General features: G+C 34.6%; 14 protein-coding genes and 3 pseudogenes across 21 annotated transcripts; 4 read left to right on the top strand and 13 right to left on the bottom strand.

Annotated features, from left to right (window-relative positions):
• The first annotated feature begins 8,509 nt into the window (after positions 1-8,509).
• Positions 8,510-15,196, top strand: LOC126693226 (histone-lysine N-methyltransferase, H3 lysine-9 specific SUVH1-like). The gene is made up of 3 exons (XM_050389135.1): positions 8,510-8,674; positions 9,126-11,607; positions 14,831-15,196. The coding sequence occupies exon 2, from the start codon at positions 9,416-9,418 to the stop codon at positions 11,543-11,545; it is 2,130 nt and encodes a 709-aa protein (XP_050245092.1). The 5' UTR covers positions 8,510-8,674; positions 9,126-9,415; the 3' UTR covers positions 11,546-11,607; positions 14,831-15,196.
• Positions 15,197-22,361: 7,165 nt separating this feature from the next.
• Positions 22,362-28,856, top strand: LOC126693224 (probable protein S-acyltransferase 1). The gene is made up of 6 exons (XM_050389134.1): positions 22,362-22,764; positions 24,053-24,235; positions 24,314-24,619; positions 25,693-25,914; positions 26,747-27,215; positions 28,558-28,856. Exons 1-5 carry the CDS (start codon positions 22,615-22,617, stop codon positions 27,176-27,178), a joined length of 1,293 nt encoding a protein of 430 aa, XP_050245091.1. The 5' UTR covers positions 22,362-22,614; the 3' UTR covers positions 27,179-27,215; positions 28,558-28,856.
• A 16,007-nt stretch (positions 28,857-44,863) lies between these two features.
• Positions 44,864-46,066, bottom strand: LOC126691296 (zinc finger protein ZAT4-like). The gene has a single exon (XM_050386348.1). The coding sequence runs from the start codon at positions 46,064-46,066 to the stop codon at positions 44,864-44,866; it is 1,203 nt and encodes a 400-aa protein (XP_050242305.1).
• Positions 46,067-52,559: 6,493 nt separating this feature from the next.
• LOC126691295 (uncharacterized) lies at positions 52,560-53,019 on the top strand. The gene is made up of 2 exons (XM_050386347.1): positions 52,560-52,736; positions 52,828-53,019. Exons 1-2 carry the CDS (start codon positions 52,560-52,562, stop codon positions 53,017-53,019), a joined length of 369 nt encoding a protein of 122 aa, XP_050242304.1.
• Positions 53,020-59,391: 6,372 nt separating this feature from the next.
• On the top strand, positions 59,392-70,593 carry LOC126693223 (probable protein S-acyltransferase 4). Of its 2 annotated transcripts, XM_050389132.1 has the most exons (6): positions 59,393-59,902; positions 64,202-64,390; positions 65,378-65,686; positions 67,661-67,882; positions 69,007-69,587; positions 70,196-70,593. In XM_050389132.1, the coding sequence occupies exons 1-5, from the start codon at positions 59,849-59,851 to the stop codon at positions 69,583-69,585; spliced, it is 1,353 nt and encodes a 450-aa protein (XP_050245089.1). In that variant the 5' UTR covers positions 59,393-59,848; the 3' UTR covers positions 69,586-69,587; positions 70,196-70,593. The 2 variants fall into 2 exon arrangements, with proteins under 2 accessions (XP_050245090.1, XP_050245089.1); XM_050389133.1 differs by lacking the exon at positions 64,202-64,390 and having other exon boundaries at positions 59,392-59,902.
• A 4,042-nt stretch (positions 70,594-74,635) lies between these two features.
• Positions 74,636-134,897, bottom strand: LOC126693218 (cytochrome P450 81E8-like). Of its 7 annotated transcripts, none has more exons than XR_007645236.1 (3): positions 90,489-91,457; positions 88,652-89,367; positions 74,636-74,783 (listed from the first exon to the last, which is right to left on the bottom strand). XR_007645236.1 is itself a non-coding variant. In XM_050389124.1 (3 exons), exons 1-3 carry the CDS (start codon positions 134,794-134,796, stop codon positions 74,874-74,876), a joined length of 1,515 nt encoding a protein of 504 aa, XP_050245081.1. In that variant the 5' UTR covers positions 134,797-134,897; the 3' UTR covers positions 74,636-74,873. The 7 variants fall into 7 exon arrangements, 6 of the variants coding, with proteins under 6 accessions (XP_050245081.1, XP_050245085.1, XP_050245084.1 ...); XM_050389124.1 differs by lacking the exons at positions 88,652-89,367; positions 90,489-91,457 and adding exons at positions 131,433-132,029; positions 133,909-134,897 and having other exon boundaries at positions 74,636-74,903; XM_050389128.1 differs by lacking the exons at positions 88,652-89,367; positions 90,489-91,457 and adding exons at positions 77,377-77,754; positions 134,287-134,886 and having other exon boundaries at positions 74,636-75,500.
• Positions 107,130-122,259, bottom strand: LOC126693221 ((+)-piperitol/(+)-sesamin synthase CYP81Q2-like). Its single transcript, XM_050389130.1, has 2 exons — positions 121,924-122,259; positions 107,130-107,841 (listed from the first exon to the last, which is right to left on the bottom strand). Exons 1-2 carry the CDS (start codon positions 122,257-122,259, stop codon positions 107,215-107,217), a joined length of 963 nt encoding a protein of 320 aa, XP_050245087.1. The 3' UTR covers positions 107,130-107,214.
• Positions 134,898-156,465: 21,568 nt separating the features above from the next.
• On the bottom strand, positions 156,466-160,589 carry LOC126693222 (7-deoxyloganetic acid glucosyltransferase-like). The gene is made up of 2 exons (XM_050389131.1): positions 158,836-160,589; positions 156,466-157,730 (listed from the first exon to the last, which is right to left on the bottom strand). The coding sequence occupies exons 1-2, from the start codon at positions 159,338-159,340 to the stop codon at positions 157,003-157,005; spliced, it is 1,233 nt and encodes a 410-aa protein (XP_050245088.1). The 5' UTR covers positions 159,341-160,589; the 3' UTR covers positions 156,466-157,002.
• Positions 160,590-172,380: 11,791 nt separating this feature from the next.
• LOC126693215 (cytochrome P450 81Q32-like) lies at positions 172,381-177,990 on the bottom strand. The gene is made up of 2 exons (XM_050389120.1): positions 177,070-177,990; positions 172,381-173,097 (listed from the first exon to the last, which is right to left on the bottom strand). Exons 1-2 carry the CDS (start codon positions 177,967-177,969, stop codon positions 172,471-172,473), a joined length of 1,527 nt encoding a protein of 508 aa, XP_050245077.1. The 5' UTR covers positions 177,970-177,990; the 3' UTR covers positions 172,381-172,470.
• Positions 177,991-200,891: 22,901 nt separating this feature from the next.
• Positions 200,892-204,424, bottom strand: LOC126691294 (cytochrome P450 81E8-like; annotated as a pseudogene).
• A 59-nt stretch (positions 204,425-204,483) lies between these two features.
• Positions 204,484-208,370, bottom strand: LOC126691293 ((+)-piperitol/(+)-sesamin synthase CYP81Q2-like). The gene is made up of 2 exons (XM_050386346.1): positions 208,035-208,370; positions 204,484-205,110 (listed from the first exon to the last, which is right to left on the bottom strand). The coding sequence occupies exons 1-2, from the start codon at positions 208,368-208,370 to the stop codon at positions 204,484-204,486; spliced, it is 963 nt and encodes a 320-aa protein (XP_050242303.1).
• A 6,611-nt stretch (positions 208,371-214,981) lies between these two features.
• LOC126693216 (cytochrome P450 81Q32-like) lies at positions 214,982-219,947 on the bottom strand. The gene is made up of 2 exons (XM_050389121.1): positions 219,040-219,947; positions 214,982-215,654 (listed from the first exon to the last, which is right to left on the bottom strand). The coding sequence occupies exons 1-2, from the start codon at positions 219,937-219,939 to the stop codon at positions 215,028-215,030; spliced, it is 1,527 nt and encodes a 508-aa protein (XP_050245078.1). The 5' UTR covers positions 219,940-219,947; the 3' UTR covers positions 214,982-215,027.
• Positions 219,948-230,617: 10,670 nt separating this feature from the next.
• LOC126693217 (cytochrome P450 81Q32-like) lies at positions 230,618-235,001 on the bottom strand. Its single transcript, XM_050389122.1, has 2 exons — positions 234,073-235,001; positions 230,618-231,365 (listed from the first exon to the last, which is right to left on the bottom strand). The coding sequence occupies exons 1-2, from the start codon at positions 234,958-234,960 to the stop codon at positions 230,739-230,741; spliced, it is 1,515 nt and encodes a 504-aa protein (XP_050245079.1). The 5' UTR covers positions 234,961-235,001; the 3' UTR covers positions 230,618-230,738.
• Positions 235,002-242,714: 7,713 nt separating this feature from the next.
• On the bottom strand, positions 242,715-247,079 carry LOC126693220 (cytochrome P450 81Q32-like). Its single transcript, XM_050389129.1, has 2 exons — positions 246,192-247,079; positions 242,715-243,341 (listed from the first exon to the last, which is right to left on the bottom strand). Exons 1-2 carry the CDS (start codon positions 247,077-247,079, stop codon positions 242,715-242,717), a joined length of 1,515 nt encoding a protein of 504 aa, XP_050245086.1.
• Positions 247,080-249,066: 1,987 nt separating this feature from the next.
• LOC126693213 (cytochrome P450 81Q32-like) lies at positions 249,067-251,287 on the bottom strand. Its single transcript, XM_050389119.1, has 2 exons — positions 250,328-251,287; positions 249,067-249,780 (listed from the first exon to the last, which is right to left on the bottom strand). Exons 1-2 carry the CDS (start codon positions 251,210-251,212, stop codon positions 249,154-249,156), a joined length of 1,512 nt encoding a protein of 503 aa, XP_050245076.1. The 5' UTR covers positions 251,213-251,287; the 3' UTR covers positions 249,067-249,153.
• A 5,770-nt stretch (positions 251,288-257,057) lies between these two features.
• LOC126690901 (cytochrome P450 81E8-like) lies at positions 257,058-278,252 on the bottom strand (annotated as a pseudogene).
• A 5,638-nt stretch (positions 278,253-283,890) lies between these two features.
• Positions 283,891-285,856, bottom strand: LOC126693211 (cytochrome P450 81Q32-like; annotated as a pseudogene).
• Between the last annotated feature and the right edge of the window lie 2,502 nt (positions 285,857-288,358).

The following is a 288,358-nucleotide window of genomic DNA, read 5'->3' as shown; positions in this document are numbered from 1 at the left end:
AAGGAGAAAATGAAGCGACAACTATAAAAGTCACTGTTACTTCCTTTCCTTCCATATTCACGGGAAGTGATATTTGCCCCTCGAGAATCACCACTTGGCCATCAAACCCAACCAGGGGGTGTATCGTATTTTAAGAGGTCCTCCTTCTTAAGTCCGAGCCCTCTGAACAGATTTGGATACATCACATCGGCCCCACTTCCTTGGTCTACCATTCCCCTCTTTACTATGAAACCGTTTATCCAGGCCGTCACCACCAACGCATCATCGTGCGGCTAAATTGTTCCTTCTAAATCATTGTTAAAAGTGATGGGCTCTTGACCAATCTTCATCTTCTTCTCGAGATGTTGCTTGCCCGAACAATTTCCCACGAGTGCTACAGTCAACACTCATCTCCTCCCAACCTTAGTAGTACCCCTCGGGGCGGCATGGATGACTTCGATAACTCCCAATGGAGGCGGGAGAGGGTTCCCTTTTTGCTGAGCACCTTGCCCAGTACTCTTGTTCCATGAATCCACCACAAAGTCCTTCAGATATCCTGCCTTCGCCAATTGTCCTAAATGGTCCTTTAACACTCGGCACTGCTTGGTGGTATGCCCCTTATCCCTGTGATAGGTACAGTACAAATTTTGGTTTCTCCGAGACGAGTTATCCCCCATCTTGTTTGGCCATCTGAAGTACGACCCGTTCTTGATCCGGTCTACGATTCTGTGCACTGGCTCCTTAAACGTCATGTTCACCTCCCTCAGTTGCAACTTTGGCTCTTGTATCCTTAAATCCTTTCAAGGCCTTGGCTGAAATCCACTCTGCCGAGGACGATTCACTAACGGGGCCTTACCCTTACTCTGCAGCTAATCATCATCTAGCCATTTGTACACCTTAATACACCTCATGAGCTGCCTTATATCCTTGGGAGGCTTCCTCGTCAATGACTCTCATAGTTCGAAGTACTTGAGCAGCCCCATCCTAAAGGTGCTCACCTCAATCTTCTAGTTGCCCCCACTGATCTCATTATAAAGCTCCCAATATCGACTGGCATAACTACAAAGGGTTTCCCCAACCCTTATTTTCATAGATAGTAATGCATCCACTGGTTGTGGTACCTGGCTACAAGTTACAAACCGGATACCGAATTCTTGGATCAACTCGGCAAAACTATGAATGGAACCCTTCCGTAACCCATTAAACCATCTCAACGCATTGAGCCCGAGGCTTGAGGGAAATACCTTACACATCAGCACGTCATTGTGAGTATGCAGAGACATCATCTGGATATAATGGTTGGCGTGTTCTACTGGGTCTGTTTTCCCATCGTAGGAATTGAATGGTTATTGGTAGAGGAGGTCCAATGTTATTATTACTAAGTGGATGTTTAGTTGGGAGTGGGATGTGGTGAAAGTGACATTGGAACTGGCTCCCCACTTCAGAAGGGATGTTCGGCAGCAATACTTCCCAAGGCGATACCGGGTAACCGGGATATAGCGTTCCCAAGCAATCATGCTCCCGCCCGAGGTGTGCTTTGCCGGGCAACTCCCAAGCTATAAACTATGATGAATATATATTATAATGGCTCGCTCAACGGGTTTTGGGCCGGGTATAGTGTCATGAGGCCCGGGCCCATGGCCTCAGCAGGCTTAGAACCCAGTTTTGGACAAGAGGGTTGGGCCCATGGGCTGTACTGTAAAGTTGGAGTTCAAGGCCCAAGGCCAAAATGGATCTAGGAGTCCCATGCCATACATGACTCATTTATAATATTCAGCAGTAAAGTCGAGATGATTATCTTTCTTATCTAAATAAAATCACTTCATCATCACTACTGTTCAATATTTTTGTAGATAAACACAAGTTATAACATAATTAACTCTTTAAAGAGGACTACATTTTAAGGACCAATAATTTGAGACGAGGAAGTAATGTTTATCTGGAATTACTTTGATCTATAAGGAAAAAAATTAGTGAAAATACCATTTTGATTCTTACATTTTGAGCCCACTATCAATTTGGTCACTACATGGTTACAATTAATTTGGTCCCTACTATCAACTAACTAACGAAGATTGATTGCAACTGCAACTACTAGTAGTGTTGTAAACAAGCCAAGGCAAGTCGAGTATTAAAAATTCAAACTTGTTCATTTAGTTTTTTCTTGAACATGAGTCGATTTTGAGCTCATCACCAGACAAAGATTTTATGTTCAAGCTTTTCTTATTTTCTTATTGAGTAAAGCTCGATCTTGTTTATGAGTTCTTTGATTAACTTTTTTTTTCTTATATATTGTGAAGCCATGACTATTAACACGTTTTACCTATTTACAATTTTATAATTTTTTATACTATGAAGAGACTATTTATATCATCAGTAAGTTATAAATAATAATTTAATATAATATGAACCTATTGAAAAACTTATACAATTCAATTTCAAGTTTATATAAATAGATTTTTAGATATATATATATATATATATATATAAATATATATATAATATTACATATAGTCAAATCAAGTCTTATATTTATGAGCTTGTTTACAAATATATTATTATGTTTGAACTTGGCTTGTTTAATAATCAAGCCTAAATTTAAGGTTTGAACTTGACTTGTTTTCTAAACAAATAAACATAAACGAGCTTTTTTTTTTATCTAAGCTTGAGCTGTTTATAAACAGCTTGGTTCATTTACAGCCTTAAATGCAAGTTGACTAAAAGTTGAAAATAACATGACTAGATTGATTACTACAAAAATATAGGGCCAAATTCACAATGATCTTAAAATGTAATGACCAATATGATATTTTTGTGTTTTTTTGGTTATATTTTTTCTAATTAATTTTATTTTCAATTAAAAATGATGATGTGGAAGCTTTAAAAATAATAATAAATACTGATGTGACATTTTTAAATATCAAATAAAATTTATTATTATTATTTTAGTAGTCATGTAAGCGTCTAATGTGAGCAATCTGTTAACTATGTAGACATTTTTTTTTGTGTTAGTGAGGTAACTGTAATTAAGGACCAGATTGACTAAGTTGAAAACATAAACTAAAATGATTGCTACAAAAATGTAATAACAAAATTAATTATGACCCAAAAGTATAAGGACAAAAATTGTATTTTTGCCAATAAACAAATATAAACAAGCTTCTTTTTCGAGCCGAGCTTAAGTTATGCATAAGCAGCTTGGTTCATTTACCGTCCTAATTGCAAGTTGGCTAAGCCCTCGTTTGGAAGGAGAGAATTGAATGGAATAGAAATAAATGAAAATAATAATTTTAGAATATTCTTCCCTTCCCTTATTTGGGAGTTTTAATGAAAGGAATAGAAAGTCCATTGTCTTGTTTGGGAATTTAAGTGAGAGAAAATAGAATAGGTAGGAGGGAACACTCATTTATCTTTATTCTCTTAAAACCTCAAATTTTCATTCCTCTTGAAATTTGGAGGAATGAGAGGGAATAGAATTAGATTTAATGAATTTTTTACTAAAACTCTCAAAATACTCCTGTATATTAAACCTTTTATTTTAAAATAGGGGTCTAATAGTAATATTATCATAAAATAATTCAATTTCATTCCCTATGGCTTCGTTTAAGAGGAGGGAATGTGTAACACTCCAACCTAATTGCCTAATTAATTTTATGGGTTTATATGCATGTTATTATCTTAATTACTTTTAAGTGCATGAAACTTTGATTTTGTGATATTATAAAACATATATGCTCTTTTAATGTTATGGATATAACTTTATAAAGGTAAAGATATATATATATATATATATGTATATATATATATGTATATATATATATATATATATGTATATATATATATGTGTGTGTGTGTGTGTGTGTAAAGTGACATTATTTTTGTAGAAAGTGTGAGTGTGAATGCAAGAAAGTTGAAAAAGTGGGTGGTGAGATTTTTTTCTAAGCATCACATATATCCCACCCCAATAGTCCACATCTCTTATCTTCTTTTATGCCCCAAAAGTCTTCTCATTTATCCTATTTTCTTGGCTGCATCAGACCAGAAAGTCCAGCTCTCTTTCTCTACTCATTTTTCTTTGTTCTTGTTTTTCTTCTCTCTTTACTCTTACATAGCAGCCCTCCCTTTCTCACCAAAATAATTTATCCCTCTCTAAAGAAAAAATTAAAAGGTTAACACTAAAATTTCAGTTTCAAAGTTTGTGGATAAGTACTCAAAACTTCGTTTGTTTATTTCTATTTCTTTATCCTCTATCCTGATTTTAGAGGTTGAACTATGATTCTATTTTAGTGATTTGAAAGTTTGATGATATTGTGATCAATTGAATGCTTATTAACATATTTTAATATGTATAGTATGAGTATAAAAATGCCCAAATGAAATTAAGGCTTATTGCATTGGATGTGTGTGGACAGCCCATTTGTATTTTACAAATGGAGCATACGCTGTTGAAATGAGTAGTGAACAACATATGCTACACTTGACTTTGTGAATTTAATTCTCAAGTTAGGGAGTATGTTTTGAGCTATAATTTAATACGCTCATCATTTGGTATGTTTGGAGCATATATAAATTTTATGAATTGGTTTCTCTATGGTTTGGGTGCATAATGTGTTTGATGATTATATCATATGCTTTGGAGAACTTTATGTGATGGGAATTAAGATTTTCTTGAATTTGAGAGTTAGGTTGTGATTGAGATATAAGTTTATATATTAGGAAGAGTTTGTTCGAAATAAGTTTTGGTTTTTCATTTAGGTGGCGAGAATAAGAACACGAACACTTGAGCTCTTCTTGTACAATCTCTCGCGCATTTTGTTTTCAAATAAGGGACTTGTGAAATGTGCTTTTGATAAATATAAAGGTTATTTCGAAAAGTATTATGCATTAAAGTTTTTTATTAGAGATATTAGATATAAGCATGATTTAAGTAAAATATATGTTCGTGGGTTGTTCAATCTTATATATATGATAATTTTAGCATATTGATACTATTATTTATATTACGAACATAATATTTAAGAATGAAGTGGATATGCAATTATGGTGAAACATTTATGTAAAAACAAAATTATCAGAAAAATACAATTTTCGGTTATTCCATTGTTATGATCTAAACTCAGCCAGTAAGGGCTATAGTACTGGTATTTCCATGGAGATTCTGATTGGTCATTAAAAATGGGATTGGCTTTGCTGTACCCGCCTTTGTTGGTAACAACCAACTTGTGGAGGATGTCAACCTACCCCCATGGTTGAAAATATGTATTATGATATGATTCCAAAATTACCTAGCATTGTGGGGAATGCTGGATACCGAGCACTCTGTGCTGGAAGCCTCCCAAAATTGTGACAGACTTACAATTAGATTAACTAATATATATTATAAATGAACTATTAAGCTATTTGGAAATTATAAAAAAAGTATGATGATAAGAAATGTATATTGAATATGTTATAAGTCTGATAAGAAATTATGATAAAGTATTTGATAGTCTATTCAAAGATAAAATTACTGAATTATATTTAAGTTCCTTATTATGTTATTTTATTTATTATATGAAATGAAAATGAAGTATTCTCATCTAAAATCTCTTAAGTTATTTTAAGAATAATATGAACAGTATGAGGGCTATTTTATCAAATCTAACATATCCATAAAATATTTGATTTACATACATTCTTATTAAAGGCCCATGGAGTTTTAAAACCTTACTGGGCTTCGCAACTCACCCTATTATATTTCAGTGCACAAGTTCTTCCTAGAAGTAGCGAGAGTATTAAAGGTGACAAAGATTCTGTATTTTCTCGTTTGTTAGAATGTAGAGTTTTGTTGTATAGCAGTTAACTCTTTTGTTGTATAAGAGAAATCAAAATGTACTTGATCCTTTGAGCATAGATGTAATTCGGTACCTTAGTTTGTTTTGAACTCCAATTGTATGTCTTTGGGGTTAGGTTTGTAATAAAAGTTTTGCTAAACGTTTAGCTATGTAATATTTACACGTATACCTTAAGTTTTAGTCAAGTGGTAATTTTCCGAGTTCAAAGGAAATGAAATTTTAAGGTTTCCATCATTTTTGTATATTATGGCTTTTATGCAAGAAAATAAGCAAGAAGTCAAGAAACAATTCTTGATAAGTACCTTCAGTTTAGATTGGTTCGTGTTAGTATTGAGGTAAACTTGATATTAACATGCCGGTCATGCTCTAAACTCTGAAGTACAGGTTTGGGTCGTGACAGAATGAAATGGAATGGAAATGAATGAAAAGAATTATTTTAGAATATTCTTCAATTTCCTTATTTGAGAGTTTTAATAGAGAGAATGGAAAGCTCATTCCCTTATTTGAGAGTTTAAATGGGAGGAAATGAAATGGGTAGAAGAGAACACTCATTCCTCTCTATTCCCTTAGGCTTCGTTTATGAGGAGGAAATAGAATGGAATAAAAGGAATATTTTTAGAATATTATTTCCTCTCCTTGTTTGGGAGTTTTAATGGAGGGAATGGAAGGCCTATTCCTTTATTTGAGAGTTTAAGTGGGAGAGAATAGAATGGGTAGGAGGGAACACTCATTCATTTCTATTCCCTTAAAATCTCAAATTTTCATTCCCCCAAAAATTGGGAGGAATGAGAGGGAATGAAATTAGATTTAATTATTTTTTTACTAAAACTCTCAAAATACCCTTATATATTCAATCATTTATTTTAAAATAGGGGTTTAATAGTAATATTGTTATAAAATAATTCCATTCCATTTCCTCCATATTACTCTTAAACAAGATTACTTACATTCCATTCATTTTTATTTATTTCCATTCCTTTATTTTAAAACATCCAACTAAGGTTACTTAATTCCATTCCATTATTTTCCATTCATTTCTCTTACTTAAATACATTCCATTATATTCCATTCCATTCCATTCCATTCCATTCCATTCCCTTATGATCATTCTATTCTATTTTCTTATGAACTTTCAAACAGACCTTTAGGCTCCGTTTAGGAGTTCATAAGGAAAGTGAATGGAATGATCATAAGGGAATAGAAAGGAATGTAATGCATTTAAGTAAGGGAAAATAATGGAATGAAATATAATTAAGTAACCTTAATTAGATGTTTTAAAATAAAGGAATGAAAATGAATGGAATGTAAGTAATCTTGTTTGGAAGCAACATGGAGGGAATGAAATGAAATCATTTTATGACAATATTACTATTAGACCTCCATTTTAAAATAAAGAGTTGAATATACAAGGGTATTTTGGGAGTTTTAGTAAAAAAAATCATTAAATCTAATTCCATTCCCTCCAATTCTTCCTAATTTTGGGGAATGAAAATTTGAGATTTTAAGGAAATAGAAAGGAATGAGTGTTCCCTCCTACCCATTCAATTTCCTATTACTTAAACTCCCAAACATGGGAATGAACTTTTCATTCCCTCCATTAAAACTCCTAAATAAGGGAAGGGAAGAATATTTTAAAATGATTATTTTCATTCATTTCCATTTTATTCCCCCCTTCCAAACGAAGCCTTAAAATCTCAAATTTTAATTCCCTCCAAAATTGGGAGGAATGAGAGGAAATTGAATTAGATTTAATAATTTTTTTACTAAAACTCTCAAAATACCCCTATATATTCAACTCTTTATTTTAAAATAAAGGTCTAATAGTAATATTATCATAAAATGATTCTATTCCATTCCTTCTATGTTGCTCCTAAATAAGATTATTTACATTCCATTCATTTTTATTCATTTATTTTAAAACATTCAATTAAGGTTACTTAATTTCATTCAATTCTTTTCCATTCTTTCCTCTTACTTAAATACATTTCATTCCATTTCATTCATTTCCATTCTCTTATGATCATTCCATTCCATTTCATTTCCTTATGAATTCTCAAACAGAGTCTATATGTTACTTCCAAATAAGATTACTTACATTTTATTTATTTTTATTCCTTTATTTTAAAACATCTAATCAATGTTACTTAATTCCATTCCATTATATTCTTTTCCGTTCCTTTTTCTTATTTAAATACATTCCATTTTATTCAATTTCTTTCTATTATCTTATGATTATTTCATTTTATTCCATTTTTTTCTCTTATGAACTTCCAAACGAAGCTTGAAAGTTAAAAATAACATGATTAAATTGATTTTTACTAAATTTAAGCACCAAATTCACAATGATCCCAAAAGGTAAGGATTGAGATCATATTTTTGCCACCAAAAAAAAAAAAAAAAAAAAAAAACATTTGTAGAGTAGTGCGCAGCATAAGTTTAACCGTGGAGCTAATTCACACGTGATTGGTTGAGACTTGAGAGTTAAGGTCAAACAAAGTCTCAGTCAACAGCAATTCTTTCTGACTCTTCTTCTGTATATTTAATTTTTTAGTACTTCTCTCCGTCTCAGTTGAACTATTTACGCCAAGGTAAAAAACATAAGTGATGATCCCCTATCTCTACTCACATACTAAACCAATGTAAAACGCTGCCACATAAGCATCAAACTAATCAAAGACAACAGTATCATAGTCTCAGACACACCTGATTCCCTCTTCATCCCAAGACGACCAAACACGAAAAGTCGAAAACTAAAAGAGTGCATTGTGTTTGGGAAAGTAAAAAATAAAAAGTCATTGTAATAAGAAGCTCCCCAACTTCTCAGAATTCATACTCTCCAATCTCCAAAAATTCCATGTCAGGTAAACAAAATAAAATCTTCCCTTTCCAAGTTCTAAGCTTTCTCTATGTTTGATTTAGATCTGTCTTATTTCTTATGCCTTTTTTTGCCTTTGATCTATGGTAGCATCTTCCACTTTACATTTTAATTTTTTTACTATTTTCTGTTCACTCTTCTGATCTCTTTTTTCACAACCCATCATTTAAAATAAATTTTTTAAAAATTTATACTTGTTGGGTTTCTTTTTAATTAATGGGAAATTGGGTAAAAGGAAATAAACAGAAATTTGGGCTGTTGATTCTGTTTCTAATGACCTTGCATGTTCACTTCAACTTTAGCTCACATGCTTTCTTTTTGGTTTGAGGGTTTATGCAAGTATTTTGGATAATTTTAATCTCTGCCCTGGAAATTTCAATGTTTTTAGCTCAGATTCTTTTAGTTTTTCTGACTTCATTTCTGCTTTCATGTTGCAGCAATTTACTTATGTTGACCAAAATCTTGGCCTGGATGTGAAGTTTGAATCTTTTAAGTGATTCTGTGAAGATCTTCTGCTTCTACTGTAAAGTATTCTGTTACTGAAACGTTTATGTTTTTGTTTTGTAAGAATATGTTGGTGTTGTAGTTTTATTAAAAGTAAATATTGTGTTGATTGGTTGGTGTTGTAAAGAGGAGAAGAAGAAGTAGATTATGTATAGAAATTTGTGTTAGGGGAGTTGGTGTTTGGGAAAGATTGTTTTTTTTGTTGTTGTCTGGAAGTGTATTGATGGAAGACTCTACTCCTGTTTCTGGGTCATTTGATAAGTCTAGGGTAATGAATGTGAGGCCCTTGCGGTGTCTTGTTCCTATATTCGGATCAGCATCAGCACCTAATTTTCCTTCGTTTCCAAATCCCCAAGGTGGTGCGCCCTTTGTTTGTGTTTCACCATCTGGTCCTTTCCCACCTGGGGCTGCCTCATTTTACCCCTTTTTTGCTACACCAGAGCCTCAAAGGCCACCTGTACCAAATCGAAATGCACCAATATCAAATGCGGTACCAATCACCTCATTTAGGACACCGCAGACTCAGTATGCAGGAGATGAGAATGGTGAGACAGGGTCTTCAAGAAGGGTTACTAGAAGTCGTGCTCTGTCACGACACCAAAGTGGGGATGTGCAGGAAGATGGGCAGTATTCGAGTAGTTTTAGCATGCACGATTCAGATGATACCGGAAAGGCAGGGAGGTCAAAGAGTAGTAGTAGGTCACAGAGGAGGACTAGGGCTCGCCAGGACATCAATATTGCCTCAACTGAAATTGACATAGATTCAGTAATTGAAAATCTTCTTGCATCGTCTAATATTGCAGCATTTGACATGATCCGGCGAGCTGAAGCTGACAAGGAGTCGGTTGGATGCTTACTCATGATATATGATTTTATCCGAAGAAAGATTAACCAAATTGAAGAGTCGAAGGATGCAGTTCCAGGAGTAACAAGACGACCTGATTTAAGAGCGGGTGCAATTTTGATGAACAAAGGGATTCGGACAAATATCAAGAAGAGAGTTGGAGCTGTGCCTGGTGTTGAAGTTGGGGATTGTTTCTTTTTCAGGATGGAGTTGTGCTTGATTGGATTGCACGCACCATGTATGGCTGGCATTGATTACATGGGTCTGAAGGTCAGTCAAAGTGAAGAGCCCTTAGCAGTCAGCATTGTTTCATCTGGAGGATATGAGGATGATAATATGGAGGATGGGGGTGTGTTAATTTATAGTGGCCAAGGTGGGAATCACTTCCGGAAAGATAAGGAAGTAATGGATCAGAAGCTTGAAAGAGGTAACCTTGCCTTGGAGAAAAGCTTGCACCGGGGTAATGAGATTAGAGTGATTCGGGGCTTTAAGGATTTTGCAAATCCAACCGGGAAGGTATATGTCTATGATGGTCTTTACAAAATCCAGGAGTCATGGGTAGATAAAGGAAAGTCAGGTCGCAATGTATTTAAGTATAAACTTGTCAGGTTACCTGGCCAGCCTGAAGCGTTCTTGACCTGGAAATTAATTCAGCAATGGAAGGATGGAGTTAATTCTAGGGTTGGGGTTATATTGCCTGATCTTACTTCTGGGGCTGAAAGTGCACCTGTTTCTCTAGTAAATGATGTTGATGATGAGAAGGGCCCTGCATATTTCACCTATTTTCCTGGTCTCAAGAATGAAAAACCAGTTGATCCAATAGAACCTTGTACTGGCTGTAATTGTGTTGGTGGATGTCTCCCTGGTAGCAACTGCTCTTGCATTAAGAAAAATGAAGGTTACCTCCCTTATAATGCAAATTCAGTTCTTGTGAACCAAAAGTCATTGCTATATGAGTGTGGTCCTTCTTGTCAGTGTCCTTCTAATTGCCGGAACCGAATATCGCAAAGTGGTCTGAGAGTTCGTTTGGAAGTGTTTAAAACTAAGGATAGAGGCTGGGGTCTAAGGTCCTGGGATCCCCTTCGTGCTGGAGCTTTTATATGTGAATATGCAGGCGAAGTTATTGCCAGCGATAAGCTGGAGGAGCTTGGAAGTGAAAATGAAGATGATTACATTTTTGATGCAACCCGCACTTATCCACTTTTTGAACTGCCAGGTGATTCTAATGAGGCCCCAAAGATCCCACATCCCCTAATCATAAGTGCAAAAAATGCTGGGAATGTAGGTCGTTTTATGAATCACAGCTGCTCTCCAAATGTATCCTGGCAGCCAATTTTACGTGAAAATAAAAATGAATCTGATCTCCATGTTACATTTCATGCGGTTAGACACATTCCTCCAATGACAGAGTTGACATATGATTATGGGGCAGTACCGCCTGAAAAAGCAGACCAGAGGAAGAAAAAATGCCTTTGTGGGTCGGTAAAGTGCAAAGGTTATTTTTATTAATGGTTTATCAATGGGCATCTGGCAAAGAGGATGGTCCTTGCTAACTTAATCTTCTTAAAAAGGTTAGAGGTCTTCACTTTCCAAATACTCATTGCTTACCCTGAGATAAGATGTTTTTGTTTGCTTGTTTTATTTTTTCCTATTGAATAATTACAAATCCTCTATAATCAGTGGATTATGCAAAATGTTTAAACATGCACCATGAAAAGTATTTCAAAATTCTGGAATAAGGCAAGAGTTAAAGAGTCTACATTCACAAATATTTAGTAAGGAGTTCATACAAAGTAGTCAAAGTTGTCCTCCCCACCCCCCAAAATACCTCATGGACCAAATTTTGTTAAATAATTATTGCTGGATTTGATGATTTAGCCTGGGTTTTTACCCATTGGAAGACATAATACGGTAATATTGCATATTTTGTTTGTTTAATATAGACCTGGTAACCTGCCCTTGAGCCAGCAACTTTTGCACATAGCAAAACTTTCCTTGTCTCTTTAATCCAGTGTTGTCCAAATCTTTCATAGTGATCTTTTTTAACAACCAGTAAAATCAACAGCTTGGAGGTGTGCACATAGATTATGCTTATCTAGAGACTAGCAAAAGAAATTCTGAGGAATAGTCATTGTTTACTGCTCTATAGATCCTTGGGCTACTCATGTCCAATGTTCTTAAAGATGTCTGAAGCATGACTGCTGAGCATGTCTAGGGGTGAGACATAATCATTTGGAGTTGCAAGCAGGCAGGGCATAGGCCTCATCTTGTGCTGGGGTTATAGTAATGTATAAAATACCTAAATAAGCATGTGCATTTCCATACTCAGGAGAAGTGGCATAACATATCAACCTAGAAAATATTATTATTATTTTTTTATAACTCCTATTATCTATGGTGTGTGTGTGTGTGTGTGTGTGTGTGTGTGTGTGTGTAGAAGTATGACTTTTGGTTGATCTCAAAATTTTTGCTACATAAGCTTGAGTCCATACAATTTTCTACGTCAGTGTTCTAATGTATATTTTTAATTGAATTTATATTCTATTTTATATTTAAACTCTCAATTAGAATCTTGTCACATCTTATTTTCTTTAAATGATATAATAGATAGTTCCAACCATACAATAAATCTTGTCCATGCGCCATCCAAAAAGTAACAGTCCATGTGAGATTGCTGGACCGTGTTTGAACTTTGAAGTCTTCCTACAGGTTGGGTCCTCTCCTAAACAGGTCACTCACACACCCTTAGTTATCCTTTTCTCATCTTTTGTCCCTCAGCCACCATGGCAGGAACAACTTTGAGCTCCTCCTCCTCCTCACCCTTAGGTTCTAACAAAAATCTTCAACTTAACTTATGCACTGGAAGTGACAATCTAATGATATATTCTCTCCTGGGTGTCATGGGTTTGATCTAAAGATTTGAACTTGGTCTGTTACTAATGACCTTGAGATGAAAATAAAAACAGAACAAAGAGAAACCTATCTGGGCTTTCATCTACTAAGGCACAGGTTTTTAAACCAAGCCAAAGAAAATTGTTATATTTGCCAGAAATTTCAAAACCAGGTGGTCTAAGTGCGTTTTACCCCTTTATTTCTTTTAGGTAATTTACACACGGACCCAGTGTGTTTTGAACACACGAACTCACCCTCCATTCCATTATAATGGGAGAAGGAAGTGCAGTTGAGCTATAGCTCATTGGTGCTGGTCATTATTTCATCAGGCTGATTGTTATGTTGGATCATACTGTATGGTTCATCTGTCTGTTGTAAGTTGTTGCATTTAATTTTAAATTCATTTAATCATCCACCACATAAATTTTCTCGTTAATTTTGTTAAGATTTAGGTTTTAGACTTTTAGTATGGTTGACTAGTAAAATAATATTTTGTCAAGATGTTAAATAACTTTGGCTTTTCTCAGAAAACAAGGGGGAAAAAAACCTGTCAGTGATAATAAAATCATTCATTGTAGATCGGTTTGATTTTTTTTTTTTTTTTTTGGGTGTTTAAAGTTTTGGTGCACTGTAAGTATTGCTACACTGTATGCCTGAAAATTTAAATTTAAATGTTTAAGGTTGCTTGGTACTGTTTTTGTTTTCACATTTTTTGGAAACATATGCATGTTCGATAAAAGCAAACAAAAAAATGGTGTCAATTAGAAACTTCTGAGAAACAAACAATAAGAGGAGATCGATAAATATTGCTACTCTGTATGCCTGAAAATTTAAATTATATTTTTAAGGTTGCTTGATACTGTTTCTGTTTTCACAATTTTTGGAAACATATACATGTTTGACAAAAGCAAACAAAAAAAGGGTGTCAAACTGTCAAATAGAAACTTCTGAGAAACAAACAATAAAAAGAGATTGGTAAAAGGATGACTACACAGACACTCAGCCACAATGGTTACCAATGACTTAGTTTAGGCTTCCAGTTCGTCTACATTAGATAGGTATTAAACTAACAAAAACATCAGACTCCTAAAGCTGTCATAGAGACAATGATCTAATGGCACATTGGTTGCTTGCTTGACATGGCCGCACTATATTGGCTGTGTCAATGAAAACATTTTCGACATATATCCTCTCAAAATCAGGGAAACCCTTTCAACATTGACCCCCCATGGCACTGCATAACGAGTATAATTAGGTTGATTCATTAGCAGGTGTAGATCTAGAATTTTTGCTTTTACATTCACTTGTTGCTGTCCAACCCTTGGCTGCAATCTGTATTCGAAATTTAAATGAAGCAATGTAAGCAAACCACCTACAAATATTGTAAAAAACCTGAAATCACTATTTATCAAATCATAAATCTTATATGGGTCATGTTAACGGGTGCTTTTAGAGCAATTATTAATAAACTATATTAGAAAAGTTTTAAAACCACTTTCATAGGAAATATAAAAAGATGTCAAAAAAGTTAATTGCTTTATCATTTTCTCATAAAATGTTTCTAAAAATAGTTCCTAATTTAATGTCCTTAGGGCATTGGTTAACATTTCCCATCTTTCTTATATTAGTGTGTTTGCAGTAAACACAATTTTCTGTATCATGTCATCATGCAACCCTATTGGGTTAGAACTAGTAATGTGATTTCTATCATTTCAGTCAAAAAAAAAGGAAAGAAGAAACGGTAAGGTGATAAAAGTATATGTCATATTGATGTTAATTAAAAAAAAAAAAAAAAAAACTCTGTTATAAATCTGAAGGTTTGTAATATTTAAAATTTCTGAATATTTTGGCTTGCTGAAAATATATTCTCACATTGGCATATCCTCTTGTTCTGTTTCTCAGTTGACCTGTGGTTGATAGCGGGAATGAGATTCAAGGTGACTCAGGAATGCTGGACGCATTATTTTGAGATGTACCTTTGTCTGGCATGCAAGAATGCCAAAATTTTCCCAACTATGTTGTAGTGAATGAGGACACCAAAGATCTCTTCTCAGAATGTGTATGTACTAATATTTGCAAGTTGTATACTTTACAAGCAGAGCTGTGGTGTTATTTAGTTTAGCGGCCTCCATCTCTGCCCTTTTCTTTTCTAGTCAAACTAGTTTTTCCATAAGAGTTCCTCATAATCAAGGTGTACACTTGTATGTGGTTGAGACTTGAGGATTGTCTCATGCACCCATTCTCAACAAGCATTCCAATTTTATTATTGATGGAGGCTATACATGCTCCAAGTATATTTTATAATACAAAATCTTTTCTCCTACAAGGGAAAGGATAAAAATACTCACTTTTATGGGGTCTGAAAGAGGTCATGGCAGGTAGCCTTATCTCAATATTTACTCCAGTAAGCAAAAATAAAAATGAATGACTTAATGGGTTAGGATTGTGTAATTAGTTTTTATTATTGGATTAATATTTTGAAAATTCCGCACCAACCTCTCTCTTTGCAAGGCATGTGAGAGTTAGTAATTATTATTGCATTGCGCTTAGCCAGGGTAAAAACTTGTAAAACCAATTGGAGATTATCTCTAGGAAAGTAATAATTATTTTATGGGTAAGATATATAAATCGTTGGAGATAGAGAGATGTATTGTGTATATGTCTGATGCATAAGATATTTCTCAGTGGATTGAAGGAGTTACTGGACATCTTATTGGTTTTAGACCTTTTGGTGCGCCAACACTTTGCTACAGCTGTGATTGTGCGAATGGAAAAGGAGTTGCAGAATAAATTGAGAAAGTACTTCATCCTTCAAGTTATTGCTATAATTGTCAATTTTTGTATTTCATTTCAAAATTCAAGGCAGGACTCAGGATATGATGTTATGACTTAATTGCAAAAATGATTTTGTAAAAATAATGTTGAAAATTATATGTTTTTCTATATTATTAATTGTTGGCTTGTGGCTGACCACTAGCCGAATTGTTAACTAAGATGTAATTCGTGAGGCCAAATGTCTTGTAGTTGAATTGGTACATTCTCATGTACAAAGTGTTTGGGAGTTTAGGGGAAAAAGGGTTCGAACTGTAAGATTAGCAGCATGTTGTAATTATTTCTAAAAAAAAAAAAAGGTGTAATTTGTGAGATGCGACTTAATTGGCCCAATTAAAGATTTGCCAATTTAATTAAAAATCCATTCAATTTCCACCTCATCTATGATTAACGAACCAATTTTCCTTTGTTTTTCTTGGCAACTAAACAAATCCATAACTCACTCTCCAGTCTCCTCTCACTTGCCCTCATTTTCCTTTGTTTTTTCTCAGCAACTAAACAAAATCAAGCTCATCTCATGAACTTCAGGATTAAATATTACCTAAGCCACTCTTTCAATAGTGTAATCGAGAAAATCACTGCCCATCATTTTCCTTTATTTCATGGCAACCTTACAAGTCTAAATTGGTTACCACAAATTCTACATCAACCAGCTTGGCGTTGTTGGCATGAAGTCTTTGCCTACCACAAGTCTTTTTTTTTTTGAATCTAAAAGTTTTCTGCACAAAACAGGGTTAGAGAATGTACTAAAATGGGGTTGGATTTAAAAATTTTCAAATGATGGTTTTTTGTTCTTTTGTTTTTCTTTCAAGGAATCACTGCGGTGAGTGGAGAGCCACATTGTTCTTTGTCTTTGGTTGAATTGAAAATATCAATGGCTCGTTTGTTTGTAGGTTATAGGGGTGGTCCCTACAAATATAAATAATGTGGTGAAATGCCTTTGTTTCTTGTGGTTTAGTAAATTTGTTTTTTTGTTTTTTTAACAAGATAGAAATTCTACTCTATTTTAATTTAAGTGTATATGCGTGTGAGACCCTCTTTTAGAAACTTAAATCTCAACTCTTGCCCTCCATACCCTACAAATATTTATACTCCACAAATACTTATACTTATAAAATGACCATATTATCAAGGGTGCGCGGTTGTAGTAATTATTTTTTGAATTTCATAAATATTTGGTTACTGAGAGAAAAGAAAAGAAAATGAGGAAAAGTGGAGGAGACAGTAAAAAAGGAGTAGTGAATGATGTGGAAGCTAAGTTGGAATTTTAACCGACATACCAAGATCTAATTGAACCAACTAAGTCACATTGCATGTGATATGAACCCACGAAAGGAAATCATAAACAACATATAAATTCCTTTAATAAAATTAACATAATCTTCCTTTCAAAAAAATATTAACATAATATATATATATATATATATATATTTATATATATATATTTTAAAGATTTCCTTTGACTAACCATATTTTAAAGATTTCCTTTGACTAACCACTAGCCATGGCTGGTCAATCTTGTTTTGAGTTAGATCTGATTATTCAACCTTTATTTCTTATTTTCAGCATACATCTTTTGTCCCTCAAGCCCTTTTTTTTAATTCGACTTTCTGTATTTCCTTTCTTTCCTTCTCATATTTCTACTCTCTATCTCATTTTTTATTTTTATTTTTATTTAGTTTTGTCTTCAATTAATTATTTGGTAGTAAGGGTTAAGTAATTCTTAGATATTCCTAAAACACGGAGAATGATGCTCCATTCTCTTATATTTATGATGAATTTATTCATTAAATTCATGGTGGAGTCCATCATAAATGTGAGAGGAGAGAGTACAATTTCTTCGTACTCCAAGAATATCTAAAAATTTTCTGTAAGGGTCTAACTCTTTTGAAGTTAACACTTTATTTTGATGCACATTTCTTAGCATTTAGTGTGAAAGAAAAAGTAATTCATTTTTTTTTTCTTTTTGTGTTCAACGGAAAAAATAAGTCCAATAAAGTGGAAATTGTCTTTTACTTTTAAAGAGCATAAAACATTGTTTTATTTAGAATGTTAAATTTGAAAAAAAAAACCATCACAAATAGACTCAAACCCACTAAAAGCTCTCAATAATAAATTTTCTCCCTTCACTTCTTCTTTCTTTTGCAAACTGATCTTTGAGCAACTGCTTGATGTAAAGTAGTGCAAAATAGAAAAAATGTGCTCATTTTACACATTTTGAGAAAAAAACCCACATAAGTGGGTGTAAAATTGTGCATTTATGCACAATTGCTATAGTAACTGTGCATATATGCACGGTTACTGTAGCTCGTGTTTTTGATATATATTTTTTCTCTCTCCTACCTCTGACTCTCATCTCAACTCTCTCTTTCTCATTTCATCATAGGTCTCTCTTTCTCTCATCTCAACTCTCTCAACCTCTCCAATCCAACAATCCGATGAGTGTATGCTGTTTGCCGGAAATTTGAAGATTTCCACTGATGAAGACGAGCATGCCACTAAAGGGGCGAGAGGGCTAGCAATTGACGGTGGTGATGTGGTGCTTACACTGCTGGAAAGGGAGGGAGGTGAGCTTAGTGACGATGTTGGGTGAGCCCTGTATCTTCTGCCCCTCGAAGGTCAGCATCGAGCCTTCCTGGTACAGGTTCGCCAAAGTAGATCAATTCGAATCGAAAGTCGAGTAGTAGTGCTTGACAAATGCCTTCGACACTTCGTTTGAGTTTTTTTTTTTTTTTTTTTTTTTTTAATAATTTTTTTTTTATCCTCTCTCAAGTCTCTCTCTCACCACTGCTTTGCGGCTCTCTTTCTCTCTCTCTCATTGTCTCGCAAAAGTGTGTGACCTTTGCCGTTCGGATCTATGGCTTTTGGGTTTTGATCCATTTTTTATTATTTGTTTGATTAGTGGGCTTTGGGATTTCATATGGCTAGGTTGATGGGGTTAATGATGGTGGTTGCTTGATGATGGTGGTTGTGTGGTTGTGTTGGGTTTGTGAGAGAGATGATAGTGTTAAAGAAATGAATATTTTATTTGAATAAATGTGTATAATAGACAAATTGATGTGGGTATTTTGTAAAAATGAGAGTGTAAAATAGAAAAAGTAGGTTTTAGATGTGTAAAATGGAAAATTTTTTGCATCAACTGATATAGTTGCTTAACTGTTGACTTTTTTGCCAAATGACATTTTCTATTTAAACTATTTGGGTCCCAACATACCCTTATTTTTTGGGCAGGTTCTAAATAGTAAATATGGTGTCTATTCTCCATTTTCAGGTTTCCAAATGACCCAAAAATAAGAATTTCTTTTCTTATTTGTAGAATCTATAAAAAAAAAAATCTGTTCTCGAATAAAATGAAAATTAGATTCTATGTGTTTTTGTTCATGCTTGAAACATGGGATTAGAGGTGATGGCTAATGCTAAAATGTTATTACCATAGTGTAGGAACTTGATGAAGGGACACCCCTAAATCTTTGAAAAGCATGCAAAGCCAAAAGAGTTTGACAGCTGAGGAGGCAAAGGCACGATATTCAAGCTCGGTAGAATATCTAATCTACAAACTATGGGTTGCTTATTAATTAACCATGTAATTGGATTATGGCTAGGGAAAATTAAAAACCCCAAGGTGATTGGAGAAATTCATTTATGAGTAAAAGAGAAACCCATGATTGAATTTTCCTCTTAAATACCTTAGTATTTGTCTGATATTAGCTAGATAGTGTATTAGTGGGGCAGTTCATCAAGGCATAAATTGGCAAACTTTTTTTTTTTTTGGAGAGATAATTATAACATGCTGCTAACCCCGCAGTTCGAACCCTTTCCCCCCTAGATCGCCAAGCACTTTGTGTATGAGGAGCTGTCAATTCAGCTACAAGACCTTTGGCCATAAATTGGCAAACTTGATTCACTACAAATGAGAGATCAAGGCTGGTGAACCTAGGTATTGTAATTTGTAAAGCACCTACAATACTTCTATAAGCATTTGGATCAGGTAGAGGATGATCATTCAAGTTGTAGGAGAACATGAGGTGGTGCAAGGTTTTGAATTTAGCATGTTGTGTCTTCATAGTTGTTGAGAACTCTTTTTTCACTGCTTCATGGCACAATTTTAATGGCACAATTTTATTGGACAATCATTGCCATATCAACATTATTTTACATTGGGTTAAATTCCTTTTATAGCCTAAGAAAGCTCATATTCTATCCAACTACACAAATTGGGCTCATGGCCCATAAAGTCTTCACTTCATGGGACTGGCTCACAGTCCACAGTTTCTTTAAATCACATAATGGGTTCACAACTTGTCATATTTCTTGAGTTCACGGATTGGGTCTCATGTTGTTGTTTTCTCTATATCATGAATTGGGCTTGTGATCTACCATTTTTTCTCACTTTACGGAACGGGCCCAAAGCTCAAATTCCACTACTTCACAGAATAGGTTCAAAGCCCGAATTTTGCTATTGTATGAAGTTGGGCTCAAGCCTCCACATATATATAATGAATCAAGGCTCATGGCCATGATTTTGGCAAAGTTGTAGAAATGTTTGTAACACTAGACTTACTCTTATATTATCTCATACCTCATTGAATAAGCTTTCCCAATAAAAGCTCATTTTGAAACAAAACGGGTTCCAAGGGAAATGCTCAAATGCCCATTAATATCTCTTGAAGACCCAATTCTTAATGGGCAAAATAAAAGACTTAAAGCACACAGATCAACTACTTTAATACTGTGCTAATTTGTTAATTGTTCTAAAATTGTGAAAGTTGTCTAAAAGCTTAAGTACATAGATCAATTGCTTTAATACTATGATAACTAGTATGTAATCTGTGCTTACACATAGGATGAATTATAGTGGTGTTATTAATCTTAGCTTGGGTTATAAAACATATAGGATATTAGTTCAACTAGGACATTTGAAGATTTTAAAATAATTTTTACTTGCAATTTTTATGTTATTGGTTACGCTAAGTTTCACTGCTATATGTATATAATTTTAAAAATCATTATTAGATACTAAATATACAATATCAATTTACAATCAATATCCATAAAATTTCACTAAATACAATACAAAATAAAATAATAAATTAGTCTAATAGTATTTCATAAATTGAATGGGGATAGATGCATGGGATCATTCAGCTCAATTACAATTTGTTACGTTCAAAATCCTGACATAAAAAATATTTGAATAGAAACAGTATAAAAAATATACTCATTAGTTCAGAGAAAAAATAACAGCAAAAATTTAAACAATTTAATTTGTATGGAAAGCTAACAAAAGCAAAATTCAATTTTCAATCTAATTAAATTTTCTCTAAGCATTGATTATATAATTAGGTTTTTTTATGGTTTATTTATATTGAAATCCTCGTTTTCTTCATTGAATTAACTCACTTGGCATAAAAATTAAAAAAAAAAACTTATATTAGATGAGACCCGTAGTACAAAATTAAACTCTAATTGAATTCTAATTTTTACACTAAATTAACTAACTTGGAACCAAAATTTAAAAATTTAGATTAGATGAGACATGTGGCGTAAAATTAGACTCTAATTTAATTCTAATTTGAACTCTAATTGGATTTTCTCTTAATTTTACTTATTAATTTATATAGATATATAGATTTGTTAATCGTTCTAAAATTGTAAGCTTACCACAAATTTAATAAATTTAATTATTATTCTAACTGGCATAACTCATTTGTAGTTTTTTTAAACAATGATTTTGGAGGTAAAATTCTTAAAACAAACCAACACATAAAATACATAAATACACTTATTTTATACATTTGTTAAGGTGGTAAATTATGATTGGTATAAAATCACTTTCAAATAAATTTATCACTAATATCACTTTTATTGTACACTAATTATAACTTTTTTTTCTTAGAAAAAAAGATAAGCATATTTGTGTCACCAATACCAACTTTATTAAAAAATAGAAAAAAAGAAACTGAAAAACTTGCTATTTGAACCACACCTCTCCCTCTGCACTATCTATCTAAAAACAAACTTGTATACCAATTATAGCTTTTTTCTTGGAAAAAAACAGTTAGGATAAAACTATTTGCGTCACCAACACTAATTTTATTAAAAAAAAAAAAAAAACCTAGCATCTTTAAGTTAGAAAGTGAACACCTTTAAGTTAGAATACTATCATATATGTATTCAGCAAAAAAAAAAAAAAAAAAAAAAAAGAAATACTATCATATATGTAAAAAATAAATAAATAAAAAAGCTAGCGAACTTTTGCGATTTGGAAAATTTTTTAGGTATTTTCGGAATATAGATAAATGGTACTTTCTCATATTCTTAGTAGACCATACTATAAATTTAATAAATGAACTTCACCATAAATGTGAAAGGAAAGAATACTATTTTCCGTGCCTCTCGGAGTATTTAAGTATTACTATATGATTTGAACCACGCCTCACCTAAAATAAAATTTTTTTTTATTAAATCCTAAAAAAAACTAATCTCACCGTTTTTATTATTATTTTTACTTTAAAAAATGGTTTTGCCCCGAAAAAGCCGGGAAGATATGGAAAATCGTTACATGACGACCCTGACAGCAAACTTTGTCTGTTTGAGAGGGAGAGAGAGAGAGAGAGAGACAGAAAGAGAGGGGAGTAGCTGTTGTTCTTTTTTTGTTTCAGAAAAGCCAGAGCGAGAGACATAGAGATACGTGAAAAAAAAGAAAATGAATGAATGAATTCAGACAAAAACCAAATATATATATATATTTGAAATCACATTCATTCATTGCATGTAAATCTCTCATGTCATTCGCTTGCTTAATTTTGCTTTTTAACCCATCATCATGCATGGTTGTGTGGTTGAATTAATTCATGGGTTCTTTGCATGAAGAAACGAAAACAAATATGAGTAGAAACAAAATCCACAGCTTGGCCTCTCCCTCAAAAGAGTCAAAACCCAACTCCATTCCCTATTCTAAATCCAACCCCTACAGGCTCTACCAAGTTTGGAAGGGTAACAATGTAATCATCTCTCTCTCTCTCTCTCTCTCTCAAAATGTCTGCTTTATTTGTTTTTATCAATGGTTTTTTTTTTTTTTTTTTTTTTAATATATAATTCCTTGTTTTGTTTATATGGGGTTCAAGAATTATGTGGCATTTGTTTTGTTTCATTCATTATGAGTATTATTTTTATTGATGATGAATTATTTATTGTCATTTGCCTTCTTGGCTGATGATGTATTCTTTATAATTTAATCCCTATACAACAAGAGTCAAATGGGAAATTCATATTTATTGTTGCCATTTCAGTTTTCCTTTTTATCAAGACATGACATTTGTATATGTGCTTAGCTTGTTAAGTTCTATGCTTTGTTTAATGAGGGAAGATCTGTGCAATTAAATTCAAAATCTATCAATGCGCATTGTTTTGTTGAGTTTATGCCTTGTTCAATAAAAAGTTTTTGTTAATTTTTATGCTTTTATTAAATATCTGTTTTTGATCAAATGAGAAACACAATGGCTTGGGTTTTACGTTAATTTACCCAAATAGATACCTATTGATTAAAGAGGAATGACTTCCGTGAGGCTTTTTTTTTTTCACCTTTAATCTTTAATGGTAATATTTGGTGGTTGTTCATCTACTAATAATAATAAAAAACAACTCTGTTGATGTGTAGTTAAATTTGAAAATTTTAATCTGATCATGAAACAGAAGTGCAATTTCCTTTTTCTAACTATTATTTCAGTATATACTTTGTTTTATATCCAGACAGAAATTCTACCTGAAGAGAAGTATTTCTCCAAGTATCTGTTTGATATATCCTGTTCATTAGCAATTGATTACTACATTCATTTATGTAATGAAATTCTAGTGAATTTATTGGTTGCTTATCTCCATAAGAAAACTGTAATAATACTTGTAGTGCATGGTTTGAGAGTTTATACATATATTATAAGTGGAAAGAAAATGATGCATCTCATTTACCAATTAGATCAAGTTATGTGATAGATTTGAAAGTTGTTGGACTAATTAAGTTTTTTTGTCTTGCCTTCTTCTAAGTACTGGCTTCTCTCTCCCTCTCTGTAGTATTCTATCTCTATAGGATATTTTTGTCACTTTAAGAGGGTTCCATTCACTTGTATATATTGTTTCTTGTATGACAGTTTGGTAGAGCTTACATTTTGATTCTTAATTATTATATGGCTATCTCAGTAGGGTGAATATTTGACATTTGATTAGGATTAAGCTAATTTACATTATGTTATCATATTTCCTAACACTAATGAAGCACCTTTGCTTTCATGTCAGAAATTTTTGTTTGGCGGGAGAGTAATCTTTGGTCATGATGCAACATCACTATTTTTAACTACATTTCTAATTGGAGGTCCTGCAATAACATTCTGCATAAGAACGATTTGTTTAATGATCAAAGAAGATGATCCTCCACTTAAATATCCTGTACTGATCGGTGGATTGGTTCTCACTGTTTTGGTTAGTAAATTTGATGCTTTACTTTGTAGGTTTGGGGTTTTAAATGATGCTTGATCTGACCTCTAATGGTTTTGTCAGGATTTTACTTTTCTCTTCCTGACATCTGGTAGAGATCCAGGAATAATCCCAAGGAACTCAAAGCCACCTGAATCAGATGAAGCATACACTTACACACCATCTATGGAGTGGATAAATGACAAAGTTGGTGACATAAAATTACCCAGGACAAAGGATGTAACGGTCAATGGTCACACACTAAAAGTGAAATTCTGTGACACTTGCTTGCTTTATCGTCCACCACGTGCTTCTCATTGCTCTATCTGCAATAACTGTGTGCAGAAATTTGATCACCACTGTCCATGGGTGGGTCAATGTATTGGAGCGGTAAGTTACCTGTGGTCACTTTTAATCCTGAAATTTCAGTAAGTTTTTGAAGGACATCATCTAGATTTTAATTAGTATTTTGTTGTTTGTTTGTTTTGTCTTTAAACTGATGTACATTTACTTTCAGAAATAATCTTAGTTGACTGCAGTGCTTATTAAATTACATTCAAATAAGGTTATTTGCTTTTATTTGAAAGTGAGGGTAGGTTAGATACTAAATGAGGACCTCATTTCTATCTTAATTCGGTTAAGGATCTCTCATCATTTTTAGGCAAGCACTTGATGTTTGTGGTGGAATAATAGGCAATTGACATAAATTCCATTGTGGTAAAATAATTGAGATATAGAGTCAAGTGATAAAAACTCTGTTATTAAAGCAAATTAACAGTTGATTGCACTCAATTAAACAATACATTAACTAATTTATAACAAATAATTCAAATATTTGTAAATAAGTTTGACTGTTTATCCTATAATTACTATGTTTGACTAAATATTGTTAATTGATTCTGAATTTTTCTTTAAACATTTGTTTTGTATAATCATGGAATGAATGTGTAAGATTATCTTTTGCATAACAGGCCTGTTGATTTCGATCCTCATAAATAAGCCCCATTTGATGTGCTTCCATACGGAAACATGAATTTTGTGCATTGTAAAGTTCAGAGTTCAGAACAGCCCTGCCCCCTTTCTCCCCTCCCCACCCCCCCTCCTCACACCAAAAAAAAAAAAAAAAAGACGTAAAATTATGGTTGGGTAACATAAGAAAGAAGATATTGAAAATGCTTCTAGAAACTCAATTTTTCTTCTTGAAAGTTCTTTGTATAAACAGAGTCTGTGATGCTATTGCCTGGACTATGCTTTCTAAGGGAAGTACTCTTAATAAATGGTGGCTGTTCATGCTTCACTCATCCAATATAATTCATCCCTTTAACATAATTCTTCCTGATTTCTTATTCCAATGATCTCACTTGACATGAAGCTGGAATTTTGATTCTCTCTTATTAAGAACATTCCTGTACTTGTTTTTTGCTTTAAACTAATCAGCCTTTTCCTCATTGGTGTGGTTGCAGCGTAACTATCCATTCTTCATAATGTTTATATTGTCATCAACCCTCTTGTGTATATATGTGTTTGCGTTTTCTATGGTCGACATTCTTCAGCAAAAACGCACTTTGTGGACTGCAGTGTCACATAATATACTATCAGTAATCCTCCTACTATATTGCTTCATAGCTGTCTGGTTTGTTGGTGGGCTCACCCTCTTCCATTTTTATCTGATTTGCACCAACCAGGTGACCTTCTTGCTCTTCATTTATATTACCTTTATTTGTTTGAATTAACTATTAGAATTACAATATCAAATTGGTGTTCCTTTCTTTCTGATGAAGACAGATCTTATAGGTTTCTTCTGTAGGTTTGCATGGTTAATAGTGTATTTTAGGGTCTTGATACAAGGAGATTTGATAGTTATTCTAGGACTTGGATATATGGAGGGAAGAAGAAAAAGAAGCTGGAAAGTGAAAGAAAGATTTGTCCTTCACCAGAAAGAAAGGAAAACATAATAGAAGCCATGAAAGTTCAAACTGCTTTTTAGGGTGGTTGAATTTGAAATACAGTAGGGCAGATCATCCTGCAGTGCCATTATAATTTATATCAGCACTAATCATCAACATGCCAGGTTAATCAGTGGCTGTTATGTCATTAACTGAAACACTTTCAGTTATGGTACCTCAGGGAAGATCACTGTATGTTTTTAGTGTTCTCATTTCACCCATTTTTATGATTACCTTGAGATGTCAAGCATCACCATCTGCTGCCTCTATGGATAGAGCTACGCTCTTCAGGCTTGTCTGGTTTTGCATTTGTAGGGGTAAAAAACTATTGACATTTACTTACGTTCATTCACATAAAATAATTTAATGTTTAGGACTTTTGGACTGTTTTTTTAGGACTAAAATCTCTCTAGCAGTGTGAATGGATGCATGTATTTTTGTTTGTGTGCTGTGTCTTTCTACCTAGTCACATAATGATATGCTATTACTCATTGTACCCTGTCTGTACATTGAATTTGTACATTTTTTCTTATATTCTTACTGCTGTATTTTGGCATGTGCTTTTTCACAGACAACTTATGAGAATTTTCGGTACCACTACGATAAGAAGGAAAACCCATTTACTAAAGGGATAATAGGGAACATCAAAGAGGGATTCTTTTCTAAGCTCCCACCTTCATTGATAAATTTCCGAGCCTGGGTGTCTGAAAATGGGTACCCAGCACAGGTATCTGTCAGTTCAGATCTTGATGGAGGCTGCAATAGCTCCAAAGAGAAATTTGATATTGAAAAGGGAAATAAGCCTGGCGAGGATGGTGATGCCTCGGTTCCTTATATTTTACAGAATTTGGATTACACTGGTATTGATGATAATTTGAAGAGTCAGATGGAAGACGGAGATACTGGATCTGATCCAAATTCCAAAGCTTCTGGTCAAGAACCGAGTCATTCACGTTGGACTTCCACTGTTGGAGGTATAACTATTGATGAGATGTCTCAGTAGCTTCCATTGGAACATCACTGATTATTCTGAGATAAAGGTAGAACTTCCTCTTGTTTGTTTTATACTACGTATAGAACTATATGTTTGTGCTTTAATTAGGTGTGTACTTTTGCATGAAGAATATGATAGAAAGAATAATGTAATACAGTAAGAATACTAAGCAATGGTTGATCTACAATTTGCTTCTTGAAAAACGTGGTCATCTTGACTTCTCATACAAGCTAGATAAAACTCAAATATTAAAATTATCAATTGGCCAAAGGAAGAACACATAATTCTGCCTTTTATTTTTAATCTCAAGTACAAAAATGATGCTATACTGCTTCAAACAGAATATATATATATATAATTTTTTTTTTTTTTTTTTTTTTTCATTTGAAACCTGAAATTATAAGAGCCTCATCTTATTCCCGAATTAAATTTAGATGTCTGTGACAATGAATATTCATTATATTGACTTTGGAGAAAGTGTTCGGTTTTGTACTCCTTTCATCTCTATGATCTGTGAAACCTCTACTATTTAAGGAGAGGCCTGTATTGATGTCATTCCATCCTGGTCAATAACATCGAGGTAAGAATCAAGGGCTTGCTCAGATGCCTGTAGAGCGGTGCAGGCATGCCCTCCAAATGTGTTATATTGGGCTTGTGAGGAGACCAGATTTATCAACAGTGGGTCTTGTCTCTGCTTTTCGGGTCTCTTCCTTTGTTTCTGAGTGCCTCAGATACAAAATTTTCTGCTAGCAATTTGCACCCTGAACTGATAGCATGTGAAACTGAAATTCTTCCAATCTAAGTTTAACTAGAAGTAGGCACACATGATGTAGGTGCATAACACATCTTTAATGTAGTTCCAGATATTTCTTGAAGAAGTTAATGAAGTTTCAGGTACATAGGAGGAAGGGGGAAAGGGGAATGAGACGTGTCTTGGGGTGTTCAAATTATGAGAGTAACAAATTTGAAAGAAATATTTGGTTGATGCAGATTGTATAAGAGTGCATGATAAATCCAAGGAAGAAGTTTCTATTGAAGAGACTATTTTTTTGCTCTTTTTTATTTTTATTATTATTTCCTTTTCTATCCATTAAAAGCTACTTTTGGGTGAGAGATCAACTTTATTAGGTGAGATGCTGATAGAGCATTGTAGATTTGTATATAACATTGATATGGTTATGTTAGGTACTATGTATGCTAATGCTATGTAAAGATAGAATAAACTTAAATATTACTCAAATATTGCCTGGAACAACTGGCCAGTGACCTACTGAGTAAAAAAAAAAAACGAAAAGGACCTGCTTTGTCAATCTGACCTTTATAAGTAGAAATTATTGACAATTTCTGTTTATGGATGGCCTTACCGTGGCTTTCTTTTTTATACACAGGTTGGACTGCTAGCTCATGTTCTAATCAGCACTTGCATTTCAGATCATATTAGTTGATGGATTAAAAAGCTGGTTTGCCGATGATTGATACTAAAATGAAAGGTTGGTCATGTAGATGTAATGTACTCTGTAAATTTTAAAAAAACAAAAAGAAGCAAGCAAATGATTTAAGTCATTCTTCTGTCTAACATATCCAAAAGCTGTTTTCAGTAGTGAAAATAGTTGGGGGAAAAAATCAATGCTTGTAAATTAGCATTTCCACTGCATACTATCGATGCAGACATAAGAATGAAGTTTCAATCTTGTGAGATGTTTATTGGACTGTTTTATTTAATTTTCTTGTTTCATGTTTCTATCTATGTTTTTATTTTTTTTATTTTTTTAATGAATGGTGGTTTAAATTTTTCCTAATTTTAGATTGTGTAAAGCAATTTGTGGCAAATTGGAAAACCATTTTGGATTCACTATGTGTGGCAAATGTTTATCAGCTTAGTTTGAAGAAAAGAAATGACAATTAATATTACTTTCTATTATTTTCTCCTGTCTCTCCAAAATATCCTTGGATGTGGTTTAGTAGATAGGATAGGAGGCATATGAGCATGCTGCAACTGCTAGAGATTGCAATTTCAAGTGCTTATTTGCTGAAGAGTCTAAATATATGATTCTTTAACTAAAACCCATCTACCAGATGCGTTCAACTTCCAGATCCAAATGTTGGGAACAATATGAGTAGCAACCAAGAATATGAAAACCTTGGATTCTTCACAAAAAAACATGTACATCATGTTTTGGCCATCATGAGACAATTTTTTTTTTTGACAGGAATCATAAGACACTTTGTACTTGAATCATGTTGAACTCCAACGACATAAACTATAATCACTGTTTTACCAAAAAGATTAAAAAACAAATGTCAAATTGATGTTCTCAAGTGGTTTCGGTATAGCCTTAATTAAGAGGATTTTGGCAACACAATAACAATAAAGAACATAATGCAAATAGAGTAATGCAAATCAATAAATATCAAGCACTTGTTTGCAGTAATAGACGAATATACAAATAATTAGTGTTTGTAGAAGACGTTAAGAGTAGTCTTGATCAATATTTAATACAAATGAGTGAAATTTCTAAGTTACACTATGTCACTAGATATTGGACTGAAATAACTGCCATTTGATTGCCTATAGATAGAAAACTTGGTTCTACAAGAAAAGGATCTCCAACACATCGTCCAACGATGTGATCCTCTATTTAAGAGAAACCAATCCATGCTTTTAGGGTTGGAGATAGTCCCTCGCTCGTGAACTATCTAAGAGTAGACAAGTGATCATTAGGCTTCTTGTAATCTTACCATTAGGATTTGCTAATTAAGATTGTTACTTTGTACTTGTGTTCAATTGTAATCAAGCGACATTGTAATTGTGTTCTTATTTTATCAAATGAATTCTATTATTCTTTTCCAAAAAAAAAAGTGAGTTCTATTATTTAATATGAGTCTAGTTAATTAGTACTCTTAGAGTATTTGTTAATGGACAATCTTAAGAATTTATATCACTTTTAAGAGAAATATAAAAAGTTGTCAAAAGAGTCAATTGCTTTTTTCTTTTCCCATAAAAATATTTCTTAAACGAATGCCCTTAGGGCATCGGACATCAATTAACTTTTCCCATTTTATTTCTTGATTGATCATTTGTGCACTTGATTAATTTTTCTCACTCTCATCCATAATTTGTGTATGTTTAAGTCCTATTAAATTAGGCAATTACCTTTTTTGCTGCAAAGTCTTGCCTCGCAATGTGTAAACTTACTGCGAGTGGATAGAAAAATTGGTTTGTACTTCAAATAGAGCTATCAGCTGAGAAGGAGGTTTCTTTGGCTGAGGAGGATTTTTATTTTTTTTTTGGGTCTTGATGCTCCTGAGAATCTTTCGACTGTTGAAGTGTTAACAAAGTTTTGGTTAAAGAAGAAGTTTTAATTGGAGTATTAACTTAGCACAAAATTATAGTTTCTTTGCAATTTGGGACTCTTGAGACAAAATTAAAGTGAATTAGTTCAGTCTTTTGTTGAACTTCTGCTTTATATTACTAGCTTACACAAAGTAATTAAATTAGATACATATGAAATGTTCCGATTAAAGTCTATAGTAGCACAATTGATATTTGTTTAAGAATTTGACCAACTCTTGAATAAACTTTGTAAGTATATTATATGTTCAAATTGGTCATTTTTTGTTACTTCATTTTAGTAGGACAAAAGTGGATAGATTCTTGGCCAATATATATAATTTTGTTATCATAATTGTTGTTACTGTACGTGATACAATAAATTTTTATTAATGTTTATTATTTTTTCAAATAAGTTATGAAAATTTAGTGAATATGAAAGTTTAAAAAGGTACCATTAGTTTTTTTTTTTTTTTTTTTAAAGAACCATCGGTACAATTAGTTTGTAGGGTTAAGGGCCTAAATTATATATTAGGCCTTAAACCTTGGCCGAGAGCGTGAGTGGTCCGAGGAGGAACGAATGGTAATGAATGGTTTAGGCTTAGGATTTAATGAGTAAGATATAAATGGGAAGGTTGTCCAAGGAGAAATATCTCCTTAGATACGATATGTACAGCTCAAATATGTATTCCAATGATTAGAGTGACCTTCAATGAAGCTCTAGTGATAGGGATGTGCATCATGAACATACGAGAAGGAGGGGAACCCAAAAATATCTAAGGGAAAGCTACTACCACCGTATTGAATGCACTACAGCTACTTTTCTGGCTGCATTTATGTGGAGAAGACCTTTAAACAGTATTGCTTTAGTTACCACAACTCATAGAAAGCCAAAGAGGGTGTCTGATGGAATAGGTACTCAAAATAATGGCTCAAATGACCAACAAGCATAGGATCAAAATGGTCCAAAGGGAACTATATAATGTAAGAGACCCTCCATGAGGAAGGGATCGGAAAAAGAGAAAGAGAACACTGTAGCCATCAAAATTATACTTGTATTTGGTGTAGTTGATTTATATAAAGACTTACCTCCTCGAACAGTGAATTGATTCAGATTAGTGCTTCTTGTTCTTGTTTAATCATCATTTAAATCTATTAACCGTTGTCCAATTTATTAGGGCCTAGTTCTTTGACTCACTTTCTACAAATTTATTGTACTGGGCTCACTGGACCAAGATCCCATACATCTTGGGCTTGGGTTGCAAAATGTGTCCTTACAATTGGCGCCGTTTGTGGGAAGAACTTGTGTAATAATGAGTGCGATGTTTAACTATGGTAAGATCAAGTCCCCATCAACAAGAATCCATGGGTTCCCAATGACAAGATGCTTTCCTTAACCTTGAATGCAAGCAGGATCAAGAAGGCAGTGTACACACCACACATACTAGTAAAAGTTACTCTCGAGTCGGGAGTCACGTCTCTTAGGAGTAGAACAACAGAGCCATGCAAAGGGAAATTGACCATCTAAAGAAGGAATTACGCCATGCACGATGAAAACGAACTCCCTTTCGGTCTGACTCCTCTTCTGATGGTGAGAAGGATAGTAGCTATCGACGTAGATCAAGGACTCCTCCTAGTGAGTCTTTCTCATATGAAAGGGAACACCATCGTGAATGCAAGTACAAGAGCCCAACACGCAGAAGACTAGGAAATGATGCTATGAGCAAAGCGTTGCACCAGATTTCCAAATCGCCCTTCACACGCAGGATTGAAGGGGCAACCCTTCCTCGGCGTTTCCATCAGCCAACGTTCACCATCTACAATGGACGAATGGACCCGGTGGAACATGTAAGCCATTTCAATTAGAGAATGGCTGTCCATTCTAAGGACGAAGCATTGATGTGCAAGGTGTTCCTATCTAGTCTGGAACCCGTGGCGATGAGATGGTTCGACGGCCTAAAGGCAGATTCCATAGATTCCTTCAAGGAGCTCACCCGGGCTTTTGGCTCTAGTTTTATTACGTGTACCAGGGTCCCTCGACCCATAGATTCCCTACTGTTCTTATCCATGCGAGAAGGAGAGACTCTGAAGAAATATTCGGACAGATACTGGGAAATGTTTAACGAGATTAATGGCAACTTTGATGATGTGGCCATCAGTAACTTCAAGGTCGGCCTCCCAACTGAGCACGATTTAAAGAAGTCTTTGACTGGCAAACCTGTCACTAGTGTACGCTAACTCATGGATCGGATCGATAAGTACAAGAGAGTTAAAGAAGACCAGCAACTGGGGAAAGGAAAAGCTAAGGTTATCCCTCAGGAGAGGAGGGATTTCAGGTCAGGCCAGTACAATAATAACAACCGGCCTCGGAGAGACTTTGCTGGGCAGTCAGGATCTGCTAATACTCAGGCGATTAATGTGGTGTTCCAAGAACTGGTGCATCAGGTACTGAAGAAGATTAAAAATGAGCCGTTCTTCAAATGGCCAAATAAGATGGCTAGAAACCTTATGAGGCGCAACCAGAGCCTTTATTGCTAACACCATCAGGACTAGGGACACACTACGGAGGACTGTAGAAATTTATGAGATCATTTGGACCAACTAGTCCGAGAAGGAAAGTTGAAGCAGCTTCTGCATCATTCTAGTGGCCAGGAGAGCCAAACAGGTTCGGAACCCCAGAGAGATGCTTTTTCAAGATCTCCCCTAGGAACGATTAATGTCATCTTTGCTGCTCTAGGGAGAACCGGTTCTTGTCCCTCCAAAGAAGGCTAGAATGGATATTCAACCGGCACTAAGTTTTTCGAACGAGGATAAGATTAGAACCATACAGCCCCACAATAATGCTTTGGTGGTCATGCTTAGGATTGGTGGGTATGACGTGAAGAGAGTGATGGTAGACCAAGGTATTGGTGTTGAAATTATGTACCCCGACTTATACAGGGGGATGAATTTGAGACCTGAGGATTTGACGACCTACAATTCTCCTTTGGTAAGTTTTGATGGGAAGGTAGTCATTCCGATGGGTCAGATAAGACTACCCGTGCAAGCTAGTTCAGAAGTGATGGAGGTAATTTCATCGTGGTGGATGCCTATTCCCCTTACACGGCCATTGTAGCTAAACCTTGGCTTTATGCCCTGGAGGCTATCTCTTCCACTCTACACTAGAAGGTGAAATATTCGTCGGAAGGTTGCATTGAAGAAATCGTGGGGAGTCAATCCACAGCTAGGCAATGCCTAGTGGCTGCCATCTTACATCATCCTGAAGCTGAGTCCTCGGCTTCTGTTGTACAGGGCTTGTAGTAATCAAAGGCTCCGACATTGCCTATAAATGGACCAACTGAGGAGGCAAAGTGTGAAGATTTAGAAACGGTTTTGGTCGGTGATGACCCGGAAAAGTTCTTTCTGATCGGAACTCAGCTACCTCCCTAGGAGAAGGAAGAGCTAGTAGAATTTCTTAGGAAAAATATTGATGTGTTTGCATAGAATGCTTACGAAGCACCAAGGGTGGACCTAAGCTTCATCTGCCATCATTTAAATGTTAACCCATCCATCACTCCCAAAAAGCAATCACCCAGACGCCCATCCAAGGAACATGCAGATACTGTCAAAGATGAGGTGATGAAGCTCAAGCAGGCAGGAGCTATCAAAGAAGTTTTCTACCCTGAATGGCTAGCCAATACTGTGGTAGTGAAAAAGAAGAATGGGAAAGTGGCGAGTGTGCATGGACTTCACAAATCTGAATAAGGCTTGCCCAAAAGATCCCTTCTCTATGCCTCGAATAGATTGGTTGGTAGATGCAACGGTGGGACACCCTTGGATGAGCTTCTTAGACGTCTTTCAAGGATACCATCAAATACCACTAGCCTTGGACGATCAGGAAAGGACAACTTTTGTCACTCCGGTATATATAGACGACATGGTGGTGAAGAGCAAGGTATGTAGGAGACCTCGGAAACATCTTTGAAATTCTAAGGAAACACAAATTGTGCCTAAACGCTTCCAAATGCTCATTTGGTGTGGGATCAGGCAAGTTTTTGGGCTATATGGTAACTTACAGGGGAATTGAGGTCAATCTCGATCAAATCGAAGCTATTAACAGTTTACAACCACCTCAAAATCCCAAAGAGGTCCAGAAGCTTATCGGAAATACTGCTGCCTTGAACTGGCTTATTTCTCGATTAGCGGATAGGTGCAGATCCTTTTTCCTCTTGATGAATAAGTGGAACGCATTTGAGTGGACTGAGGAGTGTGCTTTAGCTTTCCAACAATTTAAAGAATATCTATCTCGGCCACCTATCATGTCCATTCCTGAGGTGGATGAGGTCCTGTTTGCTTATATTGTTGTGGCCCTTTATGCTGTAAGTTTAGTGTTGATATGAGTTAACAGTGGCATACAACGACCAGTTTACTATGTGAGCAAATTACTACATGAGGCCGAGGTTCATTATCTACCATTGGAGAAAGCCATCTTGGCGGTGGTGCATGTTACACGAAAGCTTCCCCATTACTTCCAAGCACATACAATTGTTGTCGTGACTCAGCTTCCACTTAAGGTTATACTTCGAAATGCTGATTACACTGGGAGGATTGCTAAATAGGGCACAATTCTAGGGGCATAATTCTAGGGGCTTTAGACATCAAGTACATGCCTCGTACCTCTGTTAAGGGCCAAGTCCTCGCAAACCTGGTGGCCGAGTTCGTTGAACCCCTATTAGAAGAATTGGCAGCGACACAGAACATGGATGGAAAATCAGTTGGCACAATCTCCCTGCAAGAACCTTTATTCTGGATTGTATATATTGATGGTGTAGCAAATCAAAGGGGCTCTAGAGTGGGGCTAGTCCTGGTTTCTCCTGAACAAATCACCATTGAAAACTCACTAAGACTACGCTTCTCGGCTACAAATAATGAGGCTGAATATGAAACTCTGTTGGAAGGAATGTCCATGGTTCAAAGAATGGGAGGAAAGATAGTAAAGATGTTCTCAGACTCAAGACTGGTTGTTAGCTAACTGAAAGGTGAGTTAGAAGCTAGAGATAAGAGAATGTAAAGGTACTTAAATCAAGTTAGGCATTTGCAATTAAGGTTTGAATCATTCAGCCTGCTGCACATCCCTAGAAGTGGAAACGCACATGCTGATTCCCTAGCCACGCTTGTAACCTCCTCGGCGCAGAACTTACCTCGGGTTATCCTTATAGAAGACTTGTGCAAACCCACGAAGGTAAAGGGAAAGGTGGTCTATGTTCACCAAGTCAGAGTAAGGCCTAGTTGGATGGATCCTATAGTACTATTCCTAAGAGAGGACATCTTGCCAGAGGATAAATCAGAAGCTGACAAAGTACGGAGAAAGGCGCCTCGTTTCTGGCTATCCGAGGACCAAAAATTATACAAACGCTCTTTTTCTGGGCCATATCTACTCTACATTCACCTTGAGGCATCAGAACTATTCCTTGAGGAATTACATGAAAGGATTTGTGGAAGTCATATAGGAGGTAGATCTTTGTCTCACAGAGCCATCACTCAGGGCTATTGGTGGCCAAATATGCAGAAAGAAGAGCAAGAATATGTGAGGAAGTGTGATCAATGCCAAAGATTTGCATCAAATATACATCAACCAGGAGGAGTCCTTAATCCCCTATCTAGCCCTTGGCCATTTGCTCAATGGGGCTTAGACATCGTTGGCCGTTTCCCCAAGGTAGCAAGGAATAAAAGATATTTGCTGGTCGGCACGAACTACTTCACCAAGTGGGTTGAAGTTGAGCCTTTGGCAAATATCAGGGACGTGGATGCCAAGAAATTTGTTTGAAAAAACATTGTCACACGATTCGGGGTCCCTCGTATCCTCATCTCAGAGAATAGCCTTCAATTTGACAGCAAATCTTTCAGGATATACTATTGTGATCTTGGAATTACAAACATGTATTCCACTCCAGCTTATCCTCAAGGAAATGGACAAGCCGAGACTGTTAACAAGGTCATAGTTAATGGACTTAAGAAGAGGTTGGATGATGCGAAGGGAAAGTGGGTAGAAGAGCTGTCACATGTCCTCTGGACATATCGAACCACGCCTCGCAGGTCAACTAGGGAAACCCCCTTTTCAATGACTTATGGAGTCGAGACTGTCATTCCTTTAGAAACTGGCTTTCCAACGCTAAGGACCAGCTCATTCAATCCGAGTAGTAATAATGAGTTGCTAGAAAAGAGTTTAGACTTTATTGAAGAAAGAAGAGAAAGCGCAATGGTTCAATTGGCATACTACCAATACAAACTCAAGCAAGGTTATAATGCCAATGTGAAGCTGAGGCCATTAGTGCTTGGTGACCTGGTGTTAAGGAAGGTTCTAGGTATTGCAAAGAACCTTGCATGGGGAAAGTTAGGGCCCAATTGGGAATGACCATATCGCATCACCTTGGTGGCCGGTATAGGAGCATATTTTCTAGAAGACTTAGATGAGCATGTAATACCGCGTCCTTGGAATGTAAACAACCTGAAAAGGTATTATTATTATTAATAAAGGTTTCCTTTGTCAATATGTTCACTTGTTGCATAAAGGCATTGTACTTCCTATTATTCATTCTTTTCCAGTATTAAACAGAACTTTAGTCATGCCTGGCTCCTCAGAGCATATGCTTTGGTCAAATTAATACTTGGTGGCATCTTTATATAAGTGTTTAAACAGAATCTTAGTCATGCTTGGATCCTCGAACCAAATGTTTTGGGGAAATTAACACTCTATGACATCTTTATATAAGTGTTTAAACAGAACCTTAGTCATGCCTGGATCCTCGAACGAGATGCTTTGGGGAAACTAACACTCTATGACATCTTTATATAAGTGTTTAAATAGAACCTTAGTCATGCCTGAATTCTCGAACTAGATACTTCGGGGAAATTAACACTCTATGACATCTTTATATAAGTGTTTAAACAGAACCTTAGTCATGCCTAGCTCCTCGGACTAGATGTTTTGGAGAAATTAACACTCTATGACATCTTTATAAGTATTAAACAGAATCTAAGTCATGTCTGACTCCTCAGACCACATGCTTTGGCCAAATTAATACTTATTGGCATCTTTTCTAAGTATTAAACAGAACTTAAGCTATGTCAGGCTCCTCGGACCACATACTTTGGTAAAATTAACACTCAAAGACATTTATCCATTCTTTCTAAGTGTTAAACAGAACCTAAGTTATGTCAGGCTCCTCGGACCACATACTTTGGTAAAATTAACACTCAAAGACATCTATCCATCCTTTCTAAGTGTTAAACAGAACCTAAGCTGTGTCAGGTTCCTCGCACCGCATACTTTGGTAAAATTAACACTTTGTGATATCTATTTGATTCTCACTAAGTGTCAAGATGGACCCAAGATCATAACCAACTCCCCAGATTGGTAGCTTTGAGTAAGTTAATGTCCTTAATTATTTATCTAAGTATTGAGCAAAGTGAAGAATATCTTCCCCTTTTTATTCTTCACAGAGTTTATTACTTATCCTTATTAGATTCAGCTTTCATTGTTGGTACTTAGTCAAATTACTTACACTGGTAGCAAAACATTATTGTTAGTTTTTTTTTTTTTAAAGCTAGAGTGGCAACAGTTCAAGTTTATTTGCAATAGTAATAAGCTTTAAAGCATATAAAGTAAAGGTGCAAGAGATGAGAAGAAAAGTGTTTTCATTAAATAAAGAGTACATTATATTTAGTGACAGAGTGCCACTGTAAATAAAAAAAAAAAAAAAAAAAAAAAAAAAAAAAAAAAAAAAATCCTAAAGTGCTAAGCCTTGGCCTTGGGAGTAGGAGGGTCTTCTTTCTGGCTCAGTTGGGAGGTAGAAGCGTCCTTGGCCTTAGGATTAGCTTCTTTAGTCTTGGCCTTTGCTTCTTTCGCCTTAGTTATAGCTTCCTTGTCCTTGGCAGCATTCTTGGCTTCTAAAGAGGGCTTTTTCTCCTTGCCCTTACCATTGTCTTTGTCATCCTCAGCCCCCTAGTCTTGATCACCAACTTGGCTAGATCCCTTTGAAGCCTTAAGGAGAGGGAGAGCAGCTTGGACAGTCAAGGGCTGCTCAGAAGTCTCTAGAGCAAGGGTAGAGGTAGAGGGAGAGGAGATGGCACCTGGGACTTCACAGATATCTGGTTGATAATATGCACTCCCAAGTTGCCTCCAAACAGAGTTTGCAGGGACTCCTGCAACACTAAGGGTCCTATCCCATGTCGCATTACAGTAATCCCTGCTTACCTCTGAAAGCTCCTCAGCGAGCCTAACTTGCATTTCCTCCACGCTGAGCAGATAAGACTCTTCTCAGCCTCAGTTGCTTCCTTGGCCAGTTGAGCTGCCTCCTTGGCCTTCTGTAGCTCAACCTTGAGATCTATGACTAGCTGCCTTTGGGTGGCTAGGTCTATCTCAGTCAGGTGTAGTTTTTGACGTTGATCCTCGGCTTGCCTTTCCACAGTCTTTAAACTCGCTTCGGCACTCAGGCGAGCCTTGTACGCTTCCTTCAGCTTCTTGGATAGCTCTGCCTGTTCTTATTTGAAGGCCCCCAAGGATTTTTCAACGTTAACACAAGAGAGGGCCTTAGCGTTGGCCTCATTACGGGCGTCGCGAACCCACTCCTCAGTCACAAAAGCTTGCTAAGAAACCTGCCCAAAGACAACAGAAGAATCACATGAGTAAAAGAGTAGGGAAAGAACGAAAGTACAACTTAACATTTAACTTCAAGGATATGATAGATTACTTACAATGGCGAGGTCCTTCTTCAGGGACAAGAAGAGGTCATTTTGCTTGAAGCGCCTGTAAACCTCCATGTCCCTAGGGAGTAAAAGAGGCTGCTCCAAGGCTTCAGCAATGTAGCCTGCACGCCCCCTTTGGAAGTCCCTGACTAAGGTGTTTTAAGGGATGGCAGTCCCATCCACCTCCAGTCGAGGGGACCATGTGCGTTGTGAAAGGCGCACATCGGCCCTAGTTTGCTCCTCCCGGCTGTCCATAGAGGAAGACCTCTTATCCCTAGGGTCTTTGGCCACCTTCTGTTGCTTAGTCCCCTTTTGAGGACCACCTCCCATTCTTCAAGCTCCTGAATCGGCCTTTTCTTTTTTAGATCAGGAATGACTTCAGTTCGAGGTTGGTGGGGAGCAGAGGAGAAGGAGGAGGAAGAGTAGGAGGAACTTGGGACTTGGGGGCTTCTTGGGAAGTTATCCTCTTGTTCCTTGCAGCTATAAGGTCTCTCAGGCTTCGGTTCCCCCGGTTCAATAACAACTCGTCCTCCTCTTCTTCGAAGGTGCTGTCTAGACAAGCAACTACCAGGGTAGGGACATGGACACCTGAGTGCCTATCAACTTCTTCCTTGGCGTTCGAAATGTTAACTGTAGGAGCCTCTTGAATCACCCCTTCTTTAAAATAAAATTTGTCTATCTTTTCCTTAAGTGATAAACGAGAAGAGGCGACCTCCTCCCTTGGCACTGTTGCTGCCTCGGGCAAAACCTGTTAAAGTGATAACACAACAGGTGGAAGGTCTTTCCGAGCCAAGAAGCCAGACACCGAAATGTTTATGCGGGCTAATCGGGCGTCACCAGCTCTTATTGCCTGACCCGCCTCCTGGAAGATTCTTGATAGGGGCCCTGGTCAAGTACTAAGTGAGCGGCTCACAGCTGCCTATCCTCACTAACAAAGACCTCGGACTTCAGCAAATAGTTGAGAGCCGGAACGTTGACCAGGTTGAGTCTTGGAGCGACGTGCCTTTTATTTGCAAAAACATCCAAGGAGGAAATCATGGTCAGACCAATAAAAATTACCATCAAAATGAGATGAAGTATTAAAAGTGAAAGGGGATAAAACTAAGAGCGCTAAATCCCCTACCAAAGGGACTAATCCTAGGGTACCCCACCTGGCTCTCCCACCCGAGTTGGGCAGTGAAGACCGTCATTCCACTCCTCGGAGACAATCAGGTAGTCATCCTTCATGCCCTTGTTAGACTTAAGAAGGCACGATATCAGTTTGATGATGTTGGACCGGGAGTTGAGATAGTATCCCGCACTGGCAAGCTTATGGCACTCGTACATGTGAACCACATTATGCCACGTGAGTCCCAAGCCCATCTGCTCATTGAGAGTGTCTACATAACCTAAGACCTTAAATAGGTTAGGGGCGTATTGATGGGGAGTCAGTCTGTGGTTAATCAGGTAATCCCTAGTTACCCTACCAATAGGAAGCGTCATTCCTCCCTCTATGAAAGCGATCATAGGAATGACGACTTCACCCACTTCTCTATTGGTAAGAATTTGGTTTGGGGCACAATATTACAGGGCTACTCCTTACGGAATGTGATATCTAGCCCTAAATCCCTCTATACCGGTCGGAGAGTCTACTAAGTACTTGAATCTACCTATCTAAGCAAACATAGATGACACGAAGGAAGTTTTCTAAAAGAGAAAGAAAGCCGAGGAGAAAAAGAAAGTTTAAAGAGATAGATACTTATGAAAGCGAGTGAGTGTATTAAACCCTGAACCTTTAGAAGGATCTTTTGGAATTTTTCTTAAAGAAAAGAATGAGGGAAACTTAGGAGTGTAGAGAGAGTTTAGTGAGTTGGAGTGCTTGAAATCTCTGGAGAACTTGAAAATTCGTAAAGTAAAGGGAAAATGATTTCCCTCAAGGCTTTATATAGAGGGTGAAAATGAGTGGGAGTTATCCCGTTCAAAATTTCAAGAGAAAGATCAACCGTTGGATCTGTGCTTCACCGTTAGATTTGGGGAACAAAGTGCTGCTTGGAGCAATTAATGGCGCATCGCGGGCTTCTAAGCGTTAGTGGCAATTATGGGGCGCGTAAAACGGCATTCCCACATGTGTAAATCAAAGGATCAAGTAGAATTAACTCTTAAAAATTCAAAACCCCAGTTTTCTCCTCAGATGAAAGGAAAAAATCACAGTTTTGAGGGGCTATTGTAGGGTTAAGGGCCCAAATTATATATTGGGCCTTAGGCCATGGTTGAAAGCGTGAGTGGTCCGAGGAGGAACGAATGGTAATGAATGGTTCAAGCTCAGGATTTAATGAGCAAGATATAAATGGGAAGGTTGTCCGAGGAGGAATATCTCATCGGATATGATATGTACAGCTTAAATATGTATTCCAATGATCAGATTGACCTTCCATGAAACTCTAGTGATAGAGACGTGCATCATGAACATACGAGAAGGAGAGGAACCCAAAAATATCTAAGGGAAAGCTGTTACCACTGCATTGAATGTATTGTAGCTACTTTTTTGGCCGCATTTATGTGGAGAAGACTTCTGAGTAGTGCTTCCTTGGCTACCACATCTCACAGAAAGCCAAAGAGGGTGTTTAATGGGACATATACTTAAATAAGGGTCCAGATGACTAACAAGTGTAGGATTAAGATGATCCAAAAGGAGTTATATAATGTAAGAGACCCTCCATGAGGAAGGGATTGGAAAAAGAGAAAGAGAACATTGTGGCCATCAAAATTATACTTGTATTAGGTCTAGCTGATTTATATAAAGATTTACCTCCTCGGACAGTGAATTGATTCAAATCAGTGCTTCTTGTTCTTATTTGATCATCATTTAAATTCATATTAGCCATTGTTCAATTCATTAGGGCCTAGTTCTTTGACCCACTCTCTACAAATTTATTGTACTGGGTTCACTAGGCCAAGATCCCATACATCTTGGGCTTGGGTTGCAAAACATAGTATTAATTTTTACATCACATGTAATATTGAGATTTCTCAAAACCAAATACTATACTGTAGATTATTAAAAAATTTAGTATAAAAAATGAAACTCTTTATAGAATTTTCAAAACTTTAGTAATTGAGTTTTAATTGGAGTATTAATTTTTCTCTCAAAAAAAATTGGAGTATTAATTTAAATTTCTTGAAACTTTGATAAAATATTTTACTTAGGGATTAGGGTATACTATGTTAATAAATGTATATCAATATATGTACTTATTGTGGCATATGGAGAAAAAAAAAATTTATATAAAAAAGGAGATGAAAGCGTCTGCTTGGCAAATAATCAGAAAATTTTATTTAGTCGTAGACTAACAGTACTCAAGCCACCATTTTACTTTACTCAAAAAAAAAAAAAAAAGCCACCATTTTACAAGTGGAGTGTTGTAAGTCGTTTTTCCTAGAGATGTATGCATTTCAAGAAAAAAAAAATCTCTATGATTTCATCTTCTACGGTCATTTCTTTTCAAAAGTTTTATTCATTTATTTTATTGAAAAAAATAAAGATTGCAACAAACATATTTTGCCAGAATATGGGAGGCTTTGTAGGAATGCGGGTGATGGGACTATAAAGAATTTGGACTTGAGTTTTCAGCTTCCTTCATCCCAGTCGGTCAGCATTTTAGAGGATCTGGGCTCTATAGGATAAAGACCTCGGTGACATTTCTCATATCCATTCTTCGTTGATGAAATAATTACTTGCTCACTAATAATTTTTTTTTATTTATTTTTATTTTTTTAATATTTGAGTGAAAAAGAAAAAGAAAAAGAGAAAGAATATATATATATATATATTCTAAATTGAATTTTAATTAGAGTCTAATTTTATGCTATGTGTTAATTTAATTTCTTAAATTTTTTTTTTTTGCAGTATTTACTAAAAGTACAAAATTTAGGTACAGTATTTTAGATGCTGTTCCTTAAGTTCATTTCTTAAGATTTAACAATGTGGTTAGTTAACTAAAAAATACACTTTTATCCCATGAGAAAAAATCTACATTACAGAATCTTATAAAAAGAACCTAAAAAATAACACCTAAATACTATACCTAAATCTTGCTCTAAAAAAAACTACAAAAACATAAGAGTCCAATTTTTACTTTTGATAAATACAATGGATTTGACATATTTACTATTGTTTTTTTTTGAAGGGACATATTTACTATTGTTTAAATATGTAAAGTGGATATTACAATTTTTACTGTTTCAAAGTACACAACAAATACTTAAAATGTTTCATAGTTTAACTTCTAAGCATGTTTGCAAAATATGAAGATGGGTTAGTATTTCCTATTCTTTTTCTTCGCAACACTCTACATGAGTATCATATTTTTTGTGGACCCTAAGTAAAAGCGTGACCATAAAATCTAATACTGTTTAGATTCAGAAACGATTAATAATTTAAGAGCTCATGATTATTTGTATACAAGTGCATACGATGACAAGGAGGCTGCTGCTAGAGCTTATAATTTCTTTGTGAGCTTTAGTTACTTTGCAACCACATAATAACTTCTACGTTCCATCTTTTTATTATTTTTCATCATTTACTTATCGACATTTTTTATACTTAATTTTACAATTTTCATTTTTATTTATTTCTTACTTTTTCAGTCTTTTTAGCTTAAATAAAGTCTTTATCTATTCACTTGCAAATCACTTTTATTTTGAATTGAAATTGACAAAATGGACTGAAATAGATCGAAATGGACTAAAATAGATTAAATTAAACAGAAATAGTCTGAAAGGGACGGAAGTGGATCCAAGAGGACGTAAATGGACCAAGGTTGACCCTTTTTTTTTCTAAAGAAAAAAAATCTGCCACAGACAAAATTCGCTCCTCTTTATATATTTAATTGATATAGAGATTGAAGTCAAGAACATGATAAATTATGTTTCATGTGATTAAGAAAATGATGGCAATGATCCTGAAATTGTTAACTCTCTAATACAAATGCTTAATAAAAAAAAGTGATGAGACTGCATTACATCGATGCTTATACATACCATTCTTCAAATGTAGTCACATTTAATATAAAAAATACTAATATTCATTTTTTCACTTTTGTTCAATTTTGTTTGTGTGTAAGCATGGATTCCAAGCTAGTATTAATAATAGACATGAAGAAGATAGCTGAATACCATAACAAGTATAACACCGAAAAGGAGAATTATATATAAAGCCAAAAAGCAAATTACTTATAGAGAAGATCAAGGATAATTTCATCAGGTTTTGTTCACATAAATTAAATCTAATTTAATCAAAATTGTAATTAGAATTTATTTAGTATTGGGTTACTTAATTTAACAAGACTTGTTATTTTGAAATCAAAAACTAATCGGTACTGGTAATCCTAAAAGCTTCAATTTTATTTGATAAATAAACAAGTCACTTTTATTTTTTTGAGAAATAAACATGTCACTTTGAAAAGAAAAAATAAATTATATTTCAAACCTAATTGATGATATGCATGTAAAAATAAGTTCAAGCAAGACAAAAGAAGAACTTACTTAGCTGAATCCAAATTTAGTTTGAGCAAACCAGAAAGAAAATACATATAAATCTGGCCAAGTAATCTAACATAAGCAGAGCAGCCGCATGTTGAAGGAATACTTGGGATCTTTTAGTCTTCCATGAAGAAAGGCTCGTTGAGATCAAAGTCAAGTACTTTACTACTAGTCCGAGTCTGATTTGCTTCTTCTCGTAATGACAGTGATTCTATAGCACCAAAAGTCTGACTATCTTCACTCGATTCAGCAACCTGACCAGTAGGAGTGGCATACTCTTTTACTTTTGTAGCATAGGATGGTTCAATAGCTTGAGGTTTCTTATGTTTGGTATGGCTAGATCTATGACCTCCTAACGCTTGAAAAGTTGAGAAGGTTCTGGCACAAGTGCTGCATTTGTATACTTTAAGCTTCTTTAATATCTTTTTCTGAATTTGAGACTCAAAGGCTCTTACTTTTGACTCCCGATTCCTCTTCTCCATCTTCTTCCCTGCCAACATATTATCTATAGTCGCAATATCATGTTCAACTTCTTGCAGCTCTCTTATTATCTTATCTTTTTTCCCTTGCTCAAAATCTCTCCATTCATATTCCACATCTACTGATTCTTGATCGGCTATTCTCAAATTTCTTTTCTTTTTCAATTGTGGCTCTTCCATCATCCGCTTTCTCCTGGCTACATGTTCAAAAGCTCGATATTCATCCTTGTCTTGAGCTAAACTTATTAGACCATCAGCTGCTACAATAACTGGATCAAGATCGCGACCTGAATCAACAAGATTTCCTCGGCCTCTCTTAGCGGTCTTGGTCCATCTGAAGAAATCATCCTTATCTTGCTCAGGCAGCATAAGTATCGGAGATGTTACTGCAAGTTCAGGTTGAGGAGGCCGAATTCCTCTCCAATTCCTATTTGGATGGTACTTCATGTGACCAGACAATGATTTCCTAGACTTGAAGTCTTTGAAACATAAACAACATTGGAATTTGCCAATATCCCTATTCACAATGTCAGTTTCGATTGTGTCGCTTTTTTCTGAAGAAGAAGGTGCACGATCAACCTTATATTTGAACTTCTTTGACTGGAGCTTGGTTGAATGAATTCGCTTGTGACCACCCAGAGCCTGACCGCAAGAGAACTTTCGTTGACAGAAGTTACATATATGTTTCCCAAAACTTTGTTGTTGTATAGGCAATCCAATAAAGCTTTGTTCTACTTGTATGGGCTCAGGTTCATCAGGGAACAAGATGATTTGCAGTCCATTGTTCTCTTCTGACAGCTCATCGTTCCATTCAAACCTATCATGGTTATAATTCTCCATTAGAGAAAAAACCAAGATCAAAGAGTAGAAAAACTAGCAAAAGTTGAGGAAGAAAAAGAGAGAGAGGGGGGCTGCGCTGTAAGGTTTAGACTAGGGTTTACTGTTTACTGTTTACTGCAAAAATTGCTTAAGAAAGAGTGGTTTTAAATAGGGAAGCTCGGAAACCTTTCACTACTATTCAGTCTTCTATTAGGTATAGGAATATACTACAGCCACAGCCACAGCAAGATTAGGTTTACAACTCAACTTAACATATACTTTATAATAACTATAAGGGGCTCTCTCTCTTAGTTAAGTAATTAAGTTTGATTTGTAGACTAAGTTTGATATTCCTAGATTTTCTCTTCTAGTGGAGTGCCTACCGACTTTTTACCTTTGCGTATTACTTATGATGATTGATGACTAATGTCTGAGTTTAAAGCCTTCCAAAATTGTGTAATTTTCCTTTTATATTATACTATATCTAGGCTTTTAGCACACGGGCCGCACACCCTATCAATATAATAATATTTTTAATTAAAAAATATTTATATTAATATTTTCCGAAGATCAATGGGAGAATAAGAGGTATGTCAATGTGCTTTAAAAGATTTTACAAGCTACAAATACTGTGAGATTGTTTTTAAGGAAAATATTGTGTAAAGATAGTTTTTCATATTTTTCTATATTTAGTAGTATAAAAAAAGTGAATAAAAGAAAAAATTATCTTTAATCAACGGAAAAAATATAACTTATTTTTAAAGATTGTTTTCCACTTATTTTCTTTTGGAAAACAACTTTATCTCATAGCAAGTTAAATAAGGGAAATTAAAAAATTATTTTTCAACTCATTTATAGTTGTTACCAAATATAAGAAAATGTGATAGTTTTATAAAAAAAAACTTTTTGAAAAATGAGTTATTTTCTAGAAAACATTATCGTTGAAACCAATAGAATAATATTTTCACTAATTATGAAGGTGATAAGTTTTGATTAGAGTAGAATTTTTTTTTTAAATGATCACCATGAACACCGTCACAACAAGTAAAGTCAATAACTATAAAAAATAAAAGGATTTTGAAAAATTTTGTATCTATTGGCTAATTAATACAAATAACATTTTTGGTTTCTCTTTATTTTAATCAAATAATATGATTTTAACCAACTACGTATGTTTCTCAACGATGAAATATCATCACCATATTCATGTCAATAACATCTTAGGGCAATCATTTTTGCCTATCCTATCCAACTGACCCTGCCCACGTTGAAAAATAAGACAGACAATTTTTCCTTTCTGTTTTGTCTAGGTTTGAATCTAGATTAGTTAGTAGGGGTTAGAAATTGAAATTATCTAGACATAGGGAATTAATGAATATATGAGTCAACAAAGAGCATTTCAAATATTAATTAAGGTGAAAATTTTAAATTTGTGAATTGGTTAGCACATGAGTTTTTGATTAATTTGGTAAGACAAGTTCGATCATTTGAATTGTTTAAGCATTTAACAAGTGTATTTCTATTTCCTGTTACTGTGTACTACAATATCTGTAGGATTGCTGTATTTTAACAAAGCGAAACTCGATTTGTCCTGTCAGGGGTGAAAGGCCGCTCGTCAATGATCGTATAGAGATGGCGGGTCGTGCCAACACCTAACATAACGAACAAAGCAAAACTCAGAAGTATCAAAACAAAATAAATTAAGATTCTCAAAAAAAATAAATAAAAACCCAGAAAAGTTTACATGTCACTTCATCTACTCTATTTTGCGGCTCAGCTTTAATTTGTACAACTTGCCTTAATGGATAAATTTCGAACCAGTTAGTTGATTTTAGCGGAATCAAATCAACTTAACACAATTAACCAATAATGTATCCAATTGAGTTCTGGTGAATTTGTCATAGTAAACAAATCACCAAATAAAGTATAGTGCTGTAAAATAAACAGCAAAGACAATTTCTTTACGAAATGAAAAACCAATTATTGGACTAATCCAAAGGGTACCCAAAAAAAAAAAAAAAAAACACTCCAAGGGTTATCATCAATTCCAAGGAAAATTCCATTATTAGAATCGAAAATTTCACAATTGAAATATACCCATATTTCTAATTGTTAGCTCCATTAATTGTACTTACAAATGTGAACCCACACGGTTCCAATCCTCTTAAACTCTTTTAATATGGAATTTCCATGTCCTTGGATTCAAGGATTGCCTTGAAGATTCTCCTCCATTGTAGAATAGGGAAGGTATCTTGGATTCAGCCTTGATCAGTAATTCACAATAACACTGTGGTTAGATTTTCTATTTGAACTCTAGTATTGTAGTGATATAGAGGTTTTAGGGTTTTCTTGATGTTGTAACTTGTAAGACACAAGCTCTCTAAACCTCTTTTTTTTTTTTTTTTTTTTTTCTGAGATCCAAACCTCTTATTTAGTCAACTCTTATGCCCTTTTATATATTATAGTATGTGTAGCACGAATTCCTACTTAATCAGTTGACTTAATGGGCTTGATGAGAATTAGGATTCCAGAACCTCGATTGATTGAGAGATTGTCAAGAAATCTGATACTGCCTTTAGCTTGAGTTGAATCTTGAACCTGGTCTTAAACTCGATTTTCAAATTTACAAACAAATCAAAACTAACATAGTCATGAATTTGCCAAAACTATACCTAACATTGCCTACCAGAATATACTTTTTAGTTATTAATTCCTTTTATATCCTGAGCCCTGACACAAAATTTCCATTTGTTGAAGAGCTTAAATGCCCTATATTTGATGATAAACTCGATCTGTCATTCCTAAGACTTATACTTTTAGCAAAATATCCACCTTCTAATTGTAGATTTGAACTAGTATGCAACTCTGTTAAATCTCTAAGTTTTATTTTTAATATATATATATAATTTTAAGGAGAATGCATAAAGGGCTAATTAATGACAACTGCTACATATGCTGTGGCATGTTCTTTTATCTTTTTGGCTAGAAGATATTTCTAGGAGGGTCAAGGCGAAACCGTAAATAAAGCATGGTTGACCCGTATGCATGTGATCATGCATCACGTTTTCTAAGAAAGTACACGTTTAAAAGAAAAAGAGTAAGAGGAATATAAAATAAAAGAATACTTGAGTGGTAGAGACTCTCATGTGAAAGCGAAACATTCTCCATATGTACTCGTTTCCAAATTAATATATATTGCAACTTATGAACAAATCAAAAACTTAAATCACGGAGAAGAGGAGAATAAATAAAATTTATGGTTTTGATTTTTGTGTATCAACAACTAAATAATGGAGAAAGTGATTGAGCACAAAGAATAAATTTCTCATTCGGATTTATGTTGTAATGACGACTAATGAGAGCTAGTGTCTACCTAACCGGGCCCATGAACAACTTTGAGAAGGTATGCTTTCTAATTTCTTTTGTTTTCTTTGTTCTAGTTAAATTTAACCACATCTTTGATCAATACAACTCGTCAATTACTTTGAACTTTTGAAAGTATTCTTCATGAAGGCCTTCAAAAACTATGTGAAGAATATTGATTAGCCTAACTATTTCTCTTTTTTTGAACATAGAATAGAACAGCTCAACAGTACATATATACTATATGCATATGATGATATTCCTTGTTTAAACTCCGTAAACTGTTTCTTCAGAAATCATAATCTGTATATACTATTTTAAATTGAATATGCAAACTGCTGTTTCATGTACAGGGACTGATGACTTATTTCACTTGGGTTTTGTGAATAAAATTGAGATTGACTTCACCACCAAGAGAGGAGCAGTAATATCTTTTGATGAGGACTCATAATCATAGAGATGCACGTTTGCCTTTCCCCCAAATTTTGTTTGTGGGTGTCTTTCACTCTTTCTTTGCTTAAAAATAAAGGTGGCTAAGTTGAAACATGTCCTCGGATTCATTTGTTTTTGTTGTTCCTAATTTAGAGAATAACGAATTGGTCACAAGAGATAGAAGAAGTGCAATTCTAAAGACAAAGACTTTTCTTTTCTTTTTATTTTATTTTATTTTATTTATTTTATTAATTTTATTTTATTTTTTATTTTTTACATCTCAGCACCTCTCTATGTTTTTCATTTCATTTTAAATAATGTTGACCAAGTCGAAACTTATCCGCAAGTTCGTTTGCTTGGGTGCCATGGTTCTAAAATTTGTCTGCACATTAATTCATTTGTTTGCTTATCTAAGCTATGCAAAAGTTCGATATTTCTCAACTTATCTTTGTTCAATTTATATTCTGTTCCTCATTTTGTGTATCATCTTCCAATGCTGAATCCCCTCAAAAAAAAAAAAAAAAAAAACCTTGTTAGGATATGTGGAAATTGTTAGAGACATCTGTTATGTAAATTGACTAATTCTTTGACAAAATGCACTTTACTTATAATTGGGTAGATCTAGAATGAGTTTAATACTTCAAGAAACAAGAGTTCAAGTTTAGTATCGAAGTCATGCAAATTTATCCAAGAAATAAGTGAAGAAGTGTTGTTCATTAAAGCTTGACAAATAACTCGACAGAATCATATCTGTCAAGGTTTAATGTTGAAACTCGACAGAAGCTGTATCTGTTGAGAATTACGAAATTCAAATTTTCAGATTTGATTTCACGCAAATCCATGTGTATTTGTATAAGGTTTCTTTTCTCACAACCATAGACATATATAAGGATTATTTTAAGGGTCATCATAAGATTATGCAAGGGATGCAACTTGATGCAAAGTGATAATACATGCATATTGTGACCGGAGACAATTTGTCATAGTTCATCTTTCTCTCTATAGAAGTTACCGTATCTTTGCGCCAAGGGTTTTATAACCAAGGAGCTTCTCAATCTTCATTGTTGGATGAATTGAAGAATTTTGCAGCCAACATCTTCCTTAAGTTGGTGTGTTAGTCACGTACTGGGATCTGTGTATCATTGGTTAGTTACGTACTGGAAGCCGTGTATTGAAATGAGAGATTGCTGTTATATTACAAGTCCAATTGGGTATTAGGGTAAGGGTTCAACTATAGGTTGGTATTAGGTACTGAGATTCTTTTTACTTTTAACTGCTTGTTTTGATAATAGTAGATTCTCGGGAGTGGTGACCTTAAATTCACCCAGTGGGGTTTTGCCTTGGTGGTTTTCTCCATTCGTAAACAAATTTTCTGTGTCAAATTTATTTTCCGTAGCATTTAACTTAGTTGGTGATTTATTTGTGCAACCACGCTTATTGCATGAAATTGAATCTAATTAATTCACTTGGCTAATTAATTGATTAATTTCCCAAAGGGGTCAATACATTTTTGGCCTATCAAAATCTTCCAATGTTAAATATATTTTGTTTTCAATTTAATCACAATTTGTAGGTGATGATTTAAAAAAAAAAAATTATTTCTATTAGTTAAAGGACAAAGAGGGATGGGCAAAAATTGTTAGTCTATCAAAAATATAGCTTTTTCGATGCATAAGAAGATGGATATCCAATTTTTTGTAAGAAAGTCCAGTTCCTACAAAGGAGGGAATAGGGCTTAGCTGGAAATCCAAATATTTTCCAAGAAATTGATTCTTTGTGTGATTTGAAACTAAAGGGGAGAATCCTAATACAAAAAGACTCAAAGTTTGAAAGCCACTAAATCCAATCCATTCGCATCTCTGTTACAATGAACCGCTACAAATTTTTATTGTAGTTCACACGTTGTTTTTCTTTGTGGTAATTAGCTGTCGTAAAAAAAAATTTATCTGTCGTTCATCTATCCTTTGTTTAGGTAGGGGCAATTTTATAAATGCATATTAATTTCCTTCGAATTTGAACAAGCATTAAGGGAAAGGCTCTGAATGCGTCAACAACTTCCTTGGTCACGTACACCCTCTTCTTCTTTTCGTGGAATTTTCTTCAAAACCACACCCGGGCTGGTATTAAAAAAATAAATAAAATTTTTTTTCTTCATCTTGTGACTTAAATTTTGAAACTTTTCTGTTCAAAAAATAAGTAAAGGGAATTCTCACTTGATGTGTGTCTTCCAGACACGTGTAATCATTTTACACACAAGCATTAGAAGCTAAATATTTTTAAGTTGTAAATGCACTTTTATTCCCTACACTTTGATTTTTTTTTTTTCATTTTGGTCCCTGCATTTTAATTTTACCACTTTTAGTCCCTAAATCAATTAACACGTGACATTTAAGTTCTTTCTGTCATCCAACTAACGGGGAAAGCTGAAGTGGCTAACAGAGAAATAAAATAATGATATTTTTTTACATGTGGCCTGACTCACTTCGACACGTGGCTTTCTCACCCCAAACCCAGTCACGTGTATGTCACGTGAGGCACTCACCAACCAATTTGGTGCATAGGTAAAGAAAAATCCCCAAATCAGACTTGAATCCCTAGATTAGCCTCTCTGTCTCTCTTGAACCATTAGCCTTTCTCTCAAACCATCTCTGCCACTTGAAGCCACCATCATCATCAACCATCTCTCAAGATCTTCAACCATTTTGAAGTACCTGATCAGATGGAAGCAAGCTCTTCAACCAGTTCAAGCTTGAGGAGGAGAGCTCCATTGAGGTGCTACTGTGCTGAAAAACCAGTGTTAGTCATTTCGTGGACAGTAGACAACCCTGGCAGAAGGTTTATGGTTGTCCAAACTACTGGGTATTTCAATTTGAGTATTTTGTTTTACTGGGGTTCAGTTTTTTTTTGTTTAAATTCTTCTTTGGTGGTGGAAGTTTATTTTTCAATTTTCTTGTGTTTCATTATTAAGTGCTTGGTTTGCATTTCAGGTTGGACGTAAGTGTAAATACTTCCAATGGCTTGATGATGAGATATGTGAACGTGATAAGGTGCTCATCCCAAAGCAAAGGCAACAGATTATCAGACTAGAGGCCGAGGTTGCAAGATGCTACAAGAGAGAGAAGTTTTTACACTGTGGCTTTGGCATTCTTATTGGTGATATGTGGGATTTGTCTTTGTAATTGTATGCGTAGTTAGATAGGCAGTGGAAGTTTGGTCAGGCAACAAGTGAGAAGTGTGGAAGTGTTTATGTTTGGTTAGGTGGGTGGTGGAAGTGTATGTTTGGTTAGCATGTTACATAGATGGGGGAGTTTTAATATCCTGTAATTACTAATGCATAGGGCTGGCAGTGTGTTTGGTTAGGTAGTTAGCATGAAAACACCTTCTGGTTTTTTTTTTTTTTTTTTTTGGGTACCATTCCTGGAATGAAACAAATACCCTTGTTTCTTGATGACTAGACTAGCAGTGTGAAGTTCTCTCTGTGTTTTGGTTGGTCAATGTTTTCTAACTATGTTTTTCAATGGTAAAATATTAATAACAATCCATTCTCTCCTCAGGTGGGTGCTCAATGATAGGTTCTTTACCTACTCTCCTTGAACCCACTAGAGAAGCAGCCACCTCAATAGGAACATTAGCATTAACCTCAAGTTCATCCTCATTGTTAAAAGTTTGATCATTAGCATACATGCCATCACTAACATAAAAACTGTAAAAATCATCCACATCATGGTCATCATGTTCACTGCCATCACTATAACTACTATCATCATTGTCATAATAACCTGTAAAGTCTTGCTTCAATGCCAATGGCTGCACACCCTCACCAACATCCTGTCCTTCACCAACTAATATAGGGTCATGTATTGGGTGCTCTACATATACATGAATATCTTCATAACCCCTCACTAATTCTGTCAGGTACATGGCATCACTATCATCAACAATCAAATGGAAGTCTGCCAGTTCTTGGTCCACTCCAGGCATTTTATACCACAGCCTGCTAACAGATGTGTACCCAAAGTCCCTACATATACTCTCTATCTCAACCTTGGACCACCTTTCAGGGTCATAATAATCAACTACATCTACTGCACCTCCCACATATTTTCGGCCATTCTTAGTAAAATGGCCACCATGATGCACAGATATACTAAATAGCTCATCCATTCTGCATGCAACATAACCCCAAAACCAATTAAACAATGCTAGTTACAGAACAAAATATATATTATTTAGAACAAAATATATATTATTTAACAAAACAACACTCATACCTAACAAAATATTCCATTCTGCATGCAGACAACACAATACTTAATAAAGTATTAGGTGATCACAACACTTAATCAAATATTTAAGTAACAATACAACACTTACTTCAATAGTTTTGTCATACTAAAAGAAACATATGCATAGTTATCAACACTTGAATTACACAAAAAACCCTCATACAATAACTCTCTTCAACAGGAGCACACGGAGAACACATGGACCACAATGTAAACCACAAACAAACATGCAAACAAGGACCAACAAACAGTCAAAAAGCCAAAATATACAAAAACATTGTGGCCCCTACTAGGAAAAAGCCAACAAGCATATTGTAAAGCTATAAATAAGGGCACAGAGAAGAGAGAGAAGACCTTTTCAAAAAGACAGAGGTCTCCCAGCTTTCATTTTCTCCACTATTTGAAAAGTGTGGGTATCAAGTGACAAAGATTGACAGAGATGGTGGTTTTGAGAGATGGTTGATGATGATGGTGGTTTGAGAGAGAGGTTGTTCAACAGAGGCAGATTTAGGGATTCAAGTTTGATTTGAGGATTTTTCTTTACCTGTGTGCCAGATTGGTTGGTGAATGGCTCACGTGATTGGGTTTGGGGTGGGAAAGCCATGTGTCGAAGTGGGTTAGGCCACGTGTAAAAAAATATCATTATTTTATTTCTCCGTTAGCCACTTTAGCTTTCCCAGTTAGTTGGGTGACGGAAAGGACTTAAATGTCACGCGTTAATTGGTTTAGGGACTAAAAGTGGTAAAATTAAAATATAGGGAACAAAATAGAAAAAAGTCAAAATGTAGAGACTAAAAGTGTATTTACGCCTACTTTCAAATGTTATATATAAATATACCGTAGAATTTTAATCTATGAACTCTATAATAATAATTCTTTATCATCAAGTTAAGATGCCAATTATTTGTGGTAGTAGCATCCACCCAAAATCTCTTATTTAATAATAAGAGATCTTATTAGTTGAGATAACTGGAATCTACTAAATAATCTTCTAAAAAAATAGTAAATTTTAATAAAATATGAATTTTAAGCATTTATTATAATTGTACTATAAACACAAAATTTCTCAATTGCAGAAAATCAAACATTTGAAAAGAAATATAGTTTGCAAATATAAATTTGTATTGATGAATAATGAGTACAATCTCTATTTCAATTCTTTTACAAAAGAATACCCTTTGAGTCTATCTTTTTTGAACTTGACTCGAACAAGAAATCTTCTTGATTTTAGTTGGAAGATGGATTGATCGGTTTTCACAATAAATCTCTAACTTTGAGCTTATTAGAGATTTATTGTCCTTCAAATTCTTCAAGCCCATCGAATGTTCTTTAAGTTCCTTAAATATTCTTCAAGTTCTTCAAAGATTCTTGAGACAGAATTTGTCTAGAGCTTGGACCTCTTGGAAACTTCGTCTTCAAAATGAGAGGAGATGTCCTTTATTTATAGTGATTTCAGAGGATAAACTCCACTTTGAATTAATATGCTTGAAAAGATGTAGTAGACTCTTAATTGGCCTAAATTCTTCTTAGAGATAATTATCTCAATTTATCTATTTTGATAAAGATAATAATCAACAAAGATAAATAATTATCTCTATTTAATTTATTTTAATAAAGATAATTATCTATCAATTTTAAATAGAAAATTTATTTTATTTTATTTTATTTATTTTAGTAAAGATAATTATCCATAAATTTTGAATATGAAACTTATCTTTATCTTGTGGGCCAAATGACACGTGGCAAATTTTGATATGTCAATGTGATGTCAATTTGGATGACACATGTCATCATCTAATTTAATTAATTTAATTACATTAATTTAGAATTTGCCTCTAAATTTTGATGTGACATTTTATAATTGGCTTAAAATTTTGCCTCCTACATATTCTTGTATATAAAAATATATTTTCTACCATTTAAAGAAAATATAAGTGGATAAGATTCTAATAAAATGTTTATATATATATATATATATATATATGATAGATTTCAAAATCAATTAAAATATAAATTTGAATAACTAGTCGGAAACCCGTGCAACGCACGGGAACTTACCTATTTATAATAGACTAAAATAATTTTATAAAATTTTAAATTGATTATGAAGCTATACTATTGCGTGAATTGCTCCTATCTTTTTGAGTTACAATTTGATGAATAAGCCAAATTTAGATATTGAAAAAAAATAACTAAAAAGTTCTGATGTTAAAACGTTTGAAAGGGGAAAAAAATCAGAAAATTTACTGGCACTGCCTAGAAATTATTGAAACAAAACAAAATATATATGACTACCAAATAGAGAAATATAAGAGAAAGATAGGTTACCTTCAAGAGAATAATCCATAGTTATAACAGTTGAAATTTGCTAAACTGTTTCAAATATTACAAAAAATTGAACCCAAAAATTTAGATGGTCAAACTTTCAAAAGACAATAAAATTAAAAATCAAAACATTCAGAACCTACAAATTATAAAAACAAAACAAAAAAAAAAAAGTCATTATTGCGAGACAATTTCAGTAAGGATGGAAAGCTTTTCTAAGTTTTTTTTATCCAATTCTTCCTAATTGATGAAAAATTTGGTTCAAACATTGTCGAACACTTTGAAGGTGCAAATAATATAGGCTTCCAACAGAATCTTTAATTAATAAACAAAGAAACATGACACCATAATAGAAAATATAAGATAACATATAGTGCATATACCTTACTCCACAGCTGCGAGAAAATATCCACACAAAAGGAATTGAAAACTTGTACATACGTCTCCATAAGGTAAAGCTTAAGGTTATATAATCTAAAATAATATAGAATATAGCATTTTTGAACCACACAAAAAGTTAGCAAACTTATTACAATACTTGTAGTTATACTATATATTGTAAAGTACTACTCCATACAAAACAAAAGCAAAAAAAAACTAATTCACAAAAAAGAGAAAAAGCAATAGCAAGCGTACCAAAGAAATTGAAGTTTAGGGTTTTCTTTTTTAGTAGAGACGAACAGAGGAGATTGCTTTAGGATTTTCAAAGATTTTGTCTCTTATATATATATATATATATATATATATATATATAAAAGAGACTCTTGTTAGGACTCTCTAACTATTTAGTTTTAAAAATTAAAATTTTTTTAAATTAAAATGATGATGTGGAAAATTGTGAGAGTTTCAAAGGTTTCGGTTTTATATATATATATATATATATATATATATATATATAGATGATGAGTAAAATTATGATTTGTGAGACCTCCTAAATTGAGGTGACTAGGGTGGAACTACACATCCCCCAAGACTTTAATTCTTTTTTTGGTAGTATATATATTCGTGAATTTTTTTTAAGGATTCATAACCCCCCCCCCCCCCCCCCCCCCTTAAAAAAAGTACTCGACAGTGATCTTAAAAAAGAGATTTTTTTTTTAAATTTTATTTTTTTATTGAGAAAATCTTAAAAAAGAGAATTAACTAACGGATTATTCATAATATTAAAGACTTCATTGGTTTTATCGGAAGCATTTTTATTCACTATGATAGACAATTTAGTATTTACATTGCAAATAATTTTTTTTATTCTTTTCTTTTATATTTTATTAGTATACGAAAAAATAAAAATAAAAACAAATTATGCACAAACCAGAAAATTTATGCTAACTTGAATGGTACCTTCAATCCATGGCTACCATAACCATGAACCTTGATAAATTCCTTGCATAACAGCATATGTTGTAGTCATAGATTAGTACTTAGGAGTGACAACTCATAAGAAGATAAGATGGAGTTTATGGAATTTCTATCCAAAAATAAGTTGTGTGTTTAAAATAAAATTGTCACTGTTCACCGAAATAGATTATAGATGGTAGAAGGGCATCAATATTTCCGAAATTTACATGCTTATCAAGTTATTAACTTCTTAATGCTAAAAAAATAAAAAATAAAAATCCTGGAAATTGGTGATGTGCTCTTTTTTCGGGATTAATTATATTTCTACTTCTTTTTTCTTTAACGAAAATTTTCTACTTTTACGTTTCTTGCTTTTCCAAGGTGAAATAGAATTTGGAATACGCATATGTGCATATATACAAGTCTCCAACAAGTGTCTAACTCTTCCTAATTATGCACGTTGATTTCTTTTTCTAACTTTGGTGAGATAGCATTGGTTAGCCGTATGATCAAAATTCCTTGCAATAACACGCCAATTCACATCAATGAAGAAGTGATAACTCAATAGTTTTGAGTCTTTTGACATGAATAAATAAATTGTTTTTGTTTTTTGAGAAATAAATTGTTCTTTCTTAATATAAAAGATTATTGTAATTTGATGCAACCACCTAAAATAAGGTAATGAAATAATTAAAAGGCAGAGCTATCAAGCTTGAAATTTGAAGATTATAAATCCCCCCCCCCCCCCCCCCCCCCCAACACACACAGACAAGACATATATATATATATATATATATATATATATTTGTAGAGTACATGGACTTCTTCTCTCCTAAAACCCAAGTCTTATTGGTAGAGCCAATAATATGGGTGCGGTTCGGTGGAAAATGAAAACGTGCATTTACATTAAAGTCAAGCAAGAGAGAGAACCAAATTACACAAAAAAAAAAAAAAAAAAGAAAAAGAAAAAGAAAAAGAAAGTAGAAATTTACAAATTTAATAAATGGGTATTTGAAGATTTGGTGAAACCTATTTGTCTTTTCAATAATAAATACGAAAGAGATGCACCGATTTATTTGTTCACATGAAATAGAAGAAGAAACACCAAATGAGCCTCAAATCTACTTTTTTTTAAAAAAAAAAAAAAAAAAATTTTAAAAGACACAAGTCTATAATATTTCATGAGAGCCAATACAAACATGTTATACATACATAAGATAAAAGCAAGGATAACTACAAGCTTAAAACACAAAGAAAACAATACCAAAAATGGAAGAAAGATAAGAAAAACAAAGACACACTTCAGACAAATTCAACAATAAGTATTGGCCGTGACAGCACGTTTGGTAAAGTTCCTTAGACCAACTCTTACACATGACATTCTCTAAAAAAAAAAAAAAAAAAAAAAATAAAAAATCTTATACATGTCGCATATTTAACAAAATAATAATTAAAAAAACATTTTTTGATAAAATATTATTTTTTGATGACAAAATATATATATATATATATATTAATAAACATTTGACATTGTTTATTGTCGTATAAAATAAGGTAATAAAATATGTATATGTCTAAAACGCACGTAAAATCCGCGAGAAATTGAAGCATCCGCCCCCCAACTCATTGCTGCCAGCTTTTTGGAAGAAAAGAAAGAAAGAAATAGCCAAAACAGTTTTTAGAGAGAGAGAGAGAGAGAGAGAGATAGACAGAAAGATAGCATCTTTCTTTGTTGGTATAATCGATCTGAGAAAACAAAAATTAGAAGCTTTTGGGGAGAGCAGAGAGGCAGCTGGTTTTTCTTTTGATCCAACAACCTCTTTTCTCTCTCTCTCTCTCACCTGGATTTTTCAACTTCCAGTTCACTCTCACATGCATTGTGTACCCAAATGATGGGAATTTTTCTGGTTTTGTGTGAAGATTTTTGTGGGTTTTGGTGTGATATATGCATTGGATAGTGAGGAGTAGAAAGTGGGGTTGTGATAAGAGAGGGTTCTGGTTTGGTTTTGATTAGAAATTCTAATCTGGGTTCTGGGTTTTTCTTCTTCTTAGTATCAGTATGGACCCGAATGATAAACCCAGACGGCTGTACAAAGTTTGGAAGGGAAGTAATGTGAGTTTCTCTGCCTCTCTCTATGTCTATGTCAATTGGTTTTGCTCTTCATGTTATGCTAATTTTCAGTTCATCAACTGAATTGGGTTTCTTAAATTTTCTTTTCTCTTTTGAATGACTATAATAAAATCGTGACAACTTCACCAATTGTATTTTCTTTGTATTGGGGTCCACTATTGTTCATTGTTTGGTTGGTGATTATTTGATTTTAGATATGTCTATTGCTATTTTTTTGATCGTGATGATTGATCCTCTATTATCAATAACTGGAAATTGTACAATTGCACTAGTTAGGAAGCTCTACTAATGTGATTAGAGACAACAAAAATGAAAGAATCAAAGCTGATTGTGGGAGTTTTCTTTTGCGGGTCTATTCAGTTAGTTTAGTATTCTTTTGGATTTTATATCATCATACCACACTACTAAAAGTGTGAGGAAAAGAGGTTAAATTTTTAATTGAAGCGAACTAAACCAGGTGAGGACGGTGCTGGATAAACTCATTTTGGAGTCACAAAATTCTTTTGTTGGTGGTAGACAGATTTTAGATTCAATGCTTATTGCTAATGAATGCCTAGATAGTAAACTGAAGTGTCAGACTCCAAGGTTGGTCTGTAAGTTAGACATCAAAAAAGTCTATGATCATGTAAGTTGAGACACTTTGTTCTATTTGTTAGAGAGGATGGGCTTTAGGGGTTGATGGAGGAGATGGTTAAAGGTTTGTGTCACTATTGTCCGCTTCTCAATTTTGATTAATGGATCTCTTGTTGGTTTCTTTGGTAGCTCTAGAGGCCTAAGACAAGGTGATCTGTTGTCTCCCCTTCTTTTTCTTTTGATCATGGAGGTTTTAAATCGGATTCTGAAGAAAATTGAGGCAGGTGGTCTCATTCAGGGTTTTCATGTGGGACCTATTAATTCTACTGGTATCGTATTTCTCATATTATATTTGCTGATGACACCATTCTTTTCTACGATGCTTCTACGGAGTAGTTGCTATCCATTAGGATGGCTTTGACTTGTTTTCAAGCCTTTACTAGTTTGAAGGTGAATATGGGGAAAAGGCTTTATTCAAACTTTGGCTAATATTCTTCAATGCAAGGTGGGCAGGTTGCCTATGATTTATTTCGGAGTGCCATTGGGTATCTTGTATAAGACAACCTCTATCTGGAATCCGATTCTAGAGAGGATGGAGAAGATGCTTTCAGGTTGGAAACGGCTTTATTTGTCAAAGGGTGGCAGGCTCACTTTGTTGGAAAGTACCCTTTCAAGCCTTCCTACTTATTACCTTTTCCTTTTTACTGTTCCTAAAGTTGTGGTAATGAGATTAGAATGTATTTAGAGAATTTTTTTGTGGGGTTCCTTAGTTAAGTGCTTTAAATACCCCTTGGTGGCTTGGGAAAAGGTTTGCTTATTGTGCGAGTTGGGTGGTTTGGGAATTTGAAATTTGGTGTCGTTTAATCAGGCTTTTTTAGGGAAATGGCTTTGGAGGTATGGCCACGAAACTACTCATTTGTGGCAGAGGGTCATAGCCATGAAATATGGGGAGGGGAAGGGGGTGGAGCACTAGAGTTTGTAGAAGGGCTCATAGTTGTGGTTTATGGTGAAGTGTTAGTAAAGGGTGGGAAAATTTTTCTAAGCATTTGTCTTTTGTGGTGGGGGATGGTTCTCGCATTCTTTTTTGGCATGATAAGTGGACTAGGAAAAATTCTCTTAAAACTCTTAATCCTTAGTTATTTGTGTCTAGCCAATAAGGAAGCTTATATTTCTGAAGTGTTAAGTCCTCCAGTTAGTGATAATGATAGCATATGGAGTTTAAGATTTTATAGGGAATTTTATGATTGGGAGTTAGCGGCTTCCTACTCCCTTCTTCACTTCATTGAAACTCAGATTCCTAGGGATGGAGGTAGTGACAAGCTTTGTTGGAGCCTCAATGGAAGTGGAAAGTTTGACGTTCGGTCTTTCTATCATAAGATTTGAAATGTAACTCTTTCTACTTTCCTTGGAAGGGCATTTGGAAAGTAAAGTTTCCTAAAAGGGTGGCATTCTTTATGTGGACAGCAGCTCATGGCCATATTCTAACTTTGGATAATCTTATGCTCCGTGGTCACACTTTGGTGAATTGTTGTTGTAATTAGGAATATGTGGATCATTTGCTGATTTCCTGTTCGGTAGCTCATTCTTTGTGGATGTATATGCTTCGGTTGTTTGGGATTGATTGGGTCATGCCAGGTTCAGTTGCAGACTTATTTTTTTGTTGGTATCATTGGCTTGGGAAACATAATTCTGATATTTGGAATTTGGTTCTAGGATGTTTAATGTGGACTATTTAGATCGAACAAAATTGGCATTCTTTTGAGGATATTGGGAAATCTCTGGCTTAGTTGTTAGATTTATACCAATGGACACTATTTGATTGGTCTCAATGTTGGGGTCTCTCGGATTATTCTACACTTATGAATTTTTTTTTTTGTCCCTTAGAATAGCTTAGTGTCTGTTTGTTTCTTTTTTCTTCCTTTATCTCTCTGTTCACTATCATGAACGTTGGGTATTTTTCATGCTTTTCCTTCTTCAATAATATTTTTTCTTACTTATGAAAAAAAAAAGTTAAATTTGTCATTAACTTGGATGGAAAAGTATGACATCATGTGAAAAGACCCAATTGCCCCTCAATCCCTTAAAAACAAAAAAGAAATTACACTTTATTACCCTAAACTATACTCTTGATTACACTTTGCACCATAAACTTTGGATTTCCTTTCAAGTCATCAGCAAACTTAACTTTGGGGTGTAAAGTGTAACTGGGGTCATAGTTTAAAGTGCAAAACGTGCATTTGAAAAGTTTAGGATGCATAGTATAATCTGGAATATAGTTTAGGATGATAAAGTGTAATTTTCCTTATATTATTCGCATTTAAGTTCCACTCATTTACATATTTTTTATCCCTTCCTGTCGTCATTTCATTATTTTATTGATGATTGCTAGTTTTGCTTGTTGGATTGGCAATTGGATGAAGTTCTTTAGATGTTCATCTTTTTTATTTATACAATGTATCTTTTCATGTATGAATAATTATCAGCCATGTATTGCAAGCTAATTATCCATCAGGGGGTCTGAATTTACCATAATGATCATGTTTTTCATTATTTGCTCTCTCTCTCCTTTCTTTTCTACTGTTATCTCAATTATGTTGATTGATCAGTAGATAGAGAAAAAAACTATTGTAATGGTTCTTTTGTGTATGCATGCATTGTCTACAGGTAGGGAAAACTTATAAGCCATTCCTCTCTCTCTCTTTCTCTCGTACTGTTATACCAATTATCTTGACTGACCAGTAGGTAGAAGAGAAAGAAACTAATGCAATGGTTATTTTGTGCTTGTGTGTGTGTGTGTGCGCGTTTGGGGGGGGGGGGGGGTTGGGTGTACACGAGAACCTTAAATCCTAATCAGTTGCATCTAGGCTTATTGAGTTACTTTGAATTTTACAAGGTCATGTCATCTTCTCAGCAAATAACAATGATGAAGAAAATAGTCTTTGTCTTTTTCAATTTTATGAGTTCTTGTCGTCTTCCCAGCAGATAACAATGATGAAGATTAAAGCATATGTCTTATTTTGTTTGTCCAATATTCGATTTCGGGATGTCCTAAAGTGTTCACTTTGACGAGTCAAAAGAACCAATTTTCATAACTTTTTTTACTTACCTTTTCCTTTATTAAGAAGTCAATGCTTCTTTTCCAATTGCTTTATTTGAGTATAAATTAAGGAGGGAAATTTTGGAAATTGGCAACTTTTTATTTCAAAGATAATTCATTAAGAGGTTAGATTTTGTAAGGTGGTAAAACAAGTTGGATGGAGGGAGTAATGATTATAGATAAATGATGATTTCGTGCACAATTTCTCTCTCACAGTCATGTTGGATGGTTGAAATAGTAAAAGTTTAGATTTTTATTAATCTTTTCTTGAGCCTATAGATTTTATGCCCCCACCCCCCTGCCCCCTGGTAATCAGCAAATTTGATGCATTACATACATTACTCTCCTTTCACTAAGATAGTTTCTTGTGACTAGAATGGGTGCTTAGAATTTTAGATTTTTGCAGTCTCTTTAGTGAGTAAAAGTGTTCTTGTTTATTTACTTTTACTTAATATATATAATATTTATAGCTTTGCTGTCTTTGAAGTTTTGTCTTTTGGTTGATAAAGAAGCCAGCTGTTTAAATACATGTGGTACTGTTGCAATATAACTGAAGATTGAGAAGTAGTATGGCATACTCACGCTGATGGTCTCTTTTCTTGGCTTTACAGAAATTTTTCTGTGGTGGGAGATTAATCTTTGGGCCTGATGTGGCATCTCTGTTTCTGTCCACACTCCTTATTGCCGTCCCTGCAATTACTTTTTCTATAAAGATTTGTCTTAAAATCATGGATATGGAGAACAACGATAGCCTTCTTTGGTATTTTGTATTGATTGTGGGTTTATTCATCACTGTTTTGGTAAGTTTTTCTGTTTTATGTCTATCTAGTGATGACTATTTTGAAAGAGAAGTGTTACATCCACAACATTTTCACAACAAATCATAGGTGGTTAGTTGTTATTGATTCAAATTTGAACCTACCACTGAGATTATTTTTTTGCCTCTACAATAACAACTAGTAACAACCTGTCACTTAGGATTTGTTGTGAAAATGTTGTGGACATAACATTTCTCATTTTGAAAACTATGCATGTGCTAACTGCTAAGCCCCAGTCCTGTGTTGTTGTGGACTCCATCCTCACTAATTGGACGTTGCAAAAAAATTTCATGCATGCATTTTTTATGTGAACCCACATGTGAAAGACGCAGTGAATGAACAAAGAATATTAGGGAAGTAAGGTACCACATGAATTTGAAAGAAGATAAAAAAATGTGTAGTCAAACACTACATGGAAATGTAATGACTCAGTTTTGTTCTACCCTCCAAGCCTAAATAAAAAAGTTGGAAGATTTTTGTGTATTTTTTTATTGTTTTAGTGGCATGGCCAAGCCTTGCTCCAAAGAAAATATCCAATGGAGAGAGGTGGGCAAGTAGCTAAAAGATGACTATAAAATGTGGCTATGGACCTTGGTGTCAAGGTTTGGTTCCTCACACACAAATGGCCAATTCGCTTTTGGGACAAGTCTATTTTGTTTTAGTAGTATTTAATCTTTTGTGCTGTATGTGCATGATCAATTGTTTTTGGATTTCAGAAGATTACTCTGATGTTTAACTTTTCAAATTTATGGAAATTACCATGAGGTACACGTTACCTTTGTCTTTAGGGTATTCCAAACTATGGACCTTCTCCATTAGACTCTAGTAAAATCAAGATTCAATGGTTGCATTTCCATATGTTATTTGAATTTCCCCCAGAATTGTTCCTTCATGCCTTTTTCTTGACACTTACAATAACTGCTTCTTCTTGAACTTACAATATCAATAACCCCTATAAACTTTCTGCAGGATTTATCATTTCTCTTCTTGACCTCTAGTAGAGATCCTGGAATAGTCCCTAGAAATTTAAGCCCTCCTGAATCAGATGAAGCATTTAATGTAACTACCCCATCGATGGAGTGGGTTAGTGGGAGAACACCTCACTTGAAACTACCCCGGACAAAAGATGTGATGGTGAATGGTCACTCAGTAAAAGTGAAGTACTGTGACACTTGTATGCTCTATCGCCCGCCTCGTACTTCTCATTGTTCCATCTGCAACAATTGTGTCCAGAGATTTGATCATCACTGTCCATGGGTTGGGCAATGCATTGGATTAGTAAGTTTCATTTTTCTACTTGCAGACTTGTTGAAAAGAGAGAGAGAGAAAGAGAAGAAAAGCTTTAAGAATATAATTTGAATTTATATTACTTATGGTAAACCCATCAACAAACTGAATGGAGATCCAACTATTCTTAAAGAAAATTTTCTGGCTCTCTCTCTCTCTCTATATATATAAATTCATGATTAGGGTTTTACCAAGTAAAGAAAGAGAATTTTCCATGTAGATTTTAATCTCTGGGCAATTCAACTGAAGTAATTAGAAGAGCTGCTACATCTAATCAATAGGAATGCAATGGGTTGAATCTGAGACAAGGAAAGTCTTCCCAAACCAAACTTTGTTAGACATTCTATATCCTGAACTCTTTCGAAACCTGATTAGAGTTAGGAATTCTACCCCAAGCTTGTCCTAATTAAATCTGGAAAAGGCAAACCCTACTAAACCCACTCAATATTAGTTTTGTTAATGTTGCTTGTAGAAAGATAAAATTGCATAAAAACAGGCAAAAAAAGAAGAGATAATGACAATGAAATAATTTAGTGAAGTAATAATCTACCAACCATGCTGCTTTCTCTGTAAATTACTATTTTGTTTTCTATTTTGTCATGTATTTTGAATTACTAAAAAATCTGTGCAGTCTGATTTACTGACTTTTGTTGCTGTACTCTATGGTATATTTTCAATTTTTCTGAAACTGTGGAATCTTTTATAACTCTACTTTAAGTGACCAGAACATGCAGCACATATTGTTAACAGATGGATTGGAAGTCAATCCTGGAATATTTACATTTTGAGTTTTGCATTGCTTCTGTATGGATGCCTCTGCTTTACAGTTAAAAGCATGGGGATCTCAGAAATTCTGATAAATTCTCTTGCACTAATTAATTACTGGATTATTTTGGTCCTTTTTCTAGAAAAACTGTTGAATTTCTGGAATTTCTTTTTCATACATAAGGTGTTTGAAAGTATTTTCTGGGAATGACTCTAATTAGCAATTGAAAAAGATCGGCTGTGCCCTGATATTGACATCATTTAAATGCCCACGTTTTTGGTACGATATGAGTGAATCTTAAAGTGTTAGTACCTTTGAGTTATAGATTACACAATATGATGTCTCGTTGTTTGGGACAATTGCACCTCGACCCCCTCCAATTGCTTTTTGTTAGAGGATTGCTCCTCTTCAGACATTGTTTCCTGTCAATGCTGAGGCTACCTCAGTGAGTTATTTTATACTGACTGTCACGGGCCATGCTATTTTTGAGCAATAGCCTTGTGGCATTTGTCTTGGGTACCAACCAAGAATTTCACCAATTAGTATCCTTGTGAAGAGCACACACATGCAGCCATGATTATAATGCAAGGAAACAGTGAATGCCCAATTTTAAGGCAGCAACACTCTTAATTTTCTTTTAATAATTATGTGGTGTATTTGGAAGGAGAGAAATAGTAGGTGTTTTGAAGACAATGAGCGTTCCATGCCCGATCTCAAGCTTCTTTTCTTTAGAACCTTACTTGATTGGTTCTCTATGTGGAGAAACCATCAGTTTTCTTCTATTTTGGATTTTCTTGATTTTTGTAATGTTCGTTTTTGATTTGTTCTCCCCTGTATACCCCCAGTGTACTTGGGTGTCTTTCTCTTTTTGATATCAATGAATTTTTATTACTTATCAAAAAAAAAAAAAAAAAAAAAAAAAAAATAATTATGTGACTAGTATTTATCAATTTTTTGGGATAGTAACCAGTATGTATCATGGTTTGTACAGAAGGAATCTTTACAATAATCCTTAATCCTAGTATGACTTTTTAAGCGATAAGAACCATTTATATAATAAAGATGCTGTATTTAATTTAGATGATATGGCTTAGGAAATGGATTCTTTTAAAATCTATTTGGTGTGCAAATGCTACTCAAATTATTTAATAATATATTATTGGATCTAACAGTAGAAGTACATGTTAATCTGCTTGCAGCGTAACTATCGGTTCTTCTTCATGTTCATATCAACTTCAACCATCTTGTGCATTTATGTGTTTGCATTTTCTTTGACCAACATTCTTCAAAAGAAAGGCCGTTTTTGGAATGCTGTGTCGCATGACATCCCATCGGATTTTCTCGTAGTGTACTGCTTCATAGCCGTCTGGTTTGTTGGTGGCCTTACAGTTTTCCATTTCTATCTGATTTGCACAAACCAGGTAATCTTATTACTCAAAATACATATAAATGAATGATTTATGCTGTATATTTTACTCAGAGTGCTTCATTATGTCTCAATTATGCTAATGTAGTTATGAATATGCCTTATGTATAGGGCGTAAGTAGATTTATTAACAGGTTAGATTATAGCTTCTCTAAAGGTCTGTTTATTTAATATCATGTTCAGGTTTTGAAAGGAGTGCTCAAAGCTTTTTTGTATTATTATCTGACTGCACAAATTTAGTAGCTTCTATAAATTACATCACATTATATGTTTTGACTTATCTAAAGAAAAGAAAAAAATGATGTTCTGGAATACATTATCAGAGCTATCTATTGTGGAAATTCATGTATACTTTTATTGCACTCAGGAAATTGCTTAAAAGTGTATACTTGGTTTTTAAAATAGTAACATTATTGCAAGCCACCACCAAGGGTGGGAAGCCAAGTGGCAAAGGCTTATGGCCTGTTTGGTACATAAACTTAAACACATGTTTTTCAGTTTTTAAATAATATTACACGTATTTCTACACACTTTTTCACCCACACGTATTTCCAAAAAAACTGAAAAGTGTTGTTTAAACACACGTACCAAACGGGCCCTAATCTCATATGGTTTGGTTTGGGTCAATGTCCTGAGTTCAAACCGTTGGAGGCATGATGTTGGTTCACTGAAGATGACTGCCATTTGATGCTATTGGGACCTAGGGAGAGCATACTGACCCCTTATTTTCTAGGTTGCTTAGACATTACTTCCTTAATGAGCAGAGGCTACTGTGGTCACACTCCAATAGGGTCTCCATGTCCTTCCCCCCCCCCCAAAAAAAAAACTCTCCAAAAAAAGAAGTATTGCAAGCCAATTAATTTATGAGATTTATCATGTTTATTCTGTCTGATTGCCATGGTGTGAATGGGTCTAGGCTACTAATGGGACCATGACCTGACTTTTAATAGACATTTTCACTACCATGTGCTTGTCTAATGTCTTTGTTTTCTTTTGCACATGCAAACTGCCTCATGTATCTTCTTCTTTCCTGTCTTTTTTAATGGCTTTCCTCCCGATGTAACGGATCATATATCTTGAATAAGTATTCAACCCCATGTTATATTTGTTTTGATTCAGACAACTTATGAGAACTTCCGCTACCGATATGATAAGAAGGAGAATCCATATAACAAGGGAATGATGGGAAACCTCAAAGAGGTTTTTTTCTCTAAGATCCCCCCTTCAAAGAATAGATTCCGATCATTTGTTAGGGAGCAAGAACATATGGTGGTAACATCTGTGACTCCAAACAATGGGGAATCTTTTATAAGCTCAAAGGAGAAAATTGACATTGAAATGGGAACTAAGCATGCAGAGGGCAGTGGTTTCTCACTTCCAGAAATATTGCGGAATTTGGACTATGATGACTTGGTGGATAATATAAAGAGTACAGAGGAAGAAAGAACACCTGCTTTTGACTCATTATTGTCTGTTGAGCAAGAACCAAAAGAATCTGTTCCAAGCTCCATTGGTCAAGATGGGATGCAAAGCTCATCTTTTGGAGATGGAGCAAGATCTATTCAAAGATCCTCTACTGGAGATGGTGTTGGGGAATCTGATCAGAGCTCCATGTCTGTCAATGAAACAAAAGCAGTTGAGGGAACTGATGACGCAAATAACTCGCACCAAACCGCAGCTCCAGTTTTTCAGGCATAAAGGTGTTTCCTTGCTTCTTTTCCTTCCAGCAATGCTTCTATTGTTTTGGACACTAAAACTAGTACATTTTGATTAAATATTTGAAATTAGGAAGAAAGATATGATAATGCAGTGTCTCATAGCTTAAATCTAGCCAATTTTGGTGTTAAAGAAAGCTCATTGATGGTTAGCTTCCAATCGAAGTGCAGATGCATGGACAAACTTTGATATATTATATTGGTTTCTTTAATTTTTAATAAATGGCATGTGTCATTGCCTTGTGCAAACCACCTTGCCACGATATGTCAATTAAAGTTGAACATTTTATATCTGGGGCAAGATGCACTATAATTTCATTAGCCTGTATAAAGTTATTCACACCTTCAAAAATGCCGCTACGGTATTGATTTTTAATTTTTTTAATAAAAAAAATTCTGTAGTGTAGAGTACTTAACCCTCCACCCCCCAAAACACCAAACCCAAAAAAAAAAATAAAAGAAAAATTACTGGGTTAGCTTATTTGAAGTACCTTCATTTATGAAATGGACTTTGCTATTATCTAATTCCTTTTTTTTTTCCTTTAATTATTGAAGTGAATTATCATTAGTGGTAACACCAGATTTGGGTGCAGGACGTTCTTCTATGGCTTGTACATCTTGGTGCAGATAAAACGGATTTCTTGTTTCTCAAGTTGCAGTAGTTCATTGCTTGTGAGGGGCCGTGACTTTCCAGATATAGAGGTTGAATACAAGCTCAGGGATGTAATTTTTATGCTGGAAAGCAGAGAAAATTGTTTATATGCCTTTTCATCTATTCATTATAAAGTTCAGATCCATACTGTTATAACCTGTATATGTCACTGTTCAAGATAATACGGAAATGTGGAACAAATTAACGTCACAAAGTGTATAATGATCTATAGATTCTGTTGTAGGATTTTCCTCTACTTTTTTTGTCTGTCCCTTCAATGACTCAAAACTTGTATTTGGCTAGACTTGTGTATAGCTGGAATTCATCTTTTCTGATAAACTGGATTGACTTGTATTGTATTTATAAGGTGCAAGGTGCAAGGTGCAAAATTCGTTTTGTCCATTCGTAAGGACTCAGTGATAAGGACAATGAAATCTCAAAAGGTTACTTGGTGTTTGAGGAAAAAAAAAAAAAAAATTAGAATCTAAAAACCACCACTTAGAGTTTGAGAATGATGTGTGGGGCTGTATAGGTCCTTGTAGCTGTGATATCTTTAGTTCTAGGATTTGTAGTGAGGCTTGCCATGGACGTATTGTATCAAGGATCATGTTGTGAATGGCTCTGTTAGTGATAGTTTCTATGTTCTTTCTAGTAGGTTTCTGTTTCTCCACACCCAGGTAGTTTTGGGTTTATTTCTGCTGAGAAGAAGATGCCTGTGTTGGGGAAATATTTACCCTTGAAAACTTTAGAGACTAGCAGTTTAGGGCTTGGGTTCATTTGAAATCAAAACCAAATATGGGAGAAGGATAGGAATCTAGAAATCACTTTTTGCACTAACGAGCACTACAATACAAGGAAACTTTTAGCTCAAAATTCATTAAAAAAAAAAAAAAAATTTGGGTCTCCAAATTATTAGTTAAAAAAAAAAAAACTAATAGTCATATTGATAAAATTTTCATGGAAATTTAAGTCCCATTTTTGGGAATTTCCTACAAGCTCACACAAAGAAAAGCCCAAATTATTTATGGGGCCATTATCTCTACTCATATAATTTTTATTTTTATATGTAACCAAAGTTCATGTATTTTCAATGGGGGAAATGAAGGAGTGTGGTTTGGAGGGTAAACAATGGATTTATTTGGGCTTATTCATGAACCTAAACTTGGAACACTTGTAGAAGTTGAAGGTCCACTCTCTGTCCATAAACACAAAAAAAAAAAAAAAAAAAAAAAAAAAAAAAAAAACATTGGTTGCAGTAAAGGTATTCTGCAAATAGGTTGGCTGCATTTAAGGTATTCCGGCCACATCCCACAAATTTAGCAAGTTTCTAAAGGGGTTGTTTCCTGGAAAATTATTAGGTACTCCTGGAGTATCATTAATGCGTATTCCCCATTCTCACATGAATAGTGAGACCCATCATTCATGTGAGAGGAGGGAGTACGTATTTATGGTACTCTGGGAGTATACAATAATTTCCCGTCGTTTCCTTTCAAAAAGCTCAAAACGCCGGATTGGTCAAAAGTTTGCCCAAAATAATCATTAAAGTAGTTGATCCTATTATCTAACCAAGAACAAAACTCAAGGTTGCCATTTTTTTTTTTTTTTTTTTCTAAAATCCAACAATCAAAAGCAGGTTCTTATGGAGAGATGTATAATAAGGTCTTTCTTAATCTATTATAAACCCCAAAGAATGAGGCAAGAAGGGATCAACTTATAACAATCAATTCTACTCCCATATTCACTAGTTTGGCTTAAAGCAAATACAACAACTTAAAAATATAGTGTTTGTGTGTCTAGTGGCACAAGTAGAGTTATTTCCCTCTCTTTCATCGCCTCCCTTAATCTCCCCATTTTTTCTAAAAAAAATCTTCCCTTTTTTATTATTATTTTTATATGTAGAATTGAAGACAATTATTTGTATCATTTGCCCATTTTGTTATGTAGAATTGAAGTCAATTATTTGTATCATTTGTTCAATACTTAATAAACATCCCCTTTGTTTTCATTATGAGCTTTTGTCTTGACATGCTATGTACTACTGGCCTCTATGTGATATTAGAGTGAGTTGTGGGCTTGATTACCCTAATTTTGAACCCAAGGTGATAGGCTCAATTTATTGGTACTTTTGAAAAACGACCCAAAACCCTTTTACCAAAAATAAAGAAATACTCTCATTTCATTTTATTATTCTTAGTGTATTTTCAAATTTGGGTGGAACACTAGAACTTCATTGATTTAAAAATAAGAACTTTTATATTATATACTATTAGTATTTAATTGATAATATTATTATGAAATAGAATTTATGAAGAATTTATGAAGAATTTATGTGCTTGCAAATTTAAAAATATGCTAAATATTTTGGGTCATATTATTTTAGTGGGTTGAAGTAAATAGTTAACAATATATTTATTAAATGAGTTGAAATGAGTAGTGTCTATGTGAACCCAACATGAACTAATTATTAAACATGTTAAGTGGGTAGCATCATACTATCATATCAACCTACTTAATAAACAAGTAATGATAGAACTAAGGGTTTTAACATGATTATTAAACTAGTGTATACCTCTTGCAATACACAAGATATTTTATTCATTATTAATATATATATAATTAATTGATTTCTAGATATAATAGCTAAATATCATAATAAAATTCCATTAGTAAGATATTATTATTTACATTGAGTATTCAAACGTACCACTATTATACTCTAATCATGTAAACATGACAACATAAAAAATTAAACAAAGCTACCTAATGTTAAAAAGCTTTAGAGTCCGTATGGTTGGAGGAGTGGAAAAGTTGGAGGATTGAAAATGAGGAATGAATAGAAAAATGGGAAGATAGAAGAGATTTAATTTTCTCTCATTTGTGTTTGGTTGGGAGGATAGAAAAGTGGGAGGATAGAAAACTCATTTGTTAGGTGGGAAATGAATTTGGTATAAATTTACAATTATATCCCTATTAAATAAAACAAAAGTAACACATTTTTTTATTTGAAAATTGTGTATGGACACAATTTTTTAAAAAAAAGAAAAAAAAGAGAACACAATTTAAAAAAAAGAAAAAAGAAAAAAGAACAAGCCACAAGAAGATGAAAGAAAAAATGAATGAAAATTATAAGAAAAGACAAAAAACAAAAAAAGTTTAAAAAAAAGAATAAAGAAAGAAAAAACTGAGCTATCAATTTCTTTATCACAAGAAAAAACTTTAAGACATCTTGTTGTCATCATAATTTTTTCAAAATTGCTAAGCTATCAATTCTTTATAAGTCAAAACAAAATATTACAAAATTATAAAGGTATTATTGAAAATGTTGTGCCATTTGGTTGTGTTTCTATTAATTTTTTTTTTGGTTTAGTCATGTCGTTGAGTTAAAATTCATTGTTTTCATACAATTTTCTTGAGTTGAATTTTTTGTATTTTTTTTTTCTTTATGCACCATTTTAAGTAAAAACACATAGTTTTAAACAAAAAGGAAGAAGAAAAAACTTATGATAAAAACACTTTTCATCCTTTATGTTTAGGGTAGTTAAAAATTCCTCCTTTAATTTTGAAATCAAGCAAATTTTCCCTTAATATTTTGGAAAAGAGCAAATATGTCATATTGTGATTCTCTCAATTAAACCCTAATGAAAACTTATGATTCTTAAAATATTTTATTGTATAATGTCTAAAATACTCCTACCAAATTTTAACATCCCAAAAGTTTTCTTCACGTATTTTGAGTTTTAGATATGGTAGTAATGCTTGGAAAGTTGAAATAATAATATAAGGTGTTTTATTTGTTATCTAAAGAATATTGATTTTCTAGATTTAAATTTTCTAGACTTATATATTATATAATGGAAGATTCGATGACACATGCATTTTGTTATTTATTTATTTATTTTTAGCAAAACTCAGTTGCTTATTGTTGAAAGATGATAATATTCATTATCATTCTTAGAAGTTTTTATTGAGTGGATATATTGCCTTTAGCAAATAGGTACTAAAAAACTATTATAATAAAATAGATATTTATATGTTAAACAGCTACCCTAACTTTGTGTGTGATCAAAATTCTTATACGAATAAGATTAACTATTTATGACATAATTATCAAAATTCTTAAAATTAGTATCTCTTTTGATTAATGTAAATCTCTATGTACTTTAAAAAATGAAATGATTTATATTTTTGTTTTGTGATATAAATAAAATTTAGAATTGACCTTAATCACTACTCTTATTGCACGGCAAGTAAGTACAAGCCCTAACTAGTATCCCATAAAAAATCAATTAAATGACATCATTTCCCAAATTTTTTTATTTGAATACTCTATTAAATTAACAACTGTAAACCATAATATCACATAAAATAGTAGGAAAGCAAATATGCTAATCTTCCAAAACCTTTCTTCTTCCTTATGCCTATAAACTATAAAGTTAATACAAATTATTATATAGGGAAAGCTAAAAAGAGAAAAAAAGTTAAAAATGTAGGAATACAATAATACAATATAAATACTAGCTAGCAATATACTTGTTACAATAACGTTTACTAAGTAACTAATATTAAAGTAATCTCTACAAATATAGCTAGGCTATTCTTGCAAACCTTAAGAACATTGTTCAAAACTCATCCTCAGACATAGAAAGAACCTTAGCTATAATTGGGCGTGCTCTGCACATGGCTTCTAATGCCACAGCTTTGGGCATGATGAACCCATTACCTTCAACCATGTCAACTTCTTCTTTACTAATCCTTTCCCACTCAAAGCATTGAATTAATGACCCCAATGTCAAACCCACTGTACGTTGGGCAAGGCTTGCCCCGGGACAAGCCCTCCTTCCCAGTCCAAATGGTATTAACTTGTTTACATTACTCTCTCCACTTTCAAATCTCTCAGGCTTAAAACTAGTTGCATCATCCCATATATTAGGGTCTCTATGTATGGCCCACGCATTAACCAATAACATTGTCTCACGTGGAATATCATGTCCTCCAATGGTACAATCTTCAGAGGACATGTGGGGTACAAGCAATGGGGCTGCAGGATACAATCTAAGAGTCTCCAAGATTATATTTTGTAGATAGTGCAATTTAGAGACATCTAGTTCATTGATTAATTTTTCTTGTCCAATTTGATTATCCAACTCAGCTCTAGCCTTCTTCAACACTTGAGAATGATTGAGCAAATTGGACATTGCCCACTCTAATGTCACTGCCGATGTGTCAGTCCCGGCATCTAACAAGACCTGCTTATTTTACATTCAATAAGTGCTTAAAATCACGACAAGGTTTAAAAGTAGGGAAAAATTGCAAATTACACCCCTAAAATTTGAGTGTATTTAGATTTTACACTTTGAAATTACAGAATTTGGATTTTACCTTCTAAAATTTGGGAGCATTTGGATTTTACATCCTAACGTTTTAAAATGTGGATTTTACCCCTTAAAATTTAGTGGTGTTTGGATTTTACTCCCTAAAGTTTGTGGGTGTTTAGATTTTATACCCTAAAGTTTTAGAATTTAGGATGTAAAATTCAAACACCCCTAAACTTTGGGGTGTAAAATCCAAATTTTGAAACATCAGGGTGTAAAATCCAAATACTCCCTAACTTCAGGATGTAAATTCTAAATTCCGAAATTTCGAGAGGTAAAATCATGACCAGAATTTTATTGATAGCTAATATTTATTATAGAGATTCATAAAATCACGCCAAGAATTTTGAAGTAAAAATGGATTGATAGCTAATATTTATTTTTACGAATTGATTACTGGTATTCTGACAAAGGATATCCTAATAAAATATCACTGAATCAAAGGGTTGAGATATTGTTGGGGTTCTTTCTAAATTTCTACATCACTATCGAGTCATCAACACAATCAAGTAGGCTCCAATGCAATAGATAGTCATGCTAGATAGCACAAGTAGGGTAATAGGTATTGGCCTGGTGTTTTGTCTAGTGCATGTGGAAGAGCACTAGACAAGAGACTACTTACCCCGACTTTAGCTTACCTCTAGATGGTAAAACTCAAAATTTATATTTGTGAAAAGAACAATAAAAAATAAAATAATTAATATGATATGATTAAAGATGAATGAGCAGCACAAAATTTTATTTTGTAAATGACTTATAACTCTCTATACTGTTGTATATAAAATTACAGTCTCAAGATCTCAACCTTGCAAGAGAATCCTATTCTAAAAAAAAATACAGAAATTGTGAGAAGAATATAATTACATAAACGACTTCCTGCTTAGAAATCAAGACTACAAGGTTGACTTGCGGTTGACTTCAAATTCATATTAATTTAGTGGCGGCTCTAGGATTATTTTCTAAGGGGGTCAATAAAAAATATAAATTATAGAAAATTTAAAACAAAAAAGAACTTGAATATATTGACATCACACCAAAAAAAAAAAAAAAAAAAAAAAAAAAAACACAAAAAACCAAATACATAAGGTTTCATATTTTAAAATCATTGCACAATATTTTTATTATCAATCCTATGATCTACATCTCTTTCAACGTACATAGCCAAGCAATTATTCATACATAGATCTCTTATTTGATTGATTTTTTCAAAATTTTTAAGATTTAACATGGTTTTTTTTTTTTTTTTTTTTTTTTTTAACTTTGAGATTGACAAATTTCTACTTTTGTTGTTGGACTTTTTATTTTTTTCCAGATTTTGATCAAATTAGTTTGTTATTGGGTTTATGTGTGTGTGTTTAAAAAGACCAAGATATTGTTAAGAGTATCATATTCAAGTTTATTTTAGTTGAGTTTTTAAAAAATTTGAGTTCAGGTGTTCAAATTTTTATTTTAGAGGGTCAAATAAAAAAATTTAAAATGATATATAATAGTTTTTTTTTTTGGCCAATTCAGGGGGTTCATTTGAACCCCTAGGCTTCAAGTGGAGCCGCCCATGCGTGTTTATTCTAACTTGTCAAATAAACAACTGGGTCAGATTTGGTTATTTGATTACCGAATTTCCAATATATATTTTCATCGTCTTTACAATCTTGAGTATTGATGTTATCAGCTTTTTAATTAGCATCTAGTTCCAAGTTCCAACCAAAAAAAGAAGAATAAGAAGAAGTAAAGAGAAATGACCTACACATACCAGTATAAGCCCTTTGATAATTTGATCCGTGTAGTATTCAGGCTGTGATTTTTGCAAAAAAAGAAGATGATCGATCATAGTGTTCCCCTTCACTTCCTTACTCCTCTTCTCATCAATAAGACCTTGCAAGAATGCATCTGTCTTGTTGGCCAGTTTCATCAATCTTTTCTCCAAACCCCCATGATCAATCCACCGCAACAAGGGCACAAACTCTTGTGGATTTGAGGCCCCTCCTAACCCTGCTAGCTCTTTCATTATCCCCCTGAATTTCCTTGCTTCTTCTTCGTCTTTCACGTCCTCCCCGTAGTATCTCTTTCCTGCCACCATTCTCATTATGATGTTAAATGTCAGCTCTGAGAACATTGATTTCAATTCTACCTTAACAAAACCTTGGCACGAGTTTCGTGACAACTTGTGTAGCAAGTGCTTGACTTCATCTCTTCGGATTCCTAGAAACATGTTAAGACGATTTGTTGAGAAGATTTCTAAGGCACTGATGCGGCGAAGGTTGCGCCAATGGTCTCCATAAGAAGCTGCTCCCACGGTGGTGTGGTTGTAGCCAATGTGCTTGGTGGCTAGGAAGCGAGGACGGTTGGCTAAAATGATGTCGTTCTTGGTAAAGCATTCTTCAACTGCAGATGGGGATGATACAATGACCACAAATTGGGACCCAAATTTTAGAGAGAAGATGTTACCATATTTTTGAGAAAAGCGGTGGAAAGTACGATGGAATGGTTTCTTAATGAGATGGAGATGGCCTAGAATTGGTAGAGAAGGTGGGCTTGGTGGGAGGTGTTTGTGTTTTGTTCTTGTTTGGAGCAAGAACTTGAAAGCTACTGCAAGGAGGAGAAGAAGAGAGAGGGATGAGTATAGCAACATGTCTTCCGTGTTTGATTTGTTGTTTTTGATATGATGCTTTGTGACAATCTGTTGGAAGATTATATGGATATATGAGGGCTGCAATTTGGCAAGAATTTGACTTAAGCTTAACTACTCCTTACTACTAAGTCCTGGTCCTATATATATATTTTATCCTCTCTTACTTTCCGCTGATACTCAGTGGACTGGCTTTTACAAGCGCACACCTTTTTTGACCAGGTTCTTTTCTTTTATAGTATAGTAACGAGTATGAGTTTTTTTTAGTACCATGTAAAAAAAATCTCAATTTTTATCAAAATTATTTTATATTATAGATTGTAATCGGGTGTTTGTCATTTTCATTAGATTCACCACTGGTATTAAAATTGTGATTTTTTTATATGCTTTTAGAATATTCGGTAGTAAGTTAGTAATATAAAAAATTCCCATAAAAAATAATACAAAAATTAAAAAATTTCACTACTTTATTTTACCATTACGATTGAAATGAGATATTATAATTTATGTATAATAAAAATTGTATTAGTGGAATGTCAATGTAAAAGTGATGTTACAATAATTACATATTATTCTATTAATTAATTAATAATTTTGAGTTTCTAGTACAGTTTTTTTTTTTTTTTTTTTGGTTACATAGTACAGTTTTTAGTATATAAGAGATAAGCCTTTTCACTATTGATTTGTCAATTGAATTAATTGGTATTCAAATATAAAAAAGATACCACTTACCTCAGATTAGGATGCTTTTGTAAATGATGCTTTTGATTTTTTCGTAAGAATCAGTTAATGTTTTTGGTCTGTTTGTCTTTTTTTAATGAAATGATGTTTTATAAGAAAAGTAGTTGGTGTGGGGACCGTGTACACAGCCTATATATTGTCGAATACAATTTATGTGGCCCAATTAATTGAAAGCAAAGAATTGTGAAAAGTCAAGTCCAAGAAGGACATTTACACTACTTCTTTGGAAGATAGCGCCGCTGCAGATAAGATAATCCCACCCAAATGTGACCCGCAAAAAAGGGGTGGAAACTTTAGTTCATCTTAAAAAAAAAAAAAAAAAAGTTCCTTTCACCTTGTGTAATTAGTAGAAACTTATTCAGCGACAAAATAAATAAATAAATCAGTAGAAAGTAGAAACTAACTTGCTAGTACCAATGGTGGGTTCCAGTTAGTTCAACTGGTAAAGTCTCTGATGGTTGTATAAGAGATCTGGGGTTCAATCCACGCCTACAATAAAAACTAATTGGTGTCTTGGTCTGATGATAAAGAGCTATTATCAGGAGCGGACGCCATAAGTTGAAACTCTCTAAAAAAAAATAAAACTTGCAAGTACCAATATAGGAAGAAAGAAAATTTATATTGTTCACAACTATTTGTTATAATATGATATAGATGACAAAAACTCAAGGGTGGCAAAAATTTGCGGCGGTATTCGCCTTTGGTTTGGGGATTCAAATGAACCCCTGAGCTAGCAAATATATATATATATATATATATTGCAAATAAAATTACAATTAATTAAATTTTTTGATCAAATCTACAAGTGTAGTGACTAAATTTAAATGTGTTTTTAATTAATTTGTTTTTGTAAGTAGGGTTTAGGGCATGGGCTAGTCAGTCAATCAGTCAATAGTTAGAAAATGTTGACACTAAAAGACAATTAAACAATTAGACAAGGGGGGATTCTAGATAAATAAAAAATAAAAAAATTAGACAAGAGGTGGGAGAAGTTCAAGGTTGGCCCATTTTTACTTGGCCCATGGGCACAATAGGCTGGGCATAATAGACTATTAACTAACTAACAGTCGGGTTGAGCTGGATCGAAAGAGAAAACCTCAGCCCATGACCCTGCCCATTTTCTCTTTAGCAAGCTGGGCTAATAGGTTGAGTCCAATGGACTACCCATGGGCTTGTTTTAGCATATTATTTTATTATTTTTATGAGGAAAGAATCAATTTTTTATAAGGGAATAATCAATCTATTTTTTTAAAGGAAAGAATTAAAGAATTTAATATTTAATTACAAATTTTTTTACAGTCAAATCTATTTAATTTTTTGTTTTGTTGATGGAAACCTATTTAATTTTTTTATATTAAGGCTTTAAATAGTATTTTATTTTTATCTTTAATAAAAAAAATGTCAAATGGTTAATTCAAATTTGCTAGACTACGAGAAAAATATATGTAGGGTCCTTGGGCCCAGAAGTTCATTATTTATTCATATATTGGGCCTATGACCCAAGTTGAGAACGAAGATCTGCTTGAGTAGGAGAGGTCTTCGTCAAAGGAGATTGTGCTGATGAATAAAAGGTGGGGTTTGGTCCTAAAGGCTCCGAAGAGTGCGCTGAGGATGAAAACTTCCTTGGCCGAACTTGGTCAAGGTCCTGGAAAATGGATTGACGGTAAGGATGACAACCCCTGAAATTCATTTGGGGCGAACAAGCACTGTAGAGATATAAGATAAGGATGAGCCCCAAAATATCTGAGGAGAAAGCTGCTACCTCCGCATTAAATGCACTGCAGCTAATCCCCTAGCTGCATTAATGTAGAAGTGATACCTGAACAGTGTATTTCAGCTTTACAGCTACTACTTGAGGACTTATGAGAAGAGTTGATGGGACAAGTATCAGCCTTAACCATCTAGTTTACAGGTGGATGATGGAGGTGAAAAGGGGGGAGAGTATAAAAGAAGAAAGAGGAAACAAGAAAGGGGATGGAGAAATTGAGAGAAGAAATACGATAGCAATCCACAATCAAATTTATAACGTTATCTAAGAACATTATATCAGAACTATTGTCCTTCGATTTCGCCAAGGACGTTCTTTCTTCATTTCATAATTGTCCATTTTTATATTTTTGTTATCAAGCCTATCTAGATCATTGTTTGATCAACTAAAGCCTAGTTTCCCAACCCATTCTTCTACAAATTCATTGTTTTGGGCTTCTTGGGCCTAAGTCAGTCTACGTGCTGGACTAGGAACTCAACTCTGGTCTTTACAATATATATTTAGTAAACTAAGTTTAGCACAATTACTTTAAGTATCTTAGTGGTTGAAGGAGTTTTCTTAAAAAATTCCTTTATAATATCTCAAGATTAATCCCTCATACACCTCCTATATATATTTTTTTATGAATTATGAGTTATTGTGTTGGGCCAACGGGTTAGGCCAACAGGTTTGGCTACTAGGCTAGCCCACAAGATACCCATAGGCATAAAAACTAGCCCACGGCCTGACCCACTGGGCTAGTGGGCTACCCATGGGCCTCAATAACAATGGGCTGGGCTGCCCATTAGCATGGTGGGCTGTCGGGTTTCTAGGTTGAGCTGTGGGAGATGGATTATTTGATGACCCTTGAAGAGAGTGATTGATCAAGTGAGGACAAAAACAAATGTTAACATAACAAAAATTTTCTTAATAGAATTATAAAGACCAATAGTTGTCAAAGTTGAGTTGAATTGTTAAATAAAAGAACTGTACAGAGTAAAGACATAAACTAATTGATAAAAAAATTCTAAGTAATAATAATTAAATCATTTTATAACAATAATTAATATGTTTATTGTATTTTATTTTTTTTAATTAAGATCGAAATCTCACTCTAGCCTAATCTAAGTGTATATTTGTGTGAAGTTCCCTTCTAGAGACTTGAACCCCGATCCTTGCCCCCCAACCCCCACTCCCACAAGAACTTATACTTATAAAGTGATCATCACGCCAATGTTGCGCAATGATATTGTATTTAGAAATAATAGATTATTTCCAAGATTTAATCATAGCAATCATAATTAATATGTTCATTATATGAAGAAACAATATACCAATTTAACTTATAGTTTATCTTTTATTATCTTCTTAGTACTATGGAAAAATTTGTAATAAAACAATGTAGACCACAGAATTCATCTTCTATTCAAGATTCATCTTTTTATTGACCCCCCTAGAAAAAATTCCCAGAGCTTCCATTGCAAGAAATTGAACAATGAGACAAACTAAGAAAGAAGCTCTTGACCCTTTGCTCTTAAGTAAAGAAATTAATAAAATAAACCTCGGCCACCTATTGTTTTACAACTATGCAGATAGTGAGATTAACATAGGCAACATTTGGGACCCTTTTAGCCCCATGTGAATGTGAATTTTCATGCATTCATTGGCAAGGAGAAATCATGTGGAGTAGTAGTGGACAAAAATTATAAAAGACAATCAATTTTTGCTTGTAAAGCCAACAAGACCAAAGCCCCCCTATATAGCTAAAGCAAAAGCAGCTAAACTAGCAGCAGCAAAGGCAACAAAGTTGAAGTACAAACACGTGATATGCAAAGGAGATGCTTCCAACTTGATATTCTTCAACTACAGAAACTTACTTCTCTTTCTCATCACTGGGTGATTAAACATATTATAAATAAAAGCTTGTTGCTTTTTAGCTCTTTTGATGAGTGGTTTGTAAACCATATTTTTCGAAAGGCTAATTTCATTGCCCATAATATTTCCATATGGACTCTTTGGTTTGAGATTGTGGGAATGATTCTCGTCTCTTCTGTACATGACTTTGTTGATACTAGGGGTGACCACGGGTCGGTCCGTGTCGAGTTTGTGCCCAACCTGCGACCGACCCGACCAAGTCCGGTTCCAATTTTTTAGACCCGCCGCCGACCAGTCAGAAAATCGGATCGGATTGGACGGTTCTTGCCGGAAAGTGGTCGGGTCTCGGTCGGGGTTGATTATTTGAAAAACGGCGAGAATCCAGCCAAGAAAATATGAAAAATAGTAGTATCCAGCGAGGAAATTTTGAAAAACAGTAGATATCCGGCCAGATCTCGCCAAATCCAGCGAGATCTTGGCCATTTTCGGCAAGATCTTGGCTAGATCTAGCGAAATCTCGCCGGATCTAGCTTAAATCTTCCCAAAGAAAACTCAAAACTCGTCGGATCTACCCAAAAAAATCTCAAAACTCGCCGGAAAAATGATGGTTAGGTCGGATCGGGTTTCTCAGATTTGAGAGGAGGAGATCCGATCTCCGACCCGTTGATCTCGGATTTTGGAGAATGAAATCCATCGCCGACCGCCGGAGCAGTCGGTTCAGTCGGCGGCGGGTCGGGTTCGGTCGGCGGCAGCGGGTGGGTCGGTTTCGGCGGGTCCTTGGACAGCCCTAGTTGATACCCATTTTCCTAATGTGGACCCAAAGGCCCAAATGCAAGAAAAGCCCAAACTAGCCCCAAAGAAGTGATTAAGAAGTGAAAAAAAAGGTAAAAAGTCATATGTTTTCTTCTCACAACAGTGAACCTCTCAACCGCTTGGGTTTTTGCCATCGTTTTCCTAGATAAGCTATCATTATTCCTTCTTTATCTCTTTTCTTTTTCAAAAAATTTGTCAACCCTCTTTTTCTACACTATCTGTCCTTGTAGGTAAGTTGTCTTTTCTTATTAAGTCCTTTTAATTCCGGCACATTTTTCATAATTATATCCCAAATCTCTATACTGCTTTGCATGCCTGAGGCGTGACCTTGCTTGCACTGAGTCAACTTGTTTCTAACTAGTCACTGTAGTTCAATATTACTTTAACTTTTATTCCTTATTCCTTTTACTTCCCCTAAACCCTTTTTTGTCTTCTTCTTCATACTTTCTTTGTCCTTATCAAGAACACCTTTTTTCTAACCTTTTGTCCTTTCAGTGTTCATAAGAGTGTCTAGTAGGTGTTGTACTACACTGCTCTCTCCGCGCATGCAACCTTCTTTAAACCTTACCTTGATTTCACAATGGATGATAATATAGCTCCTAGAGAAGTTGGATGGACTGATAGTAGCAACTCTAATATTATCTCGGATCTGTTCACTGAAGAACTCGAGTCAAACCTACCACCTAGTGAAGAGGAAGAAGTTCCATTTGCAAGACATGGGCTTGTGGTAGAACTTGATCTTGAGGATTTAGTGATCCAGAGAGATTTTTGGAGTTGCTGTGCGATTGGTTTCTTGTTAGACTATTGAAAGTTCTTGTTTTGCGCCTGCAACATCTGATCAACTCTACATGGAAAATCAGGGGAGAAGTTTCAATTTTTGGAAGAGAATCATATTTTTACATTTTTCATTTTGAGTTCCTAGAAGACTTAATGCATATTTGCACAGAAGGTCTTTGGGCAGTTGATGGAGCGCTTTTGGTTTTGGAATGATGGAGACCAAATTTGGTGATTGAGAACCTACAACTTAATTTCATCTCGATCTGGGTCCAACTACATGGTTTGCCTTTGGAATATCAGTACCCAGAACTAGCTGAGAAGATATGTCAGTTGATGGGAATAGTGGAAAGAGTAGATTGTGAAGATAAAATTCCAAGAAACATGCTTTTTATGCGAGTGAAGGTGAGAATTGATCCTTGGCTACTAGTGATTGCTAGATTCATGCTCAGACTAGATGATGGTTATAGGATCTGGATTCAATGTTGCTATGAAAAGGTTCATAAACTGTGTACTAGATGTGATCTCATTGGTCATACACGTGGTCAATGCACCCATAACATGGAAGGAGTAGAACTAATACTATTTAGGTAGAGGCAGCGAATACAAGAGCTTCACTAGGTACAATAAAGATTTGATGCTTTACAACTCCAATTCACAAATGAGCTTTGAGCTTATCATAATCGAAGAAGGAGATGAACCACTCAGGTTCGTTTTGGACAAGTGGGCCAAACACAAGAACTGGTACTCTCTAACCCTCCTAACTTAAAGCATCCTAACCTTAGTACCCCTAGCACACCACGTTCACCACATGCAAACTCATTCCCAGCCTCTAACCCACCAAACAATAACACATCCTCTTTGCATTTAGCTATTCACTTGCTAAACCTCAACCAACCCAGTCAGAACCCAGCTAAAACCATGCTCAATTTGAACAGTACACTTGTTGCTGACCTAGAACCATACACAGTTCCTCCAACCCCAGCAAATTCTTTGAACTCAGATGATACTAGGATTAACCCAAACGAAAATGCCAACATCTTGCATACTAGTCCTATACCACCACGTCAGAATCCCTTAGGTAATGGAAGTCATAATGCTTCTTTCTCATCTAGACCGCCATGGCAACCACCTTAAGAATCACACCTTCAATGGACCTGGATTGAAGGTAATGAACCTTATATTACTAATGGCCAAAGTACCCGACCGCATTTTGAAGTTTTGAATTTAGAAAGTGTCACTACAACAATTATGTTCAACTTGGATAGCTTGAATGAAAATAGACCTGAAGTCCAGTGCCATGGATGGGACAAGGGTTGCATACCTGAGTCCTCTGATACTTACATAGAGTCGTTGGTTCAAAGAGTTAATAGAGGGAGATTCATATTTGAATTGGGGGACTCCAGTAATGGGCCTAGACTGATTAACCCCTAAAAAGAGCATAATGGGCATGTCCAATCAGACCAATTAGGCAACCCATTAGGTAATACCCAATTGAGCAGTGAAGGAACAATTGAAAGGGATCTTGGCCCTGTTGAACTCCTTACCCTTGGACCTGGACCTTCCTTAACCAATATAAACCTACCTCCTTCTATTCTAACATCATATTTTTGGTGTATGAAAGTGGGGACCCATCAATTGGGGACACATGGAGACTAAGCTTAAAAAAGAGAATCATGAAGGAAATAGGAAAGTTTGGGAGAAACATTAAACAAAAGCTACTATGTGGATTCTTTGATCGAGAAACCAGCCACTTCCAAGATTTTTCTAATCAAGGGACATCTTTTGATGCTGAGAGAGCTGAAGGGCTTAGGGAAGCTAGCCTACAATAGCTTCCCCAGCAACCATGAGGGTCTTGAGCTAGAATTGTAGAGAACTGGGCACCCCTCTACAGTTTTGCATTGCCAAAAAAAGGCCCGGGAGTATAAGCCTGACATTATGTTCTTAATGGAAACTAAGTTAGCAAAAGACAAAGGAGTTGCAATTTTGGGAAAATGTGGTTTTTGGAATGGATGGGAGGTCCCTCAAGAAGGCTTAAGTGGGGGTTTGCTGCTAGGATGGATGGGAAATTAGAGCTTCAACATTCTTTACAACTCGAAACAACTACTTCATGCTAATCTCATTGACAATAAGGGTAACCCTTTATCCATTTCTCTTGTGTAGGGGCATCCTAACCATGCTAAAAGGGAGGAAGTGTGGATTGAATTACGAAACATTAGGAATTTAGTTCACAAAAACTAGTTATGTATAGGTGACTTCAACCAAATTATATCTTAGGAAGATAAATTTGGTTTTAGTCATAGGAGAATTGAAGGTGAAGAGACATTGAGACAAACTCTGTTTGATTTGGGTCTTTATGATCTTGAAGCAAAAGGGCAAAAATTTACTTGAATGAATGGTCATGGAGATGAAACTTTTGTCATGGAAAGGCTGGATAGAGCCTTTGTTACTGTGGATTGGATCAACTCGAATACTCATTATACATTTAGAAACTTACCTATCCTAAGATCTGATCATGGTCCTATTATCTTAGACTTTGAGTTTCAATAGCCCTTTAGGAAAAGGCCTTTCAGGATTGAAAGAATGTGGTTAGCTCATGATGGTTGTAAAGTACTAGCCTAAAATGCTTGGAGTATTTACCCTCAAGGATCTAGAGCTTAAAAACTACAGTAAAAGCTAAAGAATGTTAGGAAAGAGTTTTCTAAATGGAACAAAAACATGTTTGGAAAGATGGACAAAGATCTAAGGGAAAAACAGAAGACTCTACAGGAATTACAGGACTCAATCAAAACAATACAGGACATTAAAGTGGAAAAAGAACTTTGGGAGGATATTGAAAATCTGATGAGAAAAGAAGAAATTATATGGGCTTAAAAGGCTAGGAGTACTTGGATTATTTAGGGAGATAGAAACACAAAATTCTTTCAAACTGTGGTCAAGCAAAGGAGAATAGGATTTTGCAAATTAGGACAGTTGATGGGAACCAATTAGAGGAGTTAGGAGATATTGAGAACTATATGGTGAACCATTTCAAAAATCAGTACAATGAGACAGACCCAAGATCAGTGTAACAACTAATGAGAGACTTGGAAAACCTTGAAGTTCCTAAACTTGATTCTTTCCAGAGAAATGATCTTGACAGACCAGTGATTGATGATGAAATTGAATGGGCAGTGTTCCAACTTCCAACTAGGACCTTAGAAATCTTCTGGTCCAAATGGGATACCAACATTTTTCTATCAGGAGCTATGGAGTATAGTAAGACAAGACATTTTTAACTATGTCCATGCCTTTTTCCATTCAGGTACTCTTTGAAATCCCTCAACCAGTCTTACCTTGCCCTTATACCTAAGATTAAATTCCCAGAAGAGGTATCTCATTTTAGGCCCATTAGTCTTTGTAATGTTATCTACAAGATAATTTCAAAATTTATGGTATCTAGGCTTAAACCTTTTATGGATATGCTCATTACACCTTACCAAAATGCCTTTATTCAAGGTAGGAACATTATAACAATATTCTCTTGGCTCATGAGATTTTTGATATCCTAAGGAAAAAGAAGAATCAAAAGAAAGGCTATGGTGCTTTGAAAATTGATATGTCCAAGGCTTATAATAGAGTCAATTGGAACTTCCTTAAGGTTGTCCTTCTATCCATGAACTTCAACAACAAATGGGTAGACTGGATAATGGAGTGTGTTACTTCTGTCCAATACTCTCTGGTTATCAATGGCAATCTAACCTGGTGTTTTATTTGTTATCTAAAGAACATTAATTTTCTAGGTTTAAATTTTCGAGACTTATATATTATCTAATGGAAGATTCGATGACACATGCATTTTGTTGAAAGATGATAATATTCGTTATCATTCTTAGAAGTTTTTTTTGAGTGGATATATTGCCTTTAGCAAATAGGTACTAAAAAACTATTATAGTAAAATAGATATTTATATGTTAAATAGCTACCCTAACTTTGTGTTTGATCAAAATTCTTATATGAATAAGATTAACTATTTATGACATAATTATCAAAATTCTTAAAATTAGTGTTTCTTTTGATTAATGTAAATCTCTATGTACTTTCAAAAATCAAATGATTTATATTTTTGTTTTGTGATATAAATAAAATTTAGAATTGACCTTAATCACTACTCTTATTGCACGACAAGCACGTAAAAGCCCTAACTAGTATCCCATAAAAAATCAATCAAATGACATCATTTTCCAAATTTTTTTATTTGAATACTTTATTAAATTAACAACCGTAAACCATAATGTCACATAAAATAGTAGGAAAGCAAATATGCTAATCTTCCAAAACCTTTCTTATTCCTTATGCCTATAAACTATAAAGTTAATACAAATTATTATATAGGGAAAGCTAAAAAGAGAAAAAAGTTAAAAACGTAGGAATACAATAATACAATATAAATACTAGCTAGCAATATACTTGTTACAATAACGTTTACTAAGTAACTAATATTAAAGTAATCTCTGCAAATATAGCTAGACTGTTCTTGCAAACCTCAAGAACATTGTTCAAAACTCATCCTTAGACATAGAAAGAACCTTAGCTATAATCGGGCGTGCTCTGCACATGGCTTCTAATGCAACAGCTTTGGGCATGGTGAGCCCATTACCTTCAACCATGTCAACTTCTTCTTTACTAATCCTTTCCCACTCAAAGCATTGAATTAATGACCCCAATGTTAGACCCACTGTACGTTGGGCAAGGCCTGCCCCGGGACAAGCCCTCCTTCCCAGTCCAAATGGCATTAACTTGTTTGCATTACTCTCTCCACTTTCAAATCTCTCAGGCTTAAAACTAGTTGCATCATCCCATATATTAGGGTCTCTATGTATGGCCCATGCATTAACCAATAACATTGTCTCACGTGGAATATCATGTCCTCCAATGGTACAATCTTCAGAGGACATGTGGGGTAAAAGCAATGGGCCTGCAGGATACAATCTAAGAGTCTCCAAGATTATATTTTGTAGATAGTGCAATTTAGAGATATCTAGTTCATTGATTAATTTTTCTTGTCCAATTTGATTATCCAAATCAGCTCTAGCCTTCTTCAACACTTGAGAATGATTGAGCAAATTGGACATTGCCCACTCTAATGTCACTGCCGATGTGTCAGTCCCGGCAACTAACAAGACCTGCTTATTTTACATTCAATAAGTGATTAAAATCACAACAAAAAATTTAAAAGTAGGGAAAAATTGCAAATTACACCCTTAAAATTTGGGTGTATTTAGATTTTACACTTTGAAATTTCAAAATTTAGATTTTACCTTCTAAAATTTGGGAGCATTTGGATTTTACATCCTAACATTTCAAAATTTGGATTTTACCCCTTAAATTTTAGGGGTGTTTGGATTTTACTCCTTAAAGTTTGTAGATGTTTGGATTTTATACCCTAAAATTTTAGAATTTAGGATGTAAAATTCAAACACCCCTAAACTTTAGGGTGTAAAATCCAAAATTTGAAACATCAAGGTGTAAAATCCAAATACTCTCCAATTTCGGGATATAAATTCTAAATTCTGAAACTTCGAGACGTAAAATCACACCAAAAATTTTATTGATAGCTAATATTTATTATAGAGATTCATAAAATCACGCCAAGAATTTTAAAGTAAAAATGGATTGATAGCTAATATTTATTTTTACGAATTGATAGTCATGCTAGATAGCACAAGTAGGGTAAATGGTATTGGCCTGGTGTTTCGTCTGGTGCGTGTGGAAGAGCACAGGACAAGAGACTTACCCCGACTTTAGCTTACCTCTAGATGTTAAAAATCAAAATTTACATTTGTGAAAAAGAACAATAAAAAATAAAATAATTAATATGATATGATTAAAGATTAATGAGCACCACAAAATTTTATTTTTTAAATGACTTATAACTCTCTATACTGTTATATATAAAATTAGAGTCTCAAGTCTCAACCTTGCAAAAATACAGAAATTGTGAGAAGAATATAATTACATAAACAACTTCCTACTTAGAAATCAAGACTACATGGTTGACTTGCAGTTGACTTCAAATTCATGTTAATAAATTTGTTATAAACGTTTTATTCTAACTTGTCAAATAAACAACTGGGTCAGATTTGGTTATTTGATTACCAAATTTCCAATATATATTTTCATCGTCTTTAACAATCTTGAGTATTGATGTTATCAGCTTTTTAATTAGTATCTAGTTCCAAGTTCCAACCAAAAGAAGAAGAAGAAGAAGAAGAAGAAGAAGTAAAGAGAAATGACCTACACATACCAGTATAAGCCCTTTGATAATTTGATCCGTGTAGTATTCAGGCTGTGATTTTTGCAAAGAAAGCAGATGATCGATCATAGTATTCCCCTTCACTTCCTTACTCCTCTTCTCATCAATAAGACCTTGCAAGAATGCATCTGTCTTGTTGGCCAGTTTCATCAATCTTTTCTCCAAACCCCCATGATCAATCCACCGCAACAAGGGCACAAACTCTTGTGGATTTGAGGCCCCTCCTAACCCTACTAGCTCTTTCATTATCCCCCTGAATTTCCTTGCTTCTTCTTCGTCTTTCACGTCCTCCCCGTAGTATCTCTTTCCGGCCACCATTCTCATTATGATGTTAAATGTCAGCTCTGAGAACATTGATTTCAATTCTACCTTAGCAAAACCTTGGCACGAGTTTCGTGACAACTTGTGTAGCAAGTGCTTGACTTCATCTCTTCGGATTCCTAGAAACATGTTAAGACGATTTGTTGAGAAGATTTCTAAGGCACTGATGCGGCGAAGGTTGCGCCAATGGTCTCCATAAGAAGCTGCTCCCACGGTGGTGTGGTTGTAGCCAATGTGCTTGGTGGCTAGGAAGCGAGGACGGTTGGCTAAAATGATGTCGTTCTTGGTAAAGCATTCTTCAACTGCAGATGGGGATGATACAATGACCACAAATTGGGACCCAAATTTTAGAGAGAAGATGTTACCATATTTTTGAGAAAAGCGGTGGAAAGTACGATGGAATGGTTTCTTAATGAGATGGAGATGGCCTAGAATTGGTAGAGAAGGTGGGCTTGGTGGGAGGTGTTTGTGTTTTGTTCTTGTTTGGAGCAAGAACTTGAAAGCTACTGCAAGGAGGAGAAGAAGAGAGAGGGATGAGTATAGCAACATGTCTTCCATGTTTGATTTGTTGTTTTTGATATGATGCTTTGTGGCAATCTGTTGGAAGATTTTATGGATATATGGGGGCCGCAATTTGGCAAGAATTTGACTTAAGCTTAACTACTCCTTACTACTAAGTCCTGGTCCTATAAATATATATATATATATATATATATATATATATATATATATTTTATCCTCTTTTACTTTCCGCTGATACTCAGTGGACTGGCTTTTACAAGCGCACACCTTTTTTGATCAGGTTCTTTTCTTTTATAGTATAGTAACGAGTATGTGTTTTTTTTAGTACAATATAAAAAAAATCTCAATTTTTACCAAAATTATTTTATATTATAGATTGTAATTGGGTGTTTGTCATTTTCATTAGATTCACCACTGGTATTAAAATTGTGATTTTTTTTTTTATATGCTTTTAGAATATTTGGTAGTAAGTTTAGTAATATAAAAAATTCCCATAAAAAATAATACAAAAATTAAAAAAATTACACTACTTTATTTTACCATTATGATTGAAATGAGATATTATAATTGATGTATAATAAAAATTGTATTAGTGGAATGGCAATGTAAAAGTGATGTTACAATAATTACATATTATTCTATTAATTAATTAATAATTTTGATGTAAGGACACGATTATTTAACGGCCCAAGAATGACGTTGGGCTCGTACATAAAAGATCCCTCACAATATGATTTGTAGAGAATGGGCTTAAAAGGCTTGCCTTTGATCACGGGGCGATGATCCGGTCCTGATTTTAGGGGGGCTCATGTAGAAAAGGGTTCGGCCTGAACATCCAAGCCCTACAGCGTCGTAGCCTGAGGGGTTGGACTCCTCGGACTTAGTCCGAGGAGCATCAGGTTCTTCCCCTTCTTCTCTTTTTTTTTTTTTTTCTTTTTTTCTCTTGGCTTTCGTTTCCTTTTATACTCGTATTCCTTCCTCTCTTTAGGGTCCACGTGTAAACTTTACCTTCGGGGCAGAGGACTTGTCCTATCAGCCCATACCTCAAGTGGTTGGGAGTAGACGTAAAGGTTGAATAGCATGGTCAAGAATAGGGGCTTGTCAGGCACAGAGTTCTCTACTACAGTATTGGCAGTCTTTTCACTTATCCTATCCGTGCATTAAACTCATCATTGACAATAAGTCTCCTCAGATCAGGCCCTGGGCCTTGATATAGAGCGGGCCTGGGCCATGAATTTTCTGGCCCACAATAGCCCCTCAAAATCCTGCTGCTCGACTTTTAGTTGGGGAGGAGGGTTTTGGTGATTTTGGGCCCACATCACGGCTCGTTCAAGTTCTGCACTCCACTCATACTTGTGTTTTTACATTCACATGGGAGACATGCCAAGTCAAGAGTCATCCCTTCGTTTGCAAGTACTCTGAAGTTTCAACAATCGAAGCGCGCCTTCCCGAGGATCTTGAGATCCTACGGTTGTGGATGGTGTGGGAAATTGAGCCAGAGCTGCCTTGTCTGCAGCCCGTCTTGGGAATCTGCTCAAATTAAATTACATGACACCTTCTTACCCTCTATATAAGTAGGACAGGTGGTTGCTCTCCTGGCATATAAACCCTTCTGCTCTCTTTAGAATCATAACCCTTTGTCCATACCCAGTTCCCTCCTCCGGTGTCATCTTCCCTTTGCGCCATATGTCTGAGGCTTGGGTGGAGGTGGAGGAACTTCACCTGCCACAGAGGCACTGGACCCTTCCAAGACGTAAAGTGATGTGGCCTGGGCAGGGGAGGCACAGATTTAAGGTGTCTTCCCGCTTGGACATGGTGGGGACGGTACCCTTCCCTCTTTTAGTCAAAATCCGAAGCAGGTTCTGGTCACGCCAGATTTTTGGTGTGTCAGAAGAAAGATCTTCTGCCATCAGCGCCGTCTGCCTTATCGCAGACAAATTTTGGTGTAGGCTCCTCAACTTCCGGTTCCCGGCACCTTCTCTTCAACGGTGTGGGCCTCAAGTTGGGTTCCCTGTACCTTTTCTTCAGCTGCGCTAGCCTGAAGCTGGGCGCTCTCTGCACCTTTTCTTCAATGGTGCAGGCCCCACGTTGGGTTCTTTTGCTGCCTGAGTTATGGACATGTAAAAGTGTTGAGAATGGTTTTCCTTGAACAAAGTCTTGAAGCAGCAGCCAACCTCTCCTCTGTACTACCTCCTCGGCTTTATCTTATTCTCTTGTATCTTTCTTTTCGATTATGTAGTTAGCTTTAATATAAGCTAATTCCAGCTTTTCATTGTACGCTGTACTATTTCTTTGTTTTAATAAAAGGGAAATTTATTTACTTGTTTTGAATATTTTTCTTTTTTGCAACACTACTTTGTGAATGGGTGTGCTCCATGTGTGTTTTTCTTCAATGATACTTAGAGCAGGAAACCTTGAAACATAATCCAACTAATTTTAATTTACCGACATTACCAGACATAATAACGATAATTCACAGTAAATTAAACTTAGGAAACTAACCGAGATAACAGTTGAATATTCTGTAATAAGTGCGAGGAGACCATCCGAGAACGATAAACTCTAAACAATTCATCCGAGGGGGTAACTGAGCAGTAAGGGACTCTGATTGTGTTTTTGGTAACATATTGCTATATATTGCATCAATCCCTTTGGTACTGAGGATCCGAGAGCAGACTTGAGAATCCATGTAGTTTAGGAATTAACCCAATTGTTAATGGAGAGTTCTCCTCGGATAGATTCTAAGGTCCATGTAATGTAGTTTTTCTTTTAAGTACTTGGTTTCCCCATAGGCTTGAGTCCGAGGACCATGCAAGGTCTTGGTTCTGTCCAAAACTTGTAAGTTTTCTTTTGAGTACTTGGTTTCCCCATAGGCTTGAGTCCGAGGACCATGCAAGGCCTTGGTTCTGTCCAAAACTTATAGTTTTTTTTTTTTTTTTTTTTTTTTTTTTTTGTGTACTTGGTTTCCCTATAGGCTTGAGTTCAAGGACTATGCAAGGCCTTGATTCTGTCCAAAACTTATAGTTTTTTCTGTGTACTTGGTTTCCCCATAGGCTTGAGTCCAAGGACTATACAAGGCCTTGGTTCTGTCCAAAACTTATAGTTTTTTCTGTGTACTTGGTTTCCCCATAGGCTTGAGTCCGAGGACCATGCAAGGCCTTGGTTCTGTCCAAAACTTGTGGTTTTTCTTTTGAGTACTTGGTTTCCCCATAGGCTTGAGTCCGAGGACCATGCAAGGCCTTGGTTCTGTCCAAAACTTATAGTTTTTTCTTTGTGTACTTGGTTTCCCCATAGGCTTGAGTCCGAGGACCATGCAAGGCCTTGGTTCTGTCCAAAACTTGCGGTTTTTCTTTTGAGTACTTGGTTTCCCCATAGACTTGAGTCCGAGGACCATGCAAGGCCTTAGTTCTGTCCAAAACTTATAGTTTTTTCTTTGTGTACTTGGTTTCCCCATAGGCTTGAGTCCGAGGACCATGCAAGGCCTTGGTTCTGTCCAAAACTTGCGGTTTTTCTTTTGAGTACTTGGTTTCCCCATCGGCTTGAGTCCGAGGACCATGCAAGGCCTTGGTTCTGTCCAAAACTTATCGTTTTTTCTTTGTGTACTTGGTTTCCCCATAGGCTTGAGTCCGAGGACCATGCAAGGCCTTGGTTCTGTCCAAAACTTGCGGTTTTTCTTTTGAGTACTTGGTTTCCCCATAGGCTTGAGTTCGAGGACCATGCAAGGCCTTGGTTCTGTCCAAAACTTATAGTTTTTTCTTTGTGTACTTGGTTTCCCCATAGGCTTGAGTCCGAGGACCATGCAAGGCCTTGGTTCTGTCCAAAACTTGTAGTTTTTTTTTTTTTTCTTCGTGTACTTGGTTTTCCCATAGGCTTGGGTCCGAGGACCATGCAAGACCTTGGTTCTGTCTAAAACTTGTAGTTTTTTCTTTGTATTTATTTGTTTTTCGAAGGTCAGCCCCTAGACCATGGCGGGGAGAGCTGGCTTGAGGCCGGAAGCCCCTAGAGTTGCCCGCGCCGTTGGCATTGCAGGGCGTAGCCCCTAGCAGAAGTTTATGTCGGAGCAACAACTGCATGTCGCCGGAGATGGAGGAAACCCCGCGAATCTCCGCTTGCTAGAGAGTTGACTCAAACGCCACTTGCGCCAACGCGCAAGCCTTCCCACAGACGGCGCCAATTGTAAGGACACGATTATTTAACGGCCCAAGAATGACGTTGGGCTCGTACATAAAAGATCCCTCACAATATGATTTGTAGAGAATGGGCTTAAAAGGCTTGCCTTTGATCACGGGGCGATGGTCCGGTCCTGATTTTAGGGGGGCTCATGTAGAAAAGGGTTCGGCCTGAACATCCAAGCCCTACAGCGTCGTAGCTTGAGGGGTTGGACTCCTCGGACTTAGTCCGAGGAGCATCAGGTTCTTCCCCTTCTTCGTTTTTTTTTTTCCTTTTTTCTCTTGGCTTTCGTTTCCTTTTATACTCGTATTCCTTCCTCTTTTTAGTGTCCACGTGTAAGCTTTACCTTCGGAGCAGAGGATTTGTCCTATCAGCCCATACCTCAAGTGGTTGGGAGTAGACGTAAAGGTTGAATAGCATGGTCAAGAATAGGGGCTTGTCAGGCACAGAGTTCTCTACTACAGTATTGACAGTCTTTTCACTTATCCTATCCGTGCATTAAACTCATCCTTGACAATAGGTCTCCTCAGATCAGGCCCTGGACCTTGATATAGAGCGGGCCTGGGCCATGAATTTTCTGGCCCACATTTGAGTTTCTAGTACAATTTTTTTTTTGGTTACATAGTACAGTTTTTAGTATAAAAGAGATAAGCCTTTTCACTATTGATTAGTCAATTGAATTAATTGGTATTCAAATATAAAAAAGATACCACTTACCTCAGATTAGGATGCTTTTGTAAATGATGCTTTTGATTTTTTCATAAGAATCAGTAAATGTTTTTGGTCTGTTTGTCTTTTTTTAATGAAATGATGTTTTATAAGAAAAGTAGTTGGTGTGGGGACCGTGTACACAGCCTATATATTGTCGAATACAATTTACGTGGCCCAATTAATTAAAAACAAAGAATTGTGAAAAGTCAAGTCCAAGAAGGACATTTAAACTACTTCTTTGGAGGATAGCGCGGCTGCAGATAAGATAATCCCACCCAAATGTGACCCGCAAAAAAGGAGTGGAAACATTAGTTCATCTTAAAAAAAAAAAATGTCCCTTTCACCTTGTGTAATTAGTAGAAACTTATTCAGCGACAAAATAAATAAATAAATCAGTAGAAAGTAGAAACTAACTTGCAAGTACCAATAGAGGAAGAAAGAAAATTTATATTGTTCACAACTATTTGTTATAATATGATATAGATGACAAAAATTCAAGGGTGGCAAAAATTCAAGGGTGGCAAAAATTTGCGGCGGTATTCGCCTTTGGTTCCGGGATTCAAATGAACCCTTGAGCTAGCAAATATATATATATATATATATATATATATTGCAAATAAAATTACAATTAATTAAATTTTTTGATCAAATCTACGAGTGTAGTGACTAAATTTAAATGTGTTTTTAATTAATTTGTTATTTGTAAGTAGGGTTTGGGGCGTGGGCTAGTCAGTCAATCAGTCAGTAGTTAGAAAATGTTGACACTAAAAGACAATTAAACAATTAGACAAGGGGGGATTCTAAATAAAAAAAAAAAAAAAAAAATTAGACAAGAGGTGGGAGAAGTTCAAGGTTGGCCCATTTTTACTTGGCCCATGGGCACAATAGGCTGGGCATAATAGACTATTAACTAGTTAACAGCTAGGTTGGGCTGGGCTGAAAGAGGAAACCTCAGCCCATGACCCTGCCCCATGGGCAATGCCTATTTTGTCTTTAGCAAGTTGGGCTACTAGGTTGAGTCTAATGGGCTACCCATGGGCTTGTATTAGCATATTATTTTATTATTTTTTATATGGAAAGAATCAATTTTTTATATGGGAATAATCAATCTATTTTTTTTAAAGGAAAGAATTAAAGAATTTAATAATTAATTACAAATTTTTTTACAGTCAAATCTATTTAATTTTTTGTTTTGTTGATGGAAACCTATTTTTTTTTTTTTTATTAAGGCTTTAAATAGTTTTTTATTTTTATCTTCAATAAAAAAAAATGTTAAATAGTTAATTCAACTTTGCTAGACTACTAGAAAAATATATGTAGGGTCCTTGGGCCTAGAAGTTCATTATTTATTCATATATTGAGCCTATGGCCCAAGTTGAGAACGAAGATCTGCTTGAGTAGGAGATGTCTTCGTTAGAGGAGATTGCACTGATGAATAAAAGGTGGGGTTTGGTCCTAAAGGCTCCGAAAAGTGTGCTGAGGATGAAAACTTCCTCGGTCGAACTTGGCCGAGGTCCTGGAAAATGGATTGACAGCAAGGATGACAACTCCTGAAATTCATTTGGGGCGAACAAGCACTGCAGAGATATAAGATAAGGATGAGCCCCAAAATATCTTAGGAGAAAGCTGCTACCTCCGCATTAAATACACTGCAGCTAATCCCCTAGCTGCATTAATGTAGAAGTGATACCTGAACAGTATATTTTAGGCTTACAGCTACTACTTGAGGACTTATGAGAAGGGCTGATGGGACAAGTATCAACCCTAACCATCTAGTTTACAGGTGGACGATGGAGGTGAAAAGGGGGGAGAGTATAAAAGAAGAAAAAGGAAACAAGAAAGGGGATGGAGAAATTGAGAGAAGAAATACGATAGCAATCCACAATCAAATTTGTAATGCTATCTAAGAACATTATATCAGAACTATTGTCCTCGGATTTTGCCAAGGATGTTCTTTCTTCATTTCATAATTGTCCATTTTTATCTTTTTGTTATCAAGCCTATCTAGATCGTTGTTTGATGAACTAAAGCCTAGTTTTCCAACCCATTCCTCTACAAATTCATTGTTTTGGGCTTCTTGGGCCTAAGTCTGTCCACCTGCTGGGCTAGGAACTCAACTCTGGTCTTTATAATATATATTTAGTAAACTAAGTTTAGCACAATTACTTTAAGTATCTTAGTGGTTGAAGGAGTTCTCTTAAGAAATTCCTCTATAATATCTCAAGATTAATCCTTTATACACCTCCTATATATTTTTGTTATGAATTATGAGTTATTGGGTTGGACCAACGGGTTAGGCCAATAGGTTTGGCTATTGGACTAGCCCACAGGGTACCCATAGGCATAAAAACTAGCCCACAGCCTAACCCACCTGGCTAGTGGGCTACCCATGGGCTTCAATAACAATGGGCTAGCCTGGTGGGCTGTCGGGTTTCTAGGTCGAGCTGTGGGACATGGGTTATTTGATGACCCTTGAAGAGAGTGATTGAGTGAAGACAAAAACAAATGTTAACATAACAAAAATTTTCTTAATAGAATTATAAAGACTAATAGTTGTCAAAGTTGAGTTGAATTGTTAAATAAAAGAACTGTACAGAGTAAAGACATAAACTAATTGATAAAAAAAATTCTAAGTAATAATAATTAAATCATTTTATAACAATAATTAATATGTTTATTGTATTTTTTTTTTTTTTTTGAGATAGAAATCTCACTCTAGCCTAATCTAAGTGTATATTTGTGTGAAGTTCCCTTCTAGAGACAAGAACTCTGATCCTTGCCCCCCAACCCCCACTCCCAGAAGAACTTATTCTTATAAAGTGATCATCACGCCAATGTTGCGCAATGATATTGTATTTAGAAATAATAGATTATTTCCAAGATTTAATCTTAGCAATCATAATTAATATGTTCATTATATGAAGAAACAATATACCAATTTAACTTATAGTTTATCTTTTATTATCTTCTTAGTATTATGGAAAATTTTGTAATAAAACAATGTAGACCACAGAATTCATCTTCTATTTGAGATTCATCTTTTTATTGACCCCCCTAGAAAAAATTCCTGAAGCTTCCACTGCAAGAAATCGAACAATGAGACAAACTAAGAAAGAAGATCTTGACCCTTTGCCCTTAAGTAAAGAAATTAATAAAATAAACCTTGGCTACCTATTGTTTTACAACTATGCAGATAGTGAGATTAGCATAGGCAACATTTGGGACCCTTTTAGCCCCATGTGAAAGTGAATTTTCATGCATTCGTTGGCAAGGAGAAATCATGTGGAGTAGTAGTGGGCAAAAATTATAAAAGATAATCAATTTTTGCTTGTAAAGCCATAACAAGACCAAAGCCCCCCTATATAGCTAAAGCAAAAGCAGCTAAACTAGTAGCAGCAAAGGCAACAAAGTTGAAGTACAAACACGTGGTATGCAAAGGAGATGCTTCCAACTTGATATTCTTCAACTACAGAAACTTACTTCTCTTTCTCATCACTGGGTGATTAAACATATTATAAATAAAAGCTTGTTGCTTTTTAACTCTTTTGATGAGTGGTTTGTAAACCATATTTTTCGAAAGGCTAATTTCATTGCCCATAATATTTCCAAATGGACTCTTTGGTTTGAGCTTGTGGGAATGATTCTCATCTCTTCTGTACATGACTTTGTTGATACCCATTTTCCTAATATGGACCCAAAGGCCCAAATGCAAGAAAAGCCCAAACTAGCCCCAAAGAAGTGATTAAGAAGTGAAAAAAAAAGTAAAAAGTCATATGTTTTCTTCTCACAACAGTGAACCTCTCAACCCCTTGGGTTTCTACCATCGTTTTCCTAGATAAGCTATCATTATTCTTTCTTCATCTCTTTTCTTTTTCAAAAAATTTGTCAACCCTTTTTTTCTACGCTATCTGTCCTTGTAGGTAAGTTGTCTTTTCTTATTAAGTCCTTTTAATTCCGGCACATTTTTGATCATTATATCCCAAATCTCTATACTCCTTTGCATGCTTGAGGCGTGACCTTGCTTGCACTGAGTCAACTTGTTTCTAACTAGTCACTGTAGTTCAATATTACTTTAACTTTTATTCCTTATTCCTTTTACTTCCCCTAAACCCCTTTTTTGTCTTCTTCTTCATACTTTCTTTGTCCTTATCAGGTACACCTTTTTCTAGCCTTTTGTCCTTTCAGTGTTCATAAGAGTGTCTAGTAGGTGTTGTATTGCACTGCTCTCTCCATGCATGCAACCTTCTTTAAACCTTACCTTGATTTCACAATGGATGATAATATAGCTCCTAGAGAAGTTGGATGGACTGATAGTAGCAACTCTGATATTATCTTGGATCTGTTCACTAAAGAACTAGAGTCAAACCTCCTACCTAGTGAAGAGGAAGAAGTTCCATTTGTAAGACATGGGCTTTTGGTAGAACTTGATCTTGAGGATTTAGTGATCCAGAGAGATTTTTGGAGTTGCTGTGCGATTGGTTTCCTGTTAGACTATAGAAAGTTCTTGTTTTGCGCCTGCAACATCTGATCAACTCTACATGGAAAATCAGGGGTGAAGTTTCAATTTTTGGAAGAGAATCGTATTTTTACATTTTTCATTTTGAGTTCCTAGAAGACTTAATGCATATTTGCACGGAAGGTCTTTGGGCAGTTGATGGAGCGCTTTTGGTTTTGGAATGATGGAGACCAAATTTGGTGATTGAGAACCTACAACTTAATTTCATCTCGATCTGGGTCCAACTACATGGTTTGCCTTTGGAATATCAGTACCCAGAACTAGTTGAGAAGATGTGTCAGTTGATGGGAATAGTGGAAAGAGTAGATTGTGAAGATAAAATTCCAAGAAACATTCGTAAAAACTCCCCTCTATTGACTTTCTCATTTTGTACGTATCTAATCTAATATTTGAATTAATTTATATTAGTTCATTAATCATCATAATTAAAAAGAATAAAATAATCTTTATAATTTTCAATATGAGATTAAACGTTTTCACTAACTCCTCATCTTCCATATTAACTTTCACATTTTTATATTTATGTTGAATATAAATCCATTTAATTAAATAATATTAAAAATTTAAAATGCTCCAATATATATATATATATCGTATTTTTTTAAAAATAAATAAATAATAGTGCAATAGACTTTCAATATATATATAAGGTCTACTTTATCATTATTGTTCTTTATCATTAGATCAGGACACTAATTAGATTTAGGTGTAAATGATATTTAAATTCTAAATCTTTTATTTAACAATAAGAAAACTAAACCTCGAATTAGAGACAACAATAAGATTTTTTATGAATATGTTTACTGTTTTCACTCTAGGGTTCTTGTAACTTTATTTTACCTTTAAAAAGAAAACTAGCATTAATCCAATGGAATTCTCTTAGAAGATACTGAAAATTCGTTAGAGAGTAAATTTTTTAAGGAAGTCTTTTAGTAGTAAAACAGTAAGATTAAATTCTTACTATTATATATGATGATGCAAAAATCTTTAAGAAAATATACTAAAATTTTCTTTTCTTAATTTAAATTTATGACATAACAACCTAATATTGAATTCAAAAGGATTTAATTAATAAAATTTAAACACATCCTGATAAAAAAGTCCAATGAATTTCACAATCATGAAATCAGTGCTGCATCGTATTACAAAATTGTAGTTACTTCTTCTCTACAATAATCTCTTAAATATGTTATCTAGATAATCATAAAATATATTGGAGATCATGGCATAGGAGATGAACACGTTATGTGCATAAATCTTTCATAGTTCTAAGAATGGCTTTGATTTTTACAAACAATAATTTTACCATATCAAATTATGCCTTTTCCCGCATTTTCCCATCAACCAAATTTAATGTTTATTAAACAAACTGTATATATATGGACCAAATTAGAAAATGAAACATACCCCCCATTATCATCTCCTCCCCAAAATCAATTGGAACAGAGCCTATAATGCCTAGCTAGTTTATTAGGAAATTTTTATAAAAATAAAAAAAACATAAAAAACACAAACCCAAAGCCTTTAAATTAATTAAGAAATTCTTAAGATATCGATATGCCTAACATAATCAATTAGAAGAGGGACCATCGTTTGCAACATAAGCTACCATTTGCTCATCTTATTTACACGGATTTCAAATACAACACCACAAACAAATTACACATTTATGTAATTAACATATTTACACGTATTTCAAACACAACACCACACACAAATTACACTTTTATGTAATTAAAATAGAAATGAGTCAGGAAACAAATCATATGTTGTAATATATTAAAAAAAGAAGAAAAGAATTTGTTCAATAAAATATTAAACCGTATTGCCCTAACAATTTAAGTCTAACAAAATAAAAAAGAGTGATACTTGATATTAGATTTAAAACAAAGCAATCAAGTTCCAAATGTCACGTACAAATATCCTAATCAAAACCACACCTAAATCTTATCATATCGAAGAAATCTACTATAAAGAATCAAAATAAAGGGGACCCATTTAAGTTTTTGGTTTCTCTTAGGTAAGTTTTTTTTAATTTATTTTTTGAATTCTCAACTATTGAACTATTTTGTGTGTTTTAGGTTTTTGGTTATTCTATGTATTTAGTTTGTAAGTGTTTTGATTTTTTCAATTGACTATCATTACGAAGAATTTGGTTCAAAACATGTCTTTCATGTTCTGTAGTGCAATTTGATTCTAAGTTACTTTTATTTGTTGATTGTTAAGACTTAATCAATGTTTATCTATTTTTATATTTTAAAATTTTGTTTGTGTTTTGAGTTAATTTCTTAGTATGCAAAATTTCTACCATATTTCTTTGAAAGTTTAACTAAATTCAATTTAGAATTCCTCCCATATCTTTTTAGATCATAGATAATATTTAGCTAAATTAGATTCATCAGTCCAAATTTCTATGTAAGTCTATCTTTATTTTAACTTATTTTTTTTATTTTTTTTTTTAGAAAAGCTCAAAATTTTGGATTGTGTTTCATGTGTAGTATTAACATATGTGTTCTTAAAGGCTAAAGCACAATATAAAGAAAATTCATGATTATAGCCGTGCAACGCATAAGACTTTCACTAGTACCTAAATAAAAACCAATCCAACCAAAAGTGAATCATATTTAACGTTTGAGTAATACTACAGTTACAAATTATTTTATAGCATTTTTACAAACTAATCTTGTAGCCAATTTCTTTTTGGTTTTCATTTAAACCCACCACTAACATCACTTTATCATTTACCAATAACCACTTATCACATTAGTAGTTTGTAAATTTTTTTGTGAAAAAGTTTGTATTTCTAGCATTACTCTTTAATGCCCAATGGATTATTATTTTTTTAATTTTTAATTTTTTATTATAAGTAATGAGGTGGTTTTTTTTTTTTTTTTTTTAGAAACAAACACACACACAAGGGAGAGGGAAAGAGATTTTAACATGTGTTTAGCACATTCGTGCCTTACGGTGTTTGTCTTTCTATGTGCCTACTGTTTCAACAGTCTAATGGCGGTGGAACACTGAATTTTGGCTTGACTTATACAATCATGGCCTCAAAATTCTTTGTTTCTCTCCGTGCCATGCTGACTCTCACTCACTCTATGACCCTCTCGATCTTAGACTTTTTTTTTTTTTTAATAGATGGTGAAACAATGCATTTTAAGGAATTCAACAACTTTATCTTTTGAACTGCACATGTGACAACAGTTTAAACTCTCAATAGAGCGATATGGAAAAATATAAATCATTTTATAAATTTTTAAGAATTACTCTCTCTTAGGTTTTACTATGGTAAATTTTATTAATCAGATATTAAACGCATAACTTTTAAAAGCATTACTTTTTCTTTGTTTTTTTGTTTTTAATGAGAATAAAACAAAAATTACGTGAAAATAAATTCATTCAAATACACACTTAGCAATATTTAGTAATATTTACATGGAATGAAATGGAAAAGAATGGAATGTATTTAAGTAAAGGAAATGAATGGAATAAAATGAAATTAGGTAACCTTGATTGGATGTTTTGAAATAAAGGAATTGAAATGAATAAAAATGAATAGAATGTAAGTAATCTTGTTTTGGAGCAACATGGAAGGAATGAAATGGAATCATTTTATGACAATATTACTATTAGACTCCTATTTTAAAATAAATGGTTGAATATATAGGGATATTTTGGGAGTTTTAGCAAAAAAATCATTAAATTTAATTTCATTCCTTCTCATTCCTCTCAATTTCGGGAGGAATGAAAATTTGAGGTTTTAAGGGAATAGAAGGGAATGAGTGTTCCCTTCTACCCATTTCATTCACTTCTACTTAAACTCCCAAACAAGGTAATGAGCTTCCCATTCCCTCCATTAAAACTTCCAAACAAGGGAAAAAAAGAATATTCTAAAATTTTTTTTTTTTTATTTCTTTCCATTCCATTCCATTCTCCCAAACGAGGCTTGAATGATCAAATCAAAATCATATTACTATGATGTTTGACAATATATATGATACAATTGGTCCAATCATTTTTTTTTTTTATATTAATACAAATACCAACTTAATATTTAAGCCCCATTCTATTATAAAATTCAGCCATTAAAGTGTGCGTATGGTGTGACTATGTCTATAATTTATAAATTAAGACAACCAACTTTTTAACCATGAATTTTTAAAAGGCATAATTTTTTTAAAAGGCATGGGCATGATGAGGTGGTCACCTATTGCATGTTAACGTCGTCATGATGGTTGACTACTAAATAAAATCATAATGATGATATATATGGCCCAATAAACTACTAAGAAAAGAACCTTCTGTTTTCAAAAAAAAAGAAAAGAACCTTCTTTTTATACCATGTGGTTAAAATGGTAAATAGCTTTTTGGCATGTGGACAATTGTTGTAAAATTCAGTTAGACATGCATGTGAGTCATGTGACTAACTAGTTTGTTACAAGTAACAAACACGCCAGGTTTTCTCTTTTAAACCAATGAGGTCTACCAATAGCCATTGGTGCTCTTTATATGCTAATGTCAAGTTCTTGACTTCACTCCCAAACACAAACCTATGTATGTTTCGCAAGTTAGCCAGTTGAACAACTAAAACATGGCCCTACACAAAAAAAGTCTCAAATATCACCCAGACATTTTTGTGATAGCTTTTGTCTACCACTTCACTAAATATATTTGGATTGGATGTGATTTTTTGCAAATTCACCATTGAATTACATTTTTTTTTTCTTATATTCGATCTATACTTAAAAAATTTTCTAAAAAATCAAAGATTAAGAGCTATGATATTAATCAACTTTGTCCCTATTTTTTAGCATAGCTTCAAAAATAGATAGAATTAAATTGAATTGAATATACTCAATTAGATGATTTGTTCAATTTTATTTTTTTAATTGTGTATTTTGAAATTATTATTATTAAGGACAAAGTTTAGCACTATACTAGTTTGGAGCTATCTCTTCCAACCCATTACATGGAGATTTAATAAGGACAAAGTTTAGTTACAAAATTGGTTATAGCTTAAGGTTATAATTTTACTCAATAAAATAAACATTATTACATATTTTGAAAATCTAACTGTTGAGTTGCATATTCTTTACGCTCTCAATACACATGTCAAATTTTGTGTCAATCGAATATTATTATTTATATGATTTACAAGTTTATATTTTATGCATAATTTTAAACTACAAAAATTTGCAATTTAAATAATTTATTGATGACATAATTATTAATTTTCAATTTTCTAGAAATTTTGCAAGTATGGAGGATATAAGAAGAAGATGTAATCTAATGATGAATTTGTCAAAATTCAACTCCAATAAAAAGATATTGAGTAAGATTGTAATCTAAGACTACAACCAATTTTGTAGCTAAATTTTGTCTATTTAATAATTCATGTATATTATTTAAATAAGTCAATGGCTCATTCAAGAAGTCATGTGACTAAAATTACACGTGAATGGTTTTTTCAACTACCACAAAATGGGTCGAAGGAAGATAGTATCAAACCAGTTTGAAGGTAAGCTTTTTCCTATTATTATTTGCTCATAATGGAAGGAAGGCATTAGGGTAGCTTGGTTTAAACATGTGACATAGGAATTGAAAATTTAAAGGGAGGTGTAGGAGGGTGCTACTTAGGCTACAAGGGGACAAAGTTTGGCTAACAAACTAGGTTGTAGCTAATAGTTACAACGCCTACTAAAACATTAACATGACTATATATTTTTTGAAAATATAACTGTTGGATTGCATAATTTTTTCCTACAAAAACTTGAAATTCAAATATTTGATTGCTGATATAACTATTGATCTTTGATTTTATGGAAATTTTGCAAGCATGAAAAATATAAGAAGAAAATGTAATCTAATAGTGGATTTGTCAAAATTCTCATTTAATAAAAAGATATTGAATAAAGTTGTAGACATTCGTTGCAATCAAGTTTATAACCAAATTTTGTCCGGTTACAAGCCCATTGGTGAAATGGGGATTTGGAACATCTAGCAATGAATCTGCTACATGATCTTAGTCAATTATGAACACATTTCACAAACAAAACCAGAAGAAAAAATTATTGTCCAAAAACAATTAATTAAATGAGATATTTCGTGTATGATTTTTCAAATCTCTACACTTCTATTTTTTTTTTTCATAAAGAAATACAAATAATTTCTTCTAAGTTGAATTCAGAAATGCTAAATAGTTTGTTTTGGACTTGTATCATATACCTAAGCTCATATTGAACATCCAAAATGTAGGAAAGGAAATATTTCAATTATTGATATTCTTTCTTATTAGTTAAAGAAAACTTCTGACATGATAAAATTTAAATATATAGTACAAGCAAAAAAGAAAATAAAAGGAAGAAGATAAAATTTAGTTCTTGTGAAAGTGTTTACTAAACAATTTGTACCACAACTCTAAAGTATACTTTGCAAATATAGCTAAGCTACTCCCTAAAAACCCAAGGATACAGTTCAAACATCATGCATAGACATGGAAAGAATTTTATGCATGATAGGGTGCGCTTTACACATGGTTTCCAATGGTACAACTTTTAGCATGGTTATTCCATTACCTTCAGTCATGTCAACTTTTTCATTAGTTACTCTTTCCCACTCAAAGCACTGAATCAGCGATCCCAATGTCAAGCTTACTATACGTTGGGCAAGGCCCGCCCCAGGACAGGCCCTCGTCACCAATCCAAAAGGCATTAACTTATATGGGTTGCACGCACCAATTTCAAACCTTTCAAGTTTAAAACTAGTAGTATCTTCCCACAATTCAGGATCTCTATGTATGGCCCATGCATTGACCAATAAAATTGTGTCACGTGGTATATCATATCCTCTGATGGTACAATCATTAGAAGAGAAATGAGGTACTAACAAGGGGGCAGTAGGGTACAATCGAAAGGTCTTCGAGATGATACATTGAATATAGTGTAATTTAGAAACATCTAGTTCGTCTATTAATTTCTCTTGTCCAATTCGATTGTCCAAGTCTACCCTAGCCTTCTTCAACATATCAGGATGATTAATCAAATTAGACATTGCCCATTCTAATGTCACTGCTAACATTTCAATTCCTGCAAGTATCAAGACCTACCAATATGTGTTTAGAAAAATAAGAAGAATGAAAAAAGAAAAAGGAAAAAAAAAAAAGAAATAATTGATTTGATACCCTATGAAAAAATCTTTTTTTATTTTTTATTTTTTTTCATAAGAATAGAATCTTACCCAAAAGAAAGAAAAAGATTTGGGAGGTCTTCTAACAATTAGCTATAATTAGGATTGAAGTCATAGTCTAATAGTAATAGCATCAGGTGTCCCATCTTAGTGATTCAAACCCATCTCTCTCCTCCTCCATTATCTACCCATATAAGAGTAACATTAAAAAAATAAAAATAAAAACAAAAACTATGTGTAACATCAATGTTGGCTTCAAGAATTATTTTTAGAGTGGTTACTAAGAAATTTAAATTATACAAAATTTAATAAAGAAATAACTTGGATATATCAATATCACCAAAAAAAAAAAAAAAACTTACAAAAATACATGAAGTGCATGTTACCATGTAACTAACAAAGAGAAAAGTTAAAAAAAAAAAAAAAAAAAAAAAGATTGATAAGAGATAAACTGGGAATTGAGAATGACGAGATTAGAGTAATCAAGTAAGAGAATTGAAATGACAATAGAGAATCAAAAGAAAAATGGATGATGTTTGCTACAACTATGAGATGAGTCGCTAAAGAAGCAAAATTATTGCCACTACACTGTTAAGGAGAACTCATGACTACAATATTTTTCTTGAAAAGCCAAAATTATTTTTGGAGTAATGCTACATTTACAATTTACATATATACATATATATATAACTTATACAACAATTTTTTATTAGTGTTATAAAAAGTGATGTCTATATTGGCGCCAAATTAGAATTAATAACCGATTTCCACTTATCATATAAGATTTGTTATGAAATTATTGTAAAAATTTTGTGAATGTAGTATTATTCTTATTTTTATTGAATCGAAATTCTTGTAATTCTCAAATTAGGGTGGTCAAAATAGGTTAGTTTAGTGTGTGTATACATTTTTTGACAAATCAAGATGGTCTTGTGACCACCCTGCAATACATGTATAGCGGCCCTGTGTAACATGTAAAAAATAATATGATTTTGGGCTCGTTAATCCCTTCCATTAATTGCCCAAAATATATATATCAAACATTTGCCATCAAAATATAAATCATAAACCCAAGTTATAAAATATCAACACTTCACATGGAAAGGGTAAAGCTATATATCTATATATATCTATATAGAGAGAGAGAGAGAGAGAGAGAGAGAGAGAGAGAGAGAGAGAGAGAGAGAGAGAGAGAGAGAGAACTTGCCAATTTTTGTTTTTGTTTTTTTTTTTTTCCGCTCTCCTAAATAGCAACAACTCTACATTTTTTTTTTTTTTGGGTAGTCATTAATTTTTTTTTAATTGTACAAAATTGAATAAAAATGTAACTTTAATATTTCAAAAAAAAAAAAAAAAAACTATATACATGAAGTTTTATAATTGCTTCTACTTAGGCCTATATTTGTTGTTATTATTTGGGGTTTAATTTTATTATTATTTAAGGAGCTAAGGAATATGTTTGGTGGATCAAGATTATTTTTGTGGTTAATGCTAGCTGTAGGGGTAAAATTCCCAAGTCAACAATGGGTCTTGGGCCTCGCACGGAGTCCAGCCATGACCGAAAGGGAAAAGGGGGACCAAAAGACTTCTAGCCCAACCTATTTAAAAAGACGTCCGAGAAGGAATGTCTCCTCGGACACACCAAATACGGGCCCAATGTGCGCCCCATCCACAGTGAAGAATCATCCCAAACAAATGTGGGTAGTAGGATGAGCCTCACAAAGCAGGAAGAAGGCAGAAAATGTAAGACGTCCAGGGGGAAACCACAATTGCTGCATTAAATGTAAGGAAGTTACTTTTCCAGCCGCATTAATGTGGAGAAGACAGGCGAACAGTGTTACATTGGCCGATGCAACTCACAGAAAGATAAGGTGGATATCCGATGGGATAGGCACTCAAGTGAAGGCCCAGATGGTTAACAAGTGTAAGACTCTTATAAATTTAAGGAGGCTATATAAGAGAAGGAAATCCCCATGAAGAGAGGATCGGAAATTTGAGAAGAGAAAGGAGAGAGAGAGAGAGAAAGGAATGCTATAGTCTTTAATCATAACAAGAGGTGCACCCATACGTCCCCTCGGACCGAGTATTTCGTGGACATAAAGGAGATAGTCTTACGTTCAGACTGCTGCATGGCATACAATTAACTAACGTTCACTTCGTCCAGCCCTAGTTCTGTAACCCGCTCTCTACAAAATTCATTGTCTAAGGTCCTTTGGGCTAGAACCACTTACTTGCTGGGCCTGGGCCCCAAAAACCGACCCTACAATTGGCGCCGTCTGTGGGAAGAACTTGTGTCTCGACAAGTGAAACTGTAAGAAATGGAAGGATTAGGTCCGCGCCAAACCGGACGTGCAGATTCCCAACGACAGGACAATTTTTTAAATCTCGAACGGGAGAAAGACCAAGACAAGTAACGAGAGGGCAGTGTGAACACCTCTCACACGAGCAGGAGCCGCTCAAAAGGGAAAGGTAATGCATCCCATAAGCAAAACGATCGAAAGGCTTTACAGCAAGAAATTGATGATTTGAAGAAGAAGCTGCGCCGAGCGCAACGAAAACATCCTTCACCTGGCTCGGACACTAGCAGTGATGAGGATAATGAATACAGGCGGAGATCAAGAACCCCTCCAAGCGAGACTTTTTCCTACGAGGAAAAGCGACCTCGCAAACGCGGCCACAAAAGCCCATCTTACCAAGGCCTGGCCAACGATGCCATGAGCAAGGCCCTGGATCGCATCTCCTAGTCGCCTTTCACGCGTAGAATAGAGAGGGCAGAGCTTCCTCGGCAGTTCCATAAACCAACATTTGCCATATACAATGGTTGGACTAACCCAGTAGAGCATGTAAGCCAATTTAATCAAAGGATGGCCGTCCATTCCCGGGACGAGGCGTTAATGTGTAAGGTGTTTCCGTCCAGCTTGGGATCTATGGTGATGAGATGGTTTGATGCCCTTAAGCTGAATTCCATAGATTCCTTTAAACAGCCGACACAGGCTTTTGGTTCCCGCTTCATTACCAGCAGCAGAGTCCCTCGACCCCTAGATTCCCTCCTATCCTTGTCCATGCGGGAAGAGAAGACACTGAAGTCCTACTTAGATAGGTACTGGGAAATGTATAATGAGATAGAAGGAAATTACGATGACGTCGCCATTAGTACATTCAAGAGGGGCCTGTTGACAGAGCACGGCTTAAAAAAGTCCCTCACTGGGAAGTCAATCACCAGCGTGCGCCAACTGATGGATAGAATTGACAAGTACAAAAGGGTTGAGGAAGACCAGCAGACGGGGAAGGGCAAAGCTAAGGTTTTCCCTCAGGAGAGGAGGGACTTCAGGTCGGACCTCATTATCAATAGTAATAGGCCGATGAGAGATTACTCGGAACAGTCTGGTTCCACTGGGGCACCGGCGGTCTATGCTGTGTTCCGAGAACCACTACATAAGATCCTAGAGAAGGTAAAGGGCGAACCGTTCTTTCAATGGCCGAACAGGATGGCAGGTGACCCCTCGAAATGTAATCAGAATCTATATTGCGCGTACCACCAAGAGCCAGGTCACACCACTGATGATTGCAGGAATCTGAAAAACCATTTGGACCGGCTTGTCCGAGAAGGGAAGTTGAGGCATCTGTTACATCGCCTTGAAGGATGGCAGGAACAGTTAAATATCGAAACTAGACAAAGTACATTGAGGCCATCCATTGGCACAATAAATGTCATTCTTGCCACACTTGGAAGGACTGATTCCAGCCCTTTCAGAGTAATGTCAGTGGGCAGGTTCCCGACTGAGCCAGACGACAGGGAATCCAAGAGAGCTAGAGTAATTGCCACGCCCTTAATCGGATTCTCGGATGAGGACAAACTGGGAACCATTCAGCCCCACGACGACGCCCTAGTCGTCACGCTTAGAATTGGGGGTTTTGACGTGAAGAGGGTGCTAGTTGACCAAGGCAGTGCCATGGAAGTAATGTATCCCGACTTGTATAAAGGATTGAACTTGAAGCCAGAGGACTTGTCGGCATACGACTCCCCTCTGGTTAGCTTTGAAGGAAAAATCGTCACCCCGAAAGGCATGATCAGGCTGCCTGTACAAACAGATTCAGACGTGGTGGAGGTGAACTTCATTGTGGTAGATGCGTACTCCCCCTACACAGCTATCATGGCCCGACCATGGCTTCATGCTCTAGGGGTTGTGTTATCAACCTTACACCAAAAAGTGAAGTATCCGTCAGGAGGTCAAGTGAAAGAAATAATAGGGAACCAGGCGATGGCCAGACAATGCATGGTGTTCGTAATCTCACGACGACCAAATGGTGAACCTTCCACCTCAGCCGAAAACGGCTTATAGCAATTAACGACCCCGGTCCCAGTTTCGGGTGGTGGAGGACCAGCCATGGAGGTGAGCTGTGAGGATCTGGAGAAAGTACTCGTCGGGTCAGACCCCGAGAGGTTTTTTCAGGTCGGCTCAGAATTACCGCCCTAAGAGAAGTCAACACTAATTGATTTTCTTAGACAGAATGTGGACGTATTCGCCTGGGACACCTACGAGGCCCCTAGGGTTGACCCAGATTTCATCTGCTATCACCTTAACGTTAACCCGGCTGTAACACCTAAGAAACAGCCTCCTCGGCGATCGTCGAAAGAACATGCCGACGCTGTGAGAGAGGAGGTCACGAAGTTGAAGAAAGCGGGGGCTATCAAGGAGGTATTCTACCCCGAATGGTTAGCCAACACAGTCGTGGTAAAAAAGAAGAATGGGAAATGGCGAGTCTGCGTAGATTTCATGGACCTAAACAAGGCCTGCTTGAAGGATCCCTTCCCCATGCTGCGGATAGACCGATTGGTAGATTCGACCGTTGGACACCTCCGAATGAGTTTTTTGGACGCCTTCCAAGGTTACCATAAGATACCCCTGGCCGCTAAGGACCAAGAAAAAACCGCTTTTGTCATCCCCGTCGGAAATTATCATTATAAGGTGATGCCCTTTGGCTTAAAGAATGCCGGATCTACTTACCAAAGGATGATGACCAGGATGTTTGAACAGCAGATGGGTAAGAGCATTGAAGTTTATATAGATGACATGGTGGTAAAAAGCAAAGTAGTGGCCAACCACGTCAGAGACCTCAGCGACATCTTTCAAATTCTGAGAAAGTACAAGCTACGACTCAACGCGTCCAAATGTTCATTTGGGGTGGGATCAGGGAAATTCTTAGGTTACATGGTGACCCACAGAGGCATCGAAGTCAACCCTGATCAAATTAGAGCTATCCATAGCCTGCAGCCCCCTCAGAATCCCAAAGAGGTCCAAAAGCTCACAGGCATTATCGCCGCTTTAAACCGTTTCATTTCCTGCTCAGCGGACAGATGCAGACCTTTCTTCCTCCTATTAAACAAGTGGAAGGGCTTCGAGTGGACCGAGGAGTTTGCTTTAGCTTTCCAACAGCTTAAGGAGTACCTCGCCTGACCACTAATTATGTCTAGTCCTGAAGCTGACGAGGTGCTATTCGCCTACGTTGCTGTGGCCTTTCATGTAGTAAGCTTAGTGCTGATCCGAGAAGACAATGGCACGCAACGGCCCGTCTACTACGTAAGTAAATCGCTGCACGAGGCAGAGATCCGCTACCTCCCCCTTGAAAAGGCCGTTTTGGCAATCGTACAAGCCATGCGAAAGCTCCCCCACTATTTCCAGGCACACACTGTGGTTGTACTAACTCAGCTTCCGCTAAAGTCCATTCTCTAGAGTGCCGACTACACGGGCAGAATTGCAAAATGGGGAACGATCCTGGGTGCCTTTGACATTAGGTACATGCCTCGTATTGCTGTGAAGGGTCAGGTCCTTGCAGATTTAGTAGCCGAATTTGCGGAGCCCATACTAGAAGGAGGGGGAGGTTCACTAAGCCCAGACGGGAAACTGATAAGTGCAATCACTCAGCAAGAGCCCAGTTGGTGGAAAGCGCACGTCGACGGCGCAGCCAACCAAAGGGGCTCAGGTGTGGGGCTCGTTCTGGTCTCCCCCAAAGGTATCACCATCGAAAAATCATTAAGGATTGGTTTCTCGGCCACGAATAACGAGGCAGAGTATGAGGCACTATTGGAAGGAATGTCAATGATCCAGAAACTGGGTGGAAAATCTGCGAACATATTTTCGGACTCAAGACTCGTCGTCAGACAAGTAAATGGGGAGTTGGAGGCAAAGGATGAAAGAATGCAGGAGTACTTAGCCCAGGTTAAATGCCTACAGACCCAATTTTGTCACTTCCATCTGGCGCATGTGTCAAGAAGCGGGAACACCCATGCTGATTCTCTTGCAACGCTAGCCACCTCCTCGGCTCAGCCACTTCCCCGGGTTATTCTAGTAGAAGATCTCTACCGCCCAACGACGGCAAAGGCCAACAAAATACGAGTCCACAACGTCAGGCCTGGGCCTAGTTGGATGGATCCTCTAGTGCTGTTCTTAAAGCACGACACCTTACCAGACGATAAGAATGAGGCCGACAAGATTAGAAGAAAGGCCTCTCGATTCTGGTTATTCGAAGACTCGAAACTGTACAGGCACTCATTCTCAGGGCCATACTTGCTGTGTGTGCACCTAGAGGCCACTGAACTCATCCTAGAGGAATTACACGAAGGAATCTGTGGAAGTCATACGGGGGGAAGGTCCCTGTCCCATAGGGCCATAACAAAGGGTTACTGGTGGCCGAACATGCAGAAAGAGGCGCTGGAGTATGTGAAGAAGTGCGATCAGTGCCAAAAGTTTGCCCCGAATATACACCAGCCGGGTGGAAAACTTAACCCACTGTCCAGCCCTTGGCCATTCGCACAGTGGGGCCTAGACATCCTAGGACCATTCCCCAAAGCAGCAGGGAACAAGAGATTTCTTCTCGTCGGCACGGATTATTTCACCAAATGGGTCGAAGCTGAAGCACTGGCAAACATTAGGGACGTTGATGCTAAGAAATTTATTTGGAAAAATATCGTCACCAGATTCGGGATCCCTCACACACTGATCTCAGACAACGGCCTCTAGTTTGAAAGTAAAGCTTTTAGGAGGTACTGTAGTGAGCTGGGAATTACCAACAGATACTCCACACCAGCTTACCCGTAGGGTAATGGGCAGGCAGAGGCCGTCAACAATACTATAGTGAATGGGCTGAAAAAGAGGTTAGATGACGCGAAAGGGAGGTGGGTTGAAGAGTTGGCCCACGTCTTGTGGACATACTGCACCACACCTCGCAGGTCCACAGGGAAAACCCCCTTTTCGATGACCTACGGGCCCGAGGCTGTCATTCCACTGGAGGTAAACTTCCCAACACAAAGGACCACTGCATTCTGCTCTAGTGCCAACAACGGACTTCTGGAAAAAGGCTTGGACCTCATCGAAGAAAGAAGAGAAAGCGCAATGGTCCAGCTTGCCCACTATCAGTAAAAGCTCAAGCAAGGCTACGATGCCAAGGTGAAGCTAAGGCCCTTAGCGCCTGGGGATCTGGTACTGAGGAAGGTCCTGGGCACTGCGAGAAACCCTGCGTGGGGGTAACTCGGACCAAATTGGGAAGGCCCATATCGTATCACCTCCATAGCCGGTATAGGAGCCTACTTTTTGGAAGATTTGGATGAACATGTAGTGCCACGACCTTGGAATGTAAATAACCTGAAAAGGTACTGTTATTAATGAAAGATATAATTCATGGCGCCACATTACTGTACAGCTACTTGGACTAAGTGTTAAACAGAACCCAAGTCCTGCCTGGCTCCTTGGACCACAGACTTGGGGGAAATTAATCTCGACGCCATTTTCACTAAGTGTTAAATAGAACCCAAGTCCTGCCTGGCTCCTCGGACCACAGACTTGGGGGACTCATCGGACCACAGGCTTGGGGGAAATTAACCTTGAAGCCATTTTCACTAAGTGTTAAACAGAACCCAAGTCCTGCCTGGCTCCTCGTACCACAGCCTTAGGGGAAATTAACCTCGAAGCCATTTTCACTAAGTGTTAAACAGAACCCAAGTCCTGCCTGGCTCCTCGGACCACAACCTTCGGGGAAATTAATCTCGGAGCCATTTTCACTAAGTGTTAAAAAAAAGCCAAGTCTTGCCTGACTCCTCGGACCACAGCCTTGGGGGAAATTAACCTCAAAGCCATTTTCACTAAGTGTTAAAAAGAAGCCAAGTCCTGCCTGGCTCCTCGGACCATAAACTTAGGGGAAATTAACCTCGGAGCCATTTTCACTAAGTGTTAAACAGAACCCAAGTCTTGCCTGACTCCTCGGACCACAGCCTTGGGGGAAATTAACCTCAAAGCCATTTTCACTAAGTGTTAAACAGAACCCAAGTCCTGCCTGGCTCCTCGGACCACAGACTTGGGGGAAATTAACCTTGAAGCCATTTTCACTAAGTGTTAAACAGAACCTAAGTCCTGTCTGGCTCCTCGGACCACAGGCTTGGGGGAAATTAACCTCGAAGCCATTTTCGCTAAGTGTTAAACAGAACCCAAGTACTGCTTGGCTCCTCGGACCACAGGCTTGGAGGAAATTAACAGTTCTATTAGTTTCGCCAAGTGTTAAACAGAACCTAAGTATTGCTTGGCTCCTCGGACCACAGGCTTGTGGGAAATTAACAGTTCTATCAGTTTCGCCAAGTGTTAAACAGAACCCAAGTACTGCCTGGCTCCTCGGACCACAGGCTTGGGGGAAATTAACAGTTCTATCAGTTTCGCTAGGCGCTAAACAGAACCCAAGTACTGCCTGGCTCCTCGGACCACAGGCTTGGGGGAAATTAACAGTTCTATCAGTTTCGCCAAGTGTTAAATAGAACCCAAGTACTGCCTGGCTCCTCGGACCACAAGCTTGGGGCAAATTAACAATTCTATCAGTTTTGCCAAGTGTTAAACAGAACCCAAGTACTGCCTGGCTTCTCGGACCACAGGCTTGGGGGAAATTAACAGTTCTATCAGTTTCGCCAAGTGTTAAACATAACCCAAGTATTGCCTGGCTCCTCGGACCACAAGCTTGGGGAAAATTAACAATTCTATCAGTTTCGCCAAGTGTTAAACAGAATTCAAGTACTGCCTGGCTCCTCGGACCACAGGCTTGGGGGAAATTAACAGTTCTATCAGTTTCGCTAGGCGTTAAACAGAACCCAAGTACTGCTTGGCTCCTTGGACCACAGGCTTGGGGGAAATTAACAACTCTATCATTTCTCGCTAAGTATTAGATAGAATCCAAGTTCTGCTTGGTCCCTCAGATCATAGGTTTTGAGGAAGTTAACCTGGGAGCAGTTTTACTTAGTCATTGACTATCATTTTTTACTCATTGATTATCATTTTTTACACATTCACTTTTTCATGCTTGGTTCTTGACAGTTAATGGCAGAGTAGATATTCATTTATAATGAAAGCAGAAAGATATCAGTGCAACAAAATCTAAAGGAAAATGACATCATTCATTGAAATCCAAAAGCGTTCTTCCACATACATTAACAGTACAAAATGTAAGGATTAAAGAAAACGGCTACAGATAAAGTCCTACACTACTTTCCTAAATCCTAACCCTGAGCAGGCTCAGGTTGAACATCTCCTGCCTGAGGTCCCGGAACAGCCCCCTTGGCTTGCGCGACAACATCCCTGATTGAGAGACTGTCCTTGGGCGATTTATCCTTCACGGCCGGCTGTGTCCCCTCAGCCTCGGGCACATGGGAGTCCAAAGTTAGGTCCTTCGAAGGAAGAGGTTCCTCAGGAGCAGCCGAATCCGGAATCTCTCGAATATCTTCTGGGAAAAAGATATTCTCAGCTTTCCGGAGGTCAGAATTCGTTGGAATTGCCTCCCGATCCAAGGCTACACCCCAAGATATAGTGATGTAATCCCTGCATACAGTGGCCACCTCTTCAGTCAGCCTAATCTCGGTGTCCCTAACACCACGATCATATGAGGCCGACACCGCTTTCTTAGCCGCCTCCCTGGCCACGCGAGCTGCCTCCTAGACCTTTGCAAGCTCGGCCCTGAGATCTGAGACCACCTGCTTCTCTGTCGCGAGGTTTGCCTCGAACTGTTGGAGCTGTTGGCGTAGATCCTCAGCCTGCTTGGTGACGTTCTTATGTCCGGCCTTGGCGCTCATGCGAGCCCTCTGCACCTCCTTCACCTCGCCGCTCAGGCGATCCTTTTCCTGCCTAAGGTCGCCGGCAGCCGTCTCAGCAGCGAGGCAGGACTTAGCCTCATTATGCAGGTCCTCGCGAGCCTTCTTGGTCCACTCCTTGGCAACGAAAATTTGTTGAGTGACCTACGCAAAAAATAGAGACCAAATTAAAAGAGAATGACGAACAAATAGATACGAAATAAGAAAGCTAGATAAGAGAAGTTTTACTTACCATAGCCATGTCCCTCTTCAGCGACATGAAAAGGTCTGGTTGCCAAGTAGCCCGAAGACCCTCTATATCTCGAGGCAAAAGGAGGGGCTGTTGCAGGGCCTCGACCAGGAATGACGCTTGTCCTCGCTGGGCTTCCCAGAGAGTTGCATCCCAAGAAATCGGAGCGCCATCCAACTCCAGCCGTGGCGACCAGGTCCGCTGTTCCCTCCGAATAGCAGCCTCGTCTCGGCTGTCAACGGACCTGGTCCTCTTCTCCTTGGGCTTTTTAGTCTCTTTGCCCTTCTTCTGGTGCTTGGCCTTTTCACGGCCAACCTCGCCCTCCTCCAATTCTTCCACAGGCCTTTTTCGCCTCAAATTGGGCATGGGCTGTAGTGTTGCATCCGAGGTGGGAGGAAGAGGAGGAGGAGCCTTGAAGGTAGTTTGCTCCTTTGGGGCATCCTTGGATGATTGCCCTTTATTCTTGTTGGAAAGGAGGCCCCTGAGACCAGACCTGGGTTTCAGATCCATGCCTTCTTCCTCAATTTCCTGGCTGGTATCGACTTGTGCAACTACCAAACCAAGATTGGGAGTTGCCGAGGCTCGGTCTAGGTTTGAATCAGAGTTTGAAAGCTCTACTGGCCTGGCTGACACCTCTCCCTCCTCGACGAAGCGGAACTGGTCTATCTGATCCTCCAACGACGATTGCGAGGAACCAGCTTCTTCCACAGGGACAACTGCTACGGGAAGAATGCGCTGAGCAGGCAGCTGGACGGGAGGTAAGTCTCTCGAAGCGAGAAATCCCGGTATGGAGACGTCAATGCGTGCTAGCCTTGGACTACTGGCCCTGATGGCTTGACCAGCGTCTACTACAAATCGCGAGAGAGGCACGTAGTCCAAAATCAGAGGAGCAGACCGCAGTTGCCCGTCCGCGCTCACGTAAATCTCGGACCTTAGAAGAAAATTGAGTGCCAGGATGTTAACCAAGCTTAGCCGAGGAGACGTTCGCTCCTTGTCTGCAAAGCCCAAAGAAAGAGTTACGTTAGTCCGAGGAGGCAAATAAACAAAACCAGAACTGAAAGAGGAAAAGAAAGCTTAAAACTAAGGTCCCCTCTAGGGGATCTAATTCAACAATGCCCCATCTGGTGTTCCTGCCCTGATCGGATAGTGAATACCGTCATGCCATGGTCCGGAGACGATCAAAAGGTCGTCCTTCAAGCCTTTGTTGGACTTGGGAAGATAGGATATCAACCTCACCTCGTCGGACCTGGACTTTAGGTAATATGAGTCGCCGAGGCTATGGTATTCATATAGATGAACCACGTTGTGCCACGAAAGGCCGAGGTTCATCTAATTGTTCAAGACATCTATGCACCCCAGGATGCGGAACATGTTCGCGGCGCACTGGTGGGGGGCCAACCTATAACCACGCAAATAATCCCTAGTTATCCTCCCCATTAGGATCGTCATTCCTCCTTCCACGAAGGCTATCATTGGAATGGCGACCAGCCCCGTCTTTCTCTTGATAAAAATTTCCTCCAAATGACAATACTCTAGACCTACTTCCGGCGGAATACGGTACTTCGTCCTGAAGCCTTCCATATCGGCCGGAGAGTCTACCATTTTCTCAAGCTTACCCATCCCCCTAATCCTAGGCAACGCGACGATGATTTACTTAAGGAAGAACGCCGGGAAATGCAACGGAAAAGAAATGTGCACTTACGGGTGAGGAATTTGCCGGAAATCTTCAAGGGGACGACTGCGAAGGCTTGAACACTTTGAAAGGGAAGGTACTGGAGTGCTCTGAGTGCTTGCCCAAAAAATGGGGAGGAAATGCCTTTAAAAATCTTATATATTCGGGAGAAGCTAGACAGACATACTCCCGTCTAGAGAAATGGAAATGATATCAACCGTTGATCTGGCACCCAACCGTCGGATTGAAAAGATTTAAAACCGCTAAAAGCGATAATTAGCACCTCATGGGTCATTAAACAACTTCAGCATTAATGAGGCACGTGGGAAGCATATCTCCGCACGGGTGAAGCAGGAATCCACAATAAATGATCCTATGAATATCAAAATCCCGCCTTTCCTCCTCGGACAAGAGAGAAAGAGCCGGAATTTTGAGGGGCTATTGTAGGGGTAAAATTCCCAAGTCAACAATGGGCCTTGGGCCCCGCACGGAGTCTAGCCATGACCGAAAGGGAAAAGGGGTACCAAAAGACTTCTAGCCCAACCCTGTTGAGCCCAACTTATTTAAAAAGACGTCCGAGGAGGAATGTCTCCTCGGACACACCAAATACGGGCCCAATGTGCGCCCCATCCACAGTGAAGAATCATCCCAAACAAATGTGGGTAGTAGGATGAGCCTCATAAAGCAAGAAGAAGGAAGAAAATGTAAGACGTCCAGGGGGAAACCACAACTGCCACATTAAATGCAAGGAAGCTACTTTTCCAACCGCATTAATGTGGAGAAGACAGGCGAACAGTGTTACATTGGCCGATGCAACTCACAGAAAGATAAGGTGGATGTCCGATGGGACATGCACTCAAGTGAAGGCTCAGATGGTTAACAAGTGTAAGGCTCTTATCAATTTAAGGAGGCTATATAAGAGAAGGAAATCCCCATGAAGAGAGGATCGAAAATTTGAGAAGAGAAAGGAGAGAGAGAGAGAGAGGAATGCTGTAGTCTTTAATCATAACAAGAGATGCACCCATACGTCCCCTCGGACCAAGTATTCCGTGGACATAAAGGAGATAGTCTTACGTTTAGACTGCTGCATGGCATACAATTAACTAACGTTCACTTCGTCCAGCCCTAGTTCTGTAACCCGCTCTCTACAAAATTCATTGTCTAGGGTCCTTTGGGCCAGAACCACTTACTTGCTAGGCCTGGGCCCCAAAAACCGACCCTACACTAGCGATACAACAAAATGACCAAAAAAAAGAAGAAAAAAGAATTAAAGGTTGTGGTGGGCTTATCTATGAGTTGGTAAGCTAATTTAAGAATGTTGTGACATTTTGTTATGTCCATTACATTACTTTTATTTTTATTAAACTCAGATTCTTGGGATTCTTAAGTCAAAGTGTTCAATATTTTTTTTTAGAGTAGACAAAATAGATATAATTATGTATATAATTTTTTTTTATTAATAATTCTTAAGTTCTATGTAGAGTTGTCCCTGACTCTCCTTGTATAAAAAATGTCATACATGAAATTTCATTTTAAAAAAAAAAAAGTATAATTAAGAACTTCTAAAAAAATTATGACAATTTAATTAATGAAAAAAAGATTCACTTTAATCTATTTAAAATGTTTTGAATGAATATTTTAAAAAAGGGATTTTAATTGAATTATTTTAAAGGAAGTATTTCAATTCTAGTTTTCAATATGTAATTCTTCATTTAAAATTAAATTTTAAATATGCAATATATTTTTAACACATAATTGGATCACAACACTTATATATGGGACACCAATAATACTTATCGAAACATAATCTAATTATCGATCACTTTATCAAATGTCTAAATTGTGACAAAACGTGTAAGTGTGTGATCTAGAATTTTTATTTTTGTTCACCCAAAGGAAAGGAAGGGTGGAGCCAAGAGAGAGATGTAGTATGGGTTAGAATGTAGAGAGAAATTAAAGCAGTGTGGCACTTACCAACATAAGCCTTTTGATAATTTGGTCGGTGTAGTATTCCAGTTGTGATTTTTGCAAAGAAAGCAGATGATTGATCATGGTTTTTTCCCCTTCCTCGTCCTTATTCCTAGTCTCGTCAATTAGTCCTTGCATGAACACATCTGTTCTCTTGGCAAATCCCTTCAACTTCTTCTCCAAACCCCCATAATCAATCCACCTCAAAACCGCCACAAATTCTCCTGGATTCGATGCCCCGAACATCTTTATTATCTCACTCACCAGCTCCCTGAATTCCCTTGCTTCTTCCACGTCTTTCACATCTTCCCCATAGTACCTCTTCCCTGCCACCATTCTCATCCCATTTGTCTTTGATCACTGATCAGTATACTATAATCAACGTTCCTAGATTTGCGTGCTTGTCAAACATCCAGATCAATCTAGCAACAGTACTTAATTTGAAATTTCAAGGTTTAGGGATAAAGTGTATTAGAGCATTTCCATCGGCTCTTCTATAAAAAATGCTATTTTGACACACCAAAAACCCACTTTATTATTTTAATATATTATTTTACAATATATCATTTATCACATGTTCTATTCTTCAATCCCATACATTAAAATAATATAAACATCACATTAAAATATCATTAAAAAAAACTTCAAACAGTAATATATACTACGCAGCCCACCGCCACCACCATTGCCCATAGTAGCCCACCCCTACAACCACTGTCGACAACCATAACCAAAACCCAAAATCAACCAACCAACCCACTACCACCGACCACCATAGCTAAAATCCAAAATCAACTGAACCACCAAAATCAGACCACACCCACCGCCATAACCCACCAACATCAGCCCATTACAACCCATAAAACTCAACCCATATCCACCCCCCCACCAAAAGAAAAAAAAAAAAAAAAAACCCAAGGCAAGTTGAGAGTGTGAGGTGGACGGCACTGTGTGGTGGATGGCGATCTGCCCATCTGAACCCACCCATCAAACCACAGCAAAAAAAAAAAAAAACAAAAAAAAACCATAGCTAGAGAGAGATCGGCGTGGAAGTGATGCATTGGTGTTGACGTCGGCGTGGAAGAGAAGTGATGGTAAGAGAAGAAAATATGAGAGGATGAGAGAGCTATGATCGGTGTTTGAGAAAAAAAAGGGAGGAAGAGACTGACAGAGAGATGAGAGAAAAAAGAATAAAAAAATCATTAAAATTTTACAACATCTATCCGTACGCTTCCATATTTGAGAGTGTATAGTTCATCAATGTCAAAGTTTTTGACAGTTAGAACATATCATGAGAGATGTTTTTTGGTATTTGGTGTGCCAAATGGTAATGCTCTTAGTGTATCATATCAGTATGTATACGGCAAATCCTCCTAGATTTCTTAATACCATTTTTTGTTATACAAATATTTTGTACTTTTTTCTTGTTTCACTTTATACTTCACTAATTACAACCTAGCACTACTTAAACAGCTAAAATATATCCCTTCAAAAGAAAAGGACTATAATAACACCAAGACATCTCTTTTTGAGCCTAGCTTCAAAACTAAATTGAATTAAAGTTGAATTGAATATAATCCCGTAAATAGTTTTATTTTCTTTTGTTCTTTATCATAGGTATTTTGAAATTATTAATATTAATATTATTATAGACAAAGTTTAGCTACAACTTAGTTTGGAGCAATCTCTTCTAATTTATTATGTAACGATTTATAAGGCTGTCTAAGTATATTATTTAAAAAAGTCACATAACTCATTCAAAAAATCATGTGGCTTACATATAGATAGTTTCTTCAATTATCACATAATAGGTTGGATGAAGATAATTTCAAACTAGTTTTGAGCTAATATTTTACTATTATTACTTGCTAACATTGGAAGGCAGGTTCCTAGGTAGTGAAGAAAACCTAAGAAATGTATGAACAACTTTGATGCAAGAACGGTGAGGTAAAGCTTAAGCAGAGAGAGAGAGAGAGAGAGAGAGAGAGAGAGAGATGAATTGAATAACTTCTTTGCTTAAAATGATAATTAGCAATACACAAAGCTTATATAGGTCTAGCCTAACACACACATACCTCTCTGTAGTGACTATAACAAACTCAAAATTATGCAGAGCTGACTTTGTTACACTAACAGATTTTCAAAGCTCTAACTAACTTTGACTCTAAAATATCTAACTAATCTCTGGTTCCAAAATATCTAACTGGTTCCAGAAACGGCGTCGCTTGGCGTTAGTCTCAATTCTTTGTTTGAGGAAACGCTGTCGTTTGAATTAGTAACTACTCGTGTCATGGCTTGCTTCTTATCTCTTTCACGCGCGTCATTAGCTCAATAAGAAACGACAGCGTTCTATTATCTTCTACAGATGGCTGGCCTTAAACAAATGACACAGGAATTGAAATTTAAAAGGCAGTGGAGGAGGGTGCCACTCAGGCTAAAAGCTCATTGGTGCAAAAACGATTTAGAATATTTAACTTTGAACCTACGTACTACACGTTCTAAGCCAACTCCAAGCACATTTCACAAAAAAAAAAAAAAAGAAAAAAAAAAGAAAAAGAAAAAGAAAAAATGTTTGCTCCAAAAAAAAATGATTTATTAAATGAGTTCTTTTGTGTATGATTTTTAAAATCTCTACACTTCTATTTAATTATTTCGTAAATATAAATAAATAATTTGTGCTAAATTTAATTCAAAAAGGCTAAATAGTTTTTTTTTTGTTTGTTTGTACTATATATATATTCAACAATCAACATCCAAAAGTAGTAAACGAAATATTTCATTTATTGATATTCTTTCTTATTACTTAAAGAAAACTTCTAACTTGATAAAAATTATTATATAGTACAAGGAAAAAAAAAACTGATTGACTGATGTAAATCGAAAAGAATATACATACAAAAATTTAGTTATTATAAAAATTTTTACCAAACAATTAGTACTTCAACGGTAAAATATTCTCTGAAAATATAACTCAGCTACTTGCTAAAAGTTCAAGGACTTTTTGCAAACGCCATGCATAGATTCAAAAAGAACCTTATAAAAGATTGGCGAGTGATTTACATTTGGCTTTCAGTGGTAAAACTTTTGGCATGGTGGTTCCATTACCTTCAACCGTGTCAACTTTTTGTTATTGACCCTTCCCCACTCAAAGCACTAAATCAATAAAACCAAAGTTAGGTTTTCTATATGTTGGACAAGGCCTGCCCTAGGATAGGCCCTCTTCCTCAATCCAAAAGGCATTAATAACTTATGTGGACCATCCTCACCCATTTCAAACGTCTCAGGTTTAAAACTAGTAATATCATCCCACATTTTAGAATCTCTTTGTATGGTCCATGCATTGACCAATAATATCGTGTTAAGTGGTATATCATATCCTCTAATGGTACAATCATAAGAAGACAAGTGAGCAATGAGGTACAATTGAAAGGTCTTTGAGATGATACATTGAAGGTAGTGTAATTTAGAGACATCTGGTTTGTTTATCAATTTCTCTTGTCCAATTTGATTTTTCAACTCTAATCTAGCCTTATTTAACACATCAAGATAATTAATTGAATTAATTAGACATTACCCATTCTAATGTCACTGCTGATATGTTAGCTCCCACAAGTATCTAAACCTGCCAATATGTGTTTAAAACCCTAAGAAGAATTAAAAGAAAATGGACAGATTTTATACTCTATGAAAAATGGAATTCATTCATTTTTTTTTAGAAGAATAGCATCTTATCCACACGAAAAAGAAGAAGATAGAGACTAGGGAGGTTTTCTAACAATTAGCTATAATTAAGGTTTAAGTGATAGTTTGGTAATAATTGCATCCTTTATGGCATGTCCTATATGTGTGGCATAAACCTCACTTCCTCCCTCCCCCATTATCTATCTAATAAAAGAAAAACCAAAACATAAATAATTAACTCAATTTTGTGTAATAGTTTAAGTAATAACTCTGTTGTAATAACATCTTTTGTGGTCTCCTATATTTAGGTTTTGACCCCAATGCTTCCCCTATCTACCTATCAAAAACACTCAACTATGTGTAACAAGTAAATCTATATGTAATGTGCAAAAGAATGATATGATTTTTGGCTAATTTATGTTTAAAATATGATTCTTAATTTAAAATTCTATTTTATAAGGACAATACCTTCTTAATATAGCACAACTAAGTTTTTGTCAATCTCCCTAGGCTCATAGATAAGTCAACAACTTAGAAATGATATTTCTTTGTTGCCTATACTCTAGTTAGGAAAAAAGTATCTCCTATGTCCACTTCATAAGATAATTTTTTCTAGCTAGGTGGCTTTGCACATGCAAAATTGAGCGTGTAAGAATTCTCTTGGTTCCCTCCAAATTCATGATTCCCTAAATATAAACCCCAATTTCAAATGTATAAACTTGGAAAGGAAATTTGAAGTAACTCAAATTCTTTCTTATTTCTTAAACAACCTTCGAAATTGAAACAAATTATTATCAAGTGCAAGACAACAAAAAAGAAAAAGATAAAAATATACATGAATACAACAATACTATAATGGACTACTACTAGTGTACTTATTATAATTGATAATTAATACTAAAACATTCTTTGAAAATATAATTAAGTTTTTTAAACCTTATGTTTAAACATTATCCACAAACTTAGAAAGAACCTTATTCATAACGGGGCGCACTTTAAAGTTGGCCTCCAATGCTATGGCTTTGGGCATAGTTGTCCCGTCACTTTCAATCATGTCAATCGCTTTCTCACCCAGCCTCTCCCACTCAAAGCATTGAATCAATGATCCCAAAGTTAAACTCACAGTTCAGTGTGCAAGGCCTGCCCCAAGACAAGATCTCCTCCCTAGTCCAAATGGCAGTAACTTGTATGCGTCAACCTTGTTAGTTTCAAACCTTTCAGGCTTAAAACTAGTTGCATCATCCCACACATTAGGGTCTCTATGAATGGCCCATGCATTAACCAATAAGATTGCGTTACGTGGTACATCATATCCTTGGATGGTACAATCATCTGAAGACATGTGAGGTAGGAGCAATGGGGCTGTTGGATACAATCGAAGGGTCTCTAAGATAATACTTTGAAGATAGGATAATTTAGAGATGTCCGATTCATTGATCAATTTGTCTTCTCCAATTTGGTTGTCTAATTCAATTGTAACCTTCTTCAATACATTTGGATGGTTGAGAAGATTGGCCATTGCCCATTCTAATGTCGCTGATGATGTGTCAGTCCCAGCAAGTATCAAAACCTGTCCAATATACATTAAAAAATAGATTTATTATTGGTAATATTAAAAATGGGTGATCCCTATATATTCCAAACTTGATTAAACCATCTCAAGTAACTCTCCCCATCTTTTCATCAATAGGGATCACCCATATTTTGATTTCCTTATATTATTACTTAGCTAGATTTATTTGTTTGTTTATTTTTATAGTTCTGATAGTATTTAGCTAACTTAACATTTTTATTACATTTAAGATCATTTTATTAATATATTTTCTTTTAACAGTCCAAAATGCCATCGAGCATAGTTGGTCTTATAGAAGTCATATAAAATTTTTACATTAACCTAATATGTATTCTATGTTTACACAATATTTCTAATATGTTTCTTCCTTTCATCCACCTTATTCTTCTCCTATCATTCACATTTTATTTAATCTCTCCATATTTATGAATTATAATTTCACTAAAAAATATTTTGAGAAAAAAAGTAGAAAAAATATTATAAATTAAGGACCGTTGATAACACAAAAATATAACTTTGAGAAAATGCAAAGACCAATCAATTTGACATGAAAATATTTCTCTCAATTCGACTCAATTTAAACAGGCTTGCTTATTATATTATACTCATCAAACCTACAAAAACAAATAGATAGTTTTTTAAAAATAATTTGCTTCCCTTTCTCTTACTGATATCAAAACCCAAATATATAGACATAATTAACATCCACTTTCTTTATTTTTAAATTTTATTTCTCATATCAGATATTAATTAATAAAAAAGTAAAGAAAAGGAAATGAGGGGAGATATATATATTTTTTAATATTAAAATTTAAGCACTTTGTAGTTAAGAAAGAATAATCATTAATAATATTGATCCAATATTTTTTTTTTCTTTATCCTTAATTAATTTCAGAGAGTGAGAGTAAACAAAAGAGGATAGCATGGAGGACCTCAAGATACCGTTGGTCCATGTACGAGTTTACCTCAACATGGTAGCAGCACTTGAAATTCAGGTATGTATTAATTAACCAAAATGTCTCTCTTTATTTATTTTTTTTATTTTTTTAAGGGAGCTATAGGTGTGGGGTTATTTTCATGTTTTGGAGTCTTTTTGAGCGAGTTTAATTTTGAATGAAAACTAGGTGCAATTCTGGGATTTCTAAAGTTCAAATTTTAACTAAATATATACAATATAAAAATAAAAATTTAACCATATGTACTTCAAGAAAAGCTCGAGAGCTAGGATGGCCATGACCGTAGGTCTAAAAGAAGTTCGGTCTCTGGGGAGATTCAGTTTTTCATGAGTCCAACCAAATTGTGAATTTTATTTTATTTTATTTTTTTTTGAGAAACAAACCAAATTGTGAAGTCCATATGAAAAAAGAGGCATAATTTATTTATTTATTAAAAAAAATGAATAAAATTACATATAGCGGAAATTTTGTCAAATTATACTAATTTTGTTTTGAAGAAAGTATTTTAAATTAGTCATTTTAAGGGTACATTTTTTTTTTTCTACTGAATTATTTCAAGATTACTTAGAAAATTATAATGGTTCTAAAACTGTGAAACATGACTTACTAAAATTGTTTTGAACTTTAACGTTTTAGTTGAAGTTTGAACTAAAAGATGTGTTTTAAAGTACAATCTTCCCCTTTATTTTATTTTAATTTTTATGTAGAATTGAAGACAATTGTTTGTATCATTTGCCCATTTTGTTATGTAGAATTGAAGTCAATTATTTGTATCATTTGTTCAATACTTAATAAACATCCCCTTTGTTTTCATTATGAGCTTTTGTCTTGACATGTTCTTCTTTGCTATGTACTATTGGCCTCTATGAAATACTCTCATTTCATGTTGTTATTCTTAGTGTATTTTCAAATTTGGGTGGAACTTCATTGATTTAAAAATAAGAACTTTTATTTTATATACTATTAGTATTTAATTGATAATATTATTATGAAATAGAATTTATGAAGAATTTATGTGCTTGCAAATTTAAAAATATGCTAAATATTTTGGGTCATATTATTTTAGTGGGTTGAAGTAAATAGTTAACAATATATTTATTAAATGAGTTGAAATGAGTAGTGTCTATGTGAACCCAACACGAACTGATTATTAAGCATATTAAGTGGGTAGTATCATACTATCATATCAACCTACTTTATAAACAAGTCATGATAGGATTAAGGGTTTTAACATGATTATTAAACTAGTGTATACCTCGTGCAATGCACAAGATATTCTATTCATTATTAATATATATAATTAATTGATTTCTAGATATAATAGCTAAATATCATAATAAAATTCCATTAGCAAGATATTATTATTTACATTGAGTATTCAAACGTACCACTATTATACTCTAATCATGTAAACATGACAACATAAAAAAATTAAATAAAGCTACCTAATGTTAAAAAGCTTTAGGGCCCATATGGTTGGAGGAGCGGAAAAGTGGGAGGATAGAAAATAAGGAATGAATAGAAAAATGTTCCTTCCTTTGTGTTTGGTTGGGAGGATAGAAAACTCATTTGTTTGGTGGGAAATGAATTTGGTACAAATTTATAATTATATCCCTATTAAATAAAACAAAAGTAACACATTTTTTGTTTTATTTGAAAATTGTGTATGGACACGTTGTGTTTTTTTTTTTTTTTTTAAAAGAGAACAACACAAATTTTTTTTTTTTTAAAAAGAACAAGCGAAAAGAAGATGAAAAAAAAATGAATGAAAATTATAAGAAAAGAAAAAAAAAGATTAAAAAAAGAATAAAGAAAGAAAAAATTGAGCTATCAATTTTTTCATCACAAGAAAAAACTTTAAGACATCTTGTTGTCATCATAATTTTTTCAAAAGTGCTGAGCTATCAATTCTTTACAAGTCAAAACAAAATATTACAAAATTATAAATGTATTATGAAAATGTTGTGCCATTTGGTTGTGTTTCTATAATTTTTATTTTTATTTTTTGGTTTAGTCAACGTCGTTGAGTCAAAATTCACTGTTTCACATACAATTTTCTTTGATTGACTTTTTGTATTTTTTTTTCTTTACGCACCATTTTAAGTAAAAACACATAGTTTTACACACACACACACACACACACACACACACACACAAAACTTATGATAAAAACACTTTTCATCTTTTATGTTTAGGGTAGTTAACAATTCCTCCTTTAATTTTGAAATCAAGAAAATTCTCCCTTAATATTTTGGAAAAGAGCAAATATGTCATATTGTGATTCTCTCAGTTAAACCTTAATGAAAGCTTATGATTTTTAAAATGTTTTATTGTGTAATGCCTAAAATACTCCTACTAAATTTTAACATCCCAATAGTTTTCTTCACGTATTTTGAGTTTTAGATATGGTAGTAATGCTTGGAAAGTTGGAATGATAATATAAGGTGTTTTATTTGTTATCTAAAGAACAATAACTTTCTTGGTTTAAATTTTTGAGACTTATATATTATGTAATGGAAGATTCAATGACACATGCATTTTGTTATCCTTTTTTTTTTTTTCCTTAGCAAAACTCAATTACTTATTATTGAAAGATGATAATATTCGTTATCATTCTTAGAAGTTTTTATTGAGTGGATATATTGCCTTTAGCAAATAGGTACTAAAAAACTATTATAGTAAAATAGATATTTATATGTTAAATAGCTACCCTAACTTTGTGTCTGATCAAAATTCTTATATGAATAAGATTAACTATTTATGACAAAATTCTTAAAATTAGTGTCTCTTTTGATTAATGTAAATCTCTATGTACTTTAAACAATCAAATGATTTATATGTTTGTTTTGTGATATAAATAAAATTTAGAATTGACCTTAATCACTACTCTTATTGCACGACAAGCATGTACAAGCCCTAACTAGTATCCCATAAAAAATCAATTAAATGACATCATTTCCCAAATTTTTTTTATTTGAATACTCTATTAAATTAACAACTGTAAACCATAATGTCACATAAAATAGTAGGAAAGCAAATATGCTAATCTTCCAAAACCTTTCTTATTCCTTATGCCTATAAACTATAAAGTTAATACAAATTATTATATAGGGAAAGCTAAAAAGAGAAAAAAGTTAAAAATGTAGGAATACAATAATACAATATAAATACTAGCTAGCAATATACTTGTTACAATAACGTTTACTAAGTAACTAATATTAAAGTAATCTCTGCAAATATAGCTAGGCTGTTCTTGCAAACCTCAAGAACATTGTTCAAAACTCATCCTCAGACATAGAACGAACCTTAGCTATAATTGGGCGTGCTCTGCACATGGCTTCTAATGCAACAGCTTTGGGCATGGTGAGCCCATTACCTTCAACCATGTCAACTTCTTCTTTACTAATCCTTTCCCACTCAAAGCATTGAATTAATGACCCCAATGTTAGACCCACTGTACGTTGGGCAAGGCCTGCCCCAGGACAAGCCCTCCTTCCCAGTCCAAATGGCATTAACTTGTTTACATTACTCTCTCCACTTTCAAATCTCTCAGGCTTAAAACTAGTTGCATCATCCCATATATTAGGGTCTCTATGTATGGCCCATGCATTAACCAATAACATTGTCTCAGGTGGAATATCATGTCCTCCAATGGTACAATCTTCAGAGGACATGTGGGGTACAAGCAATGGGGCTACAGGATACAATCTAAGAGTCTCCAAGATTATATTTCGTAGATAGTGCAATTTAGAGACATCTAGTTCATTGATTAATTTTTCTTGTCCAATTTGATTATCCAACTCAGCTCTAGCCTTCTTCAACACTTGAGAATGATTGAGCAAATTGGACATTGCCCACTCTAATGTCATTGCCGACGTGTCAGTCCCGGCACCTAACAAGACCTGCTTATTTTACATTCAATAAGTGCTTAAAATCACGACAAAGTTTAAAAGTAGGGAAAAATTGCAAATTACACCCCTAAAATTTGGATGTATTTAGATTTTACACTCTGAAATTACAGAATTTGGATTTTACCTCCTAAAATTTGGGAGCGTTTGGATTTTACATCCTAACGTTTTAAAATTTGGATTTTACCCCTTAAATTTTAGGGGTGTTTGGATTTTACTCCCTAAAGTTTGTGGGTGTTTAGATTTTATACCCTAAAGTTTTAGAATTTAGGATGTAAAATTCAAACACCCCTAAACTTTAGGGTGTAAAATCCAAATTTTGAAATATCAGGGTGTAAAATCCAAATACTCCCCAACTTCAGGATGTAAATTCTAAATTCTAAAATTTCGAGATGTAAAATCACGACAAGAATTTTATTGAAGCTAATATTTATTATGGAGATTCATAAAATCACGCCAAGAATTTTAAAGTAAAAATGGATTGATAGCTAATATTTATTTTTACGAATTGATTACTGGTATTCTGACAAAGGATATCCTAATAAAATATCACTGAATCAAAAGGTTGAGATATTGTTGGGGTTCTTTCTAAATTTCTACATCACTATCGAGTCATCAACACAATCAAGTAGGCTCCAATGCAATAGATAGTCATGCTAGATAGCACAAGTAGGGTAATAGGTATTGGCCTGGTGTTTTGTCTGGTGCATGTGGAAGAGCACTGGACAAGAGACTACTTACCCCGACTTTAGCTTACCTCTAGATGGTAAAAATCAAAATTTATATTTGTGAAAAGAACAATAAAAAATAAAATAATTAATATGATATGATTAAAGATTAATGAGCACCACAAAATTTTATTTTGTAAATGACTTATAACTCTCTATACTGTTGTATATAAAATTAGAGTCTCAAGATCTCAACCTTGCAAGAGAATCCTGTTCTAAAAAAAAAAATACAGAAATTGTGAGAAGAATATAATTACATAAACAACTTCCTGCATAGAAATCAAGACTACAAGGTTGACTTCAAATTCATATTAATTTAGTGGCGGCTCTAGGATTATTTTATAAGGGGGTCAATAAGAAATATAAATTATAGAAAATTTAAAACAAAAAAGAACTTGAATATATTGACATCACACAAACAAAAAAAAAAAAAAAAACACAAAAAACCAAATACATAAGGTTTCATATTTTAAAATCATTGCACAATATCTTTATTATCAATCCTATGATCTACATCTCTTTCAATGTACATAGCCAAACAATTATTCATACACTGATCTCTTATTCGATTGATTTATTTCAAAATTTTTAAGATTTAACATGGTTTTATTAATTTATTTTATTTTATTTTATTTTTTAACTTTGAGATTGACAAATTTCTACTTTTATTGATGGACTTTTTATTTTTTTCCAGATTTTGATCAAATTAGTTTGTTATTGGGTTTATGTGTGTGTGTTTAAAAAGACCAAGATATATTGTTAAGGGTATCACATTCAAGTTTATTTTAGTTGAGTTTTTAAAAAATTTGAGTTCAAGGTATTCAAATTTTTATTTTAGAGGGTCAAATAAAAAAATTTAAAATGATATATAATAGTTTTTTTTTTTTTTTTTTGCCAATTCAGGGGGTTCATTTGAACCCCTAGGCTTCAAGTGGAGCCGCCCATGCGTGTTTATTCTAACTTGTCAAATAAACAACTGGGTCAGATTTGGTTATTTGATTACCGAATTTCCAATATATATTTTCATCGTCTTTAACAATCTTGAGTATTGATGTTATCAGCTTTTTAATTAGCATCTAGTTCCAAGTTCCAACCAAAAGAAGAAGAAGAAGAAGAAGAAGTAAAGAGAAATGACCTACACATACCAGTATAAGCCCTTTGATAATTTGATCCGTGTAGTATTCAGGCTGTGATTTTTGCAAAAAAAGAAGATGATCGATCATAGTGTTCCCCTTCACTTCCTTACTCCTCTTCTCATCAATAAGACCTTGCAAGAATGCATCTGTCTTGTTGGCCAGTTTCATCAATCTTTTCTCCAAACCCCCATGATCAATCCACCGCAACAAGGGCACAAACTCTTGTGGATTTGAGGCCCCTCCTAAACCTGCTAGCTCTTTCATTATCCCCCTGAATTTCCTTGCTTCTTCTTCGTCTTTCACGTCCTCCCCGTAGTATCTCTTTCCTGCCACCATTCTCATTATGATGTTAAATGTCAGCTCTGAGAACATTGATTTCAATTCTACCTTAGCAAAACCTTGGCACGAGTTTCGTGACAACTTGTGTAGCAAGTGCTTGACTTCATCTCTTCGGATTCCTAGAAACATGTTAAGACGATTTGTTGAGAAGATTTCTAAGGCACTGATGCGGCGAAGGTTGCGCCAATGGTCTCCATAAGAAGCTGCTGCCACAGTGGTGTGGTTGTAGCCAATGTGCTTGGTGGCTAGGAAGCGAGGACGGTTGGCTAATATGATGTCGTTCTTGGTAAAGCATTCTTCAACTGCAGATGGGGATGATACAATGACCACGAATTGGGACCCAAATTTTAGAGAGAAGATGTTACCATATTTTTGTGAAAAGCGGTGGAAAGTACGATGGAATGGTTTCTTAATGAGATGGAGATGGCCTAGAATTGGTAGAGAAGGTGGGCTTGGTGGGAGCAGTTTGTGTTTTGTTCTTGTTTGGAGCAAGAACTTAAAAGCTACTGCAAGGAGGAGAAGAAGAGAGAGGGATGAGTATAGCAACATGTCTTCCATGTTTGATTTGTTGTTTTTGATATGATGCTTTGTGACAATCTGTCGGAAGATTATATGGATAAATGTGGGCTGCAATTTGGCAAGAATTTGACTTAAGCTTAACTACTCCTTACTACTAAGTCCTGGTCCTATATATATATATATATATATATATATATATATTTTATCCTCTCTCACTTTCCGCTGAGTATTATAATTGATGTATAATAAAAATTGTATCAGTGGAATGGCAATGTAAAAGTGATGTTACAATAATTACATATTATTCTACTAATTAATTAATAATTTTGAGTTTCTAATACAGTTAGTTTTGTGTGTGTGTGTGTGTGCGCGCGCGTGCGTGCGTGTAGGGGATAGAACCCTTGAGTTGGTAGATCATTGGGAGATCGGGTACCACCTGGACTAGAAGGTCCGATGATTTCTAATACAGTTTTTAGTACATAAGAGATAAGTCTTTTTAATATTGATTAGTAAAGTGAATTAATTGATATTTAAATATAAGAAAGATACCGTTTACCTCAGATTAGGATGCTTTTGTAAATGATGCTTTTGATTTTTTCGAAAGAATCAGTAAATGCTTTTGGTCTGTTTGTCCTTTTTTTTTTTTTTTTTAATGAAATGATGTTTTATAAGAAAAGTAGTTGGTGTGGGAACCATGTACACGAGAAAGTTCAACATATTTCAGAAATATGTGGGGTCAACCCTCTTATGAAGGGGAAGATGCATGTTTCCGAAACATGCAATATCTTCTCCATGTACACAGCCTATATATTGTCAAATACAATTTATGTGGCCAAATTAATTGAAAGCAAAGAACGGTGGAAATTGTGAAAGTCAAGTCCAAAAAGGACATTTGAACTACTTCTTTGAAGATAGCGCGGTTGCAGATAATCCCATCTAAATGTGACCCGCAAAAAAGGGACGGAAACTTTAGTTCATCTTAAAAAAAAAAAATGTCCCTTTCACCTTGTGTAAGTAGAAACTTATTCAGCGACAAAATAAATAAATAAATCAGTAGAAAGTAGAAACTAACTTGCAAGTACCAATAGAGGAAGAAAGCAAATTTATATTGTTCACAACTATTTGTTATAATATGATATAGATGACAAAAATTTGCGGCGGTATTTGCCTTTGGTTCGGGGATTCAAATGAACCCCTGAGCTAGCAAATATATATATTGCAAATAAAATTACAATTAATTAAAATTTTTGATTAAATCTACGAGTATAGTGACTAAATTTAAATGTGTTTTTAATTAATTAGTTATTTGTAAGTAGGGTTTGGGGCATGGGCTAGTCAGTTAATCAGTCAGTAGTTAGTAAATGTTAACACTAAAAGATAATTAAACAATTAGACAAGGGGGGATTCTAAATAAATAAAAAATAAAAAAAATTAGACAATAGGTGGGAGAAGTTCAGGGTCGTCAATGGGCCGGGTCGGCCCATTTTTACTTGGCCTATGAGCACAATAGGCTAGGCATAATATGCTATTAATTAGTTAACGGACCGGGTTGGGCTAGGTCGAAAGAGAAAATCTCAGCCCATGACCCTGTCCATGGGCAATTCCCATTTTGTCTTTAGCAAGCTGGGCTACCAGGTTGAGTCTAATGGGCTACCCATGGACTTGTTTTAGCATATTATTTTATTATTTTTATAAGGAAAGAATCAATTTTTTATAAGGGAATAATCAATCTATTTTTTTAAAGGAAAGAATTAAAGAATTTAATACTTAATTACAAATTTTTCTATAGTCAAATCTATTTAATTTTTTGTTTTGTTGATGGAAACCTATTTAATTTTTTTTTATTAAGGCTTTAAATAGTTTTTTATTTTTATCTTTAAGAAAAAGAAATGTCAAATGGTTAATTCAAATTTGTTAGACTACTAGAAAAATATATATTTAGTAAACTAAGTTTAGCACAATTACTTTAAGTATCTTAGTGGTTGAAGGAGTTCTCTTAAGAAATTCCACTATAATATCTCAAGATCAATCCTTCATACACCTCCTATATATTTGTTATGAATTATGAGTTATTGGCTTGGGCCAACGGGTTAGGCCAACAGGTTGGGCTACTGGGCTAGCCCACAGGGTACCCATGGGCATAAAAACTAGCCCACGGCCTGACCCACTGGGCTAGTGGGCTACCCATGGGCCTCAATAACAATGGCCAGGCCGCCCATTAGCTCGGTGGGCCGTCGGGTTTCTGGGTCGGTCTGTGAGACATGGGCTATTTGATAACCCTTGAAGAGAATGATTGAGTGAAGACAAAAACAAATGTTAACATAACAAAAATTTTCTTAAAAGAATTATAAAGACCAATAGTTGTCAAAGTTGAGTTGAATTGTTAAATAAAAGAATTGTACAGAGTAAAGACATAAACTAATTGATAAAAATATTCTAAGTAATAATAATTAAATCACTTTATAACAATAATTAATACGTTTATTGTATATATTTTTTTTAATATTTGAGATAGAAATCTTACTCTAACCTAATCTAAGTGTATATCTGTGTGAAGTTCTCTTCTAGAGACTTGAACCCTGATCCTTGCCCCCCAACCCCCACTCCCACAAGAACTTATACTTATAAAGTGATCATCACGCCAATGTTGCGCAATGATATTGTACTTAGAAATAATAGATTATTTCCAAGATTTAATCTTAGCAATCATAATTAGTATGTTCATTATATGAAGAAACAATATACCAATTTAAGTTATAGTTTATCTTTTATTATCTTCTTAGTACTATGGAAAAATTTGTAATAAAACCATGTAGACCACATAATTCATCTCCTATTCGAGATTCATCTTTTTATTGACCCCCCTAGAAAAAATTCTTGGAGCTTCCACTGCAAGAAATTGAACAATGAGACAAACTAAGAAAGAAACTCTTGACCCTTTGCTCTTAAGTAAAGAAATTAATAAAATAAACCTCGGCCACCTATTGTTTTACAACTATGCAGATAGTGAGATTAACATAGGCAACATTTGGGACCCTTTTAGCCCCATGTGAAAGTGAATTTTCATACATTCATTGGCAAGGAGAAATCATGTGGAGTAGCAGTGGGCAAAAATTATAAAAGATAATCAATTTTTGCTTGTAAAGCCATAACAAGACCAAAGCCCCCCTATATAGCTAAAGCAAAAGTAGCTAAACTAGTAGCAGCAAAGGCAACAAAGTTGAAGTACAAACACATGATATGCAAAGGAGATGCTTCCAACTTGATATTCTTCAACTACAGAAACTTACTTCTCTTTCTCATCACTGGGTGATTAAACATATTATAAATAAAAGCTTGTTGCTTTTTAACTCTTTTGATGAGTGGTTTGTAAACCATATTTTTTGAAAGGCTAATTTCATTGCCCATAATATTTCCAAATGGACTCTTTGGTTTGAGCTTGTGGGAATGATTCTCATCTCTTCTGTACATGACTTTGTTGATACCCATTTTTGCTAATATGGACCCAAAGGCCCAAATGCAAGAAAAGCCCAAACTAGCCCCAAAGAAGTGATTAAGAAGTGAAAAAAAAAAAGGTAAAAAGTCATATGTTTTCTTCTCACAATAGTGAACCTCTCAACCCCTTGGATTTCTGCCATCGTTTTCTTAAATAAGCTATCATTATTCCCTCTTCATCTCTTTTCTTTTTCAAAAAAATTGTCAACCCTCTTTTTCTATGCTATCCGTCCTTGTAGGTAAGTTGTCTTTTCTTATTAAGTCCTTTTAATTCTTGCACGTTTTTCATCATTATATCCCAAATCTCTATACTCCTTTGCATGCTTAAGGCGTGACCTTGCTTGCACTGAGTCAACTTGTTTCTAACTAGTCACTGCAGGTCAATATTACTTTAACTTTTATTCCTTATTCCTTTTACTTCCCTAAACCCTTTTCTGTCTTCTTCTTCATACTTTCTTTGTCCTTAATTATCAAGAACACCTTTTTTCTAACCTTCTATCCTTTCAGTGTTCATAAGAGTGTCTAGTAGGTGTTGTACTACACTACTCTCTCCGTGCATGCAACCTTCTTTAAACCTTACCTTGATTTCACAATGGATGATAATATAGCTCCTAGAGAAGTTGGATGGACTGATAGAAGTGACTCTGATATTATCTCGAATCTGTTCGCTGAAGAACTAGAGTCAAACCTCCTGCCTAGCAAAGAGGAAGAAGTTCCATTTGCAAGACATGGGCTTGTGGTAGAAGTTTCAATTGTAGGAAGAGAATCGTATTTTTACATTTTTCATTTTGAGTTCCTAGAAGACTTAATGCATATTTGCATAGAAGGTCCTTGGGTAGTTGATGGAGTGCTTTTGGTTTTGGAACGATGGAGACCAAATTTGATGATTGAGAACCTACAACTTAATTTCATCTCGATCTGGGTCCAACTACATGGTTTGCCTTTGGAATATCAATACCCAGAACTAACTGAGAAGATGTGTCAGTTGATGGGAATAGTGGAAAGAGTAGATTGTGAAGATAAAATTCCAAGAAACATTTATTTTATGCGAGTGAAGGGGAGAATTGATCCTTGGCTACCAATGATTGCTGGATTCATGCTCAAACTGGATGATGGTTCTAGGATCTGGATTCAATGCCACTATGAAAGGGTTCATAAGCTGTGTACTAGATGTGGTCTCATTGGTCATACACGTGGTCAATGCACCCATAACATGGAAGAAGTAGAACTAATGTTATTTAGGCAGTGGCAGTGAATACAAGAGCTTCATGGTACAATATAGATTTGATGCTTTACAACTCCAATTCACAAATGAGCTTCGAGCTTATCATAATCGAAGGAGGAGATGAACCACTCAGGTTCATTTTGGACAAGTGGGCCAAACACAAGAACAGGTACTTTCTAACCCTTCTAACTTAAAGCATCCTAACCCTAGTACCCCTAGCACACCACGTTCACCACATGCAAACTCATTCCCAGCCTCTAACCCACCAAACAATAAAACATCCTCTTTGCATTTAGCTATGCACTTGCTAAACCTCAACCAACCCAGTCAGAACCCACCTGAAACCATGCCCAATTTGAATAGTACACTTGTTACTAACCTAGAACCACACATAGTTCCTCCAACCCTAGCAAATTCTTTGAACTCTAATGATACTAGGATTAACCCAAACGAAAATGCCAACATCTTGCATGCTAGTCCTATACCACCACGTCAGAATCCCTTAGGTAATGGAAGTCATAATGCTTCTTTCTTATCTAGACCGCCATGGCAACCACCTTAAGAATTAAACCTTCAATGGACTTGGATTGAAGGTAGTGGACCTTATATTACTAATGGCCAAAGTACCCGACCACATTTTGAAGCTTCAAATTCAGAAAGTGTCACTACAGCAATTATGTTCAACCTGGATAGCTTGAATGAAAATAGACCTGAAGTCCAGTGCCATGGATGGGACAAGGGTTGCATACCTGAGTCCCCTGATACTTACATAGAGTCGTTGGTTCAAAGAGTTAATAGAAGGAGATTCAGATTTGAATTAGGGGACTCCAGTAATGGGCCTAGACTAATTAACCCCTAAAAAGAGTACAATGGGCCTGTCCAATCAGACCAATTAGGTAATACCCAATTGAGCAGTGAAGGAACAATTGAAAGGGATCTTGGCCCTATTGAACTCCTTACCCTTGGACCTGGACCTTCCTTAACCAATATAATCCTACCTCCTTCTATTCTAACATCAGATTTTTGGTGTATGAAAGTGGGGACACATCAACTGGGGACACATGAAGGCTAAGCTTAAAAAAGACAATCATGAAGGAAATAGGAAAGTTTGGGAGAAACATTAAACAAAAGCTACTCAGTGGATTCTTTGATCGAGAAACCAGCCACTTCCAAGATGTTTCTGATCAAGGGACATCTTTTGATGCTGAGAGAGCTGAAGGGCTTAGGGAAGCTGGCCTATAATAACTTCCCCAGCAACCATGAGGGTCTTGAGCTAGAACTGTAGAGAACTAGGCACCCCTCTACAGTTTTGCAATGCCAAAAAAAGGCCTGGGAGTATAAGCCTGACATTACATTCTTAATGGAAACTAAGTTAGCAAAAGACAAAGGAGTTGCAATTTTGGGAAAATGTGGTTTTTGGAATGGATGGGAGGTCCCTCAAGAAGGCTTAAGTGGGGGTCTGCTGTTAGGATGGATGGGAAATCAGAGCTTCAACATTCTTTACAACTCAAAACAACTACTTCATGCTGATCTCATTGACAATAAGGGTAACCCTTTATCCATTTCTTTTTTGTAGGGGCATCCTAACCATGCTAAGAGGGAGGAAGTGTGGACTGAATTACGAAACATTAGGAATTTAGTTCACAAAAACTAGTTATGTATAGGTGACTTCAACCAAATTATATCTCAGGAAGATAAATTTGGTTTTAGTCATAGGAGAATTGAAGGTGAAGAGACATTCAGACAAACTCTGTTTGATTTGGGTCTTTATGATATTGAAGCAAAAGGGCAAAAATTTACTTGAATGAATGGTCATGGAGATGAAACTTTTGTCATGGAAAGGTTGGATAGAGCCTTTGTTACTGTGGATAGGATCAACTCGAATCCTCATTATGCATTTAGAAACTTACCTATCCTAAGATCTGATCATGGTCCTATTATCCTAGACTTTGAGTTTCAATAGCCCTTTAGGAAAAGGCCTTTCAAAATTGAAAGAATGTGGTTAGCTCATGATGGTTGTAAAGCACTAGCCCAAAACGCTTGGAGTATTTACCCTCAAGGATCCAGAGCTTAAAAACAACAGTAGAAGTTAAAGAATGTTAGGAAAGAGTTTTCTAAATGGAACAAAAACATCTTTGGAAAGGTGGACAAAGATCTAAGGGAAAAATAGAAGACTCTGTAGGAATTACAGGACTCAATCAAAGCAATACAAGACATTAGAGTGGAAAAAGATCTTTGGGATGATATTGAAAATCTGATGAGAAAAGAAGAAATTATGTGGGCTTAAAAGGCTAGGAGTACTTGGATTATTTAGGGAGATAGAAACACAAAATTCTTTCAAACTGTGGTCAAGCAAAGGAGAATAGGATTCTGCAAATTAGGACAGTTGATGGGAACCAATTAGAGGAGTTAGGTGATATTGAGAACTATATGGTGAACCATTTAAAAAATCAGTACAATGAGATAGACCCAAGACCAGTGTAGGAACTAATGAGAGACTTGGAAAACCTTGAAGTTCCTAAACTTGATTCTTTCCAGAGAAATGATCTTGACAGACCAGTGATTGATGATGAAATTGAATGGGCAATTTTCCAACTAGGACCTTAGAAATCTTCTGGTCCAGATGGGATACCAACATTTTTCTATCAGGAGCTATGGAGTATAGTAAGACAAGACATTTTTAACTATGTCCATGCCTTTTTCCACTCAGGTACTCTTTTGAAATCCCTCAACCAGTCTTACCTTGCCCTTATACCTAAGATCAAATTCCCAGAAGAGGTATCTCATTTTAGGCCCATTAGTCTTTGTAATGTTACCTACAAGATAATTTCAAAATTTCTGGTATCTAGGCTTAAACCTTTTATGGACATGCTCATTATACCTTATCAAAATGCCTTTATTCAAGGTAGGAACATTACAGACAATATTCTCTTGGCTCATGAGATTTTTGATATCCTAAGGAAAAAGAAGAATCAAAAGAAAGGCTATGGTGCTTTGAAAATTGATATGTCCAAGGCTTATGATAGAGTCAATTGGAACTTTCTTAAGGTTGTCCTTCTATCCATGAACTTCAACAACAAATGGGTAGACTGGATAATGGAGTGTGTTACTTCTGTCCAATACTCTTTGCTTATCAATGGCAGTCCAACCTAAGCCTTCAATCCTTCTAGAGGACTAAAATATGGAGAACTTATCTCTCCTCACCTTTTCCTTTTTTGTACTAACATTTTATCCATTGCTCTCATAAAGGAGGAGAATCAGAAGAAGATCAAAGTCATCATAGTAGGTAGAAACGGGGTATCCTTCACACACCTTCTCTTTGCTGATGACTCCCTTTTTTTCTTCCAAAATGATAGGATATCCCCAACTAACCTAAGGAACACCATCGTTTGGTATTGTTCAATCTCAAGTTAGTGTATCAATTTTGATAAATCTGACATGTTTTTCTCACCAAACATATCTCAGGATGTGAAGGAGCCCTTTGCCCTCTCTCTTCAAGTTAACCTTGTACAGAACCCTAGTAAGTATCTAGGCATAAACTTCAAACTAGGGCTGTACAAGCACCACCCGCCACTGACGAATCCGACTGGAGCTGAACAGATCTACCCCGCCTCAAACCTCCACCACAGGTGTTAGGCAAGGTGTTTTCAAGTGTCAAAGTCGGCCGGTACAACTGTCAGCGAAGATTTTTGGATTCCGATGAACACCGAACCGCACCGATTTGCTTATATATGTACAAAACTTGAGATTTCTACCCTTTTCAAGTCAGATCTAAGATTTTCATCTCGATCCACAACATAAAACCCACCACCATTTCAGATTTTTATCTTCAAGCACCTCTGTTTTTGCTGCCACCCAGGTTAGATCTTCAAGTAGTTGTCTCTACCTCCAGTGCCAGGTGGTCAATTACTTTATTAGACTTCGCAGGTGAGTCAATCGATGGTTAGTCCCAAGAATCTTGAGCTTGTTTGGGTTTTAATATTTGGGTTTGTAATGGGTTTTGAATCTTTTGATATTTAGATTTGATCTAAGTTTTGATTTGTGGTTTGAATCCTTGAGTTTTCTGAGTTTGATTTGGGTTTTAGATCTCTCTTCCTCTGTGTGTGTGTGATAGACAAGTGGACACCGACCACCGCATCGACTGGAACCGCCATCGATGCTATCGGAGAACTGTTCCTCAGGTGCGGCGGCAGCTTGGGTTTTTAGGAAACCGAAGATTCTGGTGCGGTGTAGAAACGACCACAAAAACCGACCGCACTGCACCTGTACAACCCTACTTCAAACTTAGAGGAAAGAGGGTAGCTGATTTTCAGGATATTATAGATAAAGTCTAGGGTAAACTCCAAGGATGGAAGGCCAAACTTTTATCTCAAGCTGGTAGAACTACCTTAATATCTTCTGTGCTTCAAGCTATGCCTTTGTACATGTTTTCTTGTTTTAAAGTTCCTAAAGAGTCTGTAATAAACTTGATGCTATAACCAGGTCTTTCTGGTGGGAACATGAGATTGGAAATTGAAAGCTTCACCTAATCAACTGGGACACCAATTACTAACCAAGAAGTGGGGGGGGTTGGGGGGGGGGGGGACTAGGTTTGAAAAATTCAGCTTAATCAATCAAGCTTTAATAGCCAAAAAATATTGGAGGCTACAACAATCCCCGAACTCCTTATTTGCCAAAACTCTTAGATTTGGAAAAATGTGGCTAAACCATGTCTAGTTGCTTTGAAAGAAGGTCATTGGGTGATAGGAGATGGTCACCAAATCCCCCTTACTTATCCTAATTGGTTTAAATGCTCAAACCATAATCTTATAAGGAATAACCTCCTTGATGGCACAGTGGCAGATCTTATCAATCAAAACTTCAAGAACTTGGAAACATGATTTGATTAGGAGACTGTATCAGCCTCACACCTGCAAGGAAATCTTGCAACTTCCACTATCAGAACCTCTAGCTTGGAAGACAAACTCTTATGGAGACACTCAAATTCAAGAGAATACAAAGTTAACAAAGCTTACTCAATGCTTCAAGAAATCCACCACCCTTCAATGTTGCAAGAAGGAAGAAACCATGGATTACCCCAATCAGTACGAAAATTAATCTGGAAAGTGAATCTCCCTTATAAAATCAGGGATAAATTATTACATCTTTCGCATAACTATTTTTTTTCTTGTTTTTGGTTGCCATAAAAAAACATATATCACATTGAAACATATCCTTGTATAATAAACCAATAAAATCATGGCATTTAGCCAAAAGAAGCATTTTACATATAAAATGAACTATTAAGTAACATTATACTAGAAATATTCAATTGTGGCCTCCAATCTAGTCATGTGAGCAACAACAAGACCAACGTACAAGGAAAAGGCTTTCCACTGATTTCACTTAACCACAAGTTATAAACAGGAACAACAATCTAACATGTAAGATTTATGTGTTTTGGAATTCTAAAAGTGTGTTAAATTATGTGTCTTTTATTGAATTCTAATATGTCTTAAAGTGATAATTGAGGATCAAATTGAAGACACAAAATTGGCTCAAAATCTTGTTCTTTTTCGACTCACTTTTTTTGAGGGTTTACTGAAATGAGGGGAAACAATTACTAAAACCCTCGAAATAAACCTTATACAACCTGAAATAAGCTTTAAAAAAAAAAAAAAATTTAACTCTCCCGCGTGAATTTTCCCTTCAGAGTTTAAACTTTTTTGAAGGCAACTCTGTTACAACCCTTGATAAAAGATATCCCCAAAATTTTCAAACCTTGAAACAAAGTCAAAATTAAAATACAAAAACGAAAACCATTTTCTTTCATAGTTCACACGCAGAAAACTCTCTCACACAAAACTCAAAATCGGAGCTCATCTCTCTTCTCTGACGGGTTGAGGCGCGGTGGTCGACGATCTCATCTCCGACGACGAGCCCTCTCTGCCGCCCCATTGTCCGATTACAAGTCTCTCTCTCTCTCTCTCTCTGTTTGATTTCCGAGAAAAAAAAATTGAAATTTTCACTTTTCGCTTCACCAATAGTTTATCAGGTGGAAATCGATCAAACTCTTACCCTTTCCAAAAAAAGCTTTAAATTCTTAGCATTTCTAATCCTCCATTTTAGCTCTTCAATTTCTTTGATCTAATTCGTTTCTAGACTTCAATTTCTAGGTTTTGGTGCTAGCAATTTCGATATCTATCACGTGTTTGGTACTGACTGGGTTTAAATAATTTGTTTTTCCAAAAAATTTCCCAAGAGTTCCAATCCTCTGTTTTAGTTCTTCTAGACTTTAATTTCTAGGGTTTGGTATTTGCAATTTCGATTTCTATTACATGTTTGGTACTGATAGGCTTAACAATTGGTTTTAATCTAGATTGGGGAAAATATTAGATTACAAGGTCGGATTGGTCAATCATGATCATAACACAAGTTCTCTTTAGTTGGAACGTTAAATGTTGCAGGTCCAAGGAGGTGAGACTTCGCCTTGCAACACATCATTGATATGCAACACATCACTTTAATTTACAAGGATATAAATGCTACTACTTACTACTTTCTCAGATCTGTTTGTTTTCCCAACTCGCTCCGAGTTCTTGAAAGAATGTGGTTAGCTCTTGATGGTTGTAAAGCACTAGCCCAAAATGCTTGGAGTATTTACCCTCAAGGATCCAGAGTTTAAAAACTATAGTAGAAGTTAAATAATGTTAGGAAAGAGTTTTCTAAATGGAACAAAAACATCTTTGGAAAGGTGGACAAAGATCTAAGGGAATAATAGAAGACTCTGTAGGAATTATAGGACTCAATCAAAAAAATACAGGACATTAGAGTGGAAAAAGAACTTTGGGAGGATATTGAAAATCTGATGAGAAAAGAAGAAATTATGTGGGCCTTTAGCTAGGAGTACTTGGATTATTCAGGGAGATAGAAACACAAAATTCTTTCAAATTGTGGTCAAGCAAAGGAGAATAGGATTCTGCAAATTAGGACAGTTGATGGGAACCAATTAGAGGAGTTAGGTGATATTGAGAACTATATGGTGAACCATTTCAAAAATCAGTACAATGAGATAGACCCAAGATCAATGTAGGAACTAATGAGAGACTTGGAAAACCTTGAAGTTCCTAAACTTGATTCTTTCCAGAGAAATGATCTTGACAGACCAGTGATTGATGATGAAATTGAATGGACAGTGTTCCAACTAGGACCTTAGAAATCTTCTGGTCTAGATGGGATTCCAACATTTTTCTATCAGGAGCTATGGAGTATAGTAAGACAAGACATTTTTAACTATGTCCATGCCTTTTTCCACTCAGGTACTCTTTTGAAATCCCTCAACCAGTCTTACCTTGCCCTTATACCTAAGATCAAATTCCCAGAAGAGGTATCTAATTTTAGGCCCATTAGTCTTTGTAATGTTACCTACAAGATAATTTCAAAGTTCTGGTATCTAGGCTTAAACCTTTTATGGACATGCTCATTACACCTTACCAAAATGCCTTTATTCAAGGTAGGAACATTACAGACAATATTCCCTTGGCTCATGAGATTTTTGATATCCTAAGGAAAAAGAAGAATCAAAAGAAAGGCTATGGTTCTTTGAAAATTGATATGTCCAAGGCTTATGATAGAGTCAACTGGAACTTTCTTAAGGTTGTCCTTCTATCCATGAACTTCAACAACAAATGGGTAGACTGGATAATGGAGTGTGTTACTTCTATCCAATACTCTTTGCTTATTAATGGCAGTCCAACCTAAGCCTTCAATCCGTCTAGAGGACTAAAACAGGGAGACCTTATCTCTCTTTACCTTTTCCTTTTTTGTACTAACATTTTATCCATTGCTCTCATAAAGGAGGAGAATTAGAAGAAGATCAAAGGCATCATAGTAGGCAGAAATGGGGTATCCTTCACACACCTTCTCTTTGTTGATGACTCCCTTTTTTTCTTCCATAATGATAGGATATCTCCAACTAACCTAAGGAACACCATCCTTTGGTATTGTTCAATCTCAGATTAGTGTATCAATTTTGACAAATTTGACATGTTTTGCTCACCAAACATACCTCAGGATGTGAAGGAGTCCCTTGCCCTCTCTCTTTAAGTTAATGTTGTACAAAACCCTAGTAAGTATCTAGGCATAAACTTCAAACTAGGGCTATACAAGCACCACCCGCCATTGACGAAACTGGCCGAAGCTGAACCGATCTGCCTGCCTCAAACCTCCACCGCAGGTGTTAGGCACGGTAGTTGGCAGCGATTTTCAAGCGCCAAAGTCGGCCGGTATGGTTGTCAACGAAGGTTTTTGGATTCCAATGAACATCGAACCGCACCGATTTGCTTCTATATGTACAAAACTTGAGATTTCTACCCCTTTCAAGTCAGATCTAAGATTTCCATCCCCACCCATAACACGAAACCCACCACCATTTTAGCTTTTTATCTTCAAGCACCTCTGTTTTTGTTGCCACCCAGGTCAGATCTTCAAGTTGTTGTCTTTGCCTCCATTGCCTGGTGGTCGATTACTTGATTAGACTTCACATGTGAGTCAATCGATGGTTAGTCCCAAGAATCTTGAGCTTGTTTGGGTTTTAATATTTGGGTTTGTAATGGGTTTTGAATCGTTTGATATTTAGATTTGATCTAAGTTTTGATTTGTGGTTTGAATCCTTGAGTTTTCTTGGTTTGATTTGGGTTTTAGATCTCTCTTCCTCTGTGTGTGTGTGTGATAGATAGGTGGACACTGACCACCGCGCCAACTGGAACTGCAACCGATGTTGCTGGAGAACCGTCCTCAGGTGCGGCGGCAGCTTGGGTTTTTAGGAAACTGAAGATTCCAGTACGGTGCAGAAACGGCCACAAAACCGGCCGCACCGCACCGCACTGTGTACAACCCTACTTCAAACTTAGAGGAAAGAGGGTAGTTGATTTTCAGGATATTATAGATAAAGTCCAGGGTAAACTCCAAGGATGGAAGGCCAAACTTTTATCTCAAGCTGGTAGAACTACCTTAATATCTTTTGTGTTTCAAGCTATGCCTTTGTACACGTTTTCTGGTTTTAAAGTTCCTAAAGCAGTCTGTAATAAACTTGATGCTATAACCAGGTCTTTCTGGTGGGGACATGAGATTGGAAATTGAAAGCTTCATCTGATCAACTGGGACACCAATTGCCAACCAATAGGTGGGGGGGGGGGGGGGGGGGGGGGGAAGACTAAGTTTGAAAAATTCAGCTTAATCAATCAAGCTTTAATAGCCAAAAAATATTGGAGGCTACAACAATACCCAAACTCCTTATTTGCCAAAACTTTTAGATTTGGAAAAATGTGGCTGAACCATGTCTAGCAGATTTGAAAGAGGGTCGTTGGGTGATAGGAGATGGTCACCAAATCCCCCTCAGTCATCCTAATTGGTTTAAATGCTCAAGCCATGATCATATAAGGAATAACCTCCTTGATGGCACAGTGACAGATCTTATCAATCAAAACTTCAAGAACTTGGAAACATGATTTGATTATGAGACTGTATCAGCCTCACACCTGCAAGGAAATCTTGCAACTTCCACTATCAGAACCTCTAGCTTGGAAGACAAACTCTTATGGAGACACTCAAATTCAAGAGAATACAAAGTTAACAAAGCTTACTCAATGCTTCAAGAAATCCACTACCCTTCAATGTTGCAAGAAGGAAGAAACCATGGATTACCCCAATCAGTACGGAAATTAATTTGGAAAGTGAAACTCACTTATAAAATCAAGGATAAAGTATTACATCTTTCGCATAACTATTTTTTTTTCCTGTTTTTGGTTGCCATAAAAAAACATATATCACATTGAAGCACATCCCTGTGTAATAAACCAATAAAATCATTGCATTTAGCCAAAAGAAGCATTTTACATATAAAATGGACTACTAAGTAACATTATACAAGGAATATTCAATTGTGGCCTCCAATCTAGTCATGTGAGCAACAGCAAGACCAACGTACAAGGAAAAGGCTTTCCACTGATTTCACTTAACCACAAGTTATAAACAGGAACAACAATCTAACATGTAAGATTTATGTGTTTTGGTATTCTCAAAGTGTGTTAAATTATGTGTCTTTTATTGAATTCTAATATGTCTTAAAGTGATAATTGAGGATCAAATTGAAGACACAAAATTGGCTCAAAATCTTGTTCTTTTTCGACTCACTTTTTTTGAGGGTTTACTGAAATGAGGGGAAACAATTACTAAAACCCTCGAAATAAACCTTATACAACCTGCTTTTTTAAAAAAAGAAAAAAATTTAACTCTCCCGCGTGAATTTTCCCTTCAGAGTTTAAACATTTTTCAAAGCAACTCTGTCACAACCTTGAAAAGAGATATCCCCAAAATTTTCAAACCTCGAAACAAAGTGAAAATTAAAATACAAAAAAGAAAACCATTTTTGTTCATAGTTCACACGCAGAAAACTCTCTCACACAAAACTCAAAATCGGAGCTCATCTCTCTTCTCCGACGGGTTGAGGCGCGGTGGTCGATGATCTCATCTCCGACGACGAGCCCTCTCCACTGCCCCATTGTCTGATTACAACTCTCTCTCTCTCTCTCTCTCTCTGTTTGATTTCCGAGAAAAAAAAATTGAAATTTTCACTTTTCGCTTCATCAATAGTTTATCAGGTGAAAATTGATCAAACTCTTACGCTTTCCAAACAAAGCTTTAAATTCTTAGCGTTTCTAATCCTCCGTTTTAGCTCTTCAATTTCTTTGATCTAATTCGTTTCTAGACTTCAATTTTCTAGGTTTTGGTGCTAGCAATTTCGATATCTATCACGTGTTTGGTACTGACTGGGTTTAAATAATTTGTTTTTCCAACAAATCTCCCAAGAGTTCCAATCCTCTGTTTTAGTTCTTCTAGACTTTAATTTCTAGGGTTTGGTATTTGTAATTTCAATTTCTATTACATGTTTGGTACTGATAGGTTTAACAATTGGTTTTAATCTAGATTGGGGAAAATATTAGATTACAAGGTTGGATTGGTCAATCACGATCATAACACAAGTTCTCTTTAGTTGGAACGTTAAATGTTGCAGGTCCAACTTGATATGGAATATCTAGTCATTGCTTAAGTTGGAAGTATATAATACCTTGCACCTTGAAGGGTTGGGAGAAAAAAAGATTCAGTACCTGTTATTCGGATTGGAAGAGATGAATACTAATTGCAAAAAAATTTCGTATATGATAAAGTTAAATTGCTTAGTGCAGCTATTTGCACTGTGTTTGTTGAACAGGTTATTTAGTCGTTTTATATCAGCTTTGGTTGTGTTTTGTGCAGGCATTGGGCTGATCTGGGTAATAACCCGCTGAAAAACCCGTTGGGTAATAATGCAGAAGTGTAATAATATGTTTCTTCATTATTCTAGTATGAGGGATATAACGTTCATTTTTCTAGGTATTTCAGCAAATACTGTTTCTCAATTATTATTATTATTATTATTTTTTTTTTATTTTTTTTTTTTGATGGGTGCAGAAATCTTGGTAATAATCCGCTGAATAACCCGTTGAGTGATATGTTTGGAAAACTTTCAAAACTGAAAGAGATGTAAGTATTACTAACATGGCAGAATATGTCTTCTTTAAGTGAGGTGCTTTTTGTTGGGCTTGGTGAAGCTTTAGTTGTGTTTGATCCAATTGACGACCTGATCCAACTTGAAATAATGTTGCGTGGTTTTTAATGGGAGATTTTCTGAGACTAAGTCCATGGAGTGGCCCAAGCCGAAATATTTTTGGCCCGTTTTGTAGCCCATTGTGAATACTGTGCGCAGGATATAGAAACCGTTTTTTGATGATTAGGGTTTTGTTGTTGTTGTCGTTCTTGAGAGAATGAAAAACTGTAGCCGTACTTTGTAATTTTTCCCTGATAATAGTGAAATCTCTACAACTTCATGGATGTATGCAAATTGCTGAACCACATAAATACTGTCTTGTGTGTGTGATTCTTTTTTTTTCTTTGACGTGTGTTTTCCCTGCTCTTTTTTGTCTCTCACAGGTTGGGAATTTCGGGCTAATTCCCTACACTTTTGAGGCCCTTAAGGTCCTAACATGACTGGTATTTCAACAGGTTTCTTTGGATGTGTAAAATCTCTCACAAATTCTGTTGTTGCTGTGCACATTTTTTTTGAATCTTTTGAGGGTAATACAAGTCAAAAGTTGAATTTTTTTTGGGAGCTAAGTAGAGAAAAGGATTTGATATTATTTTGTTCATCTCTTACTGCGTTCTGTATTTATAAAATGATGAATTTACAGTCATATTTTAATTAGCATATCATGCTTCTTGTGATTTTATGAATTTTGTATGCAATATCAATTTTGGATGTCATTTTTTAAGTAGTGTTGTGTGCTGGACTTCTATGCAAACCTGGTAACTATCTGTGTGGTTTCTGGGAAAATTGATAGGAGAGGTGAATTTTAATTATTTTATTTTTAGATTTTAAGGGATAATTTTAATTAATGGAATCTCAAAAGTTATATCCGTTTTGTTTGTTTCAATAATGATGTTTTCAAGAAAATGAGTTATTTTTCAAGAAGCATTTTTTATAAAACTATCTCATTTTTCAATGTTTGGTAACAACTTTAAATTAATTGAAAAAGAACCTCCTAACTTTCCTTATTTTAGCTTGCTGTGAGATAGAGTTGTTTTCCAAAAATATTTAATGGAAAACAATCTTTAAAAATAAGCCATACTTTTTATGTTGACCAAAGATAGTTTTCCTTCGATTTATCTTTTTTTATGCTATCAAACACTGGAAAACATGAAAAACTATTTTTACATAAGATTTTTCATTGAAACAAACGGAGCGATCATGTTCGTCCACTTCTGTTGTGTATATTAGATACTGCATTACATTCTAATAATCATGTAGACTACACTCTAATAATAATTTAAGGTGTCAGTTCTTAGAAGAATTCAAGGACTATTTTTTAGTAAATTAAAGGCTTTTTAAGGTGTTAATTTAGAAAGTTGAAGGGATAATTGAGAAAATGACAGAACCGTGGGATAGAGAAATGGTAGAGTAAGACTTTCAGGTGTGAATTAATGAGAAGCTCTTTTTATTTTTTATTATTTTATTATTTTTATTTAAAAAAAAAAAAAAATCTGGTGTCAAAGAAAGCAGGGTAGGGTTTGTTTGTTTTTGTATGCAGGGGCTCACCCACAAATCCTATAGCCTATTTAATCTAGCATCATGTGTCGGTGTGTACTTAAAGACCTTTGTAAAGATTAAAATTGATGAGCTTATTCTATATCATGTTGTGGTGATATACACTATGCTTTTACCTCTTTCTTATGAGACTTCTTATTTTCTTTGAGCTATATCTTTTGTGTAATTTGTAAAAAATTCCAGAATGGGAAGCAAATGGTGTAAGAGGCTGCTTTAATAGCTTTAGCATCAGTTGTTGTACTATAGCTACCCACGGCCATGATACAAGTATTCTCAATTTTATTTTATAATGCATCAATTTTATTTTATAATAGGAATTGTTGTTATAACAGGAGCAAATCAAACGGTATTATGATGCCATAATGCCATACTTGAAAGCTATTTTTGTGAATGCGGATGATTAGTCTAATTGCATGCTTTGTGCCAAATATATGGATTGCATTGCTTTAATCTGCTCACCCTATACTTGATGTAAGCATTGCATCTGCAGATTCATATGATGAAAGGTTTCCTTTTGCCTAAGCTTTAAATTATAGTATTAGGTTAATTCTAATTTTGTGAGATTATGTGTATAGTATTTTCTGTTGTGGTATTAGGCAAGATAGGGTGTCCTTAGCCATACTTTTGATGTAAGTGCGGTTGTAGTACACATTGAAAGAGATTTGTATTTTGGCATAATATAGATTTTGTAACATGTGGTTCTCTAAAGCCTACATGCACCTCCCCTCAAAAAAAAAAAAAAAAAAAAAAAAAAAAAAAAAAAAAAAAAGCCTACATGCACCTTTTAAAAAAATAAAAATAAAAAAATAAAAAACCTTATTTTGAGGGTTGGAAAGCCCTCAAAAAAGGAAATTATTCTTTAATTTATTTTTAAATTTTCAAGGGTTGTCAATCCATGCTAAAGATAAAGCAATTGTTTGAAGGATCAAGTACGTAGGCTGTTGAAATTTCTTTTTCAAGGGTCTTGTAGGCGTCATTTTTTTCTTTTTTTTTTGGTGGGCATTTGTTTTTAAGATCATTAAGTCATCCAGAGCCTCAAAAATCAAAATAAATTTTTTTTGAGGACTTTTCATACTTTTTCAAGGGTTTTGACTCGAAAAAAAACCGACTTTTGTTGTAGTTGGCAACATCAAGAATGGCAATGGCAATGGCAATGGCAATGGCAATGGCAAAGTGGTGCACGAGAAGAAGTGGTTCACATTTTTGGTGACAATGGACTTCTAGTTCTTGAGAAAGTAAGAGGGTGTTTGGATTTGCTATTTCCATAATTCATAACTTTGTTTCCATCACCCATAACTCAAAATATGTGGGTTTCACGAAAAAAAAGTCTGTTTGGATTTGTTTTCTATTTTTGTTTCCATCACTTAATTCTTTGATTTTTGAGTAATGAGTTATCGAAATTGAAAACACATTTTTAGTTTCCAAAACTCAATTTTCAATGATATTTTTGTAATTACACCCACATGCATGGACCCATTGTCAGTGCAACACACATGAGGCGCTGCTTTTGATGGTCTCTTCAACGGCTTTCTTCTCCACAAACATTTTCTTTTTTCTCTCTTCTTTCTCTGGTCTACGCTGCACTCCATTCAGTTTGTTTGTTTGTTTTTTTTTGGTTATTCATCACAGAACCCATGAACTGTTTGCTGCTTTTTTTTTTTTTTTTTCTTCATTAGAACCCATGAACTCTTCGCTGCAATTCTTTCTTTCTTCTTTTTTTTTTTTTTCTTCTTTCATTGGGTTCAGTGAGTTTGGGTTTCTAGTTTTTTTTTTTGTTCATCACAGAACCCATGAACTCTTCGTTGTAGTTTTTTTTTTTTTTTTTTTTTTTTTTTTTCATCTCAGACCCATAAAAAAAAAAAAAAAAAAAAAAAAAAAAAAAAAAAATCAACAATTGGGTTAATGAATTGGTTGTTGTGGGTTTGTGAATTTTCTGGGTGCTTCAAGGATGCTCATGAATTTTGTGGGTTTGTGTTTCAAGCTCAAAACTAAAGTGGTTGTTGTGGGTATTGGGGGTTGAAGGAAAAAAAAAGAAAAAGGAATGCTTGGGTTGAAGTCTTTGGTTTTGGGAGGAAATGGTGTGAGGAGGGTAGGCTAACAGGAATGCCTAACATGGTGCGCTCAGGTATGGGTCCCATGAAAAGTAGAAAAAATTGAGTGATGAAAAGTTGAAAACGTGTGCCAAACTGGTGGATATAGGAAATTGGGGTATTTTAAGTGAGGGGTGAGGAGTGCTGAGTGATGAGTGACGAAAATTAAGTGAGGAGTGATGAGTGATGAAAAAAAAAAAAAAAAAATCTAAACAGGGCCTAAATGACCTTGATATTGTAAGTTTAACTTGCTAAATTGTAATATTTTAAAATAATGTGGATAGGAGTTGCATGTTTTTTTGGCTTTTGTTTGTTCGTTGTTTTTGTTTTTTGTTTTTTTTTGTTTTTGGGTTCGGTAATTCAATTATATATGTGAGTTTATATATATATATATATATATATATATACATGCATATACATATGTGTGTGTGCGCGTGCGCGTGCGTGTGTATAAACCATTCTACATAGTTTTACCCACATCTTCAAAAGCAACTAGAATTGTAACTTTCAGTTGTTGTTTGGGGTGTGTAAAACTATGTAAAACAGTTTGTGTACAACAAGTTTAATCATTTTGCTCCATTTAGCCTTGCCCGTATGGCTTTTGAAGAAGTTAGCCTTTACTAAAAAGAAAAAAAAAAAAAAATAGAGAACTACAAACAAATAAAAGTAACAATAATAAAATGCATGGTCCATTACCCAAAAGAAACAAAAAGAATATATAATTAATAAAGAAAATAAATGTATCTATTTAATACCAGAATAGTAGATATTTGTGGATTAATATTCATTTCTAGAATAATCAAAGAAATATAATTGACCTAATTTTTAAAAGTTATTATCTCATCTATCGTTGTGTGAAATATTAATTCTTACCAATTCACATGCGAATTACTATGAAATTTTTTAACAGGTGAGCATGATAATCAATGTAAGAAGGTTAAGCTAGGGAACTTTGACATTCCTGCTAACACGCAGTTTCATTTAACCTTGATTGTTGTCCATCATGACACCGAGATACGGAGCGAAGATGCTAATAAGTTCAACCCATTTAGATTTATGGAGCATCGAAAGCATTTAGCTTCTTTTTTTCCATTTGCTTTGAGTCCTGGAATATGCGTAGCTAAAATTCTAGCTATGGTTGAGGCTAAAATCGTCTTAGCTATGATAATTCAACATTTCACTTTTGTTGTATCTCCAACTTATGGTCATGCTCCAATGTTACTCTTGTAACCTTGCAGCCTCATTTGTTTAGGGATTCTTTCTTGGGAGGGGGTGCGCTTTAATTTGTATGTTAAAGCATTTGAATACACTTATGTATAAGTTTACTATTCCTATGCATATATAAAAAATCATGACATGCAAACATGAAGTGTTTGTTTCTAGCTAAGTGTAGTAGTAGCTATTGAAAAAAACAATTTTGGCTCAACTCTAAGACCTTGGATTTTTTTTTTTTTTTTCAAATGTTTAATTTAGGTATATATATATATATATATATATATATATATACTAATATGTATAGAAACCTAAGCTAATAATTTACCATTTGGCATGAATGAAGCTTACGACTTCTACATGTAGATTACTAACCTTATGTTTAGTTGCCACCAAAACCCAATTGCCTTACCACTTAGCAAATCATATTTCATTTAGTTTTTGTTTTTGTTTTCCTGGTGAACTAGAAAATTCTATTTTACAAGAAAAACAAATGCATTGTACACGAATGGAGGCAATACATTGTAAACATATTTATTTCATCTTCTACAAGTAAAAAGACTCTTGGATGGTAATTAAAACCCATCAAATAACAACCAATTAACTAAAGCAAATGAGTTGAAGTGCAATAAGAAAACTTAAACAAACACTCCAACCATTACAAAACTTTTTATTTAGTTGCCAACGTGGGACAACACCAAATCTAACATCAACCACAATATTATTAAAAATAGGTTCTTCAATCTTATTGTTCTTTATAGGGAAAGGAGCATAGTATTTGTTGATGAACCTTCTTAATCATATATTGCTACTGTCAACTTGCATTAATTGCCAGTATAATCATAAAATCATGTACTTCTCAAGTCTTCAATAAGCTTCTCCAAGTTGTAGGAGGATCCACCTGGGCTAATAGAATCATGAGCCAATTTTGAAAATCGATCCATGGACCTGATGATTTCCTCCCTTCTATGTTTCATAAGAGTTTTAATCATTATCTCAATGGTTAATCTATCACATGTGTCCTTCATATCAAGCCCAATCTTTCACCCTTCACTAACCCACCTACTATTAAGTTGGTGGTCGCCAAACAATGGCCAACAAATCATAGGCACTCCAGCATCAATGCTTTCTAAAATCGAGTTCCAACCACTGTGGGTGAAAAACCCACCCACTGCTGAGTGGGCTAGAACGTCTTCTTGTGGAGCCCAATCCACAACAAATCCCCTTTCTTTTGTGGCCTCCTCAAGCTCCATCGGGATCATATCATCCCCTGTCACACCTTCAATCATATCATGCCGTATCACCCATAAAAATGACGCGCCACTGTTGACTAGACCATACCAAAACTCCAACAATTGACCACGTGTCACCCTTGCTATGCTTCTGAAACTAACATAAACAACTGATCTTAATGGCTTGGAATCTAACCACGTCAGGCAATTATTGTTCGGTTCCAATAAGTTACTAGAGGAGGATAAACATTGCGAGATGATATCATCCCCGATTTTGGTTTTGACAAGAGCATTGAGTGGACCAATTGTGTAAACATTTGGAAAGAGAGGGGCAATGTGACAGAGAATCGGACCCTCGAGGTCATCAAAGGTGTTGAGTATGATCCCTGAAGCTCGAGTCATGGTCTTGCTCTCCTCAATGAAGAGTTGTAGGAGAGGATCCGTTGTTGGTTGTCTACAAACTGATGGTAGATCTCGACGTCGTAAAAGACCCTCCATACCTGGCACAGTCTTAATCTCTTGATCCAAATCTTCTTTTGCTGCAATTTGTAGTGGAGGCTGGATGTTAGTTGTGATAGTAGAAGATGTAATTTGAAAATATCAACAATTTTTCTTTGAGAAGTGTAAACTACTATAATTTTAAATATTGGATCATAAAATTTGCTTCAACACATTGCAGGTGGGGTTGTGCCAAGTAGATAATCGTTCAATAGGGATATTGTCATAGAATATAAATCTTAAAGAAAATATTTTACTAATATCATCAAAATTTCAATAAAATAGTAGTTCCTTTTATATATATATATATATAGTCTTGAAGTAATGTGTCGAGAACACATCTTGTAAAACAATATAGTATATGACTTTTTTCATTTTTTATAGAATAGATTTAAACTTATGGCATCTACTTCATGATGATTGTTTTATATCATCAAGCTAAGCCACTAATTTATTGATATTTTGTTAAGAACACTAAAGCAAACACTTTTAGATTATGCTTGGCACTTCCAAAAACTTCTTTGAATATTTTCTTTCTTTAAGCAACTTTGAGTATTTTTGTAAAGATTAAAAATGACAAACTTCTTTTGATTTACCACCATTATAATATCACCATTCCTTATGAAACACTATGGAATCGAGGATTCTAATGATCTTGAGATGACAAGACCAAAATTTCTTTACCATATCTTCTCTCATCGCTACCACATATGGCACTCTTCTAAGTAAAAGGCAATGGCTGAATATGTAGGCATGGTTTGAATTTTAGATCTTTTATTTAAGAGATAAGAGGCTTTGCCGGTTGATAATTGTAACTCAATTTTCTTGATTTCATCATATTGTATAATACATAGACGAAAAATATTTTTTATAAATCACTATAATGTATATATATTACGTAGCTTCAACATTAGAATATTGTGCATGTTGAATACGTATTATTAGGCACATGCATGGTCTGCATTTGCCATAGAAAATCAAATTGTGCCTGAGTTGTTGACTGAATATGGCATTAATTAATAGCCTTCCATATTCAAGAGTAACTAAACTGGAAGTTTCTATTACTCCACAATCAACGAATGTGGGAATTTTTAAGCTCCAAATATACTAGACCAATTAGTTAGAATTTATAGAAGTTATACTCACCTCCAACTGGAATGTGGCCTAACTCAATTAGCTTCGAAATACAGCAAAAGCTCCACAAGCAGCAAGCACCATATGGTCGTGTGGTAATTACGCGAATCCTCAACTCCTCGGCGACATCATTTGCAAAAGAGTACATAATTCCATCCACTATTACACAAGTGACCGGACCCAGATCAGAGTTTCTGCTATACTCTGCCAGCGTCTCGCGGAAAAGTGGCTTCGTGACAGACTTGAACGAGATGACCATGTCTTTAGTCAAATCAAAAGTGCGAGGGTGATCCTTTGGCAGGCCATCAGATATTGACTCAAAATCATGGAGGGTTGGGAAGTGAGTAGAAAGCTCTTGTAGCTGGGTGAGGCGGTGGTGATTGTGCTCAGTGTTCAGGAAGGTAACTTGAAGCCCAGCGTGGGATAGAAGTTGTGCTATATTTAGCATGGGTTTGATGTGGCCTAGTAAAGGAAATGGCAACATCAGTATATGTGGTTGTTGATGCTGACGACCCATCTTAACTTAAAAAGTCCCAAAAATGAATATGATGCAGCGTTTAATGGGGAATTGAAACAAGGACCAACAAAGCTAGTGTATTCACAACTCAAAAACTTTTGGTTTTGTGTGGTTTGGATGTCCATGCTGTAAACACCATTACATATATATACAAGGGAGAGCCCATTTTTAATTTACATAGAATTTGCACTATGGATTCCATATATGTATTTTTCGTACCTCAAGATTAGGGGCAACGAGTATATTATTATCAAAACATTCGTTTGATTCTTAATATTGTTTGGACTTGCACGCTTGCACCACAGAAGTCCAGACAATATTAAGAATAAAACGAAGTAGGTCTCATATTCTTAATATTGTTTGGATGAGCAGAAGGCAAACATGATGGAGACCCTATTTTATAATATTCTGGCTAAATAGCTATAATTATTGTCCAACAAGTTGAAAGGCAAGTGTCTATTCCGCCCTGTATGCAAATACACACGGCTAAAATACAATGAAAACTTAACTTTAAGTCATATTTTCAGAATGCAATTTGCGGACTTTTTACATCTTCAATTGCAGTGGCATCTCCCCACTTTGGACTAAGAGCATCTCCAATGGCTTCTTAAAGCCAATTTTAGAGAGAAAACACCCCAAAAACCCACTCCAACAGTTTCTCCATTTCCATTTTTTAGATTAGAATTGCTACAGTGCTTCTCTAGAAGTAGTGAATACTGTAGCAATTACTGTAGCACCTCTAAACAATATTTTCCCTTAAAATAATACTTGGTTGAATAAAAAAAAAAAATTCTTTCTCTCATTCCTTTTCTTTTTCGTTCTTCACTCTCTCGTGCTTCTCTATCAATGGTTACAAACTAAAACATACCACAATTAAAACAAAAACACAAAACCCAATCGAAAGATTTGAAACACAAAAACAATCTTTCTCATAAGCCTAATGAAATTTGAACAATAAAATAAAACTAATCAAACCAGAACCAAAAAAAAAAAAAAAAAAAACATGTAGAAGCACAAAATCGATGAAGCTCTCAATCAAAATACAAACTCAAATCACAATTTTAAAATTAATCAAATTAGAACCAAAAAAAAGAAGAAAAATAAGAAGAAGAGCAAAGCTGACCCATTTGGGCCTTGGTGGGGAGGGGGACATGTGATGGTGGGAGGAGAAAAAAGGTTGTCCTCTAGCCTTTGTCATCCACTGATGATCTTTGTGAGTGAGAGAGAGAGAGAGAGAGAGAGAGAGAGAGAGAGAGAGAGAGAGAGAGAGAGAGAGAGAGAGAGAGAGAGAGAGAGAGAGAGAGAGAGAGAGAGAGCTCCTTGAATGCTCTAGAGTAGACAAAGTGCTAGAGAAGAAAAGAAAAAAAGAAAAGTGAAAATAGGGCTCTAGACAAAGTGCTTGAGAAGACAAGAAAAAAGAAAAGTGAAGATAGAGATAAGGGAAAGGTGTGGAGGAAAAAGAAAAGAAAAGAAAGGTGTGGATGAAAAAAAAGAGATAAGGGAAAAATAAAATAAAGAATAAGAAATTAAAATTGAGAAATGTTACTACAATATTTTTACAATAAATCTTAAGTGGTGGGTTGTTACTAACTAATACCGATGAAAAAAAAATATTTAAGTGATGTGTTCAAATTAAAATCAGTAATAACTTACCATATATGATTTATTGTGAAAATATTGTAAAATGTTAAGAACGTAGCACTTCTCATTAAAAATTAGATGAATGAAAGAAGATTGAAAAAGTAATATTAAAAAAAGAATAAAGAAATAATATTTAAATGAGATGGAGAAAAGTATAGAGAATCTGTTGGAAATTGTATTTGAAAAAGTAAGTAGATAAAAACTAAATATTATTGTTCACTGTCCAAACAGTACAAAAATTTAGATAAACTGTTGGAGATGCTCTAAAGGGGCCAGACTTTACTGGTAGGGTCGGATATGCTTGGCAGTCCCACTCAGGAATTCTTGCTCTTAACTATTCTAACAATGCCTAGCAAATAGTTTTTTTTTTTTTTAATAAAGAAAAAAAAAAAAACCTACCAAATGGTTGAACCCAGTCCCGGAGACTCTTGTTTCTCTCGTCCCATTTGTCTCTATAATCAAGGTTCCTAGATTTGTGTGCTTGTCAAACATCCAAATATCTAACAACAATATTTAATTTGAAATTTCAAGGTTTAGGATAAATGGTCTGTTTGAATTGAGGGGGGAGGGAAGGGGAGTAAAGTAAAGTAGATTTAGCATAAAATTAACTTATTTTTAGCCAATTCTACTCTACTCCCCTCCACTCCCCCTCCTTCCCCTCTCCATCCAAACAGACCAAAAGTCTATTAGTGTAGTGTATCAGTATGTATATGGCAAATCCTCTCAGATTCCTTAGTACCATTTTTTTGTTATACAAATATTTTGTACTCTATTCAAAAAAAAAAAAAAAATTGTACTATTTTTCTTGTTTCACTTTATACTTTACTAATTACAACCTAGCACCACTTAAACAGCTAAAATATGTCATTTTAGAAGAAAAATACTATAATAACACCAAGAAGTCTCTTTTTGAGCCTTGCTTCAAAAATAAATTGAATTAAAGTTGAATCGAATATACTCCAATAAATAGTTTTATTTTATTTTGTTCTTTATCATAGGTGTTTAGAAATTATTATTATTATTGACAAAGTTTAGCTACAAATTAGTTTGGAGCTGATAAGCTAAGAATGTATTGACCTCTTTGGTAAATTAATCAATTAATTAGCCAAGTGAAATTATTTAGATTCAGTTTCATGCAATAGTGTGGTAGTATAAACAAATCACCAACTAAACTAAATGTAGCAAAAATTAAATTGACACAGTGATTTGTTTACGAATAGAGAAAACCTCTAAGGCAAAAACCCCACCGGGTGATTTTTAGGTTATTACTCTCAAGAATCCACTATTATCAATCACAAGCGGTTACAAGTATAAGAAATCTTATCAAACTCTTTGGGCTATCCTGAAATATCAACCTACAGTTGAACCCTTACCCCAATACCCAATTGGACTTGTATTGTAGCGGCAATCTTTTTGTTCAATGCACAAATCTTTGTACGTGACTAACCAATGATGCACGGATCCCAGTACATAACTGATACACCAACTTAAGAAGGATTGTTGCTTGCAAAATTCTTCAGTTCATCCAAGAATGAAGATCAAGAATCTCCTTAGTTACAAAACCCTTGGCACAAAGACGTAGTAGCTTATAGAGAGAATATGATGAACTAGGGCAAATTGTTTCCGGTCACAATATGTATGTATAATCACCCTGCATAAGTTGCATCATCATGTGACGGCCCTTAAAATAATCCTTATATATGTCTAGGGTTGTGAGAAAAGAAATCCTACACTAATACACATGGATATGCGTGAATTCAGATCTGGAAATTCTAATTTCGTAATTCTCGACAGATATAGCTGCTACTGAGCTTCAATATTAAATCTCAATAGATATGATTCCGTCGAGCTATCTATCGAGTTTTAATGAACAACACTTCTTCACTTGTTTCTTGAACAGATTTGCATGACTTCAATACTAAACTTGAACTTTTGTTCTTTGAAGTACTAAACTTATCTTAGATCTACCCAATTACAAGTAAAGTGCGTTTTGTTAAAAGATTAGCCAATTTACATCACATATGTTTCTAACACTTTCCACATATATCCTAACCGGAGCATTCTCTTCTAATTCATTACGTAATGATTTATAAGACTATTGTTGATACCCATTTTCGTGACACATTTTCTACAAACTCAATTTAATCAAGCCCGACTTCCTTGTGGACTCAATTCATGTATTATATTTTATTTTTATTCTTTATAGCATTACCAAAGCCCATGCAACTTATTGGGGGAAATTGAGAAAGTGTGGTTTGACGGGTATGGGTCGGTTCCTTTCGGACCTTTTGCATGAGCCCAATACATATGTGCTACCAAGTGGGTAAGGGACACTGGTAGCACCTTAGGCTCATGGAGGAGATCTTGTACCCAAAATTTTCACCCCAAAATAGCTTTTATACTTTGGGTGATTGTGGCCTAACTTTTCTACTATACCATTTTTTGCCTAAAACATATAGTTGACCCAGAGTGGCTGGCCTAGTTTGCTGCAACAACCAAATGCAATCTTCAAGGACCTACCATGTTTAGAAAACATCAGCCCATGAATTTAGGCTACTTTGGGCCCATTTGGTAGAGTATTTTAGCAACATGTTTTTAGTTTTTAAACAACATTACACGCATTTTCACACACTTTTTACCCACATGTATTTCAGAAAAATACAAATAACATTACTTAAACTACTCTACCAAATTATGCAAAAAGCAAGGCACCCTCTTACCTGATTAAATCAAATCTGACCATAACTTCTTTGATTCATACCCTAGGGTTCAAAGCCTCTTCTATTGACCAAAAAAGTCACTTAGAGCACCTCAAGTTCAATACAAAAGGCCCCAATTAGATTCAAAATCAACTAATCATGTTCTACCCACATATCTGAAACTTTAGAGTGAAAACCCATTCAGCCAATCAACAATCTCACAATTCCGAAGTTTGGAGGGTGGAAATATGGGTACAAGGGAATCTTCCCTCTTTTCCTTACAACCTCTCTCAATTTCCTCTTCTCACTGATTATGGGTCGAAGTTTTAAACTTGTTGAATCATGTTTTCCCCATAGAGCTGAAACTTTAGAGTAAAAAACCATTCAGCCAGTTAACATTCTTAGAGTTCTAAGGACAAGGGGTGAAAATATGGGTACAAGAGAACCTTCTCTCTCTTCTTCACAACCTCTCTCAATTTGCTCTTTTCGCTAATTGTGGGTTGAAGTTTCGGATCTGTTATGTTTTTATACTTTTTCTGTACTTTTATTATTAGCATTTTGATTCTCTCTTGTAAAAGCATCATTAGCTTTTTGTTCATTATAAATTTGGAATTTTGGACTTGATTCTCCAAAATAAACACTTCTAAAGAACCCTATGGGAGATTTGGGTCATTCTCGCATTTTCGACCTTTGTCGCAAAAAAGTCCCTGTCAACTATCTAAGTATTTTATTTAAAAAAGTCACATAACTCATTCCAAAAGTCATGTGACTTACATGTAGATAGTTTCTTTAGTCGCCACATAATAGGTTGGATGAAGATAGTTTCAGACCGATTTTGAGCTAAAATTTTACTATTATTACTTGCTAACATTGGAGGGCAGGTTCCTAGGTAGTGAAGAAAAACTAAGAAATGTATGAACAACTTTGATGCAAGAACAGTGAGGTAAAGCTTAAGCACGCGCGCGCACGCGCACGCGCGCGCGCACACACGCACACACACAGAGAGAGAGATGAATTGAGTAACTTCTTGCATGAAATGGTAATTAGCTATACGCAAAGCTTATATAGGTCTTATATAGGTCTAGCTTAATTCACACAGACCTCTCTGTAGTGACTATAACAAACTCCAAATTATGCAGAGCTAACTTTGTTACACTAACAGATTTTCAAAACTCTAACTAACTTTGGCTCTAAAGTATCTAACTAATCTTTGGTTCCAAAATATCTAACTGGTTCCAGAAACGACGTCGCTTGCCTTCAGTCTCAATTCTTTGTTTGAGGAAATGCTGTCGTTTGAATTAGTAACTACTCCTGTCATGGCTTGCTTCTTATGTCTTCCACGTGTGTCATTAGCTTAATAAGAAACGACTGCGCTTCTATTATCTTCAAGTTTCAACAGATCGCTGGCTTTAAACAAGTGGCACAAGAATTGAAATTTATGGCTTATTTGGAAGTTTAGAGAGGGAGGAGAGTAGAGGGGAATAATTATCCTCCACTTTGTTTGGATGTTTTTAAAATTAGTAAGGGGGAAGGGAGTAATTAGCCCTTCCTCTTGTTTGAATGTTTTTGAAATTAGGATTGAAAGGAGAGGACATGATTTAAATAGACAAATTTCCTCTATTTGAAAATAGACTTGCAACATTGACTTATGATTAATATGATTAATTTGTTAGATTAAATAATTGTGTCTATTATTACTATTTTTTTTCACTGCTACTCCTTACTGACCAAAAAAGCTTCAACAAGTAGTTGATTAATTGTAGAATATATATTTCTAAAAAAAAAAAAGAAAAAAAAAGTAATGCAAACTGAATTCGGTCAATTTTTTGAAATATAATTTGTAACGTTAAAAAATTATTTTGTAACGTTAAAAATTATTTTGTAAAAGGGTCATTAATTTGTAACGTTACAAATTTTAATTTTTAACGTTAAAATTTTTAACATTACAAATTAATTTTTTTGGTGCATGTCATAATTGGTGCTGCATTAAAAAAACTTTTTGGTGTATGTCATTAATTTTTTAACGTTAATTTTTTTTTTTTTTTTAAAGTAAAATTTGTAACGTTACAAACAATATACGTAGTGAAGAATTTTTTGGTGCATGTAATTGGTGCAGCATTAAAAAAAAAATTATGTTACAAAAATTACTCTTCGCTAATGCTCCTTACAATCTTTTTACAAATTAATTTAATATCAGTTTGTAATTTAATTAATATGACAAGGGTAAATTGGGAATTCATTTGGTCAATAATTCATCTACTCTACTCTCCCTCCAAATCTCTCTAATTTGGGGGAATTAAAAATGAGGGGTTAGAGGTAATTGAAACCCTTCCAAACCCCTCCAAACCCTTCTCCCTCATTCCTTAAAAATTCTAAATAAGGTAATTGAATTACTCTCCCTCTCTTTACTCTACTCCCCTCATTTTTTAAACTTCCAAACAGGCCATTAAAGGGGAGTGGAGGGGGGTGCCACTTAGGCTAAAAGCTCATTGGTGAAAAAACGATTTAGAATATTTAACTTTGAATTTACTATACCTTCTAAGTGAACTCCAAGCACATTTCACAAAAAAAAAAAAAAAAAAAGGAAAAATGTTTGCTCCAAAAATATGATTTATTAAATGAGTTCTTTTGTGTATGATTTTTAAAATCTTTACACTTCTATTTATTTAGTAAATATATAAAAATAATTTGTGCTAAATTGAATTCAAAAAGGCTAAATAGTTTTTTTTTTTTTTTTTTTCTTGTACTATATATCATATCCGTAAGCCCATATTCAACATCCAAAAGTAGTAAACGAAATATTTCATTCATTGATATTCTTTCTTATTACTTAAAGAAAACTTCTAACTTGATAAAAATTATTATATAGTACAAGAAAAAAAAAAAAAAAAAAAACTGACTGACATAAATCGAAAGAATGTACATACAAAAATTTAGTTTTTATAAAAGTTTTTACCAAACAATTAGTCAGGGCGGACCCAAAATTTTAAACTAGTGGGGCCATGGTAAAAAAAAAAAAAAAAAAAAAAAACTCCAAATAGGCATTTATATTGTATTAAAAAATTATAAATACACAAAATTATTGTTTCTAAATACATTAAGATACAATCATTTACTAACAAAGACAAAAAACAAAAACAAAATAATGTTTTTTATATAATACTAGGCTAGCTAGGATTTTTTTTTTTTTTTTTTTTTTTTTGGTTGAAGTTAGAGCATTCATAATAGTGATGCTAAAAATTTTAGCTTTTAACACCTCAAAAAACTATTTTATGTATTTTACCACCTACTTTACAATACACCAAATATCAAATGTTCTATTTTTTTATCATTTCATTTAAAATAATATAAATAACTCATTAAAATAATAAAGAAAGAGAGAGAATTTGAGTTTTTTAATTGAAGATATCTTAATAAAATATTGTGTTTTATTTTTAGTAACTTGCTACAGTCACCAGTTTACTGTAGTTGCAAAAACTTTAACTTTAATTTCTCTAATAACACATGATTTTTTGGTTCTTTGGTGGTAAAATATATATATATATATATATATATTTTTTTTTTGGGTGCTAAAATACGATCACCATTGTAAATGTTTTTATTGTTTTTGTTAAGTTTTTTGGTTGGATAATTGCTATTTGGGTGAGGCTAGTTAGACTTATTGAGGAGAAGGGGCCTAAGATTTTAGAAGGGGAACCCAATTACAAAAATAAAATATATAATAACTATATATATAATTAAAAAATAATAATTGGACCCAAGGGGGCCCAGGCCCCTTGGGCCCCCACCTGGGTCTGTCCCTGCAATTAGTACTACAACTGTAAAATATTCTCTGCAAATATAACTCAGCTACTTGCTAAAAATTCAAGGACATTTTGTAAGATAAAATTTAGAGTGTAGCGGAAACAAAACAAATATAAACATACATCCAGTTATATTTGATTAAGTGTTTAGAGAAAAGAAGACTCACTATATGATGATAGTGTTTATAAAAGGTGTCTTCTTGTCTATGGCCTTTACTTTACATATTTTCTTTTGATGGAGACAGGTTATATATATATAGGCTAAACTAAGGACCCTTTTAAATTAAGATTTGTTCCATAATCTCCTTCCATCGATGAGTTTAAAACTTATAACTTCAAGGTGTTTATTAACCAAAGAGGTTATACTAAATGAGAGTTACTTAGATATTGTTATTCACTTTAACGTCTTTCACAAATAAAATCTTTAAGACATGAAAATTCATTTATCACTTAAATGTGGGCAACATAAAGTTTTCTTAAAATTTTACATTCTCCCACTTGGTCCACTTGACATTTAAATCACTTGATAAACGATATTAACTTTAACAGGGCCATGATATTACTCATGTCAACTAGTTGTGAAATACTCCCACTCAAATAAAGAATCCAATATATGAATCATGTCGGTAATACCCTTAATTATAATGAGTACATCCTTCCATGTATTATAATGTATGGTAATCCTTACGTGAGTACTTTATCATTAATTCTTTATGAATGGACTACCTATTAGCCATTTGGGTCCTCTTTTATACATCCCCACAGATATATCATCCTTATATATCTCCACAGATATATATAACTTAATACATATACTTTATGTGCATGTAATAAAAATCATATATTTTCTTCTCCAAAACTAACCAAATATGCGTCCAAAACATAAAATAATTAGAGAGAATTTAAACACCAAATAAGCTAACAAGTTCTATATGTCCAAAAGACTTTTATACTGCTTTGCCGACAAACCTTTAGTTTTGAAATTAATATATATTAGCTCAATAATTTTAACTCAATGGACAATTTCAGTTTCTTAAAATTATCTCTTAGACTAAATTTCTTTATATCGATGTGTTTATTTTGGCTTTCACAAACATTGTCCTTAGAGAAGAAAATTATAGCCGAGTTATCTTTAAAGAATCTTTAAAGGTCTCATTATAATATCAACAACCTTAGGACCTATCCATAATGCCTGCCTTGTAGCTTCATAGCAAATAAGATGTCTTATATGACAAAATCAAATCACTACTTCCAAGTAGTATGTCATTCATATTTAGGCGTAAAAACAATACATTTACTCCCATTAATCTTAAGGTATATACACTAATTAACAATGTGTCCAATAAAACCAAATGGCATAGCAAAGTTGGTGAACCTTTATATACCATTAATAGGATGCCTATATACCTAACTTTTGCAACATAAAACTTTTATTGGGAGTCAAACCTTAATGGATCTTGTAAATTAATATTAATAGCTTTCACAAAACCTTTAGCTTTATAGGAATAAATTCCAAAGTTCTTACTCTTGAGCAATTAGATCACTCTCACCCTTGTACTCAATTTCTCATTTGACATATTTATTCAATGAGATGGTGGTTCATCCACATGAGTACCAAAACAAAGATCTGCAACAACAAATAAAATAAACTTTAATGCTATGAAACTTAAAATTTAATTCTAAATTAACCAATGTCAATTTAGTAGTAAATTTGACATTCCTATGGGTAAAGGCGCATCATGCATGGATTTACTATAAAACTTTATTCATAAAACTAGTAAATATAAACACTAAGAATCAAATTTTCCATACCTATGGGCCTAGGAAAAATCTCATCTTAATGCTACATTCACCATTTTATTCCAATTAAATCATAAAAATAATAACCTCCCTATGGGCCCAAGTCATTATCTTCATGAATTAATTGCCACTTAGATGTCTTGTAAAAAATTTATTGATGTGATTATCATCTTGGCTTAGGATGCTATGGCAACTCCCATATCATTTTGATATTCACTACTTCATATGGCATCATAAAGATCAACCAATCCTAATATTGATAATGTCAATTAAAATAAACCATATTATGATATTTAAAGACAAGATAATTGTAAGAAACTATAAATACACTAAAAATATCATATATTCTAACAATGTAATGATCAAATTTTCATATATAGTCACAAACTTTATAAAATCATTGCACACTATATGCCAGTCAGAAAGGATAAGTTCTACTAGCCCAAACCATGTTTCATTTCTATCAAAGAAACATAATATTCTATATGCAAGCAGTTATCATGACAGTTGTCCACTTTCATGAGAAGCTTAAATTTGAAAAACCAATCCTATATCCAAAAACCATTCCATATTAAAGCCATCCAGCCCAAATGATTATATATGCTATTTTAGTGATAAGCTTCAACATTATATGCTATGACCCATACACAAGATATATGGAATAAAACTTAACATTATTCCATGCCTCTTAAAACTGAGTTTGCTAACATTGGTTAAAAGGCCAGATTTTGATGGCATAGTTAATTTAGCCGAAAGGTCCCAGCACAAAAGAATATGCAATGAAAATATTTTATATCCTTAAATCTATATGTGCATTAGAAATTTAGCCAAATCATAGAAAAACCTATGAATGAAAAATTACTAAACAACATAGCATGAAGGAGGCTTTGATATCAAATGTAAGATAAAATTTAGAGTGTAGCGGAAACAAAACAAACATAAACATACCTCTGGCTATGGTTGTTTAAGTGTTTGGAGAAAAGAAGACTCACTATATGATGATAATGTTTATAAAATGAGTCTTCTAGTCTATGACCTTTACCTTACATATTTCATTTTGATGGAGACAAGCTATATATATAGGTTAGACTAGGGACCTTTTTAAATTAAGATTTGTTCCATAATCTCCTTCCATCAAGGAGTTTAAAACTTGTAACTTCAAGGTGTTTATTAACCAAAGAGGTTATACCAAATGAGAGTTACTTAGAAATTGTTATTCACTATAACGTCTTTCACAAATAAAATCTTTAAAACATGAGTTTTCATTTATCACTTAAATGTGGGCCACATAAAGTTTTCTTAAAATCTTTCACATTTTACAAACACCATGCATAGATTCAAGAAGAACCTTATAAAAGATAGGGAGTGATTTACATTTGGCTTCCAATAGTAAAACTTTTGGCATGGTTATTCCATTACCTTCAACCATGTCAACTTTTTTGTTATTGACCCTTCCCCATTCAATGCACTGAATCAATAAAACCAAAGTTAGGTTTACCGTATGTTGGACAAGGCCTACCCTAGGGTAGGCCCTCATCCTCAATCCAAAAGGCATTAACTTATGTGGACCATCCTCACCCATTTCAAATGTCTCAGGTTTAAAACTAGCACATTTTAGGATCTCTTTATATGGTCTATGCATTGACCAATAATATCGTGTCAAGTGGTATATCATATCCTCTAATGGTGCAATCATAAGAAGACAAGTGAGCAACATGGTACAATTGAAAGGTCTCTGAGATGATACATTGAAGGTAGTGTAATTTAGAGACATCTAGTTTGTCTATCAATTTCTCTTGTACAATTTGATTTTTCAACTCTAATCTAGCCTTATTTAACATATCAAGATAATTAATTGAATTAATTAGACATTACCCATTCTAATGTCACTACTTGTGGGAGCTAACATATAAAAAAAAGGGACAGATTTCATACTCTATGAAAAATGGAACTCATTCATTTTTTTAGAAGAATAGCATCTTATTCACACGAAAAGAAGAAGAAGAAGAAGATAAGTTTTTGTCAATCTAAAACCACCAAGGTTGTTAATTGTAAAAAATAAAGTGATGTCAATGATTGGTTTAGATAAAAACTAATAAATTTTGTCAACTTGATTGTCTTAAAAAGTAATGTAAGAATTGTTGTGTCTATAATAATGCTATGCATATTAACAATTATAACACAACTTATAGGATCCAATAATCCATACTGCAAATATCTCATAACTAATAGAGGAGTCTAAGCAAATAAACTTTATAGAAATTCTATTTTATAATAACACCAACTAAATTCTTAATAACATACAATCTGAAAAAAATTTATTTCAACCTAACTAAGTTCACAGAAAACTAGAAATTCACTGTGAAATGATTAGGGACTTTTAATTTTCAATTAAGAATTTATCAAAATAATCATTTCAAATCTTTCAATTACTCAATTATATATTTAAAATTCAAATTTATGTGGAATGAAAATGACATATACTTATATGGAATAAACATGTTGTGACAATTTAAAATAGGCCAACCTATCTTGATGACATGAATAATGAATTCGGTAATTTTGGGTTGATTGCCGGTTGGGTAATCATAATCACAATTACTTTGGTGTTTTACTTTAGGTTTTTCCTTTAAGTTAAACCATGTAGTTATATTAAGCAATGCAATGTACATCTAAATTGCGTAAAGACAATTAAATTCAACCATGTATTTTTATGTGAGTCAACACAATCATATTGTTAAAATTTCTCCCTAGGCTCATAGATAAGTCAACAACTTATAAATAATATTTCTTTGTTGCCTCTGCTCGAGTTAGGAAAAAAAAATCTCCTATGTCCGCTTCATAAGATAATTTTTGCTAGCTAGGTGGCTTTGCACGTGCAAAATTGAGTGTGTAAGAATTCTCTTGGTTCCCTCCAAATTCATGATTCCCTAAATATAAACCCCAATTTCAAATATATAAACTTGGAAAGGAAATTTGAAATAACCCAAATTCTTTCTTATTTCTTAAACAACCTTCGAAATTGAAACAAATTATTATCAAGTGCATGACAACAGAAAAGAAAAATATACAAATATACATGAATACAACAATATTATAATGTACTACTAACAGTGTACTTATTATAATTGATAATTAATACTAAAACATTCTTTGAAAATATAACTAAGTTTTTTAAACCTTATGTTTAAACATTATTTACAAACTTAGAAAGAACCTTATTCATAACGGGGCGCACTTTAAAGTTGGCCTCCAATGCTATGGCTTTGGGCATAGTTGTCCCATTACTTTCGGCCATGTCAATCGCTTTCTCACCTAGCCTCTTCCACTCAAAGCATTGAATCAATGATCCCAAAGTTAAACTCATAGTTCGTTGTGCAAGGCCTGCCCCAGGACAAGATCTCCTCCCTAATCCAAACGGCATTAACTTGTATGCGTTAGCCTTGTTAGTTTCAAACCTTTCAGGCTTAAAACTAGTTGCATCATCCCACACATTGGAGTCTCTATGAATGGCCCATGCATTAACCAATAAGATTGTGTTACGTGGTACATCATATCCTTGGATGGTGCAATCATCTGAAGACATGTGAGGTAGGAGCAATGGGGCTGTTGGATACAATCGAAGGGTCTCTAAGATAACACTTTGAAGATAGGATAATTTAGAGATGTTCGATTCATCGATCAATTTGTTTTCTCCAATTTGGTTGTCTAATTCAATTGTAACCTTCTTCAATACATCTGGATGGTTGAGAAGATTGGACATTGCCCATTCTAATGTCGCTGATGATGTGTCAGTCCCTGCAAGTATCAAAACCTATCCAATATACATTAAAAAATAGATTTATTTCTGGTACTATTAAAAATGGGTGATCCCTATATATTCCAAACTTGCTAAACTATCTCAAGTAACTCTCCCCATCTTTTCATCAATAGGGATCACCCATATTTTGATTTCCTTATATTACTACTAAGCTAGATTTATTTGTTTATTTATTTTTATATTAACTGATAATATTTAGCTAACTTAACATTTTTATTACATTTAAGATCATTTTATTAATATATTTCCTTTTAACAGTCCAACATGCCATCGAGAATAGATGGTCTTATAGAAGTCATATAAAATTTCTACATTAACCTAATATGTATTCTACGTTCACACAATATTTCTAATATGTTTCTTCTTTTCATCCACCTTTCTCTTCTCCTATCATTCACATTTTATTTAACCTCTCCATATTTATGAATTATAATTTCACTAAAAAATATTTTGAGAAAAAAAAAGTAGAGAAAATATTATAAATTAAGGACCGTTGATAAAATAAAAATATAAATTTGAGAAAATGCAAAGACCAATCAATTTGACATGAAAATATTTTTCTCGATTCGACTCAATTAAAACAAGTTTGCTTCTTATATTATACTCATCAAACCTACAAAAACAAATAGATAGTTTTTAAAAAATAATTTGCTTCCCTTTCTCTTACTGATATCAAAACCCAAATATATAGACATAATTAGCATACACTTTCTTTATTTTTAATTTTTTTTTCTCATATCAGATATTAATTAATAAAAAAGTAAAGAAAAGGAAATGAGGGGAGATTTTTTTTTTTTAAAAAAAAATCAAAATTTAAGCATTTTGTTAAGAAAGAATAATCATTAATAATATTGATCCAATATTTTTTTTTCCTTTATCCTTAATTAATTTCGGAGAGTGAGAGTAAACAAAAGAGGATAGCATGGAGGACCTCATCAAGATACCGTTGGTCCATGTACGACTTGACCTCAACATGGTAGCAGCACTTGAATTCAGGTATGTAATTAACCAAAATGTCTTCTCTCTCTCTCTCTCTCTCTCTCTCTCTCTCTCTCTCTCTCTCTCTCTCTCTCTCCTTTTTAAGGGAGCTATAGGTGTGGGATTATTTTTAATTTTGAATGAAAACTAAGTGCAATTCTTGGATTTCTAAAGTTCAAATTTTAACTAAATATATACAATATAAAAATAAAATTTAACCATATATACTACAAGAAAAGCTCGAGAGCTAGGAGGGCCATGACCGTAGGTCTAAAAGAAGTTCGGTCTCTGGGGAGGTTCAGTTTTTCAGGAGTCCAACCAAATTGTGATTTTTTTTTTTTTTTGTTTTTTGTTTTTTTTTTTTTTGAGAAACAGACCAAATTGTGAAGGCTATATGAAAAAAGTGGCATAATTTATTTATTTATTAAAAATAAAAATGAATAAAATTCCATACAGCGGAAATTTTGTCAAGTTATACTAATTTTGTTTTGAAGAAAGTATTTTAAATTAGTCATTTTAAGAGCACTTTTTTTTTTCCCCCTACTGAATTATTTCAAGATTACTTAGAAAATTATAATGGTTCTAAAACTGTGAAACATGACTTACTAAAATTGTTTTGAACTTTAACGTTTTAGTTGAAGTTTTAACTCAAAAGATGTGTTTTGAAGTACAATGTTGTATGCAACGTAAAATTATGCCTTCAAAATAAGCTCCATAAAGCTAAGAGTTTTCTAACTCAATTGGTAAATCTCGATCAATGGCGAAGGGGGCCATGCCCCCATATGTTTTTTTTTTTTTGAATTCAGAGAACCATAATTTACAAGCTTGACTATTTCCTGTCTTAGTTCTGTGTATGGGAAAATATTAGGAGTAGGGAAATTTTACTTTTTTCTTCTGAGTTAGGATCTATTTGGGATCTGTTTATTTTGTTGAAATTGAAAACTTTTTATTGAAAGTACTGTAGATAAATGTAAAAGTTAACTAAAATAGTATAATGAGACCTATGAATAGTACCAAAAAGTGCAGTGAGACCTATAAATAATAGTAAAAATAAACTAAATGGTAAAATAAGTTAACAAATTTCGTCCATACCAAACACACACTTATTTTCTAAAGCCTTTAGGACTCCACATATTACTAAGTCTAGAAATAATACTTTACTGTTTGCTCTAATTCCAAGAGGATCACATGTGTATGGTTTAAAAACCATACACTTCAAAGTTCAAAAGCAAAAGGTGATCTTAGTTACTCCTTAGGTACGTGGGCTTTTCCTTTTTTTAGTTTTAGGGTTTGTTTAGATACCACTTATTTTGCTAAAACTGAAAATTTATAACTAAAAATACTGTAGATAAAGGTAAAAGTTAGTTGAAATAGTATAGTAAGGCCCATGAATAGTATTAAAAAGTGCAATGGGGTTTATGAATAGCATCAAAAAGTGCAATGAGACCCATGAATAGTAGCAAAAATAAGTTGAATAGTAAAATAATTTATAATTTTCATCCAAATCCAAACGTACACTAAGTATGTGTTTGGATTGCAGTTGGCAGTTGTGCGTTTGCGTTTTCCTCTTTTTATTTTTTATTTTTTATTGAGAAGCGCTCCACCACGTGGGATGTTGTTTATCAATGGGTCTCGTGCACTGTGCACGGGACCCGGTACCTCTTTGACAGCAAAATTTTCACTGAGATTGCACTATTCAGTGGGTCCTGTGCACTGTTCACGGGACCCACAAATCTTTTTTTTTAACGAAACTTTCATTAAAAATGGGTCTCATAGCACTATTCACACATTTAAAAATTATTTTGCTATAGTGTTTTCAGTTTTCAGCTTTCAGCAAAATAAGCGGTATCCAAACGGATTCTTAATATTATTCTTATGTTTTTTAGAAGTGTTGTATCTATAACATTTTCACAACACTTTCATAGTAAACCATAGTTGTTAAGTTGTTACTAGCTCCAATTTAAACCCAAAATTGAAATTACTTTTTTTTCCTGCCAATAACAATCAATAATAACCTGTCACTTAATATTTGTTGTAAAAATATTGTAAAAATATTATGGATATAACATTTCTCCAATTTTTTTATTTATTAAAATGGTAACAATAATATTTTGTTGAATGATAAATATACTACATCATATAGTGTATAAATATAATATATTATTAATTTGACGAAAATATATGATTGATTATATTTTTTTTAATGAATTCAATGATCATACTCCTATTTTATATATAATTCTATTTTAGACTATTATACATAGAAAAATGCTATGTTAATAACATTTTAACAATATTTTCATAATAAATTCTAAATGATAGGTTGTTATTTGTTATTCTAGTGGGCAAAAAGCAATTTTAGTACTGGTTTCAGATTAAAACCAGTAACAACCTGTCACCTAAAATTTATTGTGAAAATATTGTGGATATAACACTTTTCATTGTACATAATATAGATATAATACAAAGGAAAAATTTATGGCCTCATTTTAAACTTGGTCCCCTTAAAAACAAATTCCTAACTCCACCATTGATCTTAATATTTCCAATAGAAACATTTAAAATTCGAATCTATTCCATTAATCATCACATTGAATAGTTCTACTTAATTATCAAATAAACTATCATACTATTAACACATTCCATAGAGAAAATCGTATAGACACTAATGTGCACGACACCCTCAAGGCCTCAACACTAAACATGTGCACTCCAACGCAAAACATATTAATTTAAGTAATTTCACTATTTTATTGTATTTTGCAGGAAACCTATTAAAATTACGGTTAAATGATTAAATTAGTAATTTTTTAAAAGGTTAAATAATGTAATATTTTATTAACTACTTAACACCGTATCCTTTTTGTTGTTTATTCATTTTTCATGATAATTTACGTATAGTTTTCTCCTTATGTATATCAATTGCACCAGAGTTATTTTAGATTAAAAAAGAAAAAAAAGATCTAAAGAGAGATGGAGTGCAGTTACCATTATCAGCCCTTTGATAATTTGGTCCGTGTAATATTCTGGCTGTGATTTTTGCAAAGAAAGCAGATGATCAATCATAGTGTTTCCCTTCTGCTCCTCCTTGCTCCTCTTCTCATCAATAAGAGCTTGCCAGAATGAGTCTGTCCTCTTGGCAAGTCTCGTCAAACTCTTCTCCAAACCCCCATGATCAATCCAACGCAACAATGGCACAAACTCTCCTGGATTCGACGCTCCTCCATACTTGAAAACCTCCCGCATTATCTCCCTAAACTGCCTCGCTTCTTCGTCGTCCACCTTCACGTCCTCACCGTACCCATAGTACCTCTTCCCTGCCACCATTCTCATTATTATGTTAAATGTCAGCTCTGAGAACATTGATTTCAAGTCTACCTTAGCAAAACCTTGGCACGAGTTGCGTGATAGTTCTCGTATCAAGTGCTTGACCTCATCCTCTCGAATGCCTAAGAACATGTTGAGGCGGTTAGCTGAGAATATTTCTAAGGCACTGATGCGGCGAAGGTTGCGCCAATGGTCTCCATAAGAGGCTGATGCCATGGTTGTGTAGTTGTAGCTTAGAAGCTTTCCCGCTAGAAAGCGAGGACGGTTGGCTAAAACAATGTCGTTCTTGGTAAAGCATTCTTCAACAGCGGATGGGGATGATACAATGACTACGAGTTGGGACCCGAATCGAAGGGAGAAGATGTTGCCATATTTTTGTGAAAGGTGTTGAAAAGTACGATGGAGAGGTTTCTTAATGAGATGAAGATGACCTAGAATTGGCAAAGAAGGTGGGCTTGGTGGGAGGTGTTTGTGTTTTGTTCTTGTTTGGAGCAAGAACTTGAAAGCTACTGCAAGGAGGAAAAGTAAAGAGAAGAATGAGAAGATTACAATGTGTTGCATGTTTATTTGTTTTTGAAATGGTTTTAATGCTTTGTGATAACGTCTTGGAAAAACGTTGTATATATAGGGGGACTGCATTTCTGCATGTGTTAAATGTGGTGCAAAGAAATGTACGGCGCAAAATCCTCATTTCAATTTGCATTTTTGGTCACCCAAGTTATCAGGCGGGATTGACTTTTCTGAATCAATTTACACATAATAAAAATAATTTTAATTTAATTATTTTGTAATTTAAGTAATATATATATATATTTTTTTATGTTTTCAATAAATATGTTTATATAGTCTAATTTTTTTTTTTTTGAGAGATAGTCTAAATTTTACAATCTAACCTTTGAATTATTAGAATAAATAAATAAATAGTATTAGTGATGTCAATGTTTAGGGGTGGCGCCAAGAGTTAATCCATGTGACCACCCTGAAATTTTTTTATTTTTTTTTCAATATACCTTAACAAATTTTGAGTTTTAAATTAATATGGACCTTTTGACCACCCTATAACAATTAAAGTCCATTATAAATAAAATTCAACCTCTCCAAAATTTTGGTCCGTTGAATGTTGAACAAAAAAATTGCGTAAAATACTATGTTTACAACATTTTCACAATATTTTTGTAACAAATCCTAAGTAGTAGATTATTATTACTGCTTAATTGAAAATTAATTTCAATGATAAGTTCAAATTAAAACCGGTAAGAACTTATCACGTAGGCTTTGTTGTTTAAGTATTGCAAAAATGTTATAGATGTAGCACTTCACAAAACTTGCCCATACAAACAAATTAGCCTAAAAACCTAAATCAATCTTTAATTGTGATTTTTTAAATTGTATTTTCAAATTGCTATTTTTTATATAAAAAAAAATCCACAATTTTCAAATAACTAATTTGTTAGTGTTTGCTTTAGTCTTTAACCGAATTTGTTAGATTTATGTGATATAGTTTTTCAAAAAGATAATCAATTTTGTTTATATTATTACTTATTTAGGCAATATGTTGGTAACTGAATGGGAGATCAGTAGCTTAATAATTGCTTAGTAGTGTATATTGAAAAAGACGTAGCAAATAACATTGATAGTGAAACTATCACATCACACAATGATTTCAAAATATAAAAACTTGTGAAATGAAATTTTAAAAGTTTATATATTTGTGTATGTTTTTATTTTGTGATGTTAATATATTCAAGTTTTATTTTTATTAAATTTTTCTAATGACCACCCTGAAAAGAATTCTTAGAGCTACCACTATTAGTGTTGAAACTAATTGAAAGTGAATTGTATCATTTTATTCTTAGAAAATTAAAGGAAGTGAAAATAATTTATTTCAATCAAAACAAAATTATTTTGAAAAAAAAAATAGTATTTCTATGTTAGTTTTTCTCTTAGGCCTAATGGATATTGTCTTTGCATTCCTAGTACATGAGACAAGAGTTGGAGGGAAAATATCTGTCCATAACGTTCCAAACTAAATATTCTTTATTTTGGGCACTTGAATGTTGAGTTTTATAAGTTCTATTACACATTTTATGAATGCATCTTAGCTTTATGTTTTTGACAAGGCATCTTAGCTTTAAATTTTTCATTTTTTATTTTATTTTATAGATTTAAAAATAAATAAATTATAGGGGTAGTTAACAATTAATATGTTTTAAGAATAGAAAAACAAATCATGTGAACTTATCAATTATGTTTGCAAAATTTATTTGCATGGATTTACTAAGTGCCGGCTCATAAACTTGCATATCTTAAAGAGAAATATTATGTTCACAACATTTTCGTAACAAATCTTAAATGACAAGTTTATTGGTGAACAAAAACGTAATTTTAGTGGTGAATTCAAATTAGAACCATTAACAACTTATCACCTAATACTTCTCCAATCTCAAATGGTGGCTTAGCTTGCCCTTATAATTAAATCAATAAAAGTGTCCTAAGCAAAGAGACACATGAAGTCATAAATGAACCCCTGAAGTCTGAAGATAATGTATCACTGCCCAATGGCGGCTCCAATAATTATTTTTAGGGTGGTCACTAAAAAACTTAAATTATACAAAATTTAATAAAAAGACAATTTGAATATATTAACGTCACAAAAAAAAAAAAAAAAAAAAACGCAAATACATGAAATATTACAATTTTTTGTATTAACAAAGAGAATAAGAAAAAAAAATAGACAAAAAAAAGTGCAAATTGAAAATGTTGATATGAGAATAATAAAGTGACCATAACAATTTTATAACAAATCTTATGTAAAAAATTGTTAGCTTGTTATTGGTGAGTAAAATATGTCAATATTGAATTCAAATTAGAATTAGTAACAACTTACCATATAAATTTTGTTGTGAAAATATTGTGGATGTAACATTATTCTTTTGAGTCTCAAGTAAAAGTGTTCAACATTTTTATTAGGGTGATCAAAATAAGTTAATTTAGTAAATAATATATATTTTTAAAGTATATATATACAATATTTTCAAGTCAAGGTAGTTCTAGAATATATTAATTTTAAAATAAACTTTTATATAAAATTTTTTTTAAACAAGTGAGGGTGGTCTAGGACTACCCTCACATACAAGTAACGCCCCCAGTACCGCTGCCCCTGCAGCTGAGACAATTAATAAGCAAAATCACTTAATTATAATTAGTTTCATCACGTGCGATAACTAGTGGATTATAAAATTTCCGGTTCATCAAAAGTAGTTGATTACGTGCATGCGTTGAGTCAGTGAGTACGCACAATTGTTTTCTTTTCTTTTATCTCCTTCCAATTGCGTCATCGAGTACGTGATCCCATTAGGGTTTGCTTCAAACAATGGAACTTGGAAAAATAAAAACCTGTGGGCATGCAATACCTGGAAAAAAAAAAAAAAAAAAGGTATAAAGTAAATAATAAAAAATTCAAGGATCAAGATTCTACGTCTAATTATTTGCTTACGTATTGGCATACACAAACATAAAAATCCTTACTATTATATATGATGATGTAAAAATCCTTAAGAAAATATACTAAAACAGTAAGATTAAATTCTTACTATTATATATGATGATGTAAAAATCCTTAAGAAAATATACTAAAATTTTCTTTTCTTAATTTAAATTTATTACACAACAACCTAATATTGAATTCAAAAGGATTTAATTAATAAAATTTAAACACATCCTGATAAAAAAAGTCCAATGAATTTCACAATCATGAAATCAGTGCTCCATCGTATTACAAAATTGTAGTTACTTCTTCTCTACAATAATCTCTTAAATATGTTATCTAGATAATCATAAAATATATTGGAGATCATGGCATAGGAGAAGAACACGTTATGTGCATAAATCTTTCATAGTTCTATGAATGGCTTTGATTTTTACAAACAATAATTTTACCATATCAAATTATGCCTTTTCCCGCATTTTCCCATCAACCAAATTTAACGTTTATTAAACAAACTATATATATATATATATATATATATGGACCAAATTAGAAAATGAAACATACCCCCCATTACAGTGGCGGAGCCAGGATTTCAAGTCAGGAGGGGCAAGATTTAAAGACAAGATTGAAGGTAAAATTAATCTAAGAAATATTAATCGATACTAATAACAAAATAAATAAACAACTATATGCCAAAGTCATTGTCATACATAATCTAATATAAAATTTTACTTTAATTCATTTTTTTTTCATTTCTAGTTAAATTTACTCAATTGCAAAATCTACTTCGACACAAGCTCGTTTAGAATTTGACCTGGACATATTACTATGAAGTATATATATGTTCCTCAATGCCATAAATGCTTTTAAAATCTTATGTAGACATTTGAGTTTATAGCAAAAACTCAGGTTTTTTTTTTTTTTTTTTAGATCAGCAAAAACCTCAGGTTGAGACTGAAAATGGTTGTTTACAAGAGAAAAAAAATTGTAAATAAGAGGCTGACTGGTGAGGTTCTACAGTTTGGTATCACTATATTTTTTTTCCCAGTCCTATTCAATGAAGTTGTGTGCAAAACCAATGTACTTGTACGCAGGACCTATTATTTAATAAAAGTGCTGCTTCAGTGCTTTGTGGATGTAAAATTGTCTTCTTGTTGACTAAAAAGTTGCTTCTGTCAGGAGGGGCAAATAACCTTTTACTATGTTTACTAATAGTATACTACTAATACATAGAAAATTTTTGAGAAGGTCAGGGGGCAGCTGCCCCCCCCCCCCCCCTCGACCCCCCCTCTCTCCGCCCCTGCCCCATTATCATCTCGTCCCCAAAATAAATTGGAACAGAGCCTATAAGGCCTAGCTAGTTTATTAGGAAAGTTTTATAAAAATAAAAAAAACATAAAAAACACAAACCCAAAGCCTTTAAATTAATTAAGAAATTCTTAAGATATCGATATGCCTAACATAATCAATTAGAAGAGGGACCATCGTTTGCAACATAAACTACCATTTGCTCATCTTATTTACACGGATTTCTAATACAACACCACAAACAAATTACACATTTATGTAATTAACATATTTACACGTATTTCAAACACAACACCACACACAAATTACACGTTTATGTAATTAATATAGAAATGAGTCAGGAAACAAATCATATGTTGTAATATATGAAAAAAAGAAAAAGAAAAAAGAATTTGTTCAATAAAATATTAAACCCTATTGCCCTAACAATTTAAGTCTAACAAAATAAAAAAGAGTGATACTAGATATTAGATTTAAAACAAAGCAATCAAGTTCCAAAAGTCACGTACAAATATCCTAATCAAAACCACACCTAAATCATATCATATCGAAGAAATCTACTATAAAGAAGCAAAATAAAGGACACCCATTTAAGTTTTTGGTTTCTCTTAGGTAAGTTTTTTTAATTTATTTTTTGAATTCTCAACTATTGAACTATTTTGTGTGTTTTAGGTTTTTGGTTATTCTATGTATTTAGTTTGTAAGTGTTTTGATTTTTTCAATTGACTATCATTACGTAGAATTTGGTTCAAAACATGTCTTTCATGTTTTATAGTGCAATTTGATTCTAAGTTACTTTTATTTGTTGATTGTTAAGACTTAATCAATGTTTATCTATTTTTATATTTTAAAATTTTGTCTGTGTTTTGAGTTAATTTCTTAGTATGCGAAATTTCTACCATATTTCTTTGAAAGTTTAACTAAAATCAATTTAGAATTCCTCCCATATCTTTTTAGATCATAGATAATATTTAGCTAAATTAGATTCATCAATCCAAATTTCTATGTAAATCTATCTTTACTTTAACTTCTTTTTTCATTTTTTTTTAAAAGCTCAAAAATTTGGATTACGTTTCATGTGTAGTATTAATATATGTGTTCTTAAAGGCTAAAGCACAATATAAAGAAAATTCATGATTATAGCCGTGCAATGCATAGGACTATCACTAGTACCTAAATAAAAACCAATCCAACCAAAAGTGAATCATATTTAATGTTTGAGTAATACTACAGTCACAAATTATTTTACAGCATTTTTACAAACTAATGTTGTAGCCAATTTCTTTCTGGTTTTCATTCAAACCCACCTCTAACATCACTTTATCATTTACCAATAACCACTTATCACATTAGCAGTTTGTAAAAAAGTTTGTATTTCTAGCATTACTCTTTAATGCCCAATGGATTATTATTATTTTTAATTTTTAATTTTTTATTATAAGTAATGAGTAGGTTTTTTTTTTTTTTGGTTGAGAAACAAACACACACAAGGGAGAGGGAAAGGGATTTTAACATGTGATTAGCGCATTCGTGCCTTACTGTGTTTGTCTTTCTATGTGCCTACTGTTTCAACAGTCTAATGGCAGTGGAACACTGAATTTTGGCTTGACTTATACAATCATGGCCTCAAAATTCTCTGTTTCTCTCCGTGCCATGCTGACTCTCACTCACTCTATGACCCTCTCGATCTTAGTCTTTTGTTTTTTAATAGATGGTGAAACAATGCATTTTAAGGAATTCAACAACTTTATCTTTTGAACTGCACATGTGACAACAGTTTAAACTCTCAATAGAGCGAGATGGAAAAATGTAAATCATTTTAAGAATTTTTAAGAATTACTCTCTCTTAGGTTTTGCTATCGTAAATTTTATTAATCAGATATTAAACGCATAACTTTTAAAAGCATTAATTTTTTTTTTTTTTAATGAGAATAAAAAAAAAATTACATGAAAATAAATTCATTCAAATACACACTTAATAATATTTAGTAATATTTACATGGAATGGAATGGAATAATCATAAGGGAATGGAAACGAATGGAATGTATTTAAGTAAAGGAAAGGAATGGAAAAGAATGGAATTAAGTAATCTTGATTGGATGTTTTGAAATAAAGGAATGGAAAAGAATGAAAATGAATAGAATGTAAGTAATCTTGTTTTGGAGCAACATGGAGGGAATGAAATGGAATCATTTTATGACAATATTACTATTAGACTCCTATTTTAAAATAAATGGTTGAATATATAGGGACATTTTGGGAGTTTTAGTAAAAAAATCATTAAATCTAATTTTATTCCCTTTCATTCCTCCCAATTTTGGGAGGAATGAAAATTTGAGATTTTAAGGAAATAGAAGAGAATGAGTGTTCCCTTCTACTCATTCCATTCACTTCTACTTAAACTCCAAAACAAGGTAACGAGCTTTCCATTCCCTCCATTAAAACTCCCAAACAAGGGAAGAGAAGAATATTCTAAAATTCTTTTTTTCATTCCTTTCCATTCCATTCCATTCTCTTCTCCCAAACGAGACCTAAATGACCAAATCAAAAGTATACTACTATGATGTTTGACAATATATATGATATAATTGGTCCAATCAATTTTTTTTTTTTTTTTTAAATATTAATACAAATACCAACTTAATATTTAAGCCCCATTCTATTATAAAATTCAGCCATTAAAGTGTGCGTTTGGTGTGACTATGTCTATAATTTATAAATTAAGACAACCTACTTTTTAACCATGAATTTTTAAAAGGCATGGGCATGATGAGGGGGTCACCTATTGCATGTTAACGTGGTCATGATGGTTGACTACTAAATAAAATCATAATGATGATATATATGGCCCAATAAACTACTAAGAAAAGAACCTTCTTTTTATACCATGTGGTTAAAATGTTAAATCGTTTTATGGCATGTGGACAATTGTTGTAAAATTTAGTTAGACATGCATGTGAGTCATGTGACTAACTAGTTTGTTACAAGTTACAAACGCGCCAGGTTTTCTCTTTTAAACCAATGAGGTCTACCGATAGCCATTGGTGCTCTTTATATGCTAATGTCAAGTTCTTGACTTCACTCCCAAAACAAACCTATGTATGTTTCGCAAGGTAGCCAGTTGAACAACTAAAACATGGCCCTACACAAGAAAAGTCTCAAATATCACCAAGACATTTTTGTGATAGCTTTTGTCTACAACTTCACTAAATATATTTGTATTGGATGTGATTTTTTGCAAATTCACCATTGAATTACATTTTTTTTTCTTATATTCGATCTATACTTAAAAAATTTTCTAAAAAATCAAAGATTAAGAGCTATGATATTAATAACTTTGTCCCTATTTTTTAGCATAGCTTCAAAAATATATAGAATTAAATTGAATTGAATATACTCAATTAGATGATTTGTTCAATTTTTTTTTTTAATTGTGTATTTTGAAATTATTATTATTATTATTATTAAGGACAAAGTTTAGCACTATACTAGTTAGGAGCTATCTCTTCCAACCCATTACATGGAGATTTAATAAGGACAAAGTTTAGCACTATACTAGTTTGGAGCTATCTCTTCCAACCCATTACATGGAGATTTAATAAGGACAAAGTTTAGTTACAAAATTGATTATAGCTTAAGGTTACAATTTTACTCAATAAAATAAATATTATTACATATTTTGAAAATCTAACTGTTGAGTTGCATGTTCTTTATGCTCTCAATACACATGTCAAATTTTGTGTCAATCGGATATTATTTATTATATGATTTACAAGTTCATATTTTATGCATAATTTTGAATTACAAAAATTTGCAATTTAAATAATTTATTGATGACATAGTTATTAATTTTCAATTTTCTAGAAATTTTGCAAGTATGGAGGATATAAGAAGAAGATGTAATCTAATGGTGGATTTGTCAAAATTCATCTCCAATAAAAAGATATTGAGTAAGGTTGTAACCTAAGGCTACAACTAATTTTGTAGCTAAACTTTGTTTATTTAATAATTCATGTATATTATTTAAATAAGTCAATGGCTCATTCAAGAAGTCATGTGACTAAAATTACACGTGAAAGGTCTTTTCAACTATCACAAAATGGGTTGGAGGAAGATAGTATCAAACCAGTTTGAAGGTAAGCTTTTTCCTAGTACTATTTGCTCATAATGAAAGGAAGGCATTAGGGTAGCTTGGTTTAAACATGTGACATAGGAATTGAAAATTTAAAGGGAGGTGTAGGAGGGTGCTACTTAGGCTACAAGGGGACAAAGTTTGGCTGACAAACTAGGTTGTAGCTAATAGTTACAACCCCTACTAAAACATTAACATGACTATATATTTTTTGAAAATCTAACTGTTGGATTGCATAACTTTTTACTACAAAAACTTGAAATTTAAATATTTGATTGCTAACATAACTATTGATCTTTGATTTTATGGAAATTTTGCAAGCATGAAAAATATAAGAAGAAAATGTAATCTAATAGTGGATTTGTCAAAATTCTCATTTAATAAAAAGATATTGAATAAAGTTGTAGAAATTCGTTGCAATCAAGTTTATAACCAAATTTTGTCTAGTTACAAGCCCATTGGTGAAATGGAGATTTGGAACATATGGCAATGAATCTGCTACATGATCTTAGTCAACTCTGAACACATTTCACAAACAAAACCAGAAGAAAAAATTATTGTCCAAAAACAATTAATTAAATGAGATATTTTGTGTATGATTTTTCAAATCTCTACACTTCTATTTTTTTAATAAAGAAATACAAATAATTTCTTCTAAGTTGAATTCAGAAGTGCTAAATAGTTTGTTTTGGACTTGTATCATATACCTAAGCCCATATTGTACATCCAAAATGTAGGAAAGGAAATATTTCAATTATTGATATTCTTTCTTATTAGTTAAAGAAAACTTTTGACATGATAAAATTTAAATATATAGTACAGGCAAAAAAGAAAATAAAAGGAAGAAGATAAAATTTAGTTCTTATGAAAGTGTTTACTAAAACATTTGTACCACAACTCTAAAGTATACTTTGCAAATATAGCTAAGCTACTCCCTAAAAACCCAAGGATACAGTTCAAATATCATGCATAGACAAAAAGAAAATAAAAGGAAGAAAAAATTTAGTTCTTATGAAAGTGTTTACTAAAACATTTGTACCACAACTCTAAAGTATACTTTGCAAATATAGCTAAGCTACTCCCTAAAAACCCAAGGATACAGTTCAAACATCATGCATAGACAGGGAAAGAATCTTATGCATGATAGGGCGCGCTTTACACATGGTTTCCAATGGTACAACTTTTGGCATGGTTATTCCATTACCTTCAATCATGTCAACTTTTTCATTAGTTACTCTTTCCCACTCAAAGCACTGAATCAGTGATCCCAATGTCAAGCTTACTATACATTAGGCAAGGCCTGCCCCAAGACAGGCCCTCCTCACCAATCCAAAAGCCGTTAACTTATATGGGTCGCATGCACCAATTTCAAACCTTTCAAGTTTAAAACTAGTGGTATCTTCCCACAATTCAAGATCTCTATGTATGGCCCATCCATTGACCAATAAAATTGTGTCACGTGGTATATCATATTCTTTGATGGTACAATCATTAGAAGAGAAATGAGGTACTAACAAGGGGGCAGCAGGGTACAATCGAAAGGTCTCTGAGATGATACATTGAAGATAGTGTAATTTAGAAACATCTGGTTCATCTATTAATTTCTCTTGTCCAATTTGATTGACCAAGTCTACCCTAGCCTTCTCAAAATATCAGGATGATTAATCAAATTGGACATTACCCATTCTAATACAACTGCTGATGTGTTAGTTCCTGCAAGTATCAAGTCTTGCACAAAATGTGTTTAAAACAATTAGAAAAAAATGAAATAAACAAAGGATTGATTCAATACTCTATGAAAAAAATCACTTTCATAGAAAAATATAATCTTACCAGAAAGAAAGGAAAAATTGGGGAAGTTTTCTAACAATTAGCTATAATCAGGTTAATTTTAAGTGATAGTCAATCAATAATCATATTTTTTGTGATGTCTCATGTCTATGATTCGAGCCCACCTCCCCACTCTCCTATTATCTACCCATAAAAAAGCTGTATTAACTTAATTATGTCTAAGGGTTTTCAAGTAGTAGCCATGTGGTAATAAGATTGTTTGTGGTATCCTATCTCTATGTTTTGACCATAATTTCCTTCTTATCTACCTATCAAAATCATTCAACTATGTGTAACATGTAAATCTTTTATAAAAAATCTAAAATATAAAGAAACATCTAAAAACAAATGTGTAACTTGTCAAAGAATGATATGATTTTGGGATCATTAAACCCCTCCATTATTTACCCCCCAAAAAAAAAAAAAAAAAAAATCTAATATTTGCCATCAAAATATAAATCATAAAGCCATGCTATGAAGTATATATCAACAATTCACTCTCTCTCTCTCTCTCTCTCTCTCTCTCTATATATATATATATATTTATATATGACCCTAAAAAAGGTAAAACTATATATATGTAAAGGAGGCATGGCTCATGGATTTTTTTTTCTCTCTCCTTGAATAAAAAATGTCATACATGAATTTCATGTGATTTTTTTTAATAGTGTAAGAACTTCTAAACTTATTAAGAAACTTTAAAAAACTTTAATTATTGAAAACACAATTCACTTTAAAAATCTATCTAAAATGATCTTGAAAATTTTTTTTTTTTTTTGGATATATGATTTTAATTGTGCTTTTCTTATAAATAGAATTCCATTTTTTTTTTATATATATAATTCTTCATTTAAAAATATATTTCATATATTTTTAATCTAGTACGGCTAAGTTTTTTCCAACACACACACATATTCAATAAGTCTAGAACCACCATAATTCATAAAGTATTTCAAAACTCCTAATGACACAAATTGATAATGATAGATGATAAAGTTATTTTAATCATGAATTCAAATGAGAATCAATAAAAATTTATTAGCTTTATTGTTATGACAAATATTATGAAAATCGTTGTGTCTATAATATTGTAGACAAAATTTAGTTACAAAATTGGTTGTAGTCTAAGGCTACAACCTTACTCAATATCTATTTATTGGAGGTGAATTTTGACAAATTCACCATTGGATTACATTTTCTTTTTATATTCTTCATGCTTGCAAAATTTCTAGTAAATTCAAGATCAACAGCTATGTCATCAATAAATTTTTTAAATTGCAAGTTTTTGTAGTTTAAAATTTTGTATAAAATATAAACTTATAGATTATATAGTAAATAATATCTAACTGACACAAAATTTGATATGTGTATTGTAGGGTGACGAATTTGGGGCTCAGGCCCAACAGGCGGGAGATTCTGGCCCAAAAGTCCCTCAACAATGAATTTGTAGAGAGTAGGTTATAGAACTAGGTCTTTGACAGGAGAAACGAAGTTACGACCAAGCCATGCAACCAGTTGGACGTAGGGATATTCCTTCAAACTTTTGGAGTAACGGTCCCTAAGGCTGTTCCTGCTACTTCTCTCTCTTTTCTCCTTCTTTCTCCTTTCTTCTTTCTGCTTGCGATCCCTTTTCCATGGGGATCTCCTTCCCTTATATAGCATCCTTCCTGAGATCATGTCCCTACACTTGTCAGTCATCCGATCCTCCACTCGAGTGCCTGTCCCATAGGTCATCCTCCCTCCTTTCTGTGAGTTGCACTGGCCAAGATCATTCTGCGTTCCTGTCCCTTCCACATTAATGCGGCTGGAAAAGTAGTTCCTTGGCATTTAATGCGGCAGTTGTGATTGTCCCCCCCCCCCCTTCCTGAGTGTCATGCACTGTTTCTTCGTATTGGGTGAACTTTCGCCAGGTATGGGGTGCAAATTGGACACTTACTTGGTGAGTCCGAGGAGGTGTTCCTCCTCGGACGCCCCTTAGCAGGCCCGGCCCATCATGATTGGGACGGGATATCCTACGCCCATGCCTTTTATTCTTTATCGTGGTTGGGCTTGGTACATGAGCTACGGCCCAACATCAACTGACAGACTTTACCCACCACAATAGCCCCTCAAAATGCCGGCCTTTTTTGAGTCCGAGGAAAAAAGGCGGGATTTTGATACTCACTAGACGGCTCGTGGCGAACCACTGCTTCACACGTGGAAGGGGGAAGGCACGCCTTTACGTGCTTCATTAATGCTGTGGGCAGTTGGTGACTCAGGGGGAAGTAACCGCAGCTTTTGAGGTTTTACACTCGCTCAATCCAACGGTTGGAGGCAGGATCTACGGTGGACAGCGTCTCGCATGCCTTAGACGCGAGCGCGTCTGTTCGACTTCTACCGAGTATAATAGGTCTTGAGGGCGTTCGTCTCTCATTTTTGACGAGCTTTCCAATATTCAGAACTTCTGAGAGCCTATTCCTTCAGTCTGTTCTTGCTTCCGCTGCCATTCTCTTGAAGACTCCTTCGAACCTCTTACCCGTAAGTTCGCGCTTCTTCTCCATTATTCTTCATTAATCATACTGCCTTCAAGTTGTTTTTAGGATTAGAGGGGATGGGTAGGCTTGAGAAACTGGTAGATTCTCCGGCCGGTATGGCGGGCTTCAGGGCGAAGTATCGTATCCCACCGGAGGTAGGGTTAGAGTACTGTCATCTGGAGGACATTTTGATGAAACGGAGAACAGAAGAAGTCGCAATTCCAATGATAGCCTTCGTGGAAGGAGGAATGACTATTCCGATGGGGAGAATAACTAGGGACTATCTGCGTGGTCATAGGTTGGCCCCCCATCAATGCACCGCTAATGTATTCCGGATCCTGGGGTGTGTCGAAACCCTGAACGATCAGATGAACCTCGGCCTCTCATGGCACGACGTGGTTCATCTTTACGAATGCCATAAGCTCGGCGACACATACTATCTAAAGTCTAGGGTTGACGCAGTGAGGTTAATATCTTGCCTTTCGAAGTCTAGCAAAGGCTTGAAGGACGACCATTTGATCGTCTCCGGGCCATGGTCTGACGGCCCTCACTGTCCGACTAGGGAGGGAAAGCCAGGTGGGGTGTCATAGAATTAGATGCCGTGGGGAGGATTTTGGTTTCAAGCTCCTCCACCCCTTTTTCTTTTACTTGCTTTAGATTTGCTGGTTTGATTGCATGTCTCCTCGGACTAACATAAATCGTTTGACGGCCTTTGCAGACAAGAAGCTAACCACTCCTCGGCTGAGCCTAGTCAATGTCCCGGCTCTAAATTACCTCCTGAGGTCCGAGATTTTTGTTAGCGGGGACGGACAACTACGGTCGGCTCCTTTAATTTTGGATTATACTCCGCTCACTCGAGCCCAGGTAGAAGCCGGACAAGCTATAAGGGCCGGTAGTCCGAGATTAGCACGGATTGACGTGTCCATACCAGGGTTCCTCGCTGATACAGACTTGCCTCCAATTCAGTTACCTCCCCAACGCGTTTTTCCCCTAGTAGTTATCCCAGAGGTGGAGTCCGGCTCTTCGCATTCATCCTTAGAGGATCAGATAGACCGGTTCCAATTTACTGAGGAAGGGGAGGCTTCGGTTAGAGTAGTAGAGATCTCCGACTCTGACGCTGATTTGGACCGTGCCTCAGCGGCTTCTGGTACTGGTTTGGTCATCGCACAGCCTGACCTTAGCGAGGACACAGAGGAAGAAGAAGGAATGGACCTCCAGCCGAGGACTGGCCTCAGGGGTCTTTTATCCAACAGGTCCAAAGGGCAGACCTCTAAGGAGATCTCGAAAGGACAGGTCATCTCCAAAGCCCCCGCTCTTCCTCCCCCTCCCTCGTCGGGCGCGGCGCTGAAGCCTATGCCTAATCTAAAGTGAAAAAGGCCTGTAGAAGAGGCAGAGGAGGGAGAGGTTGCCCGCGAGAAGGCCGGGCCTAAAAAGAAGGGCAAGGAAACGAAAGAGCCCCGGGAAAAAAGAACAAGGTCCACTGAGAGCCGAGATGAGGCGGTCACTCAAAGGGGACCTCGGACATGGTCTCCTCGGATCGAGCTAGATGGCGCTCAAATCCTCTGGGATGCGACCCTATGGGAGTCTCAGCGTGAGCCAGCTTCGTTCTTGGCTGAAGCGTTGCAGCAACCTCTTCTCTTGCCCCGTGATATGGAAGGCCTCAGGAAGATTCGTCAACCAGAACTTTTCATGTCACTGAAGAGGGACATGGCTGTGGTAAGTGGAATCTTCTATCTTATCTTTGTGTTGAGAACCTTCTTATCGTCTTATCTTGGTATCGTCTTCATTTCCGTCTGAGTGCAGGTCACCCAACAAATTTATGTTGCTGAGGAATGGGCCAAACAAGCTCGTGAGGATGTACATAGGGAGGCTCAGTCCCGTGCTACAGCTAAGAGGGCCGCGAGCGATCTCAAACGTGATCTTGATCATCAGGATCATGAGCTAAAAGAGGTGAAGAAGGCCAATGCGAGTGCAGAGGCTGGCCTGAAGACTGCTGAAAAGCAAACCGAAGAGCTGCGCAAGTAGCTCCGACACTCTGAGGAAAAACTGTCAGCGGAGCAACAAGCGGTTTCGGAGCTTAAGGCTGAGCTTGCAAGGGCTAAGGAGGAAGCCCGCTTGTCCAGGGAGGTTGCCGAGAAGGCTGTGGCGGCTTCGTATGAACGTGGGGTTCACGATACTGAGGAAAGGTTGACTGAGGAAGTCGCCACTGTCTGCAGGGATTATGTCACCTCGACCTGGGGATTGGCCATGGATAGGGCAGCCGTCCCCGCAGATTCTGATCTCAGGAAAGCTGAGAACATCTTTTACCCTGCGGAGATACGTGAGACTCCTGGGGAGGTCGCTTCCACTGAACCTCTTCCAGCAGATTCCCCCATTCCCGAGACTGGAGGCATGGAGCAAGCTACGCAGGGCCAGTCACCCGAGGACAATCTTCGCATCAGCGAGATCCTTGCCCAGGCCCAGGAGATCGCCCCGGAGAACCCAGCAGTGGATGATCAGCCCGCCCCAACTCAGGGCCCTTAGGGACGTGGAATAGGAATTCGTCTGTCCCGCTTTTGTACTTTGTTTTGTTTGATCCTTGCTAATATTTCTGAACTGAATTACTTTGAACATTATATGACAAAAGTTATTTAATTACATATATCGCTGCTTTACTTTATTTTGTTTTCATCATGAATGGATATCGGTCTTACCCTTTTACTGCTTAAAGTCGAACAATAATGAATAAAGACGTTAAAATTGCGACACTTTGTAGTCGAGCAACAACGATTACAATGCTGATTTTTCCCAAGTCCGTGGCTAAGAATCCGCACAGGACTTGGCTTCCCTTTAACGCTTTTCGTGAATCATAAACGGTTAACCCTTGATGAAAGAATTGTGTGGTTAATTTCCCCCAAGTCTGTGGTTCGAGGAGCCATGCAGGACTTGGGTTCTGTTTAACGCTTATTGAGATTGTTGCGCGGTTAATTTCCCCCAAGTCTGTGGTCCGAGGAGCCATGCAGGACTTGGGTTCTGTTTAACGCTTACTGAGATTGTTGCGCGGTTAATTTCCCCCAAGTCTGTGGTCCGAGGAGCCATGCAGGACTTGGGTTCTGTTTAACGCTTACTGAGATTGTTGCGCGGTTAATTTCCCCCAAGTCTGTGGTCCGAGGAGCCATGCAGGACTTGGGTTCTGTTTAACGCTTACTGAGATTGTTGCGTGGTTAATTTCCCCAAAGTCTGTGGTCCTAGGAGCCATGCAGGACTTGGGTTCTGTTTAACGCTTACTGAGATTGTTGCGCGGTTAATTTCCCCCAAGTCTGTGGTCCGAGGAGCCATGCAGGACTTGGGTTCTGTTTAACGCTTACTGAAAATTGCTGCGGGGTTAATTTCCCCCAAGTTTGTGGTCCGAGGAGCCATGCAGGACTTGGGTTCTGTTTAACGCTTACTGAAAATTGCTGCGTGGTTAATTTCCCCCAAGTCTGTGGTCCGAGGAGCCATGCAGGACTTGGGTTATGTTTAACGCTTACTGAAAATTACTGCGCGGTTAATTTCCCCCAAGTCTGTGGTCCGAGGAGCCATGCAGGACTTGGGTTCTGTTTAACGCTTACTGAAAATTGCTGCGCGGTTAATTTCCCCCAAGTCTGTGGTCCGAGGAGCCATGCAGGACTTGGGTTCTGTTTAACGCTTACTGAAAATTGCTGCGTGGTTAATTTCCCCCAAGTCTGTGGTCCGAGGAGCCATGCAGGACTTGGGTTCTGTTTAACTCTTATTGAGAATTGTACAGTAGAACGACATCAAGTAAAATATTCTTCATTAATAAAAGTACCTTTTCAGGTTATTTACATTCCATGGACGTGGCACTACACGTTCGTCCAAGTCTTCCAAATAGTACGCTCCAATGCCAGCCATAGAGGTGATACGGTATGGACCCTCCCAGTTTGGCCCGAGTTTTCCCCATGCAGGGTTCCTCGCATTGCCCAGGACTTTCCTCAGCACTAGGTCCCCAGGCGTCAACGGTCTTGACTTCACCTTGGCGTCATAGCCCCGCTTGAGCTTTTGCTGATACTGAGCTAGATGCACCATCGCGCAATCCCTTCTCTCTTCAAGGAGGTCCAAGCTTTTCTCTAGAAGCCCGTTGTTAACAATAGGGTCGAATGTAGTAGTCCTCTGGGAGGGAAAGTTTATCTCTAATGGGATGACGGCCTCGGCCCCGTAGGTCAACGAAAAGGGGGTTTCTCCCGTGGATCGGCAGGGCGTGGTGCGATACGTCCACAAAACATGGGCGAGCTCTTCAATCCACCTCCCTTTCGCGTCGTCTAACCTCCTCTTCAGCCCATTCACTATGGTTTTGTTAACTGCCTCGGCTTGTCCGTTACTCTGCGGATAGGCTGGTGTAGAGTACCTGTTGACAATCCCCAATTCACTGCAATATTCCCTAAAGGCCTTGCTATCAAATTGCAGGCCATTGTCCGGGATTAGGGTGTGTGGGGTGCCGAATCGGGTGACAATGGTTTCCAGATAAACTTCTTGACATCAACATCCCTAATGTTTGCCAGCGCCTCAGCCTCAACCCATTTCGTAAAGTAATCGGTGCCGACGAGAAGAAACTTCTTGTTCCCGGCAGCTTTGGGGAACGGACCTAATATGTCTAGGCCCCATTGTGCAAATGGCCAAGGGCTGGACAATGGGTTAAGTACCCCACCGGGCTGATGTATATTCGGAGCGAACCGTTGGCATTGGTCACACTTCTTCACATATTCCAGAGCTTCCTTATGCATGCTTGGCCACCAGTAACCCAGCGTCATAGCCCTGTGGGAGAAGGACTGGCCCCCCGTATGGCTCCCACAAATCCCCTCGTGCAACTCCTCCAGAATGAGTTCAGTTGCGCCTGGGTGTACACACAGCAAGTATGGCCCCGAGAATGAACGTCTGTAGAGCTTGGAGTCCTCGGACAACCAGAATCGAGAAGCTCTCCTCCGGATTTTGTCGGCCTCGACCTTGTCGTTTGGTAAGGAATCATTCTTCAAGAATTGGACAAGAGGGTCCATCCAGCTTGGCCCCTCGCCGACATTGTGTATCCGAATACCTTTAGCCTCCTCTTCCGTGGGGCGGCAGAGGTCCTCGACCAAGATAACCCGCGGAAGGGGCTGAGCCGCGGATGTGGCCAGTGTTGCCAGAGAATCGGCGTGAGTATTCCCGCTTCTGGGTATATGCATTAAACGGAAGTCGTCGAAGTGGGCGCGTAGGCGTTTAGCTCGGGCAAGATACCGTTGCATTCTTTCGTCTTTCGCCTCCAATTCCCCGCTTACTTGCCCCACTATGAGTCTTGAATCCGAGAATATGCTCGCGCATTTCCCACCCAGCTTCCGGATCATCGACATCCCTTCTAGCAGTGCTTCATACTCAGCTTCGTTATTCGTTGCTGGGAATCCCAGTCTCAACGACTTCTCCAGGGTTATACCTTCGGGAGAGATTAGAACGAGCCCCACTCCGGACCCCTTTTAGTTCGCTGCACCATCAATGTATGCTCTCCACTCATCGTGCTCTTGCACAGAAATCGTGCTGACCAGTCTCCTATCATTATTCGGTGATTCCGACACGTCCACCCCTTCCACGGTTGGCTCCGCAAATTCAGCTACCAGATCAGCGAGGACTTGACCTTTTATGGCGATGCGTGGCATATATCTGATGTCAAAGGCGCTTAAGATGGTTCCCCACTTAGCGATTCTCCCAGTGTAGTCGGCGCTGCGGAGGACTGATTTCAATGGAAGTTGGGTTAGCACAACCACTGTATGCGCCTGAAAATAGTGGGGAAGCTTCTTTGTAGCTTGCACGACAGCCAATATTGCCTTTTCGAGGGGGAGATACCGGGTCTCTGCCTCCTGTAGCGACTTGCTTACGTAGTACACGGGCCGTTGCGTGCCGTTGTCCTCTCGGATCAGTACTAGGCTGACTGCATGATCGGCGACTGCGATGTATGCATAGAGTACCTCGTCGGCCTCGGGACTGGACATGATCGGAGGTCGGGCGAGGTATTCCTTGAGCTGTTGGAAAGCCACGTCACACTCCTCAGTCCACTCGAAACCCTTCCACTTGTGCAATAGGAGGAAAAAAGGTCGGCATCGGTCCGCCGAGTGGGAGATGAAACGGTTCAAAGCTGCTATCATGCCGGTAAGCTTCTGGACTTCTTTGGGATTCCGAGGCGGTTGCATACTACGAATGGCCCTTATTTGGTCAGGGTTAACTTCGATCCCCCGATGGGTTACCATGTAGCCAAGGAATTTTCCCGATCCCACTCCAAATGAACACTTGGATGCGTTCAGTCGCAGCCTGTACCTTCTCAGGATGTGAAACACCTCGTCAAGGTCCCTGATGTGGTCAGTCACCAATTTGCTCTTTACTACCATATCGTCTATATACACCTCGACAGTTTTTCCCATCTGTTGTTCAAACATCCTAGTCATCATCCTTTGATAGGTCGAACCGGCATTCTTCAGGCCAAAAGGCATCACCTTGTAATGATAGTTGCCAATTGGGGTGACAAAGGCAGTTTTTTCCTGGTCTTCCGTGGCCAAGGATATCTGATGGTAGCCCTGGAAAGCGTCCAAAAAACTCATTCGGGGATGCCCGACAGTTGCGTCAACCAGTCGGTCTATTCGCGGCATTGGGAAAGGATCCTTCGGGCAAGCCTTGTTTAAGTCCGTGAAGTCCACACAGACTCGCCATTTCCCGCTCTTCTTCTTCACCACGACTGTGTTCGCCAACCATTCGGGGTAGAACACTTCCTTGATAGCCCCAGCTCTTTTCAATTTCGCCACTTCTTCCCTCACAGCGTCTGCATGCTCCCTTGACGGGCGCCGAGGGGGCTGCTTCTTTGGGGTAATAGCTGGATTAACGTTAAGGTGATGGCGTATTAGGTCTGAGTCAACCCCAGGGGCTTCATAAGGATCCCAAGCGAATACATCCTCATTTCGACGCAGAAAATCAATTAGCGCCGACTTAACCTGTGCTGGTAGCTCCGAGCCAATCTAGAAAAACCTTTCGGGGTCTGATCCGACGAGCACTTTCTCTAGCTCTTCACAACTCACCTCCATGTCCGGTCCTTCATTACCTGCAACTAGGACCGGGGTTCTTGATTGCTATAAGGCATTCTCGGTTGAAGTGGAAGGCGCGTCGCTTAATCGTCGAGCAATGGTCGATACCATGCATCGCCTGGCCATTCCTTGATCCCCCACTATCTCTTTGATTCGGCCCTCTGAGGGATACTTCACTTTCTGGTTCAGGGTAGACGACACAGCCCCTAGCGTATGAAGCCATGGCCGTGCCACAATAGCCGTGTAGGGTGAGTATGCGTCCACCACAACGAAGTCCACTTCCACTATTTCTATGTCTGTTTGCACAGGCAATCTGATCATGCCCTTAGGGATGACGATTTTTCCCTCAAAGCTAAGCAGAGGAGTATTGTATGGCGACAGGTCCTCCTGCTTTAAATTCAGCCCTTTATATAGGTCCGGGTACATCACCTCTACGGCGCTGCCCTGATCAACTAACACCATCCTCACGTCATAACCTCCTATTTTGAGTGTCACGACTAGGGCGTCGTCATGGGGCTGAATAGTTCCCTCCTTGTCCTCTTCCGTGAATCCAATTAATGGCACTCTCCCTCTAGCCCTCTTGGATTCCCTTTCGCTTGGCTCTGTCGGGAACCTACCTACTGACATTACTCTGAATGGGCCGGAACCGGTTCTCCCAGGTGCGGCAAGAATGACATTTATCGTGCCGATGGGTGGCCTCAAGGTGCTTTGCCTGGTATCGACATTTGACTGCTCAGGGCGTTGCAACAGATGCCCTAACTTTCCTTCTCGGACGAGTCGATCCACATAGTTCTTCAGATTCTTACATTCGTCCGTGACGTGGCCGGGCTCTTGGTGATACGCACAATATAGGTTCTGATTGCGTTTTGAGGGGTCACCTGCCATCCTATTTGGCCATTGAAAAAAAGGCTCGTGCTTTATTTTTTCCATGATCACGTGTAATGGCTCTCGGAACACAGCGTGGACTACCTGAGCCCCTGTAGATCCCGATTGTTCTGTATAATCTCTTCTCGGCTTATTACTGTTACTGAAACGGTCCGACTTGAAGTCCCTTCTCTCCTGGGGGACAAACTTCGCCTTTCCCTTCCCGGTTTGCTGGTCCTCCTCGACCCTCTTATACTTGTCTATCCTGTCCATAAGTTGCCGCACGCTGGTGGCTGGCTTCCCTGTGAGAGACTTTCTCAAGCCATGCTCTGTCGGCAAGCCCCTTTTAAAGGCACTGATGGCGACGTCATCGTGACTTCCTTCTACCTCATTGTGCACCTCCCAATATCTGTCCGAGTAGGCCTTTAGCGTTTCTCCTTCTCGCATGGACAGAGATAAAAGGGAATCGAGGGGCCGAGGGACTCTAGTGCTGGTGATGAAGCGGGAGCCAAAGGCCTGCGTCAACTGTTTAAAGGAGTCTATAGAGTTTGGTGGGAGGGCATCAAACCATCTCATGGCCAGGGGCCCCAGGCTAGAGGGAAACACTTTACACATTAACGCCTCGTCCCTAGAGTGAACGGCCATCCTTTGGTTGAACTGGCTCACGTGCTCCACTGGGTCAGTTCGACCATTGTACAGGGTAAACGTTGGCTGATTAAATCGCCGAGGGAGCACCGCCCGCTCTATTCTACGGGTAAATGGCGACTGGGAGATTCGATCCAGGGCCTTGCTCATGGCGTCATTGACTAAGCCTTGGTAAGGTGGGCTTTTGCGGCCGCGTTTGTGAGGCCTCTCTTCCTCATAGGAGAACGTCTCGCTCGGGGGGGTCCTCGTCCTTCGTCTGTATTCATCATCCTCACCACTGCTAGTATCCGAAATGGGCAAAGGACGTTTTTGTTGGGCTCGCCGCAGCCTTCTCTTCAAATCCTCAATCTCTTGCTGCAGAGCCTTCTGCTCGTTGTGCTGGTGGGATGCATGGTCTTTCCCTTTCGAGCGACTTCTACTCGTGTGAGCGGTGTTCACACTGCCCTCTCGTTGATCATTTTGGTCTTTTGCTCGTTCAAGGTTTACAAAGTTGTCCTGTCGTTGAGATTCAGTACGTCCGGTTTGGCGCGGACCTGATCCTTCCATCCCTTGCTGTTTCACTTGTCGAGACACAAGTTCTTCCCACAGACGGCGCCAATTGTAGGGTGACGAATTTGGGGCTCAGGCCCAACAGGCGGGAGATTCTGGCCCAAAAGTCCCTCAACAATGAATTTGTAGAGAGTAGGTTATAGAACTAGGTCTTTGACAGGAGAAATGAAGTTACGACCAAGCCATGCAACCAGTTGGACGTAGGGATATTCCTTCAAACTTTTGGAGTAACGGTCCCTGAGGCTGTTCCTGCTACTTCTCTCTCTTTTCTCCTTCTTTCTCCTTTCTTCTTTCTGCTTGCGATCCCTTTTCCATGGGGATCTCCTTCCCTTATATAGCATCCTTCCTGAGATCATGTCCCTACACTTGTCAGTCATTCGATCCTCCACTCGAGTGCCTGTCCCATAGGTCATCCTCCCTCCTTTCTGTGAGTTGCACTGGCCAAGATCATTCTGCGTTCCTGTCCCTTCCACATTAATGCGGCTGGAAAAGTAGTTCCTTGGCATTTAATGCGGCAGTTGTGATTGTCCCCCCCCCCCTTCCTGAGTGTCACGCACTGTTTCTTCGTATTGGGTGAACTTTCGCCAGGTATGGGGTGCAAATTGGACACTTACTTGGTGAGTCCGAGGAGGTGTTCCTCCTCGGACGCCCCTTAGCAGGCCCGGCCCATCATGATTGGGACGGGATATCCTACGCCCATGCCTTTTCTTCTTTATCGTGGCTGGGCTTGGTACATGAGCTACGGCCCAACATCAACTGACAGACTTTACCCACCACATGTATTAAGAACATAAAGAACATGTAATTTAATTGTTTGATTTTAAAAATATGTAGTAATATTAATATTTTTAAATGAAGTTATAGTCTTAAGTTACAATCAATTTTGTAACTAAATTTTATTCTAATATTGCTCTATATATTAATATATCACAATTAATAGATCATGTAACACTTTTTGTATGCCACTTTATTCTTTTTTCATTAAACACATGACATACCGTAATGAGTAAACATAAAATAAAACATAATAACCGGTCCAAAGAACTTACATTCCGGCAAATAGGATCCAATCATCCAATAATTCACACTGCATGTATCACATTATTAGTAGAGGTGTCTTCACCCTCGTTTATAACGTACTTGTGTGAGATATATATGTTTATATAGTGTAAAACCTATTACACACACACAAAAGTGTGCAATAAACATTGCAAAAAATAACACAAGTACGTTATGTCCTATACATACAAATGAGACGAATTCCTCCCAAATAATAGAGTAGTCATGTGCATGTAGACCACTTGGCCTAACAACCACCCATGTGGCAAGATATATGCCATAGATAAGATAGCAACACAAGATTAAATAAGAGCATCTACTAGTGCCACGTTTCCGACTCCAATGACACATTTTTCTTCGAGATCTTATATGATCACACAATTATCCATACACTTTCGTTAAAATTTGCATTGATATTAACATGTGAATGGATTATACCACTTATATATGGTACACTAATGGTACTTAGTGAAAAAATAATCCAACCACTACTTATTACATGTCTAAATTGTGAAAATGTGTGCAGAAGTGTGTCATCTAGACTTTTTACTTTTGTTTAGAGGGAGATGTAGTATGGGTCAAAATGAAGAGATAAATTAATGCAGTGTAGCATTTACCATCATAAGCCCTTTGATAATTTGGTCGATGTAGTATTCCGGTTGTGATTTTTGCAAAGACAGAAGATGATTGATCATGGTGTTCCCTTCCTCTTCCTTATTCCTCACTTCATCAATTAGATTTTGCATGAACACATCCGTTCTCTTGGCAAGTCGCTTCAACTTTCTCTCCAAACCCCCATGATCAATCCATCGCAACACCGCCAAAAACTCTCCTGGATTAGACGCCCGGCTAACTTTACTATCCCATTCATTATCTCCCTGAACTGCCTTGCTTCTTCCACGTCTTTCACATCTTCCCCATAGTACCTCTTCCCTCCCACCATTCTCATTATAATGTTAAATGTCAGCTCCGATAACATAGATTTCAACTCTACCTTAGCGAAACCTTGGGTCGAGTTGTTTGACAGTTTGCATAGCAAGTGCTTGATCTCGTCCCTTCGAATGCCTAAGAACATGTTGAGACGATTCGTTGAAAAGATTTCTAGGGCACTGATGCGGCGAAGGTTGCACCAATGGTCTCCATAAGGGGCTGATACCAAAGTGGTGTAGTTGTAGCCTAAGTGCCTGCCCACTGAGAAGCGAGGACGGTTGGCTTAAACAATGTCGTTTATGGTGAAACATTCTTCAACTGCAGATGGGGATGCTATGATGACCACAAGTTTGGAACCAAATCGAAGAGAGAAAACGTGAACGTATTTTTGTGATAGGCGGTGAAAAGTGCGGTGAAGAGGTTTCTTAAGGAGATGGAGATGACCTAGAATTGGTAGAGAAGGTGGGCTGGGTGGAAGGTGTTTGCGTGGTGTTCTTGTTTGAAGGAAAATTTTGAAAGCAATGAAGAGGAGGAGAAGCGAGCTCAGAGATCTTCTATTCCACTTTTTCTGCTCCACTTTATATTCCACCAATAAAAACTTGTCACGTGTTACTTATTAATATTACTATTATTAATTAATGATAGTATTTAATTAATTATGTTAACACATGGCAAGCTTTTATTGGTGGAGTATAGAATGAAACAGGAAAAGTGGGACAAAAGATTTGGATTCAGAGATGAGTACTAGAGCAAGATGTCATCCATGCCACATATGTTGTTGTTATTGGTGGTGGTTTTTTTTTTTTTTTTTTTTTTTTTTTTTTGAGTATGTGAAGAGATTATGATGAATATATATATATATATATATATAGGGGGGGGGGGGGGGGGGGGCTACGTGCCTACGTGTAAGAGTTTAATCCAAGAAATGAACTAACAAAAAAAATTCTAACTTAGTCAATAGATTAGACACAATACTTTTCCTTTTATTTGTTCACAATCATTGATATAATCAATTGTAATGAGTGTACGTAAAAAAAAATAATAAAAAAAAAAAAAAAAAAAAAAGAAGAAAAAGAAGAGGTGTATCAATAATAAAATGCGAGGTAATTCGTTGATGACAAACTATATTATTAAAACAAATATTGTAAAATACAAAAATGTTAGGTAGTTTTCTTTCGGAAAAAGGACACAAAGATTCACTTTTATTTTTACGAATTCATATATTTATCTTTAAGGTTTGTATTCTAAATTAGTCAAGTCAATTAAGGATAGGTTCATTTTTTTTTTTTTTTTTTTTTTTTTTGGGGGGTGATACTAGCACAGGATTCAGGTTTGAATGGACCAATTGATCCAACATTTATTATATAAATAATCTGACTGTATGGATTTGAAAAAGGCAGTTTATAAGAAATTTCATTGAAATTTATTTATTTAATCCTGCGAAAATGTGGGAGTGAGAGAAGAGAGTGAGTGAGAGTAGAGGTGCGTGAGAGTGCCTAGTGTTTGACTTATGAAATTTGAATAAGCTTTATGAAATTGAGTCTTAGAGACTCAGTTTCTAGGTGGCTTTCACGTGGATTAGCCACGTCATTTTTAGGCAACACAAATTGATGCTCAAAGACATGATTTATAAACTAAGTCTTAGAGACTCGATTTCCAAGTGGATGCCACGTGGAAAAAGCTCCAAATCAGACCTTATCAGAATATGGAAACCGAGTCTTTGAGACTCAATTTATAAGGCCTAAATCAAGTCTTTAAAACTCGAGATGTTATTAAAAAATATAGTTTCAAAACTGTGCCTACTAACTATATAGTTGGAAAAATGGGGTTAATTCCCAATTTTGGCCTGACCGATCTTGTTGTGTTACTTTCACTTGCATCTATTCAGGGAAAGCGAAATAACTTCCAACTTCTTTTTTTCTTTTCTCTTTTTTAGAATCAACTTCCGACTTTAGATAGAAAGAGGTCGGGGGTCAATATAAAGGGTACCAGCATATGCTAGAAGAAGCGAAATATTGATATTGTATTATTTAGAGAGCCTCTCCCGTAAGCTCACTTAACATCCAATCATTATGTTGAGATGTTGGTGACTGTTCTTATTTATCATTGCTCTTATTTATCAGTAATTAAACAACTGAAGCTTACAAACTTCTAGTGACTAAGAATATTCACATCAGTTTTTTCAAATTTTTAGTTAAATTAATTTTAAAAAACTCTACATTTTCTAGTTTAGCTATCTATTCTTGTTAAGTAAACTCCAAGTGAGATCTAAATACAATAAAATTTAATATATTAGTTTATTTAAAATTTTTTAAGATCTAAATGATTTTTTTTTTTTTAAATTTAAGAAGAATAAATTTATACTTTTGACGTTTGATGTGTCTTTTAACAGCAACTTTAAAAATCCATGATTTGGGTTACATGCTGACATGCATGGTAGGTGCTTATATTCATGAACAAATGCATACAATGGAAGAAAACATACTATTAGGCCTAGGCGCATGGTCTGATTAGTAGTCTTCAGTGGATCATCTGGATTTGCAAAACAAGGGCTAATATTCCAAGTTAATTTTTTTAGAAATTTTAAGAGGTTGTATAAATTACAGTATCACTCACCATGTTATGAAAGTGTTTGCAAATATAGCTAAGTTACTCACTAAAGACCCTAAGGACACAGTTCAAACATCATGCATAGATTCAGAAAGAACCTTATGCATGAGAGGGCACGCTTTACACATGGCTTCCAATGGGACGACTTTTGGCATGGTGATTCCATCACCTTCAGCCATGTCAACTTTTTCTTTAGTAACCCTTTCCCACTCAAAGCATTGAATCAACAACCCCAAAGTCAAGCTCATTGTACGTTGGGCAAGGCCTACCCCAGGACAAGGCCTCCTCCTTAATCCAAAAGGCATTAACTTATGTGGGTCAACCTCACCAATTTCAAACCTCTCGAGTTTAAAACTAGTAGTATCTTCCCACAACTTAGGATCTCTATGTATGACCCATGCAATGACCAATAACATTGTGTCACGTGGTATATCATATCCTTCGATAGTACAATCATTAGAAGACGAATGAGGTACTAACAAAGGGCCAAGAGGGTACAATCGAGATGTCTTTGAGATGATACATTGGAGGTAGTGTAATTTGGGAACATCTTGTTCGTCTATCCATTTATCTTGCTCAATTTGAGTGTCCAACTCTACTCTAGCCTTCTTCAACACATCGGGATGATTAATCAAATTAGACATTGCCCATTCTAATGTCACTGCTAACATTTCAGTTCTTGCAAGTATCAAGACCTACCAATATGTGTTTAGAAAAATAAGAAGAATGAAAAGAGAAAAAAAAAAAAAGAATTGATTTGATACCCTATGAAAAAATCTTTTTTTGTTTTTTTTTTTTTTGCTTTTTTGTTTTTTTTCATAACAATAGAATCTTACCCAAAAGAAAGAAAAAGATTTGGGAGGTCTTCTAACAATTAGGTATAATTAGGATTGAAGTGATAGTCTAATAGTAATAGCATCGGGTGTCCCATCTTAGTGATTCAAACCCACCTCTTTCCTCCTCCATTATCTACCCATATAAGAGTAATATTAAAAAAATAAAAATAAAAACAAAAACTATGTGTAACATCAATGGTGGCTTTAGGAATTATTTTTAGAGTGGTTACTAAGAAATTTAAATTATACAAAATTTAATAAAGAAATAACTTGGATATATCAATATCAAAAAAAAAAAAAAAAAAAAAAAAATCTTACGAAAATACATGAAGTGCATGTTACCATGTTGTTTTCCACTAACAAAGAGAAAATTAAAAAAAAAAAAAAAAAAAAAAAAAAAAAGATTGATAAGAGATAAACTGGAAATTGAGAATGATGAGATTAGAGTAATCAAGTAAGAGAATTGAAATGACAATAGAGAATCAAAAGAAAAATGGATGATGTTTGCTACAACTATGAGATAAGTCGCTAAAGAAGCAAAATTATTGCCTCTACACTGTTAAGGAGAACTCATGACTACAATATTTTTCTTGAAGAGCCAAAATTATTTTTGGAGTAATGCCACATTCACAATTTTTATTTTATTTTATATATATATATATATATATATATTTATATATTGTTATAAAAAGTGATGTCTATATTGGCACCAAATTAGAATTAATATCCGATTTCCGCTTATCATATAAGATTTGTTATGAAATTATTGTAAAAATTTTGTGAATGTAGTATTATTCTTATTTTTATTGAATCGAAAGTCTTGTAATTCTCAAATTAGGGTGGTCAATATTTTTATTAGGGTGGTCAAAATAAGTTAGTTTGTGTGTGTGTGTATACATTTTTTGACAAATCAAGATGGTCTTGTGACCACCTTGCAAGTGTGTGTGTATACATTTTTTGACAAATCAAGATGGTCTTGTGACCACCCTGCAATACATGTATAGTGGCCCTGAGTAACATGTAAAAAAATAATATGATTATGGGCTCGTTAATCCCTTCCATTAATTACCCAAAATATATATATCAAACATTTGTCATCAAAATATAATCATAAACCCAAGCCATAAAATATCAACACTTCACTTGGAAAGGGTAAAGCTATATATATATATAGAGAGAGAGAGAGAGAGAGAGAGAGAGAGAGAGAGAGAGAGAGAGAGAGAGAGAGAGAGAGAGAGAGAGAGAGAGAGAGAGAGAGAGAGAGAGAGAGAGAGAGAGAGAGAGAGAGAGAGAGAGAGAGAGAGAGAGAGAGCTTGCCAATTTTTGTTTTTTTGTTTTGTTTTCCCTCTCCTAAATAGCAACAACTCTACATTTTTTTTTGGGTAGTCATTAAAAAAAAAAAAATTAATTGTACAAAATTTAATAAAAATGTAACATTAATATTTCAAATAATAAAAAAAAAAAACTATAAACATGAAGTTTTATAATTGCTTCTACTTAAAAAATTAAAAGGAAAAAATAAATTGCTAAGAGATAAAGTGATAATTGAAAATGCTGGGAGGAGAATAATAAAGTGAGAGAGAGTTTGAAATGATGAGAGAGAGAGAGAGAGAGAGAGCAATAGATAACACATGTTGCAATTGCAAGCCAAAGCATTGAAGAGAGTAGAGCTACCATGACTATAAAGTCAAGAAGAGCAACATTGCTAGCACAACAAAGGAAAACTTGCAATCATATTATATCTCGCGGTTCCATTTTTTAGGATAAATGAAATTATAAATTATTTTTTATGTAATGGAATGGATAAGTTATGAATCTGAAATATTAGGGATTTTTTCTTTTGTTTTTGAATGAGTATTTTTTTATGTTGAATATTTTGTTTTTTTGTTGTTGTTTGGCTGGCCTAAATTTTTTGTTATTATTTGGGGTTTAATTTTATTATTATTTAAGGAGCTAAGGACTATGTTTGGTGGATCAAGATTATTTTTGTGGTTAATGCTAGCGATACAACAAAATGATCCAAAAAAAAAAAATTAAAACATTCCTAAATTAGAATACAAAAAAAGAAAAAAAAAAGAATTAAAGATTGTGGTGGGCTTATCTATGAGTTGGTAAGCTAATTTAAGAATGTTGTGACATTTTGTTATGTCCATAACATTACTTTTATTTTTATTAAACTCAAATTCTTGGGATTCTTAAGTCAGAGTGTTCAATATTTTTTTTAGAGTAGACAAAATAGACATAATTATGTATATAATTTTTTTTTTATTAATAATTCTTAAGTTCTATGTAGAGTTGTCCCTGACTCTCCATGTATAAAAAATGTCATACATGAAATTTCATTTTTTTCAAAAAATAAGTATAATTAAGAACTTCTAAAAAAAATTATGACAATTTAATTAATGAAAAAAAGATTCACTTTAATCCATTTAAAAATGTTTTGAATGAATATTTTAAAAAAAGGATTTTAATTGAATTATTTTAAAGGAAGTATTTCAATTCTAGTTTTCAATATGTAATTCTTCATTTAAAATTAAATTTTAAATATACAATATATTTTTAACACATGATTGGATCACAGCACTTATATATGGGACACCAATAATACTTATCGAAACATAATCTAATTCACTTTATCAAATGTCTAAATTGTGACAAAATGTGTAAGTGTGTGATCTAGAATTTTTATTTTTGTTCACCCAAAGGAAAGGACGGGTGGAGACAAGAGAGAGATGTAGTATGGGTTAGAATGAAGAGAGAAATTAAAGCAGTGTGGCACTTACCAACATAAGCCCTTTGATAATTTGGTCGGTGTAGTATTCCAGTTGTGATTTTTGCAAAGAAAGCAGATGATTGATCATGGTTTTTTCCCCTTCCTCGTCCTTATTCCTAGCCTCGTCAATTAGTCCTTGCATGAACACATCTGTTCTCTTGGCAAATCCCTTCAACTTCTTCTCCAAACCCCCATAATCAATCCACCTCAAAACCGCCACAAATTCTCCTGGATTCGATGCCCCGGACATCTTTATTACCTCACTCACTAGCTCCCTGAATTCCCTTGCTTCTTCCACGTCTTTCACATCTTCCCCATAGTACCTCTTCCCTGCCACCATTCTCATCCCATTTGTCAAACATCCAGATATCTAGCAACAGTACTTAATTTGAAATTTCAAGGTTTAGGGATAAAGTGTATTAGAGCATTTCCATCGGCTCTTCTATGAAAAATGCTATTTTGACACACCAAAAACCCACTTTATTATTTTAACACATTATTTTACAATATATCATTTATCACATATTCTATTCTTCAATCTCATACATTAAAATAATATAAACATCACATTAAAATATCATTAAAAAAAACTTCAAACAGTAATATATACTACGCAGCCCACCGCCACCACCACTGCCCATAGTTGCCCACCCCTACAACCACCACAGACAACCATAACCAAAACCCAAAATCAACCAACCAACCAACCCACTACCATCGACCACCATAGCTAAAATCAAAAATCAACCGAACCACCAAAATCAGCCCACACCCACCGCCATAACCCACCAACAACAGCCCATTACAACCCATGAAACTCAACCCATATCCAACCCCCACCCCCCCAAAAAAAAAAAAAAAAAATCCAGAAAAACCATAGCTAGAGAGAGATCTGCGTGGAAGTGATGCATTGGTGTCGACATCAGCATGGAAGAGAAATGATGGTGAGAGAAGAAAATTTGAGAGGATGAGATAGCTATGATCGGTGTTTGAGAAAAAAAGGGAGGAAGAGACTGACAGAGAGATGAGAGAGAAAAGAATAAAAAAATCGTTAAAATTTTTCAACATTTGTCCGTACGCTTCCATATTTGAGAGTGTACTGTTCATCAATGTCAAATTTTTTGACATTTAGAACATCTCATGGGAGATGTTTTTTGGTATTTGGTGTGCCAAATGCCAAATATTTGGCATTTGTCACACCTGATGGTAATGCTCTTAGTGTATCGTATCAGTATGTATGCAGTAAATCCTCCTAGATTCCTTAATACCATTTTTTGTTATACAAATATTTTGTACTTTTTTCTTGTTTCACTTTATACTTCACTAATTACAACCTAGCACTACTTAAACAGCTAAAATATATCCCTTCAAAAGAAAAAGACTGTAATAACCCCAAGACATCTCTTTTTGAGCCTAGCTTCAAAACTAAATTGACTTAAAGTTGAATTGAATATAATCCAGTAAATAGTTTTATTTTCTTTTGTTCTTTATCATAGGTATTTTGAAATTATTAATATTATTATTATTATTGTTATTATTATAATAGACAAAGTTTAGCTACAACTTAGTTTGGAGCAATCTCTTCTAATTCATTATGTAAAGATTTATAAGACTGTCTAAGTATATTATTTAAAAAAATCACATAACTCATTCAAAAAGTCATGTGGCTTACACATAGATAGTTTCTTCAATTATCACATAATAGGTTGGATGAAGATAATTTCAAACTGGTTTTGAGCTAATATTTTACTATTATTACTTGCTAACATTGGAGGGCAGGTTCCTAGGTAGTGAAGAAAAACTAAGAAATGTATGAACAACTTTGATGCAAGAACAGTGAGGTAAAGCTTAAGCACATGGAGAGAGAGAGAGAGAGATGAATTGAATAACTTCTTTGCATAATAAAATGATAATTAGCAATACACAAAGCTTATATAGGTCCAGCCTAACACACACAGACCTCTCTGTAGTGACTATAACAAACTCCAAATTATGCAGAGCTGACTTTGTTACGCTAACAGATTTTCAAAGCTCTAACTAACTTTGACTCTAAAATATCTAACTAATCTTTGGTTCCAAAATATCTAACTGGTTCCAGAAACGGCGTCGCTTGGCGTTAGTCTCAATTCTTTGTTTGTGGAAACGCTGTCGTTTGAATTAGTAACTACTCGTGTCATGACTTGCTTCTTGTCTCTTCCACGCGCGTCATTAGCTCAATAAGAAACGACATCGTTCTATTATCTTCTACAGGTAGCTGGCCTTAAACAAGTGACACAGGAATTGAAATTTAAAAGGGAGTGGAGGAGGGTGCCACTCAGGCTAAAAGCTCATTGGTGCAAAAACGATTTGGAATATTTAACTTTGAATCTACGTACTACACGTTCTAAGCCAACTCCAAGTCACCAAAAAAAAAAAAAAATGTTTGCTCGAGAAAAATGATTTATTAAATAAGTTCTTTTGTGTATGATTTTTAAAATCTCTACAGTTCTATTTAATTATTTCGTAAATATATATAAATAATTTGTGCTAAATTGAATTCAAAAAGGCTAAATAGATTTTTTTTTTTGGTACTATATATATCATATACGTAAGCCCATATTCAACATCCAAAAGTAGTAAACGAAATATTTCATTTATTGATATTCTTTCTTATTACTTAAAGAAAACTTCTAACTTGATAAAAATTATTATATAGTACAAGAAAAAAAAAAAAAAAAAAAACTGACTGACGTAAATCGAAAAGAATATACATACAAAAATTTAGTTATTATAAAAGTTTTTACCAAACAATTAGTACTACAACTGTAAAATATTCTCTGAAAATATAACTCAGCTACTTGCTAAAAATTCAAGGACATTTTACAAACACCATGCATAGATTCAAAAAGAACCTTATAAAAGATTGGCGAGTGATTTACATTTGGCTTTCAACGGTAAAACTTTTGGCATGGTGGTTCCATTAAACCATGTCAACTTTTTGTTATTGACCCTTCCCCACTCAAAGCACTAAATCAATAAAACCAAAGTTAGGTTTACTGTATGTTGGACAAGGCCTGCCCTATGATAGGCCCTCTTCCTCAATTCAAAAGGCATTAATAACTTATGTGGACCATCCTCACCCATTTCAAACGTCCCGGGTTTAAAACTAGTAATATCATCCCACATTTTAGAATCTCTTTGTATGGTCCATGCATTGACCAATAATATAATGTCAAGTGGTATATCATATCCTCTAATGGTACAATCATAAGAAGACAAGTGAGCAACGGGGTACAATTGAAAGGTCTTTGAGATGATACATTGAAGGTAGTGTAATTTTGAGACATCTAGTTTGTATATCAATTTCTCTTGTCCAATTTGATTTTTCAACTCTAATCTAGCCTTATTTAACACATCAAGATAATTAATTGAATTAATTAGACATTACCCATTCTAATGTCGCTGCTGATATGTTAGCTCCCACAAGTATCTAAGCCTACCAATATGTGTTTAAAACCTTAAGAAGAATTAAAAGAAAATGGACAGATTTTATACTCTATGAAAAATGGAATTCATTCATTTTTTTTAGAAGAATAGCATCTTATCCACACGAAAAAGAAGAAGATAGAGACTAGGGAGGTTTTCTAACAATTAGCTATAATTAAGGTTTAAGTGATAGTTGTTGATGCCCATTTTTGCGAATTCATATCCAAAAGCCCATGAGGAAGAAAGCCGAATAAAAATCAAGGCCCAAATTGAGCCAAATTGATAAAGACAAATTGAACCCAAGACCCTTTTGATCCAGTCAACATTATTTGGCCCACAAAGGCCCAAATCCTTTTGTATAAAAAGATAGCCGTGAAAGCTAATATGAAGAAGCTCGATGAAAAGAAACAAGGAACAATAGGAAGTGTCAACAGCAGGAGTCACATGAAGGAAAGAAAAGCCAAACCGAAGGAAATCACAAACACAGCAAGAAACGTGTGAAGAAATAAGATAAAAACACGCAACAGAACGAAACAGAACTAATCTGCTATGGCAGAAACAATGTGGGAACGAAAGAAGACAAAAGCAGAAGATAGTAAAGCAAGCACAAAAGGGCCGAAGCACCACCAACCTGTACCCAGCCAATACAAGGGAGGTGGGCCCACAGTCGAGGGGATTCAGAGGGTGTGGTTTGGTGACGAGGGGAAAAAAGGGTCTATATTTGGTTTCCAGTCGTAACTTTTTTTGGGAATATATCCTACTGGGATAATGTCTTACCCAAAAGAAGTAATAGATAGTTGGGACCATTTGATGCATGCCATAGAGCTAGGTAGTGAGGTAGCCCAATCCTTATTGGTTAGTCACCTAGAGGTAGAGGTATATAGCAAGAACAAACAAAATGGAATATTGTCATGAAATGAGTAATGGTGCAGCTAACGTATTATGAGCAGAGGTAGTGGCCGAGCAACCAATAGGTTGGTGGGTAGTCCTGAAGGGATGCCCACAACAAGCCAAAAATAGTTGGTGAAGCCCTAGGAGTAAAAAGGAGAAATCCCATTGAATTAGCTCACTATAAAAGGAAGAGGTAACTATGGCAGAAAAAGAGGAGACCCAATGGAGAGGAAGCACCGAAGGGAGGCACTTAGAAAGAGAGAGTCACCCAGAGAGAGACCCAAGAAAAGAAAAGACCAAATGGGGAACAACCCATGGCAAGAGAGTAGTAAGAAACTAAGAGTAAAAGAACGAAGAGAAAGAAAGAAAGAAAGAAAGTGGTAAAATGAAGAGAGACAATATGACAGGAATAGGAGAATGCATCAATAGACCATCTTTTCCCTCCCTCTTAGCAAACCCACTCTTTGAAGTTTTTAAAAGTAATAGCTAGTAGCCATTTAGGCCTATTCTCCAAAATGCACAGTTTTGATGGCAGAAGTCTATGACAAGGTTTTTCAAGTTGGGGTTTGGGTTCTTTTTTGGTTTACTTACTCTGTGGGAAGATTCAATACTTGATTTCGATTACAAATATATTTGATTTCTCTCATTATAAATTATATCTGCTGTATTTAGTCATTTTGCTGTAGCACGTTTTATCACGTTTGCTACATCAGTTGTCTTGCTCTGGTATCTTTACTTGTTGTATTAGTTATTCTGTTGTAGTACATTTTAATTATATTTACCGTGTTAGCTATTATACTAGCTAAACCTTTTCTACTAAAACTTTCTTATTTCTTTGTTATTATGTGTTTTACTTTTGACACAAACTAATCATTATCCTGCCATAAGTATATATATATATATATATATCTCGTTTCTCATGTTCTGCAAAATATATTTTGTAGATGTATATGTGAATACGTATAAGTATATTTATAAATATGTGTATGTATATATTTGAGAATATGCTAACCCATGTAAGCTAACATTTGCTTGATTGGTGTTTTCTTTGGGTTTTAGATTTGTTTATGTGCAGGAAGTAGAAAAGTATTTCTGCAGTAAAAAAATGAAGACTTGTCATTCACATTGCAAAAGGCTTTACTGTACGACAGAAGACTTTAATGCACAACAGACAGCTTTAATGCACAGCAGACAACTTTATGGCACAACAAAAGGCTAAACTGCACGACAGGAGGCTTTAATGCACAACAGACAGCTTTAATGCACAACAGACATCTTTAATGCATAGCAGAAAACTTTACTACATAGCAAGAAGCTTTATTGCATAGCAGAAAGTTTTATTGCACAGCTGATGGTTTTACTGTTCAGTAGAAAGTTTTGCTACATAGCAGAAAAGTCAGTCCTACGACAGAAACTGGAGAAAAGTTCATTCCGCGGCAGAAACTGGAGAAAAGTTCATTCTGTGGCAGAAATAGAGGATAAGCCCATTTTGCAGCGTCTTCCCTTGGACTTGGACTCAGCGTTTGTGCACAAATTAGCAGCGGCAGAGTGGTATTTTAGAGCCCATTCCGAGGAGCGTTAGACCCAACTTCCTTCTTAGAAAAAGCCTAGACTAAGCATTGTCCAATAACATCAAGATGCATGTCTAAGGTACAAGAAATGTAAAAAAGAACTCTCGACAATAGTTTAGTAATAATTGCATCCTTTATGGCATGTCCTATATGTGTGGCATAAACCTCACTTCCTCCCTCCCCAATTATCTATCTAATAAAAGAAAAACCAAAACATAAATAATTAACTCAATTTTGTGTAAGAGTTTAAGTAATAACTCTGTTGTAATAACATTTTTTATGGTCTCCTATATTTAGGTTTTGACCCCAATACTTCCCTTATCTACCTATCAAAAACACTCAACTATGTGTAACAAGTAAATCTATATGTAATGTGTAAAAGAATGATATGATTTTTGGCTAATTTCTGTTTAATATATGATTCGTCATTTAAAATTCTATTTTATAAGGACAATACCTTCTTAATATAGCACAACTAAGGGGATGTTTGGTACCACAACTTAAACAATAGTTTTCAATTTTTAAAAAATATTACACATATTTCCACACATTTTTTCACCCACACGTATTTCCAAAAAATTACAAACAATGTTACTAGAACAACATTACCAAACAAGCCTTAAGTTTTTGTCAATCTCCCTAGGCTCATATATAAGTCAACAACTTATAAATGATATTTCTTTGTTGCCTCTGCTCTAGTTAGGAAAAAAGTATCTCCTTTGTCCACTTCATAAGATAATTTTTGCTAGCTAGGTGGCTTTGCACGTGCAAAATTGAGCATGTAAGAATTCTCTTAGTTCCCTCCAAATTCATGATTCCCTAAATATAAACCCCAATTTTAAATGTATAAACTTGGAAAGGAAATTTGAAATAACCCAAATTCTTTCTTATTTCTTAAACAACCTTCGAAATTGAAACAAACTATTATCATGTGCAAGACAACAGAAAAGAAAAAGATACAAATATACATGAATACAACAATACTATAATGTACTACTACTAGTGTACATATTATAATTGATAATTAATACTAAAACATTCTTTGAAAATATAATTAAGTTTTTTAAACCTTATGTTTAAACATTATCCACAAACTTAGAAAGAACCTCATTCATAACTGGGCGCACTTTAAAGTTGGCCTCCAATGCTATGGCTTTGGGCATAGTTGTCCCGTCACTTTCAGCCATGTCAATCGCTTTCTCACCCAGCCTCTCCCACTCAAAGCATTGAATCAATGATCCCAAAGTTAAACTCATAGTTCGTTGTGCAAGGCCTGCCCCAGGACAAGATCTCCTCCCTAGTCCAAATGGCATTAACTTGTATGCGTCAGCCTTGTTAGTTTCAAACCTTTCAGGCTTAAAACTAGCTGCATCATCCCACACATTAGGGTCTCTATGAATGGCCCATGCATTAACCAATAATATTGTGTTATGTGGAACATCATATCCTTGGATGGTACAATCATCTGAAGACATGTGAGGTAGGAGCAATGGGGCTGTTGGATACAATCGAAGGGTCTCTAAGATAATACTTTGAAGATAGGATAATTTAGAGATGTCCAATTCATTGATCAATTTGTCTTCTCCAATTTGGTTGTCTAATTCAACTGTAACCTTCTTCAATACATTTGGATGGTTGAGAAGATTGGCCATTGCCCATTCTAATGTTGCTGATGATGTGTCAGTCCCTGCAAGTATCAAAACCTATCCAATATACATTAAAAAATAGATTTATTTTTGGTAATATTAAAAATGGGTGATCCCTATATATTCCAAACTTGATTAAACCATCTCAAGTAACTCTCCCCATCTTTTCATCAATAGGGATCACCCATATTTTGATTTCCTTATATTACTACTCAGCTAGATTTATTTTTTTGTTTATTTTTATAGTTCTAATAGTATTTAGCTAACTTAACATTTTTATTACATTTAAGATAATTTTATTAATATATTTTCTTTTAACAGTCCAAAATGCCATCGAGCATAGTTGGTCTTATAGAAGTCATATAAATTTTTTACATTAACCTAATATGTATTCTACGTTTACACAATATTTCTAATATGTTTCTTCTTTTCATCCACCTTATTCTTCTCCTATCATTCACATTTTATTTAACCTCTCCATATTTATGAATTATAATTTCACTAAAAAATATTTTGAGAAAAAAAGTAGAGAAAATATTATAAATTAAGGACTGTTGATAACATAAAAATATAACTTTGAGAAAATGCAAAGACCAATCTATTTGACATTAAAATATTTCTCTCAATTCGACTCAATTTAAACAAGCTTGCTTATTATATTATACTCATCAAACCCACAAAAACAAATAGATAGTTTTTTAAAAATAATTTGCTTCCCTTTCTCTTACTGATATCAAAACCCAAATATATAGACATAATTAGCATCCACTTTCTTTATTTCTAAATTTTATTTCTCATATCAGATATTAATTAATAAAAAAGTAAAGAAAAGGAAATGAGGGGAGTTTTTTTTTTTTTTTTTTTTTTTTTTTTTTTTTTTTTAAATATCAAAATTTAAGCACTTTGTAGTTAAGAAAGAATAATCATTAATAATATTGATCCAATATTTTTTTTTCTTTTTCCTTAATTAATTTCAGAGAGTGAGAGTAAACAAAAGAGGATAGCATGGAGGACCTCAAGATACCGTTGGTCCATGCACGAGTTTACCTCAACATGGTAGCAGCACTTGAAATTCAGGTATGTATTATGGGGTTATTTTCATGTTTTGGAGTCTTTTTGAGCGAGTTTAATTTTGAATGAAAACTAGGTGCAATTCTTGGATTTCTAAAGTTCAAATTTTAACTAAATATATACAATATAAAAATAAAATTTAACCATATATACTTCAAGAAAAGCTCGAGAGCTAGGATGGCCATGACCGTATAGAGGTCTAAAAAAAGTTCGGTCTGTGGGGAGATTCAGTTTTTCATGAGTCCAACCAAATTGTGAAGTTTTTTTTTTTTTTTTTTTTTTTGGTTGAGAAACAAACCAAATTATGAAGTCTATATGAAAAAAGAGGCATAATTTATTTATTTATTAAAAAAAATGAATAAAATTCCATATAGAGGAAATTTTGTCAAATTATACTAATTTTGTTTTGAAGAAAGTATTTTAAATTAGTCATTTTAAGGGTACATAATTTTTTTTTTCTACTGAATTATTTCAAGATTACTTAGAAAATTATAATGGTTCTAAAACTGTGAAACATGACTTACTAAAATTGTTTTGAACTTTAACGTTTTAGTTGAAGTTTGAACTCAAAAGATGTGTTTTGAAGTACAATGTTGTATGCAACGTAAAATTATGTTTTTAAAATAAGCTCCATAAAGCTAAGAGTTTTCTAACTCAATTGGTACATGTTGATCAATGGCGAAGACCCCTAGTTTTTACTTTTTTTTTTTTTTTTGAAGTCAAAGAACTATAATTTACAAGCTTGACTATTTCTTGTCTTAGTTTTGTGTCTGAGAAAATATTAGGAGTAGGAAAATTTTATTTCTTTCTTCTGACTTAGGATCTGTTTGAGATCCGCTTATTTTAATGAAATTGAATTTTTTTTTTAAAGTACTGTAGATAAAGGTAAAAGTTAGCTGAAATAGTATAATGAGAATTATGAATTGTATCAAAAAGTGTACTAAGACCCATGAATAATAGCAAAAATAAGCTGAATAATAAAATAAGTTGGCAAATTTCATCCATGCCAAACACACACGTAATTATTTTCTAAAGCCTTTAAGACTTCACATATTTCTAAGGGTTCGTTTGGATACAGCTTATTTTGCTAAAAATTGAAAACTGAAAACATTGTAGCAAAATAATTTTTAAATGTGTGAATAGTGTTGTGGGACCTATTTTTAATATTTTTTTTGGAATAAAATGGTTGTAGGACCCGTGAATAGTGCATGAACAGTACGTGAACAGTGTACTTTATCCCCTAAAGCTGAAACGCGTGGAGAAAAAAAAAAGAAGAAAGAAAAAAAAAATAAAAGAAAAAAAAGAGGTGTGAAACACCAGAAACACAGACACAGGAGAAAAACGCTGAACCCAAATGCTCACTAAGTCTAGAAATAAACCATACACTTCAAGGTTCAAAAGAAAAAGGTGATGTTAGGGTCTGTTTGGATACCACTTATTGCTGAAAATTAAAAACACTGTAATAAAATATTTTTTAAATATATGAATAGTACCGTGAGACCTAGTTTTAAAGTTATTTTTATAAAAAAAAGTACTTGTAGGTCTTGTGAATAATGTACAGGACCCACTAAAAAACGCTGGACGCACAAAACTCCAAACGCTAGATGCTATCAAAACATATACTTAGTTACTCCTCATGTATGCTTTCCTTCTTTAGTTTTATTATTATTATTATTATTATTATGTTTTTTAGAAGTGATGCATATATAGGCCCCGTTTGGTACGCAAGTTTAAATACATGTTTTTAGTTTTTAAATAATATTACATGTATTTCCATATACTTTTTCACCTACACGTATTGTAAAAGTGTTGTGAAACACAATATAAATATAATACAAAGGAAAAAAATTTGGCCTCATTTTAAACTTAGTCCCCCTAAAGACAAATTGCTAATTCCGCTATTAATCTTAATATTTTCAATAAAAACATTTAAAATTTGAATCTATTTCATTAATCATCACACTGAACAGTTCTATTTAATTGTCAAATAAACTATCATACTATTAACACATTCAATAGAGAAAATCGTATAGACACTAATGTGCACTACACCCTCAAGGCCTCAACACTAAACATGTGTACTCCAACACAAAACATATTAATTTAAGTAATTTCACTATTTTATTAATTGTATTTTGCATGAAACCTTTTAAAATTATGGTTAAATGATTAAATTAATAATTTTTAAAAGGTTAAATAATGTAATATTATATTAACTACTTAACACCGTATCCTTTTAGTTGTTTATTCATTTTTCATGATAATTTACGTATAGTTTTCTCCTTATGTATATCAATTGCGCCCTAGTTATTTTATTTATTTATTTATTTATTTTAAAAAAAAGCTCTAAAGAGAGATGGAGTACAGTTACCATTATCAGTCCTTTGATAATTTGGTCCGTGTAATATTCTGGCTGTGATTTTTGCAAAGAAAGCAGATGATCAATCATAGTGTTTCCCTTCTGCTCCTCCTTACTCCTCTTCTCATCAATAAGGGCTTGCCAGAATGAGTCTGTCCTCTTGGCAAGTCTCGTCAAACTCTTCTCCAAACCCCCATGATCAATCCAACGCAACAATGGCACAAACTCTCCTGGATTCGACGCTCCTCCATACTTGAAAACCTCCCGCATTATCTCCCTAAACTGCCTCGCTTCTTCGTCGTCCACCTTCACGTCCTCACCGTACCCATAGTACCTCTTCCCTGCCACCATTCTCATTATTATGTTAAATGTCAGCTCTGAGAACATCGATTTCAACTCTACCTTAGCAAAACCTTGGCACGAGTTGCGTGAGAGTTCTCGTATCAAGTGCTTGACCTCATCCTCTCGAATGCCTAAGAACATGTTGAGGCGGTTAGCTGAGAATATTTCTAAGGCACTGATGCGGCGAAGGTTGCGCCAATGGTCTCCATAAGAGGCTGATGCCATGGTTGTGTAGTTGTAGCTTAGAAGCTTTCCCGCTAGAAAGCGAGGACGGTTGGCTAAAACAATGTCGTTCTTGGTAAAGCATTCTTCAACAGCGGATGGGGATGATACAATGATTACGAGCTGGGACCCGAATCGAAGAGAGAAGATGTTGCCATATTTTTGTGAAAGGTGTTCAAAAGCACGATGGAGAGGTTTCTTAATGAGATGAAGATGACCTAAAATTGGCAAAGAAGGTGGGCTTGGTGGGAGGTGTTTGTGTTTTGTTCTTGTTTGGAGCAAGAACTTGAAAGCTACTGCAAGGAGGAAAAGTAAAGAGAAGAATGAGTAGATTACAATGTGTTCCATGCTTATTTGTTTTTCATATGAGATTGAGATGGTGAAGTGATTTTAATGCTTTTTTATGCTTTGTGACTACGTCTTGGAAACACGTTGTATATATAGGGAGACTGCATGTGTAAAATGTGGTGCAAAGAAAATGTACGGCCCAAAATCCTTGTTTTACTTTGTATTTTTTGTCACTCAAGTTAACAGGCGGGGTTGAATTTTCTGAATCAATTTATTAAAATAGTGGTTAGTACATAATAAGAATGATTTCAATGATTAAGAGTTTTATAATTCAATTAATATACTTTTATGTTTTCAATAAATATATCCATAGTTTAACAATTACTAAAAACTAGTCGCTAACCCGTGCGATGCACGGGAAATGTATTGAGTACAATATATAATTTAATCTTTGTTTATTTTACTACAACACCAAAATTGAATTTGTAAAATAAAATCATATAGCTAAAACATTTGTTAATAGCTATACGTTTTAGACATTTATTATTATTATTATTATTATTATTATTATTATCAACTTAACAATATTTTAATATATGATACCAACATGCTTCAAGAAAATGTCCAACACTGAAAACAATTTTGAAAACAAACTCAACTAAACAGTTTGATGAATAAATATATTACAATCTATAATATAAGCCAAGAAATAAACTTTGAAACCAATATGAACAAAATCTACGTCAAACAAAACCATTTCGATCATTAAGAATATGACTCACTAAAGTCATGAAAAACTCAGGATTCATTACCAAAAAAAAAAAAAAAAAAAGCATCTTTAGTCTTTATAGATTTTGCCTAAGTACCCAGATACGATGACACATACTCACACAAAAAGAGACATAAACACGGACAATTAAAGAAAAAATAAGAAAAACAAAAGAGACGTAAACACGGACAATTAAAGAAAAAATATAGGAAAAAAAAGTTAGGAATAGAAATATAAGATAAAGATGGGTTACCCTCAAAAAGAATAATCCATGGATATTCATTGAAATCTTCTAGATAATTTCTGATAATAGAAAAAATAAAACCCAAAAGTTATGATGTTAAAACTTCCAAAAGGCCAAATTTTTTTTAAAAAAAAAAAAAAATAAGAAGATTCAAAGTTTCAAAAGTATTGAAAAAAAAAATTATATATATATATATATATATATATAATTACGCAATAGAGAAATACAATAGAAAGAAGGGAATCCATGATTATAGCTTTTCCACTTATGTATTAGACTCCTCTCCTTCTTCGGTCAATGCATCAAGGTTAGGGTTATTTGATTTGTTCAATAAAAATTTAAAGATTTAATTAAAAAATTCAGGTCCAGCAATTAAATAAACAAAACAACAATTGACAAACTTATAAGAAAAAGCAACAAATCTATAATTTTTATTGAACAAATCAAATAACCCTAACCTTGATGCATTGACCGAAGAAGGAGAGGAGTCCAATACATAAGTGGAATATGTGAATTGTGAAGCATGAGCCGCCCTCAAAAAAAATCTTGAAGAAAAATAAGTTTTAAGGAGAAAATTGTGTTGCGGCAAAAATAAGTTTTTGGGGCTTAGGTTTTCTACGCAAGCAATTCTTAAATAGTAGAGAGTAGAAGTGGTGGGAGAGTGTCCTTAATTGGCTAGAAGTCTAATTTGCATTGGAAAAGGAAAACAGTGATGAGGTGAAAAATTTAATTTAATTTAAATATTGTGCTGACATGGAAAATTGTGGGAGTTTCAAAAGCTTCGGTTTTATATATATAGATGTGTTATATAGTCATGGTTTTTTTAGTTGGGTTTTCAAAAATGAGGCTACAGCTAACCTATAACCGTGTTTCTAAGAAATGCAGCCTAAACAAACTACTGACCTATAACCATGTTTTTAAATCTCACAATCTAACCTTTGAATTATTAGAATAAATAAATAATGGTATTAGTGGTGTCAGTGTTGAAACTAATTGGGAGTGATTAGTATCGTTTTATTTAAAAAAAATTAAAGCAAGTGAAATAATTTATTTCAATCAAATAAAATTATTTCGAAAAAAAATATTGTATTTCTAATTTAGTCTTTCTCTTAGGCCTAATGGATATTGTCTTTGCATTCCTGGTACAAGAGACAAGAGTTGGAGGAGTTCTATCACACATTTTATGAATGCATCTTAGCTTTATGTTTTTGAGAAGGCATCTTAGCTTTAAATTTTTCATTTTTTATTTTATTTTATAGAATTAAAAAATAAATAAATTATAGGGGTAGTTAACAATTAATATGTTTTAAGAATAGAAAAACAAGATCATGTGAACTTATCAATATATGTTTGCAAAATTTATTTGCATGGATTTACTAAGTGTCGGTTCATACACTTGCGAATCGCAAAGAGAAATGTTATATTCACAATATTTTCATAACAAATCTTAAGTGGCAAGTCTAATGCTGAGCAAAAACGTAATTTTAATGGTGAGTTTAAATTAGAACCAATATCAACTTACCACCTAACACTTCTCCAGTCTCAAATGGTGGCTTAGCCTACGCTTATAATTAAATCATCAAAAGTATCCTTCTAAACAAAGAGATACATAGGATCTATTTAGGATCCGCTTATTTTGCTGAAACTAAAATTTTTTTTACTAAAAATACCGTAGATAAAAATAAAAGTTAGCTGAAATAGTACAGTAAAACTCATAAATAATACCAAAAAACATAATAGGACATTTAAATAATAACAAAAATAAATTAAATAATAAAATAAACTGACTTTTCATGTTGAAGTTAAAGACAAGCCAAAGTCAGGAATAAACCACTGAAGTCTGAAGATAATGTACCGCCGCCCCTGCAGCTGAGATAATTAATAAGCAAAATCACTTAATTATAATTAGTTTTATCACGTGCGATAACTAGTTGATTACATGCATGCGTTGCGTCAGCGAGTACGCATAATTGTTTTCTTTTCTTTTATTTTATCTCCTTCCAATTGCGTCATCGAGTGCGTGATCCCATTAGGATTTGCTTCTAACAATGGAACTTGGAAAAATAAAAACCTGTCGGCATGCAATAGTTGGAAAAAAAAGTGATAAAATAAATAATAAAAAATTCAAGGATCAAGATTCCACATCCATTTATTTGCTTACGTATTGGCATACGCAAACATATATGTATATACACACATGATCAAGAAGCCAATTACATTTAGGTGTGAATGATATTTAAATTCTAATTTCTAAGTCTTTTATTCCATGATAAAAAATTAAATCTCAAATCAGAGACAGCAATGAGATTTTTTTATGAATATGTTTACTGTTAGGCAGGGGCGGAGTTGTGTTTTGGGCGGCGGCGGCGGGATAATTAAATATATATAATTATTTTAATGTTTTCAAAATTTAGTCTATAAAAATAAGAGCTGGCTCCCCCAAATATTTGAATTAGTCCAATAATACTTTTTAAAAAAAAATTGGTCTAATAGTAATAAAGATATAATTTTATTTTTTATTGTAAAATGTGCTTTTATATCTGTTAAATATTTGATAAAGTTTGGCATCAAATATGTTTGAATCTATTTTTTTTAACCTGTTATGTGGCAATTAACAAGTTATTGACTCATTAAAAAAATCTTGCCATTAAAACTATACATGAAATGTGTCTTTAGTTGCCACATAATAGGTTAGACTTAAATAGTTTCAAATATGTTTGGAGACTAATTTTTTTCTCCAATTTTTGGATCATTCATATTCTTGAAAATTTCATTAGTTAAATTGAAAGATTTTTTACTTACTTTAGTATAAAATTTGATAATTTGTATTTAAAATGAAATTTTATAAGAATTTCACTATGAAAATGGAAAAAATGAATTTTATTTTATGAAAGATCACCATCAAACATAATTTTGATTGAAAATACTAAACTCTATTTTTTTTTTTGCTAGGTGTGTGTATATATATAACTTATCAAATAAAAAAGCGTGTGTATATATATGTGTGTGTGTGTGTATAATAATAAAAACGTGTGTATATATATATATATATAGAGTTGGGTTCAAGTAACACCTAGTGTAAATCTAAATAATATTACACCAATCAATATTTTTTAATTGGATGTGAATTTTGACAAATCGACCGTTGGATTACATTATCTTTGTATATTCTCTATGCTTGCAAAATTCTAAGGTAATCAAAGATTAATAGTTATGTTATCTATCAATTGTATAAATTCGAGTTTTTGTAGTTGAAAATAATGTATAAAAGATGATTTTGTGTGTGAGTATGTGGGGGTTGTCTTGATAAATATATTAGTGCCACAACTTGGCCCCCCAAACAAAAATTCCTGGCTCCGCCCCTGAGTCTAGGGTTCCTATAACTTTATTTTACCTTTAAAAAGCAAACTAGCATTAATCCAATGAAATTCTCTTATATAGAAGATACTAAAATTTCATTACAGAGAAATTTTTTTAAGGAAGTCTTTTAGCAGTAAAACAGTAAGATTAAATTCTTACTATTATATATGATGATGCAAAAATCCTTTGAAAAAATATACTAAACTTTACTTTTCTTAATTTAAATTTATGGCATAATATTTAATTCAAAAGGATTTAATTAGTAAAATTTAAACACATACTGCTAAAAAAGTCATATGAATTTCATAATCATGAAATCAGTGCTCCATCGTATTAAAAAAGTGAAGTTACTTCTTCTCTACAATAATCTCTTAAATATGTTATCTAGATAACCATAAAATATATTGGAGATCACGGCATAGGAGAAGAATACGTTATGTGCATAAATCTTTCATAGTTCTAAGAATGGATTTGATTTTTACAAAAAATAATTTTACCATATCAGATTATGCCTTTTCCCGCATTTTCCCATCAACCAAATTGAACGTTAATTAAACAAACTATATATATATATATATATATATATATATATGGACCAAATTAGAAAATGAAACATACCCACTTATCATCTCCTCTCCAAAATCAATTGGAACAGAGCCTATAAGACCAAGATAGTTTATTAGGGAAGTTTTCTTAAAAAAAAAAAAAAAAAACCATAAAAAACACAAACCCAAAGCCTTTAAATTAATTAAGAAATTCTTAAGATATCGATATGCTTAGCATAATCAATTAGAAGAGGGACCATCATTTGCAACATAAACTGCCATTTGCTCATCTTATTTACACGGATTTCAAATACAACACCACAAACAAATTATACATTTATGTAATTAACATATTTTCACGTATTTCAAACACAACACCACACACAAATTACACGTTTATGTAATTAATATAGAAATGGGTCAGGAAACAAATCAAATGTTGTAAAATATGAAAAAAAAGAATTTGTTCAATAAAATATTAAGCCCTATTGCCCTAACTATTTAAGTCTAGCAAAATAAAAAAGAGTAATACTTGATATTAGATTTAAAACAAAGCAATCAAGTTCCAAAAGTCACGTACAAATATCTTAATCAAAACCACACCTAAATCATATCATATCAAAGAAATCTATTATAAAGGTTTCGCTTGAATACAACTTATTTTGCTGAAAACTGAAAACACTATAGCAAAATAAATTTTAAATGTGAAAATAGTACCATGGAACCCATTTTTAATATTTTTTCCTGAATAAAGTGGGTGTGGGTCCCGTAAACAGTGTGTAAATAGTGCATGAACAGTACACAATGTCTCCTATACAGTGTAATCCGCGTGCATGAACAGTGTGGGTTACTGTTCATAAGCCTAAATGCACTATTCATGTTCCATGAACAGTGCAAGAAGCAAACGCAGCTCAGGGAAACGCAAATCCAAACGCTCACAAAGAAGCAAAATAAAGGACACCCATTTAAGTTTTTGGTTTCTCTTAGATAAGTTTTATTTATTTATTTTTTGAATTCTCAACTTTTGAACTATTTTGTGTGTTTTAGGTTTTGATTATTTTATGTATTTAGTTTTAAGTGTTTTGATTTTTTCAATTGACTATCATTACGAAGAATTTGGTTCAAAACATGTCTTTTATGTTCTGTAGTGCAATCTGATTCTAGGTTACTTTTATTTGTTGATTGTTAAGACTTAATCAATGTTTATCTATTTTTATATTTTGTTTGTGTTTTGAGTTAATTTCTTAGCTAGTATGTGAAATTCCTACCATATTTCTTTGAAAGTTTAACTAAGTTCAATTTAGAATTCCTCCCATACCTTTTTAGATCATGGATAATATTTAGCTAAATTAGATTCATCGGTCCAAATTCCTATGTAAGTCTATCTTTATTTTAACTTCTTTTTTCATTTTCTTTTTTAAAAGCTCATAAATTTGGATTGCTTTTCATGTGTAATATTAATATATGTGTTCTTAAAGGCTAAAGCACAATATAAAGAAAATTCATGATTATAGCCGTGCAACGCATGAGACTTTCACTAATATCTAAATAAAAACCAATCCAACCAAAAGTGAATCATATTTAACGCCCGAGTAATACTGCATTCATAAATTATTTTACAGCATTTTTATAAACTGATGTTGTAGCCAATTTCATATTGGTTTTCATCTAAGCGTACCACTAACATCACTTTATCATTTACTAATAACCAATCACCACATCAATAGTTTGTAAATTTTTTTTGTAAAAAATTTTGTATCTTTAGCGTTACTCTTTAATGAGGTGGTTAACATTTAACAATGTTGTGGTGGGAGGTTGGATGTTGATGGCCAGTCTAACAGTGTTTGGCACTGTAAGACCTCTCTCTCTCTCTCTCTCTCTGGGTGTGTTTGCGCGCATGCGTGCCTCATGGAGTTTGTCTTTCTATGTGCCCACTGTTTCAACAGTCTAATGTTGGTGGAACACTGAATTTTTGCTTGACTTATACAATCGTGGCCTCAAAATTCTCTGTTTCTCTCTGTGCCATGCTGACTCTCACGCACTCTATGATCCTCTCGATCTTAGACTTTTGTTTTTTAATAGATGGTGAAACAATGCATTTTAAGGAATTCAACAACTTTATCTTTTGAACTATACATGTGACAAAAGTTCAAACTCTCAATAGAGCGATATAGAAAAATATAAATCATTTTAAGAATTTTAAAGAATAAACTCTCTCTTAGGCTTTGCTATTGTAAATTTTATTAATCAGAACGCATAACTTTTAAAAGCATTACCTTTTCTTTCTTTTTTGTTTTCAATGAGAAGAAAACAAAAATGACATGAAAATAAATTCATTTTAGATGTTCCGTTCTCTGAATGATCAAATCAAAAGCATATTACTATGATGTTTGACAATATATATGCATGATACAATTGGTTCAATCAATTTTTTATTTTTTATTTTATTTTTATATTAATACAAATACCAACTTAATATTTAAGCCCCATTCTATTATAAAATTCAGGCATTAAAGTGTGCGTTTGGTGTGACTATGTTTATAATATATAAATTAAGACAACCTACTTTTTAACCATAAATTTTTAAAAGGCATAATCTTTTTAAAAGGCATGGGCATGATGAGGTGGTCACCTATTGCATGATAACGTGGTCATGATGGTTGACTACTAAATAAAATCATAATGATGATATATATGGCCCAATAAACTAATAAGAAAAGAACCTTCTTTTTATACCATGTGATGTGGTTAAAATGTTAAATAGTTTTATGGCATGTGGACAATTGTTGTAAAATTCAGTTAGACATGCATGTGAATCATGAGACTAACTAGTTTGTTACAAGTTACAAACGGGCCAGGTTTTCTCTTTTAAACCAATGAGGTCTACCGATAGCCATTGGTGCTATTTATATGCTAATGTCAAGTTCTTGACTTCACTCCCAAAACAAACCTATGTATGTTTCGCAAGGTAGCCAGTTGAACAACTAAAACATGGCCCTACACAAAAAAAGTCTCAAATAACACCACGACATTTTTGTGATAGCTTTTGTCTACAATTTCACTTAATATATTTGTATTGAATGTAATTTTTTGCAAATTCATCATTGAATTACATTTTTTTCTTATATTCGATCTATACTTAAAATTTTTTCTAAAAAATCAAAGATTAAGAGCTATGATATTAATCAACTTTGTCCCTATTTTTTAGCATAGCTTCAAAAATAGATAGAATTAAATTGAATTGAATATACTCAATTAGATGTTTGTTCAATTTTATTTTTTTAATTGTGTATTTTGAAATTATTATTATTATTATTATTATTATTATTAAGGACAAAGTTTAGCACTATAATAGTTAGGAGCTATCTCTTCCAACTCATTACATGGAGATTTAATAAGAACAAAGTTTAGCTACAAAATTGGTTATAGCCTAAGGTTACAACTTTACTCAATAAAATAAACATTATTATATATTTTGAAAATCTAACTGTTGAATTGCATGTTCTTTACACTCTCAATACGCATGTCAAATTTTGTGTTAATCAGATATTATTTATTATATGATCTAAAAGTTTATATTTTATACATAATTTTAAACTACAAAAACTTGCAATTTAAATAATGATAGGCCAAAAACGTATTGACCTCTTGTGATGAATTAATTGATTAATTAGCCAAGTTTATTAATTAATCAAATTAACATGCAAACGTATGGTAGCACAAACAAATCACCAATTAAACTAAGTGCAGTGAAAATTAAATTGACACGGTGATTTGTTTATGAATAGGAAAAACCAACACGGCAAAAACGAGTAGTGATTTGTTTAAGGTCACCACTCCCGAAATTTCACTATTATCACAACAAGCGATTGCAAGTAAATGAATCTTAGTACCTTATACCAACCTACAATTGAACCCTTACCCCAATATCTAATTGGACTTGTTCTGTAGTGACAATTTCTCCTTTTGATGCACTATTTCCAGTACATGACTAACCAATTACGCGGATTCCAGTACGCGACTTCAATCACCAACTAGAGAAGGTTATTAGCTGCAAAGTTCTTCAGTTCATCCCAACGATGAAGATCAAGAAGATGCTTGGTCACAAAACCCTACGGTACACAAAACACGACAACTTCTTCACAAGAACGATGAACTAAGGCAAATTCTGTCTCCGGTTACAACTTGCTTGAACAAACTTTACTCAACACTTGTGTAACTTGTGTCCACTTTGACAACCCTTAAAATAATCATTTTATATGTCTAGGATTGTGAGAAAAGAAAAGCCAAATACATAATCTCGGATTGGAGTCAAAACAGAATAGAGTCAAAACAGAATTGAAATTCTATTTTTCATAAACCTCAACAGATGCCTATCTGTCGAGTAGCTGTCGAGCCACGGGGCTAGAACAGTTCTTCAAGCTCGATAGATAACTAGCTATTGAGTTAGTTATTGAGTTTTAATGAACTTGCACTTTTCAGCTTGAATCTTGGACAGACTTGCATGGTTTCAACACTTGATCTTAAAACACAGTTTCTTGAAGTATTAAACACATCCTAGATCTACCTAAATACAAGTAAATTGCGTTTTGTCAAAGGATTAACCAATTACATAAAATAGTAATATATGTTCCTAACAAGTGAATCACATATGTCCTAACAAATAATTTATTGATGACATAGTTATTAATTTTTAATTTTCTAGAAATTTTGCAAGTATGAAGGATATAAGAAGAAAATGTAATCTAATGATAGATTTGTCAAAATTCATTTCCAATAAAGAGATGTTGAATAAGGTTGTAACCTAATGTTACGACTAATTTTGTAGCTAAATTTTGTCTATTTAATAATTCATGTATATTATTTAAATAAGTCAATGGCTCATTCAAGAAGTCATGTGACTAAAATTACACGTGAATGGTCTTTTCAACTACCACAAAATGGGTCGGAAGAAGATAGTATCAAACTAGTTTGAAGGTAAGCTTTTTCCTATTATTATTTGCTCATAATGGAAGGAAGGCATTAGGGTAGCTTGGTTTAAACAAGTGACATAGGAATTGAAAATTTGAAGGGATGAGTAGGAGGGTGCTACTTAGGCTACAAGGGGACAAAGTTTGGCTGATAAACAAGGTTATAGCTAATAGTTACAACTCCTACTAAAACATTAACATGACTATATATTTTTTGAAAATCTAGCTGTTGGATTGCGTAATTTTTTACTACAAAAATTTGAAATTTAAATATTTGATTGTTGACATAACTATTGATTTTTGATCTTATGGAAATTTTGCAAGCATGAAAAATATAAGAAGAAAATGTAATTTAATAGTGAATTTGTCAAAATTCTCATTTAATAAAAAGATATTTAATAAAGTTGTAGACATTCATTACAATCAAGTTTATAATCAAATTTTGTCCAGTTACAAGCCTATTGGTGAAATGGGGATTTGGAACATATAGCAATGAATCTACTACATTATCTTAGTCAACTCTGAACACATTTCACATACAAAACCAAAAGAAAAAATTATTGTCCAAAAACAATTAATTAAATGAGATATTTTGTGTATGATTTTTCAAATCTCTACACTTCTATTTTATTTTATTTTATTTTTTTATAGAGAAATACAAATAATTTCTTCTAAGTTGAATTCGGAAATGCTAAATAGTTTGTTTTGCTTGTATCATATACCTAAGCCCATATTGAACATCCAAAACGTAGGAAAGGAAATATTTCAATTATTGATATTCTTTCTCATTAGTTAAAGAAAATTTCTAACTTGATAAAATTTAAATATATAGTACAAGCAAAAAAGAAAATAAAAGGAAGAAGATAAAATTTAGTTATTATGAAAGTGTTTACTAAACAATTTGTACCACAACTCTAAAGTATACTTTGCAAATATAGCTAAGCTACTCCCTAAAAACCCAAGGATATAGTTCAAACATCATGCATAGACATGGAAAGAATCTTATGCATGATAGGGCGTGCTTTACACATGGCTTCCAATGGTATGACTTTTGGCATGGTTATTCCATTACCTTCAGTCATGTCAACTTTTTCATTAGTAACTCTTTCCCACTCAAAGCACTGAATCAGTGATCCCAATGTCAAGCTTATTGTACGTTGGGCAAGGCCAGTCCCAGGACAGGCCTTCCTCCCCAATCCAAAAGGCATTAACTTATATGGGTCGCATTCACCAATTTCAAACCTTTCAGGTTTAAAACTAGAAGTATCTTCCCACAATTCAGGATCTCTATGTATGGCCCATGCATTGACCAATAAAATTGTGTCACGTGGTATATCATATCCTCCGATGGTACAATCATTAGAAGAGAAATGAGGTACTAACAAGGGGGCAGCAGGGTACAATCGAAAGGTCTCTGAGATGATACATTGAAGATAGTGTAATTTAGAAACATCTAGTTCGTCTATTAATTTCTCTTGTCCAATTTGATTGTCCAAGTCTACCCTAGCCTTCTTCAACACATTAGGATGATTAATCAAATTGGACATTACCCATTCTAATATAACTGCTGATGTGTCAGTTCCTGCAAGTATCAAGACCTACACAAAATGTGTTTAAAAGAATAAAAAAAAAATGAAATAAACAAAGGATTGATTCGATACTCAACGAAAAAAAATCACTTTCTTAGAGATATATAATCTTACCCGAAAGAAAGGAAAAATTGGGGAAGTTTTCTAACAATTAGCTATAATCAAGTTAATTTTAAGTGATCGTCCATCGATAATCATATCTTTTGTGATGTCTCATGTCTATGATTCGAGCCCACCTCCCCACTCTCCTATTATCTACCCATAAAAATGCTATATTAACTTAATTATATTTAAGGGTTTTCAAGTAGTAGCCATGTGATAATAAGATTGTTTGTGGTATCCTATTTCTATGTTTTGACCTCAATTTCCCTCTTATCTACCTATCAAAATCATTCAACTATGTGTAACATGTAAATCTTTTATAAGAAATCTAAAATATAAAGAAACATCTAAGAACAAATGTGTAACTTGTTAAAGAATGATATGATTTTAGGATCATTAAACCCCTCCATTATTTACCAAAAAAATAAAAACTTGCCATCAAAATATAAATCATAAAGCCACACTATAAAGTATATATCAACAATTCTCTCTCTCTCTCTCTCTCTCTCTCTCTCTCTCTCTCTCTAAAAAGGGTAAAACTATATATATGTAGAAGAGGCATGGCTCATGGATTTTTATTTTTACTTTTTTTCCCTCTCCTTGAATAAAAAAGGTCATACATGAATTTCATGTGATTTTTTTTAATAGTGTAAGAACTTCTAAACTTATTAAGAAACTTTAAAAAACTTTAATTATTGAGAACACAATTCACTTTAAAAATCTATCTAAAATGATCTTGAAATTATTATTTTTGGATATAGGATTTTAATTGTGCTTTTCTTATAAATAGAATTTCATTTTTTAATATATAATTCTTCATTTAAAATTATATTTCATATATTTTTAATCTAGTACGGCTAAGTTTTTTCCAACACACACACATATTCAATAAGTCTAGAACCACCATAATTAATAAAGTATTTCAAAACTCCTAAGGACAAATTGACAATGATAGATGATAAAGTTATTTTAATCGTGAATTCAAATGAGAATCAATTAAAATTTGTTAGCTTTATTGTTAAGGAAAATATTATGAAAATCGTTGTGTCTATAATATTATGGACAAAATTTAGTTACAAAATTGGTTATAGCCTTACTCAATATCTTTTTATTGGAGGTGAATTTTGACAAATCTACCATTGGATTACATTTTCTTTTTATATCCCTGATGCTTGCAAAATTTTTAGTAAATTAAAGATCAATAGCTATGTTATCAATAAATTTTTTAAATTGCAAGTTTTTGTAGTTTAAAATTATGTATAAAATATAAACTTATAGATTATTTAGTAAATAATATCTAATTGGTACAGAATTTGACATGTGTATTAAAATCGTAAAGAACATGTAATTTAATTGTTAGATTTTCAAAACATGTAGTAATATTAATATTTAAAAAAAAAAAGTTATAGTTTTAAGCTACAATTAATTTTATAACTAAATTTTATTCTAATATCGATCTGTATATTAATATATCACGATTAATAGATCATGTAACACTTTTTATATGCCACTTTCTTCTTTTTTCATTAAATACATGACATACCATAATTAGTAAACATAAAATAAAACATAAAAACCGGTACAGAGGACTTACATTCCGGCAAATAGGATCCAATAATTCACACTGCATGTATCACATTATTAGTAGAGGCGTCTACACCCTCGTTTATAACGTACTTGTGTGAGAGATAGATATATATATATATATATATATATTTATATAGTGTAAAACCTATTACACACACACAAAAGTGTGCAATAAACATCGCAAAAAATATAAAATAAATAACACAAGTACGTTATGTCCTATACATACAAATGAGATGAATTCCTCCCAAATAATAGAGTAGTCATTTGCGTGTAGACCACTTGGCCTAACAACCGCCCATGTGGCAAGATATATGCCATACATAAGATAGCAACACAAGATTAAATTATAGCGTCTACTAGTGCCACGTTTCCGACTCCAATGACACTCATTTTTCTTCGAGATCTTATATGATCACACAATTATCCATACACTTTTGTTAAAATTTGCATTAATATTAACATGTGAATGGATTATATATATATATATATATATATGGTACCCTAATAGTACTTTGTGAAAACAATAATCCAACCACTGCTTATTACATGTCTAAATTGTGAAAATATGCGCCCAAGAGCAATCACATTAAAGACTGCAAAATTGTGCAAAATACAAAAGTTAAAGTGGTTAATTTTACGCATTTTAATCCAAAAAACACTTACTTTAGTGCTTGCAAAATTGTGCATATATACAAGCTTTGCATTTGATATTTTACTATTTGTTTCTCTCTCTTATAATTTATTTTCACTTTTGCATCATTGAAGGAAATAATAAAAAAATGTAAAAGAATGAATATTTTATTGAATAAATTATTAGAATAAATAAATTGACGTGAATTGTTTTTGTAAAAGTGAGGGTGTAAAATAGAAAAAATATATATATTTTTTTGGCAAAATAAACAATATTTTACTATCGTTTGATGCGGTTGCTCTAAGTCTGTAATCTAGATATTTTACTTTTGTTCAGAGAAAGATGTAGTATGGGTCAGAATGAAGAGAGAAATTAATGAAGTGTAGCATTTACCATCATAAGCCCTTTGATAATTTGGTCGGTGTAGTATTCCGGTTGTGATTTTTGCAATGAAAGAAGATGATCGATCAAGTTGTTCCCTTCCTCTTCCTTATTCCTCACTTCATCAATTAGACTTTGCAAGAACACATCCGTTCTCTTGGCAAGTCCCTTCAACTTTTTCTCCAAACCCCCATGATCAATCCACCGCAACACCGCCACAAACTCTCCTGGATTCGACGCCCCGGCTAACTTTACTATCTCATTCATTATCTCCCTGAACTGCCTTGCTTCTTCCACGTCTTTCACATCTTCCCCATAGTACCTCTTCCCTCCCACCATTCTCATTATAATGTTAAATGTCAGCTCCGAGAACATAGATTTCAACTCTACCTTAGCGAAACCTTGGGTCGAGTTGTTTGACAGTTTGCGTAGCAAGTGCTTGATCTCGTCCCTTCGAATGCCTAAGAACATGTTGAGACGATTTGTTGAAAAGATTTCTAAGGCACTGATGCGGCGAAGGTTGCGCCAATGGTCTCCATAAGGGGCTGATACCATAGTGGTGTAGTTGTAGCCTAAGTGCCTGCCCACTGAGAAACGAGGACGGTTGGCTAAAACAATGTCGTTTTTGGTGAAACATTCTTCAACTGCAGATGGGGATGATATGATGACCACAAGTTTGGAACCAAATCGAAGAGAGAAAACGTGACCGTATTTTTGTGATAGGCGGTGCAAAGTGCGGTGAAGAGGTTTCTTAAGGAGATGGAGATGACCTAAAATTGGTAGAGAAGGTGGGCTGGGTGGAAGGTGTTTGCGTTGTGTTCTTGTTTGAAGGAAAATTTTGAAAGCAATGAAGAGGAGGAGAAGCGAGCTCAAAGATGAGTAGAGCAAGATGTCTTCCATACCACATATGTTTTTTTTTTTTTTTTTTTTTTTTTTTTTTTTTTTTTTTTTTGGGTATGTGAAAAGATTATGATGAATATATATATATATATATATATATGAATATATATATATATATATATGAATATATATATATATATATATATATATGTGGTATACATAAGGGGGCTACGTGTAAGAGTTTAATCCAAGAAATGAACTAACATAAAAATGCTAACTTAGTTAATAGATTAGACACAATACTTTTCCTTTTATTTGTTCACAATTATTGATATAATCAATTGTAATGAGTTTACGTATAATTAAAAAAAAAAAGTGTATCAATAATAAAATGTGAAATAATTCGTTGATGACAAATTATATTATTAATTTATTAAAATAAATATTGTGAAATATAAAAATGTTAGGTAGTTTTTTTTTTGGAAAAAGGACACAAAGATTCACTTTTATTTGCACGAATTCATATATTTATCTTTATCTTTAAGGTTTGTATTCTAAATTAGTCAAGTCAATTAAGGATAGGTTCCTTCTTCTTCTTCTTCTTCTTCTTCTTCTTTTTTTTTTTTTTTTGGGGGGGGGGGGGGGGGGGGTGATACTAGCACAGGATTCAGGTATTGAACGGACCAATTGAACCAACATTTATTATATAAATAATCTGACTGAATTGATTTGAAAAAGGCAGTTTATAAGAAATTTCATTGAAATTTATTTATCTATTTATTCCTACGAAAATGTGGTTGCGAAGCTGATTTCTCAATTGCAATTCTTAATTATAAGCGTTTTTAAAAAAAAAGAGAGAGAACATGCAAATCTAACTTACAGAAACTAAAGGAATAGAAACAAAAATACAAAAATCAAAACTCTCATACACAAATCCAAAATAGTTTTTAATTGATATTTATAATATTATAAAAGAATTCACTTAAATAAACAATTTAAATTTACTTAAAAAATTACCCAAACATGATCTCTAAGCACGTGACACAATGATCCATCTTGTTGTGTTACTTTCACTTGCATCTTTTTTTTTTTTTTTGATATGCAAACTTCAGATAACTTCATTTAACTAGGACAAAAGTCTGAAACAGTTACATCTTTGATCAATTGACCTTCAATGATGGGTGGAGTGTCCTCGACCCAAACTACACTATCATTCACAAATTTGGCATTTCTAGCCATCAGATGGGCAGTAATATTGCCTGTCCTACATAACTAACCCTCCATGCGTGGACATTGAGCTTCCACCTCTGGAAGCCTTCTATGATCATTTGAATCGAGCTTAGGGGGGAGCTGCTACCTGCCAGTGCATCTGTCACTACTTTCACGTCTCCTTCCAATACAATATCCTTTAACCCGAGATCTCTAGCCAACAAAATTCCTTCCTCAAAGGCCTTTGCTTCCACTTCCAAAGCTCCCAAAGCTATATCCATCTTCTTGCTCATCACAACCATGAGTGGATCCTTTTTGTTTCTGATAACAATCCCTATTCCACAGCTGCCCGACCCTTTAAACATCACTCCATTGACATTTACTTTGTACCAACCTTCACGTGGAGGGGTCCAACCTTCTATTCTCGGTGGAGCACTTTGTCTTGGGGCAACGAGCTGCTCCTTAAATTCCTCAACAAGGGCATTTGCTTCAGACACTATCACCTTCGTTTGTTTGGTCTTTCCTTCGAACTTTGCTGCATTTTTGCTCTTCCAAATGCACCACATTGTGCACGCCAGACGCTCCAACTCAATTTCCTTCCGGTCCTCCCAAATTTTCCATAACACGTCAATAAATTTGTGATGAGGGTGACTTAACCTGGGCAATAACAACTTTGTTTCCTTCCACACAGCCTCTACCATCCAACCATCCCACAAAGCATGTCCCGATGATTCAATCTTCCCACACAGCACACATTCTTCAACCATGGACACCTTTCGACACCTAAGGAAATAATTTGTAGGGAGTATGTTTTTACAGGTCCTCCACATGAAAGCTTTGACTTTGCCTGGGCAGTTTAAGTCCCAAATAGCCTTCCAAATTATTTTTTCCTTCTTGGGTTTGACTCCTCAACCCCTGCGCCTCTTCCTCTGTCTTCGGTCAGCCACTTACATGCTACTTGATATGCACTTTTCATCAAGAAGTCACCTTTTCTCATCCAAGCCCAATCAATGCATCCTACGAAAAACTAGGACTGATTGGAATGCTCAAGATAACCGCCACTTCATAAGGTAAGAAAACACTCTTTACTGCACTAATATCCCAACCACAAGATTCACAGTCTAGTAGGGTCTCCACTGGTTCACCTTCAAAAATATGGGGCCTAGGACTTGCTACCATGAATGAATTTGGGATTGGGATCCACCTATCTACCCTAATCCTCGTTCTTCACCTATTCCCTATATTCCATCTCAAGCCTTGCCAGAGAACTTCCTTTGCAGCCATCAAGCTCCTCCATGTATATGATGGTTTCTTACCTAATTGAGCCTCCAAAAAATTGGACTTCGGGAAATACCTAGCTTTTAGCACTGTATGGGCAAGGGAGTCTGTGTTTTGAGTGAACCACCACCTCTGTTTTGCATGCAGCGCTAAATTAAAGGCTTTGAGATCATTGAAGCCCATCCCCCCTTCAACTTTTGGTGTGCACATCTTCTCCCATGCTATCCATGCTAGTTTTCTTTCCTTTTCTCGTTGACCCCACCAAAAATTCCTAATCAAAGAGTTCAGCTCATTACACAAAGAATCTGGGAGTTTGAAGCAATTCATTGAATACATAGGGGTTGCTTGGGCAACAGCCTTTATGAGGATTTCCCGACCAGCCGTTGTCAACAACTTTCCTTTCCAACTCGCCACTTTTCAGCCAACCTGATCCAAGATACGGTGAAAAGCTTTCTTTTTCCCCCTCCCCACCAAAAGGGGCAGCCCCAGATATCGCTCATGCTGGTGTATGATCTAGGCCCTAAACATGTCTCTCACTTCTTTTTTAACCTCCTCGTTCGTGTTCTTGCTGAAAAAGAGAGAAGTCTTCTCTTTGTTTAGCTTCTGCCCTAACTCCCTTTCGTAATTCTCAAGGATTTTTGTAATTCTAACTCATTCCTCCTTTGAAGCATTGCAAAAGAGTATATAGTCATTTGCAAATAACAAATGAGAGACCATTGGAGCTCGTCTACACACCGATATGCTTCTTGGAATTGACCCATTTTCACCCATACTAAGCATGGCTGAGAGGCCTTCAGCACACAACAAGAAGAGATACAGTGAGATCGGGTCTCCTTGCCTAAGCCCTCAAGTTGGAAAAATCCTACCCTTTGTCTCCCGACTCATGAGCACTGAGTATAAAACTGTGTTCACACACATCATCATCAAGGAGATCCACCTTTCTTAAAAACCCAATCTGCGCATAATCACCTCCAAATAAGCCTATTCTACCTGGTTGTAAGACTTACTCATGTCCAGCTTAATTGCCATCAAACCCTTTTTTCCCTTCCTTCTCTGATTTATACAATGCATAATTTTGAAGGCCACCAAGACGTTGTCTGTAATCTGTCTCCCTAGTACAAATGCGCTTTGGGCATCGCTAACGACTTTTGGAAGGACTTTGTTTAACCTGTTAGCCAACACTTTTGATACCATTTTATATATAACATCAGACAAACTAATTGGACGAAAGTCCGTATCTTTTTAGGGCAATTAACTTTGGGGATCAGACATATAGATGTGTCATTTAAACCGTTTGGCATAACACCTATTTTAAGAGTCTTAAGTAAACACTTCACAACCTAAGGGCCCATAACATCCTAATATTTTTGAAAGAATATAGGAGACATACCATCTAGGCCTAGAGATTTTGTTGGATGCATTTGCTTCAAGGCATACCATACCTCCTCTTCTCTAAATTCTTTTAGGAGAACGTCATTCATTTCATCTGAGACCCTCCTATCTACTGCTCCAAGGCTAATTCCAAAATCAGCTGGGTAGTTTGTATTATATATTTCCTTGAAATACTCCAAGATTGTACCTTCCACTTCTTCCCGGTCCTCCCTCCACTTGCCTTCATTGTCATACAAGCCATTAATCCTATTTTTCCTGCGTTTGTTGCTTGCTGTTTCATGAAAAAAAATTTCGTGTTTCGATCACCACACTTAACCCACAGTGCCCTAGATCTCTGGTTCCACATCATTTCTTCCTGAAGCATTACTTCGTTTATCTCATTTTTTAGTGCTTGAATTTCCTCTGCTGGTTCGTGTAGTAAATCCATCGATTCTAGTTGTTGTAAACGATTCTGCTTCAGCTTCAAAACTTTATTTACATTGCCAAATGTCCTATTATTCCAAGTTTACAAGTTAGCTTGGCAGCACTTTAGTCTATCTTGGACTTGCAATTCCGAGTTATAGTTCAATGGGTCCTAGGCCTCTTTAATCACCTTTCTACAACCCTCCTTCCTAGTCCACAATGCTTTAAACATGAACCATTTCCTTCCTCCCCTTCTACTTGCCCACTGCCTTAGAGACAGACTAAGCAAACAATGGTCTGACGCCGCCATTGCTCTATGATACACTTTAGCCTCCATAAACATATTCAACCACCTCTCATTAGCCACAATCCTATCTAATCTCACCAGAGTGCGTTGCTCCCCAATTCTACCATTACACCAAGTATAGCCTTGCCCCACAAATCCTAAATCAATAAGACCACAATCAGTCAAGCATTCTCTAAACGCCTCTATTTGTCTAGCATCCCTATCTAACCACCCTAACTTATCATTTGATTGATCAATTTTGTTAAAATCCCCAAAAACAACACACGGCAAAGCACACAGCCTCTTAAGTGATTTAAATAAACTCCAAGAAGTGAATCTCATACCTGCATCAAGATGACCATAAAATCCTGTTGCCCACCACGGTTAAGCTCCCTTTCCCTCACATACCATGTCAATATGTGAATTAGAGTAACTTTTGAAGCACACCTCACCCCCTTCTTTCCACAGCATCGCTAGCCCTCCACTTTGACCGTTGCTTGGCATCGTGATTCCCTGGGTTAGATTAAGCTTCCTTTGAAGGCCTTTCATTCTATTTTGCTTTGCCTTGGTCTCTGCTAAGAACACCAAGATTGGGTCGGTCTCTTTCACTTCATCGGTGAGTGAACGCACCGTAGAAGTTGACCTAAGGCCTTGGCAGTTCCATGCCAAAAGGCCCATTGGGCTCAGCAGTGCTGCCTAGTAGCAATCGCCACACTGCCACACTGCCAACCTTCTCATTTTCTTTTTCAGCATCACCGCCTCCCTGCTTTTCCACCTTTCTTCATATACTCACCTGCACATTCTAGTCTAACATGCCTAATGGGGTTAAAACACCTCTTTTCTTTTGAATTGGGCTAGCTTCCTTCTCTTTTCCTTTTGCCTGGCTTGCACAGGCACTTCTTTTCCAATGGCCACTAGTTAGGCCTATTGTCTCCACAACCCAGCCCATATCCATCTGTTAAGTCATAGCCACTGGGCCCTTCCCTTTACTTGTCCCTACTAACCTATCCTTTGAGGCGGGCTCAAATTTAAATTTTGGGGCCTCAGTATTTCCTGTCTTCATCGCCCTATGCCTACATCCTCCTTTCATGTTGTTAGCCTACTCTCTGTCCTCACAGTCTTTTACTAAAATTGCTAAGGTTTCTTTTGGGAGTTCTCTGAGGTTGCTAACCAAGGCATTTTCTTGATTTTCCACCTTGTTACTCTCACAACCTTTGGAATCCTTATTGTGTTCTCCACAGTACTTTCCCCGAGGAACTGCACAACTGGCGTTCTATTGTCAGGCACCACCGCTATGCTCCTTGACATCTGGACCTTCGGACCCTTGTCAGCACCGTTGGGCACTTTTCCTCGCATGTCTACCCCCTCGTTCCTCTTTGCGTAGTGAGGTTCCCATCCCGTTCTTTTCACTGGTTCTCCTCTTATCCATGCCCCATATTGGAGGTCCCCTCTTTCACCGTTTCTATCTTCTCCCTTGCTCTATAGGCAATCTTTTAGGTCATGCTCCAAAAGTCCATAGCAATAACAGAAGTTTGAGAGGTGCTCATATTTGAAGAGCACCTAACGATGCACCTCATCTTCAACCTTTATTTTTCTACCCTGTATTAACTTTCTTGCAACGTCTATATTGACCCGAACTTGGAGGCATTTCCCCCATTATACCCCCGTGTCTGCCACATCCACCTCTAAAACCTCCCCGAGGCTAGCCCCAATGGCCATCCCTGTTTCCTTTGTCCTATGTTTGAGGGGTAGGTTGTACATTTGAACCCAAAAAGGAGACCACTTGAATACCATGTCCTTTGGATCTTGATCCCCTTCGAAATCCTATAGCAGCACCAGTTGTTTCTCATAGTGCCATGAGCTTATTTCCATTACTCTCCTCTTATCCCGTTCATCGTCAAACTCCACTAGGTACATCTCCTCTTCTATTATCGAGATTTGAATACTTTTATTGGCTTCCATAACATCCTAATGTTTTTCCTTAGGACATCAAACATAATACCTTTGTGATAGAGCACCTTCATAACTAGATAGTTTTCCCCCTTTCTTTTGTTGCCCTCGTGCATTCTCTTCCTAGGTTGACATTTACTTCCTCCTTATCTGTGACCTTTAACTTCTGCCAGAGTATTTCCAGCTCCTTTGCCATGTTTCAAAACCTCACCTGACCTCACCACCCAAAGATGGGGAAATGTCACTTTAATCCTACAAGCACAACACTGTGGGACTCACACTGCTTCTACGTGCCTACGGCGCAAGTGCACATTTACATTCAAAGTTTCAAATGCAATACTCACTTGCATCTATTCAGGGAAAGTGAAATAACTTTCAACCTTTTTTTTTTTTTTTTTTTTTTGAGAATCAACTTCTGAATTTAGATAGAAAGAGGTCAGAGGTCAATATAAAGGGTACCGATATATGCCAGAAGAAGGGAAATATTGATATTGTATTATTTAGAGAGCCTCTCCCTAAAAAACTCTACATTTTCTAGTTTAGCTATCTATTGTTGTTAAATAAACTCCAAGTGAGATCTAAATACAATAAAATTTAATATATTAGTTTATTTCAAAAAATTTTAGATCTAAATGATTTTTATTTTTATTTTTTTTTAATTTAAGAAGAATAAATTTGTACTTTTGTTGTTTGGCTTACTGCTCCACCCATATTTCAGGTGAAATTAGTTTGGTGTTGTGTGTGTGTGTGTTTTTTATTTATTTATTTTTAAAGACTAAGATATTGTCAAGATAATCATAATCAAGTTCATTTCAGCTAGGCTTTAAAAAAATTTAGGTTTAGGGGGGTTCAAAATTTTATTTTAGGAGGGTCAAGAAATAAATTTAAAAAGTATATAAATTTTTTTTTTTTTTTTTTTTTTGACAATGAACCCACTAAATTGTTCATAGAGCTGCCCATAGTTGAACACAAACCAACCACTTGACCCATAAGCGTGCTAATGTGTCTTTTAACAACAACTTTAAAAATCCATGATTTGGGTTACACGCTGACATGGTAGGTGCTTATATTCATGAACAAATGCATATAATGGAAGAAAACATACTATTAGGCCCAGGCGCATGGTTTGATCAGTAGTCTTCAGTGGATCATTATGATTTGCAGAACAAGGGCAAATATTCCAAGTTAATTTTTTTAGAAATTTCAAGAGTCTGTATAAATTATAGTATTACTCACCATGTTATGAAAGTGTTTGCAAATATAGCTAAGTTACTCACTAAAAACCCAAGGACACAGTTCAAACATCATGCATAGATTCGGAAAGAACCTTATGCATGAGAGGGCGCGCTTTACACATGGCTTCCAATGGGACGGCTTTTGGCATGGTGAGTCCATTACCTTCAGTCATGTCAACTTTTTCTTTAGTAACCCTTTCCCACTCAAAGCATTGAATCAACGATCCCAAAGTCAAGCTCATCGTACGTTGGGCAAGGCCTGCCCCAGGACAAGCCCTCCTCCCTAATCCAAAAGGCATTAACTTATGTGGGTCAACCTCACCAATTTCAAACCTCTCAGGTTTAAAACTAGTAGTATCTTCCCACAACTCAGGATCTCTATGTATGACCCATGCATTGACTAGTAACATTGTGTCACGTGGTATATCATATCCTCCGATAGTACAATCATTAGAAGACGAATGAGGTACTAACAAAGGGCCAGGAGGGTTCAATCGAAATGTCTCTAAGATGATACATTGGAGGTAGTGTAATTTGGAAACATCTTGTTCATCTATCCATTTATCTTGCTCAATTTGAGTGTCCAACTCTGCTTTAGCCTTCTTCAACACTTTAGGATGATTAATCAAATTAGACATTGCCCATTCTAATGTCACCGCTGATGTGTCAGTTCCTGCAAGTATCAAGACCTGCCAATATGTGTTTAGAAAAATAAGAAGAATGAAAAAAAAAAAAAAAAAAGAATTGATTTGATACACTATGAAAAAATCTTTTTTGTTTTTTGTTTTTTTTTTTTTGTTTTTCATATCAATAGAATCTTACCCAAAAGAAAGAAAAAGATTTGGGAGGTCTTCTAACAATTAGCTATAATTAAGTTTGAAGTGATAGTCTAATAGTAATAGCATGTGGTGTCCCATCTTAGTGATTCAAACACACCTCTTCCCTCCTCCATTATCTACCCATATAAGAGTAACATTAAAAAAATAAAAATAAAAACAAAAACTATGTGTAACATCAATGGCGGCTTCAAAATTATTTTTAGAGTGGTTACTAAGAAACTTAAATTATACAAAATTTAATAAAGAGATAACTTGGATATATCAATATCACCAAAAAAAAAAAAAAACTTACGAAAATACATGAAGTGCATGTTACCATGTTGTTTTCCACTAACAAAGAGAAAAGTTAACAAAAAAAAAAAGAAAAAAAAAAAGATTGATAAGAGATAAATTGGGAATTGAGAATGACGAGATTAGAGTAATTAAGTAAGAGAATTGAAATGACAGTAGAGAATCAAAAGAAAAAGGATGATGTTTTCTACAACTATGAGATGAGTTGCTAAAGAAGCAAAATTATTGTCACTACAAAGCCAAAAAGAGAAAAATTGCCGACACTGTTAAGGAGAACTTAGGACTACAATATTTTTCTTGAAGAGCCAAAATTATTTTTGGAATAATGCTTCATCTACAATATATATATATATATATATTAAAAAAAAAACCTTATACAACAATTTTTTATTAGTGTTATAAAAAGTGATGTCAGTATTGGCGCCAAATTAGAATTAATAAACGATTTCCGCTTATCATATAAGATTTGTTATGAAATTATCGTAAAAATTTTGTTAATGTAGTATTATTCTTATTTTTATTGAATTGAAATTCTTGTAATTCTCAAATTAGGATGGTCTATATTTTTATTAGAGTGGTTAAAATAGGTTAGTTTAGTGTGTGTATACATTTTTTAACAAATCAAGATGGTCTTGTGACCACCCTGCAATACATGTATAGTGGCCCTGTGTAACATGTAAAAGAACGATATGATTTTGGGCTTGTTAATCCCCTCCATTAATTACCCAATATATATATATATATATATATATATCAAACATTTGCCATCAAAATATAAATCATAAACTCAAGTTATAAAATATCAACACTTCACATGGAAAGGGTAAAGCTATATATATATATATATATACAGAGAGAGAGAGAGAGAGAGAGAGAGAGAGAGAGAGAGAGAGAGAGAGAGAGAGAGAGAGAGAGAGAGAGAGAGAGAGAGAGAGAGAGAGAACTTGCCAATTTTTATTGATTTTTTATTTTTTTCCCTCTCCTAAATAGCAGTAGCTCTACTTTTTTTTTTTTTTTTTTGGGTAGTCATTAAAAAAATTTAAATTGTACAAAATGTAACATAAATATTAAAAAAAAAAAAACTATATACATGAAGTTTTACAATTGCTTCTAGTTAAAAAATTAAAAGGAAAAAATAGACTGCTAAGAGATAAAGTGATAATTGAAAATGCTGAGAGGAGAAAATAAAGTGAGAGAGAGTTTGAAATGATGAGATAGAGAGAGAGAGAGAGAGAAATGGATAATACATGTTGCAATTGCAAGCCAAAGCATTGAAGAGAGTAGAGCTACCACAACTATAAAGTCAAGAAGAGCATTGTTGCTAGCACGACAAAGGAAAACTTAGAATCATATTATATCTCGTGGTTCCATTTTTTAGGATAAATGAAATTATAAATTATTTTTTTATGTAATGGAATGGATAAGTTATGATTCTGAAATATTAGGGATTTTATCTTTTGTTTTTGAATGAGTGTTTTTGTTGAATATTTTGTTTATTTGTTGTTATTTGGATGGCCTATATTTGCTATTATTATTTGAGGTTTAATTTTATTATTATTTAAGGAGTTAAGGACTATGTTTGGTGGATCAAGATTATTTTTGTGGTTAATGCTAGTGATACAATAAAATGACAAAAAAAAAAAAATAACACATTCCTAAATTAGAATTCAAAAAAAGAAAAAAGAAAAAAAATAATTAAAGATTGTGGTGGGCTTATCTATGAGTTGGCAAGCTAATTTAAGAATGTTGTGATATTTTGTTATATCCATAACATTACTTTTATTTTTGTTAAACTCAAATTCTTGGGATTCTTAAGTTAAGATGTTCAATATATTTTTTTTAGAGTAGAAAAAATAGATATAATTATGTGTGTATATATATATATATATATATTTTATTAATAATTCTTAAGTTCTATGTAGAGTTGTCCCTGACTCTACTTGTATAAAAAATATCATACATGAAATTTCATTTTTTTCAAAAAATAAGTATAAGAACATCTAAAAAAATTATGAAAATTTAAATATTGAAAAAAAGATTCACTTTAATTATTTAAAAATATTTTGAATGAATATTTAAAAAAAAGGATTTTAATTGATTTTTTTTTAAAGGAAGTATTTCAATTCTAGTTTTCAATATGTAATTCTTCATTTAAAATTAAATTTTAAATATACAATATATTTTTAACACATGATTGGATCACACCACTTATATATGGTACACCAATAATACTTATCGAAACATAATCTAATTATCACTTTGTCAAATGTCTAAATTGTGACAAAATGTGTAAGTGTGTCATCTAGAATTTTTATTTTTTTTCACCCAAAGGAAAGGAAGAGTGGAGCCAAGAGAGAGATGTAGTATGGGTTAGAATGAAGAGAGAAATTAAAGCAGTGTGGCACTTACCAACATAAGCCCTTTGATAATTTGGTCGGTGTAGTATTCCGGTTGTGATTTTTGCAAAGAAAGCAGATGATTGATCATGGTTTTTTCCCCTTCCTCGTCCTTATTCCTAGCCTCGTCAATTAGTCCTTGCAAGAACACATCTGTTCTCTTGGCAAATCCCTTCAACTTCTTCTGCAAACCCCCATAATCAATCCACCGCAAAAGCGCCACAAATTCTCCTGGATTCGATGCCCCGGACATCTTTATTACCTCACTCACTAGCTCCCTGAATTCCCTTGCTTCTTCCACGTCTTTCACATCTTCCCCATAGTACCTCTTCCCTGCCACCATTCTCATTATAATGTTAAATGTCAACTCCGAGAACATAGATTTCAACTCTACCTTAGCAAAACCTCGGCACGAGTTTTTTGATAGTTTGCGTAGCAAGCACTTGACCTCATCTCTTCGAATTGCTAAGAACATGTTGAGACGATTTGTTGAAAAGATTTCTAAGGTACTGATGCGGCGAAGGTTGCGCCAATGGTCTCCATAAGGAGCTGATACCAGAGTGGTGTAGTTGTAGCCTAAGTGCCTGCCCACTGATAAGCGAGGACGGTTCGCTAAAACAATGTCGTTCTTGGTGAAACATTCTTCGACTGCAGATGGGGATGATATGATGACCACAAGTTTGGAACCGAATCGAAGAGAGAAAACATGACCGTATTTTTGTGATAGGCGGTGAAAAGTACGGTGAAGAGGTTTTTTAACGAGATGAAGATGACCTAGAATTGGTAGAGAAGGTGGGCTGGGCGGAAGGTGTTTGTGTTGTGTTCTTGTTTGAAGGAAAAGTTTGAAAGCAATGAAGACAAGGAGAAATGATAGAGATGAGTAGAGAAAGATGTCTTCCATATCACTTATGTTTTGTTTGTTTGTATGTGATAAAAGATGATGAATATACGTGGCCTGTATAGGGGGTTATGCGAAACAGTTTAACCCAAGAAATGAACTACTAAATGCTAATTCAGTGTCAGTTTGGCTTGAGTTTATAAACTCAGTTTTTAACTTTTGCTTTTATATACCATGTTTTAAACTTCGTTTTTTCTCTTTTTTTTAACATATAAATATAATTTAGCACATTTTCAACCAAAAAACTAGATAAGTTATTGCTAAATATACACTTAGTCAACAAACCCTAGAAGTTACTGAAATTAGTACGTTTCAGTTGTTCTGCAACCATTCATGAGCCTCTCTATCCTTTAAAGCAGGACAAAAAAAGATCTTAGTCAAACTAACCTGGATATAATAACTATTTTTATCCCTGAAGGTTCTTAGTCTTTTTGTTCCAATCACTTACATCTATTCTTATAACTATTTTTATCATACAAGGTTCTTACATAAGGTGCTTAGTGCTTCTATTTCAACCATTTACATCTATTCTTATAACTATTTTTATCATATAAGGTGCTTCGTATTTCTGTAATTATATGTTACTAACCTACACAACTTGATAAAAAAATATTTATATATAATACAAAATGGATTAATAAGCATTAATACAAAAAATTGAAATTTGTGAATTTGTAAAAAAATGTCCTTGCTAAGTTAATTTGAAGTTATAAAAAAATAAATAAATAAATAAAACTCCTTTTAAATATACAATAGATTTTTAACCTATAACGTTCATTTTATAATAAATTTTGTTTATTATTAAACCAAAATATCAGCTGTTTTTTTCATGTATTTGAAGTTTGAATTCTAAATCTCTTATTTATTGACAAGAGAGTTTACCAAAGGAAAAACTAAAATCCAAAATTTAGTTGAAAGTTGTTTAGAGAATATTAAACCTATTTTAATATTTTAAAAAAATTAGCGCTGGGTTGTCTTACATAAAAAGTGGAAACAGTGAACTGTGATTGGAAATATATGAGTTTTCAAAAGCTCATATGAGTTATGACAAATTAGAAGTTCGCACCAAAAAAAAAAAAAAAATCAAGATTTTCATTCTATATATTATAGATTGATATGGCTATATTTAATTTTTAAAATGATTTTTTTAATATTTTTAAAAAGAAGTTACATGTATCAAAAGTGGCCAAGTGCAGTTTAATTTTTATATATCTATATAATTCCTAAGTAATTTTGGCCCAAAAAAAAAAAAATCCTAAGTAATTTCGCAATTGAATTTTCACGCAATTCGAGCCGCAACCCGAGCTTTTTCATCGACAAATCCACTGTTTAAAACCAATCTTTGAAGATAGGACATGAAAGGAAATTTTTGAAGATAATAGTATAATACAGCTAACCTGGATCATCAATTAAAATATTTGAAAAGTTGGATCATGATCGATTGTATATGCACTACTTAATTTGTCAATGTATTGTGAAACCTCATTCTGAGTCCAAAAATAAACATCATGAATGCAATCTAGATGAATACAAGAATGAAATGTATTGAATAGTTGTATTGTATAGATTGTATATTGTACAGTGCTCGTTACTTGTAGTTTTGTATATAGAAGTAAACTACAATAGCATAACAGTAGCATAGCTTAGTTGGTCATGAAACGGTTGTCGTTTACAGTGTATAATGTTAGTTACAAGTTAGTTACAGGATCATTACACGTGTTCAATTTGTACTGGTTAGTTGATACTCTGTTCTCACTATATAAAGAACAGAGTATGATAAGCTGAGTAATTAATTCATTCTTTACACAAGTTTCAGATTGTTCTATTTCTCTACTTCTCTCTCAGTGAGTTTACGTTCCTCCATTGATGAATCTCTCGGAGCTTGTGTGAAGTTCAACAAAATGTATGTGCTAATATTTTATTTATTAGAGCAGTATTTACTAAGTAATTAGTACTAAAATATTCCTATTTCATAAATAAAGCTTCAAAGTTGAAAGAAAAATTATTGTTCAATACAAGCTGAGTAATGCTATCTATATAGATACAGAGAATCAAATATACGTGCTAAGGACATTGTTCAAACATCATGTTTAGATTCGGAAAGAACCTTATGCACAATAGGGTGTGCTTTACACATAGCCTCCAATGGCACAGCTTTAGGCAGGGTGGTTCCATTACCTTCTGCCATGTCAACTTCTTCCTCACTAACCCTTTTCCACTCAAAACATTGAATCAACGATGCCAAAGTCAAGCCTATTGTACGATGGGCAAGTCCCTCCCCAGGACATGCTCTCCTTCCCAATCCAAATGACATTAACTTGTGTGTTTTACCCTCGCCACCTTCAAACCTCTCAGGTTTGAAACTTTCTGGATCATCCCACACCTTTGGGTCTCTATGCAGGGCCCATGCATTGACCAATAACATTGTATCAGGTGGTATATCATATCCTTCAACAGTGCAATCATTGGAGGACATGTGAGGAACTAGCATTGGGGCAGCGGGGTATAAGCGAAGAGTCTCTGAGATGATACCTTGAAGGTATTGTAATTTAGAAATATCTAGTTCATCAATCAATTTCTCTTGCCCAATTTCATTGTCCAACACTATTCTAGCCCTCTTCATTACATTAGGATGATTGAGCAAAGAAGACATTGCCCATTCTAATGTTACTGCTGATGTGTCAGTCCCAGCAGATAACAACACCTGCACAATGTTTAGTATGAAATCAAAAGAGAATGGAATTGATTATTGGTAGTAGAAGTGTCTTTTAGATCTTGTTGTAAGATGATTACGGGATTCTATAAACTGATAAAAGTAACGTGAGAATAGAATAAGACTGTAATATATTACAAATTATGTGAATTGGATTGAATACATGTGTATTTTATATATGTATATTGAGTCCCACATCAGCTATATAGTATTTTGAAATTTGAACTTTGACTTAACTAGTCCTTTTCAGTTATATATATATATATATATATATATACACATATTACTAACCTTTTCATTCGGTTTAAAATTAAAGAGATTGTAATATCTTAATTAGTGTAAGTTTTGCAGCTAACGAAGTCCGATTGTATGGAAACGTAGGCCTCTGATAATTTGTACGTTTTTTCTTTTCCTTTTTATTTTTTATTATAAACAAACGAGCAAAGGCCGCCATACACGGTTGTTTCAAAACTATTTAGAAACTTTTCGAACTCAAGTCTATATATATATTGAAAAGGAGAGATACAGTGAACTTTACCCGTATTAGTCCTTTGATAATTTGGTCTGTGTAATATTCAGGTTGAGATCTTTGCAAAGAAAGCAGATGATCGATCATAGTATTCCCCTCCTTTCCTCTCTTCTCATCAATCAAACCTTGCATGAACTCATCCATCCTCTTCGAAAGTCCCATCATCCTCTTCTCTAAACCCCCATAATCAATCCACCGCAACATAGGCAAAAATTGTCCTGGATTTGACTCCCCAGCAATGGCTACACTCTCTTTCATTATTTCCCTGAATTGCCTCGCTTCTTTCTCGCCCTTCACCACCTCTCCATACCCATAGTACCTCTTCCCTGCCACCATTCTCATTATGATGTTAAAAGTCAGCTCTGAGAACAAAGATTTCAACTCAACCTTGGCAAAATCTTGGCTAGAGTTGCGTGATAGTTTGCGTAGCAAGTGCTTGACCTCGTCTCTTCGGATGCTTGTGAACATGTTGAGACGATTTGCTGACAAGATTTCGAGGGCACTGATGCGCCGGAGGTTACGCCAGTGATCACCATACGGAGCTGATACCACGGTGGTGTGGTTGTAACCAAAGTACTTGCCTGCTAGGGACCTAGGACGGTTTGCAAAAATCACGTCATTTTTTGTGAAACATTCTTCGACCGCGGATGGGGATGATACCACAACCACGAGACGGGAACCGAATCGAAGAGAGAAAACCTGACCGTATGTTTGTGAAAGGCGGTGGAAATAGCGATGGAGGGGTCTCTTTACAAGATGGAGATGGCCTAGAATTGGCAAAGAAGGCGGGCTTGGTGGGAGGTGTTTGTGTCGTGGTTTTCTTTGGAGGAAAAGCTTGAAAGCTACAAGGAGGAGAAGAAGAGAGAGGGATGAGTATAGTAACATGTCTTCCATGTTTGATTGTTTTGATTTTATTTTTCAAATATGGATGTGGTAATATATGGGGGCTGCATCTGAATGTGTAAGAGCAAGAAATCAACAATATATATAACTACGAAATCCCAACTCGTTTTCAACTTGCTCACGTCCTCTGACTCTCAAGAAAAATCAAGGTTGTGCAGACATTTATAAATTTAAACTTTCAGAATATTATTTCTCTTATCTTATTCTAGTATTTCACTATTTCTTTGATGACTAATTTATACTTTGCAACTTTTATTAAGCAGGATTGAGTTCTGCACCGGATGTAATTGAATCCAATTGGATCAAAATAGTTAAAACGTTAAACATAAAAACATTTTTTCCTCTGTCATTGGATTCAATTGCGCTAGGCGCGGTACCTCCAAACCTCAAACCCTTAAAGCTTAATAATTTTTTATTTATTTTATAATTTATATAAAATTCTTTTCGCACCTATTCATGAATTAGCATATGTGGTTGACTTTAAAAATGAATTGTGGATGTAACTTTTTGTTCTGAAAATAAAAAAGGAGCAGATGATGACGTGACTGCAAATATCATTTCCAAAAAAGTTTAGCCCAATAGACAAGAGAGTATACATAGGGTCCAGTGTGAAAATTATTCAATCTTCTAAGGATAATATTTCCTCTTTCTTCTATTGAATAATTATTCCACAATGATTTTCACAACTAATTCCCCCTCTACCCATTTTTTTTTCTCAGCAAAAAAAAAAAAAAAAAAAAAATTCACTACTATCTGTAAAATCAAGGCCCGTCCTGAGGCAATTTAAGACCGTGACAATTTTGAGTGAGTTTATTTTATTTTATTTTATTATATATATATATTATTTATTTTCTTTTTATATTGGAATGTTTTTTTCCTTGCTTTTGATATGCAAAATTACTAATTCTGTTTTAAAATATAAGTTTTTATAATATCTACTTTTTATTTTTTAAATGCATTTTTTGATAATTTAATAATTGAGATGGGAGGATTTAAATGCCGAATGTCTCTTTTGAAAACGCTAAGAGATACCAGTAGTAAAGAGAAATAATTTAATATATGGTCACGTGAGAGATTGGATAGCTAATATAAGCAATTTACCGCGTGGGTCTCAAAGCAGGACTTATAAAAATTGAAAACGGAAGTCGTTATGGGAAATTTATCATTAATGATAATTTGATACACTCAATTTTATTCTTTTTAGACAATTTAGGATTGAAAAAGAGTGATTTTTACTACCAAAAGGAACTCACCTTCTTCTTCTTCTTTTCCTTTTTTTTTTTATTTATTTTTTTTATTTTTTTTAATATTTAAATACACTAATAATTAATTTATAATATTTGAAGTTTATTTTCTATTTGGGACCCTAGGCAATGCCTAAGTGACCATACATATGAAGTCATTATACTTTAAGAGTGTGCTTGTTTGGATGTGAAATAGGGTGGATAGAAAACTTTGAAGAGAAAATGAGAAGAAAAACCTTTTTGGAGTGTGTTTGGTTAAGTGAGGAGGCAGAAAAATAAATGGTAGGGTCCAGGTGTTTTCTCCCCGGACCCACCAAAATTTTTTTTCCCCAAAATGGAGAGAAAACTAAAAGAAGAAAATGAGACTATTTAATGGACAAAATACCCTTGTGCACTTGCACATGAGCTTTGTTCATACAGTTGCTCTTCTTCACATTTTTTTCCTTCCTCTTGGACGTTGCCTCTTCTCCTTTTATTTTTTTATTTTTTTATTTATTTGATTTTGATTTATGTGTACATTGCTCATATATATATATATATATATATATTTTTTTTTTTTCGTTTTGCTTTCTTTTGTGTTTTTTTTTTTTTTTTTTGGTTGTTTGTCACTTTTTTGGTTTTAATTGGACATCATTTTTAACAAAGGTACATAAGTAAATTTATACAAATTCACTTTTTCCATCTTTCACTTTTTCATTCTCAACCAAACGAAAAGGAGGGAAATAAAAACCTTTTCTATCCTCCCACTTTTCCATCCCTCCCACTATTTTCCATCCTCCCACTTTTTCAGTCCTTCAACCAAACTACCCAAAGAGTACCTAATATTTAGCCGAATAAGAGAGGTATTTAAGAATTAAATGTAACATATATAATATTTAAAATGAAATAAATATTACGTGTTGTGCACTAGACTTATTAGGATAATGAAACATGACAAAAATTAACGTAAGTCACCATCCTAATGAGTCCAATTTCAATGCACTTGACTTATGTCAAGTCCGTTAATTAATGCTCATGCCTTGCTTCTCTGTAATTTGATCATCAAATCCTTGACACCCTAGGTTCCCTGCCAGGGGTGGTGCCATGTTGAGGCCAAGGTCATTACAAGACCACCCGACCCGGAAAAAAAATTATATATAATAATTTAAAATTTTTATATTTGTCTACCCTTAAAAAAAATTGTGACCATCCAAAATTTTTTTTTAAGCTCAATAAAATTAAACTTTGATCCATAATTTAGTCCTCTTAACAATATAATACACTCTTTCAGGCAAAAAGAAAAAGGCCAAAAAATTATTGAACTCATAAAATTTGATAAAAAAAATTATAATGATAGCAAGCCCAATAAAAACCTCAAATAGATTTGAAATCTTAGAAGAAAAAGCCCAAGTCCTCACTCAGACAGATTTTTAAATTAACAAAATAATAATAATAATAATAATAATAATAATAATTAAATTGCTATAAACTAAATATCTAATCAAATTTTAAACCACAAAAATATCGTAACCTAAAAGGGAAACAAAAACCTCCACGCCAGAGCCACCGTCCCAGTCCATATTAGCGAGATTGCGCCTTGTTCAGTCTTGGATAGGGATCATCTTGCCACAACCGTCGTTGACTCACTGATCCTGACCCAGCCTTCATTGCCTAGCCAATGGTCTCAACCTCTCTCTCTCTCTCTGGAATTGAATAATCTAAACTAAATATTGAGTAGCAGAATAGGATTATAGGAACGTGTATGTGATATCCCTTTGCTTTATTTGACTTTGTCCTTTTGTGTTAATTGTTAATGTTATTATATTTCTTTGACTTGACCCACTATCCACTGACTTTGTGACTTGGGTTCTTAGTCTTTTGGCTTTTGTGTAAGTGTTATCGGGTTGTTTGCCTCTTGAGTGGGGGCCATGTGGGCATGTATTGGGCAATTGGGGTAATGGACTGGACTAGTGGATAGTAAAGTAAGTAAAAAAGAAATTATAAAAGACAAAGAAATTAAATTATGTAAAGACATAAGGCAATGGGAGTGTGCCGACGAGGTAGTATATTTTCAATCTTTACATTGTGTAAAGTAGGTATTGTTTGCTAGACTGCTAGTGGTCAATAAAGAAAAATAATGAAACAACTAAACAACAAAAATTTATGTTGAATTAAATCATTAATAGAGTCATGCTATGGACACAACAAGTATTTTCATGCTTATGTGAACTTGCTGAAAATTTAGTGAAGACATGGAAGCCTGACACTTATCCAATAGACTAATTGCTTGTGAAGTTAAAGAAGTTTTTCACTAATGAAATATATAAAGAATGAACTGCACAATCTAAGTAGAGATCAGTGGATGAATGGTTGCTTCACTGTGTACATTGAAAGAAATGTAACTTGCAGCATTGACAAAAAACTATCTTGCAACGATTTCAAAATATGAAAACTCGTAGATAGAAATTGTAAAACTTTATATATTTGTGTGTGTGTGTGTGTGTGTTTTTTTTTTTTTTTTGGTCAATATATGAATTTCTTTTTCATTAGATTGTGTAATTTAAGTTTTTTAAGAACCACCTTGGAAAAAATTTCTAGAGCCACCACTGTTCCCTACCTCTCGCAGTACAAATTTGTTTAATTTTAAGTTCTCTTACACTTGTGAAAGCAGGAGATATGATTAGTTTTCCTAAATATTAAATACTCATTATAGCAAGAAGAGCCCAATTTGTATACGTTTGTTTTTACAACTTGCGACTTACTAAGGTGTGGTGTAGATGAAAATGGGATGATATTGACGCCTTATATTTCAACTAATTAATCACAATTTACTACCTTTGTAACTTATAAAAAGATTCTAAAAAAGAAAAGTCAATCCTTGTTATTGTTGTAATTAAAAAGACTTCAAATTGGAGCAATACCTAATACGAACTATATTAAACAAAACAATAATGGCCTGTTTTGCATTGCAACTTCCATCTCCCCCCACCCCTCCTCCCTTTTATTCATTTTTATTTCCTCTTTTTTTGTTTTTGTTTTTTTTCAAAAGTACCAATACTTACGGCCATAAATAAACATATTTATTATTAATAACTTGTGTTCAGCTAGATAAAAGCCATTTTGTTTGTCTTCTTAACAAATGATCCAAACTTATTCATAACTCTAAGTTTGACTGTTAAACAAGTCAAGCTCGAGCATAGTAATGTGTTAATAAACAAGTTTATATATAGGAGACTCAATGTGTGTATGTGTGTGTTAGGAACCCCTAATATAGGCAAATAGATAATAATGTTGTAATGTTGAATTTAGTAGGTTAGCAAGTTAGAATTCCTAGGATTCAATCAAATTTAATAAATGTTGGAATTATTAGTGCATATGGGGAATAATAGAACCTATAGGATAAGGCCATATGGCAATAGAGTAGTTTTATGGTCTATAAATACCTAATTGTAATCACATTTAGAGATCATTGGAATAATATTGCAAATTTTTGCCATAAGTGCATTTTCTCTTGCTTAATTTCTCTTAATAATTCTAATAGAGGGCCACTGCCTCAAATCTAGCCAAATCGCATACAATTTTAAATCAACTTTTCATAAGTTCCTAAATGAATGTCATTTTATCTAATTAAATCAAATAACCATTTCCCTTTCAAAGCACTAAATCAATGGTCCTAGAGTTAGGTTCACTCTAAGTTGGGTGAGGAAGTACAAGTCATTCTCTTGATACCAAATGGCATTAACATATGTGCTTCATTCTCCCCATATTTATACCTCTTGGGTTTGAAACTAGTTACATCATTTCATACCTTAGGATCTATATATGGCCCATGCATTGACCAATAACAAGAACATATAGGGTCCTAGTCGGCCATAAGATATATTAATCGAAGGGTTTCTAAAATAATACTTTAAAGGTAGTGTAATTTGGAGACATTTGATTCCTCAATCAATTTCTCTTGTCCAATTTGATTGTCTACCTCATCTCTAGTGTTCTTCAATATATTAGGATGGTTTAGTAGATTAATCATTGCCCACTCTAATGTGACTATCAATGTTTCAGTCCTCGCAAGTAACATTACTATGTATTGAAGTTGACAAGAATAAGCTTGATTGGTATTTTCTTCTTTAACAAAAAAAATTCTCATTTATTTGCTTTAGAATATAATTGTAAATAACGAAATATGCAACTAAATCTAATATAAAATCTAATTCAATTAAAGATACATATAATTAAAAAGGGAAAAATAAAAAACTTTATTCCAAAATGTCTCAAATTTCTAGAGTTCAATCTCACTAATTTAGTCAATAAACCAAAACAAAAAACAGGCGTTTTCTTTGAATACCGCTTGATATATTTGCATCCTATACCAAAATATCCTAAGTTAACCTGAAAAATTACGAAAGGAAATAGTGCAATTATCCAAGTCTTTTCTTATTCCTTAAACATAGATATAAATTACTATTCAATAAAAAAATGTAAATAAATAAAGATATAACATTTTTATAATTAAAACAATTCAATTTTCAAATTAAAAATGTGATTCTTATAACTTTGTTTATTAATTGATTAATATTTTTTGCAAATACCTAAGAGTCACTCCAAGAAAATGTTCAAACATTCACCGTCTCAGAAAGAACTTTATGGATGATTAGTCGTACTTTACACATAGCCACCAACGGCATAGCTTTAGGCATGATGAGCCCATTACCTTTAGTCATGTCTACTTCTTCCTCAGTAACCCTTTCCCAATCGAAACACTAAATCAACGACCCTAAAGCCAAGCTCATTGTATGTAGGGCAAGGTCCACTCTAGGACATGTCCTCCTCCCGATCCCAAATGGCATGAATTTATATGCTTCACTCTCACCATTTCCAAACCTTTCTGGCTTAAAACTAGTTGCATCATCCCACATCTTAGGATCTCTATGTATGGCTCATGCATTGACCAATAACATTGTTCCACGTGGTACATCATATCCTCCAATAATGCAATCAATAGAAGACATATGAGGTACTGGAAGTGGTCCAAGAGGATACAATCGAAGGGTTTCTGAGATTATACATTGAAGGTATTGTAATTTGGAGACATCTGATTCCTCGATCAATTTCTCTTGTCTAATTTGACTGTCAATCTCATCTCTAACTTTCTTCAATATATTAGGACAATTTAGTAGATTAGACATTGCCTACTCTAATGCGACAGCAAATGTATCAGTCCCCGCAAGTAGCATTACCTGTATATTAATTATACACAAGATGTTTAGAAAACAACAAGAGGTCTTGATCCCCATAATAGAATAATGATATATATTAAAAGAAAGGTTTGCTTAAAGGTACTTGTGAGAGACCGCCAAAGGTGCCTCTCAAAAAAGAGAGATTTTCTAAGTACTTTTTAGGGCACCTCTCTTTTTGGTAAGTGGTGTGGAGTCGCCACTTATTTTTTATACAAAGAGAGAGAGAGAGAGAGAGAGAAAAAAAAACTAAATACAAAAATACATGACTAAATTGTTTCCTTTCATTGATTGAATAAAAAAAAAATACATGTTTGAAAAATTGAAAATTACATGGCTTTGGGTCCTAGTTACAAACTACCAAATAATTACATGCCTTTTTGTCCTAGTTACAATCTACCCAAAATAAAACAAAGATAAGGCCAGATCTACCTATCCAAAAGACCTAAATTCGGAGGCTAGGTTACGGAATGGGAAGGTGTTAGGCACCCATTCCGCCCAGACAGAATTTGGTCTTCTAGACTCTTGTGACCAACGTACCCCTTTTATGCATACTATGAATGATATGTTGTACATGTGAATAAAACTAAATCACATAAATTTATTTATGAATGCATCATCTTCTTTGTTTAAAAAAAATCAAATTTGTTGTTGTGAGTAGAAAAAATTGAATTTGGTTTATGAAAAATCAAATTTGTTTTTACAAAATGAAATATTTTGATTTGAAAAAAAATATCAGATCTGTTTTTGAAAACTTAGAAAAAATGGTTTTGGTTTTGTAAAAGATTAGATCTTTTTTTGTGATAAAAAAATTTGCGTATATAAAAAAAATTAGATCTGTTTTTGTATGTTCAAAAAGTATGAAAAATAATTTCTTTTTCATGAGAAGAGAATTTCATTCATGAAATAAATTCATGCTACATGTAACACAATCATGCACGATCTTTTTCTTTATTTCGAAATCTGCATATGTAAAAAAGAATTATATCTGTCTCTGATGAAGATACTAATCAGTTTGTATTTTTTTTTTTAAAAAAACTTCAGATCTGCATCTAAGGAAGATGTAGATCAGTTTTTAATTTGAGGAAAATATAGATCTACCTCTAAGGAAGATGTAGATCCGTTTTTGTTTTGAAGAAAAAAAATTTTAACGTGCAGTTTTTTGAAAATAAGAAAGAGATCACAACAATAATAAAGGAATTAAGAACATGCTTTGACAAAATAAATCAACAATTCATGTTATAGATACTTGAAACAGCTAAACTAAAAAAATAAACAAATACATCATCACAATAAGAGAAGCATTAAGAAAAGAAAAGGGTGATCAAAAACAACCTCTTGCATGGAGCACTTCTTCTTATTGAGAGGATGTTTTAGGGTTAAATAAATTTATTCAATTATCTTTGAAACCTAAAAACCCTAGTTTAAGAGAGAATACCAGAAAAGAGGTGTGAGAAATTTGAGAGTGTGAAAAGGTGTCTCTCCAAGAACATAAAATAATGTGCTGAATTTTGGGATCCAATCCCTATTTATAGAGAATGGAATGCTTAAAAAATAAGCAACCACGAGTAGAATGCAAATTGGGACGCATCTTTCTGCGAAAAAGTCGAAAAGGGTGTGTCTTATCAGCACCCGAAGAGAATTGGGCCAAAGCCCAAAATAGTGCAATTCGGCACTTTTAAAGTGACGTTCGGCACTCCAAAAGTGCCAAATGGTACTATTGGGTGTCGATTGCACTTTCGTGTTCGGGTGCGTTTTGGACTCCTTTTTTCGGTTTTCTTGAGCCAGTCCTTGCACTTGGACGTGTTTTCAATCCATATTCTAAGATTTTTTTCTCTTTTCTGGATAATTCAAGTCTTTTCAGGAACAATTATCTTGAAGATAAATATCCTAAAATAAATTTTGATAAAGTTCAGATTATCCACAATTTTATTATTATCAAATTATCCATTTTATTCCTATGCAAGCAATCTTATTTTAGACACTAATTGTCAACCAATCAAAAAATTATTTAATTAATTTTAATTTTTTAACCAATTAGAATTAATTTAAATCAATCATGCGTGGTCGACTCTACCTAGACACAATGCATGTTGACCGTGTAAAGTTGATCATGTGATATCTTTCGATCCGACGGTTCGATTTGGAAACCGAACACACCGTTGTGACCGTTATAATCTCAAGATCATTTTTATGACATGCAATAAAGGAATTAATGCACGTAATGCAATCATGATTTTTTGGGTACATGGATGGTCATTCTAGTTATCTTCCTTGATTAAATCATGGGTGCAAAATCGAGTGTATATAGAATGCCCCTCATTGACAGATCTTGGAAAGTGAAAGTCAATGTAAAACAAAGACAATGATTTTAGTGGTCATGATTTAATTAAGGTTGAATTTTCAAAGATTTCTCATCCTTTTGTTAGGACATATGTGGAACTTATTAGAACATATGTCATGTAAAATTGGCTAATTTTTTGACAAAACACACTTTACTTGAAATTGGGTAAATTTAAGATGTGTTTAATACTTTAAGGAACAAGTATTCAAGTCTAGTATTGAAACCATGCAAGTCTGTCCAAGAAACAAGTGAAGAAGTCTTGTTCATTAAAGCTCGACAAATAAATCTATTGAGATTTAATGTATAATTCTCAACAACTTTCAATGGGAAACTGTATCTATCGAGAATTACGAAATTCAAATTTTTAGATCTGTTTTTCAAACATATCCAAGTTATTTGTGTGGGGTTTCTTTTCTCACAATCCTAGATATATATAAGCATTATTTTAAGGGCCGTAAAAGGTGATGCAAGGTGATGCAACTTGGTGCAAAGTGATTATTCACTCAAATTGTGATTGGAGACAATTTTCCCTAGTTCATCTTTCTCTTGTAGAAGCTGCTGCATCTTTGCACCAAGTTGTAACGAAGGAGTTTCTTGATCTTCATCATTTGGATGAACTAAAGAACTTTGAAGCTAACATCCTTCTCAAGTTGGTGTGTTAGTCATGTACCTAGATCCGTGCATCAATTGTGTATTGGGGTAAGGGTTCAACTGTAGGTTGGTATTAGGTACTAGGAATTCTTTTATTTGTAACCGCTTGTTTTGATAATAGTAGATTCTCGGGAGTGGTGACCTTAAATTCACCTGGTGGGGTTTTACTTCGGTGGTTTTCCCTATTCATAAATAAATCACTTGTGTAAAATTTATTTTTTGCTGTATATTAACTTAGTTGGTTATTTGTTTATGCTACCACACTTATTGCATGTAATTGAACATAATTAATTCACTTGACTAATTAATTTGTTAATTTACCAAAGGGATCAATATATTCTTGGCCTATCACCTTCGAACCTAAAACTTTAGAATATAGAACTAGTGCCTTACCTTTTGACAAAAATGAAAATACTTGACCTAACTGATAGCTAATGAATTTTGGAAATGATTCTTGACAATTTATGTGACCAAGAGGCTTTTCCATCCTAATCTTGATAATGGAGTTGTCTGCAACAAGGGAGCTTTTCAACCTCGATCTTGACGAAGGAACTATCTGCGACTGCGATCTTGATGAAGAAACTGTTTGCGACCTCGATCTTGACGAAAGAAATGTCAACGACCTCGAACTTAACGAAAGGCAATGTCTGTGACCTCGATCTTGACGAAAGGTAATGTCTGCGACCTTGATTTTAATGAAGAAATTTTTTGTGATCTCAATCTTAACGAAGGAATGTTTGTGACCAAAGGACTTGATCTTGACAAAAAAAATGTTTGCAACCAAAGGATCTTGATCTTGACTAAGGAAGTGTCTGCGACCACGATCTTGATCTTGACTAAGGAAATGTCTGCGACTAAAGGATCTTGATCATGACTAAGGAAATGTCTGTGACCACGATCTTGATTTTGATTAAGGAAATGTCTGCGACCACGATATTGATCTTGTATAAGGAAATGTCTGTGACCAAAAGATCTTGACCTTGACTAAGGAAATCAAGGGCTTCTCATCCTTGAAACCTAGTTGTTGCCTGCAAATGTCAAAATTTGGAATTAGTCTTTAATTGATGAGTGTTTTGTTGTTCCTTTGCATTTTTGAAATGTGTGATTTTCATTTTTCTCTTCTTGATTTGAACTTTTTTCATTTTCATCAAGAAAACTTTGATTGTTTCTTGATGGTTCTTTGAAAAAGATTTTTTTCTTGCTTTGAAAAAGATTTGATTTTTGAAGCTTGGAATTGGACACTGGAAATTTTGAAAATAAAATTGGAAATTTTGGAGACTTAAGATTTTGGAGAATTAAGATTTGGAATTTGAAACCTTGAGATTTTGAAATTTTAAACTTGAGATTTTGAAAATTTTGAAATTAAAAATTTTGAGACTTAAGGCTTGGGTTTTGAAACTTGAAATTTTGAAAAATTGAAACTTGGAATTTTGGAAATTTGTGATTTGAAATTTTGAACATGAAATCTTTCTTGATGGTTCTTTGAAAAATATTTTTTTTCTTGCTTTGAAAAAGATTTGAGTTTTGAAGCTTGGAATTGGACATTGGAAATTTTGAAATTAAAATTTGAAATTTTGGAGACTTAAGATTTAGAATTTGAAACCTTGAGATTTTGAAAATTTTGAGACTTAAGGCTTGGGTTTTGAGACTTGAAATTTTGAAAAATTGAAACTTGGAATTTTGGAAATCTATGATTTGAAATTTTGAACACGAAATATGAGGTTTGAAATTTTTGCAACTTGAAATTTTGGGGATTTTGAATTTAAAAATTGGGCATTTAGAATGTGAAATTTTTAAACTTGGGAATGAAAATTTTGAATTGAAAATTTCGGATTTGGAGTTTAAAAAAACTTGAAAATTTGGAACTTGAAGTTTTATCCTTAATCCATTCCAAAAAATTTTCATCCTTTCCCTCTTTTTTTTTTTTTTTTTTTTTTTTTCTAGGAATGGAAAAGAAAAGGAAAAAAAAAAGATTTTTTTTTTCGGGAGTTGACTGAGTCAACTCAATTTGATTGAGTTGACTCAACAACTCAGCTGTAACTTTAATGTGGGGACCGAATTTTGGCCCCCCATTCATCTTGTCTCTCTTTTCTTCTTTTTTGCTTCTTCTTTCATCACCTTCTCTTCCTCCATTAACACTATTCACCTTCTTCTTCCACTTGATTTTTTTTCTTCATCTTACCATTTCTTCTAAAAATTATAAATAAATAAAAATAAAAATAAAAACTTTTCTAAGCTTCTCAACCTTCCCTCATCCATCTCCCTCAATATTTCTTTAGATCCTTGTGTTTTTGGGCACTTTTGCCACACACCCAGTTTTGGTGGAACCCATTTTCAAACCCATTTTTCTTTGCATCAAAATGTCTTCCTCTTCCAATAGATCCTATTTTCTTACTTTTCATGATAAGAAATATGATACAACATTTGATTGGCATGATGAGGATGGGATCCTTCAAGATCCCAAGACCCATGCTTCATATTCTCACATGGATATCAAGGTGAGTTTTTCTTTGGGTTTATTTGCTTGGAAAAATGTTGTTTCATGCTTCATTGAAAATTTGATGGTGAGACATTGTCATTTTGTTGTGTGTTCTTGTTGGAAATTGGGGTATTGTATGATTGATCATGTTGTAATGTTGGTTTTGGAGCATTTTTGAAGTGTTCATTTTTTTATCATGGTGTAACTTGGACAATGTTGGTGGCTTATGGAATTTTGACAATGTTGGTAGTTTGTGATGTTGTTGGATGAATTTTGGCATGAATTTTGGGAGCATTGGCATTGTGAAAAATTTGTGTTGTGGGCTTGTATGAATATGCTCATGATGTATGTGGAAAAGTTTGTCGGCATGTGTAAACTTTGTTTTATGAACATGGAAAAATTTTGTGGGTATGTGCATGGATAAATTTGTGGGTATGGACAAATTTTGTGGGCATGAAACTTTGACTTATGAAAAAATTTTGTTGGGTATGTGGTGTTGGTTCATGGAAAATTTTTGTGGTTATGATTTTGGCTATGTGAGAATTTACTTCTTGTGCATGGACATGTAGGAAATTATTTGTTGGCTATCTTGGTCATGTAGAAGTTTTTGTGCATGGTTATGGAAAAAAATTTGGTACTTGTGTATGGACATGAAAAATTTTGATTGTGGTGAAATTTTTAGTGGGACATTTTGTTGTGGTGGGGCATTGACCTTATGACTTCTCTATTATTACCGATCTAAGGTTGGGTGGTGAAAGAATTTGTGTCAATGACTTCCTTACTTCAATTGAAATCAAGAAACTTCTAGGTGTTGTGCCTTCCAGAATGAAGAGTAAAAATATTCCTTTGTCTTGGCCATGTGAGAATATTCCCCAATGTGATACTATGGCAAAGGGTGCTCACATGTTCATGCTTCTTTTTATTGGGACTTTCTTGTGTCTGGATTTAGGCAGTATAGTGAATCTGCATTACTTGTGGAGTTCGAGAAAAATTAAGCGAATCCGGAATTATGACTAGGGTGGTATGACTTATGCTACTCTGTTGCATTTCATGGGTTCCTTTGTGATTTTTTCAGATGTCTTTAGATCCTTGAGCTAGATATGAAGGGTATGCAGAGTGTGAACGGGCTTTGGAGCTGAATGGCCGTCAGGTATTGTTTGAATGTGGGCATGGAAGGTATTGATATCTTGGTGATCGGGTGTTGCCCCAAGTTCAACATGAGTATCCATTTACAACAATTCCAATTCCTCCTTGTCCCTCTGTCTGGTTGGCTGACTTTCTGACTGATGAAGAGGTTGCTCGGGCTCGTGATGGTTATATCTTTGCAAGAGTATAAGGGGATTATTCTGAATTCATTCAAGTTCATTTGCAAGGTTTCTTGGTTGGCATAACGGTACTTCTCTTCCCTTCTGAAGTCAAATTTTCATCTCACAAATTCTTTTTCCATATTTCTGCTTAGTAACAAAATTTGCATGTTGGATTTTTAGCCTCCATCTTCTAAAGAGGAAGAGGAAAAGATTCCCTCTCCTCACCATATTGGTAGCTCTTCTAGTTCCTTCATGGAGACTTATCCCCGTTTTCCGGTATGGCAATATGATGTGATGAATTCTGATGAAATGTATAGTTCCATGCCTTTGAATAAGCCAGAGCACACACCAAACATTCCTTGACCCGATCCGGTATGTTCTTGCATTTTTATTTCTTCTTGGCTTATTGAATGGCTCATGATCTAGTAGATTTGTGCTTTGGGTTGATGTGGATCTTATGGAGGAAAGTATGCAAATGATTGGAGGCTTGCAATCATTGGCTCGTACTTAGTCCTCCCAATATGTGCTCAATGAGGCGAGCTGGGTATGCAATGATACTTTTTGAGTATCTTTGGCTTAGACTTTTCTTAATGATAGATTAAACACTTGATTTTACTGAATTTTCAGGAAAATCGAATGGAAGCTACTGATTCCACCAAAAGGACTTTGGAGGAGAGGATCAGAAGTCTCGAACTTGAAAATCGTTAGTATGATTGTCAATTTTTCACGAGTCAAGAAGGAAACACTGAAGGTGGCTCCTCTAGAGATGGGTCAGGGAGATCCTCATGCAAGCAGACTCAGAGACCCAATGATGTTTGACTTGAATTTTTAATTTTTCCTGAAAAAAAAAAAAAAAAAAAAAAAAAAAAAAAAAAAAAAAAAAAAAAAAAAAGGTGTTCCTTAAACAATCTTGTATTAATTTCCATGTTTAGCCCTTTGTCCTTGGAATCGCTTTGGATCATGTAGAAACTTTAACTAAGACAAGTTTAGAATTCACCTAATGAGATCCTATAGTACTAATTTAAACTTATCCTGATTTGCTCTGATGAAATCTGCACTTACTTGAATGACCCTAGTTTAAAATGAACATATGAATTTTTGGAATCTCAATGATTTTTTTTTTTTGGTTGAAAATGAATGAGACATGGGCGAATGTCCCTAGTTTGGAACATGAATTCATGAGTCTTAAAAAAATCTTGATTTGATCAATTTTTGAAAACAATTATGGAAGTGATGATTTTTGAAAACAAGTGAGTTAGGCACGTTGGAATGCCCCAGTTTAACCCCAAAAAAAAAAAAAAAAATCTTTTTGAGTGCTAAATGATTCTAAAAAAAATGTTCGAGAACACAAAATTGCATGGATGTACGATGGAGGGGCTGCGTGCCACTTGGCACATGAGGAGTGCCATTTGGCACTTGGTCACACCATGATGCTTACGTTGTGGTGGGCCGACTCCTTACACTTTCCCAATGCGTGTTTCATGTTTTAGTGTTTTTTGAAAAATATTTTCTTTATTTGTCATCATGAAACACTCTCCTACTCAGCTACAAACTCTTTGAAACCTATTTAAACCTGATTTAGGAGCTGATGTAGCTTATATTGATGATTTCTCCTGCGACAAATCTCTGCATCAAGGTTAGTGAAGCACAATAATCACAAGAAAAAGTCATTCATGGCTAGCAATCATAATTTTTCTCATTCAACAATTCATGATATCAACAGATGGGTTCGTAACTTTGATTTCAGTACCAAGACCAATTTTACAGCCTATAAACTAGAAGGAATCAAGGCTCTGAGGAATGTTAAAATCAAGTGGGATTTTCTTCATGCTACTGTGAAGTTTTGGGATCCCAAAGATCATGTGTTCCAGTTTAAAACCGCTGAACTCTGTCCCACAATTGAAGAATTTTTTGCCATCTTGGGCTATGATCTAGGCAGGAAATCTGTAGCTGTTTCTTGTGATCCCAAGCATAAGGAATCTTTGTTTGATGCTTTTGGTCTTCCTACTTCCATTACCAGTAGTATAATTGAAGGGCATATGGTGAATCTTCGTGCAATTGTTTCCAAGCTAATTGACAAACGCACCTATGGAGTGACCGACAATATGTAGAAAAGCTTTGGCTTAGCCCTATGCTTCATGGGAGAATTTTTGCTTTGCTCTGGAAGGCACGGTTATGTGGATGCTCGAGCCATAAGTGTTATGAGTCAAATTAAGGATGGTGATAACCTTGTTTCTTTCATCTTGGCAGAAACTCTTCTAGGACTGGATTCTATATTTCATGGTGGAGAATCTCAAAACTTCCTAGGGAGTTCCTTAACTTTGCATATATGGCTAATGGAGCAACTGGATATGATTGCCAAGCCTATAACTATTAATTATGGGCCTAGTAGTTTTCTTAGCAGGACTGTAATTAAAACTGAGTGCCAAACTGAAAGTGATTGGGTAAAGTTCTTGAGCAAGAAATCCAGTACTTTAATCCAATGGAACTGTTATTGGTGGAAGTGCCCACCCCCTCTATTGTGGTCTCCAAGATCAGATCACATCTTCATTGTTAGGTTCCAGAGGGCAACCTTCCATAAGGCAGATAGACTCCTGAGGCAATTCCAGTATGAGCAAGGAATTCCCGGTGGAAAAAGAAGAAGAACTTTCACTCTTGTTCACACAAATCCTATTTCTATAAAGAACATGCTCTCGGGCTTAGAGATGGCTGACTAACTGGACCAGTCTTTTACCAAAGTCCACTTTCACTGAATGACTACAGAATACTCTAATTGCTTGGTTAACAAGATTGTTGACAAGGAAGCTGAGATGGTTGCTATGAGAAAACAATTTCTCAGAGATAACCAAGAAAGACACGATGAAAATAACTATGAATTCAAAAGAAGGGACAAGGATGACAAAGCACCTAACACAGAAGAAATCAATGATTAACCTAAAAGGAAAAGAAAGAAGACAAATGACCTTATTCTTTGGCTTTGAACATGTTTATTTAAAAGTTGATGTAAAAACTCTTGTATTTAGGAATTAGTTAGGATTTTCAGGTTAAGGGTTCTATTTAAAGTGTAGGCTTTCGGGGTTTTTTATTTATTTATTTATTATTTTTTTTATGGTTTGGTTTTGGGTTTGGGTTCTTAAGTTTTGGTTTGGTTGCAGGTTTGATTTAGGGTTTTGTGTAATGACATGGTTTAATGGAATGGTTGAATTTTTGAAAATTTGTGGTTAATGGGCAAATGGTGGTTTTGGAAAATCATGACTGGACTAATGCATGGTTGCCTATGTACCCCCTCGGTAGAAGGATTAGGTCATCAAGTAGTTTATTGATTTTTTATTTGCCTTAATTTTTGCCTAGGCCGCCTTTTCAGGTTTTCAGCCTAGCAGGCTCTTTCACTCTCTTTTTTACTATCCTTTTGCATAGATCACCTTTTCAGGTTTTCAACTTACATTTTTTTTTTTTTGGTCAAGCCTAGGAAGGGAAATAGCAAAATCTACAACCACTTCAGACGTGGTGCTTTCATACTACCACCTCAAACGTGGTATTTTTTCAATTTATCCATGTTGGTTAGGTCAGTGAAAGGGTTTGCATCTAAATCCATCAACCTTACTGCTCCCCCAGAGTATATCTACTTGATAATGTATGGGCTTACCCAATTTTGCTTGAACTTCCCGTTTGCAGCTTGAACCGGGGCTCAGATTTCTTTCAACACTAAATCCCCCAACTTCAAATCTCTAGTTCTTACTTTCTTGTCAAAAGCTTTCCTAAGCCTTCTTTGGTAACCTGGAATATGATACAAGGCCTTGAGTCTCTTCTCATCCAACATGCATAGTTGGTCATATCTGCTTTGCAACCAATCTACTTCAGGGATTTAACTTTCCAATACTGTCCTTAGTGAACGGACACCCATTTCAATGGGAAGGACTGCTTCCATCCCATACACCAATGAATAAGGAATAGCTCCTATGGAAGATCGAATTAATGTTCTATACCCCCAGAGTGCATAGGGCAACTGTAGGTGCTAGTCCTTGTAGTTCTTTGTGCTCTTCTTCAAGATTCGCCCTATATTTTTATTAGTAGCCTCAAATGCTCCATTGGTTTGAGGACGATAAGGTGAAGACTTGTAATGTTGAATATTGAATTGTCGTAGTAGCTTCTCTATTTCTCCCTTGAAATGTTGCCCATTATCAGAGATAATTTTATGTGGTACCCCATATCTGTAGATGATATTGGTTTGGATGAATTAAGCCACTTTCTTTGAATTCAGAACCTTGTGTGAGATAGCCTCTACTCATTTGGTGAAGTAATCAAGGGCTACAAGTATGAATTCATGGCCATTGGATGCTGTTTGGTGAATTTTCCCAATAATGTCTATTCCCCATGTAGAGAATGGCTAGGGTGATGTCATGGTGTGTAGTGGCATGGGTGGCATGTGCTTTAGATCTCCATAGACTTGGCATTAATAGCATTTTCGAACATGAGCCGCATAGTTGACTTCTATAGTAGTCCAATAATATCCTTGTCTCATTATTTTCCTTGACAGCATGTATGCATTCATATGTGGCCCATAACTTGACTCATGAACCACTTCAATTATTTGTTGTGCTTCCTTGGCGGTTACACAAAGGAGATGAATTCCATCATATGATCTTCTATATAGCCTTTCACCACAAATAATGTAATTAGTAGACAACCTCCGGATGGTTAATTGATCATTCTTGTCTGTAAACTTTGGGTATGTTCCATCCTTGAGGTATTGTAGGATGTTTGAATACCATTCACCTTCCCTGTTCTTTCCCTCATCCTTTTCTATTGCCATGCAATAGGCTAGTTCTTCTTTTTGTTCCAACACTATTGGTCTAACTTCATCTTCTTTTGGCCCATCTATTATGGATGTCATGGTTGCTAAAGCAAATGCAATTTGGTTTTGCATCCTTGGCAGATATTTATATTGAATCTTGCTGGATTTTGATGCCTACTTCTGAAGACATTCATGATAAGGCATTAGCCTTTCTTCTTTGATCTTCCATTTAATCTGAATTTGAGAGATTATCAAAGCTGAGTCTTCGTATACCTCAAACTCTTTCACTCCTAGGCCTAAAGCTGCTTGTAGGCCCATAATGCAAGCTTCATATTCAGTAACATTGTTGGTGGCAGGAAAGTTAAGTCTGCCAGAAAATGGAATGTGTGTCCCTTTTGGAGAAATTAAGAGGACTCCAATTCCACTTCCATTTTGATTTGTGGCTCCGTCAAAGTACATCTTCCATGATCCTACTTCAATCCCCATGATGTCTTTATCTGGAAAGTCTTCTTGAATTTCTTCAGCTTCTTCTAGTGAACAATGGGCTAAATGATTAGTCATTACTCTCCCTTTCATAGATTTCTAAGCCACATACTTAATATCAAATTCTGACAAAAGCAATATCCATTTAGCAGTTTTCCCATCTTGCACAGGCTTTTCCTTTAAGTACTTCAAAGGATCCATTCTTGCAATCAACAAGACCTTGTAAGCAAGCATATAATGTCTAAGCTTATGGGTTGCCTATACAAGTGCTACACATGTCTTCTCTAGTGGTGAATACTTTTCTTCATAAGGCACATTTTCTTGCTGATGTAGTATATTGCATTCTCCTTTCTAGTCTCTTCTAGGTATTGAGCAAGTAGATCTCCTATTGCTGTATTTGTAGTGGTGAGATACAACAACAATGGCTTTTTAGGTATCGGTGGAACAAGTATTGGTGGGTTCATCAGATAGTTCTTGATCTTTTCGAAGGCTTCTTGGCATTGTTCATTCCATATTGTAGGAATCTCCTTCTTAAGCAGTTGGAAGATTGGTTCACATGTCATCGTGAGCTGAGCTATGAAACTGCTGATGTACTATATCCTCCATAGAAATCCTCAGATTTTTTTAGTTTTTGGAGGCTTCATCTCTACTATTGCCTTGATTTTTTCTGGATCAACTTCAATTCCCCTCTGGCTTACAATAAACCCTAACAGCTTTTCAAATGTGACCCCAAAAGTGCACTTTTTTGGATTCAATCATAACTTGTAGAACCGGATTCTTTCAAATAACTTCCTCAAAGCCGGTATATGCCCCTCACAGTCCTTGGACTTGACTATCATATCATCAACATAAACCTCTACTTCTTTGTGGATCAAGTCATGTAGCAAAGTGGTAGTTGCATGTTGGTAAGTAGCACTAGCATTTTTAAGGTCAAATGGCATGGCCTTGTAAGAATATGTCCCCCATGGAGTAATAAATGAGGTTTTCTCCATATCTTCTAGAGCCATCTTAATCTGATTATACCCTGAAAATCCACCTATAAACGATAGCAAAGCATGACCTGCTGTATTGTCAATCAGGATGTCTATATGAGGCAAAGGAAAGTTGTCTTTTGGGCTGGCCTTATTAAGATCTTGAAAATCTACACACATTCTGACTTCCCATCCTTCTTTGGTATCGAAACCACATTAACTAACCATTCTTGATAGTTGACCACCCTCAAGAATCCTGCATTATACTGTTTCTCTACTTCTTCCTTAATCTTGAAAGTCCATTTTGGCTTCATTCTTCTCAACTTCTAGTTGATTGGCTTCATGGTTAGACTTGTTGGAATGCAATGTTGTACTATATATGTATCAATTCTGGGCGTGTCTTCATATGACCAAACAAAGACCTCTTTGAACTTTGTTAGGAGTGCCACTAATGCGTCTTTCTCTGAAATGGTTAGAGTATTGCCCACTTGTATCATTTTAGGTTCATCATCAGTTCCTAGGTTAATGAGTTGGGTTTCTTCTTTTATGGGTTCTAGGTGTCCATGTTTTAATTCCTTATTATTAAGAGTTTCTTTACCAATTTTAGAAATAAAAACATTCAAATCGAACAAATAAGTAGAATCAGAAATCATATTATAAGGAAAATAGTTCTTAACAAACTCAATAGACTTAACTAAATCAGACTTAACTGGAAAACTATCACAAACGGACATAACAGGAATAAAAATACTAGTAGAAATAGACTCAATAGGGACAGAAACAATGTTCTTGGCGGGAGTGACTGCCTCGATGGTATTGATCTTCTTGGCAAGATTGACTAACTTGACGGTCTTGATCTTCTTCACGGAATCCTCCACGGGGTGGGTGGCTCCCTCCCATGCCTAGTTCTTCAACTCAATCGTGGCTTCAACGATGGTAGGTGACTCCCAGTACGTTCCTTCTTCCCTCAGCATCCGTACCAAAGGGTCTTCATCCATATAATCTATGCTTTCACTATCAATCTCCATATTGTTGGGCTTTGTGGAGCCTAGTTGTGTTTGATCTAGTTGATGATTCGACCCGACCCGAATAATATTGCACAGTTTTTAATGGGAGATTTTCTGAAGGTGTAGAAAACGCAGTTTTGGTGATTAGGGTTTGTCATTGTCGTTTTTGAGAGAGAGAAAAATTGTACGGTCACACTTTGTATTTTTCCCTGATAAGAGTGAAAGCCTTGCAACTTTGTAGACGTATGCAAATTGCCGAACTACGTAAATATTGTCTTATCTTGTGATTATTTTTTCTTTGGCATGTGTTTTCTCTAATTTTTGTTTCTCACAAGTTGGGAATTTTGTGTTAATTCTCTACACATATTTGTGGGCTTGTTAGTCTCCAAATGTGGGGGCTTGAAGTGTCTCCCCCCTAATGATGTGGGCAATTTTTGTTGGGTTGTTCAGGTCGGTGTCTTGGGGTTCGAAGTGTCTCTCCCCATTTGTGGATGTTGGGCCATTTGATTGGGGTTCGAAGTGTCTCCCCCCATTTGTAGGTATTGGGTTGCTTGATTGGGGTTCAAAGTATCTTGTAGGTTGAATATGGGATTGTGATGTTGTAGCGATGGAGTGTCTTCTATGCTCATGGGCTTCAGTATCGTGATGGGAGTGATGGGCTTAGAATTGGAGCTACTGGCTTGAGTGTTAGCCTTAGGTTCTCTTTGCAGCCCTCCTTCAGATCTTGACCAAATTCTCCCCTAATGACAGGCTTGGTCGGGTTAATCATAGCTAAGTCCCCATCCACATCAATCAATCAACTAAACAAACACATACAACATGTAATGCAATTTTAATCGGGACCGACCTAAGGGTAGGTTCTAAGTCATTATGTTGTAGGGTGGGTTTGTTGTTTTATTGTTTCCCATAGCTAGGACATTACACCTCCCAACTTGTAATATAATGAAGATTGTGTTGGTCCGAACAGCATGGTCTGTCCTTTACAGTCAACAAGAAATGATCTAGTGACTTTAGGCTATGATTTGGTGAGTTCACCACTGGGAACCCAAATCTAATGAAGACCGGTGATCCATGGTTACTACCACCATTCCGTCCAGACAGAGTCTGGTCTTCTAGACTCTTGTGAGCAATGGAGTCGCCACTGTGAGAGACTGCGAAAAGGTGCCTCTAAAAAAAGAGAGATTTTTTAAGTGCTTTTTAGGGCACCTCTCTTTTTGGGTAAATGGTGTGGAGTTGCCACTTATTTTTTATACCAAAAAAAAAAAAAAAACTAAATACAAAAATACATGACTGAATTGTTTCCTTTCATTGATTGAATAAAAAAAAAAATACATGTTTGAAAAATTGGAAATTTCATGACTTTGGGTCCTAGTTACAAACTACCAAATAATTACATGGCCTTTTGTCCTAGTTAAAATCTACCAAAAATAAAACAAAGATAAGGCTAGATCTACCTATCCAAAAGACCTAAATTCGGAGGCTAGGTTACGGAATGGGAAGGAGTTAGGCACCCATTCCGCCCAGATAGAGTCTGGTCTTCTAGACTCTTGTGACCAGTGTACCCTTTATGCATGCTATGAATGATATGTTGTACATGTGAATAAAACTAAATCACACAAATTTATTTATGAATGCATCCTCTTCTTTGTTTAAAAATTTTAGATCTGTTGTTGTTAGTAAAAAAAAATTGAATTTGGTTTATAAAAAATCAAATCTGTTTTTGAGACCTAAAAAAAACTGGTTTGTTAATGAAAGAAAAATCAAATTTGTTTTTACAAAAAAAAAATCTTTTGATTTAAAAAAATATATATATCAGATCTATTTTTGAAAACTTAGAAAAAATGGTTTTGGTTTTGTAAAAGATTAGATCTGTTTGTGTGATAAAAAAATTGTATGTATATAAAAAATCAGATCTGTTTTTGTATATTCAAAAAATATGAAAAGGTTTTTTTTTTTTCTTGAGAAGAGAATCTCATTCATGAAATAAATTCATGCTACATGTAACACAATCATACATGATCTTTTTCTTTATTTCAAAATCCGCATATGTCCAAAAAAAATCAGATTTGTATCTGATGAAGATACAGATCAATTTGTATTTTTTAAAAATATTTCAGATCTGCATTTAAGGAAGATGCAGATCAGTTTTTAATTTGAGGAAAATGTAGATTTACTTCTAAGGAAGATGCAGATCCATTTTTGTTTTAAGAAAAATTCAGATCTACATCTAAGGAAGATGTAGATTCGTTTTTGTTTGAAGAAAAATTTAGATCTACATCTAAGGAAGACGTAGATTCATTTTTTTTTTGAAGAAAAAAAAATGTTAACATGCATGATAGGCCAAGAATGTATTGACCACTTTGGTAACTTAATCAATTAATTTAGCCAAGTGAAATTAATTAGATTCAATTACATACAATGAGCGTGGTAGCACAAACAAATCACCAAATAACTAAATGCAACAGAAATTCAATTGACACAGGTGATTTGTTTACGAATGAGGAAAACCACCGAGGCAAAACCCTACCGGATGAATTTAAGGTCACCACTCTCGAGAATCCACTATTATCAAAATAAGCAATTACAAGTAAAGGAATCCTAGTACCCTATACCAACCTACAATTGAACCCTTACCCCAATATACAATTGGACTTGTAATGTAATGACAATCTCTCCTTTTAATGCACGGCTCCCAGTATGTGACTAACCAATTGATGCATAGATTCAAGTATGTGACTAACACACCAACTTAAGAAAGATGTTGGCTGCAAAGTTTTTCAATTCATCCACACAATGAAGATCCAGAAGCTCCATGGTTACAAAACCCTTTACGCACAAACACAGCAGCTTCTTCAAGAGAAAGATGAACTAGGGCAAATTGTCTTTGGTCACAATTTGAGTGAATAATCACTTTGCATCAAGTTGCATCATCTTTGATGGCCCTTAAAATAATCCTTATATATGTCTAGGGTTGTGAGAAAAGAAACCTTACACAAATAGCTTGGACATGCGTGAAAAACAGATTTGGAAATATGAATTTCGTAGTTCTCGATGGATATAACTTCTGTTGAGAGCTGTCGAGAATTAAATATTAAACCTCGATAGATTTATCTGTTGAGATATCTATCTAGCTTTAATGAACAATACTTCACTTGATTCTTAGATAGACTTGTATGGCTTCAATACTAGACTTGAACTCTTATTCCTTGAAATATAAAACGCATCCTAGATCTACTCAAATACAAGTAAGTGTGTTTTGTCAAAGGATTAGCCAATTTTATATGACATATGTTCTAAAATGTTCTACATATGTCCCAACAATGCATAATTTTGAAAATAAGAAAGAGATCACAACAATAATAAAGGAATTAAGAACATGCTTTGACAAAATAAATCAGCAATTCATGTTATGGATACTTGAAACAACTAAACTAAAAAAATAAACAAACATACATCATCACAATAAGAGAAGCATTAAGAAAAGAAAGGGGTAATTAGAAACAACCTCTTGCATGGAGCACTTCTTCTTCTTGAGAGGATGTTTTAAGGTTCGAAGAAATTTATTCAATTATATTTAAAACCTAAAAACCCTAGTTTAAGAAAGAATACCAGAAAAGAAGGGTGAGAAATTTGAGAGTGTGAAAAGGTGTCTTTCCTAGAGCGTAAAAGAATGTGTTGAATTTTGGAATCTAGACCCTATTTATAGAGATCGGAATGCTTAAAAAATAAGCAACCACGGGTAAAATACGAATCGAGATGCATCTTTCTGCAAAAAAGTCGAAAAGGATATGCCTTATTGGCACTCGAAGATAATTGGACCAAAACCCAAAAGAGTGCAATTCGGCACTCCAAAAGTGCTGAATGGTACTCTTGGGTGCTGATCGCACTTTCGTGTTCGGGTGCATTTTAGACTCATTTTTTAGGTTTTCTTGAGCCGGTCCTTGCACTTAGACGTGTTTTCAATCCGTATTCTAAGAGTTTTATCTCTTTTCTAGATAGTTCAGGTCTTTCAAGAACAATTATCTTGTAGATAAATATCCTAAAATAAACTTTGATAAAGTTTAGATTATCCACAATTTTTATTGTTATCCAATTATCTCTTTTATTCTTATGCAAGCAATCCTATTTTAGACACTAATTGTCAACCAATCACAAAATTATTTAATTAATTTTAATTGTTTAACCAATCAGAATTAATTTAAATCAATCATGTGTGGTCGACTCTACCTAGACACAATGCATGCTGACCATGCAAAGTTAATCATGTGATATCTTTTGATCCGATCGTCCAATTTCCTCGATTTGGAAACCGAACATACCATTGTGACTGTAAGAATCTCAAGATCATTTTTATGACATGCAATGAATGAATTAATGCATGTAACACAATCATGATTTTTTGGGTACATGGATGGTCATTCCAGTTATCTTCCTTGATTAAATCATGGGTGCAAAATCGAGTGTCTACAGTACTATGAATATGTTGCTGCTTAATTATTTAATGACCAAGTCTGTTAGGTTCTAAAAATTTAGAATAATTGGCAAACCATGAATACAAACTTGTCTAGATATAGATTTTAGAGTCTATGAAGTCATATTAGACAATGTTCAAAGTGTTGCAAGTCAAAATTCAAAGAACATTCAAGTTGCAGATTTAGAAAGTCAAAATCACACTAGTTCGATCAATCAGGAGAATTTTTTGATAGATCGGGAGAATTTTTTGATCAATCAGGAGAATTTTTTGATCAATCAGGAGAATTTTTTGATCGATCGAAAGTCGCAGATTAGCAAAATTTAGCAAACGTAAAAAGCCCAAAACTTGTCCATTTGAAACCCAAATTGCGATCCATTTTTTGCAGTAATTAAAGAACATTATAGGCAAACCCTAGAGGGGGTTTTTAGAGGTTTTTAGAGAGAGAAGAATGCATCTTACACCTTCGATTGTAGATCTAGGTTTTTTATACCCAAAACTCTCTTACATCTTCTACCAACAATATTCTTTGAAGAAACTCAAGATCCGGTATTGTAGAAGTTGTTGCAAATAAGATTAACAACTATTGGTGACTTGAAACCTTTGAGTGAGATCTCAAAATCACAAACGTGGGTGTTTGTGTGCAACAGATTCAAGATAGAAGAGTCCGTGGATTCGAAGCTACCCGTGGTCGTGTGAGCAAGTACTATAAGAGGTAGCAGTAGATTTAGGGTTAAGTCTATTGTAAAATCTTCCATTCTATCATAGTGAATCTTTTTACCTTGAGAATAGTTAGGTCAAATCCTCTTTAGGTTCTTACTTTGAAACGGTCCGTTTCATTGATTTTCCCGGGTGATCATATCTGTGTGTTATTTACTTTTCCGTTGTCGTGCATGATATGATTTTCACTGTTTAACCTAAATCTCATAATTAATCTAAGTAAACACTTTGCTAATTCATTAGGTTAAACTAATTTATTTTATGAGGGTCTAACTCTAATATTACTGTCATTGTTTTTATTTTTTGTTAAGAATGTCATCGTTTCGCACTAGGCAGCAATTCCCATGAAGCTACTATAGAATACTGATAATTGCATGAATCAAACAAAACCCATTTCCTAGTTTTCTCAACAAATTTGTTCAATTTTTAAACAACAGAGAAGGTGTACTGACTGCACTTACCAATATAAGACCCTTAATGATTTGGTTGGTGTAGTATTCTGGCTGTGAGTTTTGCAACGAAAGCAGATGGTCAATCATAGTGTTACTCTCTTCCTCCTTGCACCTATGCTCATCAACGAGTCCTTGCAAGAAAGCATCGGTCCTCGTGGACAAATTCTTCAACCTCTTCTCCACACCTCCATAATCCATTCACCGCAAGATTGGCACAAACTCTGTTGGATTCGCCGCTCCTCCACTTGAAATAACTTCTCTCATTATCTCCCTGAACTATATTGCTTCTTCCTTATTGTTCACATCCTCCCCGTACCCATAATACCTCTTCCCTGCCACCATTTTCATGATGTCGTTAAGGGTCATCTCCAAAAGCATTGATTGAAGCTCGACCTTGGTGAAACTGTATAACGAGTTGCGTGACAAGTTTCGTAGCAAATGCTTGACCTCGTCACTTCGAATGCCTAAGTACTTGTTGAGGCGAGTATTTGAGAAGATCTCAAGGGCACTGATTCGGCCAAGGTTGCGCCAGTGGTCACCATATGGGGATTTTACCAAGTCAGTGTTGTTTTAGCTGAGGTGCTTGCCCGATAGGAAGGGAGGACGGTTGGCTAATACCATGTCATTCTTTGTGAAGCATTCTTCCACTGCTGATGGGGATGACACAATGACCACAAGTTGTGAACCAAATTTGAGTGAGAATATTTGACCATATTTTTGTGAGAGGGCATGTAAAGTACAGTGGAGTGGTTTTTTAATGAGATGGAGATGACCTTTGATTGGAAGAGAAGGTGGGCTAGGTGGGAGGTGCTTGGCTTTTGTTCTTATTTGGTGGATGAGCTTGAGAGCAACAAGGAGAACAGTGAGGGATGAGTATAGTAAGATGTATTCCATGTTTGTTTGTTTCGAAATTGTGATACTGATAATTGTAGGTACTTATAGTACTTGTTTGAGAGGTAAAAATCTCGCGTTGACACACGATTCTCTACATCAAATGAGTAAGATCATTTTGCGTTGGCATCCTACATCTTGTGAGATAGCTAGAGGCTTGTTTGAGTGACTGCGTATATTTTTGTCTCTTTCATTTGATTTTGCGTCACAGAGTGCGTGATGGCAATTGGCAATAGCTAGGCTTTGCATGAATGACATACTTTGCAAAACATAAAAAAAACATGTGAAATCTACTTTTTCTTCTTTGTATTTTCTTTTAATTTCAGAACCCATCATAAAATTTTTTTTTAAAAATTTATTTTTTAAAAGGGAAATACAAATCAATTACTGGTATATCATTGAATCTGTGACCTTTACCCACCACACTATATCAAAAGATTCATAATCCAAAAATACATGCTTAGGCATCCCTGACAATGAACACCTCTCTATCATGCTGTGATAAAATCAAGCCTGCTTCATTTAGTAAAAGTTGAAATTTCCGATTAGCATAGATGTTTCTACAATCCCATCCCATGACAGTTTATAATCCAACCTAGATTGCTTAATGTGCAGGTCATGCTTTTAGACTCAAACTCATTATGTGGGGTTGATTCTAATGCCAAAACCCATATCCCCAATCCTATAATAAAATTTGATATATTGAAAGGAACCAAAATTGAGGGATTTCCTATATTAGGGATTTGAGTATTGATAAAACCCAATTCTAAATCAAAACAAAATTTGAACCAATTTCTTAAATCTTAAACACCCAAAATTAATATAAAATATTTTACCTGTAGCCGTTCCAGTAGTCTAATGTTAGGTTTACTTTCACTTTCTTCGATTGAAGCTTACCATTGGAGGAGAAGAGAGAAAGCTCTGCGTCTAGATTTTCCGTTTTTGGGTTCCTGCGTTATAGGTTTTGCAATTTTGGTTGGGCTGAGTTTGGGTTTTTGTATCGGGTTTTGTTTAGGAGTTGAAGAGAGTAAATTTTATCGGGTTTGTTTTGGGGAGAAATAGTTAAGGATTTTAGGTTTTTTTTTTTTTTTTCAATAATTTTTTTAAAAAAATAATGTTGATGTGTAAAAATGTGGAAGCTTCAAAAGTTTCAATTATATATATATATATATATATATAGATGTTTGGGCCACAGTTGAAGAGTTGAAGGTATATCGTGGCAGGTTTGAAATGGAAGAAGAAAAAAAAAAAAAAGGAATTAAGATTCAATTGCGAACTTATTTGGTGTCAAAAAATAATAAAAAAATTGCGAAATTATTTGCTCTTGTAATGGCATAGGTGGTAGATGGGAAGTCAATATGGCAAATTCTCTCTAATCTCTAGACCAGTCTCAACTGCACTGGTAGAGGTAATGTATAAGTTTTATTAAATTTTTGTGTTGAATTTTAAATACAAAATAAAAATAAAGCAATTTATAAATATATTTATTGTGTTATGTATACCACCCACCAATAATATTAATTATAACGTTAGATTGTAATATTTTTTGTAATAAAATTAACAACAATTTATACCACCCACCAATAATATTAATTATAACGTTAGATTGTAATATTTTTTGTAATAAAATTAACAACAATTTATACCACCCACCAATAATATTAATTATAACGTTAGATTGTAATATTTTTGTAATAAAATTAACAACAATTTTATTATTTTCCTTTATCTGAATGTTAGGCAAAATTTGTGAAATAATATACTTTTAATAATTATTATTTTAATTGTGAAAAGAGATAGGCTTCATGAAGTTGACTTTTCATTTATTTCTTATTTTTTCCTGTATAAGTTTCATGGAGTTCTCCACAATCGTATTCATTGACAAGTTTCAAAGAAAATTGGTCCCAATCTTAACATTAACGTTAATAGCAAAAGGGAAACAATCCATAAATTGTTTTTAAATTTTCCTTAAAAAAGAAAGAAAAAGAAATTGAGCGGTCAACGAGGACATGCTGATTTTGTTTAAAAGGTAAACCACAAAATCATTTTGGTGTTAGCTACTTAGCAAGCTATTTTCTTTTCCTAATTTGAAAGGTAAACCACAAAATCGAAGGCTGCGCGTATTTGCTTTCTTTTCTTTGTTATTTCGTCGTCAAGTACGTGATTGTGTTAGCTAAGAAAGAGTTTAAAGAATTAGGATCCAATTGCCTAATTATTTGCTTGAACAATGGCATACGTAGGTGGGAGATGCCGCAAGACATCTCTACGCTTTTTCCACTCTAATTTGATCATCATATCCTTTACAGCATAGGTTCCCTGCCTCTTGCGGTAAAAAACTGTTTGATTTTAAGACCTCTTACTCATCAACATTGGCAGAAGCAGGAAATAAGGTGTGTTGAATACTAAAATAATACATTTGATGTTGGGTGTATTATAAATTGAGTTGTTAAAATAAATAAAGTGACTTTTTGAGTTACTAAAGGCTATATTTTTTACATGTTTTACTATGAATACTCTAAATACAAGTAAATTTATGTACAATATTTGTTTTACACATTTTTTTTACAACTTGCTATTTCAACAAGGTGTGATTGATAGATGACAATGTGATGATATTAGTGGCCTATATTGCCACTAATCACAACTTACTGCTTTAGTAACTTGAAAAAAGATTATATAAAAAAATATATGTATGTATCCCCATTATTGTTGTCATGAAAAACTTTAAATTACGGGCAATGTGTAAGAGCACCCACATCAATGCTTGCATAATAAAAAAAGTATAACATTTTAGCTAACCAAGCCTAAAATTCATTCACAATAGTCTTTATAATGTTTTGTAAAAATACATTATTGCTACAGTAACTCTATAAATTTACACAAACATTATTCTTTTTTTTTTCTGTCTTTTTTTTTTATTTTTTTTTATTTTAACGTTGTAGAAGGAAAAAAATTAATTAATCCAATTACAATATGCCAAGTCAAAATTTAATGAGATATTCCAAATTTATGTGTCATTAAATTAATTAAATCAAATGAAGACATGTGAAATCCAAGATGATATCACATTGGCAAATGAAAATTTTCCACATGTCTTTAGCCCACAAAATAAAGTTAAATTTCTTATTTAGAATTAATGGATAATTATCTTTACTATAAAAAAATAGAGACAATTATCTACAAGTAATAAATCCTAGTGGGACTCTTTGTTTGATTATTCTATTTATCAAAATAAATTTTTAAAAATAGAGATAATTATCTACATGCAACAAGTCCTAGGGGTCTCTTTGACTTTGGGACAATCAAAATCCACAACTTATCCTCAAGTAGATCAATTTAAAGTGGAATTCGTTCTCTGAAGACACTATAAATAGAGGGCACTCCCTCATAAATGTCCACCAACTTTTTTAGACATCAAAATTCTAGAGAAATTCTGCCTTAAAAACACTTAAAACATTCAAAGAAATTCATTCAAATCACTCTTCCAAGACTCAGAGTTCTATAGGAATCGAACTCAAAAGCCTCCACAAACTTCAAAAAGCCCTAAATCATTGAAGCTCAATGGATCAAGCCTCCAAAGCTCCAAAGAATTTCCATCCAAAAGCCTTTGTGTTCGAAAAATCTTCAAAGAACACTTGAAGAACAACAAATCTCTAACAAGCTCAAAACCAAAGATTTATTGTGAAGACCACTCAGTCTATCTATCTATCTTCCAACCAAAGTGAAGAAGTTCTCACGACCGAACCAAGATTAAAAGAAGATAGACTCAGATGATTATTCTATTGTATTAGAATCCAAATACATAAAATTGTACTTACAAATTCATCAATGAACATTACATTTGTGAAACGATTTCAATTGTTTGATTTCCAAACTTGATAATTTTGGGTTCACATACGTATCTGGAGGATAAAGGAAAATAATTTAAAAAATGAAAAAGAAAAATTGGTAATATGGACAATCCATGATATGTATAATATAAATTTTAACAATTAATATTTGTGAATCTAATTTTTAAAAGTTCATAAATTAATGTCATTTTTTTCTAATTTGATGATTAGTTTGAGCTTGCCAAGTGTTTGAAATAAAGTTAAATGAACAATACTAAACTTTTAACACTTCGCTAGCCTTATAGGAAAATTCAGCTAACAAGCCCTACTATCACACTACAAACTCAGTATATACCCCAACTATGTATTCTTTTGTCCTCTATTACACTGCACATCCATCAAACCTGTTCTTTTGTCATTTATAAATTTTGCGATAAAATATTTCTTTTGTTTTGTTTTTTTTATAAATGATACGCATCTTGAATTTGACTTTTATATTAGATTCAATTGTGTCTTTCCTTATTTACAATAATATTATCCAAAGCAAATAAATGAGAAAGATTTTTTATATTTTTAAAGGAAAGGCAATGGGAAAGAAGAAGAAAACTACCAATCGAGCTTATTCTAGTCAACTTTTATCTGTGGTCAATCTTCTCTCTTGTCCCTTCTCTCTCTGTTTCTCTCTCATGGAGAGATTGTGACTACTAAGTGCAAAAACAAGAGAACAACTCTATTATTACACAAACCCTTGCTCCATAGAGGATTGTAACCCTTACACATGAATTCAAGTGTACCAAGTCCAACAACAAAAATAATCACAAACCAATAAGTGAGTTATTTGGTCTATTTTCTTTATTTATTAAAAACTCAAACTTCTTCAATATTATTTGATAAATGTAAATAATTAAGGATTAAGGTAAATAATAAAGCCACTAAACATCCCTGCAATCTTTCTACTTGTCCCATTGAATAAAATTGAGAGGTTTATTACTCCATATGCCAAGATCAAAAGGGTGTTGGATATCTATTGAAACCACAAAGCTTTCATCCTAATTTTCATGTTTTTCTTTTTAAAAATAAAAATTGTGAATAACCTATGTTTCCCAAGTGGGAGAGACTGATTTTTAACTTAATGTTAGGCAACATAATCCTTAATTATTTGCGTTTGTAATATAATATCAGAGTAGTTTCAATGTTTAAAAGATAAAGAGAGAAAACCAAATAACCCACTTATTGATTTGTAATTATTTTCTTCATTGGGCTTGGTACACCTCATTTCACGTGCATGGGTTACACTCTTGTATATATATAGGGAGGTAATTTTTGTGTAAAAACATAGTTTTTCTCCTTCTTTTTTGTTACAGAGAGAGAGAGAGCTTAGCCAAAAAAAAAAAGGGATAGCAGAGAAGACAGGCCCACACATAAAAGTTGACTGGAATAAGCTTGACCGATAGTTTTCTTCTTCTTCACCATTGTCTTTCCCTTTAAAAAAAAAAATCTTTCTCAATTATTTTCTTTTGATAATATTACTTTCAAATTTTAGAAGACTTGTTCTATTTATATCCTATAACAAAAGATCCTAATTTAACATAAAAATTTGGAAGGGAAAAGTAAAATCATCCAAATCCATTCTTATTCCTTAAACAAATATAAAAATCACCATCCAGTACAAGCCAAAAACAACAACACTACACCCCCCCCCCCCCCAAAAAAAAAAAACCAAAAAAGGATACAACTTTATATAGATACAATAATTCAATTTTCAAATTTAATATGTAATGGTTTATTTTAGGTTATTAAGTGATTAAAATTATCAACAAACAACAAAGCAAGTCTCTGAAAAGTAACTCAAGGAGATTGTTCAAACATCATCTGTTGTTGACTTAGAAAGAAGCTTATGCATGATTGGGCGTGCTTTACACATGGCCTCCAGTGGCATGGCTTTAGGCATAGTGAGCCCACTACCTTCATGTACATCAACTTCTTCTGTGGTAACCCTTTCCCACTCAAAACTTTGAATCAACGAACCCAACGTCAAGCTCACTGTACGTTAGGCGAGGCCTGCCCCAGGACAAGTCCTCCTCCCAATCCCAAATGGCATTAGCTTATGTCCTTCACTCTCACTATTTTCAAACCTCTCAGGTTTAAAACTAGTTGCATCATCCCACACCTTAGGATCTCTATGTATGGCCCATGCAATGACCAATAACATTGTGCCACTCGGTACATCATATCCTACAATGGTGCAATCAGCGGAGGACATATGGGGTACTAACAATGGTGCTGCTGGATACAATCGAAGTGTTTCTGAGATAATATTCTGAAGGTAGTATAATTTGGAAATATCTGATTCCTCAATCAATTTCTCTTCTCCAATTTGACTATCTATCTCATCTCTAGCTTTCTTCAATATATCCGGATGATTAAGTAGATTAGTCATTGCCCACTCTAATGTGATTGCTGATGTATCAGTTCTAGCAAGTAATAATCCCTGTGCATTATATACGAGGTGTTTAGAATAGAACAGCAATATATTAAATAAAAATGGTTTGTTCATATGTACTGCAACATTCAACAAAGATGATGATGATATGTAACTAATTAGTCTAATGTTACTGTGGATTTTTTTTTCCTGGGACTAAGAATATCACTTTTTCGCACAAGATAGCAATTCCGATGAAGCTATTAAAGAAAAATGAAACAGATAATTGTTTAACTGCTTTTTAAAATGTAAGAATCAAACAAAACCATGATTTCCTAGTTTTCTCAATAAGAGATAAAGAATTATTGAGTGCACTTACCTATATAAGCCCCTTGATGATTTGGTCCGTGTAGTACTCTGGCTGTGATTTTTGCAAAGAAAGCATATGGTCAATCATAGTGTTACCCTCTTCCTCCTTACACCTTTTCTCATCAATGAGTGCTTGCAAGTACTCATCCGTCCTCTTGGAGAGACTCTTCAACTTCTTCTCCAAACCTCCATAATCAATCCACCGCAAGATGGGCACAAACTCTGCTAGATTTGATGCCCCTCCGAACCTTGTTAACTCTTTAATTATCCGCCTAAACTATCTCGCCTCTTCCTCGTCCTTCATGTCCTCACCGTACCTGTAGTACCGTTTCCCTGCCACCATTCTCATTATGTTGTTAAATGTCATCTCCGAGAGCATTGATTGTAGCTCCACCTTGGCGAAACTGTGGCAAGAGTTACGGGACAGGTTTCGTAACAAGTGCTTGATCTCGTCCTTTCGGATGCCTAAGAACTTGTTGAGGCGATTGTTTGAGAAGATTTCGAGGGTACTAATGCGGCGGAGGTTGCGCCAGTGATCGCCATATGGGGATTGTACTAAGGTGGTGTTGTTGTAGGCAACGTGCTTGCCTAATAGGAAGGGAGGACGGTTGGCTAATACTATGTCATTCTTTGTGAAGCATTCTTCAACTGCTGATGGGGATGAAACAATGACCACAAGTTATGAACCAAATTTGAGTGAGAATATTTGACCATATTTTTGTGAGAGCGCATGGAAAGTACGGTGTAATGGTTTTTTAATGATATAGAGATGACCTATAATTGGAAGGGAAGGTGGGCTAGGTGGGAGGTGTTTTGGTCGAGTAGTTCTTGTTTTGAGGAGGAGCTTGAAAGCAACAAGAAAACTGAGAAGAGTGAAACACAAATATAGTAAGATGGCATCCATGTCTATTTTTATGATATTTTGATACTGAAATGATTTCTGATGCTCTGTGATTGAAGATGCATGTGATCACTGCATATTTAGAGGGACTAGGTAGTTAGTGTTAGAATATCATTTGCTTTAAAGGTAAATCACACGTTGACACACGACACTCTTCAAATGAGCAGAAATCAATTTTTTGTACACCGCATAGGTGATCACGTTTTCAATGACAGTGATGACCAGTGCCTCACGTCACTGACTGCGTATATTTGTTTCTCTTATTTGATTTGCGTCACCGAGTGCATAATCGCATTTAGCTTTGCATGCGTCATAAGATATATAATGTGTGGATAAGAGGCAATAATAGTTGACGAGAAAAGGACAGGACTACTGTGGCAGGTTAGAAATGGAAAGAAGAGTCAGGAATTAAAAGAGAGATGATTCAATTGCTTATTTTCTCGCCCAATGTCTTAGGTGGCTGTTGGGAAGGCAACGTGTCAAACTCTCTAGTCTCTAAACTCTCTAGGATCTCACACATGTAATCTTCCTAACACGCATGATATCCACCTCTATGTCAAAGGGAGAAAATATACCTCCAATATATTGTGTATTTTCTCCACTTTTTAGAGGTATAAGTCATTTGAACTATACATTTACAATACATATATTGTTTTACAAAGACATTACAAGATTGACATTTTATGTTATAAAGTGAAGCTTATGGTTAATATAAATTTTATTATATAAGTTTTATAAATTTATATGTTGAATTTCAAATATAAAACTTTAAAAAATACATTTAAAAAATGTTTTTATCTTGTTATTGATGCATAACATCCATCAAATATATTTATTATCATGTCAATTTGTAAGATGTTTTAAAATAAAATTAATATAAATTTTAGTATTTTCCTTTATATAAATGTTATCACAAGTCAAGAGTTGTATAACTCAACTGATTGACAATTCAGTGTTCCCAAATAGAAATTATTGGGTTCTAAATTGACCGCAGTTAGTTAATCCAATTACACAAATTGATTAATTAGTCAAATTACATGTAAATCAAATTAACATACGATCAAATCACCAAACTAAACAGATTGTAGTGGAAAATAAGTTTTTTAGACACTCAATTTTGCACCCATAATTTAATCTTGGAAGATGACTGAAATGACCATTCTAAATACCCAAAAATCATAATTGTATTTCATGCATTAAATCATTCATCACATATCATAAAAATGATCTTGAGACTCCGACGATTGCGACAATATGCCCAGTTCCCAAATCTGACCGTCAGATTGAAAAATATCACAAAATTAAGTTTTTACGATCTACATGCATCATATGAAGCTAGTCACGTGTGATTAATTGAAATTAATTCCAATTGGTCAACAATTAAAATTAATTAAGTAATTTATGTGATTGGCTGTTGGATTTGATCAAAGTTGCATAGGAATAAAATAGATAATCATATAATAAGGGAGTTGTTGATAATTGAGTTTTTTAAAATAATTATCTTACAGATAATAATTATTTTAAGGACCTGATTATCAAATTAGAAGGGATATATTTTAGAATGCAAGTTTAAAATACATCCAAGTACAATTACTGACTCAGAAAATCCCTAAAAAAGAGTCCAAGTCGAACCAAAAGAGGGGAATGGGCCTAACACTCAAGAGTGCCAATCAACACTCTAGAAGTGCCAATCAGGACATGGCGAAGTGCCAATTGGCACTTCCACAGTGCTGATTGGCACAACCTCAAGGCTCAGTTTAGAAACTTTTAGATTAGGCTAAAACAGATTAGATTTTATTTTTTAGGCATAAAATTCAACCTAACTTGGGCCTATTGATTTATTAAGCAATCCTAGCATATTTTTTAAGCACAACACCTCTATAAATATAGAATTAAAATCAGAAATCAACAGCCCTCTACTTTTAACGTAAAATAAAATCTGGAAGTTCAACTTTAGGACTTTCTTTTCTGTTAAGTACAATCTCTTTAAGACTTAGAGAGACTCACCCTCTCTCTAACTCTAAAGCAATTTCCACATTCCCTTGCAAAATTCATTGATGCATGTAAGTTTCCATCTTTTGATTTTTTTTCTTTCTAGAGATTACATGATGAATGTATGTTTATGTGTATGTGTTTTGTTCATGTAGTTAGGTAATGCATATGATTAAATCTTAGATCTATTTCTTTATATAAAACAAAATCAAATCTAAATTTAGTTTTTCAAAACCTGTTTCCTTATGTAAGACAAAATCAGACTTGAATTTATTTTCAAAAACCTTATTCTTTTCTTAAAACAAAAATCAGATCTGAATTTTCTTTCAAAACTCCATTCTTTTTCTAAAACAAAGTCATATCTGAATAAATTTTCAAAAACCTTATTGTTTTCCTAAATCAAAAATTAGATTTGAATTAATTTTCAAAACCTTAATGTTTTTCTAAAACAAAAATCAAATCTGAATTTATTTTTAAAATCTCCATTATTTTCGGAACCAAAAAATCATATCTTAATTGATGTTTAAAACCTCTTCTATTTTCTGAAATTTTATTTTAAAAATTCATTCTTTCTTATTTGGAAAAATCAGATCTA

This window comes from Quercus robur, chromosome 7 (assembly GCF_932294415.1).
Source record: "Quercus robur chromosome 7, dhQueRobu3.1, whole genome shotgun sequence".
NCBI lineage: Eukaryota > Viridiplantae > Streptophyta > Magnoliopsida > Fagales > Fagaceae > Quercus > Quercus robur.
The sequence above is the reverse complement of the archived record's forward strand: the minus strand, read 5'-3'. Positions and strand labels throughout refer to the sequence as shown.

What these genes read in the sequence shown, in the direction of transcription:
- LOC126693223 (XM_050389132.1), top strand. Translation starts at nt 59,849, where the DNA reads ATGGACCCGAATGATAAACCCAGACGGCTGTACAAAGTTTGGAAGGGA. An exon ending in AAGTTTGGAAGGGAAGTAAT is followed by an intron (nt 59,903 to 64,201) that starts GTGAGTTTCTCT and finishes TTGGCTTTACAG; the next exon opens with AAATTTTTCTGTGGTGGGAG. An exon ending in ATCTGATTTGCACAAACCAG is followed by an intron (nt 67,883 to 69,006) that starts GTAATCTTATTA and finishes GTTTTGATTCAG; the next exon opens with ACAACTTATGAGAACTTCCG.
- LOC126691293 (XM_050386346.1), bottom strand. Translation starts at nt 208,370, where the DNA reads ATGAGAATGGTGGCAGGGAAGAGGTACTATGGGGAAGATGTGAAAGAC. An exon ending in TTATCAAAGGGCTTATGTTG is followed by an intron (nt 205,111 to 208,034) that starts GTAAGTGCCACA and finishes ACATATTGGTAG; the next exon opens with GTCTTGATACTTGCAAGAAC.
- LOC126693218 (XM_050389124.1), bottom strand. Translation starts at nt 134,796, where the DNA reads ATGGAAGACATGTTGCTATACTCATCCCTCTCTCTTCTTCTCCTCCTT. An exon ending in TTATCAAAGGGCTTATACTG is followed by an intron (nt 132,030 to 133,908) that starts GTATGTGTAGGT and finishes TAAAATAAGCAG; the next exon opens with GTCTTGTTAGGTGCCGGGAC. An exon ending in CACGCCCAATTATAGCTAAG is followed by an intron (nt 74,904 to 131,432) that starts GTTCGTTCTATG and finishes ATTATAGCTAAG; the next exon opens with GTTCTTTCTATGTCTGAGGA.
- LOC126693226 (XM_050389135.1), top strand. Translation starts at nt 9,416, where the DNA reads ATGGAAGACTCTACTCCTGTTTCTGGGTCATTTGATAAGTCTAGGGTA.
- LOC126693213 (XM_050389119.1), bottom strand. Translation starts at nt 251,212, where the DNA reads ATGGAAGACATGTTACTATACTCATCCCTCTCTCTTCTTCTCCTCCTT. An exon ending in TTATCAAAGGACTAATACGG is followed by an intron (nt 249,781 to 250,327) that starts GTAAAGTTCACT and finishes AACATTGTGCAG; the next exon opens with GTGTTGTTATCTGCTGGGAC.
- LOC126691295 (XM_050386347.1), top strand. Translation starts at nt 52,560, where the DNA reads ATGGAAGCAAGCTCTTCAACCAGTTCAAGCTTGAGGAGGAGAGCTCCA. An exon ending in TTTTGTTTTACTGGGGTTCA is followed by an intron (nt 52,737 to 52,827) that starts GTTTTTTTTTGT and finishes TTTGCATTTCAG; the next exon opens with GTTGGACGTAAGTGTAAATA.
- LOC126693222 (XM_050389131.1), bottom strand. Translation starts at nt 159,340, where the DNA reads ATGGGTCGTCAGCATCAACAACCACATATACTGATGTTGCCATTTCCT. An exon ending in AGGCCACATTCCAGTTGGAG is followed by an intron (nt 157,731 to 158,835) that starts GTGAGTATAACT and finishes TACAAATTGCAG; the next exon opens with CAAAAGAAGATTTGGATCAA.
- LOC126693215 (XM_050389120.1), bottom strand. Translation starts at nt 177,969, where the DNA reads ATGCAACACATTGTAATCTTCTCATTCTTCTCTTTACTTTTCCTCCTT. An exon ending in TTATCAAAGGGCTGATAATG is followed by an intron (nt 173,098 to 177,069) that starts GTAACTGCACTC and finishes TATATTGGATAG; the next exon opens with GTTTTGATACTTGCAGGGAC.
- LOC126693216 (XM_050389121.1), bottom strand. Translation starts at nt 219,939, where the DNA reads ATGGAACACATTGTAATCTACTCATTCTTCTCTTTACTTTTCCTCCTT. An exon ending in TTATCAAAGGACTGATAATG is followed by an intron (nt 215,655 to 219,039) that starts GTAACTGTACTC and finishes TATATTGGATAG; the next exon opens with GTTTTGATACTTGCAGGGAC.
- LOC126693220 (XM_050389129.1), bottom strand. Translation starts at nt 247,079, where the DNA reads ATGGAAGACATCTTTCTCTACTCATCTCTATCATTTCTCCTTGTCTTC. An exon ending in TTATCAAAGGGCTTATGTTG is followed by an intron (nt 243,342 to 246,191) that starts GTAAGTGCCACA and finishes ACATATTGGCAG; the next exon opens with GTCTTGATACTTGCAGGAAC.
- LOC126691296 (XM_050386348.1), bottom strand. Translation starts at nt 46,066, where the DNA reads ATGGAGAATTATAACCATGATAGGTTTGAATGGAACGATGAGCTGTCA.
- LOC126693221 (XM_050389130.1), bottom strand. Translation starts at nt 122,259, where the DNA reads ATGAGAATGGTGGCAGGGAAGAGGTACTATGGGGAAGATGTGAAAGAC. An exon ending in TTATCAAAAGGCTTATGTTG is followed by an intron (nt 107,842 to 121,923) that starts GTAAGTGCCACA and finishes ACATATTGGTAG; the next exon opens with GTCTTGATACTTGCAGGAAT.
- LOC126693217 (XM_050389122.1), bottom strand. Translation starts at nt 234,960, where the DNA reads ATGGAAGACATCTTGCTCTACTCATCTTTGAGCTCGCTTCTCCTCCTC. An exon ending in TTATCAAAGGGCTTATGATG is followed by an intron (nt 231,366 to 234,072) that starts GTAAATGCTACA and finishes CATTTTGTGTAG; the next exon opens with GTCTTGATACTTGCAGGAAC.
- LOC126693224 (XM_050389134.1), top strand. Translation starts at nt 22,615, where the DNA reads ATGGGTTCTTTGCATGAAGAAACGAAAACAAATATGAGTAGAAACAAA. An exon ending in GATTGGTTCTCACTGTTTTG is followed by an intron (nt 24,236 to 24,313) that starts GTTAGTAAATTT and finishes TGGTTTTGTCAG; the next exon opens with GATTTTACTTTTCTCTTCCT. An exon ending in ATCTGATTTGCACCAACCAG is followed by an intron (nt 25,915 to 26,746) that starts GTGACCTTCTTG and finishes GCTTTTTCACAG; the next exon opens with ACAACTTATGAGAATTTTCG.